The sequence below is a fragment of the Limanda limanda genome, chromosome 19 (genome assembly GCF_963576545.1).
Source record: "Limanda limanda chromosome 19, fLimLim1.1, whole genome shotgun sequence".
NCBI classification, from domain to species: domain Eukaryota; kingdom Metazoa; phylum Chordata; class Actinopteri; order Pleuronectiformes; family Pleuronectidae; genus Limanda; species Limanda limanda.
Window position 1 is genome coordinate 19,859,886 of NC_083654.1, and position 205,313 is coordinate 20,065,198.

General features: G+C 42.0%; 18 protein-coding genes and 1 long non-coding RNA gene across 21 annotated transcripts in view; 9 read left to right on the forward strand and 10 right to left on the reverse strand.

The window, feature by feature from the left end:
- Positions 1–631: 631 nt before the first annotated feature.
- On the forward strand, positions 632–4,193 carry rpl11 (ribosomal protein L11). The gene is made up of 6 exons (XM_061093150.1): positions 632–693; positions 2,503–2,653; positions 2,839–2,945; positions 3,063–3,194; positions 3,752–3,862; positions 4,111–4,193. Exons 1-6 carry the CDS (start codon positions 688–690, stop codon positions 4,138–4,140), a joined length of 537 nt encoding a protein of 178 aa, XP_060949133.1. The 5' UTR covers positions 632–687; the 3' UTR covers positions 4,141–4,193.
- A 2,669-nt stretch (positions 4,194–6,862) lies between these two features.
- Positions 6,863–11,560, reverse strand: klhl43 (kelch-like family member 43). The gene is made up of 6 exons (XM_061093208.1): positions 11,250–11,560; positions 11,021–11,169; positions 9,745–10,091; positions 8,385–8,684; positions 8,131–8,306; positions 6,863–7,676 (listed from the first exon to the last, which is right to left on the reverse strand). The coding sequence occupies exons 1-6, from the start codon at positions 11,558–11,560 to the stop codon at positions 6,863–6,865; spliced, it is 2,097 nt and encodes a 698-aa protein (XP_060949191.1).
- A 5,495-nt stretch (positions 11,561–17,055) lies between these two features.
- Positions 17,056–27,211, forward strand: eloa (elongin A). The gene is made up of 12 exons (XM_061092601.1): positions 17,056–17,316; positions 19,542–19,598; positions 19,945–20,057; positions 21,736–22,346; positions 22,482–22,813; positions 23,561–23,672; positions 24,073–24,225; positions 24,313–24,410; positions 25,071–25,251; positions 25,526–25,655; positions 25,869–26,071; positions 26,820–27,211. Exons 1-12 carry the CDS (start codon positions 17,245–17,247, stop codon positions 26,879–26,881), a joined length of 2,124 nt encoding a protein of 707 aa, XP_060948584.1. The 5' UTR covers positions 17,056–17,244; the 3' UTR covers positions 26,882–27,211.
- Positions 27,212–29,581: 2,370 nt separating this feature from the next.
- pithd1 (PITH (C-terminal proteasome-interacting domain of thioredoxin-like) domain containing 1) lies at positions 29,582–33,493 on the forward strand. The gene is made up of 6 exons (XM_061092759.1): positions 29,582–29,908; positions 31,109–31,152; positions 31,433–31,510; positions 31,639–31,743; positions 32,266–32,374; positions 33,014–33,493. Exons 1-6 carry the CDS (start codon positions 29,723–29,725, stop codon positions 33,113–33,115), a joined length of 624 nt encoding a protein of 207 aa, XP_060948742.1. The 5' UTR covers positions 29,582–29,722; the 3' UTR covers positions 33,116–33,493.
- A 714-nt stretch (positions 33,494–34,207) lies between these two features.
- Positions 34,208–43,628, forward strand: lypla2 (lysophospholipase 2). The gene is made up of 10 exons (XM_061092419.1): positions 34,208–34,259; positions 39,042–39,134; positions 40,252–40,283; positions 40,780–40,845; positions 41,119–41,166; positions 41,316–41,386; positions 41,868–41,941; positions 42,079–42,180; positions 42,293–42,463; positions 42,655–43,628. The coding sequence occupies exons 2-10, from the start codon at positions 39,057–39,059 to the stop codon at positions 42,703–42,705; spliced, it is 693 nt and encodes a 230-aa protein (XP_060948402.1). The 5' UTR covers positions 34,208–34,259; positions 39,042–39,056; the 3' UTR covers positions 42,706–43,628.
- A 2,639-nt stretch (positions 43,629–46,267) lies between these two features.
- sfpq (splicing factor proline/glutamine-rich) lies at positions 46,268–63,750 on the forward strand. Of its 2 annotated transcripts, XR_009683165.1 has the most exons (12): positions 46,268–47,043; positions 48,262–48,453; positions 48,545–48,846; positions 48,940–49,035; positions 50,141–50,337; positions 50,424–50,508; positions 50,631–50,742; positions 50,856–50,886; positions 51,112–51,197; positions 63,221–63,269; positions 63,386–63,472; positions 63,628–63,750. XR_009683165.1 is itself a non-coding variant. In XM_061092602.1 (10 exons), exons 1-10 carry the CDS (start codon positions 46,375–46,377, stop codon positions 53,559–53,561), a joined length of 1,881 nt encoding a protein of 626 aa, XP_060948585.1. In that variant the 5' UTR covers positions 46,268–46,374; the 3' UTR covers positions 53,562–54,945. The 2 variants fall into 2 exon arrangements, 1 of the variants encoding a protein (XP_060948585.1); XM_061092602.1 differs by lacking the exons at positions 63,221–63,269; positions 63,386–63,472; positions 63,628–63,750 and adding an exon at positions 53,451–54,945.
- Positions 63,751–69,194: 5,444 nt separating this feature from the next.
- Positions 69,195–81,800, forward strand: zmym4.1 (zinc finger MYM-type containing 4, tandem duplicate 1). Its single transcript, XM_061092246.1, has 27 exons — positions 69,195–69,404; positions 71,266–71,923; positions 72,075–72,215; positions 72,386–72,462; positions 72,582–72,716; positions 73,635–73,873; positions 74,043–74,238; positions 74,351–74,554; positions 74,674–74,824; positions 74,906–75,021; positions 75,118–75,300; positions 75,482–75,632; positions 75,781–75,953; positions 76,056–76,200; positions 76,302–76,409; positions 76,507–76,544; positions 76,673–76,826; positions 77,466–77,578; positions 77,809–78,025; positions 78,136–78,366; positions 78,476–78,573; positions 78,655–78,829; positions 79,017–79,168; positions 79,427–79,541; positions 79,640–79,888; positions 80,202–80,328; positions 80,439–81,800. The coding sequence occupies exons 1-27, from the start codon at positions 69,327–69,329 to the stop codon at positions 80,683–80,685; spliced, it is 4,671 nt and encodes a 1,556-aa protein (XP_060948229.1). The 5' UTR covers positions 69,195–69,326; the 3' UTR covers positions 80,686–81,800.
- A 1,063-nt stretch (positions 81,801–82,863) lies between these two features.
- LOC133025555 (uncharacterized) lies at positions 82,864–105,205 on the forward strand. The gene is made up of 47 exons (XM_061092245.1): positions 82,864–82,931; positions 84,391–84,498; positions 84,691–84,844; positions 84,961–85,153; positions 85,455–86,820; positions 86,936–87,028; positions 87,114–87,227; positions 87,539–87,695; positions 88,016–88,208; positions 88,673–88,744; positions 88,977–90,867; positions 90,998–91,078; positions 91,509–92,015; positions 92,106–92,179; positions 92,408–92,554; positions 92,710–92,870; positions 93,148–93,307; positions 93,418–93,615; positions 93,827–93,974; positions 94,387–94,454; positions 94,761–95,014; positions 95,165–95,438; positions 95,726–95,876; positions 96,026–96,102; positions 96,214–96,306; positions 96,477–96,709; positions 97,264–97,444; positions 97,548–97,742; positions 97,977–98,127; positions 98,604–98,719; positions 98,869–99,015; positions 99,291–99,441; positions 99,549–99,721; positions 99,827–99,962; positions 100,117–100,224; positions 100,381–100,500; positions 100,596–100,633; positions 100,770–100,887; positions 101,085–101,197; positions 101,286–101,487; positions 101,627–101,838; positions 101,930–102,101; positions 102,314–102,450; positions 104,035–104,149; positions 104,238–104,486; positions 104,581–104,701; positions 104,799–105,205. Exons 2-47 carry the CDS (start codon positions 84,396–84,398, stop codon positions 105,025–105,027), a joined length of 10,146 nt encoding a protein of 3,381 aa, XP_060948228.1. The 5' UTR covers positions 82,864–82,931; positions 84,391–84,395; the 3' UTR covers positions 105,028–105,205.
- Positions 105,206–105,649: 444 nt separating this feature from the next.
- On the reverse strand, positions 105,650–112,829 carry LOC133025738 (hepatic lectin-like). Its single transcript, XM_061092481.1, has 7 exons — positions 112,649–112,829; positions 107,617–107,730; positions 107,316–107,381; positions 107,115–107,177; positions 106,255–106,397; positions 106,054–106,178; positions 105,650–105,976 (listed from the first exon to the last, which is right to left on the reverse strand). The coding sequence occupies exons 1-7, from the start codon at positions 112,827–112,829 to the stop codon at positions 105,805–105,807; spliced, it is 864 nt and encodes a 287-aa protein (XP_060948464.1). The 3' UTR covers positions 105,650–105,804.
- Positions 112,830–119,257: 6,428 nt separating this feature from the next.
- On the reverse strand, positions 119,258–121,679 carry LOC133025739 (hepatic lectin-like). The gene is made up of 6 exons (XM_061092482.1): positions 121,619–121,679; positions 120,479–120,574; positions 120,191–120,250; positions 119,694–119,845; positions 119,493–119,617; positions 119,258–119,415 (listed from the first exon to the last, which is right to left on the reverse strand). The coding sequence occupies exons 1-6, from the start codon at positions 121,677–121,679 to the stop codon at positions 119,259–119,261; spliced, it is 651 nt and encodes a 216-aa protein (XP_060948465.1). The 3' UTR covers position 119,258.
- A 2,855-nt stretch (positions 121,680–124,534) lies between these two features.
- On the reverse strand, positions 124,535–135,334 carry LOC133026494 (uncharacterized). Its single transcript, XR_009683193.1, has 3 exons — positions 135,249–135,334; positions 135,036–135,129; positions 124,535–124,652 (listed from the first exon to the last, which is right to left on the reverse strand). It is a non-coding gene; the product is annotated as an uncharacterized LOC133026494 (long non-coding RNA).
- LOC133026405 (C-type lectin domain family 4 member E-like) lies at positions 129,250–132,557 on the reverse strand. The gene is made up of 5 exons (XM_061093304.1): positions 132,539–132,557; positions 131,375–131,470; positions 129,860–130,011; positions 129,659–129,783; positions 129,250–129,581 (listed from the first exon to the last, which is right to left on the reverse strand). Exons 1-5 carry the CDS (start codon positions 132,555–132,557, stop codon positions 129,398–129,400), a joined length of 576 nt encoding a protein of 191 aa, XP_060949287.1. The 3' UTR covers positions 129,250–129,397.
- Positions 135,335–144,971: 9,637 nt separating the features above from the next.
- Positions 144,972–147,322, reverse strand: LOC133025740 (CD209 antigen-like protein E). Its single transcript, XM_061092483.1, has 4 exons — positions 147,312–147,322; positions 145,498–145,795; positions 145,297–145,421; positions 144,972–145,219 (listed from the first exon to the last, which is right to left on the reverse strand). Exons 1-4 carry the CDS (start codon positions 147,320–147,322, stop codon positions 145,042–145,044), a joined length of 612 nt encoding a protein of 203 aa, XP_060948466.1. The 3' UTR covers positions 144,972–145,041.
- Positions 147,323–151,795: 4,473 nt separating this feature from the next.
- Positions 151,796–154,072, reverse strand: LOC133025741 (CD209 antigen-like protein E). Its single transcript, XM_061092484.1, has 5 exons — positions 154,058–154,072; positions 153,083–153,233; positions 152,305–152,456; positions 152,104–152,228; positions 151,796–152,026 (listed from the first exon to the last, which is right to left on the reverse strand). Exons 1-5 carry the CDS (start codon positions 154,070–154,072, stop codon positions 151,855–151,857), a joined length of 615 nt encoding a protein of 204 aa, XP_060948467.1. The 3' UTR covers positions 151,796–151,854.
- Positions 154,073–158,547: 4,475 nt separating this feature from the next.
- LOC133025742 (C-type lectin domain family 7 member A-like) lies at positions 158,548–164,803 on the reverse strand. The gene is given in 11 exon segments (XM_061092485.1): positions 158,548–158,719; positions 158,797–158,921; positions 158,998–159,149; positions 159,180–159,185; positions 159,730–159,801; positions 160,035–160,130; positions 163,074–163,208; positions 163,320–163,400; positions 163,496–163,581; positions 163,944–164,008; positions 164,699–164,803. Coding segments are annotated over 11 exon segments (1,095 nt in total).
- Positions 164,804–165,848: 1,045 nt separating this feature from the next.
- LOC133025743 (CD209 antigen-like protein E) lies at positions 165,849–167,789 on the reverse strand. The gene is made up of 5 exons (XM_061092486.1): positions 167,639–167,789; positions 167,342–167,407; positions 166,349–166,500; positions 166,148–166,272; positions 165,849–166,073 (listed from the first exon to the last, which is right to left on the reverse strand). The coding sequence occupies exons 1-5, from the start codon at positions 167,787–167,789 to the stop codon at positions 165,902–165,904; spliced, it is 666 nt and encodes a 221-aa protein (XP_060948469.1). The 3' UTR covers positions 165,849–165,901.
- A 9,673-nt stretch (positions 167,790–177,462) lies between these two features.
- On the reverse strand, positions 177,463–180,773 carry LOC133026188 (C-type lectin domain family 4 member E-like). The gene is made up of 8 exons (XM_061093054.1): positions 180,578–180,773; positions 180,217–180,294; positions 179,470–179,565; positions 179,163–179,240; positions 178,962–179,024; positions 178,098–178,249; positions 177,897–178,021; positions 177,463–177,819 (listed from the first exon to the last, which is right to left on the reverse strand). The coding sequence occupies exons 1-8, from the start codon at positions 180,639–180,641 to the stop codon at positions 177,657–177,659; spliced, it is 819 nt and encodes a 272-aa protein (XP_060949037.1). The 5' UTR covers positions 180,642–180,773; the 3' UTR covers positions 177,463–177,656.
- Positions 180,774–181,746: 973 nt separating this feature from the next.
- ak2 (adenylate kinase 2) lies at positions 181,747–187,723 on the forward strand. Of its 2 annotated transcripts, XM_061092622.1 has the most exons (7): positions 181,747–181,944; positions 183,727–183,852; positions 184,887–184,997; positions 185,331–185,425; positions 186,289–186,361; positions 186,571–186,790; positions 187,485–187,723. In XM_061092622.1, the coding sequence occupies exons 1-7, from the start codon at positions 181,846–181,848 to the stop codon at positions 187,490–187,492; spliced, it is 732 nt and encodes a 243-aa protein (XP_060948605.1). In that variant the 5' UTR covers positions 181,747–181,845; the 3' UTR covers positions 187,493–187,723. The 2 variants fall into 2 exon arrangements, with proteins under 2 accessions (XP_060948605.1, XP_060948604.1); XM_061092621.1 differs by lacking the exon at positions 187,485–187,723 and having other exon boundaries at positions 186,571–186,825.
- Positions 187,724–201,596: 13,873 nt separating this feature from the next.
- rnf19b (ring finger protein 19B) overlaps positions 201,597–205,313 on the forward strand; it is an 18,879-nt gene continuing 15,162 nt past the window's right edge. The window contains exon 1 of the mRNA XM_061092652.1: positions 201,597–202,787. Within this exon, the coding sequence (XP_060948635.1) occupies positions 202,117–202,787 (671 nt within the window). The 5' untranslated portion in view covers positions 201,597–202,116. The remainder of the gene's footprint in view (positions 202,788–205,313) is intronic.

Below are 205,313 nucleotides of genomic sequence, written 5' to 3' on the forward strand. Positions count from 1 at the left end.
TTTGGTACTTGTACTTTTTCTTTTGATACTTAAGTACATTTCAACACCAGATACTTTTGATACTTATGTACTTTTAATATGAGCTACTTTAAGACTTTTACTCAAGTCATTTTCTGACGGGTGACTTCTACTTTTACCGAAGTCACTTTCAGTTAAGATATCTGTACTTTTACTCAAGTATGGCTTGCAAGTACTTTATACACCACTGTCAGAGAGAGAGAGAAAGGGAGAGAGAGAGAGAGACGAGGAGGAGGAAGTGTAATGTGACGCTTTGTGTTCACCGCTGGCAGTCGAGTCATGTGACGTTCAATATATATATTTACAGTATTTAGAACTATCACCTGTAACTCTCTCTCCCTCTCTCTCTATGTCTCTGGTCTCTGGTCTCTCTCTCTCTGGTCTCTCTCTGGTCTCTCTCTCTCTCTCTGTCTCTCTCTCTCTCTCTCTGCTCTCTCCCTCTCTCTCTCTGGTCTCTCCCTCTCTACCTAAGATATCTGTACTTTTACTCAAGTATGTCTTTCAAGTACTTTATACACCACTGCCGATAACCAAATTACTTTTCTGTTTTCATTGCCCCCGGAACCATCGAGCCGTCCCGACCGTGTTTCCCCTGAGCCCCTTTGCGGTGAACGCAGCGCTATAAATACGTGTCGCCGGAAACGTCACGTCCTCTTCGAGTGATCTAACATGGCGGTGAGTAGCGAACCACGGCCATCGAACGTGAATCACTGTTGAAATCCGCCATCATCGGCGCCGCTGCGTGTTTCTAACTGATCCCTTGCGTTCAGATGATCAGACCCAGACACCGAGCACCGAACTTAACGCGTATCTGCGCTGTAAATGTGACAGGATGGTGTAGATAGCAGAGCACCGAGTGATGCTAACATGCTAGCCCCCGAGCAGCGCCGCTCCCCCGTGGCTGAGGCCGGTTCATGTGCATGTTCCTGCGGGTTCGGCTCCATGTCGCACTCCGGTTAAAGTTCCACCTTTCTCTCTAAATGAGCTTTTGAATGATCGGAGGTTTAGATTTCTGTTTCCGGTCACAATCGTGCTAGTTGCAATGCTAATGCTAACAGGAGGGCTATGTACAGACATGTCCGGCCGGCATGTGACACGCAGTGGACAAGATCCGTGTTAGGATCCGCTGATCTGGAGCGAATAGGATGTCTCCCATGTTCCCAGTGTCTCTGTGGGGTTCTCCTGGTTCCTAGTTTCTCTGTGATGTCCAACATGTCCCCAGTTTGTGTGGTGTTCTTCAGGTTCCCAGTGTCTGTGTGTTATATCCTCCATGTTCATAGTGTATGTGTAGTGTCCATGTTTCCAGTGTCGGTTATGTCCCCCATGTTCCCAGTGTCTCTGTGTGGTGTCCTCCTGATTCCCAGTGTCTGTGTGGTGTCCTCCATGTTCCCAGTGTCTGTGTGGTGTCCTCCATGTTCCCAGTGTCTGTGTGGTGTCCTCCATGTTCCCAGTGTCTGTGTATGGTGTCCTCCTGATTCCCAGTGTGGTGTCCATGTTCTTAGTATCTCTGTGTGGTGTCCTCCTGGTTCCCAGTTTCTCTGTGTGGTGTCCACCTGGTTCCCAGTGTCTCTGTGGTGTCCTCTTGATTCCCAGTGTCTCTGTGGTGTCCTCCTGATTCCCAGTGTCTCTGTGTGGTGTCCTCCTGATTCCCAGTGTCTCTGGTGTCCTCCAGGTCCCCAGTGTCTGTTATGTCCCGCATGTTCATAGTGTGTGTGTGGTGTCAATGTTCCCAGTGTCTGTGTGGTGTCCTCCTGGTTCCCAGTGTCTGTGTGTGGTGTCCTCCATGTTCCTAGTGTCTCTGTGTGGTGTCCTCCATGTTCCTAGTGTCTCTGTGTGGTGTCCTCCTGATTCCCAGTGTCTGTGTGTGGTGTCCTCCTGGTTACCAGTGTCTGTCTGTGATGTCCTGATTCCCAGTGTCTGTGTGTGGTGTCCTCCTGGTTCCCAGTGTCTCTGTGTGGTGTCCTCCTGGTTCCCAGTGTCTCTGGTGTCGTGTCCTCCTGATTCCCAGTGTCTCTGGTGTCCTCCAGGTCCACAGTGTCTGTTATGTCCCGCATGTTCATAGTGTGTGTGTGTGGTGTCAATGTTCCCAGCGTCTGTGTGTGGTGTCCTCCTGATTCCCAGTGTCTCTGTGTGGTGTCCTCCTGGTTCCCAGTGTCTCTGTGTGGTGTCCTCCTGGTTCCCAGTGTCTGTGTGTGGTGTCCTCCTGGTTCCCAGTGTCTGTGTGTGGTGTCCTCCTGGTTCCCAGTGTCTCTGTGTGATGTCCTCCTGGTTCCCAGTGTCTCTGTGTGATGTCCTCCTGGTTCCCAGTGTCTCTGTGTGGTGTCCTCCTGATTCTCAGTGTCTGTGTGTGGTGTCCTCCTGGTTCCCAGTGTCTCTGTGGTGTCCTCCTGGTTACCAGTGTCTGTCTGTGATGTCCTGGTTCCCAGTGTCTGTGTGTGGTGTCCTCCAGGTTCTAAATGCCTCTTGTTTCTCATTGTTCTCCAGGACCAGGGTGAGAAGAAGGAGAACCCCATGCGGGAGCTTCGCATCCGTAAACTCTGCCTGAACATCTGCGTGGGTGAGAGCGGAGACAGACTCACCCGAGCTGCCAAAGTGCTGGAGCAGCTCACAGGACAGACGCCAGTGTTCTCTAAGGGTGGGTGCTCGCCCTCAAGTTTTATATCATGTGTCTTAAGTCGTGTTCCTCGATGCGCCGGGTGAACGTCTCGTAGTTTGAGGGGGACACGGTGGGACTAGATGGACGGCGTGAGGAGGAGGAAGGAAGACAATGTGCAGCTTGTGGTTTTGTGACCTGACGTTTTCTGTCCTCCGTCCCCGCAGCTCGCTACACTGTGAGATCCTTCGGTATCCGCAGGAATGAAAAGATCGCCGTCCACTGCACCGTCCGCGGAGCCAAAGCAGAGGAGATCCTGGAGAAGGGACTCAAGGTGAGAGTCATGTCCCCGTCCCCCCCCTCTCTATAGTCGTTAAAGAGATTTCCTGTGTTGTGCGTGTGTGAATGACCGTATTGTTAATGTAAATTCCCCCCCCCCCCCCGCCTCCAGGTGCGTGAGTACGAGTTGAGAAAGAACAACTTCTCCGACACCGGGAACTTCGGCTTCGGCATCCAGGAGCACATCGATCTGGGCATCAAGTACGACCCCAGCATCGGTATCTACGGACTGGACTTCTACGTGGTGAGTGGCCCACGAGGATCCTGAAAGACTTCACTCTAAGATAGAATACTTCAAACATATTCCTGACTTGACACTTCTGGCTTAAAATAAATGATGAATGAGTTTTTATGGTTGTTAGATAAAGGAGATCGTGGCTTTAGGAGAATTTGAGATGCAGGCAAACAAGTCGAGGAGAATCATATCTGTAAAATTCATTTATTTATCAGCATTCACATTCATGGTAATTTCCCAATTTACACTTTTCTCAATTACCCTTAAAGACCAAATTGACAAGTAAACAAATGTACTAAATCCATTAGGCTTCAAACCAACTCATATTTTACATGTTTTTTCCCCTCCATTTAACTTGAGAAAATAAGCTTAATTGAATAATACACTTTTCTTTTAAAAGGAATTAGAGTAAGACACAAACTGTAAATTATTTCAATGCATTTTCCATTTTAAACAAGGTCATGCCATAGACAGTGGCTGAAATAAAACAGTTTAAAAGACATTTAAAAAGGTCAAATGTTCAGTGGATGTTTTCCTGAGCGTCTCCGTCCTCTCGCTGCTCTCAGGTTCTGGGCCGACCCGGCTTCAGCATCGCCGACAAGAAGCGGAAAACAGGCCGCATCGGTTTCAGGCACCGCATCCGCAAAGAGGAGGCCATGCGCTGGTTCCAGCAGAAAGTGAGTTCACGCATTTCAAATGTGGTGTTTCGGAGAGGAAAAGGTTGAACTGGTTCCGGAAGTTCAGTAGAAACGCCAGAATCTGTAAAGTCTCTGTGATGCTCTCACTCTTCCACGAGTCTAAGAAACTAACACTAATGTGGATCAAAGGTTTCCTGGATTTATGATAACAATCGGTGATGTTGGATATTGTCAAACTGAACTTTAAACTTCAGCCCCTAACCTGCTCCTCTTTCGTCTTCTTTCAGTATGACGGCATCATCCTCCCCGGGAAGTAAAGGACCACCTTTTCGTCTTGTTTATAACAAAGTAATAAAAAGGTAAAAAAAGACACGTTGGTCTTGTGTTGTTACTCCAAGGTTTTTCCCTAGTTTATAGTTAAATATATGAAATTAAGACTTTGAAGAAATATAACCCGATTTTTAAATAGGAGCTAAAATGCTGACGTTCGATCAAGTTTGGGGCAAAAAGCTGAATCTTCCACTGCCTATAATTTCACAATAAAAGCATTTACATGACATTTCTGAACAGTTGGTCTCATATCTGCTTTTCTCATCGTTAAGAGCCAGAAATTGGGGAAACGCTTGAATTTTAAAATCTAAAATACCTCAAATGTGTCTCACAGCTGAAGACTCAGGTTTCCTCCCACAGTCCAGACATGCAGCTCAGTTAAATCTGTCCAGTCTGTGGCTGCAGGGGCCGCTGTTCCTCACAAAACTGGCAGTGTTTCTTTTAATAAAACATTTATATCGTAGTAGTACTTGTCGTGCTTTGTGGACCACGATGTGAGGATGTTCACTAGCGTCTCTTACCTCGAGGGGGAAATCCTCCTGAGCAAAGTCTGCAGAACTCCACCTGTACCTTTTTACTAAGAGCTGGAAAAACACTTGAACTTTCTCATGAGCCGGCTACAAACCAAACCCTGAAATTGAATGAATCAGTTTTCTGTTCCCTGGTTGACGTTTAATAATAATAATAGAATCCTTTAATAGTCCCACAGTGGGGAAATTTGAGGGTTTTACAGCAGCAGCAGGCACAGAGCAAAAGAAAGCAAAACAACAGTAAAAAACAAACAATGAGCAAAAAGAAAACAGTCAAATAAGCAAATAAATAGTGAGTAGTAGAACAACTGAACAATACAATTAAATAAGTTAAATTGCACATATTGTTTTGTGTGTTCAATGGGGTCACAGCTGGTTGTACAGTCTGACAGCAGCAGGAAGGAAGGACCTTCGATACCTCTCCCTCACACACCAGGTTCAAGCCTCATTCTGTGCTGAGACTACATTTCCCAGCAGCACCGTCTGTCTCGATGAATCAAAAGGCAGAGAAGGGTTGAGTGTTTTGATTGGATTGAATTTATTCAGTGAACCAACAGCACCGACATGGAAACCGACACAGAGGGACTGAGCCAATCAGATGAGCCTCACTGATGATCGATGGATGTCAGTCACTGTATTTGCTCCTCAGCTCCACCTGCTGGAGTCTCACTGGTTCTTCAGGTGGAAGCGTTGTCTTAGTTTCAATAAAAATTCTTCAGGAGGCAAATGTTTTTACACAAACAGATGAATTCACACATTTTCCCTCTATCTGTACATTTTTCTTTCACATTTTCAGGTTTTTAATGTCGTTTTTTCAAAATTATATTTCAAATTTTGTTGGTTTTATTGAGAAGCTAAAATTTGGGATGAAGTGAAACATTTTTTAATCTTCACTTGTGTACTAATTAATCTGTTATAAAAGGTTTTTTTTGAAGTACTACAGCTAATTTTTTTGTATTTGTCACAATCAAGCTTCTCTACTTCTGACAGACATGCTTTAAATAAATAAAAGGTTTTTCCACTGCTGCTTTTCTCGTGAGAAATATTTAAAGTTTGCTAAAGAGTGAATCTTTATTGTTGTTGTTGGCTCATTTCCTGTTGCACCATCACACTCCTGTCATTCACCCGGTTCACCGTCACACACACACACATTCGCACAATTGTTCACAGCCGCTCCTCACACACACACTTAGTTACATCTTTGTACACAAACAGCCGGTGGAATCACAGTTGTCTCGTTTGTTCAAACCCAAACCCGCTCAAACACAAACAGCCACAGTTCCCATCTTCCAATCCTCCTCCTCCTCCTCCTCCTCTCCTCTTCCTCCTCCTCCATCCATCCATCACCTCCCCACCTGCACCTGCTCCACCCTGCATCTCATCCCTCATCCATCTCTCCCTCGTCTGGTTCCCTTCACCGTGAAAACCTCCTGAGATCATGAAGCTCTCTTTTCTGTCTGGCAGCTCGGATGTGATTTTAACTTTGCTGCTGAAACAGAAATCGTGAAGATCACTATTGTCGGAAAGATTCAGGATCAATTCTAATGACATTTTTCTAAGCCATAAACTATGTGACTGTACAACTTCTAAACACATTTTTACTTCTACAGATGAAAAGTTGATTTTAAAGGAAATAAAACAAACTCTTCGTTCAGTTTAGACTCAAAACTTTTGCTTTTACTTCTTCACTTGGTCCAATGGGACCAGTGGTTTATTCTGGCTCATGTAAGCAAACGTTATTTAGATATTTTCTGTATTGCAAAACTCAATGAAGTGTTTTCGAAATAGTCAAATTGTTTTCGTGTTTTCTAAATAAGAGATTTTTTTCCTTCTAGGCCTGAACAGAAAAAAGAGCAGACATGATCCAGATTAGAGCTGAAACAGAATAATCAGTTCTCATTTATCAATTCTTTCATTGTTTTTGGGGGAAAACACTGTGAAAAGTTTAATTATTCTCTGGTTAAAGCTGGAATCTTACTTTCCTCTGTTCAACATTTTAAACTGATTGTCTTTGAACTTTTATTATTCTATTATTCTTGGTTTCTTGGCTTATGAAAAATAGAATCTTTTAACCCAGACTGTGAATAATCATTGGTTGCAGCTCTAATCCAGATGTTCTCTTGACGTTGACCCCCCCCCCCCCCCCTCTCCTGGAGTCTCTCTCTCTGGTTCCTTGTCTCTATGCAGTGATGCTCTGTGCTGGGACCACGCTGCTCTCTCGGCTGCGGTTCTTGGCGGCCTGCTGCTGCTGCTGCTGCTGCTGCTCCTCGCCGGCCGGGGTGTTGCGGTGCTGCTGGCGGCGTGGGGCGTGGCGCGGCGGCAGGGTCAGCGTGCAGCAGGACACTCCCACCGTGGGCTCGGGCAGATCCTCGGCCATGGACCAGCTGTCCGTGGCCGGGTCGTACTTCTGGACGGCGGCCTTGTAGCGCTTCTCCGCCTCGTTCCAGCCTCCCAGCAGGTAGAGCTTGTCGGCCAGCGGCGACAGGCCGGCGGTGCTCACCCCGAGCAGCAGGGGGGCGGCCCGGGCCCACGCTCCACTCTCCGGAGAGAAGACCTCCACGGAGACCACATCCACCCTCTCTCCACCGGGCCCCAGCTGGCTGCCTCCCACCACGTACACCTTCCCTCCCAGGGTGGTGGAGCAGTGCCAGCCTCGCGGGGTCTCCAGCGCGGCCTTCTCCGTCCAGGTGTCCGTCTCCATGTTGTAGCAGGCCACCGAGCGGGAGTAGGCGCAGTTGACGTAGCCACCGGTCACCAGGATGTCCCCGGACAGCAGGGTGGCACTGGAGTGGCAGCAGCGGGGCACCTCCATGGGCGCACGCATCTGCCAGGTGTTGGAGGAGGGCAGGTAGCTCTCGGTGGTGGCCAGCAGACCCTCCACGTTGCGGCCTCCGATGGCGAAGAGGCGGCCGCCGCTGGCAGCCAGGGAGAAGTGGGTACGGCGCTGACGCATGCTGGCCAGGTGGAGCCAGGTGTTGAAGCGGGGGTCGTATCTGATGGAGGCAAAGAGAAGAGTGGAGTTTAGAGCCGTGCGAGGACAGCACAAGCACCGGAGCTCCAGACCCCCGGGGGTTTAGGAGCTCAGATCTCAAGCTCCTCTCCTGGGGAATCATCTCCCAGGACCTTGATTTTGGATAAAGCTCATAACTAAGAGCTGGTTCCTACTTGGACCAGCTCGTAGTTATGATGGTCTGGGTTCTTTCTTCTAGACCAGTAAAGTGTTGGAGTCGAACAGGTTTTTGTGGTTGGGAGCCAGATCTTTGGCTGGTTCGTGATTAGGAACCAGCTCCGAACCGACCCTTTCCTCAGTGGAAGAGGTTTTATGGGCCCCAGCAGCTCACTTTGCCCCTGAGGCCCCAGAACAAGGGGTAGATTTAGGGGTCAACCTGTGAGTGACACGGTTGTTGTTATCGTTAATGATTCATGCTCCGAGTCCGTCACTCGAACCTGCTGAGCGTGCTGACGGCGTGCTTGGCCTGGTTCCTGGCGTCGTTCTGGTCCTCCCCTCCGGCCACGTACAGGAAACCGTCCATCACAGCCACGCACTGGTTGAAGCTCTTCGCCGGCAGCTGAGTCAGGTGACGCCAGGAGGCTCCTCCCTCACGAGGGTCCCTCCACAGCACCTGGACACCGGGGTCAAAGGTCACTGGGGGATTTTCTTATAAGAATACCTAGACCTGTGACACCAAATCCACACCCACCTCCCGGCTGAGGGCCCTCTCGGTGAGCGACGGCCGGCCTCCGATGGTGAGCAGAGTCTGCTGACCCACGCGGACCTGCGTGCGTCGGGACTGCAGCGTGTTCTGCTGGTAGGGCAGCAGGTGGTAGTTCATGGCGTCCACCAGCAGGCGGTGACACTGAGGGTCCAGCATCATGCGTGGCACCGGCTGGATCTGACTCACCAGCTCGCTGGCCGGGATCGTCTCCAGACGCACGTGAGACAGGAGCTCGGCGGCGTGAGTCTGACGAGAGGCGTCGAAGTCGAGCCACTTCATGGCGAGCTGGAGAGAAACGTGTTCAGAGAGAGAGAGAGAGAGAGAGAGAGAGAGAGACTGGTGTTAGAGTATACACATCATATATAAACATCATTATGTTATATATCAGATGTTTAAAAATGAAGTGAATAATGTTGTTCGATAGCGAATTTGTTTGGTTAAATTTGGAAACAGATAAATTCTTGAATGTGCACAAAAAGCAAAATGCTAGAAAAACAAATCAAATGAAAAGAAGTTGGTGATGAATATTTATAGCTTTTAGAAATGTTTTACGTTTCTCATCCTTTTCAACAACTCTTATTCCTGTTTTTGATTCTGATTTAAATAAAAAAATCTAAATATATTTTTTAAGTGAAGCCAAAGCATTTCAATCGCCCCCTGGTGGCTGGCAGCAGTATAGGTCATAAACCCTGCCTCCTCCATGTTGGTGAAGGGGACTTGGATCATAAAACACATTAAATACATATTTCTCAAAGATGGTTTCACGTATTTTAGGTATCTTACAGAGCTAATGTTGCCTTTCATTTGGTTTTTAATTGGGTTAAATTGAGTATACATTTAAATAAAACCTGACCAAATGAAGCGTTCCATTGGCTCAGTTTATAAAAAGAGCCTCCACTTCTCCTCCGTCCCTCAGCTGTCTGTCTATTTGGGTCCAGCCTGCAGTTCTATATTAACATGCACAGCTCTCCTCTTGCAGACAGTGAGAGTTAAACTTGGTCTCTGCTCACAGTCGTCCTGCAGGGGCCGGCCCTCGAGTCGTGGATCTGTGTTTGGCTCTGAACAGCTGGTCTGGGGTCTGTTTTAAGGGCCTGATGAAAATAGCCAAAGGGTCGACGATGAAGATCTGATATTTCTCAGTTTGGACACAAGAAGTGAAGTGTTCAAAAACCTTTGAGCTGAGGAGTTTGAGTTTAGTTTTCAGCTTCAACGGCAGCTATGATTTTATTCTGATGGATGCACGAGCTCTAACTCATTAGGAAATGTTTGTGGTTCCTATTTTAGCCCGAATGTTCTGTTGCAGATTTCAACCGTTGACCTTTACAGACAAAGTGTGACCTCTGACCTGGAAGGCCATGACCTCCGAGGGCAGCACCAGCAAGTCGTCCTGCAGGAAGGCGGTGATCTGCTCCACGGTCAGCTGGGTGAACAGCGGCGTCTCGGAAAACTGCACAAAGTTATCCAGGACGAAGCGGCGGGCGGCGTCGCACACGGGCTTCAGGCTGTAGGCCGCGGCGATGTTCCAGATGTAGACGCAGGTCTGGACGTTGAGCTCGGCCAGCAGGAAGTCCATGCACATCTTGAGGAGCTGCGGGATCTGGAGGGTGGCGGCGGCGGAGACGGTGCAGCCGATGGTGTAGAGGGACATGTGGACGCGACCCAGATAGGCGAAGGTGATGACGTTGGCCAGGCCTGCAGAACGGAGAGAGCGAGCACAGACTGAACAACTGAAGCCAAACCCTCATCTCTCACCCGGTGTCAGGGAGAAACAAAACTTCTGTGGCCTAAAGAGTTGAATTCTTATAACAGATTGTTGAGTGGAGGAAATATTTCAAATTAAAGCACTTTTCCAAACTTTAAAAGTGAATTCTCAATCGCTTTGTCGTGGAAGAATGTTCGTTGCCCCTCTCTAGGCCACTGGTTAAAGCTCTTGAGAAGGAGAAGGAAGAAAGCTTCTAAATTTGACAGTATCTGGGAGATGTTTTTGGACTTCGTTAAGAATGGTGACATCGAAGAGGCATTGGAAATGTGAAGTGACTAATCTGTTGTGAGGAATGAGTGCTTTACTCTGTTCCATGTTTGTGACTGAATTTAATTTTACTTATGTATAAATAGATTTATTCAATTTTTTTGTTTTTAATTTAGTTTTAACTAAATTAGTATTTTTCTTGTAAGTTTTTGTCCTTCTTGAATTAATGTTTTAATCATAACGTAGCAATTTTTGTGATATTTGTATTATGTACTGTCATTTTAAACTGCCATATGTTCAGGTTGGGGAAGGTTCTTGTATGTTTGTAAATTAATGTAAATGTATAAAACCAATAAATATATGTTTAAAAAAAGTGAATTCTTTCTTCTCGATTGCCCCCTGGTGGCTGGCTGCAGTAAAGGTCATAAACCCTGTCAATTAAACCTATTTCTAAAAAATAAAATATAATATATTTGGGATCTTTAAACAGTCTTGGATCCCGATTAGATCTTAAAATAAAGTTTGTGTATTTATTGTGATGTAGACACCAGCTCTGGCAAAGATTAACACCTTAAAGTTTCGGGTGAACCAACTATTAGTCTCTTCACTCAAACCCTCTCACGGGTGGACACAGTGTGAATCGATGTCGTACCCAGAGGTGAGAGCGACGGCAGCTCCAGGCGCTTCATGCCGGGATCCTTGGCCAGAATCTCTCTGAAGTACTGACTCACAGACGAGATGACGAGCTTGTGGACGTCGAAGGCCTTCGTCTTAGAGGCCAACTCCAGGTCGGTCAGGAACCTGAGGCAGGAAAAGTACGTTGTGAAGTAAAAAAACCTTGAGCCTGTCCCCCTGCAGCTGGACTTCATATCAGAACTTACTTCTCCTGCCGCATCTTGCTGAGCTCCTCCAGCACCGCGTTGCCGTGCAGGGGCCGGGTCAGCTCGCTGCCCAGGCCCAGGCCTCTCTCCCCGGGCTTGATGACGGGCAGCGGCAGCGGCAGGTTGAGGCTGTTGAGCTGAGCGATGTCCAGCGCCGCCATCTGCTCGATCTTCTTCATGCCGCTGTCCATCACCACCACTCCATCGCCCAGGCTCTCCACCTTCAGCTGGTCTGTGGGGGTCTCCATCACCGGAGAGACGGTCTCCACGGCGGGCTTCTTCTGACGAGGGGCCTTCTTCTTGGGGGCCATCGCTCGAGTTTGAGTCTAAATTCACTTAGGTCTGGATGTTGTAGCTACCTGTTTTCCTCGTCTTCCTCGGATCAGAAGAAACACTCTGATGGAGAAACTGGTAGAATTGGTTTTGTTGGAGATTTCGTTGATGGTTTCACTTCAACACAGCACACAGCACCTGGAGGAGAGAGAAAGACAAACACTTTATTTTCTGTTTAAAAACAGAGACACAACGTATTCTGTGGAAGACAATTGTGTGTTCTAAAACAACACAATTGCTTATAATGAGAATCACACTAAGACATTTTACTTTATTTACATGTTTTAGTGGATTTTGAGAAGTTTTATTATCTCTTTCTTATGTGTCTTTATATATTTAAGATTTGGAAAGAGAAATCTGTTCAGAGCAAATGTTTCTCTCTTGATAAACACTGACAGATGCACATTACTGAGTTAATCCCACACAACACAACACAACACAACACAACACATCGATGGATCACGGACTGTGAGCTGTGTGTCTGTCTGTGTGAGTGACAGGTGTGTGTGTCCTTCGAGAAGCTGTCCTGAAACGAAGCTGAGCTCAGGGTCGGGGTTTGTGGTTTAAAGTTCCTCCCAGCATTCATCGCTGTGGATTCAACCCACAGAGCAACTGGGGAATCTGGTTCACGCTCGCAATGAGCCGAGCTCTGCCAACCGGAGCAGAGGAGGGCTGGCAGCACAGCGGGGGGGCACATGAGCAGAGGGTGACCCAGGTCCCGAGTAAACAAAGAGGGGAAGCGCTGTGCACGGAGTTTCCTGGATTTAATGAAATGGATATAAATGATGTTTATCTCATTTTTATTTTAGTAAGCTTTTAAAGCCACTTAGGAAACAAACACAACCTCATTTTCCTCTACTGTGTTTTGTGTGAATGACAATAACATGAATCTTAAATCTTGCTTCCTGGGTTTCGGTCGTGTATCTGTTGGATTCACATCAGGTCCAAACCAAAACTTGAAAATACGAAAGGTTCTTGTGCATATGAACCTTTACAAGACTGTGAGCTTGTCTTGCTTTTCAATTACAACTTGTCTGAGGAAAATTTAGAACTGTTTGAGATTACAACCGAAGTTGTTTCATCAGTCAAACTCATTTACAACAAGTTTTTCCCGTCAAAATAAAAGAAACCCTGTGATTTAAACACCTGCTGGTTCTGTTCAAATCATCTCGCTCCTGTTGAAGCCTTTGATTTATGAACCAGGTTGTGTTGTAGTTTTAGTGGGAAACCTTTTCTCTGAGCTCAGTGACAGTGACCTCACACATCCCCCCCCCCTTCCTCATCCGCAGAACATGGCCCTACATAGCTCCTATTGGCTGGCTGGCCACCAGGCTCCACACATGGACAGGACATACGATCGTTCAGGACCAAGCAGCAGCTGCTGTGGGTGTCGTATGAAGAGGGGGGGGTGGCAATCCCCTTTAAAACAGCCCTGACGCTGTGATACCTCCATACGTCACATTATCCAGAGACATGGAGCATGAAAACACTACACACAGGTGGACACACACACACACACACACACACACACACACACACGCACACGCACACACACACACACACAAACACACACACACACACAGAACCAGTGGGGGTCAGTTCAGCGATCGGGCAGGATTGTGATAAAAATGTGTTTGACTAAATCTTGATTTGACATGTGAGCAGTTAATAATAAACAAGGGATCCATTAATTTATAATAGAAAATGTATATGTTGTCAACATCATCTCAACAGAATAACAGACTCTCTGCACTTTTCTACATGTTTTAGTTTTCATTTTGTCGATTTACACATATTTAGACGTCATTTCTATTGTTAATCTCAAATAATAAATTGTGATCCTCTGTTTTAATGTTGAACAGTGTGTTGTATTCGCTAGTTGTGATTTTTGTGAATGAAATCTTAATCTGTAAAGTAAATGGTAAAGTTAGCTCTCAGATTAATGCAGTAACACCAAGAGACAATATTCCCTCTGAAATAACCAGTGAGAAATAGAAGTTTAAAAGAAGAATAAAACTCTACATGAGAAAAGTAAGTAAATACACAGAGAAACTTTACACTCGTGATAATATCGTGTGTGAAAAGTGAGATCCGAGCTTCGGTGATGTTTCAGAAGTTACATGCCGGTGATTCGCTGACACTGAAATAATGTTCACTGTGCCGGGGTCAGTCGGAAAAATATCTGGGACCAGAGAGCAGCTGCTCCGTCATCCACCAAACTGGGAACCAGACCTCGCCCCCACCCAACCCCACCACCACCATCAGCATCATCAGTGAGAAATAAACTGTAACCAACAACACCACCTTCTCTAAAAACAACTCAGTCTTACTGGTGTCCTGAAAAAAGCTCATTAAATCGTCTTAAAGCGTTTGTGGATCGTTTAACTGTCTTCTTGTTCTTCTTGTTCTTGTTCTTGTTCTTGTTCTTGTTCTTGTTCTTCTTCTTCTTCTTCTTCTTCTTCTTCTTCTTCTTCTTCTTCTTCTTCTTCTTCTTCTTCTTCTTCTTCTTCTTCTTCTTCTTCTTCTATGACCCTAACACTGCTGACTGGTGAATATTAGATCAAACCTTCATGTTACAGGAATTTTAAAGAACCAGATCATTTGTTTTTAATTACACGTAAAATAGAGACGTGTAATGTTTCTAGATTTCTCAAAGATATTTTAGATTAACTATTTCACTTCACATATAGTGAATATGCATTAATAGTATGTGTAAATATATATGAATTTGTTTTCTTACACGTGTAGTTTTTGCCTCCAGTCGAAGTTATTAACTGATTAACTGATCTAACTAAGAAGCAGACTACATTATAAAGAACTTGTTAAAGGTTTATTTCTACACTATCCTCTTTTATCCTCTCCTGTTTCAAACACTCCACTATCATGCTGCTCTCCAAGAAGCTCAGTGGTACTGATGCACCTGAAGAACATCTCAGCTCCACTGCAGCTTCTGGAGGAACCATCACCACTCAGGATGTTCCACCTGCCTCAGGAGCTGCTGAGTATCTCCTCCACAAATCCATCACTGCCTGCTCTGACTTGAACACAACAAATAATGAGAAACCATGATTGTTGCTGAAACAGATCTGCAGACCCCGAATCACACTCTGAACTGGTTCCAACTCCTGTTCTGTGTGGAGGCTTCAGAGCAGCAGACGCCAAAACAACCAGATAGAAGTTTCCTTCCACTCCGATCACTGATGAATCCGTCACATCAGAAACAACCACGAGCAACGATCCTGTAGAATCATCCAAATATAACTCACTGTGCAATAACAGTAGGGTCTTTGTTCACTGGACATATTATAAGATATATATATTAACCACCTCCTGTTGAAGATAAAGTAACTTATTACACCTACAATCTTAACAATTCCTTCAGTACTTCCTTCACCCTTGAAGGAAATCCACGTGAAATCAAAAATCTAATTCCAGATCAAGTTCCTTGTATGCACACACATTGAATGTAATAAATAGATTACTCTGAAATCTGCGAATATAACGATCCACCTGGACAGGAATAGTGTTTTGACCCAGATGGTGAATCAGCTTCACTTCACTCCCTCTGGATTTCTCTGGACTGAGCGAGACCTTGTGGCTGCAGAGAAGAAGAAACATTCTCGAACTTTAAATTGAAAAACTGATGCCATGTCGACTGTCCCATGTGTCCAGGCTTCATGCTAAAATAAACGAATCCAATCCTGGCTCAAGGGTTCAACCACAGACATGAGAATGTTGTCTCTCCTCTTGTCGGACTCTGTGGAACCATTCCCCTCAGACCTGCCTTAGATTGTCCCCTTTGTAAGTTGTAATCGTGCAAATTTCACGAACTGTCCAGAGAACCGATATTTGTAATTGTACGTCTTATATTCCTGCTCTTTTAGCTCCATTTTTGGTCTCCTCCAGTCTCAGAGTAAACCAGGAGACAGGATTTCGGTTTCTTTGCACCGATGTGTGTATATATTTTGTACATGTACACACACACACCACCACTCTGATACCCTGCACAGCACCTCTTATCTCAAGAGTGTATTTATAGGCGCTGACCCACACAACATGTATGTGTGTATGTGTGTGTGTGTATTTCACTTTAAAGACTTACACCCTCAGCCATAAAGTGATATCCTGACAGCAGCTGCCAACTGCTTCACATTCTTTCCATTCAACCATAAATACATTTTACAGTAAATTACTGCTTTACATGATGATGCCACGAGACGTGTGCTTCTTTATTTGCAGTTTCTCAATAAAAAACTGGGAGATTTAAGGGATTTAAAAAGGAAATAAAAGAGCAAACAAACAGAGTTTTAAGTTGCACTTATACCAGAACATGTTAATGCTTTGAAGTGAAATGTGTTTTACCTCTTTCTCCTCTCCTGGTTCTTGCTCTTCTTCTTGTCTGATGCTTTCTCGACTTCTCTCTATGGATTCTGTTCGACCTTCTTTCTTTTTCTTTGCAGTTGTTCTTTCACAGGTTCCTCTTTGCCTCGTCCCTCCGTCCTCTGTCGGAGTGCTGTGTGTGTGTGTGTGTGTGTAGGTGGGAGTCAGAATCACAGGGGTAGAAATCAGGGTCCCAACCAAAGCTGTGACGTATGATTACGACCCCCCCCCCCCTCCTCTCCCATAAAGCTCCAGCACTGCCTCCCTCACCTCACATCACACCCTCTTCTGCCATTTTCCACCTCCCACCTCCGGCATCCACCTCCATCTCCAAATACAGGCAGGCCTCGTGGCCCTCCCCTCCAAAAATATCCCAAAAGAGGGCAGCTCACTTCGCCTCCAATCCCGTCAGCCCCCCCGACCCCGGAGGCCTCAGGGTTTCAGGTGTTAGATTTGACTGTTGATCTTGTTTATTCCCTTTTTTTCCACAACAACAAACGTGTAGTTGTTGTTGAAGTTATGTTCAAGTTAAGGTCACCATGTCGTCCATGTTGTTTATGTTTAGGACCAAATGATCATCCATAGATCCATTACCACTTATTCAAATGTATCTCATTTACTTTCTATTTTTCATAATATTTATTTTTGTCTTAGTGTTGTTTTATTTTTTTATGAATCAATTTGTAATGTTAAGAAAAGTGCTTCGTACATAAAGCTCATAATTATATGTATTATTATTATTATTATTATTATTAAAAGTACTAGTAGTAGTTGTAGTTGTAGTAGTAGTAGTACTAGTAGTAGTAGTAGTAGTAGGGATTAATAGCAGTATCTCATTATTAAAAAATGTCATGTTTGTTATATGAAATGAAAAGTGATGAGCTGTTTGTCTGTTGGATTTAACATATTTTACAAATAACATGTTACAAACAACATAATAGGAAAGTTGACTTTAATGTGGGGCCTTCAGAGACCCTGAGTACGGGTCGGGCTCAGGGACTAAATCAGCGTTTTCCAGTGACGTCGGATGAACAGGTGTTCCTGCGTGATGACGTCCTTCCTCCTTTCACTCTTCTTCACTCTAATGGACAAACTTCAGCTTGTACCGTTTAAATTAGAAACCGACTTCTTGGATTCTCACATTGAAGCTGAGTTATTTTATTTATTTTACTCGGATTTGAGAAGCTCGGTGGCGGACACTAAATCAGGCGGAACCTCCTCTTTGTTCGCCTGTGTTCAGTCCGGATGAAGTAGTTTCCGGGAGACGGTACCAGCAGTAAACATGGCGGAGGAGCTGCTGGAAGCGGTGGACAGACTTCAGTCGCGGCTCCAGGAGAACCAGGAGCCGAGAAAGGTAACGACAGAGCCGGGGGAGGCGGCCCGGTCCCGGCTTTAGCACCGAGCTTCTCCCCGGAACATGGCGGTTCTTCCCCGGAGGAAGAAACGAAGCCGGCCGAGACGGTTTTTTAAATGATGCGTTCAGGGTCCGCAGCTACAATCCTGAAATCACAAAGCCTTTGACGCCAAGCTGCTCTTTTTTAAAGTCATAAATACTAAGCACAGAAATCCTTAAACAACTGGAGTGGTTTCTCAGATGGTTGTTGAGAATTATCTTAAATTTCCGGATCTGCAGACAATTATAAAATGTCAAAGGAAAGAGTGGAAACGTCCCAAAGCGAAATAGTCCCATAGATGTGTTCAAAAGGCAAGTGTTATATATAAAGCACACCTCATACATCGTTTAATATTAATAACAAGCAAAACAAAAGATATTAAAAGAGGAGAATGGAAGGGGTTAAGAGATTTAAAGAAAGGAAAAGGATATATAAGTATGAACATTTAAAAATAAGTTGAAGGATAAAAATAACACTAATATATAGAGTGTTAAATTATTAAATAATCCAATGATGTCATGAGCTTGTAAAATAGTTTAGTTAAAGGCTCTTGTTTTCAATCTGGTTTTAGGTTAAACAAAAATATAAATTCAAAACCAAGATTTAAGTGCATATCATCGTCACATGTAACAAATAATACATTGAATCTTAATAATATTCATATATTAGATATAGTTTCATCTGTCATATACAGAATCCAAGATACTAAGTTCGAGGCTAAGAGAATATAAAAACCTTAAAATATTGCAAATACTAAACATAACCTCAAAGAAATAATGGGTCACACACTGGGATATTTGCAATTTAAGATTCCTCATCAAAAGAATCATATATCTATTAACTAATATTTGTTGGGGCCACCTGACACTTTTAGGGTTGTGAAATTTAAAAACAATGAAAAGTTAAAAACGAGAATTTAACCTTTTGAATCAAATTTGAATTCGAGTCGCCACACGAAAGTAACACGTTGTGATTCCGTCCTGTCCCACGGCCCGTGAAGGCATCGTGTGGACGTCATGCTAATGAAGGGGTTTTAACTCGTAATAACGTTGTTGTTCAGCTGTTAGCAAACATTAGCGCCTGCTAGCTGCCGCACATGTGCACGTATCTACTGTCAGACGCGGAAAATAACAACACGAAGCTCAGCGTGGCCTGGTGTGAAGGGGAAGTAGCCTCAGTAGCTGTTAGCATCGAGCTAGCAGCGTTACAGTGGAGAGGGTCCAGGCCTCTAATGTCCCACTGGTGCTGTGAAGTGATGCTGCAGCACAACGTGCTCACACAGCTGCTGCTCAAACACTCTGATTTGTTCTGTGCACAAACACATTGATGCCAGTGGCCGATCCGAGACGTTTCCTTTGTTTACTTTCTGAGCTGAAATCAAACAAAGCAGCTATGATCAGTGAAGTAGGTCAACATGAGCCATAATCCGGTTTCTAGGAGTAACGCTGTCATAATAACAGACATAAAATAGTGGAGTCACAGCTCAGTGATTCTTTTTTTATTTGTATTATTACACCTCTGCCCTTTTAGGCCACGGCATCCTTCAGTGTGTGTGAGGCACTAAGTGTCTCATGCACAGCTCGGATACAAACTGTCAAGTGTACAACTTGTACAACAACATTCTCATAGGTAGAAATGCTCGATCAATTTTACAAATACTTAAGATAATATAAGATATATAGGTTGATACTTTGTTGATCCAGAGGGACGTTTAGGAATAGAACAGTCCCCTCCAGGGTCAATGAAGCTGCATCTAATTGCACACACGCATTCTTATCAGTTCGTTAAAGGTTCAGTGTGTAGAATTTAGTGACATCTAGTGGTGAAGTGTCATGTTGCAGCTGAACACCCTTCACCCACCCCCTTCCAAACACGAGAGAGAACCTGTGGAAGCCGTCAGTCGCCTCCCACCGAGTTTTGTGGGAATACGTCCAGTAGTTTTTATGGAACTCTGTCATGCTCTTGACAAATGTCTCTGAACCCGTAGTAATCACCAGAATAACAAGGATTCTTATCTTAAGTCTTTCTGAAACCGATAGCTGCCGTAACCTTTTTCACATTTCGACAAATATTGAATTTAAATGACAAGCAATCCGCTGTGGAATTAAATGTGTACGTCAGGATTATACATCCACTTTAATGCCCCTTTAAAATCATTAATTTAGTCGTTCTCTCTCTCTCGCAGCTACTGAAGACGCTCAAACGCCTCGGGGAACTTCCCATGACTGTGGACATACTGGTGGTAAATATCTGTTGATTGATTCATGTTTCATCCTTTTGATTTCCAAACACAAAAAGGGAAACTAAAGCTGCAGTGGTGAAATAGTTGAAAGTGCTCTTGAGCAATGCATTCAACCTAGACCGCCATGTTATACGAGAGGGAACAAAGATGCTTTGCTCACTCAGCTCGGCTGAAGCTGGCCAAGATTTGAAAGTAAAATGAAATGTGATATGTACCAGTGGCAGTGTTGGTGTAAAACTCGTGAATTGTTTATATATGAAACCAGTAAATCTAGGCTTGAAAGCAAATGCTATGCAAATAAGAACAATCTCTGTCCATGGACTCACTCTGCTCTGTTATCTTGTAGGAAACTGGAGTGGGAAAGGCTGTGAACTCTTTCAGGAAACATGAAATCGCTGGAGAAGTTGCAAAAGGCCTCATAGCCAAATGGAAGAAACTGGTTCCTCAGTCTGCAGACAGGTACCGCTCTGTTTTCCTGTGTCTCAACATGCAAACTGTCCCTGTCTGTGGGGGTGTGACTCCGTTCCTGCAGTGATCATTATATACGTGATCTTTGGCTCTTTAAAACTAAGCGCTGTTCAACAGTATTTATTTTTTTAGCAACAAATCACAACATGCATTATTTTGGATAAACTCAACATTTCCCACAACAATCAAACATTTGAGCTGTTTCCAGACATGAACTCTGGGAAATGTCCTGAAATCGGGTCCTGACATTTTCCCAAGTTTGTCTCTCACATATGAAGAACGCAGCAGGAGATTCACAATAACAGGAAAAATGTCTGGAACATTCAGACGTCGAGCAGCAGGAGGCCGGACATGAAGCTCAAGCTTCACTGGGAGCTCAGTGGTTTTGTTTGCAGCACATTGACACCATGTTGGCTCTTATAGTCAAAAGCTCTCGGATCCCATCGTCTCTCCAAGTTGACGTCTTCCTCTTCTGCACGTATGGCTCCTCCTGGTCACTCTGACATACTTGTGTTCCTCCAGTTTTGAGTGCAGTGAGTGCACCGATCCGCTTTTTTCACCTCCGATACCGATATCTGAGGTTTAGTATCGGCCGATACCGATCCGATACAGCATTTCTTTTAGGGTAGCTGCAATCGCGTCACTGGTGTGTGTACCACGGAAGTTTTTTACATTTAACATTGCACTGTGTGGCACGAAACTCTCATCCAGCCAGTGTGCTGTTAAACTCAAAAGTGACACGGGGAAACGTCAGAGCTCCAGATATCTGTCGTGAAACTCAGAGCTTTGACGTCTTTTATCCTCTCCAATATGTGTTTGGACACTTTACCATGCAGTTCAGGTAGAGCCGTCTCGGACAAATATTTTCGGCTTACCATGTCATACCGTGGCTAATTAGCAGCCGAAATCCCCTTCAACGAACTCCGCGTGCTCTCTCACGTGAAATTTGTGTAAGTGCTTTGTGTGGTTTGTAGTATTATAACTAGACGTTTAGTACCACCCCTCGGAACATTCACTTTACAGATGTTGCACGTAGCCGTGGAGCTTGTTGGCTGAGGTAATGTGTAATAGCTCCAGATAGCCGATCCTTTCGCTCGCTCCATTTTGTAAACACTGTAGGCTCCGCATGGCGTGTTGCTTGCGTATGACGTCACTCACAGCGCACAGCATAGAATTACACTGAATAGATCAGCCGATATGGATCGGCCCATTGTCACCGATACCCGATCTAGAAATTTCTTCAATATCGGTACCGATTCAAATATCGGATCGGTGCATCCCTAGTTTTGAGCACACTCTCTCAGGGTTTTCCAGACATTTTCCTGCCGTGTTTTCTGGACTCACTCAGACATATTACCAGGCGACAGGGGGAAAGTTACAATACTGTCCAGAACAACTGATTCTGACATTTGTGAGATAATCTCCTGTTCTCTTCTCTCCAGTGGTTTAATTTCTCATCTTGCTGTTATGATGTACAGTTGTTCTCCAGGACACGCACCCGTAATAGTAACATGTCCCATACACAAACCTGGAGGAGGCAGGGTTTATGACCACCAGGGGGGCGTGGTCTCGAGGCTTTGGCTACACTGTAATGTCGTCCACCTTTATGTGCAGTTTATGATTTGCACAGTTGTTATTGTTTCAACCACTCTCCACCTTTCTCCCTCAGACCCAACAGTCACGCCATAGAAGCCTCTCGGCCACACCCCCACTCTCGAGGCCCAGAGGCAGGTGATGGAGGAGTTCACAGACGCACCCGGGAGCCCTCCCCCGAGGAAGAGCCCTCCTACACGGAAGAGGAGGAGGAGGCAGACGAGGAAGAGGAGAGAGGCTACCACACCAACTACTCACCTTCTCCTCCCCAACACGAGCAGTACAGCCCCCCCAGGCGAGGAGGCTACCAATCAGACGAGTATGAGAGCCCTGAACGTGAAGCTGAGCCTGAACCTGAGCTTGAACCTGAACCTGAGCCTGAGCCCAGTCCTCCTCACAAAGAAGTCCGCCACGCCAAACCATACAGAGATCCCAGCAAGAACCACCACCACGGGGATCGAAGCAGGGAGCGCGACGAAGAACGACGGCAACGCCACACAGAGACAAGTAGCAGTCGAGGAGGAGGAGAAGGAGGAGGAGAAGGAGGAGGCGACGACGACGAAGGGAAGAAACGTGGTGCAGACAGAGAGAGACGACAGAGTCCGGTACAGAAGCCTGCAAAACCCAACAGGAAGTCCACCACGCACGAGAGCAAGAGGGAAGAGAAGAAGAAAGGCGGTGATGAAGGTGAGTGCTTCTACGACTGTGCCTCCAAGTTTCTTATTTGGATCACACTCCATCCTCAAACTGTAAATGTAGATTCTCTTCTGAGAGATAATCATGACTTCCCATAATTCCCTTCATCTGCCACAATTTGTCCAGGGCGACCACGAGCACCGAAGGAATCTCTACCCAAGGAGCTGGAAGAGGACTTTGAGACCCCCACCATGTCCTTCGAGTCCTTCCTCACATACGATGCCCCAATGGCTGTCAAGAAGAAGAAGAAGCCGTCGTCACACAGTCGGCCGTCTCACTCATCGTCCTCCTCATCGTCTTCCCATCGAACTCGCGCCCCCCCACCGCCTGCGACCTCCTCCTCCTCCTCTACCTCCTCCTCTAAAGTGAGCAAGGCCAACGGCGCTCAGAGTAAAAAGAGGCCGCATTCAAGCTCCAGTTCCTCCGCTGCTGCCCCGACGCCAGAGAAACGAAAGAGGGTAAGAGTTCTTATTTATGATTTTTCCACAGTAAATATGAGTCTGTGTTTTAAGCTGTTTTAAATGAGAAAAGGGATCAAGTAGTGGAATGATGAATTTATTAAATTGCTTACTATTTATTCTCTGCAGATTGATTTATTTACTAATTTTTGCCGCTCCAAAAGATAGCTTGGTCTGGTTTTAAAAAGTGAAAATCTGAGGAGATCTGTGAATTGTAAAAGACGTTGCTTGTCGGTCTCACTCCAGGAAGCAAAACTGGGCTTTTATTTTGTAGAATCAGTTTCCTAGCAACAGCAGCTTACTTCACGTCCAGGGTAGTGCAGAGACGAGCTGTGACCTTGTAGATTTCAAAGGCTCAAGTAAAACAAAACCTCTCTTTTGGGATTTATCGTCATTATCTTTTAGTTTGACATCTTGGAAAGAATGATTTGCTTCCTTTCTTGTCCCTTTAAGCATAAACCTGTTGCAATGAGATTGTTAGAGTAGCTTAGCATTGAGGCTGAAAACAGGATGAACAGGTTGTTGTATTTCCAACTAACAACACCTCTTAAGTCATGTAACAATAATAGAGAGAAATTACAGAAGGTGCAATCTACAGGTATAACTTCTGTACCTATTCATGTTACTACTTTAAGAAAGTCGGTCCCTAACTGTCCTTATTTGTGCATTTTCCTGTGTTTTCCTTTCTATACAAGCCTTTGAATTTGCAGTTCCTGTTTGTTGACCTGAGTGTTTTGTTGTGTGCAGGTGGTCGAAGCCGTTCCGACTCTGCCTGAAATCCCTCTGCCAGCAATTCAACCCAACTACAGACCCCTCCCCTCCCTCGACATCACGCCGCTGTCCCCGCAGAGACGTAAAGGTAACAGCCCCCCCTTCAGATGAAAATGTAAGCAGTGTTGAATCTCCCACTCTCTTGTCATTTTGAAGACTCATAGTGTCAGGGTGATCCATGTATTACACCAGTTCCCCTATTTGTTTCCCCTTTTTACTGCCTAAGAAAAACAACAGACTCAATAATCTGCAATCCAGAGTAGCTCCCTGCCCCAGTCTTTTGTTATTTGTTCCATTAAATGTTATTGTGAGTGTGAGCGGTCAACTGTTATAACACTTTACTGTATCTGTATAACTGTGCGGCCTTAAGATTTCTCTCTTGCTCAGATTAGATACCAAAATCCTACTCAAGGTTCCTCTCAGTGTCAGTATATCTTCAGCTTCTCCTCCTTCTGTCAGATTTCACTCATGTCCGTCTCTCCTTTCAGTTCCTGTCCTCAACGAGGAAGAGGACTCTGGCTTCACAGGGAAACGGTTCAACTCCAAGATGGTGGTCTACTCAGGGTCGAAGACGGCTTACTTGCCCAAGATGATGACTCTGTACGAGCAGTGTATCCGCGTGCTGCAGAACAACATCGACTGTGAGTGGAGCCGCTGCATTTTGCTGTCTTTAGATTAAGAGCAGCAAAAAACGCAGATATGAACGTTTGGTGTCTCTGTTCAATCAGCCATCGCTGAGGTGGGAGGAGTTCCATTCGACATCCTTGAACCGGTTCTGGAGCGATGTACGCCAGAGCAGCTGTACCGCATCGAGCAGAGCAACCAGGTAACACACACACATACTCATTAATGAAATATATCTAAAAAAAAATGCCGGAACCGAACCCTAAAACCAAGTCTTAAACATCTTAAACTATTACTTTTCATAATGTCGTTTATTTCATCCAAACTAAAACGTGAAATCAATAAAGAGCATTTAAACTAAATTCCCTATATTTCCTGGAGTTTGTAGAGGCGTTTTGTTTAACTTAAGTTCTAGTTCTTCTTTTACTTTGACACCAGATCTGCAGTATTGTCTTTTTGAGCCGGATTTTGTCTCAGTTCATCAATCACTGTTAAGCCCTCAGAATCAGAATCAGAAGTATTTTATTGCCAAGTACGTTCACACATACAAGGAATTTGCCCTGGTTATTGGTGCAAACAATGAACATAAAAACGCAATAAATACAACATGCATAGGAGAGCAATAAAAAATGGGAAAACAGTATATATATACTCACTGTTTACTTCTTATTTACTCACTTTTTACCAATATTTATACAAATTTAACATTTATTTTGAGATAACAATTTCTGAATAAAAATATATAAAGATAAAAGTTATAAAAAGTGAAGTAAAAAAGTGAAAAGCTAAATGGGTAAATTACTTATTATTTACTTTACAAAGTAAAAATAACTGACATTCCTCTGCTCTCATCTTCTTCCAGTGTTTTACGGAGGACTCTGATGAGTTGTGGATGCGTCACTGTGCACGGGACTTCAAGCGAGCGTCTCCACAGGAGTACGAGTCGTGGAGGGAGATGTACCTGAGGCTGCACGACGAGCGCGAGGAGCGACTGAGGAGGCTCACGCAGAACATCACGTCTGCACACGCCAACAAGCCCAAAGGTGGGAGGAGTTCTAACTGATGCTTAGATCCAGAGTTCTCCTTCCCTGTAGAAGATGTGAATACTGTAGCGTTTGTGTTGGCATATACAATGGTGACATAGTCTGAATCAGCTTTTCAGGTGAGAGTCAAGAGGCTTCACGCTTCAAACAAACATAAACACAAAGTCTGGAATGGGGGAGCAAACATGAGGCATATTTGAAAAGATTAAATCTGTATTTACTCTGGTGTTTGTTATGTTCTAATTGTGTGTGTGTTGTGTTTTTGTTCTGGCAGGACGGCAGGTAAAGATGGCGTTTGTAAATTCCGTCGCCAAGCCACCTCGCGATGTTCGCCGCCGACAGGAGAGGTTCGGCACGACCAGCGGTTCCTCAGCTGCCTCCACCGCAGCTTCAGCTCCCATCAAGTCAGTATTCTATGATGACTTAATAAATAACTGATCTGTCCTTGGTCACCAGTTACAGCTTCTTAAATATGTAGATTTTACTCCAGATTCTGCTTTGATTCAGTTAATCGAAATTTAGAATAAAGTCTGTCAGTTATTTTCGGTAGAGCCGAACTTTGATGCGTTTGGTTTATTTTAATTCACCACACATCTTCTCCTCTTCCTGTGTCTCAGAATAAGGCCGGCTACCATAAACTACGCTGGTGAAACCAGTCGCGCGTCTATATCCGAAAACAACCCTTCGCCCAGCTCGTCCCGCTCCTCCGCACTGAGTGGAGGAGGTGGAGGAGGAGGAGGAGGAGGAGGAGGAGGAGGTGGCAGCGGGGCCGGGGGAGGAGCAGCAGGACCTGTTGCTCGGGACAAGCCACAGGTCAAAAGTAAGTTTGTGTTAATAGTCCAGGCAAAGTAGCCCATTTTGGAGCCAAAAATAGAAGTAATTGTAAAATAATTTTTTTCAGCATTGATTATTTCTATGAGGTGTCCAGAACCACATACTAAAAGTCCTAAGAAATCCTAGTTGAGGAAATATGTTTAATTCTCATCAATGTGTGCCAATAAGGCAACAATACACCCCAAAAAGACTATTTTTTTCCTTTACTCCTATCAAAATGAAACTTTACACAATGAAAGTAACCATGAAACGTAACATTTTTGTATTACAAGTTTCTTTGAAAATGAATTTATGTATGTATTTGTAATACATATGAATGGTGTTTGCCTATGCAAATTAGGACGTATTCAATAAGTGTGGATCTCATGTGCTTGTCAAATTCATTTCAAAAGAAACTTGTAATACAAAAAATTGATTGTAAAGCTTTATTTTGATTGGAGTAAAGGAAAAAAATAGTCTTTTTGGGATGTATTGTTGCCGGGCCTTATTGGCACACATTGATGAGAATTAAACATATTTCCTCAACTAGGATTTTTTTAGGACTTTTAGTATGTTGTTCTGGACACCTCATAGAAATGATCTATGCTGAAAAAAATTATTTTACAATTAGTCGGTCGTAAAACGCTACTTTGCCTGGACTATAAAGGTTCTGTTCAAGATAATAAAAACGATTTTGATGATATCGGCTCTTTTTAGATCTAATAAATCGTCTATTCTTGTTTCCTCACTCTCAGAAATCGCCCCGATGATGGCCAAAACTATCAAAGCGTTCAAGAACAGATTCTCCCGCCGATAGATGGAAAGAGACTGTGAATGTATTTTATGAATTCCATCTCTGTTTTTAATTTAAGTTTAGAAAGATTTTACTGGAGACCCCTTCATCCCTACACACACAAACACACACACAGAGAGACACACACACACACACACACACCCTTACCCACCAAACACAACATATGTGAACTTTACAGTATTGGTGGAAAAATGATTATTTAATCCAAGCAGTGGCTTCTGTTTGGGGTTTTTTAAACAAGTATTTGAATTGTGAACTGTGTGACGACTGTGCTGAGGATATTAAGGAAATCAAGAGAAACAAGTTGCCAACTTTTTACAGGATGCAAAAGGACACAAAGTCTGTTACTTTTTCTTATTTTTTTAAAGGAACAGTTTGGCATTTTGGGAAATACACTTATTCACTTTCTTGCTGGGATTTAGACGAGGAGTAGATCGATGTCAGTCTCTTGTTTGCAAGATAAATATGTAGCAGAAGCATAAAGACTGAAACCAGGGTGAAACAGCTCATCCTGATCTGACTACCACCACCTGAAGCTCAACAATTAATTATCAGGTGATATATTAAGTGGTTGTTGATATAAAAGTAAATCAGTCCTGACAATATTTAATTGCTTCATAACTCTGTTAAATTTCCGATCCAACCTCTGTCACAAATTATCATGATTCTTCTGCACTTCTGTTGAACCCGGGTAGATTGTTTTGGTGTTATTCAGTTTTTAAAAGATTTATTTAAGCAGTTATATTTATATATCTTTTAAATGTGTAGCGTGTAGCTTCATGTTTACTGGACGGACATGAGAGGCATCAAACTTCTCGTCTTACTCTCGACAAGAAAGTGAATAAGCACATGTCAAACTTTTATTGGGTTCGGAAGGTTGGAACCTGACGGCCGGGGTCTTTCTGTGTGAAGTTTGCATGTTCTCCTCGTGTCTGTGTGGGTTTTCTCAGATCTCCTCCCACAGTCCAAAGACACGTAGGTTCAATTGAAGACACTAAATTTCCCGTAGGAGTGAATGTTAGCGTGAATGTTTTTTTTGTCTTGACATGTCGGCCCTGGCGATCTGTCCAGGGTGAACCCCGCCTCTCACTCAGTGTCAGCTGGGATTGGCTCCAGCCCCCTCATGACCCTCAAAGGGTAAATGGTACAAATAATGAACGAATGAACCGTGGGAGAGAAAAGTTTTGCTTTAATTTTATGACGAGTCATTTGTTTCATTTCTTCTCGACCAAATCGAACACTGCGATAGGAAAACTTTTAGACATTTGTTTTGTCTTTTTAATTGCATGCATTGTGCAAGTCAGCTGCACCTGAAATATCAACTGGCTGGTGAGAGACTGCACATTCAATCATGATTTGCCTGGTGCATTTTTTTTAATTTGTGGGGCTAAAAATGATATCAGTGAACTACACACACACACAAACACATTATGGACTTGTTTTAACCCTCCTGTGGCTTCAGCTCATGTTTTCCTGCTGTCCAATGTGTGCGTCCTCTTTAAATCTGCTTCACTGTGACAAATGGTTTGAATGAAAGCTGAAGTGGTGACGAGGGAAAAACGACAATTAGGAAAGAAGCTGGTCAGACGACTGCGGCTTCAGTCTACAGCGATGATGACATGTATTTATTTTCAACCCTGGGACCCGGCACCCCACCACTCGGGCCCTTAAAGGAAGTAGATTAAAAATTGTAATTTTATTAGATTTTAAAAAATGTTATATGGTCATTTTTATTAAAATTGACTTTTTGCCCTTGAACTGTCTCTGTTGTCTTCTATTGAACACAAGTATCACAGAGGAGAGAATCAAAAGCTGAGCTATAAGAACATTTATTTAGTGATAAACAACACAATATGAAAGTACATCAAAGTAAAAATGTGGAATATGGCTACTAAATGCAAAATAGCAGGCTTCCTGTTGTGTTTTTCCAATTGCACCTAAAGACCTTTTTGTTTGTCTGGTCATGATACACCTGTATATCGATTTTTGTGAAGACCGGTCAATGTGAACACGTTCCAGGGGTCTCGGGGGGGGGCACCGTTGAGCCATTTTGCGACGCCCATTGAAAATTCCTTCAGAATACGTAAATTTTCACCACTTTCTAACTTTCTGCTAATTTTGGTAAGAAGTTGAGCATGGTATAGCCCTCAAAAAGCCAATTCATTTGCCTGAATAATAATAATAATCCTTACAATTTCAATAGGGTCTCACCTGACACCTTTGATGTCAGTGCTCGGGCCCTAATTAATCATCACCTTCATAAATGCAACAATACTCAAGAGTCACAAATATATTTTTAAAAGCTCATTATTTTATCATGTTTTTTCAAAGTTATAGTTCATAGCATGAACATGTTACTGTATTATAGCCCATTGTTATGAATTCATACAAATACTGCAAGTTTACACGCATTTATTCTCTTGTTCATAGTTTGTCATCTCTTGTATTTAGTCTCTTGCTAATAGGCGTATTCATTGTTCTATTATATTTAGTACTTTACTGTGTATTCTAGTACTTAGTGTATCGTGAACTTAGGGAGTATGTACAGTTTAAGTACATTTTATTTTGAATGCATTATATTCTCAGCTGTTTAAATAACTAATATCAGCTTTATTGCTAATACACAATATTCTAGTCATTTTTTTTTTTATTCTGAAAACCTCCACCGGAAACGTTGTTTAACTTCCGCTCCCCTAAGTGACGTCACTCCACTTGACTCCTTTAAAGTCTATGATCTCGTAGTTTCACTTTATAAAAACATCCGGAGCAGCAGCAGCAGTAGCCTCTTCTTCCTACTCTTCATCCCGGCCCTGAGTGACGAAGAAGCGGGTCTTCAGCTCCACGATGTCCGGCCACGGTCACGGTCACGGCTGCGTGTGCGAGGCGGAGCACGAACCCGCGGAGAGGGGCCTGGAGTACGGGCTGTTCAACCGCATCGACACGGAGAAGCTCCAGTGTCTCAACGAGAGCCGGGAGGGCGACGGCAAGCTGGTGTTCAAGCCGTGGGACCAGCGGCTCGACCGGGAGAAGGTAACCGGGGTGCAGAGCCTCTTCCTCCGGGCAGGGGGTCCCGCCTGGGTGACCCTGCGCCGGGCGGGTGCTGCAGGGATCTGTGCCCGGGGAGGGTGCAGGACCTGGGGCATGTGTCTGCGAGGGGCCGCCTGGTGCTTCTCAAATCAATAAATTGCTAAAAACTGAATTAACGAAGATTCAGAGAAGTACGTAGGGCTGATTTGTGAGTCAGATTAAAGTTATAAACTCATCAGCCTGGTCCACCTCCACCGGGCATTGTGTATCACTCCTGCTCCTGATGAAAGCTCCATGTTTAGTAATATTTACATAATGTTTTAGTGGTTATTCTGTGGTTTATTAATGTTCTTGGGCAGAAACAAGAGACACTTGTTTATAGTTGATTCTTTGTTGTCTCTAGAAGTTCAGATGCACTCATGACGTGTCCATCACTATTTGAACCTCAGTATCTAGGGTTCCAAATTTGTAAAATTATACATTATATGCATATTGTTGTTAACATTTTTCAGTCAGTTGAAAGATGAGGAGAAACATTTTGGGTTGTTTTGTGTCTTTATAGGCCTACTATAAAAATCACTTTGCATTTTTAATTTTGGTACTTGTACTTGTACTTTTGATACTTAAGTACATTTCAACACCAGATACTTTTGAGACTTAAGTACATATAATATGAGCTACTTTAAGACTTTTACTTTTACCGAAGTCACTTTCAGGTAAGATATCTGTACTTTTACTCAAGTATGGCTTCCAAGTACTTTATGCACAACTTGTAATAACTCAGTCAGATGTAAACACACAGATATGATTCACACTTTATAACTTCAGCGTCACTGACACTTTATAAGAGAACAAGGATCTCGTGTCTACGCGTCTGTTCCTCTGCTCATGAATCATATTAAAACACGATCCTTATTACTGCAGAACCTGGTGGAGAATCTTTGCTTTTTACAGTTTTCTGAGGCATTTAAGTGACAGTGATAATTGTCTGTACATCAGTGGGTCCACTGTGGACAGGAGCTGCTGATAGGTCATGTGGCTGCCTGTAGTTCCCAAACTGTCACAAATACAAGCTAAAAAAGTTCAATATACTTACTATACTTGCTGTGAGAAAAGATATTTAACTTTTAATGTATCATAAGCCAGAATGCTGCACTCTGTCACGCTATAATCATTAAAAATGTTCTTTGTTTCTTCTCTTAGTTTGTAGAAAGCGATACAGACGAGGAGTTGCTGTTCAACATCCCGTAAGTCTTGAAATTATACGTCATCCTCAAGGTTGTTGTTGTCATCAGCCTGAATTTTAACCCCATGAACAGTGATGCTTTTATTCTTTGGTACCTTTATACATAGAGATGTGAATTAAAGACGGACACACGCAGTACATTTGCAGCAGAAGTATTTTATCAATAAAGCTCCGATCCAATAATAAAGAGCTGAGCCCAGTGTTTTGTCATCTGAGAGCAAAGTGACTGGTATCACATTTCCATGTGGATCTGTCATGACAGCGTGTGGCGTCTCTTTCAGTTTTACAGGCAGCGTGAGGCTGAAGGGCATCATCATCTCCGGAGCCGACGACGAGTCTCATCCCGCGGAGATACGACTGTGAGTGTGTCTCTCTGATCAGGGGTCACTGAGGACAAACTGATGAGACACAGGACAGCACATCTTGATTTTCTTAATCAATAATGTACATTTAAGTAGAAAAATAAAAAATATAACTTTCATTCTAGGTACAAAAACATTCCTCAGATGTCATTCGACGCCACGGGCAGAGAACCGGAACAGGCCTTCAGACTCAACAGAGACCCCACTGCTGAGCTGGAGTACCCAACAAAGTGAGGCCACCAACATTTATACATTTTGATTTCATTTTAATGTGGTTAAGTCTCTCCAGGCTGCTATAAAGCTCCTGTTATGGCTGAAATACTCTCTGGGCTAATCTTGTTTAACACGCTGTCTTACTTAGTCATTGAATTTAATCGCACAATTTAGCTTCTGCTCAATATATTTATTCTTACTGTACTGGATTCCTCCTGAGTCGTATCTGGAGGCTTTTAGATTGGTCAACAAAAGAGGTGTAGAACTGAAAATGAAAAATGTCATCGTGATCCTTTTACTCTGGACGCTCTGTGACAAAGACAAGTGAAGCCAATCCGCTCTCTTTCTCTTTCTTTCGATCATAACACATCATACGTGTTTGTTAAACGCTCTCATTTTTACCACGCCTCATTATGATATCTTCATATCCAGCTTGACTTACTACACTTTACTAATATATCACTGCTTCGTGCTGGTTTCCATTCACATTCTTGACATTTCTCAAACTCAAGTGTCTCCTGTTGTGTCGTTATTTTTAGGATCGCTCGCTTTTCCAACGTTAATCACCTCTCGATCCACATCTCGAAGAACTTTGGAGCGGAGAGCACCAGGATCTACTACATCGGACTGAGAGGCGAATACTCGCAGGTCAGTCTGAGACTCGGCCTGGGGAATGGTTTAAGCTCCTGAAAGCCCCTGGGGAAAACATCGCCCATGGATAGGACTCTGGTTGTTTTGTTGTTTGTTTGTAACTAAGATTACACAAAAATAACTGGACCGATTATCGTGAGACTTGGTGAAAGGATTAGAAAAGAACCCGCTAAATTTTGATGTGGATCCAGATCAGGGGCTGCATACGGATTTTTTTCCCCCACATTTATTATTGTGAGAGTGTCTTGCAACATTTTCATTGATTTATGAGAGAATAATAAATGGATTTTGATGGGAAAAAAATCAGGCATATTTAGGTAACTGAACAAATTTATAGTGTGTGGATTTGGGGCAGCTTGACTAAATTTAGGGGGGCTGTTGGTAGATATGGAATATAGTGAGTACCATTTATCTTATTAATGTTCTTCATATTGGAGTAATGGTTGTTTTGGCTGCACACCAAATCTTTTAATCACACAAACAGCTAATTCTTACGCAAATATGTTGGTGCCTCTCTGGTTTTGCTCAGTTTTCATTCTAGTAAGAGTGTGTGTTGAACAGGAGGTTTTACAGATGACAAATAAATCTGTCGATGATTTCTTGATATCAGTCTCTCCGTCTCTTTGCACTTTCAAGGCTCACAGACATGAAGTGACCATCTGTAACTACGAGGCAGCGGCAAACCCTGCGGATCACAAAGTGGAGAGCATCATCCCGCAAACCAACTTCATTTCCTGAGACTCTGGAGATCGTGAGGAGGAGGAGATGTTTCAGTGGCGTCTGCTGGGCGTCATTTACACGAGACAAAATGGTCTGAGATGAGTTCAACGCTGCGGACTGGCAGGTTGGTCGGGCTTGACCGGAGACTGCGGACTCAAAATCTGGAGACCAGGCAGCTTCAGATGTGTGGAAGTCCTGAGTTGTTGCTCTGTGTTCTATGGTAATAAAGAATAAAGGCTTAATGTGGGCAAATAAACGATCTAATAAATGCATGAAATATCGACACTGAGGTAAAGTCTGTTGTCGTCAGTTTATCCTGTAAACCTTTGATTAATCAAGATTTTCACCACTTCAATAAAGCTACTCTCAAATAAAACAATGAAGGATGAAACCAAATCGTGTGAGTTTTAGATTTTCTTTCATCTTATGTTTACATTTTGGATCCATAATCAGCATCATGTGATTAGCTAAAGGATCATATGAGGGATCCCTCTTCCAGGACGGACAGAAGTGCAATTGATTAGAAGAGACAGTTTGTAACATAATGTTTAAAGTATTTGTGCAAAACAAATTTGTTTGAGATAAAGGAAGCAACCACGACAAATGAATGGATGAGTTAGAGTCAGTTATGTATGTAAGTAGACGTATTGTATATCAAGGACTCTTTTTGTAAGTCCATGATTACAAATATGTGATTTCTTATAAACAAGAAACCAATTTATTTTAAATCCTCTCTACAGCATACAGCAGAGTTTGAGACACTTGGTCACTATTTTAATATTATTAATCTATGCATGATCTATACTGCTTGTCCTTTAAGGCTTGCCGGGGGGGTCTGGAGCCATGATTATTATTATTACAGGTAATATTACTAGTATTATCACTGGTGTTTTTATTATAACTATTATTCATACGGTTGTTATAATTTATTTATTGTATTATAACGATTATGATTAACATTACGTGCATTAAGTCTATTATTATAGTATTTTTTATTCATATTACCTTTATAAACATCGTTGATCGTGTTGTATCGCTCAAAGTGGGGGCGTGTCTCTCCTGGCTGCGACGCGCTGACGTGGTCACGCCGAGCCCCCGCCCCCTGGTGGTGCTCGGCCAGCAGCGGAACTTCCGGTGCGAGTGGACCTGGGACAGCGGAGCGGTGAGTGTCTGAATCCCGCCTGAGAAACACTTAGCTGCGGCCCGGCGAGAACCGTGTTGGGGGCCGCGGGTCGCGTAGCCCGTCGCCTCGAACCCTAGCCCCGGGTCCGGGTGCGGATTCGAACCTGCAGCGGCAGATTTAGGCGGAGGAAGCGAGACACCGGCAGACAATACGATCTGTGTGTGAGGCTAGCTAGCTCCTCCAGCCCGGTGCTAGCTAACCGGGTTATTGTGTGTGTGTGTGTGTGTGTGTGTGAGTGTGAGTGTGTGTGTGTGTGTGTGTGTGTGTGTGCAGCTAAACCGGGATTAAGCCGGACTGCGGAGGGTGGGAGTGATTCCGCGGGTGGTGTTATCCGGGGGCAGCAGACACTTTGCGCCGCTGAATGCCATCACTACCGAGGAGGAGGAGGATGAGGAAGATGATGATGAGGAAGAGTCGCTATATACAGAGCTAACCATTCATTATCTTCCCTCCTCCTCGACACCCGCTTCCCGCAGATTCTAACCCGCTTCACTCGGTCGCAGCATCCGGGTTTGGCCCCGGTGCGGAGCCGAGCACCAGCAGCCGCAGACCGGGTACTGGTGGTGGTGCTGCTGGTGCTGGTGGGGGTGGGGGACGCCTGTCACTTACTGCCGCATATTATCCTGTTGTTTGCCAGCCATCGAGCAGAGTGTGTGTGCCTGTGTGTGTGTGTGTGTGTGTGTGTGTGTGTGTGTGTGTGTGTGTGTGTGTGTGTGTGTGTGTGTGTGTGTGTGTGTGTGTGTGTGTGTGTGTGTGTGTGTGTGTGTGTGTGTGTGTGTGTGTCTGCAGCAGCACGCCTCTGGTTTGCTGTAAATGTAATTGGAGTCATGCAGGATGCGGACTCGTGATCTGCTTTAAGTTGATCTGCAGCACCGCCATCGCTTTTTAAAACACACTCTACAATCTGACCGTGTTGTGTCACATCCTGCACAACGAGTCTCTGTAAATGAAGCTGTTACTCAAATGCAAGAAGATGGATTCTATTCAGAGTCAGCCTGGTTCGGGGCTGCAGCTCACACATGGATTCATCCAGTCGTTGACCTGTTAAATGTCACAAAATAGCTCAAAGCTGTAGTTTCCTGCACCTCAAGGTGACTTATTCAAATTCCTCGGTCCCAATCCCAAACCTAAAGATTTACATTTTAATGCCAGATATTACAGGACAACAATTCACCACATCATCTCTTTAAAAAATGATGAATCCGCCATCGGACTAGTTTCTCTCTAGGGGATTTATCTAACTAATAATTGTAGATATTATAATATTCATTTAAACTAGATAAAGGTCCGAGATTTAATGGGTGTTTTTCAGAGATGTAATGCCTGCAGGCGAGAAGGGAGAGATTATCTCCAGCGGCCGGGCAGAGGCTCGGGGAGTGGCACACAACAAAGCTCCCCAGTGGGATTCAAACTAGCGACATTGTTGTTCATTTTCTACAGATTTAAACAATAGGCCGACAAAGCAACGCTCTTAAAATGTATTTAGGGTTCGGAAAGTATCTTATGAGTCTTTTCATCGCTTGTTCCTCTCAGTGTGTAATTTGTTTTCGGTTTTTCTAGTTCTATTTTTACGAAGGTGAGGATTAGATTTTCCACTGTTATCCCTTTTCAAACCAAAACAATGATCTGGACGGTTCAGAGAAGAGGATTGGTTTGGTAAAGATGACCCACATTTATAAATAAGAGTTTATAGACGAGGCTGGAAAAGGTTGTTCAAAGCAAAAATAACAGATTTCAAAGTCATTGCTAAGTAAAAAAGAATCAGAAGAAGATTGAAATCTGAAACTATAAATCCAGTTGTTTCAGAGCCATTAAAACCCAGAGGAAATGTGAACTGCATCAAGTATTAAATTGAATTCAGGCAGCACAGAGCCTGTTTTTCAGTCGTTTTTCTTTATTCCCAATCTGAATTGGACTCGGTACTTGTTCGCAGCCCGGCACTATTTTTAACCAGCAGCCTTCAGAAGGGTGGAGAGTGAGTAATTGTTTCTTCACTGCACTAAAAACCAACACTGCCTCTCATGCTGTTATTCCCAGTCTGGGCTCTTTGTGAAGCGGCTGCACGGTAACAGGTGGGGAACAAGAACGTGGTATAGAAGTGATAAATCTCATGTGCTGCCACTTTTCAGAGAGCTTGTCCCACTTGTAGGAACAGATTGTTCACTGTCGCTGCTCTTTATCTTCTCCGGTTATCAGTTTCTGTGTTTCACTTCTCATGCTGCTCGCTTCCAGGCGCAGCGTCTGCTCGCCTGCGTTGCCGGTCGAGATGCCAGAGTTCAGCAGCTAAATTACACGCTGTTCAAAGTCGGCGACACGGGCGTACGTCACGTGATGCACATGTTAATCAGATCTCATTCTGCTCCTTCAGGTCTCTTGTACTCTCAGAAAATGTGAGGAAGAAGTGTCTCAAGTTTAAGATGTCAAGTATTCCACAATACTCTGATCAAAGTGAAAGTTCTGCCTTTTAAATCTCACTATTATTACATATGACATAATTAGATTAATCTTTACGGGTTTAACTACCTAATATACTATTTAAAGTTTACAGCAGTGATTTCCAAGATTAATCTAATCTTTGATTGATTATCAATTAACCTGCAAGTTATTTTTTGATTTTGAGTAACTTAGTTAATTCAAAGTCAACAATACTGATAATGATTTGATTTAAAATGCAAAGTTTATTCAGTTTACGGTGATGTAGAGCAAATCTTCCCAGCGCCTGGAGCTGAAGACTATTTGTAATCTTTTATTATTTAAATTATTCAGAGAAGGAAACGCCTCTGATGGAACCGATAACAGCTCGTTGACATCTGAAACCTGATAAGAGGATCAGGGCGACACTGATTAGTTTCTTTGTCTGAGGCTGACTGGTTCAATCATTGACAAAGCAAAGTGTTTTACTGGTTTTACATCAATGTCAAACCTAATCTGATAAAATGTCAGATTAATATGAAACATTTCTCTTTGAAGTGAAAGGGAGTTTAAAGTAAGGGTAACATTAAAGAAACAGGAAGTGTATTCAGAACAGTACTTTGATCTGTTGGTGAGAAGACTTTACACAAGAGGAAGTTTCATTCTGATAAATGCTACTAGTTCAAAACATTGAAAACAGAAACTCGTGCGTTGGAGGGATCGGTGTGACTCGTGGTCCAGTTACTTCAGACCCTTCACGCTCATCTTGCTTCTGAATGGCTCATCTGAGGGAGGACCGTGACGTTACGTTGTAGTAAAACTTATTTTCGTATATCCACGATAAGCTCGCTGGGTAAAGCCATGGCTCCGTCAGTCAAAGGCAAATCCAACAAAATGCACTACTGTGTAAAGAAAATCCAGGTTTGTGCATTTCGCTCTTCTTCTCTTCTTTCTTGATCCTCCTCATCTCAACTTCATATCTTCTTGTGCCTTAAGATTTATTCCAAAACTTTTCAGAACTGCCCTGAAAGTCACTATTTCCCAGTTCTCGACTCTGCCTTGTCACATTTTAAGCTATTACTCATTCACGGAGCCTCAGGATGCAGGACACAAACTCCCTCTTTTGTCCACCCTTTGGACTCTTTAAATCTCGCGTCTATCGTCCACTTCCATGCACCCCCGGGTGTGAGTGTGACCGCAAGGTGGGAATTTGTCATGTGCCAAAATGCAACAATAGTGTCAGCGGTGGAATTTCAAAGCCAGTGGAGTGTGATAATCCTGCTCAGGGCTTACACATTAACCTCCGGGCTTCAGACATTTCCCCCATTTCCTCATCGACCATTTACCGATTAGGCAGCAGCTCTCTTCATGACGCGCCCATCCTGTCTTGTCTCATCCTGTCCCACATCTTCAGGCCTTTACTGAGCGGAGGCTTTTACTGGTCGACTTTACTGTAAAACAATCTGATCTCATGCTTGTTATCGACGTCTGACTCACTGCACAGCCGGGTGGACGTCTACAGCTGATTTACAGTAGAGAGAGGGCGGGCCTGTGTTTTTTTTTATTTAGTTAATGAGTGCCGTCCCTTGCTGACTACAGAAACCTGCCTGACACACAAACAAGCAGCTCGTGACACCGGCTTTGTGTGAAGTGCTTATTAACGCCTCCCCTAATAATTAGGTCGAGCTGATGGTGTTCTGCCTGAGAGGCAAAACCCAGGACATGAAAATCCCTCTGAGCGTTTTACTGCAGCTCATGAAGCTCACGGCTCTGACAGATAATCAACCTCAGCTCAGATGACGATATTGAACATTGATCAACGTAACACATCTATTCACTCCTCTTCATCAGGAGCTGGACAAACAGATGAAGACATTTTTGTGAGCGTGTGAAACTGAAAAACTGTTAAAGTGGGAGATGAAAACATGACATAAAAAAAAAGATGAGAGTGACATGTTCCACATCGTCCCCTGAGGAAATTATAGTCTGCTTTATTGAGCCGGCACAGTTCACTTACCCTGCGCAGCGAAAGGCCAGAGAAAACAAGTCTAATTCAATATGATGTAATTCAATGACTCGAGAGCTCTGGGCTGATTCATTATGACCAAATTATGCCGATTATATGTGTAAACCGATGTATTAGTTGCATTTATCATCAACAAAATGCTCCAGAGCGAGAAGGTTTCAACTGATCTCACAAAATACACAAACTTAACATAGGTTTTTGATATTTTTGGTTTACCCTGTTCATATTCTAGCCTGTTAGTTTTAAAAATCTGTGTTTGTAAAATGTATAAAAAAGCCTTCAGCTGACCTCTGTGTTTTTCTTTCTTCTCCCCCCGACTCCAGTATCTCTTCCAGTGTATGTGTGGCAACAACATGTCTGTGCCGCTGCTCACCGAGGCCGTCACGGTGTCTGGAATGGAAAAGGAAACTGCTGCGGTGAGTGGAGCCTCAAAACCTCGCGTGTTAATCTTTAATGTTGTTGATGCTCATATCCAGAGCATCTTACGGTCACAGAGGACAAGTGGGTAAGAGTGGTACCAACGAGGACGTTTTCAATGCTAGCAGCTATCGGTGTCCAACACAGCGCTACGACAATCGAACATGATCTTCATGTGATATCCTGTTCTCTGTTTAAATCAATAGCAATCACTCATTGTTCAATTCCCAAAGCTCCAATGTGCTGTAAAATCTAACTGTCTTGTTTTCTTAGATTTGTTTCTAAGTAAGATATAAATGTTTCCTACTTTAATTTATTTTATTTCATGTAAAAATATATTTTGTGAAATGAAAAATGTCCAATTAAAGTGACACATTTCAAAGTAATCAAATGAGCCTTTACCACCAACAAGCAGTTAGCAGTACAATCCATTGTTTAAATGAGAATTCAAATTTGTGTTATACAGAAGATGATTGTTATCGTGATTTCTACCAAAATAAAAGTCCCATTAAACACCATCTCTCCCCAATGAGAAGCCTCACCTGTAGCAGTGGGTGTAACAAGGGCTGAACAATCAAAGGTGTAGAAGCTCAGCTGGATGCCAGTGTACAAACTAGACGTGTCTTTCATCGTGCTGTGATCAGCTACAGTGTGTGGACCTGTTCTCCGCCAGCATCAAAGCCGACTGTCACTGGTTCCAGCTCTGAACCTCGTCTCAAACCCAACATGACAGAAACCTGTTTTGATCTCTGCAGCAGAGACGACGGAATCTCTCATTTCCAGCCAACAAGCGTTGAAATGATTGTTGTTCTTCCCTTTCATTGCGTTTCTGCGGGGAGTCGTGTGTTTGTGGTGGGAGAGGCAGTGGGAGTTTATCTTGGCAGAAATGGGAGATTGGCACCTGTTTTTCTCTGTTTTGGAACAAGTATACACACTTACCAGAAGCACATTGTGTAGACAAAAGGCGACGAATTGTGATTAATATTATTTGTTACTGTCTGAACTGGTCTCAGGTCAGATATTCACACTCTTATCTGAATCTGAAATAATTTAGAGTATGATTTAAATTCTGGAGAGAGAGAACAGTGTCCTAAACAGTGTTCTTATCTGTTGCAGGTGATCTTCCTTCATGGACTGGGAGACAGCGGGTGAGTCATTATTTGCTGTTTTTAAATTCTTTCTTAATTCATGTTGAATGTACAAATGTAATCCTCTTGTTCTGTTTTCTTTATCAATTTTCTACATTAATTAAATATTTTACTCTCTAAAGGGTTTTGAGGAAATTGTGTTGATATTTCTTAAAAATTTGTTTCTGTACTAAAGCCTAGGCCCAGTATTATAAAATGAACAGATGAGCCCTCAGCCTTGACCCCCATCGGGACGTTAAAGGCAAAAATAAAAAGCGCTGGGGACACAGATGGACGAACACGTCTTTTAATGAAGAAAACTGGAATAAAAAGATGGTGATAAAGGGTTTCAAGTTAATATAGAGTAGGGATTTAAAAAACATAAATTAATCAATTCCATTTACAAGCAACATATTGAACCACACTGTGTATTATCCTCTGTATTTGTGGATCAGATGCTCTGAGTTTGCTGCAACTGGATTAGAAACAAAGCTGTGTTGTCTTTGTTTTCTGTCAGGCATGGGTGGGCTGACAGTTTGACGGGGATCCGGCTGCCTCACGTCAAGTTTATCTGCCCAAACGCGTAAGTCTTTACTCAAGGCCCTCTGTGCTAGTTCAGGCCTTTATGCTATCACTTGTCAGCAGGAGAGAAACTAATATCTTATTCTATGTGTGGACTGAATAACAACAGATACCTGCAAAGAAAAATATAGTTCATAGATTTTTCTGTCAGAATGGAAAAGCACCTTTAAACAAATAGTTTATCTACTGTTCTTTTTGCTCAGGTGAATAAATCAAGCTTCACATTGCTCTCACACTGATTTTAATGTTGTTTCCCTCCAATTTTCCCCCACAGGCCCAAAATCCCAGTCACTCTGAACATGAAAATGACGATGCCCGCATGGTGAGTTGGCGTGATGAAAGAAGCTTCTTTTTGGCTCAACACTACAAGCCATTGTTTTATCCTGGAAACCACAATAGGCTCCCGTATTGCCATCGACAATACTGTGATTGTATCTATTGATTTCCCTAATCGCTCGCCTCCGTGTGCAGGTTTGACCTCATGGGTCTCAGCCCCGACTCCCCAGAAGACGAATCTGGAATCAAGAAGGCAGCAGAGAACAGTGAGTTAAATGTTTCTAAATATCACAGACGTGGCATTCATATGAGATCAGTGATGCTTCATAATGACAGATGAATAGATCAGTTTGATGATGAAGATATCAACTTCTATGTCTGCATCAGTGGTGTCGAAGCATAATCGCATTTCATTTCATGTTGGAGCCCTGGTGACACTGTGGAGCAGTTTGTTTCTATGACTGGCTCCCTGTTCTATTTGTTTGGTGCCACTTATCGATGGATAACAGGGACAAGACCTGAGGCTCCACCTAGGGGCCAGTGAGTCAAATTGAAAATCAGGAGGTTGCTGCAGAGAAGATAAAACAGTTTAATGTTTGATGCACTTGCTCACAAAACAACAACTATCCCAAAAAACTATCAACCAGTCTTTCTTTCTACTGCCCTTTTGCTACTTTCCCTTTGATACCTGTGAATTGAGTTTTCTCTCCATCTATTAAACACACAATCTTTCTTGTTTTCCTCTAGTCAAGGCCATAATCGATCATGAGGCCAAAAACGGGATCCCCCCACACCGTATAATTCTCGGCGGCTTCTCTCAGGTAGGGTTTCACATCTTAGCCTTGTTGTATATTTTGTAAGAGTCATGTTCACAGACGTGAGGTTTTGAAATTCTGGTTTGTGTTATAAATATTGTTCCTCTTCTCTTCTCCTGTGTTTTTCCTCCGTCCCTCCTCAGGGTGGAGCCCTGTCCTTGTATACCGCCTTGACCTGCCAGCATCAGCTGGCTGGCGTTGTAGCCCTCAGTTGCTGGCTTCCACTTCACAGCAGTTTCCCATCGGTACAGAAACAGTTTTGTCTAGGCCACATTTTATGGTTCTTTTGGGAAACAATAAGCAGAACATGCATTTTCTGCCTGGTCATGGTCCATCTCTGTTGTCTCTGTCCCGCAGGCGTCGAGCGGTAAGAGGAACCTCCCGATCCTGCAGTGCCACGGTGAGGCGGACATCATGATCCCTAGGCAGTTTGGTTCCATGACGGCAGATAAACTCCAAACCATAGTTAACCCTCAGCTGATCACCTTTAAAACCTACCCAGGGCTCGCTCACTGCTCCTGTCCTCAGGTACTTCACCAGCACGGGTTCTGCATGTGTGTGTATGTGGCTTCATTCTGTTTGTGAGAGGATAAATCAGTTTGTAAGGAGCTCTGTTTTCTTCAGAGATGTTCTGATACCAGCTGGAAAATGTTCGGTCTGGCATAGGCACGTAAAAAAAACTTCTTTGCTGTACCAACGTCTATTTTTCTTTCTTGCAGGAGATGGAGGCAGTAAAGGAATTTATCGAGAAGTATTTGCCTCGAATCTGACCTCACCTCATCCCCACTGTGACCCCGGAGACACTCACCTCTCACCCCTGATCTGCCATTCTCTCACAGGAAACAGCCATGAGCACCCCCCCCCCTTCCACATACACACACACACACTTAGACATATGCACATGTGATAATAATGATTTGATCCACAGCGCTAAACGAACCATGTGCTTGCCGTGCAGTGCAATCCAACAACACTCATACTGTAAACAAATTTGTCAAACACACTGATTGGATAACATCATAAACAAGTGCTTGCACTCAGGAGTCTTAGCCTTTTGCAGGGAGAAACACTGATTCCCACTCAATACATTCCCTTTGGTTTTATTTAACAACCTCTTGTCTGTCGCTTCCATCTTAACTTTAGTCATTCTCCCATTTTACTTAATTCCACTTCATTAATTCCCTCTTTCTTCAGCTGTCACAGCCTCCATTGCTACCACTGCCTCGCCTTTCCCAATAAGATTTGAGTCCGATAAGTGAGTTAGCAGCTGATACTGTCTGTGAGCACATTAAGGTGCAGACAGACCTGCAGGTGGAAACCAGAAGCAAACCCTGGAAGGGTTTTATAGGTGCGACATAGATACAAAATCTTGAAGCAACTTGTTAGAGAAGGGCGGATCAAAGAAAATGCTCATTAACCGAGCTATTTCTTATTAAATCAAGCGGTTGAATCTGGTTTGAGAGCAGCTCACTCCTCAGAGTCTGACTCAGGTGCAGTGAGGTTTAAACCAACCATTCCACCATCACCTTCTGTCCAGGTTTTCAATCTTAATCACTTAACTACAAACAGAACTTTTTATTGAAGCACCAACATCCATGGGGGCCTCACGTTCCTTTTCTTTAGTGAGTGTGAGTAAATATGAATTATATGAAGAAACAAAAATTGAAATAAAAAGAAAACGAATCAATTGATACTTTTGCCACCTTGTGCTGTTTTTTTCCATATAACTTCCACAGCTGGTGGTTATCTCTTCCTGCTTCCATCCTGAGATGCTTGTTGAGGTTGTGAATGACCGACTTGAATGAGTTGTATGAAATAATGCTTTGCTTTTGGATGCCGGCGTCACACCATGAGTGGTTTCACTGTTCCTCCCACCTACACCTCATCTTTACACATCTCTATCAATTCAAGCTTTATCATTTCAGCATCACCCCCCCCCCCCCCCCCCCCTAGTTCCAGTTGGTTCTTTTGGACTCTGGAAATTAAAAACCTGCTTCCTCCACATTTTCTTCCACGCCACTACAGCAACGATGGAAACTAACACAAGAAAATTCCCTTACCAGCTCCCTCTTTGGCAACTTATTGTAAACCACTAACTGAACATTGAAGGTCAGATTTAAAGTTAACCCCCACAATTACTTCTTTAAAAAAATGGCTATACTATACACTGGGAGGGCTTTGGCAAGAAGCTGTTCCAACGTAACTGAAGGGGTGATTTTATAAATAAAGTTAATCTCAAACAACTCAGACATAGGTGTGTAACTCTGAGGAGTCATGTGTGCTTCAAAGTTAATATATCAGGTGTTCTGCATTTTCCTTTGTGAATGTTAATTTTGCTCTCCTTGTGATTACCTGTTCTATATTGCTGTTATTAAACCTGATTTTCAAAACAAAAACAAAAACAGTGGGAAAGGACGGAATGCATTTGTTTTGATTGTTGTTAACAAATCAATGAATGTCCTTCATCAACTCGTGTCCTCTTTTATTTCCCCATCACTAAATCTCTGATGCAGCCTTGTGTTCTGTTTGCTTCTCATCATTTAATTTGTTCTCCTCTTAGACTCCATCATTTTTATATTATTACAAAATCTGGTGTGTGACGGTGTAGGACTGTCTCATGTGTTTTCTCCTGGGTTGTATGTTGTCATTGATTTAACTTTACATGTTTTTTCTTTTTGTGTATTGGATTTAATGTTGTGTTTTGTCACTGTTGTCATCTCATCCTTTTTTTTGTGTCCATTTATGATGACCATTAAGACAAGATGTTAAGGCGAGACTGATGGTCTCTCCACTTATTTTGTTTCCTAAACACCTGTATGCAAAATAAATTACAGACAAAAAAGCTAAGCATCTTTTTATTTTCTGTACCTTACTAACAATTTCATAGGAAATACATCAACAAGGTATTTCCAAATGAGTGAATTAAGAAGTTTGAAATCTAAAAGAAAGTTATTTAAACCTATTTTGTCTTGACTGATATAATCTAAAGTATATAGGTTAGTCGAACCCTAACCTATATTATTTTAACTGGTATAAACTAATGTAACCTATATAATCTTAACTAGTATAAACTAATTTAAACCTATTTCATCTTGACTGGTATAAACTAATGTAAACCTATATAATCTTGAGTGGTATAAATGAATGTAACCTATATAATCTTAACTGGTATAAACTAAAGTAAACCTATATTATTTTAACTGGTATAAACTAATGTAACCTATTAATCCTAACTGGTATAAACTAATGTAACCTATATAATCTTAACTGGTATAAACTAATGTAAACCTATATAATCTTGAGTGGTATAAATTAATATAACATGTAATCGTAACTGGTATTAACTAATTTAAACCTATTTCATCTTGACTGGTAAAATCCAATTTAAACCTATTTAATCTTGACTGGTATAAACTGATGTAACCTATATAATCTTAACTAGTATAAACTAATTTAAACCTATTTTATCTTGACGGTATAAATGAATGTAACCTATATAATCTTAACTGGTATAAACTAATGTAACCTATATAATCTTAACTGGTATAAACTAATGTAACCTATATAATCTTAACTAGTACCAACTAAAGTAAACATATATTACTTTAACTGGTATAAACTAATGTAAACCTTTATAATTTTAATCTAATCTATCTAATTTTGAGTGGTATAAATTAATATAACATATAATCGTTACTTGTAATAACTAATTTAAACCTATTTCATCTTGACTGGTATAAAGCAATTTAAACCTCTTTCATCTACACTGGTATAAACTAATGTAACCTATATAATCTTAACTGGTATAAACTAATGTAACCTATATAATCTTAACTAGTACCAACTAAAGTAAACATATATTACTTTAACTGGTATAAACTAATGTAAACCTTTATAATTTTAATCTAATCTATCTAATTTTGAGTGGTATAAATTAATATAACATATAATCGTTACTTGTAATAACTAATTTAAACCTATTTCATCTTGACTGGTATAAAGCAATTTAAACCTCTTTCATCTACACTGGTATAAACTAATGTAACCTATTAATCTTAACTGGTATAAACTAAAGTAAACCTATATTACTTTAACTGGTATAAACTAATGTAAACCTTTGTAATTTTAATAAATATAAACATATATAATCTTTAATGGTAGGCCCAAATAATCCTAAATGATATAATACTCAATAGAAACTGAATTTCAAAGGGTCAAAAACATCAAAGCATCAGTGACAAACATCAAAGACCTCCTTCTTCCGGGAAGCGGACCAATGAACGCAGAGAGGCGGGTCTGACTGAGCTGGAGAAAGAAACGCCACCGCTCCTACGTCAGTCGCCATTTTGAGACGGTCGAGCCACCGACTAGTTGCAAACGTCTGTTACGCAGCAGGTCTGTAGCGTTTTTTAATCATATTTACGCCGATCTACGAACCAATGTCTCGATTTCACAACAACCGCGGCGGCCTCGGGATGAACCACTTCCAGGCCCGCAGAGGCGGTGCACCCGGGGGCCCGATGCGCGGCGGACTGATGGGGAACCCGAACTTCAGGAACCATCCTTTCCAAAACCAGAACCAGAACCGAAGGGGACAAAACAACAACTTCAACAAACCGAACAACCAGGGGCCACAGATCACCCCCCAGAAGAACCTGCCCATCATCCCTCCACCGACCCCCGGCCCGGCCCTCACCATGAAGGGCCCCATGCAGCAGCAGCAGACGCCTGTGGCGGCCGTGCAGACACCGAAGCCGGCGACCCCCACTCCCGTAGTCAGCATCAAGACCTCCCCGCAGAAACCTATCCTGTCCTCCCCTCCACCGATCCAGGTGATCAAGAACCAGAACCAGACCCCGGAGCTCAAGTCCCCGGTCGGAAACACTAACGGACAGCAGCAGCAGCAGAAGCCTCCACCTCAGCAGCAGCAGCATCAGCCGCCGACCCCACGTCCGAGCCCCAGGTCCGGGCCTCACCAGAGCCAGAGGAACACCCCGTACCAGGGGGGCCACCGGGGGGCCCCGCCGCCAAGCAAGTTCAAGCAGGAGCGGGAGGAGCAGGAGAAGCGGGCCTCGAACGCGAACTCCGCGGAGAGCAGCGCACCACAGGTCGGTGATAAACCCTGAAAAACATTTTTTCCCCCAGTAATGGCGTCGGTAGCCATTGTTAGCCAAAGCTAGCTCAGTTTGAACGGCTGTGGGTGCGTTCGATTTGAAACGTTGTCCAAGCTGAGCGGGCGGGGTTTCCCTCAGCGGTGTGAAAGTTAAGCATACCCGCCTGCTTAAAACGCGCAGCGGCACTGACCGTGATGCAAATCGAACGCACCGCTGTTTAGTCGTTTTACCCGTCCGCCATCTTGTCTAACACGTCTGTGGTTTTATCTTCAAAGTCTTATCATCCTGAACAAGATGATTGGTTTAGATTATTATCTGTAACACGATATTTAATTTAATTATTTCTTTTTGTATTAAATTCATCCTAGATTTTGTTAGGGTTATAAAATGTAGGACGGGCTCGTTGTTGCCGTCAGTGAGTGGGGGATGGGCGGCCTAGAAGTGAGGACACCGAGGAATCAGCTAGAATATTTACGTTTAAAAATAGCGCTGGACCGTGAAGCCAAAATATATCAATATAAAGTATAAATATAATTTGACGTCGATCATTTTCACTTAATTTCCTGATATTTGTCCCTCAGTGAAGGATGTGGTTTCAAATTCAAAAATGTTCAAATCACGCTAAACCATTTTATAAATGGTATTTACTCTATATTGTTATAATAATTGACTATTTCATCTTGACTGGTATAAACCAATTTAAACCTATTTCATCTTGACTGGTATAAACTAATGTAACCTATTAATCTTAACTGGTATTAACTAAAGTAAACCTATTTACTTTAACTGGTATAAACTAATGTAAACCTTTATAATTTTAATTAATATAAACATATATTATCTTTAATGGTAGGCCCAAATAATCCTAAAGTGAGGACACCGAAGAATCAGCTAGAATATTTACGTTTAGGACTGGACCGTGAAGCCAAAATATATCAATATAAAGTATAAATATAATTTGACGCCGATAATTTTCACTTAATTTCCTGATATTTGTCCCTCAGCGAAGGATGTGGTTTCAAATTCAAAAATGTTCAAAACACGTTAAACCATTTTAGAAATGTTATTTAATCTTTATTGTGATAATAATTGATATTGCTTTGTTGCCCCTTCCAAAATGTAACGCAATCCACCTTCGTCGTAAGTGAATTCCTGTTGATCTCCATGAGTCTCTTGTGTAACTGAAACCTGATCCCTGTTGTGTGTCACCAGGAGGGATTCAAGGCGACTCTGTCCATGCTGCTGAAACCCGGTGAGAAGACGTACACTCAGCGGTGTCGTCTGTTCATCGGGAACCTGCCCAGCGACATCACAGAGGAGCAGTTCAAGAAGCTGTTCGCCAAGTACGGAGAGCCCAGCGAGGTCTTCATCAACAAAGGCAAAGGCTTTGGTTTCATCCGGCTGGTAAGACTCCCCCCTCTCAGTTGTTCTGTGTAGTTGTGATACATTGTCTGTTTCGAGTGTATCCCTAACTAGCTGTGTTTTGTTATTACAGGAGTCCCGTGCACTCGCAGAGATCGCGAAGGCAGAGTTAGACGACACACCGATGAGAGGCCGGCCCTTGCGTGTCCGCTTCGCCACACACTCCGCAGCCCTGTCCGTGAAGAACCTGTCCTCGTTCGTCTCCAACGAGCTCCTGGAGGAGGCGTTCTCACAGTTTGGAATGGTCGAGAGGGCCATTGTCATTGTGGACGACCGTGGGCGCTCCTCGGGCAAGGGCATTGTCGAGTTTGCCTCCAAACCTGCAGCCAGGAAGGCTCTGGACAGGTGCAACGAAGGCGTCTTCCTTCTCACAACGTAAGTGATGTTAAATCCTCGAATCATTATTTTTTTTATAGGCCATGAATGAAGCTCGAAATTGTGCTTATTTGTCTGTTTGGCTTGTTTCAGGTCACCTCGGCCTGTTATCGTCGAGCCTCTGGAGCAGTTTGATGACGAAGACGGTCTCCCAGAAAAACTGGCACAGAAGAATCCCAGATATCAAGCGTAAGCACGTCACCATAATAGAACAGTTTCATTTTCCATTGAATGGTGTTTCCTTACGGTTACAGTGACCCTTTCTTCTCCAAGTCATTGTTGTGGTAGCGGCAGATGGTGTGATGTGGCTGATGGGGGCGGGGGAGGGAAGATTCACTGATTGCAGCAGTTGTAAATCAATATTCTGTGTTAGGTGGCAGATGTTGGTGAATCAAGGGTGGGTGATGGGGGATCATGTCACCTCTAGGGATGGGAATCGGCACGGGCCTCCCGATACGATACTATCACGATACTTAGGTGGCGATACGATATGTATTGCGATTTCTGTGGGTATTGCGATTCGATATTACGATTTCCTGGGATTTCTTCTGGTTATTTTTTTTTTTTTAAATACTGGACCATGGAAAAATGTTGAATCATTCCTTCAAATACAACACAGTCAAATTCACTTAGAGCTTTACAAGTTTTATTTCAAATATTAACATTAACTTAATGACTGCCGGGCAGCCAATAAAGAAAATGAATAAGATGTGCCCTATTATTGTATAGCCCCTGTCAACTGCACACAAACTGACAGATTAAGACATGTATGCCACTTCGGCTACTTTCAAACAATAAATAAAAGGTAAATTAAATAGAATGAATGAAAGTTTACTTAAAATATAAACTTTGAAATAAACAAAAAGTAGGCTATTGTTGTTTGCATGTAGGCGATGTAATGCTAGTGCTTGGGTATGTTTAGATTCTTCTGCAAAAACAAGAGCTGGTCAACTTGCTCTGGGGTGATGTTGCTCCCCCCATATATCCCCCCGGTATAAACCAATAAATATGTTTTTTTTTAAAAATCGATTTGGGAGGCAGCATATCGATTTTAAATCGTCATTCACAAGAATCGCGATTTGTAACAGAATCGATTTTTTCCCCCATCCCTAGTCACCTCTCTAGAAGTTAATGAAACCTGAAATAAAAATATTTACCAGTGTCCGGAAATTTACGTTTTGTAAAATTTACAATCGGTGGAAAGAACTCTACTACTAAGTCCAACTCCTCATGGTCTCTGAAGCAAATTTTGGAAGAACACTGTATTCAACGAATCTTGGTCTTGTGTCTACAGAGAGCGTGAGGAGCCTCCTCGCTTCGCCCGTCCCGGCACTTTTGAGTTTGAGTACTCCAAGCGCTGGAAGTCCCTGGATGAGATGGAGAAGCAGCAGAGGCAGCAGGTGGAGAAGAACATGCGCGAGGCCCGCGAGAAGCTCGAGAGCGAGATGGAGGATGCCTTCCATGAGCACCAGGCCAGTCTACTCCGACAGGGTGAGTGTAGATGTAATGTTGTGTGTTGTCTGCTTGATTGTTGTGTTCTTGAACTACATTAAACGCTTGGTTTCATGTCCTTTCAGATCTGCTGAGGCGACAGGAGGAACTTCGACGCATGGAGGAGGTCCACAGTAAGGAGATGCAGAAGAGGAAGGAGATGCAGCTCAGGTATTTGTTAATTAGAATTCGGAGTCTTGTTGTTGGTTGACAACGATGTTTGTCATCCAGACATCCTCTCTTAAACAGATCTGATTACTAATGTTAAACCTCAATCATTTGTTTTTAAACAGACAAGAGGAAGAACGACGCCGGAGGGAGGAGGAGATGCTTCGTACGAGAGAGATGGAAGAACAGATGCGCCGGCAGCGTGAGGAGAACTACAGGATGGGCAACTTCATTGATGTGAGTGGATTTTATATGTAGTATACAAATTATATATGTTTAATGAAGTGAGATACTTCAAAGGTATTCCCAGGTTTAATGTGTATTTCCTTGTCTTTGTCCTTTTATCACAGAGGGAGAGGGAAATGAGGAGTGGAGCGATGGGTAAGGAATCTATTTTTCTCTTATTTCCTTGAGATTATTAAGAAATAATAGCACCTAAGAAAAAATCAAGACTAACACGATTTAGTTTTAATATTAAACATATTTTTTTATTTCTCTTAAGTCCCCTATTTTGTCTATATTATCGAAAGCCCTGCCATCAACAGGTCACGTAAGGATTTTGCCTCAGGTGCAGTATGTTTTCCTAACTTGTTCTGTCTCTGATAGAAATGGCCTTCGGTGCAGCCGGCCAGAAGTTTGGAATGGGCTTTGAGGGACAACAGGGAACAGGAGGCCTGATGGGCAACGAAATGGTAACGTATCCCATTTTTGGGAGAATCCATATTTAATGTCGTCTGTGTTCGGCTCTCCTTTTTGATGAAGACGCCCAATTGAGTTTTTTTAGATGTAAAAATCTGCTGGTTGAGCAGATTCTGGAAATGGAACGACTTGTGTCATAGTCGCTCTCAAGTGGCTTGCTGGATAGTGAATGTGACGGATATGCCGCCTGTCTGACAAAGTTTCATCCAATGGCAAGCCAAGCCCCCTCAGCTGAGTCCTACCGTGTTCCAGTTGCAAAACCATCATCCTGCACTAAATCTAAGAAAGATGCTCTTCACTGTGTTCTCTAGTATCTGTAGACAGACGCCCGTGGCTCCTCTCACTTATCACACTGTCTGTGTTATGGACTGACATTGCAAGCCCTGTCAATCTGAGCTGGACAGGCACCTTTTCTGACCGGAAGCAGAATGGCATCTACCGGTGTTTTTCCAGTTCGAAACCACTTTTTTGGGTTACCAGTTTCATGTTTAATTTGTCATGATGAAGAAATTACGCTGCATATCAACAGGTTCTGGTATTTTTGTGTGGCAATGTTTACCCTGTGTGACGCTCTTTAATTTGACACCTGCAGTGTGGTTGTAGTTCATCCTCTGGACCAGCAAACTTCCACCTTCCTATCATCTCTTAATTTTTTTAAATGAGCATCAATTAGGATTTAGTGCAGGTTGATGGTATGAGACATTTTTGAACAAAATTATAAAAGCAACACAACAACTGGAGTAATTGAAGGGGGCAGGCACCGCCTTGTGACTTTGTGTTACATGTTGTTAGTCGTGGACCAGGCTCTGTGCCTCCGGCAGAGTTGTAGTACCAGTGTTAGCTCTGTTTCTGCCTTACAGTCGCCAGTAAGAGCGGCTTAATGTTTGCTGTGAATGAAAAGTATTCTGAGAATACTTGGCTTTCTAACAAGCTTTGTTCTTTTGTATAAAAGCTTGTATATGCTGCAAGTTATAACAGGTAGTTTTTTTTTATTTATTTCAAAAGTAATGGGCTACACGTCTAGCTTCTGTCGCCAGGGTTTGTTCACCCATGGATATATTAATTTGACAAATATTTTATCTTTGCATTACAATTTGCATTTGAAGGGATTTAAGAAGACTTACTAAGTAATTTAGTTTTCAGATTCAATTCATTGTAGCAATGTAGATTTTTACAATGCTACATATTCACAAACACTCAGGTTACATCAGTTGTGCGTCCTGACGCAATCGTTTTTGATAAACACCTTAAATATAATTTAGAACATCTAATAATGGCTGAGCAGATGAATGTTGAGTAGATCAAACTCAAAACGCTCATGTTCTACCTTCTGACTACATAAGTGTTTTCTGTTCTAACTAATTTATCCACTGAATCTTCATGTTGTGAATCTGAGCTGGCCTCCTCTGCCGGACATTTGGTCTTTTTCAGTCTCTCACTTTATTTCCACAGAACATGTCAGATGGCACATGTTTTGCAAATTGATGAACAGATTGTTATTTGTTTGGGGGGATGGCTGAGCTAAATATCTTGTGCAATGTTTATTTACTGTGCCCAAGTGCATGGACGTACAGTCCCTGTACCTCAGATCCAGGACACATTGAGACCACTGGTGGACAATTTGTCTTTTATCATTGCGATGCCAGAAAATATTCTGAGCCACAATTTTTGTATTGAAATCATTTACAACAGATTTTGTCACTATGGCACCAATTTTTTTGGCCCTTTTCCAAATTTCTATGGAAACATGAATTCCATCTGCAAAAGAGGAATAAAAAATCTCTTTAGAAATTGAGTCCTAATCATAATATTATACTATATTTTATCCTAAATACCCCTGTCAAGAGTTTTGGGCATGTATCTCATGCCCCATTTGATGATCATACATAGATAAACAAGGTCAGCATTTATAGAGTGCTTCACCTGATAGCCAGTGAAGACTATAGTCTAGTCTTGGCATGAACTGGACAGACCATGCGAGGTAGGCACTGACTAACGAAAGCATCACCCTCTCTTCCTTTTCCGTATGTTACCTGTGGCACCTGTGGACCTTCATATTGGAACGAACCGTTTCTTCGGATGTTCTCCTGCTGGTTGTGTTTTAAATCTGCTCACAATATAAAACGAACCACCCCTATTACCAAACCTCCATATGGACATGAACTTTGCTCTTGCGCTGTGGCCTTATCCCAAAACCGTATTCCTCCGCCTTCCTTTCTGCCTCCCTGGCACATTGCACCCCGCAGCGCAATGAGCGCTTTGCCCAAGGCGGTCCTAGGGGAATGGGTCCTGGCAACCCTGGGTACGGCAGGGTTCGGGAGGAGTTTGATGGTCCTGCTAAGAAACCCCGTTTTTAAACGCTGCTCTTTGATGCACCCTACAGCAATTTGTACAGATACTTCATAACAAATATGTTGAGTCGCATTTCTTGTATTTAAGTTTAAGATTGTTGCTACATTTAGCTTGACAATTTGCTCCTTTTATGACCGAGTCAATATTTTCATTTTTTTATTTTGTATTGTCAGTAGTTTGGAAAGATAGCTCGCCCTCATGTGATCCTTTAGTTCTTCCTGACCCATGTACATTTTTCTTTTCTAGATGTACTTTCCTCTGTGAGTCGCCGTGAAGTGATAATTGTAACATTTTTCTCAACTTTCTATGGCTGTGTTTTGTGCCATTAATTTGGATTCAAAGCATGTATTATAATAAAGACAAATTGTTCTATGAGGACAAACCTTTAGCGTTTATTCCTAAACGATGAAACGTTCAAAAACAAATCAAATCTTTGTTTAAACAAATGAAATAATGTGGTTAAATCTGCCACATTAGGTCTTAAAGGGTCTATGTGTTATCTCCGCCACAATCCTGACCTTTAAATTCAGTAAAGCGAACATTTATAAAAAAAAAAAAAAAAAAGTAAAGCCCCTACCGCGGATGTGTAAAACTTTCAGCATCTGATAAGATTTCGTCGACCAGGCTGCACCCAGGCGCAATTGATTGTGCATTTTTAATCCACAGCTTTTTAATTGCATTTCATGAACACTGCACTCGGGGTAAACCGAGACATTAAAAGCAAAAAGCTGTTCATCTTTAGTTTGGTGCACTAATATGGTCAAAGCGTTTCAGGTGAGCAGAAATACTACACATAGAACCTTTAAGAATGCAAGTATGCATAGTGGACAGACATGAGTCTCCTTATGAACACACTCTGCTCATATAACATACATAGTCCACAATAGTGTGCGTGTTCTGAGCGAGGGTTATTGGCTGCGTGGAACATGAATATTGAAGGGTCACAGCAGTTTACATTCAACAAACTTCACTTGCAGTTTGTGTTGCTGCCTTCGTTGGAGCTGAACCAGTGAAAGAGTGCTCAAAAGGTTTCTGAAGTTTGCAGTAAATTAGAAAGTGGTGAAAATGTACGTATTCTGGAGTACTCTGAAATGGGCGTGGCAACTGAAACCCAACTGAACGATGGACATTACCTATGATCCCCGACTTCCTGAACCAGAGGAGCTGCAGCTGTAACAAATGCACCAAACTGTTCTTAGAGTTACTTGATCTACAGTTCAGCAATACGCTCGAACTTGATGGACCTGATTCCGATGATCTCACAGTCGTCACCCGCAATCGTATCCACTCACCAAAGCTTTGGTGAGGAGTGGGAATGAAAGAAGAAACATTCTCCTCATTCCAAGTGACTGAACCATCAAACTCATTTTAATAAAGGTGATATCTTAAGCCTAAAAGTTGCTTTAATTGGGCTGTTGGTGACCCAGTTCTTTTAATCACACATTATTGTACATAAAGAACCCTTTAAAATAACTTTTCTACTTTTACATAGGTGTTAAGCAGCTGCTGATAATGTAAAGGCATTTGGTTAAGTAAATGATGGTCGACCCATCTATTAACAGCTTTATGATCATAGTTGGAAACACTTGTTTTCAATTGAGTGGGTGGATTATTCTTTACAATCCTGAATGCAAACAGTCATTTTTAGTTAGTTGAATTCTGTTATAACACATCTACATAGTTGGTGTGTAAAAGGAACAGAGAGGAGCATCTTTGCTGAAGGATCTGGTAAAAGGTCTTATCTGAATCCATCATCCATACCATAGCCACAGTACCTGACTACATGAAGTGCAGTAATGGTCAGATTTGAAAGAAATTGGAAGAACCAAAAGAAACTAAATTTGCATGTGTTCCAGTTGTGTCTTGAAGAAAACTTTAACTTGAAAGAAAATGGTAATGGGGAAAACATTTTAGCTCCAGTTTTAAAGACACTTGTGCTAAATGCAAGTCTGAAATTATATAAACTCAACAGTCTACATTTTGTTTAAAGAAGACAAAACAACCAGAGTCTAAATCATGTACTTATGAGCAAGCAATTTGGCTCCTACTGGAATTTACAGACTCTCTTTGCTGAACCTTTTTCACTTTATCTTACTGACACTGATGATGTTTGACATTCCCAAGTGAATCCCCTTTAACATCAGGATACACATGACAACATGAAAAAAGAAACTCTCTAGTGAGCTTTTACACAGAATTCATGTAAGACATTTGTCGTTGTTTGTTGCATTAACCATCCATATGGCCGGAAACAGATTTTTGATCCTTGATTGGGAATTATAAAGTATTGGGTTATTTGTTTATTTTCTTTCCTCCAGTGATTCTTTTGACTTGATGTTGGACCAATCATGACCATTCTGGTCCCTTCCCAAGTAATAATGTTGGCACCTGGAGGTTTTATGACATCATTTGGCATCAAGTTTGAGCTATGCCTTTATTCAATGATTTACCTTAGAAAGCATTCTTCATAAGAAGTCCAATAGTATAGTATGTCAACTTTTAAAACCCAAGTTTATTCCTTTACGTTTCATAATGATAAGAATCACTTGGTTTAATTATTTTCAAAACTTGCTGACAGAAAAATCAGTTTCAACCATTGTCCACAGAATGTAACCATTTTTGTGAAAGGTTGTGTTACTTAAGTTCAAACAAGCTCACGTCAGCATCTGTCTCCAGTTAATGTCGATGCTAAAAACCTTTAACCTTGGTTGCATCTTTATTTTTATGAATTAGGGGACCTGCATCTCAACTTTGTAGTTACTTGTTTAGTCATTACAGTGTGACTCCAGCTGCACTGACAGCAGTGTGCAAGTTAAATAGATTCAACAAGTATAGGCTACAGCTGAATATTTTCTATACTGCATTGCTAATGATTATTATTATCAGAGCTAGAGGAACCGGGACCCTGCCTGGAAACATTGACCATCAAACTGTTTCACTGTCCTCGGAGGCTGACAACCTGTGGACCTATAACAGGAAGACCTCAGTGCATTATGGGGGATCGTCAAATAGCTAAAGACTCTTTTTTTCCACTGGGTTGTTAAGTCTTCCAAGGGCTCCTTTGTCTTTCATCTGACAACCTGCAGAACACATTGTAATGGAGGCAAAGCGGAGGACGACACTTGGATGAATTTGGTAAATTGTGGAGTGTGCACCTGAAATGTTGCGTGTGTTTGTGTTATGTCCATTTTTTCTTTAACAGGTTTGCCCAGCTTTAAGAATTGTGGACTGTGGAGGAATTTGAGGCTGTGTAGTGTGAACCCAAAATGACCTGTTACCCAAAGCAAATATTCTGGGATTGCAAGATTCAGCTGGCACTGTGCACCAGATTGTAAAGATTTGGAATAAGGAAGCCAATAAACCTCTGGGCCAAGCGCCAATATTTTATCGTAGACAGCAGCTATCTACGGTCTTCTGTTCACTGTTAGAAGTTAACAGTACTTTTTTTTTTATCTCAAACGGCAATACTTTTTGTAGGTGTTATAGTTATAGCTCTATATCAGAGCAGATTTATAAAATTCACTTTTGAATAATGTAAATCAGCATAAAAGAAACCAGAAGGCATCCGGCCCCTAAATGTCTCACATTTTCACTCTTGTGCCGGTGAGTTACAAGTCAGAAAACATTACCGATTTTATTCATGACTTTTTAAGTGATTAATTAATTGGAAGAAAAAGCTAAAACAGTTTCAACATAATGGATTTTGGTAACATATGATTCCCAAATATTAAGAGATTACTTCTGTTGTTAGACCCAGGTTTCGAGTCATATTTTGCTCTTAACTTTTTTTTATCAAGTGATTTGGATCGTCAACTCTAGATAAAACATTTTACTGATTGCCAACTACATTCATCGAAATAACCCAATTTTCAGCAGTTTCAGGTTTTATATTTCTTCTGGCACCTCGGCTGTGTTTGTGAAGTAGTATTAGTGTCACTGTGTTTATTTTTCAGATCTTCACCTTAACAATCGATTTTTTTATTTACCTTGGCCTGTATTTGCTACTAGAGTTCTTCTAGACTTGATATTCTGTTGACCGCTTCTAGTAAAACGGATAGTCCAATTTTGTTCATTAGGTAATGTAATAGAAATCACGAAATTAATTATGAATACATTTAGTTTGACGCCTCATCCATTTTAATAGTTTTTAATTGGTTGAGTACATTTGATTGATATTTTAGAAAATAAAGTATTTTCTCAAATTGTCCCGATGGACCAGTAGATTTTCAACCTGACATGAGCTTTAGTTCTTACAGAAACTGTAAGTTGGAAGATTTTAAATCATGGTACTTGGATGTGGACTAGTAACTAATATATCCACATCAAAATTTATTTCAATCACAGGGCAAATTAAACTTAAAGCAAGAGTTAATTAATATCCAGAACTTTGAAATTGACAACTTGGACTTACAAATAATAATTTAGAAATATATGATTATGCAGTTTACAGATGTTATTTTATTTTTCTTATTCGATGCAGAATAATTTATAAATAGCATTTTTTTAAAAGTAGGTAATATATTTGGTTAATTCAGAGTTTAAAAAGTGTAAAGAAGAGTTCTCCTTCCCACTGTTGGTGAACATCCTATAGAACGGAAGTAGAAACAGGTGGATCAATTGGACTGAAATGTAAATTTGAACCCTTGTAATGTTATGTATGTCTGTTGGTGTTGTGTACCATTTGTTTTTCTCTAACAGGTTTGATCATCTTTAAAGGTGTTGGACTTTGAGATGGAACTTTCCAAACCACGAATTTCAAAGTCAGTGGTAATGACAGATTTAGCAAAGGATACATTCAGCTGGACGCTTCGGTCAGAGCGAGTTTATTAATGAAAAACTATAACTCTGAAGGAGAAAATAGCTAATGTTGTTAGAAACAAATCATTATTGATTGATAGGTTGGTGGCTCACTAGTTTGGACTGAAGCTGGGAAAGTTGGAAGAATTGATCTCCTTTTTATTGCAGTAACAGTCAAGGTTGAACTGAAGTTCAGAACATGGATCCTACATTTAGTTTTTGTATTGTTGGAGTAAAATAATCTTTCAGACGTAAACCACTCTCCATAGGCCGATGCCAAATCAACCTCAGTCCCATTCTGAATAAGCAGCCTGGTTAAGTGTCACGTTGAGGGATACACATTGTGCCGACAAGTCACGACATCGTAGGAAGTGATGATCAAAAACCTGCAACTTGAACTCAGACATATCTCAGACACGGTGGCTGAAATATGTTCCACTGCCAACAGGAGAGAGCTGTTCTCTCTGCGCCCTGACGATGAGAGAACAAGGCAGATTGAACTGTACTGGAAACCTCCTCTACCTCAGTCTCATGTATTCGATGCCAGATATTAGGCACAAACTGTGGCTCTTTTTATAACTGTCAAACTGTAGCTGTGAGGAACATTAATATAAGTCATCCCATGTCTGAATGAAATTAAACCAAGAAGCTGTATATGTTTGATATTCCATCTCTGATAAGAGCCGCAGCAACTGAAGCTTTTACACTTTCAATGAGAAACTCGCTGTTGGTGGAGATTTTAAAGGTTGCATCAAGCAGCATTTAACACAATGTGTTGGAGGTATTAAACGCACTTGATTATTGAATTAATCACAATAACCTTTGACTTGATGTCTGTAGAGGGAGAGTAAGTGATTCTAATAGGTTCATTTTGTCTTAATCTTTTAACTTTTTCCTCACGTTTTACCTGGAAATCTCACGTTTATACGCAGCCTCAAGACTAGGTTTGAAACAACGTTATGCTATTCTAGTCAATCAGCAACAGCGGTCGCTGATACCTGTTGTCTCCTTGTTTTTTCTCGACAACATGCAGTTTTACAGCCAATATGGCGAAACATTTGAATTTCGCCATAGTATTGTTGCCTTGGCAATGCATTTCCATGACGTTGCGGACCGAGCTACGGACTGATGGGGGGGTATATTTCTTTTGCTGTTAGGTTTAATTCTCAGCAGTCGTTTACAGAATCACTTACTCCTCCTAAAAAAATATGATTCAAGATTTATTTAGAAGCAGCATCAAGCCCAGTGACTATATGACTGATGTCTGGAACTGGGTTGTCCCCTGTTTCCAATACCTGTTCTCGTTTTGGCTTCGGCCAAAGACATTTTAAAGAATTAATTTTGTCAGTACTTAGTTAAGATTTAAAGGCAACATCAAGCACACGTGACAGACTCGTCAGTAACTTTATTACAGAAGTCTGACATGTGGATCTCTAGTTGCCAATGCATTTTTCTTTTGCATCTTAGAAGTAAATATTAAAGCCAAAGCTTTGACACTGACATCCTTAGACTGGTTGAAAGGCTTCATGTCATTTATCACCCACACTTTTTCATATTCATTCTCTTTTGTGAAACATTCCTGACTTTAAACCTGTTGGTAAAATCTACATTTATCACCTGACCAACCACCTTACTCACCAATCTACCTGATGTAGGAGGCCTCGCCCACCTTACGGTTGAAGAGAGTATGGTGCGTGTGTTGTGTGCTTATGTCTTGTGTGTGTGTGTGTGCGCGGGTGTGTGTTGTGTGTTTGTGTGTCACGTCTTTGGGTACATGTGAGGTGTGCTAGCTGCTGTCAGCCAGCTTGTCAGAGACAGGCTGCCCCAGTCCACAGTAGAAGCTCTTCTCTGCAGTTGGGTTACAATGACGAGTAGTTCTGCAGAGGTCAGTGGACAGTAAAGCCTGGACTTGTTTGCACTGCAGCCTGAGGTATGATTACACAGATCAGCTGAACGAGTAAGGTAAGTGTCCTATCCATGTTTATAATACAAGATGCATAAGCTCTCGCATAACTTAACTCTTCTTTCCTGTGTCGCTGCTCAGTGACGCTCACAGGGCTTCTGGCATCACACTTACAAATAATGGGTTCACAGTGCAGATCTCGGTTTCTCAACCTTTTTGTGTGTGGGTGTGGCGAAGCATAATAGCCTGTGCAGTGTGTGTGTGGTTGTAGTACTTGAACTTCTCTATGTATGTGTGAAAACAACAGACTGGACGGCTGAGTCACTGGTTCAACATTTAAAAAAAAAAAAAAAAATGCAGATGTGTGAACTGGAAACGAGTCGTTGTGCAAAACTTCTGTGTCTCAAGAAAAAATATCCTGTTTATATTTTTGGGGCGTGAACCGTGAACTGGAAAATGTCTCGAATCGAACCGTGTTTCCATCTGAAATTCTCTCAAAGCTCTGGTGGTGTTTCTGTCTTTGCACCACACCTCCTTTACCTTTTGCCACATGAGACAAGACACTACACAGAAATGTATTTTCTGGTTAGATTCTTCAGTAGCTACATTGACCAGCTGATTACCCCCTAAGAAACAACAACACATTTGCCCAAAGCCTTAATTTTCCTCCCGGCGTGGATCACTTAAGTATTATAAGTCATTACAATTATAAAACATGTATTATAAGTCACTTGTCGACACAGTATTGATATCAGGAACAGCACCTGCTATCACAACCCCTGACTTTGTGTGTCCTGTAAACTTAGATCTATTTTTGTGGTAGTGTGACAGGTTCTCAGCAGTTTGAGAGTGAAACTCTTCACACAATGAGTTACTCTGGGGGGGGGAATCAAAGAAAGTGATCTTCCCTGTCAGACATATTATTTGATCTCGTACTCTATGCAGTTTGTTGAACTTTGATAATGACAAAACAATCTCTGCCACTTGGTGTGAGTTTTATCTGTCGGATGAAGAAAGGAAATATATTCGATTCTTCTTCACATTACGTATTTTTCACTCAACATCCGTCTGTTGAATAATAGACTATAAACTTGGGATTTACTCTCACCTGAAGCAATATTGCTTCAAGATCTTTAATCTAGTTTGTTTTCTTCTTCACTTGGTACTATATGTTGGTAACACAACTCCAAACCTAGATGATTCTCTGAGGAACATAAACAAGATTTGGGGATTAAACATTTTTCAAAATAGTTTCCATGACATGGAAAATTAAGTTGTACTTGAAAAGAATCATAGATACTGTTTTCTAACTTGCTAACTTGGGGCCAGCTACCAGATTGGTTATCAGTCCCATTTGAGTTGCAGTGACTCTGAACTCCACTTCCTCTTAATGGTCATCAGTAAACAGCTTTTTTAAAACGGGGCAAACACCTGAATCAGAGGTGAAGGTTTCTTACTGTAGCTTGTCCCACTGTTTTTGATTTATCAAGTCAATGATGCTTTTAATGTCACAGCAGTTCAACACACTACTTCATGGTGTCATATCTCAGTCACATCTCAACACACTCATATGAGATGCACATATATTTAGATTCAGTGCTTCACTTAAATGTCCTGTCTGATTTAATGTACGTTCCTGAGTGATTCTGCAGGACCTTTGTTAGAATCCTCACGTGTTTAGATTGTCTCTACCAGTGACGTTTGTGTGTCCATTCAACGGTGTCTTAGGCAGGAAATACTAATAGTTAATACAGCATATCCTGCTGATTTGCCAAAATGTAAAGAAGGGCTCAAGTGGAACCCTTGACTTCATAGTTTCTGTTTACATCAACAGAATGTATCCCATTTATGGGAATGGTTCTAAAACGGCATAAAAAGTTTAAATCCAGTTATCTAAGTTTATTGTGTATCACAGACCCGACACAGCAGCCCCTTCTAAAGTTTCTGATCATTTCTCATCCTGCTGATCAGTTTTGTCGGAGGAAAACCAGGAGACTAGTTAATTATCTTTCACTTTAAAACGTGCAGTAGCACCAGACTCTGTTGCTCTTCCTTCCTCTCTCCTCTCAGTACAGTCTTACTCATATTGTCACTCTCTGTTTCACCTGAACGCCCTGTCATGCCAGTGACCAGCCCGCCATGTTGAAAAGGTGCAGTACCTGACTGTGGCCATTTCCTTTTGTTGCTTCTACGTTAGGAGTTGTATTGTAGCTGCGAAGAACTCTTGTGCTGTTTATTCTCACGAGCTCGGGTGAGCTTTTTTTCAAGAGGAAACTTCACTGATGTGAATCCAGCCCTGGAGGCTCTCGATGCATCTGTCTGCACTGTGATCCATTTTCTATTTCAAACCCTGATCAGTCCACGTCCCGCCTCAAGAGTGTGATGCCAGAATGACCCGTTAGGCCTCTTCACGGCCTCGTCTAAAAGTGCACCCCCCAGAACTCTGCACTGAAAACGACCACCTTCTGTAGATGGTTTCTCCCGTGTGTCAATGTGCAGCTCCCAGCTGTTTGGGGATTCGCGGTAACACTCCTGATGTGTCAGTTGGAAGTCCAGCTTCTCACGGCTCGGTAACAGAACTCACAGGTCTGCAACAGATTTGCAAGTTGTCGCCCTGAATTAGTTTTGTCACCTCTGCACTTTCAGAACAAACGAAGTGTGCTGAGCTGCCTTTTTAATAACTGTCTGACTGAACTTTGTCCAACATCTCTACACGCTCACAAACACCTGAATGTTGTTCACATGTAATGCATGTTCACATTACATTCACATTACATGTTATCGAGAAATAAGTTTGGTTTTCTTTAAAATCTCCAGTGGTACAATCACAAACACGTGCAAACACTTCACACACACGTAGATGCTCAAGTCTTCACGTTGTTCTTTCTTAAGGTGGCAACTTCAAAACACAAGAAGTAGAAATGAGTTCACTGTCAGACTCTCACTGTCTGTTTCTCGCCACAGGATTCTGGACCAGCTGATGGAGGCTGATGATCCACGTTGATTCACCATGGTGAGCTGGACACGTGTTAGTAGATAAATAGGGTTGGAGTAGAGAAGAGGTCATTTTGGCTCTGTGATCTTCGGGTGTAACAAATCTATAACTTCATTTGTGTTCTTGTTTTGTAGGTAAAGTGAAGACGATGTCTGATTAATACAAACAGAGCTGCAGAAGACTCGGCGTCAGAACTCAGGCGACATCGGGACGACCTCGGTGTGAGTTTCTCTTCAAACAGCTTTTTACACTGAAGACAATCTCGTAGCATACAGTCCTTCCCCTGATGGTGTAGGTCTCATGTCCGACTGCACTGGAGGACTGAACCAGAGAAATAACATTTCAGCTGAATGAACTTTCTCTTTGTCTGTTGCAGAGCTGCAGATGGAGATGCAGAACCAGGAAGTTTCCAACAGCGGGTTGACCTGCTGACCAGAGGAGGGGGCGGGGTTTACTCCTGATTTCAAGTTTTAATAATAAACTAATATTGAAAAAAAAATATACTTGTTTGTCTTTTCTTAAGTGACCACTATCACCTGTGTATGTATTTCTACTTGAAAGGGTTATTTAAATATTTTATAAAGAGTAGTAAGAATTAACAGTGTATTTTACTATAACAGCATTTACTGAAATTAAAAGATCAGCCGGTTGAAGAATGAAGAGACGAGAACTAGAGAACCAGTTAATTACCAAACATTAGAGGCTTGTCTCTGAGCAGGTGGTGAATGGAACCATCCCCCCCCTCAGCCAGTCTGCCTCCGACCCGCCTCACTGCCTCCGCTCTGAGTCCAGTTACAGTCACTGGTGCTGCCGCAGTGTTTCCGCTGCTGCCTCACACACTCGTCTCCTGAGGGTTTGGCTGTGAACCCTGGAGGACGTCCAGCCAAACGGAGGCAAGACGATCCGGAGAGAAGCCTGAAGGCTCGGGCTGAATGGCTCAGGTGTGAGACCTGGCACAACAACACAGGGATTCTGGGAACAGGCCAAATACACAAGAGAGGTGACGGAGCAAGAAACTGGATGAACAACCAACGCAGATACTGGTTTATTTGGTCAATATGAAAATGTTATGAACTCCTACTTATGCCCACTGCCTGTAAAAAGACCTGGGGAGGTGGAGAGGGGGTACTGTAGTTGATGACCACCTGACCACCACCAGCTGACATGCATCATTCATGGTCATGCATGATTAATGGTGTCCGCTGCCAACAGGTGGAGCGGAACAGTCCCCTCTTCATTCGCCCCCTGCAGAGAGGCAGCTGACAGATCCAGGTCTTATGCAGGAAAGTCCGGCTTAGAAGAAACACTAGATAACAACTCAGATAACCAGGCTTCATGCTGTGGTGGACAAACCCAGTTTAACCATCAGAGCCCCTCTCAGGCGAGTTCTTCCCCAGGTGTGACTCCGACTCGCATCATCCATGAGTGGTCCTGCTGGAGCTGCACCCCCGACGGCTGTCATGGGTGGACCCCGGCCGCAGAAGGCCGTGCAGGAGAGCAGGGTCCTGGTCCAGACCCCCCTGCTCACCAGCTCCCTGCAGCTTCCACCCCGGGAGGGGGCCGGGAACAAGGGCAGCAAAGCCCCCCTGAGGCTGCCCTCGCTGGTGGCTGCAGGCCGAGGGTCTCGCAGGAGGAGCAGCACGGCTCGACTCAGGTACGACATAGGGAGTTTTTGTTGTGATACATAAAACCTTAAACTTGTGGTAAAGCATGTGCAGCACAAAACTGCACAACAACAACAGACTGTGGTTTTAAATATTTGAAAAACCAGGTGAGTTTAATTTGCCTGAATGTTGCTGTGACTTGCAGGTGAGTCACAAATAAGGATTTGGTTCCTTCTTTTCTATTGACTCACAGCAGGTATTCAAATATTTCCCAGAATCTTCAACAATACAATATATGAATACAAATATTTCCCAGAATCCTCAAAGACCCTTCAAACTACCCGGGTGATAAAATATATGAAAACAGAAAAGTAGAAAATGTTTTTTGCACAGATCACGACATAAGAAAACTCGATACTAGATATGTTTTGTTGTGGGCTTAAAAAATGTAAATGATCCATAAAACAAACATTCTGAATTAGTCACAACTTGAGAAACTGGTTAGGAACTATGTTTTGCAGAGGAATGTTCTTTTCTTCTGTACCAGATCATTTCAGACTTTAAAGAATCTAGAAATATCAACACTACTGTACGTCTTTATTATCAGGAAAAACTGAGGCTTATTTTTGTGAATCTGATATCATGGGTTCAAAAGAAACAAAAAACTGGATCTATTGTGTTTGATGATGATTAAAGTTAAAGGAAAGTTGATCTCTTTTTTTTGCAAGTTAAAACTTCAAGTTAACTCCAGAGGAGACGTGACTAAATTATTTAAATTGTCATATTAGTCCTTCAGTTTGTTTGTTTCTTCTATATGTATAATACATTGTTTCAAGTAACAGTTTGAAGAGCTTTATTGATTGATTTAGTCTGTTTTTCTTTATTTGATGACAGCTAACAGCCTTGATGGTCTTGAGGTCCATTCCCTTTAATATAATCAATATAATAAAGTATGGTAATTAGAATTAGGCCAAAGTGGAAGTTTTTTAAAATGAGCTTGGTACCAGACTTTAAAACACAACAGTCCAGTTTTACATTATTTTCATCTCCAATGTGCGTGAACAAGATGGTTCCTGGCAAATTCAGACCGTTAAAAACTTTTTGCGTTTAGATATTGGACGCCAGCGTGTCCCGGTGGCCTTCAGTTCCCATCATGCAGCGGTGTCACCTCTAAATGTGATTAATCAGCCGTCTGTCATCTCAGCCGTCCCCGTCTCTGCTTTCATTTCAGCAAAAGTTCCTGTCAAAGTGCAGGTTGAACGCTTGACTGGAATTACACTGTAATTGTTTCCTGTCCGCTGTGTCACTTTGATCACATAATGTAGGCCACTTCTGCCCCCCCACCCCGTACTGAGTGGACCAGTGTGTCATAAATCTCAGGTGTGGAAGCTGATCCGTCGCCTGATGCAGCACCGGAGGCTGAATTCACTCAGAGGAGGGAGAAACCTGAGTGAAGAACACGCCTCCCACAAACACACACACACACACACACACCTCCCACAAACACACACACACACACACACACCTCCCACAAACACACACACAAGTACCTCCACTCACCCAAGCAGATTAAGTTTTGAATAACCATCAAATTAACGAGGAGCCATTCGATTTTTTGTCTTTTACAGACATGAACAGAATCTATAGAACTTCTCTGATGTTTCCAGCGTGTTGACATTATTTTGTGGTTTAAATTACGCCCCTCGACAAATTCTGGGTGTCGGATTCCCCTCAGTTCTTCTCAGCTGCAGAAACTCACTGACCCGTAGGTGAACTTGTACCGGCTGTAGAGATGCTGGAGCTAAATTTCATCTCCCTGCTGGAGGTTTCAGGTGCTACAGTGAAGAGGAGCAATCAAATGTGTCGTAACAGCTCAGTTCAGCAGCATAACCATTATATCACTGCTGCGGATACAAGGACTTATAAAAAGAAGCCTTAAAAGAGCGTCGTTTTTTAAGTGACAATTCATCTGTTTCTTCCCTGTTGGTAGAATATATATATTTACATATTTAATGAGTTGAGAGATTCATGGCCTTCAGATGCTGGATCCTCTAGTCACATCTTTCATCATCCTTTTTCTCCACAGCCTCAGTGAACCATCTCTTCTCAACCTGAACGAGAACGTCCAGTTTGAGGGATTCTCCAACGTCCGTCGTCCCAGTGTTCTACAAAGGCGACCTCCACCTCCTCCACCTTCCAAGTCGCCCGCCCTGCTCCCCTGCAGGACCTGGCTCCGACCCGGCAGCAGCCAGAACCTGCAGGACAGGCAGAAGGGCCCAGGCTGCAGCAGGCCGGTGTATTTCCACTTCTCCCAGGCCATCCAGCCCAGGTCCAGACCAGCCACACGTCATTCCCACAACCTGAGTGCAGACAACCTCCGACCTTTAGGGATGCACGACTCCTCGCCGAAGAGGGAGCCTCTGTCAGTCGTTGGGAAGCCGTATCTCCAGAGCTGCAGTCAACGCCTCACTCCACCTGCTGCTGCGGCTTCAGCTCCAGCCCGAGCTCAGCTCCACGTGTTCCTGCCCACAGAGGCGGAGGCAGAGGAGGTGGACAGAGAGTCTGTGGATGAGGGCTTCATGGATGAGCTGGACTGTAAGATGACCTCTCTGAAGCTCCAGCAGGGGGCGCTAAAGACACTCACATACCACTGATAGATCCTCTGTTGTTTAAGTGTATGGACAAAAGTAAATGGACAGCCCTGTCCTTATACTGTGATACTGTTGTTCCTCCTCAATGCTGTCAATTAAAGTATTACTGCAGAACGGTGAAGTAGGAGATCTTGCATCACATGTAGACAGACATCTTTAGAAAAGATTAAATAAACATTTACACTAATGGTTCAAGGGATCCAGAAAGCAGAAGGTTCGGTTCATACATCCTCCACCTGCAAATCTGTCGGAGTACATAACGGCATTTCAATATCTCCTGCAGGGTGAGTTGCTTTATTGTAGGAACTGTGGGAGCAAAACATGTTCTGTAAAAACACAGGTCTGTGATTGATAACTACAAATGTATATGCAAGATATAAAACTGCAGTGATGTTTCCAAACCGGTGGGAGGCAGCACTGCAGTTAATATGGGCGACTCTGCCTGAAAGAAAAAGCTGGACAACATGTTTACATTCTACCGGAAGTTACGTGACAAGTGGTATTTGTTTCAAAACGAAAATCAATAAAGAAAACGTCAACAACAATTTTTTTTTGTTTCCAAAAAAGTGGAACCAGTTATTTTTTTAAATTTCTCATTTGGGACAAAAAGTGAAGTTATGCTTAGACCGGAAGCGGATGCTAGATAGATAGATAGATAGATAGATAGATAGATAGATAGATAGATAGATAGATAGATAGATAGATAGATAGATAGATAGATAGATAGATAGATAGATAGATAGATAGATAGATAGATAGATAGATAGATAGATTACTTTATTCATCCCCGAAGGGAAATTAAGTCGTCATATCAGCCGGTATATTTGAATACAATAAAATACAATAGAATAAAATAAAAAATATTGAGGTAGAAAGAATAAAAACAGAAACACAAGATAAATAGGTAGATAAGGTGCAGTGGCAAGATGATGGTAATAGTACTGATGATATGATGGTAATGTTATTGTTACACAGTATATAAAAAAGTACAGTATATATAGTATATAATATAACATAATATATATTTATATATGATAGTAATTATACCAATATAATAGCAGTTTATAGTAATAATGGCAGCAGCAACAGTATATATAATAATAATAGTAAATATAATAATAATAATAATATGTACACATGTATAAATATGTGTATATAGACTTATATATACAAAGAATATACAGAGAGATAGTATGATATAATATGACATGATATATAGTAGAGGTATAAATATAAGTATTTGACTATTCAATAGATAATATAATATACTATGAGTGTAAGAACATGTAGACAGAGTATGAAAAAGACAATATTATTGTATAAAATGATATATAATATCAATATGGTTTATATTAACACATATCACATATGATGTGATGTAAGTGTATATGGAGCGGAGTGTTGTACAGGTACACAGTACGTGTGCTTGAACAAGTATTTGTTAAGCAAAAGGTGCAATAAATAAAATTAAATAAACTAACGTCCCCAGACTAAAGCGACCTGAACTTCGTGTCCATATATTTTTTGTCCACAATCAATTTCAAATCAATGGAGGCTGAAGCTCTTGTCCGTGCACTTCTGGCCAGTTCTCATTCCCCACCAGAGGGGGCGCTAGAGAGCGGTCGAAGTTTGCTTTCTGCCAGACTAGTAAGGAGGAGAAGAAGCCGCTCACACGCTCTGCAACAGGAGCAATGGCCGCTGGTGGACGATGAGCACAAACAATAACAACCAGAGCTCCTAGTTGTGGACTTTGTCTTTAAACGAGCTGAGCGGGATCTGCTCTTCTCCAGGAAGCCGCCGGTCAGGACTCCGGAGACAACATGGCGGCTACGGGAAGCGGCGAGGGACACCAGCGTCTGGCCACCGATCCAGTCCCCTCGGTCCAGGTGTCCTCCGCGGTAAGTCCCTCCACGTTGTTGTCTCCATTATAACGGTTTGATGAGAATAAAGTCTCCGGTGCTGGGATCGAATCCCGCTGGGTCCCGCTGCTCGGGCGGGTTCAACCCGGTGAGGGCTCGCTAGCTAGCGGGCTAACGAGCAGCTAGCATTAGCCTAGCGAGCCGAGAGCTAGCTGTCTTCCTGTCCAACCTGCAGACACAAGATGGACATGGAGGACAACAACGAGACACTGAAATCCCGGTTTCTGTCTCACCCAACCCGGGCTGTTGGCTGTCAGGCCGGTGTGTTGTTAGCCAGCATAGCAGCAACAAGCTAGCTCCATGTTGTTGGCTCATGTTAATGTCTTATTCACTTGGTTGCAGCTTATTTCTTACACATGCATGTCCACTGTGGTGTTTAAAGACAGCTTCTCTGTCAATCAATCAATTGTTATTTGTATAGCCCATATTCACAAATCAAAGTTTGTCTCATAGGGCTTTAACATGGTGAGACATCCTCTGTCCTTAACCCTCAGCAAGAGGAAGGAAAAATTACTAAAAAAACCTTTTTAACAGGGTGAACATATGTATAAACCTCAGAGAGACACATGTCCCTCTCCCAGGACGGACACAAGTGCAACAGATGTCAAGTGTAGGAAAACATCATCAGGATAAAGGTTTAAGCAGCACAGATGAGTGTAAACATTTTGAAACATTGCTATGAGAACTTTTCAGCTGTTCACATCACTAATAATAACAAATCCATGAGGTGATATTACCTGGATTATGTTATTATGGTCCATTGTTCTGTCTACATTTCTAAATCCTCTGAATTAGGAGAAATAAGAGATAATAACTTGGAATAATTGATGTTGGCAGTGATTGAATGAGCCTGTTTACTTGTTTGGTTCAGCGTTGGTCTCTCCAGCATTTCAAAGCTGATGATCTATGCCTGAGAAAACTCTCACAGTTGACCCAGGAGTTTTCATAGCAGGTAATATAGGTCATATTTGTGGTTTTCTTCCCAGTGATTTTTAGCCTCAGAGCTTCTCTCCTGACAAAAGTACACACTCACTTTTTTCTCTGCTGCATTCAATTTGAAGTTGATCGAAATGTTTTAAGAAGATCTATGTCGTTAACTGGAAGGTTCTGGTTGAATTGGTATGGATGGACCTTGCTGGTTTCTCTAAAGAAAACCTTCAAACAAGTCTCCTCATGATATCACTGTTTAACAAATGTATATCTCCAAAGAGCAAAGGTTATAAACGGATTTAGATTAGTCTGTGGTTGGTCACCTGCGGCTCTATCAGGCGATAGACTTTTTGAAGGCGCTGAAATCTGTGCTCTGGAACCTTAATGTCTTTAAGTGCATTCACCTGAGTGTGTGGTTTTCATCACTGCCGATCGGGGCCGGAGCAGATTAAAGCCTGTGTCTCCTGCAGAGTCACTTGACCCCAGAGGGAAGGTTGATCGTCTCCATTCCCATCGCACACAAAAGACAGATGTCAGTGGGGTTTAAGACCAGTGGAAAAGGGGCTTAAGACACAGGATAAAGTTGGCAGTTAGTTACACGAGACTTTAAACTCTGGTTAACCTTATGAAAGCACAGTGTTGTGTGTAAAAATATATTAAAGGTTTTTATCTTATTGTAAAGTAAATAATCCGCTTGAGTTCCTGGTTCACAGGTAAACTTGTTGCTGCGTTTGTCAAACCACAGCATTTAAATTCCCATTTCATATTTATATGTGGACTTATCACAACCATCCTGTAAATAAGTGGCAGGCTTTGTGTAGTTGACAAACCAGAAATGTGAAGTACAAGATACACATCACAAGTCTATAAGTTGACATTTATTATTTTCCTTGTTGTTTCTCCACCACAGGTGAAGGAGGAGACAGATGTTGAGTCCATGGAGGCGGTTCCCGACCCTGAGCTTGTTCATGGATCTTCTCCAAGACTCTCTGAACCTGGAGAAGTGCACTACATTCTCTCTTCTGATAAAGAATGGGAAAAAGAAAGTGGGGCAGCTGGGATCCCTTATCCTGTATCTGTATCGTCTCTCAATCCATCTGCTTCACAGTCGTCTTTCTCTACAAACCAGACTATCAGAACAGCTGTGGATCGTTGTGGAGAGTCAGGCAGCTCCTCAGAGTCTGGACCGGAAGGAACCGAGGTGAAAACCGAGGAAGAGTTTGAGACAAATGAACAAAATGTTGTTGTAAATGACAACAGCTTAAAGGAAGAAGCTGTAGATGTGAAAGAAGACACGGATATGGAAACGGCTTCAGATTTCAAGGAGGAGATAACAAATGATGGAGACGAGGACCCAGGTGTTGCCTTTAAGCAGGAGATTGACGCGCAGCAGGAAGATGAGACGCATGACTGCAAACCGATGGCTTCAACAACCCATGACCTCGACGAGATGATGGACATTGGTACAGTGGATCAGGTGGAACAAGAAGCTCAGATGAAAGAGGAGGAGCAAGAGAATAGTCCGGCAGATGTGGGAAACCGTGGCGCACCTGGAACTTCATCTGAAGGTAAAGTGAGCAGGGTTTCAGTAAAAAGTCTCAAAAGTTGAAGTGCTCGAGCAGCAGAGGGCAGAACAGGATGCGACTCAAAGCCGTCAGCTGACGTTTGTGTTGCTTGTTACTTAAAGTCACCGTATTGTGTTATTGACTTTCCCATCAGTGGCCATGAAGGAGGAAGCTGATGTGAAACCCACCATATTGACGCCTCCTCCAGCCGACGACCAAGCGGAGGACGTGAAACTGTCTTTAGATCGGATCCAGTCCAGCTCGTCTCCCTCGTCGACAACCACGACCAGTACAGGTGAAGCACTAAAGAAGGGAGGGGCTTCAGATTGTGATTGTGTTCAAACACTGAGCACAATGTCCGAAAGGTTCCTCAGGAAGATGTTCTTGTTGACATGACAAATTGTAGAGCAACACTTTTTGGGGATGTAAATACTTTGCACTCAACCAGTTTGTATGTTCCTATAGGAAGAGAGAGCTCATCGCCAAAGGCTGTGATGAATGGGATGAAAGTATTTAACCCATCACTACCAAGAATAGACGCTGTAAGTATAAGTTAGAAACTCTGGAGCATCACTTGTGTTTCTCTCAAATGTCTGATTTCAGTTTGTACATTTATTAGACAGATCTAAGAGCAGGGCTTTGTCTTCTTCTCTTGTTGTAGGAGACATCTCAGGCAGATCCGTCCTCTCCCTCTCCGGTCAAAGTGAAGGACGAGCCTGAAGACGAGGAGTACGACCAGGCTCTGATGTCTTCTGCCTTCACAGCGAGCGTGAAGGATGAGCAGGACACTGTCAAGGTGGGCGATGCACCGCGGATCACAGGGATAAACCAACATTTACTGTTATACAAACATTATATCGAGGATTGTTATTAGGGATGGGGGAAAAAATCGATTCAGTTACAAATCGCGATTCTTGTGAATGACGATTTTAAATCGCCATGCTGCCTCCCAAATCGATTTTTTTTTAAATTAAATTTTTTTTTTAAAAAACATATTTAATGGTTTATACGAGGGGGGGTATATGGGGGGAGCAACATCAGCCCAGAGCATGTTGACCAGCTCTTGTTTTTGCACAAGAATCTAAACATACCCAAGCTCTAGCTTTGCATCGCCTACTTGCAAACAACAATAGCCTACTTTTTGTTTCTTTTTTGTTTATTTCATTTTATTTAATTTACCTTTTATTTATTGTTTAAAAGTAGCCTAGGTGGCTTACGTTTCTTAATCTGTCAGTTTGTGTGCAGTTGACAGGGGCTATACAATAATAGGGAACATTTTTATTTATTTTCTCTATTGGCTGCCCGGCAGTCATTAAGTTAATGTTAATATTTGAAATAAAACTTGTAAAGCTCTAAGTGGATTTGACTGTGTTGTATTTGAAGGTATGATTCAACATTTTTCCATGGTCCAGTATTTAAAAAAAAAAAAATAACCAAAAGAAATCCCAGGAAATCGTAATATCGAATCGCAATACTCACAGAATCGCAATACCCACAGAATCGCAATACATATCGTATCGCCACCTAAGTATCGTGATAGTATCGTATCGGGAGGTCCCTGCCGATTCCCGTCCCTAATTGTTATGAAGGCGGCGGGTTAGAATTCAGACTGATTTGAGCCACGTGGTAAAAACATGTCCCCTCATTCATTTGTTTCTGCACAGACTTGAAAATGAATAATCACTGACATGGTTCTCTCGTCTCCCGTTGTCAGGAGGACTTGAAGATCGGTGTAGTCTTCTCAGTGAGTCCAGCTGCTGAGACTCAGACGCTTCCCACCGCCCAACCGTCGACTTCGCTCATGTCGTGTTTCAAGTGCAAGAAGAGCCTGATTAAAGGACAGACGGCGTTCCAGAGGAAGGGCTCCACGTCTCTGTTCTGCTCCACCGACTGCCTCACCACATCCCTCCCAAACGCCCAGGGAGGCACTAAGATCTGCTACAACTGCCAAAAGTAAACTTCTGTCACTCCCTTCATATGTATCGCACTTGACTTGGTCTTAAATTTCATTCAATCTGGTCCTAAAGATTCTGAATTGGCCGCAATCCCAGAATGAGCCGAGAACAACTAGCTGCACACCTGTAGAATTTGAGGTCTGACTGATCTCTTCTCACTCTCTCAGGGTGATAATTCGACCTCAGGATGTCATCCTGGCGCCGGATACTAAAGGAGTCATGAGGGAATTCTGCGGCCAAAACTGTTTGACCTCCTTTAACTACAAGAAAAACTGCTCCAGCTTCATGAAACAGGAATTCACCAAATCAACACCGAACCTCGGACCACCGTCGATCTGCAGCATGTGCACCAGATACTGCATTGTAGGTTGAGCAGAGCAGAGCTGCAATAGTGATAATTATGATGAGATTAATCTGTTGTTTTCCTGATTAATCGGTTGTTCTGTCAATACATTTTCCTAAATCTGCCTTTCAGAGCAAACACGAGGTGATCCTGAGCGGTTCTGTCCACAAGATCTGCAGCGACACCTGCTTTAACCGATTCCGTTCGGTGAACAACCTGTCCATGTCCAGCTGTGGCCACTGTGGCTCCTTCTGCCACAGCAAACCGCTCATGCTGAGGTTGGAGGACGGCAACAAAACCCTGTGCAACTCTGAATGTCTGGCCAAGTACAAAGAGGTATGAGAAAAACGAACAACATATTTGTTTAGGGTTTTAAAACATAAAAATACAAAATGAAACTGATTTGTTGTGACGATGAACCCGACATTCTCACTTTCTCTTTCATTTCTCCACAGAGAAGCAAGGTAACTCAGCCTTGTATGATGTGTCAAACAAGCTGCTTGCTGGCAGAGACGATTGACAACAAAAACACTGACGACTCTGTGAGCCTCTTCTGTAGCAGCAGCTGTTTGATGGCATTCAAGGTCAAAACTGTCAGCAGCTCAGGTGCTTATCACGTCATTTTGTACTTCAGCTTGTAGTACTTCACTTTAGACCAGCTGATGAGTTTGTTTCCTTTTTTCACAGGTGCTCGGTTCATATGTGATAGTTGTGGGAAGAACTCCGTACCGGCCTACCACCTCGCCATGTCCGATACGTCCATCAGGAACTTCTGCAGGCTACAGTGTGTCATGGTTTTTCAGGTAATTCAGATTACTGTTTTTAAAATGCAAAAGAAAAGAGATCCAGAAACGTGTCTTTCCGACGCATGACTCCTCTGGTGTTTCTCTGTGTTGTAGGAGAATTTCAAGAAGACCGACAAATGTATGAATGTTTTCACCAAGTTGCCCATTGAATCCACGCAAGTCCAGCCGGTCACTCCTCCCGAGCCTCAGCAATTCTTCTCCAACGTGCGACCGAACCTGGACTGTTCCCAGTGCGCCCGCAACATCATGTTCAAACCCGAAGTCATCCAGATCAAGGTGTTCTATCTGTTTCTGCTATTTTACCTACTTCTCGGAACCGGAAATACGTTTTTACTGATGTTTGATACAAGTGTCTCATTGATATAAATTAGTCGGAGAAAGACAGTTGAACAATTGCATTTTCAGCCGTGTGACACACTCTGACCTCTCTGATCGTTGATCTCAACTCTGTTTGCAGGACAAGCTGTTTTTTCTGTGCGGCGTGGATTGTTCTAAGGTATTCAAGAGGGTCAACTACGTGACAAGTCTGTGTGAATACTGTAAAATCGAGAAGATCACCAGTGACGCCAAAACAATAGACAACAAAGACTGCTACTTCTGCAGCGACGGTGAGGAGACGGACAGAACTGTGCTTCGTCACAGCACAAAACATGATTGGAAGATTCCCAGAGGACAGCACTATAACCTACTCATTGCTATTAGTTATATTTGCAAGGATTAAAGTCTTATTTGGTCGTCCTCTCTCCCTCGACCCAGGTTGTAAGCGCCTCTTCAGACACGACCTGAGTAAAAACTGGGGGAAACACTGCAACTCGTGTGTGTACTGCCACTGTGTCTCCAAGAAGCTGGTGACGGCTCAGTACGGAGGCTCGACGGAGGACTTCTGCTCTGAGGAGTGCCGCTTCAAATACACCATGCTCTTCTGTCACGTAAGCCTGGTTTCTGTTGTTAGACTCACACTTGCACTGAACCAACGGTGAGGATGACGATCTTGTTTGTCCCGGTTTCACATTACCTGTCTGCTCTGCCAGGTGGCGAAGTGCGACACCTGTGGGTGCAAAGGGAAACTGAAGGAGAGTCTTCCTCTGCTGGGGGAGGTCAAACACTTCTGTGATCTGACTTGCCTGCTGAAGTTCTGCAGTCACAAGGTGGCCACACAGGTCGAGGTGTTGAAAGGTGTGTGTCACTGTCACCTTTTCATTCATTAATTTCCTATATTGTGGTTTCCACTGTGTCAAATTGAATTCAGCTGACCCTTTTGTGTCTTGTTCTTTTAGGATGTGCAGGACCAGGTGAGGCCACACCCATCATCGCCAACGTCATCTCACTTGCGGAACCTCCAACGGAAAAGCATGACGATTCGGACAGAACTGCAGCTCAGCAAAGTACAAAGCTCACACACAAACAAGTATTTTTGTTCTAAATGTCTAACACTTGACTTTCAATCAGTTGCCAGGGTTAATTTTCACGTTGTCTTCACAGGCACCGTCTCACAGACTCAATCAAAGAAATCTGGACATGTAAGTTGGCTGTTATTATGTGGAATTTGATTTAAATCACCAATTACCCAGAGAATAATCTTTGGTTCCATTTATTGTCCTGAAAACTATGAAATCTGGAATTGTTTTTTTGTCACCTTCTCGTACAGATTGGTGTTCAGACTGAAGCGGTGAAACTTCCTGCTCCTCCTGCTGCTCCTGCCCCGAAAATCCTGAAGAACAAGGCTCTTCTCTGTCGTCCCCTGGTGGAGAATAAAGGGGTTTCCTGCAAAGCGCAGACGGCTGATGTTGAATCACAAACAGGTAAAAGCTTCACCCTGAAACCTGATGACGATGTTGGTCTTTGTGTTTAAAATATGTTATACTAATCAGACTTTTACTGACGCCTCCCATGCTCATATCAAACTATGTCTTCACTCAGACATTTTTAGGGCCCGAGCACTGACATCAAAGGTGTCTGGTGAGACCCTATTGAAATTGTAATGATTATTATTATTATTCAGGCAAATGAATTGGCTTTTTGAGGGCTTTAACATGCTCAACTTCTTACCAAAATTTGCAGAAAGTTAGAAAGTGGTGAAAATTTACGTATTCTGAAGGAATTTTCAATGGGCGTCGCAAAATGGCTCAACGGTGCCCCCCGAGACAGCCCGAGACCCCCGGAAGGTGTTCCCATTGACCGATCTTCACAAAAATCAATACACAGGTGTATCATGACCAGACAAACAAAAAAGTATCAGGTGCAATTGGAAAAACAAAACAGGAAGCCTGCTATTTTGTATTTAGTGGCCATTTTGGCCATATTCCACATTTTTTCTTTGATACACTTGTACCAGGGTTTTCATCGGATCAACTTCAAATTGAGATGAGTGTCATCACAACAAGATGGAGATAAAAATTGACTGACGGATTTTTTTAAAATTTTTATTTCCCTCTCTATAGATGTTGCTTACCCAGAAGTGTTGATCCTGCCTGTCCCAGTTCCTGTGTTTGTTCCTGTACCCATGAACATGTACAGCCAGTTTACACCCAGACCCATGTGCCTGCCACTACCGGTACGTACTGCTCCTCAACTCCCCCGAGCCGGTTAACTGTCCAGGCCAACTTCTATAATAAGCTGATAGTAACTAATAATATGAATATTTGTATTAGGGTTGGCTAACAAAATCTCACATGGCTGGTACCTACTGGACCCCATCACAACGCAGATTTCTGTACCTGAGCTGTGTACTGGAATAGTTGTTCCGCTCTCCGGACTCTTACTTTCCCAACCTGCCTCCCACAGCTGCCCGTGCCCATGTTCCTTCCTGTGACGATGAACAGCGCAGAACGCATCATAGAGACCATCCAGGCGATCAAGGAAAAGATCCCGTCGGATCCCTTCGAGGCCGAGCTCATCCTCATGGCTGAGATGGTGGCGGAACAAGATGAGAACAGCAAACCTGAGCGACCGAAGGCGAAAGTGCTGGAGAAAAGGACGGAGAGACAAGACGCCCCTGATGGTGAGAGACATTAAAACTCTTTAGGGAAACAACGACAAAACCAGAACATGTGAGGTCTTTTCACTGGATGTTAGGACCATGACTTTTTTCCCACACGATGTATTTAACAGACCACACCAGTAACTTCAGTGACGATTTGGATACAGAAGAATTGACCAGTTTCCTCAACAACTGGGAGGACGCCTCCTCCGACGCGGGCCTCAGGTCGCCGGGTCGGGGGTACACGCAGGAGAAGTTCAACTCGGCCGTAAAGGTTCCTGGGGGGAGGCCCAGCGAGCCTTACCCAGAGCCCCCGCCTCCGGCTCCGCCTCCCATGGACATCGAAGCGGACTTCACTGTCGGTGAGGAGATGAGATATATTCTAAATTCCCAGTTTTAGCTCCACCCAGCTTGACATTTATCTAAAGAGTTGAATCTGAGGCTCATTTGCAATTTGTTGAAATTGCACAGAAACACTGGAGAGGATGTCCCGGCTCAGAGAGAAGGGCCCTCCCCCCGCGACCACACAACGACGACGACCAGGTCAAAGGAAAGCCCGGGATAAAAGGGTAATCTGACTAAATTTGGTTTTCTTTAAAGTTTCTGGTGGAGATACTGGTTTTGCAACCCCCTCTCTCTCCCCCTCATAGGGTCGTAAGGCGCAGCGGTCCAAGGCGGCTGCAGCGGCAAATCAGAAAGGCTCCCCCAACAAGGATCTGCCTTCGGAATTGCCAAAACTGAACAGTGAGTACGGACTTGACGCCTGGAAGCGATGGATCCAGTGGAGGCAAACTCAGCCCAACGTAGAGAGACCGCGCATCGGCTGTAAGTCTGAACGTCACGTGAATACAACCACTGAAGCTGACAGGAAACAATAGATATAGATACAATATGTAACAGTTCTTTATTAAAATGACTAGACCTTTGTTTTCCTGTAATTTAAATTCCAATTGGTGTGAAGTCAGTGCACTTTTACCTGCTTTACTCAACATTGCTCACGTCCTGGTCTCAGCTCGTCCCATCGAGCTGAAGGAGGATCTCCTCCGATGCACCACGGCCGAGCTGAGCTACGGACTCTGCTGCTTCATCACTGAGGCGAAGCGACCAAACGGAGAACAGTACTCCCCCGACAGCATCTTCTACCTCTGCCTCGGCATCCAACAGGCAAGAGAAGCACCACTCTGCTCTCACAGGCACTTATCACAAACAAGTATGAGAAAAACCATGAACAAAAAAATCTTGTAACTCTGAAATGTCTCCCTAGTTCTCTACGTTTGATAAACTTATAAATTCATATTGATTTTAGTAATAACAAACGAGCTGTACCATCAACAAGGGAGTTTATAAATACAACAACATACTAGAGTGAAATACATTACAGCCCTTCTCCTCCCTCTCAGTATTAATCCTTTTTCTCCACAGTACCTGTTTGACAACAGTCGAGTGGAGAATATATTCATGGATCGCTTCTACAACAAGTTCTCCACTGAGTTCACGACCATGCTGAGAGCTTTCAAACCCCCGGTCACAGCCACTGGTGAGTTATCACATGTATCCTGCTTCTGAATTTCTACTCTGACAAATCTTTGTCTCTTGAAAACGTGAACAGATTTATATCCTGTCTCTGTTCTGCAGGTTACATTCATTCCCGTGTGGAGGAGGACTATCTTTGGGACTGTAAACAGTTGGGGGCGTACTCCCCCATCGTCCTCCTCAACACCCTGCTCTTCTTCTGCTGCAAGTACTTTGGCTTCACGGCGGTGGAGCAGCACCGTCAGCTGTCCTTCGCCCACGTCATGCGCTGCACCAAAACCAACCTGGACAACACCAAAACCATTTTCCTGCGCTTCTACCCGCCCATATCCATAAATGAAGCAGAGCCAGGTACCAACATGGCTGATGTCTAAATTACAAACTGATATCTATAATAATAACATTGATTTTAACATATTTAAACACAACACGCTTCTTAAATTATAATCTTCATGATTGTATGTATGTAAAAACTTACTTACTTTACTCAAAATGATGCAACAAACAGGGAAGAGAAGTCACTGAAGTATGAGCTTGTTATGTTGTTTAGGACAGAAAATCCCACATACACTGTTTATTTATCATTTTTCTGTGTTAATATGTTCTTTCATATTTATATATATTAGATTATGAATGTGCGTCTCTGTTACTGCGTCCTCCTCAGATGCAGAGGTTCCGTCTAAGAAGCGTAAGGAGGACGAGGCTAAAGAGGAAATCCTGGAGATGGTGGAGAACACGGAGAACCCTCTCCGCTGTCCGGTTCGACTCTACGAGTTCTACCTCTCCAAGTGGTGAGTTGTGCCACTCAGTGTTTGAATATGTTGACTGTCTTCCTCTGTCAAGTTCCTTTTTATTACGCCTCCTTTTACCTTGTTGACACTGACAACTGTCCTCCATCTAGCTCGGAGTCGGTCAAGCAGCGCACCAACCTGTTCTACCTTCTTCCGGAGCGCTGCTGCGTCCCCAACAGCCCCCTGTGGTTCTCCTCCTCCGCTCTGGACGACACCACCATGGAGGCGATGCTCACCCGCATCCTCACCGTCCGAGAGCTGCATCTCCAAAAGAGCAAAGAGGGAGAGGCTGGAAAGAGCACACCCAAGGATCCACCGTTTATACCTGAAGAGGAGGAAGACGGGGATTCAGAGTGATGGAGTCGGATGACAACAGAAGTGACCTTTTGTTGGTGTAAATGGTTGTAGATTTAACTGAAATGTTCATTTAAACACGGTCCCATAAACCATAAATGGACAATACACACAACTACAAAGTGCTGAACAGCTAAGAAAGTCATACTTCATGAACAGGATTTGAAGATATTCAAACACATTGTGTTTGCGTAGCTGGGACTTGGAAGCTGAACGGAACTCAGACTGATTCAACAGGACACAACTGAACTTTGCGTCTCATGATCAATGCTACTGTCTTCTCCTTCCAGCACGTATCATAATTCTTTGAATAACTTTTCAAATCGGACTGAAGTTTTTTTCAGTAAAACAGCTATTTCCTCTGAGAGAGATTGAGGTCTCCATGGAAGAGCAGTGAAAAAACATTCAGATTTCTTTTGGTATTAAACATCTGCACCAGGCGTCAAACCCTCTGATGTTGATCAACAACGTTCCTCTTGTGCAGGAAGCCCACGGGACAGTTTGATTTCTAGTAAACCATATTACACTACTCTGTGCATAGCTGTTATACCAGGATTATTGCTGGTAACTCAGAAAATTGTGAGTGTATTTTTTTGTTTCGTAACGTCTGATGGTTTGGATTTTCCAAGATGACGCGGCAAACCTCCCATAACCATTTATCCATATCTGTGTTCTTCGGGTAATTTTTTTTTGAAAGGTTTGCTCATCTGATGGTAACTTACAGGAAGAATCAAACCGTTTTCCCTTTTCCACATTTGTAGAAATGAACAAAGTTATGGAAAATTCCGATCATTATTAAAACGCAACAGATCAATGTATCACTCCTCTTGTAAAAAGGCTGAAGACTTGTATGATGTGGAAAAAATGCACAATTTTAACCTATTAATTGACTAAACACAAAATCGTCTTTGTTTTGAGCTCATGTTAGTTGTGTTATTTCATCCAAAGTCGTCTCTTGAGTTATTCACTCTTTGCATAACCATCAGCCCGAAAAATGTAAAAAGTCATGTATATCTTGGTTATATTAACCCCCCACTCTGAAGAGTATGACTACCAAGGTTCTCCTTAGTATTTTCTATTGTTCTATGTTCTTTTTAAATAAAAAAATTCAAAGTGAAGTTTCAAAGTGAGATTCATCAGTTGCTGAAATGTCTCTGTGTGTTTCTCTGTATTTACTGAATAAAAGAAAGTTCTCCATTACAGAAAAAAAAAAAACGTCCATAATTGGAATGGCTAAAGACGTGACAACGGGTTCAAAAAAACATAAATATATAATTATTTAAAACAAGCACGTTTACAGTCGGAGGATATGAACATTGAATTAGATTAGATTAGATTTCTTTATTTTATCCACACAACGGGGAAATTCACTTGTTACAGCAAATAAGAGAAAACAGAATTTAAGTAACAGTGCCGAAGCACAATAAAAAAGATCACAATATGTACACTACTAAACTGCACATAATGAGAGTACAGAAACAAACAACGTGCAAAACAGACACTGTGCAAAAGCAGGTACTGGGGAGAAAGTGGAATGATGTAAGTGTTATTGTAATGAAAACAAAAATATTATAAGTAATATTGCAACAGTAGTGACCATGATACAGAAAATAATTAAAAAGTAAGTGACCATAATATAAATAATACTACAAGATAGCATAATGGAAACATAAATATTGCAATGTAACCATTATAAGTGACCATGATATAAATATAGATGTAAAGTGTTGAATATTATTGTGCATGGTAGTGATCTGAGTAAAAAATAAAAAATAAATAAGCAACAACAAAAATACACTAAAAACACTATTTACACACTAAAAAGAGGTACGAAAAGTGAGAGCTACTGTAACAGGCTGCCACTCACACATTGAATACTGCACAGTTAAGAGTAAAGTTACTGTATTGACTCATAATGCAGAATCTACAGAGTAATTGTATACGGTCAAAGTAGTATAAGGAGAACTTCTGCTGGTTTATGAGGACACTTTAAAGTAAGTTTATGAGGACACTTTGAAGTAAGTTTATGAGGACCTTCTGCTCTCCGCAGTCTAGGGACTATCTCGGACGCTGATTCGCTGCTTCGAGTGTCAATCAGGGACGTCACGATCACCGATTGGCCACATTTACCGACGTCATCGTCACGGGGTCTGCGGCGAGGCGGGGACAAAGAAAGAAGATGGCCGCCAGTGTTTGAGCTCCAGCTATGGCTCTTTCTTCTTCTCCTCCTCCAGGTTATTAAAGTGAAGGTAAACGCTGCGCTGCGTCTAAACGTTATAAATGCATTTGTCTACGTAGCAGCGATGCGCAGAGTATCGCTAAAAGGCTGCTAGCCTGCCCAGCAGTGGCTAGTGTGTGTTAGCATGCTAGCAAGGCTAAGTAAACAAGGCAGGAGTTTCTGGTACAAGAAGAGTTTCAGGTGATGTTTCTCATGTGCAAGTTAACACAGGATCCTCAACAGAATGAAATGTGTTGGAGGAGAAGAAACTGCTCAGCTCTGCAGTGCAACAGTTCAATTACAATAAATACAAGGTAGAAAGAGCTTTATATAAACAAGTCCAATTCATAAATCATATATATATATCAGGTCATAAACCATATTGATATTATATATATCATTTCATACAATAATATTGTCTTTTGCACACTGTCTACATATTCTTAGACTCATAGTATATTATATTATCTATGGTATAGTCAAATACTTATATTTATACCTCTACTATATATCCTATATTATATCATACTCTCTGTATATTCTTTGTTTATATAAGTCTATACACATTTTTTATACATGTGCTGTTATAATTATAATTATTATTATATTACTATTATTGTTGTTATTATATATACTGTTGCTGCCATTATTACTATATACTGCTATTATATTGGTATAATTACTATCATATATAAATATGTATTATATTATATAATATACTATATATACTGTACTATTTTTATATACTGTCTAACAATAACATTACCATCATATCATCAGTACTATTACCATCATCTTGACACTGCACCTTATCTACCTATTTATCTTGTGTTTCTGTTTTTTTATTCTTCTACCTCACTATTTTTTATTTTATTTTATTTTATTTTATTTTATTTTATTTTATTTTATTTTATTTTATTTTATTTTATTTTATTTTATTCAAGTATACCGGCTGCTATGACAACTTAATTTCCCTTCGGGGATGAATAAAGTAATCTATCCCTCTATCTAAGAGCAGATATATCTCCACAGCTACAGGGTTTTAATAAAGAAATCAAACGTGCACACAGACGTAACTAAAGTATGTTTGAGGGCAATAGGAAATACAACAAAATAAAAATCATTAGGCTATAACACCTCCTTAAAATCTGTCCGTAAATGTTTTTAATAAATTTGACCTATAAGTTTAATAAAAAGGTGCAGGAAATGATCAAATCTATGTTCAACTGAAATTGGAATGGGATTTTTCTAATCGTTACATTCATTATGCTACCCAGTCACTGCTGTCTATCCAGGTCCAGGTTTTATGATCTATCAGTTATATTATTTACAATGATTTACTAATATAAATCAGCATGTGGTTAAAATAATTCACTAATATCTTAGTAGAACCCATTGTGGACCATATGCTTTTCTCTGAAGAACTATGTTCTCAGCAGATTCCCTGTCATTGCCCAAACCTAATCTATTATTTTCGCAAACCTTTGCAGCTGTCATGGAGGAGCAGGAAACCCCCCCAGAGAAAGATGCTGTGGAACACATACTTGCTCGTAAAGATAAATCCTCGCTGAGCCATCGATTCATAGACCACTTTAAAGGTTTGTGGTCCAATTCTGATATTATCCTCTGCATTGATATGATGCCTACGACCAAGTTAATAAATAATATCAAATAAATAGAATTATCAAAGTTTTTTTAGATGTACCAGCGTTTAAACAGTATTTGTGTCGACTAATATGTTCTCGTTTAAGATCTTTTGTGTTTTCGTTTTATTGTTGCTTTTTTTTTAGGGAAAGGACTCGTCAGCCGCAAAACCATCGAACCTTCCGAGTTTGTTGTTGAATATTGTGGGAAAATTTCCTATCATAAAGGGAGAGGGCGCAGGAAGAAATATGGTGAAAACAATTACTTGTATGAGTTTTCATGGAAAGGACTCAACTGGTGGTAAGTTATCTGCTTGTTTTTCATTATAGACATCAAAAGATTATTTTTTTTAGGTTATGTACAATGTTTTACACGTTTTAATGGTTGCAGTTTCATGAAGAGTGTTTTTCTTGCAGCATTGATGCTTCCAGAGAGTATAGGAGCCTCGGAAGATTCGTGAATGATGATCACGTAAATCCCAACTGTGAGATGAAGAACATTGTTTGTGGAGGGAAGCCACACATGTGCCTTTTTGCAGTGAGACAAATATCCCCGGGCGAGGAGATAACCTACAACTATGGGGACTTCCCTTACCCGTGGCGCTCAATGGTAGGTTTATCCTGATGCAGGAGCCTTTTTGTATGATTTTAGAATTACACTCAGGTGGCGATTTATTAGGTACACCTAACGATTTTGCACAGTTCTTAATGTGGATAGATTTTCTTACTTTTGGACAGAGCAAGGCAAACGTTCTAAGGTAAACTTCATATTCATCAGGGTCATCGAAGCAAGAACTAATTCTTTATATAAATATTTTAATGGCACAGTAGATTAACACATGATTTATGTCTGTATACACACATATAAAGTTACGTATAGTATGTATAATATATTTTGCTTGCATCTACAGCTTCAGGACTCAGGAACTTCTGATCCTGAGGAATCGTACTGTGATGATGACGACAAACTTCCTGACACAGGACGAAGCCAAGACAATGACAGGTCTGCCAACAGTCAGTTGGACGTCGGGGACGGTTCACCTCTGACAGAGCTGGATTCTTCTCAAGAGATGATGGAGTCGGTTCCGCTGCGACCAGACGATGCTTCATGCAGCAAGCAGGACGAGTCTGCTGTGATCACTGATGAACACAGCTCGGATGAAGAATACTTACCTGATGACGATATACAGGAGTCCGAAGAGCCAACATTCGCCTGGAAAAATTATTGTTACGTTTGTGGGAAAGGAATGACTAAACTCACTCGTCACTTTTTAAGACATGCTGATGACGAGACTGAGATTGCTGGAGCCTTTGCATTGCCTCTATATTCTAAGGAACGGAAAAGGTTATTTGAGGATTTAAGAAACAGAGGAAATTACAAACATAATCAAGAGGTGTTGAGGAACAACAGTGGAGAGTTAAAACTTAAAAGACGACCGTCGAAAAGGAATGTTAGTGCTAAAGCATTTGGGCTCTGTCAGCATTGTAAAGGCTTGTACAAACGTATTGATCTGTCTAGGCATGTAGAGAGATGCCATTCTAGGACAAGGTCATGCCCTGTAAACAGCACGTCTACGATACCGTTCACACGTGATGTGCAGGATTTCTACAGGTACCTAGAAACGACGTCAGCCTCTGCCATCAAAACCCTGAAGATGTATGAAAACCCACAGGTCTACAATGTACTCTCCAAACTGACGCTTGCACAGGTGACCGTCTTAAACAAAGGTGCACCTGAGGTTTCCAAAATGTCACTGAAGTCATTCCAGGAGCGGCACCACTCCACTCGAGTGTTGTCACAGCACTGCATCAGGATTAATATTGTGAGCAAGAATCGACTAAAAGTTTCTGTTTTGTTGACACCGGAGCTCGTCAGTGCAATCACACTGCTTGTGGACAAGAGACAGAACTGTGGCGTACACAAAGACAACCCTTTCCTGTTTGCAAAGCCCGACCGCACCGATTCAAGCTTCTACAGTGGAGCGTACTGCATCCGGGGTCTCTCAAATCTGTGTGAAGCAAAAAACCCAGAGCACCTCAGGACGGCGCATCTCCACAAGCACATTGCAATAGTGTTCCAGATTCTCAACCTGGAGAACAACGAGCTGGATCACCTGGCGAAGCTGCTGGGTCGTGACATTCGGGCCGACAGGGATTATTTCCGTTTGCCAGAGGCGGCGGTGGAACTGGCAAAAATTGTTGAACTACTTGTGGCAATGGAAAAGGGTTCTCTTGAAAAATTCAAAGGAATCTCTCTGGATGAAATGGAGATTGAGGGTATGGGTCCACTGTAACATACACACGTCTGATCTTCCAGTGTTTCCTTAGTAAAATCAAATGATTTATAAAACCAACAAATGAATATATTATCTTTTTGTTTTTTTTAATTAAGATGAGTTGGAGCCAGATGTGGAGATGTGCAAACCAAAAGACAGCGATACTGAAGAGGACAGCGACGAATCAGATGTTCCACCGCTGCAGAACGGTAAGTCTCTCCAAGACAAGCAGAGAGTCTCACGTTGACCTCGTTGATGCTTTCATTTTTAAAATGTTTGGCAAATTTTTTCCAGAAAATGGGAAACGGCCATGCAGAAAGCGGACTCCTGAGAAAGATGCCCTGGAGCACATAAAGACCCGCAGAGACCAACCCTTCCTACAGGAAATGTTGATTGACACGATCAAAGGTCGGTGAAGCATCTCCTACAGCATCATCTCTGAATATGTTCCAGGGTTCTGGTCTCTCGCCCTTTTTCTTTTACGTGAAGCTGTAATTTGCACTGATGTGTGAATGCGGGAGTGTGTCTGTCTCTGTCTGTCACCCCTGTGATAGGCTGCTGACCAACATTTTGTATAATATATAATAAATAATTTGTTCCACACACTCAAAACACTCACAGGTCCCTCATATGTTACAGTGTGTGTGGGGGGGATTCATGTTTCTGTTTCTGTATAATTGGATTAAACCTGGTTTCTCCTTTTACTCTTGTTTTTCCAGGAAAAGGTGTTTTCACCTGTCAGTCCATCGAACCATCCAGCTTTGTTGTTGAGTATCGGGGGAACATCTCCACTCGCACTGAAACCCGGGGAGAAGAACAGGGCGATACTTTGAACAATTACCTGTTTGACTTTTCGTGGAATGGAACAAACTGGCGGTGAGTTTAGTTCATATGATTTCAGTTCAGAACGATGATTTAAGGATGATTAACTGTGGCTCATTTTAAATAGAAATCGTTTGACAATCGAAATTAAGGACGAATATGAAAACAGTTTAGCCAAATTACTTCAAATTAAGTTTCTAAATTATTTTATTTTTTTTTATGTGCTAACCTGTATGAGTGTAAAATTCTGTATATTCAACAAAAGGATCGTGAGTAGCCTAAATAAAGCAGGTACATTTTGTCGAGTCACAAAATCATCTTCTTTCATTGTGATAGAATGCGTCCATTTTTCATGAAGAGTATTTTTCCTGCAGTGTCGATGCGTCGAAAACCCCCGGAGGGCTCGGGAGACTCGTGAATGACGACCACATCAGTCCCAACTGTGAGATGAAGAAGATTGATTTCGAGGAGAAGCCGCACTTGTGCCTGTTTGCAGTGAAGAAAATACATCGAGGCGAGGAGATAACTTACGACTACGGGGACTCGTCGTACCCCTGGCGCTCGACGGTAGGAGTACTTTCTTCATGAATATATGTAGTACATGTGTTGACATTTATTGCTGAAATGTACACAAATATTTCATTGTTCTCTCCCTTTTCTCTTAAATATTGTTAATATGTTTAATAGAAATATTAGAAAATACTCTGTTTAATGAAGCCCAGCACTCAATCATGACTTTAGACTTGAACAAATTATTATTTGGGATCGGATTAATATGCGGATTATTTTAGCGATGAGATCAATATTTGTTTTGTTTATAGAATGCAAAAATTTGTGTCTCTAAAAGTTCAAAACCCCCAAATATTCAAGTTATTATGCAAAACAAAGAAAGGATCAAATCCTCCATTTTTAGACTGTAAATTGTCGTGTACCCTTCAAACCTATTTGTATGTATATATAACATTGTGGGGAATTTACTTTTTACTTGTTTAACATAAGTACTAGTGTGACTGTTCTTTCCTTATCTACAGAGAACCAGTGAGGATTTGAATTCAACACAAACACACTTGAAAGATGCTGCATCTTCACCGGAGGAGGAAATGGTGGGTTTTGATTGGATTAAAAACAGAATAGCACTCAGCAGAGACTCCTGTGCAAACTGTGAGTAAACTCTGTAGCCAATTCTCCGGATTTTACCCACAGGTCAGGTCTGAAAACATAAAGTAGCTAAACAAGGTTAAAATTGGAGAGAAAATGAGTCTGAAGTCAGAAAACAATGAGCTGATGTTAAAGTATATCTGTTTTTTAGATAAAACCGCAATTATCTGTTTTCAGGTGAAGGACTTTGAAGCCTGTAGCTCCAAAGAATCCTGTGGTGATGACGAGTATGTCCCTGGCCCTGATGAAGAGCCAAGCAGCGATGAATACGACAATGATGTCAAAGAAGATGACGAGAAGAAAAATAATCCATATGTCGTGGAGTTAGATTCTTCTGAACACCAACCCACTGATGATTCCCCCGTCCAGCAGGAGGACGACTCCAATGACCATCCCCCTGAGAGAGAGTCCTTAAGCCTTTCCCCCGCCAACAAAAACTATTGTTACGTTTGCGGGAGACCTCAGTCCAAAATTTCTCGCCATCTTTTGACCCACAGACACGAGGAGGCCGACATCGCTCAAGTGTTTGCACTACGTCGAAATTCCAAAGAACGAAAAAGGCAAATGGACAATCTAAGAAAAAGAGGAAATTACAAACATAATCAGGAGGTGTTGAAGACTTGCCGTGGAGAACTGAAAGTGGCGAAAAGACCTAAAGCGTCCCTTACAAAAAGTAACTTGTTTGCCTCCTGTCTATACTGTAAAGGCATGTATTGTCGTAAGGAAATGTGGCGTCATGTGCGAATGTGCTCAAACAAGTTATTTAAGAGTGCAATAGGTCCCAAGACCAAAATTTTATCTTTGGTTGCTACCACAGTTAAAACTGAGCCGAGAGAAATGACCTCATATGTGAGGGACGTTTTAAATGACCTGAATAACGATGAGATTTCATCTGCGGTGCGGGAGGATTGTCACTTGCTGCGCCTGGCACAGTGTATGTGCTTCACAAATAAAACGAAAAAACAATCAGCGTACATTAGACAGAGGCTGAGGGAAATGGGAAGGCTCCTGTTAAGGTTACGGAAAAAGGAGATTAGTTGCTTTGAAGATGCTGTCAAGCCTGAAAACTTCAGCAAAGTGGTGGAAGCCGTCAAGGAGCTCAGTGGTTTCAGGGAAGAGACGCAGTCTTGTGACAGACCATCTTTGCCACACAAATTGGGGGAGACGCTCAAGAAGATTGGGGACATAAGTTACGCTGTAGCTTTGAAAGAGGATGCTGACAAAGAGACAATACACAGAGCAGAGACATTTATGAGGCTGTGTGCCGAAGTATGGGGCCCCCGATCAAAATCCTTTATAAATAAACCATCGGCCATACTGTTCACCCAGGACATGCAGCTTTTATACCAGTGCATTGAGAAGACGGCAGCGTCTGCAGTCCAGAGCCTGACGATGTACGAGAGCCCCCCTGTCTACAACGCACTTCTCAGAGTGACACTTGCACAAGTGGTGATCTTGAATGCAAACGTGTTCAGAAAAGTGCCACGAATAACGCTGAAGTCATTCCAGGAGAGGGACGACGCTGAGCTTCACACAGACGCCTCTGTTGGCCGGTCACAGCTCGAAGAGATTCTCTGCAAGCGCTTTGTGACGATCAATGTGATGAGCAAGGCTGAAAGAAAGGGTCACGATAAAGAAATTGCTGTTATGTTGACGCCAGAACTGCTGAGCGCAATAACACTGCTGGTGAGCAAGAGAGAAGCGTGTGGTGTACATGCACTAAATCCCTTCTTATTCGCTAGACCTGTCGCCATACGCACAAGCTCCTACCAGGGGCAAACATGCATCAGGCTCTTTGTGGCCAGGTGTGGTGCGAAGAACCTCGAGACACAAAGGCCCGCGTTTCGGAAGCACATGGTAAGAACCTACCAGATCCTGAGCCTCACAAACGATGAGCTTGATCAACTAGCCAAGCTGCTGGGCCGCGACATTCACACCGACCGGGACTATTATCAGAAGCCAGAGGCGGCGGGAGACATCGCGAAAATATCAGTGCTCCTCTCAGAAAGGGAGAACGGATCTGCTGAGAGATTTGAAGGAAAATCCTTTGAGGACATTGAGATTCCAGGTATGTGCCCAGTTCAAAACCTAAATGAGTCCTGTTGAGCTATTTAATACGCAGAAGTTCAGTTTACAGTCACTAGATAACTGTGTTATTGTTTTTATATTGACTGAATGTGTCTGTCTCCCCTTTGAAGATGAACTGCAGCCGGATTTGAAGGAGTGCGATTCTGACAACAGTGACGCCAACGATGACTGTGAAGACGCAGAAAGTTCAGGTCTGTCAAGAGGTCTGTCGAGAAAACCTCAAACGCTCCTGCTCATCTCTCGTCAGTGTTCTACCAGATCTCAGTGGACACATTGCACATTACGCATATCATCTTTCCAACAATGAGTCACATGCGCAGCCTCCAACAAGAGTATTAGAGTTCATAAACTGAGTTCAAACCAATTAACACTTGGCTAAGATGTTAAAACTATAGAGATATGTATGTGTGTGTGAAAGTGTAAATCACAAGTGAGAAATATCTCAAAATCTTTATCATATAATGTATAAAAGAAAATTCGTAGAGACAAAGACTGACATGTTCATGTCTCCAGCAGCATGGAAATGATTTAGTAAATAAAAAGCAAATGGTGAAGAGGTTAAGTGTTTATACTCCCCTCACATAGTGTCCCGGTCCCATCTTTGTCTTTTCATCTCTACAGACTCGTCACCTCCAAAAAGAGTTTCCTCCTCGAAGAAACGCGGACGACCCAAGAGGAAGAAGAGTGAAAGTGAAGAGTCTGTGCAAGATGAAGAGGAAGATGATGAGGGGAACGCAGAGGGTGATGACCAGTCGGAGGAGGAGGGGCCCGGGAAGTGTGCCGAGGATGCAACAAACCTTTCTTTTAGTGATGATGAGGACATGAACGTGGACTTCGATATGGACGAAGACACCGATGAGGACGTCAGAAATGACAACCGGGACCGAGACGTTGGATCAGATGGATCAGCAGCAATGCCTGTGAGGACACAAGTCACAGGACGCAGGGAGCAGGACAAGGAAGTCAGTGATAATAAGGTAGAGCGCTCACCACAGAAGAACTCCACTGACACGGACCCTGAAGAGACCATGGACGTCGATGCAGAGGAAACAGACAAAAGGACGGGGGGAGAAGGAGCTGACGACAGGGAAGTGGATACAAGTGGTTCCTCAGCCGCCTTAAACACAGGTAAACAAATCTAGTGTTGACAATGAGAATACATTACAGTGACAAAGCATTTTAACTGTGTAACAACACATGTTTTTACTTTATTTATAGAAAAGAAGAAAAGGTTATTAGCTCAAATGAATGGGATGAAGAAAGTGAAGGTGTTAATCAGAAAACTGGACATTGTAAGTATCCGATTTGAAGATATTTTGTATTTGTAATATCAGATATATCCTGATAGAAAGGGTACAAATCCTGCTACCTGCTGCAACTCTTTACAGTTACTGTTAAGTTCGTACGTATTTCTGGATATATTGGGTTTTGTTTAGGCTCCAATAACAGACAAAGAGGTCAATAAGATCACATTAAAGCACTTCCGTCTCCTCAACTGGTCTTTTTCTTTGTCCGAGAAGAATTTGCAGAATCCAGTCCACATTTCAAAGTTACCATCTGTGTTTAAGAAGTGGCTGAAGAAAGATCAGCCGCTCCAGGACGACGACAAAGAGCCGGAAACATCTACCAGTTCCACAGAGGCCAAAAATCAGCCCACAACTGAAGAGGTGGGAGTAGACACAGCTCCAGAGTTTAAAGGCCTAATTTAAAAAACCAACCATGAAATGACTTATCGCTTTGAGATAGAATGGAATGTAGAATCCGATCATTTGCATTTAATTATACAAAACATGCTCATCAAATCTGTGGTCTTCCCTGTCAGGCCACGCACATGACGTGCTCCCACTGTGAGAAGATCATGATGAAGGGACAAACCGCTTACCAGAAGAAGGGATTCACACACGTCTTCTGTTCTAAAAGCTGCCTATTCGAGAAGTTCCCCGTCAACAAGCCCGACACCAAGACCTGTCACTCCTGTCACAAGTGAGTTGGGGGAAAAACATCATGTTGTTGGATCAGTGTTCCTGTTGAAGGATTGTAATATTAAAACATACACACTACAAGAGTAGAAACTAATGTTGCATCACACACGACAGGATATTAGTTAGAAGATTATTCCTCCAGTGGCAGCGATTTCCTTCAAAGTAAAGTCAAGTTGAGATACAGGAGAACCTCTCAACGTGTGACCCTGATTATCTCATCATATCCTTCTATGAAAACTCAAATGTTGATCAAAATCTCCCCCCCCCGGTTCTGTCAGGATGATAACGCAGCCTCTGGACCTCGTCATGGCCGTAGTCGACGCTCAAGGGACTATGAAGGACTTCTGCACTCTGACCTGCCTGTGCCTTTTCAAGTCCAAACACGTGCGTGCCCAAACACCAAAGTCCCTCTGCAGCATGTGCAACAAGTCCTGCACTGTAAGGATACGCAGATCTCTGACTTGCTCCACTTTAAAATCTAAAAACATCTGCTCCTTTTGGGTGTAAAGTCCTTGTTGTGCTCACCGCTCCTTCGTTATCTCCCACAGGCCACGTGTGAGTTGTCTTTATCGCAGGCTGTCCACAAGTTTTGCCACAAATCCTGTTTGGACGGTTTCTGCCGGGACAACATGCCGACCTGTGACCACTGCAGCTCCCACTGCCAGAAGCAGCCGCTGATGGTGGAGCTGGAGGAAGACGGCACGAAGACCATCTGCAGTGCGGAATGTCTCACAGAATTTAAAGAGGTGCAACAACATCACAATCCGAACATCACTTGTTCCAGCCTGGTTTCCTACGACAATAAAATCACCATCTTCATATTTTTACTATTGATCAGACAAAACCTTCTTTTTTAAAAAGGTGTTCTTCTGACGTTTAATCCACCAAGCGATCAATCAGAAATGTTCGTCCAAACGCTCGCTAATCCGAAGCTGTTTCCCTTTTGTGTTTCCACAGAAAACCGAAACCCCCCAACCCTGCTCCATGTGCCTCACGTCTCAGCAGATGTCCGACATGGTCAACTACAAAAGCATCGAGGGCACGGTGAAGCTCTTCTGCAATCGCGGCTGTATGGTTTCATACCAACTGAAGCCTGCAGCTCAAGGTAGTGAACACACGCTTTCTCTCACGTCTCCTCCTCATCTGTCCTTTGCTGTGTTGGAAGGAAGATTAAACCTGAGGTCTCACCCCAGCAGTGTTTCCTTTACTGGAGACACTTCATTTCAATTCCCTCTATTTGGCATTTTGTATACAATATATAAACATTTTGTTGATGATTTTAAACACGGTCATGTTGTCGTTAGTACTTGTGCTGGTTCTCATTAATGTATTTGCCAACAACCATAACTTGTGATTAATGTTGATAAGGTAAAACTGCTTTTTAATGATATAAAACACATCCTTATAGAAGTGATAGTTGTTGACAAATACTGAATAAAGGATGTTTAAATATAAACACACAGTACTTGTATATAATTCCATTATAACAATCACATGTTTCTGTTTTTTCCCTTCAGAAAATAAACGCAAAGCTTGGTTGAAAAAAAAGAAAAAAAGCCAACAGACCCACTGTAAACCAAATACTGTGAGTATCAGAATCAGAATCCTTTTATTTGCCAAGTTTATTTGCACATACAGGAAATTGCCTTGGTGTGGTTGGTGCAGTGTTCATAAAACAACAATCAGACATAAAACAACAAAATAAATGGTTCATACTGAATAATGGATGTTTAAATATATACACAAAATACTTGTATACTTTGTATATAAGTATTGTGTGTAAATATACACACAATACTTATTTTCTGCAAGATTGAAATCAACAACACACAAGCAGTTATCATATTTGTGTATATGTAGCATTTAACCATAACTGTGCGTCATCCCACAGGACGATGTGAGCGTTGTCTCCTCTGTGGACGGAGCCGCCGCCTCTCAAGCTGCTGAGGAACCGACGCTCATCACGAGGCTGCTCATCAACGCCGCCTCGTGTGTCTCCTGTCGCAGCTGTGAGCAGATGATGATGAAGGGCCAAACAGTTTATCATCTGAAGAGCGCGTCGGACGTGTTCTGTTCTGCCTCCTGCTTCACTCAACTGAATCCACACATCAAAGTCGCCAGCAAACACTGCCACAACTGCTTTCAGTAAGTCCAGGATCCTCCACTATTTTTATTTTCTCATTAAGCCCAATGTTTCATGGGTATTTAACAATAAAGGTCATTGGATCGTATCAAACCTCCTGCTCCCACTGACTGTGAATCTTGTCTCCACCTTGTTGAACCTTGTTTCCTCAGGGTGATACTTCAGCCTCTAAAAGTCATCCTGGCTCCAGTGGGCGATGTAGGGACGATGAAGGAGCTGTGCAGCGAGACCTGCCTCGCGTCCGTCACTTCCAGGATGAGCACGGCCGTCCTGAAGACACAACCGCGAGTCGATTACCACCAAATCCACAACCCGACTGCGCCTCCATGTGACGTCTGCGCCTCCGCCTGCACCGACGACCAGTTCCTGCTGAAGATGGAGGAAAGCAGAGTCTGCAGTAAAGAATGTCTGGTCAACTTCAAAGAGGTGCATAATCGTCGTCTCATCATTTCTGCAAGAAGAGTTTTACACTTTCTGACACATTTCAAGGTGTCAAGGTTAAAAAAATCATCGGAAGTCATCGCTAATTTCGAGAACTGTTAATCTTACTGGTTTGTGATGAAATTGTGTGTTCAGGCGTTTAGGTTAAATGTATATTTGTATATTAAATCACACAGTAAAACTCCAGTAATAAAGATCCGTTTGAATATTTGATAACAGACACAACATTTATACCGTACACCAACCGTGTTCTGTTTTTATAACAATATCAGAAAGTCAAGACGCCTCAGGTCTGCCCCATGTGTCAGACCTCTCATCACCTGTCAGACATGGTTGAGGACAAAGACCAGGACGGCAGGTTGGACTTCTTCTGCAGCAACAGATGTTTGGTGGTGTACAAGGCGCAGTTTCTTACCAAGTCAGGTAATTCAATTAATTTAAACGACAAACTTTTCTTTCCCTCGTGTTTCTGTGTTACACAGAAACAGCTGCCTCTTGTTGTCAAAGGAAACTCTCCTTCTGCTCTATAGATCCTCATTTATTTGAACCCCATTTGAACCTTGTCTTTATAGCAAAGACCAGCTCGTCATCTGAGGAGCACCATATTAAGGATGTGACGCCAAAAGACGTGAAACCAAAGACGGACTTTGTGAGTTTCTGATCTAGATTCAGAGTTAGAATAATCACTTCACGCAAACCTGTCTATTCTAGATGTTACACAACTAATCCAACTCTTTTTTTTTCCCTGCTTCTCGTCAAGATAAAAGAGGAGCTGGTCGACGAGGGGTACAACCAGAATCTGCCTCCCGGCGTCGCCACAGAACACATCAAGGATGAGCCAAGCGGGACCAAGGTAGGAAAACACATCACAGTTCATCAGAGGCTGAAAGAAAAGGAAGCAGAACAAATGTATTTGCCGGTTTACAGCACTATAAGTCTGTGAGGTATGAGAAAGTATTCATTACATTTGTCAGCAGGTTCCATCAGAGTCCCCGTGAATCATCTTCCTTCTGTTTGTGACAGGACTTGCAGATCGATCCTGTTTTCTTCCTGACGACAGACTCTCCTCCGTCAGTAGACACCGCTCTCTGCCACGTGGATTTGAAACTGTCTTGCCTCAGCTGCAAGAAGACGCTGATGGACGGAGAGACCGTTTACCAAAGGAAGGACCATGCGGACGTCTTCTGCTCCACTGCCTGCATCTTAACGTTTTACCAAATGAGACCAGTGAGGAAGACCTGCCAGTTCTGCCTCGAGTGAGTCACACGCTTTCTGCTCATTGCTTGTGTTTTCACATTGTTCTTTCAGCTTTGGCTTGGAGAATTTCAAGGAATTCTCAAAAATGTATCTGCAATAATTTTGAGAGTTAGCTAATTGGTTAAATCATTTATTAAGACGAAATTCAAAATTCTCAAACTCTAGGATATGGCTTTCCTGCTCTGTTTTATTTCGTAGTCAACTGAAAGCCTTGTGGACTTCTTGGACAAAACAGGATTTGAATTTCTTATTTTTCAGCTCTTGGAAAATGTTATTGTGATTATTGTTTACTAGCGTCTGACTTGTTATAGGTTTAGTTAGTTGTTGCACTTGTCTGATTCTGATTTATTACAAACGTTGTGATCATTGGCTTTAAAAACAGTTACTTCAGGCTGTCCTGTTGGCCTGTAGATGTCACCTCAGAGTAATGTTTTAAAAATGCGACTACCTCCACTGACAGTTAAGTCGTCCCCAGCGTCCTTCAGCCCGATTTAGCAGCATCTAATCACTGTGTGTACATTCTAACTGACTTCATCCTGCTTCCTTCTCCCAGGGAGGTAAGAGAGTCGCAGGACGTCCTCCAGTTCCCGGTGGAGCCTGAAGGGACATTAAAGGACTTCTGCAGCCAGGCCTGTCTGTCCTCCTTCAACTACGAGAAAATCGTGTCCACAAAAATACCCATCGTGCCTCTCGCATCACATTCCCAATGCAGCATGTGCGGCAGATACTGCATTGTAAGAGATTTCAGAGGATAAAATGATGTTTATTGTAATAGTGCTGATTGTAAAGGACAATAAATGATGGCTGACTGACTGTCTGTTGTTTTTCCTCCTGCAGAGCAAGCATGAGATCATAAAGCAGGGCCTGGTTCACAAGATCTGCAGCGAGCCGTGTTTTTTCCGTTTCTGCAACTTGAACAATCTGTCGCTCTGTCAGAACTGTCACTGCCGCTGCAACACACTACTCATCCTCAAGATGAAGGAGGGCAACAAAAAACTTTGCACTGCAGCGTGTGTGGCCCAAGTAAAAAAGGTAGGAAAAGGTTGTGCACGTGTCGGTCAAAGAATACGTTTGTAAAGGTGTATTAATACTTGTTATTCGCTTGTAGCAGCATCTGGTTTGGTTTTTGTTCTGGTTAAATTCTACGTGAGGTTTAAAAAACCCACCTGCAGTATTGGAAATGCAGAACATTGATGTGTTATTTAAAAATTGCTCACGATGAGGTGATGATGGATGGGATTTTATATTCTCTCTCTTCTTTTGCAGACAATCCGAACATGGCAGCCGTGTGTCATGTGCCAGTCTTCCTGTCCGGCATCAGACATGGTGGAGACCATAACCGGAGAAAACGTGGTGGAGCTCTTCTGCACCAACAGCTGTGTGATGGCAGCAAAGATCCAGGCTGCCAGTGCGTCAGGTACTGGACGTTCTCAGTTAATATATCTGCTCTTTGCCTTTTCCCTCCTTTTCTCGTTATTCTCTCTCTCCACTGGGAAGTTCCAGCTCTCAGTGAACAAAACGACTCATTTTTTGTTTATGTGAGATTTAAGATAATGAAGGTTCAACTTTAATTGTCAAGAGACCTTAAAGCTCGATGCTGTGGATTTCCTTAAATTCTCCAAATGAAGGTGGATGATATTGAACTGCTTTTAGATGCTGTCGTCATTATCTGAGAAAAAAAACATTTGAGACAAAACATGTCTCAAACTAAAGAAACATGTTAGGGTTAGTGTTTGATCAAAACTTATTATAAAGCAGAAGGTGACTGCGTATATACTCTGCGGTTGTATATTTGTGATATGGAACCAACTGGATCCCTGAATCCTTCTGTGTGTATTCATTCCCCTTATCTCACGCTTACACATATTATTCTCTTTCCCTGCTTCTTCCCAGACGCTCCACTGAACTGTGATAGCTGTGGGAGGAACACGCTACCCGCCTGCCACCTCGCCATGCCAGCCGCCACCATCAGAAACTTCTGCACTCTCGCCTGTGCCATGACCTTCAAGGTAAAACAGTCTGTAGATTTCACAAAGCTCATATTTGCAGAGAGGATTATGTAAAGATTTTTTTTAACTCTTAATGATCTCATACATTTTATGTTACACTGGCAGTGGAGGGACGTGTTCATCTTTTCATTTTACTTTCTGTACCACAGGAGACGCAGAAAGACACAAGTGCTTCCTCTCACCTCTCAGGAGCCTCGGATCTAACCAACAGTGACTTCCTCAAACCACCAGAGAACCTGCTGTGTGCCCAGTGTCGACGCATCATAAAGATTTCACCCAAAGTTGTCCAGCAAAAGGTGCGTTGTAATCTGAGCACATCACTATATTTTCTTCTCTCTAACTTTATTTGAGAGGTCAGGGATTTCAGTTTTAGAAACCAAAGGTATTAATTTCACATTCTGTGCTTGTGCTTAAATGTCATGTGCACCAGTTTGAGCTGATATCTATGGAACAAACTCACGTTTTCCTTCTCACTGTATTGTTCTGACAACTCTTGAAAGCTTCGAGACGGTAACATACATTGTGACACATGTGTGAACATTAAATACTGTGTATCTGTGTGTGCTTATAGGGAAAAATGACTTTCGTGTGCAGCCTGGCCTGTTCTCAAGAGTTCAAGAGGGTCACGAACATCATGACAACGTGTGAATACTGTAGAACTGAAGGCATCGCCAAGGACGCGAAGAGAATCGACAGCAAAGACTGCTTCTTCTGCAGTGATGGTGAGGAGACAGATTCACTATTTACTTCCCAGGTCTGAAGTTAACTTTATGTCAATGAGCCAAATGAAGACTCTTCTCTCTCTCTCTCTCTCTCTCTCTCCTCTCAGGCTGCAAGATTCTCTTAGGTCATGAGCTGGAGAGGAAGTGGGGGAAGCACTGTTACTCGTGTGCTTACTGCCGCTCCTGCTCCAGGACAGTGTTGACGGCAAATTACGCAGGAAAAACAGAGGAGTTCTGCTCTGAGGTCTGCATGTCAAAATACAACATGCTCTACTGCTGCGTAAGTTGAGCTGGACACGTATTTTATATACACATTTTGTTCTCCTCGTCTGAATTTGACAAATGCATTCTACTGACGACTCTTTAACGCTCTGCTTTCTGTCAGTATGCCAAGTGCGACACCTGCAGTCATAAAGGGAAACTGCGAGAGAGCCTTTCCATGCTGGGGGAGGTCAAACACTTCTGTGACCTCAGATGTGTCCTTCACTTCTGCAACAAAATGCTCCAGGTGTTCAACACAGGTTTGTTACTGTTATAATATGATATTGGTCGACATGTTTGATCTTGTTTGTGTCTGAATATGTGGTTCTCTTGGATACAGAATAAAAGCTGGAGCAGTTCAATATGATCATGATAATCAGATTCATCAGTAACATCCCCTCTTCTCTTTTCTAGATTCCTCCTCTCCTGAGTCGTCAGGTGCAGCAGCGTCCTCGCCCATCATCACCAGCGTTATCTCACTTTCGAGTCAAAACAAAACCTTATCCAGCACTACACAACCTGGTATTTATACAAACACATGTACACAACATCAAGACAAAAATACACAAATATGTAGTGATGAATATGATACAGACCTGACTTTAATTATGAGGCAGTCAATATAAATGTCATAAATTTAACACTAACATCACATCCTGACTCTTTTTATGCTTCTAGCTTCTTCCTCCCCTGAATCTTCACGTGCGGCAGAATCCTCCCCGGTCATCACCAACGTCGTCTCACTTGCGAGTCATCTGGCTCACAGGAACAATACCTCCTCCAGCACTACACAACATGGTACTCATACAAACACACACAACCGCACAGACACAAAAGACTCCAGGTTTCACCTACGTGGACAAACAGCGTCTGACTCTGTCATTTCTCTACAGAATCTGTCCCTGAAATTCAAACGAAGGTCGTCGGACATGTAAGTTCACTCCGAAAGTCAAGTCCTCCACATTGTTCATCATCAGAGTCGTGCACATTGAGTTACAAGCTTAATAATAATAACAACCTGATGTTGAAGATGGAAATGATGAGGATGTAATTTGGCTGTTGTTCAGGCCAGTGTTCAAACCGCTCCCAGGGAACTGAAGAACAAGTCTGTGCTCTGCTCCCCGTTGGTCCACAACAAAGGCGTCTCATGTACGACAGTGACTGTGGACGCAGAAGCACAAACAGGTGAAATACACTTTCAAGTTTGTTTCTTTCCTTTTCAGCCAAATACACTTCTTCAGCTTCACCCTGCACTGATGTGTTTGGTTTGGGACAAATACATACGACTTCGCGGATAATATGAAATGAAATATACACACATGCTTTATTCCAATTAAAGATCTTTGAATTTGTTTGTTTTTTCCTTTCTCTCTTGTGTGAAGACATCTTTCTACCTAAGGTCATAGTGCTGCCTCTCCCAGTGCCGGCCTACGTTCCACTACCAATGAACATGTACAGCCAGTTCACACCACAGCCTGTGGGTCTACCGGTACCGGTGCGTAAAACTCTTTTTCCGTCTGTTTCACAGACCTTTATTAGGTTTCTTATGAAGTTTGTCTTTCTCAAACCTTGCCCTTTGACAGCTGCCAGTGCCCATCTTCCTCCCTGTGGCGCTGGACCGTCCTGCTCCAGCGATGAAAGAGAGAGTCGAGCCTCCTGAGGCAGAACTCCACCTCAGGTCTGAGACGGGGACCCAGCAGGACGGCGATAGTGAGAGAGAGAACGGGCTGAGGGCTGAAGAGCTGACCCCTGTAGACGAAAAACAAGAAACTCAGGACCTAAACGGTAAGATTGGGATATTTATAAATACCAGTAGTACACATATTTATAGTAATAAATAAAAAACTACTCCAGATTTCTACTCTCTCAATGGAACCAGAACATTCAAACTCTGTGCAACATTTATCTGTAACATTATTTTCAGAAGACACCAGTAGCTTCGACGATGATTTGGATACAAACAATCTGGGTAGTTTCAACCTCCAGGAGCACTCGTTCACTGACGTCAGCCTTTGGTCGCTCGGTCAACAACACACTCCGGCTCCTCCTCCGATCAGAGAGGAACCTGCGAGCTCTGCACCTGCTCCTCCACCGTCACAGCCAACGCTCCAGAGCAAAGCCCACAACAAGAACGAGGTGAGAAACCCCCTGAGAGACGGACAGAGCAGTTTAGATGCAGTGGTCTCATCTCTCTGTTCTGTAAACCTGCCTCTCCTCTCTGTCCAAGGGTCCTAAGTTGCCCCGGTTGTGTAAGGTCACCAAAGAGGAGACGTTTCAAAGAGACTTGTCTAAACTCGTGTCGAGGAAACCGCACAAACAAAAGAGTCAGTGTGGGATCGATGCCTGGAAGAGATGGATTCAGGGGAGGAAGTCACAAACCAACCTGGATCCTGTTTCCTGTATGTTGTTCTGTCTCTTATTTTTGAAACCATGTGATTTTCAGTTCACATTTTGGTGTTTGATGCATTAATAATGTGTTTTTTTTAACTAAAATGTCCTTTAAATGTTGACTGGACAGAACAAGCTATTGATAGATGTCACTATTGAACTACTGAAACATTGAAGAAAGTAATTGATCATAAATCAATCACTGACTGTCTCATCCACTCAGACCAGGAGAACGTTCTTCTCTGTTCTGCGGCTGAACTGAGCGACGGCCTCTGTTGCTTCGTCAATGAGGTGAAACGAGATGATGGAGAGCCGCACCCCCCCGACAGTCTGTTCTACCTCTGCCTCAGCATTCAACAGGTCAGATGAGTGAGACAGTACACAAACATAAAGGGGCCTCATACTATCGTGAGAAATACTATAACATCACATGGAGAGAATAGAGAGGTTTGTCCTATTTTAAGAATAAGTAAGTGTTTTTCATATGTATAGTATTTGTGATATTGTGAAGAAAGGGCAGAAGCTAATGTTGTGCAATAATGCATTAAACGTGATACCATAAAATGGTGTTCCTTTCAGCATTCAATAAATTTGGTTACCAAAATAAAATATTGAATATGAATATTAAATAATACCTTTAATTGATTTAAGTTACCTCAGGGCACCACCCTTCAAAGGAAGGGGGAAAGAGTCAATTTATGGATTAAGTCTCATAAAAGTACTAACAAAATTGGAATTCTGATTAACAATTAAATTTATAACTATAACCAAAATTACCATATAGATAGTTAGATAAGTTGAAGGATATGGAATTCTTCACAGTGTAGTGGTTGGCAAAATTCATGAATTTTGAACAATGAAAAAACATTTGTGAAAGACAAACATTTATTATGAAGATAATAAAGTATAAAAACACAAATTACTAACAGTGTACTTAATATATAAAGATGTATATGTGAGTATGTGTGTGTGTGTCTGTGTGAGTGAGCGTGCTTCCAAAATGGCGGTTGGCCACTTCGAAGATAACTGCCCCCCTCTTTGGAATGTTTACGACAAGAGGCATGCAAGGAAAGACTGAAGAGCATAACTAACATTAACTTTCAAATAAATTGTAACCAATATCACCACAACACAAAACAAACTTATAAACATCACAAGGAATCTGATAAACAGTCTTTGCTAAGCCTAGTATAATTATTAAGCCCAGTGGCGTTACCCGTCCATGGAAAGGGAAAAAAAGTTTCTGTGCGGTTCGAGGTTCTGTGAAGTCGTCTTGCTGCCTTTGCAGTTTCACTGTTCAGGACCTTGTGTCACTGCTTGAAGGTTGGTAGAGCCTGGATTTGGAGGAGGTTTCCCTCGCTCGGTGAGTGGAAAGCTGCACCTCTTGCGCAGACAGAGAGGTGGCTCCTCTCGGAGCGTCGCATTGAAATAGGAATCGTAGAGAGGAAGAAGAGGGGGAGACCTGGCCTTATATGGGCTTGGTGACCTCATGGGTCCCAGAGTGACCAATAGTGGATGACTTGTGTCTCCGGTCGGATTTCACACCTCTGTGTGACATTGAGGCACCCTGGGAGACTGAGTTCTGGAGGCTCTGGTTTTCTCCAGAACAAAGGACACGCGGCCTTAGGCTTTGACTACGAATGTAGGCCGAACTGAAGTTCACAAATACTAGGTCCAAACACTAACTAGAGCCAAACAGTCAGAACCTTTCTTCAAGATCCATGAATTTTTCTCTGTGAAATCAGTGAAAATTTTAAATATGTCTCTTAATCAAAGAAAGTCCTGGATCCACTTCTTTGTCCAGATCTGAGTCATAAGAGATCTTCCTTGGTCAATGTCTCATCCTTCCAAGTTTTGTGAAAACATAAGACAAGAAAAACACAAAATCTACACAATCCATCTACCATTTGTTTTGCTCCATGGTTCTGTTTTGTCGTTTGTCAGTTTCTGTTTGAGAACGATCGCATGGAGAACATATTCAGTGACGTGATCTACAGCAAGTTCAACACTGAGTTCAACAAAATCCTCCAACATCTCAAACCCTCAGTCACAGACGCTGGTGAGTTAACGTCCAGGTCTTTAACTTTTATTTTCTGTCTCGGATAAACTCGGATCTGCTCAGAGATCCTGTTTGTTTTCCCCGGCAGGTTGCATCCAGTCCTGCGTGGAGGAGGAGTTTCTTTGGGACTGTAAACAGTTGGGGGCGTACTCCCCCATCGTCCTCCTCAACACTCTGCTCTTCTTCTGCTGCAAGTACTTTGGCTTCACCACGGTGGAGCAGCACCGCCAGCTGTCCTTCACCCAGCTCACCTGCTGCACCAGAACCAACCTGGACCACACCCGGACCACTTCCCTTCGCTTCTACCCGCCCACATCCACGACTGAAGCTCAGCCAGGTACCAACACGACTGTGAAGATACAACAGTGATGAAGAAGATCAGATCTCATTACCTCCTCTTGTGTTTGATTTTTCATGATTGTCTGACGCAGACCGGGTTCCCGCTAAAAAACGTAAGAAAGATAACGTGGAGAATGTCCTGGAGATGATGGAGAACACGGAGAACCCGCTCCACTGCCCGGTCAGACTCTATGAGTTCTACCTCTCCAAGTGGTGAGTGTCTGACTCGCACTTTAAGTTGAGGACGCCTGAGCAGTTCAAATGTAACTACCTGTCTGAAATGTAAACGTCTTCCTCTGCTTCCTTTCAGCCCTGAGACGGTGAAGCAGTGCAGCGACCGGTTATTTCTTCGGCCAGATCGCTGCTGTGTTCCCAGCAGCCCCCACTGGTTCGACTCTACCCCACTGGATGGCGAAACCATGGAGGCCATGCTCGCTCGAACCCTCACAGTCCGAGAGCTGCAGGACAGAAGGTTGCAAACTTCGGCCCAACGGACAACAGACGACACCACGTCCACATGTTCTTGTTCTAGTTGTTAAAGACATTCTTTCTGATAGAAACTGTGAAGAAGAGACATCTTCATCAAGACATCCGGTTCTGACGCAGTTAACTTCTCTTCAGTCGCTGCACATTCATGTTTTATTGTTTGTTTCCTTTCAGTCGGTTGAATGTCAACACTTTCAGTTGTGACCTGAGATCTGCGTCATTCTATTTGGAATAAAGAAGAAAGTTTAGAAAAGTTATGTTTGATTTTCCTTCCCATCTCTCCGGATAGAGAAAGACTTGGATCTCTGCCTCACCCGCAGCGAAACCATATTTCTTCATTCATGTTTCAAGTCAAAACTATTGAGTGTAAATAAGAACTGTCTCCAGGTCTGGAAAGAGAAGCCAATGCAGAAGTGCCTGAAACTTGTATTTTCTCAGCCGACCAGTAGAGGGAGACTCCAGTGGTTGATTCTATAGAAGTCTATGAGAAAATGACTCAAACTAACTTCTCACCACATTAATAAATGTCAGTAAACATTTTTCCTTCAGAGGTTGAGATGTTCTCAATCTCTAGTTTTTCACAAAAACACTCAGAATTGACTCATCAGGAAAGAAGGAGATATATATGATTTTTAATATTCATAGATTTGATATGAGGGAGGAATAGACGTCACTTCAAAAATACAAGGAAACTGAAGAACATATGAGACTCTAGATATTATCCAAAGTTGTTTATGGCTGGAGAAGATCTTCATTAATAAAGCATCATGTCTCAGTTTGTGAAAGTGGCTGAGGACTCGAGCTCAATCAGATCCAACTGGATTTCAGGCTCATGCTTTTTCTGGTTTCTCACAAATACTTTTATGAGGCGATTCGCAGGATATATCGTTCCAGGATTTCAGGTCCGTGGCTCCGTCTTTCTCCCCCATCGTCACACAGTCCTCTCCATCAGGATTCTTCCCTGTCCAGTTGTCTGGGTTGCTGCCAAGCCAAAACTCCAAACTGGGAAACAAAGAATCGGATCCATTAAAACCTTCATACTGACGTCGATGACAAAAAGTGTTTTCTCAATAACAAACCTTGTGTTCAGTCCTGTGTTGTCCACCCAAAGCCATTCATCCTCGTTCTTTGAGTCTGTCAGTCCGATCCAGAACCTGTCATAATAATCTTCCATTTTTCCTCTCACTCTAGACTCCAGGAATCTCTGAAGAGGAGAAGGTGATTTATCTGTGACGATGTGATCAAATATGAGAACATCGACCTGCAGCAGTGTTTTATACCTGCTCCTCTTTGCTGTTTATCACAACCAGGTCTCCTCTCATTGATGTGCAATGTGTTCTACTCTGAGTCCAGGTTAAAGAAAAAGAGGAGAAGAAGTAGCACTTTCCTCCTTGTGGCTCCCAGCCGTCCTCGCACCTCACACCTTTGGAGAGATAACAATCACTAATCACTGGTAACTTTAGATCTGGAAGCTGCAGCCTGCAGTGACTTTGAATGTGAAGAGTTTTGAAAGACTGACGGAAATTTGAGTTTGAGAGGGTGGTGGTACACTGCCCTTGAGCAAGGCAGCTGTTCTGCAACTGCAGTAACAGTCAATAGCTGTGTCTTAATCCAGGGGCAGTGACTACGCTGTCCCATATCAGAGGCTCCTTCAAATGGGGCCGACAAATGCATCCGTCTAACCCAGAGAAACAAAGGCTCTAACGGGTGGATCCTTCCTGTCCCAACCTATCCCAGAATTCATTGCACTCAGGTGACAAACCCGTTTTCAAAAGGTTGATGGAGCCGGCAGGCGTTGAGATGTCCGATGCTTCTCGTTATCATGTTTAATTTAACTGAACATCTAATGGGACAAATTTTAAAATAAACCAGGGAATCATAAACTCTTTCTCATCTTGTCCAAAGTTCAGTTCTGTTGCTAGACAACAGCAGTGAGGATAGACACGAGCATGACAATCCTTTTAGACGAGAATGTCTCATTTCTGTTCCCGACCCACAAGGACGCCTCCTTCGTGGGTCGGGTCGACCGCGTCCTCTGAAGGATGCAGCCGCTGAACTGAGACACAGCTGAAGTGACTGAATCCATCAGTCCTTCACTGTCTCTTTAATCATCATCAGGAAAAGCTAATGTGTGACTTACTTCTTACTGAAGGAGGTTTACTTGGCTGCTCCACTTTGCACGGTTCTGTCCCACTGAGTATTTCTGTTAAACAAAATGTATCTTTCATCAGAATCGTCTAAACAGAGAAGAAGCAGAAATGTGAAGAAAATACTTTAAGAGAAAGTGACCTTGCTGCGGATGAAACCTTAAAACCTTCAGAAACAAAATGAAGAAGTTTACCTGAGAGATGTTTAGCCACATCTTCAAGCTTTTGGAGACTCTTCTTGGTTTGAGTGTTTTCAGAAACTGATTAGAAAAAGACAATCTCATCAGTAAAGGTTAGTTAGACCTTCATTTGATAAACGAGTCAGTTCTTGATGACGAGAAAGAGAATCATTAACTTGACATGTTGTTAAATTCCATTTGTTGATTTTAATCCAACACAAACAAACATCTAAAAGTAGAAGTTTTAATTTCAAGAAGTGTGTGGACAGATTTTATGACTCGTTCTGAAAAATGGACTTCTAGGAATCAAACTCACGGGTTACACCAAGAGCTGTGACTGCAGCTGCCAGGAGAACACTGAGGACCAGCAGGGCCACTCGCTCCGATGTGACCCCCGATCGCCTGCTTGATGCTGCAGGTTGTTTGGAGCCTGTTCAACAGCAGAAGAGAAAGATGATGAAGATAAATGTCTAATATTCATAACAGTCTTTAAAGATGAAGTCCCACTTTCATGTCTTTTGTTTTTACAGTCGACCAACAATCAACAGAAATCAACCCTAACAGATTAAAGATGAATTTGTAAAAACCAGGAGCGAGTGTAGCCGACAGGAGGTAGAAGGCTTGACTTTTTCTTTGGAGTTGACTATAAGTATTTCTCTGTCACTTCCTCATTTTGTTTATTTTTTCACACCACTTACTAAGCCACACACTTTTGTACAGGAAACACACGCAGATAGTTTTTACACCTTCTCTCTTAATCTTTTAAGTAGAATTGAACCTCCATTTTAATCAAGAAGTGGCTTCGAACTGATGCAATTAACAAGAGCGTAAAAAATAATTTAACGGCAGAAAAAACATTTTTATATGCGATTGAACTCAAGGTTTAGGACAGGAATGTTATTTTAACTTTAGTATACACAACATTATGGCTGCAATTAAAAAATGTCTATTATCATTTGATCTGCAGATTATTTTTCCTATGATACAAAGTCAGAAATTAATGAAAAGGTCATTAGCTGTGTCTTCAGAATTAACAATCAAAAACCAGAAGAAATGCAAATCGATAATTTTTTTTTTTTTTTGTCATTTCCTTTGAAAAACTTGTGACACGATTGTTAAAATAGTTTATGCAGTTTATCACCCACCAGGTCGCTGAGTTTTCGAGTAATTCAAGTTGCAATAAGTGTCCTCATCTGTAGAGGGTGTGGCCACTGCAACACAAAAATATACATATATGTACATTTATGTTGTGTTGTCAAAAGTGTTCATGTTTCTGTCAAACTGAAAAACACAAGGAATGAATCCTGGAGACTTCTGGAATGTTTCAGTTTTACAAAATGGAAAAACAGTGAAGTCAAGTTGACATAGTCAAAGACTTATGAAAAGGAACAATTTCCAAGTGAACAACTCACTGTTTCAACATCTCAAATTCATGGTAATAATAATAATAATAATATAAAACAAGGTGTACACTCAGAATTCAGAATTATACTTTAAAACTCACCATCTGTGTTTCCCCTCGCTCTTTTGAACTTAATATTATGAAGAACTTCAGCTTCAGCCATTTTCCTGCTGTGGGATCATCAGTGAGGATAAATTTTGAAATAAATTTAGGTTTGTCTGACACCTGCTCGAAAACTGTTGTATCTTTCCTGTCAGACTCAAATGTGCTGAAGGCTCTAAGAAGACGTGTCGTTCATCCTGAGCAGATCATTAACATAATTCACTTCCTCAAGTTCTGGTCAAACGGATATTTGTTGTTTTCTAACACTGACGTCTCAGACGTGAGTGATGTTATTCAGTTTGAATGTTTCACAAAGGAAGTGATGAAGTTGTTCTATTTCGAGTAATTACAAATTTCCTACAATTTTTCAATACAATTATAAAAATGTCTCTAAAGTGTTTCCCTTTGGGGTATATAGAGTTTGTCGACAAAGGTAACTAATTCAAGCAGATAATGCCCAACAATTTAAACAATGAAAAATATGGACTCATTAAATTCACTGGAGAAAAAATGTATCTGCTCTCTTTTTCATATTTCATGAATAAATTCATAAATAATTCTACTGTTTTTCTTAATTTACACGATTATTTTATAGATTTCATCTCATTTGTTTGTCTAGAATTTTCCCCCTAAAATAAGAAATTAAGTAATCTTTATCATTTATCATTTATAATTGTTTGGGGAAGACTCCTGAGTGATGACCATCAGACAAAGGGGGGCAATAAAACTGCGGCCTGTTGGCCAAGCTAAAACCAGTTCTACCAGTTTCTACTCTGAATCCCCACATTCTTCAGCCGACCTGGAGCCTCGCCTCGGTGGGGAGCATCTCGGGTGTCCTTCAGGGACCCCCACTGTGACTCTGAAACGCCCACTGAGGTTGAATCCCCGCCCACTAAGGTCAAAACCCTGACATCTTGTTGGCTGAGAGCCAACTGGAGCCCATGATCCCTTCCTGAGGGGGCAGGAAGTCCTCAGGTTGTATAAAACTGTTGAGCTCACAGAGCTCGCTGCCATTTCCCTGCTTAAAGACTGTTTTTGAACCAGACCCCCGGGTCTTGCCAGATTTTCCAGCTGCTATTGGGGGCGATTAGACGTTTGTCTAATTCATTTTTTTTTATTTGATTTGATTTCTTCTTTTATCTCAGTCGAAGTTTTTTTTTGATAGGACTTTTTGCTGTTTTAACTTGAAAGACCGAAACAGGAAATTCACTTGCGAGACGAGTGAAACACACAGACTTTTATTTTTCCAACGATCTACAAACGGCTTTGACACAGCCAGTCCCTGCAGAAGCGCGACGTTCATCCCGCTGAGGAGTATGAGAAAATCCACTCCGTTCCTGTTAAGCAGCACGATCTCCGCTGTTACAGAAGAAAGACGAAGATTCATTCCGTCAAGGAGCACAAGGAATCCGCTCCTGTTCGCCCCGCTGCAGAGCTCACGGGAGCTCCGCTCGTATGACCACGTGATTTCACTGGTCCCGGCACATTCGCACCAACGCGCAGGCACACCGCGAGGGTTGTACAGTAAGAGACATATTGTCTGTGCAGATACTTAGTGTATTGTTTAATACTTGAGTGTATTTGCTTGTGGGACCTCCGTGTCTCATTGTCTTAGCCGCAACGAGTCGCCACTTCCGGTTTCCGGTTTGACTGCCGCGTTTGTGTTACAGTGAATAGGGCCGCGCGAAAAGCCTCCGGCCGCGCTGTTTACGTCCGTGTAAGTCTGCAGTGATTTTATCGATCAGAACATCAGCCCACAACGTCCGCTTGGGGGCTGAGTGGTTAAATCACTGTTAACTTATCTCAGGTGTGTTTTTAAGAGCTTTGCTCTCTCTCCCTGCATGTTTTCTCTCTCTCTCTCCTCCTGAACCTACCAATACACACGTTCCGTTCTGTATTATACAGTTCACGTCACATAGTTAAATCTATATTCAAAGAGGTTTAATGCATCTGGAAGCCTTTCGGCCCAAAGCCAAGCAGAGATAAGAAATTCTCTTTGTCTGAAAATCCCTTTGTGTGATTCATGTGGCGACCGCCATTGTGAGCTCCGGCCACATGGTCATTAACATAGACTCCATTTTGAATAACGCAAGTTAAACCACCATTTTGAGAGTCTATTATTGTCACGCCTCCTCTCTCTCTCTCCTCCCATTCTGGCTCTAACTTCCAAAGTGGCTCCGCCATTTTATTTTGTAGTCACCACCATTTTGAGAGTTTTTAGGCCTAGTGATTTCTTGAATCATTGTCGGCCATCACGTGACTGAGTCATCGCCACTCCCCTTTCTCTCTCTCTCTCTCTCTCTCTCTCTCTCTCTCTCTCTCTCTCTCTCTCTCTCTCTCTCTCTCTCTCTCTCTCTCACACACACACACACACACACACACACACACACACACACAGACACAGACACATTGATAGACACATACACAGACAGACACACATACACAGATACACACAGATGGACCAGAGGTCACATGTGTGTTCTAAATTGTGATAACTGCTGCTGCTGTTGTGATCTTTGAAATATTGGAGTTTGTTAAAATGATGAATCATTAAATAACATTAACTTTATTTCACACACACACACATAGACACACACACAAATAGAGACACTTTGACACAGACACACACACACACACACACAGAGACAGACAGACATACAAAAACCATAGGTTTTACATGTATGATCTGAATTGTGGTAAAGTGCTGCTGCTGTGGTTATCTTTGAAATATTGGAGTTTGTTAAAATGATGAATCATTAAATAACATTAACTTTATTTCCCCTTTTTAATAAATGCTTTTGTAATTAAAGTATCTGTAGTCTGTGATTATTTGTGCATATGTGTGTGAATACAGCTGGATTATGATAGCCTGTGCTCAAACTCGAAAACCCTTCATTGTTTAATAAATAATCATTAATATTAACTATTGAGATTATTAATTTAACATTTATCATATGAGACTGATATTTATAGCTTGATTCGTTGGTCCCTGTAACCAGGGTGGTGCCCTATCATTCTTAATTGATAATTTTATTGTTTTCATTAATTATTTAACTATTCTTAATGGATAACCGTATCATTTCTAATTGAATATTTTACTATTCTTAAGTGATAGCCTTATCATTTTTAATTATTTTTAATAAATAATTTTTATTATTTTAATAATCATATATCATGATTATTAATAATAAGCCAACGTCAAGTCTACTCCTATTGCACAACATAATTAATAAAAATAAAACAAATATTCTTAAAAACTAAACAATGTCAGAATTATGTTAACACTTACATAGAAAACCAAGAAATGTTTTTTAGTATTAAACTTTTCCGGAAAGACTCCTTGTTCGGATGTGACCCAATGACGCGTCTTGTGATGGTGTTTCGTCCAATCACCGCCTTATTTGACAGAACATCGTGACAGACAATCAGACGCCGCGCCGTCCATGCGGGGGGAGGGGTTTAACCGGTGGTAGCGGACAATGGGCTCTGAACTAGATCTAAATGAGACTGATCTTAATCAATAAATTGGCTATCTTTTCCCTTCTGTGAAGGGTGGTGCCCCGCGAGAACTTAAACAAACTAAGGTTATGATTTAATATTAATATTTTAAATATTAATGTTTTATATTTTATTTTGAGGGGAGTCACTACGTGTAAAAAGACAACTAATATATTCAGCCCAAACTACCCCTGCCCCCACCCCGACCAACAAACTGCATTTGTTTAGAGTTCAGTTCCATTGCCATCTCCACAGACACACACACACAGACAAACACAGATTAAAATGTCAACACCGGTCACACTCTATGAGTTCTACCTGTCCAAGTTGGGAGTGTCTGACTCACACTTTAAGTTGAGGACGCCTGAGCAGTTCAAATGAAAACGTCTTCCTTTGCTTCCTTTCAGCTCTGAGTCGGTGAAGCAGGGCAGCGACCGTTTTTTCCGTTGGCCAGATCGCTGCTGTGTTCCCAGCAGCCCCCACTGGTTCTCCTCTTCCCCACTGGATGGCAAAACCATGGAGGCCATGCTCGCTCGAACCCTCCCAGTCCGAGAGCTGCAGGACAGAAGGTCGCAGAGCTTCGGGCCAACGGACAACAGACGACACCACGTCCACATGTTCTTGTTCTAGTTTTAAAAGACATTCTTTCTGATAGAAACTGTGAAGAAGAGACATCTTCATCAAGACATCCGGTTCTGACTCAATTAACTTCTCTCCAGTCTCTGCACATTCATGTTTTATTGTTTGTTTCCTTTTAGTCGGTTGAATGTCAACACTTTCAGTTGTGACCTGAGATCTGATTAATTTCATTTGGAATAAAGAAGGAAGTTTTGAAAAGTGATGTTTGATTTTCCTTACCATCTCTCCGGATAGAGAAAGACTTGGATCTCTGCCTCACCCGCAGCGAAAACCATATTTCTTCATTCATGTTTTAAGGCAAAACTATTGAGTGTAAATAAGAACTGACTCCAGGGGCCTCATTTATAAAAGAGTGCGTAGGTTTTGTCACTAATAAAGAAAATACACTGATACTCTGCCGCTGCTGCTGTGGATAACACACTGTGTGAGATCAGAGATCGCTGAAGCCTCACTTCCTCCTCGTTCTTCCAGTCACATGCACACATCGAGCAGATCCCTGCACCGGTGTCACGGCAGTATTTATTTATTTAGAGCATCGGACCGATTCCCCTCACATCAGTGGATCCTCACCTCCTCAGGGATATTATTTGGAAAGTTTCCTCATTTCTTATAAGTAATCTCCAGTGCGCTCTGTGTGCTCTGTGCGCTCTGTGCGCTCTCTGGCTCAGTCCTGTTCACTGCAGTGATCTGATGATACACGCACAGTGTTAGAAGATATTATTAAAACCTATTAATGACTCGGCTCCGTCACTCTGCTGTTAAATCGAATCTGAACCTAATTTGCTTTAAGTTGTTTTACATTTTTCAAATTAAAAGGCTTGTGTGGAGCAGATACGTCGCGCGAGAAAAACTGTTGGTTTCAATGTAAATTATGAATTTGATCAATAATCTGCTGCAGTTCACCACCTCATGTCTGTGTCGCCGTTTTCCCGTCTCCCCAAAACGCTCGTAAGGGTGGGTCTAAGTTTTATAAATCCCAACGTTGGCGTGAGAAGTGGCGTACGCACGTTTCAGGCCCGTTTTGTGCGTACGCAACGGTTATAAATGAGGCCCCAGGTCTGGAAAGAGAAGCCAATCCAGAAGTGCCTGAAACTTGTATTCTCTCAACCGACCAGCAGAGGGCGACTCCACTTGTTGTTTCCTTAGAGGTCTGTGAGAAAATGACTCAAAATAACTTCTCACCACATTAATAAATGTCAGTAAAGATTTTTTTCGAGCAGGTTGAGATGTTCTCAATTTCTAGTTTCTCACACAAACACTCAGAATAGACTCAACAGGTCAGATGGAGATATTAGATATAATATTTAATATGCATAGATTTTATATGAGGGAGGAGTAGACGTAACTTTAAAATAATAAGGAAACAGAAGAACAAATGAGACTCTAGATATTATTCAAAGTTGTTTATGTCTGGAGAAGATTCTCATTAATAAAGCATCATGTCTCAGTTTGTGAAAGTGGCTGAGGACTCGAGCTCAATCTGATCCAACTGTATTTCAGCCACATGCTTTTTCTGGTTTCTCACAAATACTTTTTTGAGAATATTTGCAGAATTGATCGTCCCAGGACTTCAGGTCTTCCTCCCCCATCCACACACAGTCCTGTCCATCAGGATTCGACCCTTTAAGGTTGTTTGGCTCGCCCTCACGCCAAAACCTCCAATAGGGAAACAAAGAATCAGATGCATGAAAATCTTCAGTCTGACGTCGATGACAAAAAGTGTTTTCTCAATAGAAACCTTGGATCCAGTTTTGTGTCGTCCACCCAAAGCCATTCACCCTCGTTCTATGAGTCTGTCAGTCCAATCCAGAACTTGTACTCATAAGCTTCTTTTTTTTCCATCAGTCTGGACACCAGGAATCTCTGAAGAGGAGAAGGTGATTATCTGTGACGATGTGATCAAATATGAGAACATCGACCTGCAGCAGTGTTTTATACCTGCTCCTCTCTGTTGTTTATCACAACCAGGTCTCCACTCATGGATTTGCATTGTTTTCTACTCTGAGTCCAGGATGAAGTAACCGAGGAGAAGAAGTAGCACTTTCCTCCATGTGACTCCCAGTCGTCCTCGCACCTCGGACATGTTTCATCTTTGGAGAGATAACAGCAAAGGAAATCACTGGTTACTTTAGATCTGGAAGCTGCAGTGACTTTGAATGTGAAGAGTTTTGAAAGACTGATGACAATTTGCCATTGAGCAAGTCAGCTGTTCTGCAACTGCAGTTACAGTCAATAGCTGTGTCTTAATCCAGGGGCAGTGACTACGCTGTCCCATATCAGAGGCTCCTTCAAATGGGGCCGACAAATGCATCCGTCTAACCCAGAGAAACAAAGGCTCCAATGGGTGGATCCTTCCTGTCCCAACCTATCCCAGAATTCATTGCACTCAGGTGACAAACCCTTTTTCATAAGGTTGATGGAGCTGGCAGGCGTTGAGACGTCCGCTTCTCGTTATCATGTTTAATTTAACTGAACATCTAATGGGACAAATGCTTGTCCCATTAGATGGCATAAAAACTTCCCCATCTTGTCTAACTTCCCGACCCACCAGGACGCCTCCTTCGTGGGTCGGGTCGACCGCGTCCTCTGAAGGATGCAGCTGCTGAACTGAGACACAGCTGAAGTGACTGAATCCATCAGTCCTTCACTGTTTCTTTAATCATCATCAGGAGAAGCTAATGTGTGACTTACTTCTTACTGAAGGAGGTTTACTCGGCTGCTCCACTTTGCACGGTTCTGTCCCACTCAGTATTCCTGTTAAACAAAATGTAACTTTCATCAGTCGTTCATCAGAATCCTCTGAATAGAGAAGAAGCAGAAATGTGAAAAAATTACTTTAAGAAAAAGTGACCTTGCTGTGGATGAAACCATAAAACCTTCAGAAACAAAATGAAGAAGTTTACCTGAGTGATGTTTTGCCTCACATTCATCTTGAAGCTTTTGGAGGCTCTTCTTGGTTTGAGTATTTTCATGAACTGGTTGGAAAAAGGCAATCTCCTCAGTAAAGGTTTAACCTTCATTTGATAAACGAGTCAGTTCTTGATGATGAGAAAGAGAATCATGAATTTGAAATGTTGTTAAATTCCATTTGTTGATTTTACTTCTACACAAACGATCATGTAAAAGTTTAAGTATTAATTTCAAGAAGTGTTTGGACAGATTTTATGACTTATTCTGAAAAATGTTGTTGGGACACGATTTTTGTGAAACCACAGGCCTCCTTTTTCGGCCTACATGTTAGTCAAAGCATGGAAACAAGCATGGCTTTTTGTTCTGAGAAGAAGAAGAAGAAGAGAAGAAGAAGCTTCCTGAACTCAGTCTCCCAGAATGCTTCATGTTCCATTGTTCCAGGCAGTTTCACCCAGAGGTGTGAAAAAGCCACCAGGGTCAACTCCAATTGGTCGGTCTGGCCCTATGACCTGTGAGGTCACCAGGCCTATATAAGACCAAGATCCCCCCCCTCTTCTATCTCTTTCTATCTACCCACAGAGGAAGCAGTCGGCCAGCCGTTTCTCCTGCATCTCCGAGGGGGGGGGCCTGGCTGCTCCAGCAAATCTTCTCTTCCTAACAAACTGAGGTCAGAGCCGCAGCTTCCAACTCATCTCTTCGAGGAAATCTTCACGCATCTCAAGCTTTTCCCAACTCCTAGCAGCGACTCGATGTCCTGCAGGTAAGAACTTCAAACCAGTGACTGAGCCACCGCTCGTCAGAGCCACGAATGCAGAAACCTTACGACCAACCGGCAGGACGAATTGCGAACGGAACTGCAACTCCCTTTTCCCCTTTCTAAGGACTGGTAACATAATCTGGGTTTAATAATTATACTAGACTAAGCAAGACTGTTTATTTGATTCTGTGTGGTGTTTATAAGTTTGATACATGTGGTGATATTGTGTTTATAAGTTAAATGAAAGTTAATGTTAGTTACTCTTTTATTCTCTGATTACCATTCACACAGACACATCACTTTTTAATCATTATTGCACAACAATGTACTTTTAGGAATCAAACTCACGGGTTACACCAAGAGCTGTGACGGCAGCTGCCAGGAGAACACTGAGGACCAGCAGGACCACTCGCTCCGATGTGACCCCTGATCGCCTGTTTGATGCTGCAGGTTGTTTGGAGCCTGTTCAACAGCAGAAGAGAAAGATGATGAAGATAAATGTCTAATATTCATAACAGTCATAAAAGATGAAGTCCCACTTTCATGTCTTTTGTTTTTGCAGTCGACCAATGTCCAACAGAAATCAACCTTAACAGCTTAAAGACGAATTGAATTTGTAAAATCCAGGAGCGAGTGTAGCTGACAGGAAGTACAAGGCTCGACTTTTTCTTTGGAGTTGACAATAAATATTTCTCTGACGATCACTTCCTCATTTATTTATTTTTTTCACATCACTGACTTAACCACACGCTTTGAAAATGAACAACTCACTGTTTTAACTTCTAAAATTAGTAATAATCAAAATAATATAAAACAATGTGTCCACTCAGAATTCAGTATTATACTTTAAAACTCACCATCTTTGTTTCCCCTCGCTCTTTTGAACTTAATATCAGAGTTAAGAACTTCAGCTTCAGCCATTTTCCTGCTGTGGGATCATCAGTGAGGATAAATTTGGAAAATAAATTTAGTTTTGTCAGACACCTGCTCGAAAACTGTTCTAATCTTTCCTGTCAGACTCAAATGTGCTGAAGGCTCTAAGAAGACGTGTCGTTCCGCCAGACCAGATCATTAACATAATTTACTTCCTCAAGTTCTGGTCAAACGGATATTTGTTGTTTTCTAACAGTGACGTCTCAGACCTGAGTGTTGTTATTTAGTTTGAATGTTTCATGAAGAAAGTGATGAAGTGGTTTATTTCGAGTAATTAGAAATTTCCAAGTATTTAAAAAAAAATTATATACATTACTCTGAAGTGTTCTTTTTGGGTTAAATAGAGTTTGTCCACAAAGAGAATTAATTTAAGCAGATTATGCTCAACAATATAAACAATGAAAACTGTGGAGACATATTAAATTCACTGGAGCTCAATTAAATCTGCTCTCTTTTTCTGAATTCATAAATGAATTCATAAATAATTCTGTTGTTTGTCTTAATTCACAAGATTATCTTCAGATTTCATTTCATTAGTTTTTCTGCTTTTTACCCTCAAATAAGAAATGAAGTTGTCTTTTTCATTTATTATTAATAAAAACGAAAAAAATATTCTTATCGAATAAACAATTTCAAAAATCAGCTTACGCTGACGTAGAAAAACAATTAACCTTTCTACCTATTTAAGTTTCCAAAATAATTTCTTGTTCGGATTTTACACAATGACGCTTCCAGTGAGTTTCGTCCAACCAACACGCGCCTCAGTTGACAGAACATCGTGACAGCCAATCAGACGCTGCATCGTCCATGCGGGGGGAGGGGTTTAACCGGCCATGCTCGTTCGACTCCTCTCAGTCCGAGAGCTGCAGGGCAGAAGGTCGCAGAGCTTCGGCCCAACGTACAACAGACGACACCACGTCCACATGTTTTGTTCTAGTTTTTAAAGACATTCTTTCTGATAGAAACTGTGAAGAAGAGACATCTTCATCAAGACATCCGGTTCTGACGCAGTTAACTTCTCTCCAGTCGCTGCACATTCATGTTTTATTGTTTGTTTCCTTTCAGTCGGTTGAATGTCAACACTTTCAGTTGTGACCTAAAATCTCATCATTTCATTTGGAATACAGAAGAAGGTTTTGAAAAGTTATATTGGATTTTCCTTCCCATGTCTCCGGATAGAGAAAGACTTGGATCTCTGCCTCACCCGCAGCGAAACCATATTTCTTCATTCATGGTTTAAGGCAAAAGTATTGAGTGTAAATAAGAAATGACTCCAGGTCTTTAGAAAGAAGCCAATGCAGAAAGTGCCTGAAACTTGTATTCTCTCAACCGACCAGCAGGGGGCGACTCCACTGGTTGTTTCTATAGAAGTCTATGAGAAAATGACTCAAAATAACTTCTCACCACATTAATAAATGTCAGTAAACATTTTTCCCAAGGAGGTTGAGATGTTCTCAATCTCTAGTTTCTGACACAAACACTCAGAATAGACTCAACAGGACAGAAGGAGATATTATATATAATATTTAATATTCAGAGATTTTATTTGAGGGAGGAGTAGATGTCACTTTAAAATAACAAGGAAACTGAAGAACATATGAGACTCTAGATATGATTCAAAGTTGTTTATGTCTGTAAAGGTCTTCATTAATAAAGCATCATGTCTCAGTTTGTGAAATTGGCTGAGGACTCGAGCTCAATCTGATCCAACTGGATTTCAGGCACATGCTTTCTCACAAATACATTTATGAGGTGATTTACAGGATTTATCGATCCAGGACATCAGGTATTCCTCCCCCATTATCACACAGTTCTCTCCATCAGGATTCTCCCCTTTCCGGTTGTTTGGCTCGTAGTGACGCCAAAACCTCAAACTGGGAAACACAGAACCGGATCCATGAAAACCTTCATATTGAAGTCGGTGACAAAAAGCGTTTTCTCAATAACAAACCTTATATCCAGTTGTGTATCGTCCACCCAAAGCCATTCATCCTCTTTCTTTGAGTCTGTCAGTCCGATCCAGAACTTGTCCTCAGGATTGCGCATTTTTTCCATCACTCTAGACTGCAAGAATTCCTGAAGAGGAGAAGGTGATTTTTCTGTGACGATGTGATAAAATATGAGAACATCGACCTGCAGCAGTATTTTATACCTGCTCCTCTCTGTTGTTTATCACAACCAGGTCTCCTCTCATTGATGTGCATTGTGTTCTACTCTGAGTCCAGGATAACCTAACTGAGGGGAAGAAGTAGCACTTTCCTCCATGTGGCTCCCAGCCGTCCTCGCACCTCGGACATGTTTCATCTTTGGAGAGATAACAGCAAAGGAAATCATTGTTTACTTTAGATCTGGAAGCTGCAGTGACTTTGAATGTGAAGAGTTTTGAAAGACTGATGGAAATTTAATCATCATCAGGAGATGCTAATGTGTGACTTACTTCTTACTGAAGGAAGTTCAGTTGGCTGCTCCGCATTGCACAGTTCTGTCCCACAGAGTAGTCCTGTTTAACAAAATGTAACTTTCATCAGTCGTTCATCAGACTCGTCTGAACAGAGAAGAAGCAGAAATGTGAAGAAACTACTTTAAGAGGAAGTGACCTTGCTGCGGATGAAACCTTAAAACCTTCAGAAACAAAATGAAGAAGTTTACCTGAGAGATGTTTTGCCTCACATTCCTCTTGAAGCTTCTTGGTTTGAGTATTTTCATGAACTGATTAGAAACAGACAATCTCATCAGTAAAGGTTAAACCTTCATTTGATAAACGAGTCAGTTGATGAAGAGCAGAAGAATCATTATCTAGAAATGTTGTTAAATTCCATTTGTTGATTTTACATCAACACAAACAAACATCTAAAAGTAAAGGTTTTAATTTCAAGAAGTGTTTGGACAGATTGTATGACTCTTTCTGAAAAATGTACTTGTAGGAATCAAACTCACGGGTTACACCAAGAGCTGTGACGGCAGCTGCCAGGAGAACACTGAGGACCAGCAGGACCACTCGCTGCGATGTGACCCCCGATCGCCTGTTTGATGCTGCAGGTTGTTTAACAGCAGAAGAGAAAGATGATGAAGATAAAAGTCTAATATTCTTAATAGTCTGTAAAGATGAAGTCCCACTTTCATGTCTTGTTTTTGCAGTCGACCAACGAACAACAGAAATTAAACCTAACAGATTAAAGAGCGAGTGTAGCCGACAGGAAGTAGAAGGCTCGACTGTTTCTTTGGTGTTGACTATAAATATTTCTCTGTCAGTTCCTCATTTTTTTTTTTCACACCACACACCTTTGTACAGGAAACAAAAGCTGACAGTTTTTACAGCTTCTCTCTTAATCTTTTAAATAGAATTGAACTTCCTGTTTACTCGAACTAACGATGAATATTTATTCACAGAAGTGGCTTCAACATGATGCAATGTACATGAGGGTGAAAATCATTTAAAGATAGAAAACACATTTTATTATGTGATTTAACTCAAGGTTTAGACAGGAATGTTATTTTTTACTTTAGTTTACACAACAATATGGTTGCAATTAACTTATGTTCATTATCATTTGATCTGCAGATTATTTTTCCTATAATACAAAGTCAGAAAATATTGAAAAGGTCTTAAGGTCATTAGCTGTGTCTTCAGAATCAACAATCAACAATTTTGGGGTCTTTTCCTTTGAAAAACTTGTGACACGATTGTTAAAATAGTTCCGTGCAGTTTATCACCCACCAAGTCGCTGAGTTTCTGAGTAATTGACGTTGGAATAAATGGGTTCATCCGTAGAGGGTGTGGCCACTGCAACACAAAAATATACATATATGTACATTTATGTTGTGCTGTTAAAAGTGTTCATGTTTCTTTCAAACAGAAAAACACAAGGGACGAATCCTGGAGACTTCTGGAATGTTTCAGTTTTACAAAATGGAAAAACAGGGAAGTCAAGTCCATCGAGTCAAAGACCGATGAAAATGAACAATTTCCAAATGAACGACTCACTGTTCTAACATCTCAAATTAATAATAATAATAATAATAATAATATGAAACAATATGTACACTCAAAATTCAGTATTATACTTTAAAACTCACCATCTGTGTTTCCTCTTGCTCTTGTGGACTTAATATTATAAAGAACTTCAGTTACATCCATTTTCCTGCTGTGGGATCATCAGTGAGGATAAATTAGGAATTAAATTTAGTTTTGTCAGACACCTGCTCGAAAACTTTTCTAATCTTTCCAGTCAGACTCAAATGTGCTGAAGGCTCTAAGAAGACGTGTCGTTCCTCCAGACCAGATCATTAAGATATTTCACTTCCTCAAGTTTTGGTCAAACGGATATTTGTTGTTTTCTAACAGTGACGTCTCAGACCTGAGTGTTGTTATTCAGTTTGAATGTTTCACAAAGGAAGTGAGGAAGTTGTAAGTACAAATTTCTCAGTATTTTTTAATACAATTGTGCATGATAAGTACTTTCACCTTTTATTATTTGAAGTATATTTTGATGTAAAGACTTTTCATTTTGAACAATAATTTTGTATATGATATATTTTATATAGAGTCTGTCCCTAAATAAAATTAATTTAAGCAGATAATGCTCAACAATATAAACAATATAAACTATTGAAACATATTCAATTTACTGAAGCTTAAATAAATCTGCTCTTTTTCACAATTCATAAATTAATTTATAAATAATTCTACCGTTTTTCTTAAGATTATTTTCAGATTACATATCAATAGTGTTTCCGCTGTTTTTCCTCAAATTAGAAATTAAGTAATATTTTTCATTTATAATTAATAAAGACAAAAAAATTGTTCTTATAAAATAATCAATTTCAGAATTAAGTTTACGCTTATGATATTTATATTGCATCTGTTTTGTTACTAAAACTCTTTGAGTATTCAACTGTTTTGTAAATGTCTGGCAAGAGAAATAGCAGTTACCAAATTAGAGCGAGTACTTGCAGAGGTTCTATTCAGGTATTCTGCATAGTACACTCAAAGATTAAAGTTCAATAGTCAAATCAGCAATGCAAGTAAAAGAAAATGTCACTCGATGCAGCAGCAACAAGTAAATAAGTTCCTACACATCAAGACAGACCAAGCTTGCGGCAAAGAATAATACTAAAAAAAAAAAAAAAAAAAAAAAAAAAATTACTAGAATAATAATAATGTTTGACCACGGCCTGTCAGACTTCACCATTTGGCTGTGTGATTTCTCCGAGTTCTAGAGCTCGTCCTGACCTGTGAAACTTCTGTGTAATAAACATTATTATACTTGTAAGTACTGGGTCCGCGTTCCTTTCCTTCATCATCAACTTCTACAACCACATCAACCTCTCGGCTGACCAGAAATACACTTCACTATCACAAAACATGATGCGGTGCACCATCATTATGAGGCACTTGTACGCAATCAAACCTCCATTCCAGATATTGTTGGTAAAATGGACACCTGCTCCGCTCTGACTGAAGAGATCCTTGCTCTTGTGAGTAATCGTAGAGACATCATCGATGGCAACTATAATGAACGAGTCGAGAGGGGTAGAGTGAGAATAGTTCTGAGTAAGGAAGAGCATGGCTCAATCTTTGGACTTACAAAACCTGAAACCGCACTTTCAGAAGCATCACGGCACTCAGATCAATCTATTGCAACTTCCACTAGCTCTAGTAAAAGACAAGATGCAGAAGCAGAACCTGCAGCCAAGCAAGAGGAGGTAAAGGCGACAAAAGACATTCTAACTCAGCAATCCAAGCTCAGAATACTGGAAAGTGAATGAAAACGTGAAGAGGCAGCCATGTTGATTCAAGTGCTTCATCATATCAACCTCAACAAACACCTCTGAGAGCAACAACATCTGAAGATACCGTCTCTCTGTCCCAAGCAATAGCAAGCGCACTCAGCATAACTCGCTTTCCCGTACCTGAGCCAGCAATGTTTAACGAAGATCCCATGAAATTCCTTGATTGGAAGATGTCTTTCACAACCCTTATTGATCAGAAACCTCTCACCAAGTGAGAAGATGTTTTAGAGAAAACTTACCTCGTTGGGAAGGTCGCAAAGCGGTTGAAGGGTTCTTCTATAGGAATTCAGAGGACGCATATACAGGCGCCTGGAAAGTCCTATATGAGAGATATCGGAACTTGTTCGACTGATCCTTTAGCACGTAGAGAATTATAGGCTCATCCAATCCTCATCTGGACAGGCAACAAAGTCAGAGCTTCGTTCACAGGGTTGCTGTAAAATAAATTCCTGCCCCATCACACTAGACGTAAAGCAGTATATTTGTCACAGGAAATCTCTTGGGACAGACCTAATCACCTGCATTTACCTACGGTTTCCATGATATGACCTCAGCGTTCGCCAGTGACAATAAGCTGAGGGAAGCCGTGTTTGTGAACCATATGGGGGATATGGAGAACAAACGAGAGAGCCGTGGGGGGCTCGCTGAGCCGCGCGGAGCGATCGCGACGTGTGATCCAATTAGCATATGAATCGGAGTCAAGCCGCTGGCAAGAGCCTCTCTCTACTCACCATTGGAGGAAACCACAGACCCTTGAAACGAAATAGTAGAAGTGTTGCTATTGGTCACCCTATGGGCTGTTGCAGTGCACACGTGGGCTCATTGCATTCCACACGTGGGGTAAGCCCCTCCCACACAATATTAATAATAAAAATGTATATATAGTGGTTAATAATAATGTATATATTAATATTTATTATTATTTATTAGTAAGCCTTTACCAAAAGCACTGCAGTTAATTAAAACTATACATTCATGTGATGCTTGATGTTATAGGTGAACATATTGTACAGGGAACAAATGTGAACAAGGTATATGTGAAGTCAAAGCTTTATTTACATACAGCAAAAATATTGTACAAACACAACTGGCCTAGCCAGTGAAAAACTCAGGTGAAGCTTGAAATGTCTGTCTGCATTCTCTGGGTCATGAGTTCTTTGTGGGACTCTGTCTGAATCTTCTCCAGTGTGTAGACGTCTGTGGTGTGTAGCTGTCAGATCCAGTGTAGCTTCCAGTCTTATATGAAATGTGGGACACAGGTCGGTGCGCTCCTGGCTGTGGAAGGATGGATCCATGTCATATGTCCCGCTTCAATCAGCTGTAAACACATTCAGTAAAATTAGCACAGTTCAATGACAACATACACCTTCACATGTAACTGGAAAATTATTTAATGAATATAACCTTACCCTCTTTCTTCTCCGACAACTCCTGAACTCCTCAATGCTGATGTAAGGTCTGGCTGAGGCTGAGAAAACATAGAGAAAAAAGTCACGTTGATGAAAAAACTTAACGAGAACAAACTGTTACATCTAAGTAATTCATACATATTTACACATGCACTAGATCTGCTCAAGCACTCGATGCTGTATTCGTATTTAAGCAACTTTCTCGCTATCCCAAAGTTGCTGGCATGCTTTTCAGATGTACAAGTTAGCTTGGTAGTAGCTAGCAATGGCGGCTCCGTCTAGCTTAGCTCTTACCTTAACTCAGGGACTGTGCGTCCGTCTTCTCCGCCTCGCCTCGTCCACACCGTGCCCGCGGCTCTGCTTACACACGCACTCATCTTCTCCTCCAGGGAAACAGCGTCGTGTCGACTTCAGCAAGTTATTTAACCCGAAAACAGAGTCACTCGTTCCGACCATGCTAACAAGAGCCGCTTCATGTCTGCGGGATACAGACTCTGCCTTCACGAGGCTGTGATTGGACGAGCCCATCAGCTGATGACGCGAGTGACGTGAAGTTTTCACAGTAAATCTCCACAACTGTCCTTGTCATCTTAAAGCAGCGGTTAAAACAGCTTTTAAATTGCAACTTCATATGGAATGAGTATGTGACTGAGGCCCAGTTTATTCTTTCTGGTGTTAAGTAAATTTAAATACATGACTCTCGCTGTTCTGTGTTGGTAACCTCATAGTTGAATGCACTTATTGTAAGTCGCTTTGGATAAAAGTGTTGACTGTTTTAATGGAATACTGAGAAAGTTTAATAACAACAATTAGACAATTGAAGTTCAAATTATGAAGGAATTTCAGCTCTATATTGTGTCTTCTTTATATTTAAAATAATAATCGAACTGAGTGGAGATGTATGTTGTAGCCAAACAGCCGGCTGCTGTGTTTTGTCACTGTGCAGTCCATGGGGGATTAAATATTACACTGAAAAAATAAATCATTAAATCAATGAATGTTTTGTAGCAATTTTGAATGTAGTGGTGAAAAGGTAGCATTTATAATTCATGGAAACAGCTTAGAGTGCCATTGACATGTGAATATGATGCCAGTATTTTGGGAGGACAGATATTTTTATGGAAAGCCGGTAGAAGTTTGGAGCTTACAGGACACAGACACATCATACCCAGCATCATTTCTTCCTGTTGAGCGGATTGCTGGTAGAGGTGTGGTTAACAAATCCTCTGTGCATTTAACCAGCACAATTGAAAAAGTGACTGTAATCATGCCACTCTGTACAGTGGTTGAGATTCAGGATTGTTTTGGATGACAATAAAATTTTGAAATAAAGTGCATTGTTTCATTTGACAGCATTGACCTTTGTTCGTGGTATACAATGTAATTCATAATAGCACACTTACTTATTTAAGAACAATTTAAAATTTCAGGTTTTATATATATTTTCAGCCTGGTGTACTCAGCCAGATAATTTAGTAGCTGCCTCTTAGAAAAAGGTGTTATCTGCTCTGAGGGAAACTATCCTGATTTGCATATGTGAAGCTCAGAGCATTGTCATTTGCATGTGAAAGCCTCCTCTAGGCGTAGGAGCAGGGGGGTCACCTCACAACAGATATCAGGCTTGAAAAACTGCAGGAAACAGGAGAGTTTCCTTTGCTGCCTGCAGATTCGTGTGAAAAGCTGTTAACCGAAAAATGCGCCAACAATTTCCATGACATTTAATGACACAAATTCTTCTTTTCATGCAGTGTCAGTCAATGAGGATTTGAAAGCCCCGGAGATAGACTTCAATGAAAGGGTCTATGAGGACAAGTATGTATTTCAGAACACATCAAACAGAAGGAGGACAGACACTTTTAAATGCCCCCACCCCCCCCACCCCTTTCAAGAGTATCAGACTACCTTTGCTACCAAACAAGAAACTAGCCACTGGTTGCCTTCAGTGTTTGAAGAAAAGGTTAAAGGCTAATAAAATAAAAGATAAAAGCTTTCACGTCGACGACGGGCTAGCTGGTGTTGCATCAGTCCAGGAAGCTGAGAAACTTGTCGTTGAAGCGCAGGACTTGTGCAATAATGGAGGACTACGCCTTCACAAGTTCAACTCAAATCAAAAGGAGGTCCTTGACTGTGTGAGCCCCTCAAAAAGAGCACCGCCAATTCAATCAAGTATATTTGTATAGCCCACATTCACAAATAACAATTCGTCTCATGGGGCTTTAACATTGTGTGACATCCTCTGTCCTTAACCCTCAACAAGAGTAAGGAAAAACTACTAAAAACCCTTTTCACAGGTAAAAATATGTAGAAACCTCAGAGAGAGCCACATGTGAGGGATCCCTCTCTCAGGACGGACAGAAGTGCATTAGATGTCAGGTGTAAGAAAACATCATCAGGATTTTTAGCAGCATCGATGAGGGTAAACATTTGTCAATACTATGTGTCAGGCAGTCCCGCTGCAATCACAGTCTCTGGCCAGCAGCAAGACCACGATCCAGCATCAGGATGGGATCCACTATAATCCACAGTCATTGTCCACCGCCGCCAGTTAGAATCCATTATCAGCTGCCGCCTCGGTCGTGGTCCCTCATCATCCGATGCCAACGCGACAAAGGATCCTCCATTACAACGACGATCAGCTGGCACGATACAGAATCCACCGAACTGGATCCACCATTGCGACCTCTGACGCGCGATCCACAATCGTAATCCATGATGCGGCCACAGCTGTGGCCCTGCATCCGCGGGCGCTAAGGCACAGAAACTCCGGGAAAGGGGTCAAGTTAGTAACATGTACTGATCAGATAAGAATTATCTTGATGTGATAAATATGGAGAAAAGGAAGGAGAAGCAGGAAAGAGAAGCTCCGAGTGTCTTGTGTCATAAATTCCCTGTGCGTCTTAGCATCATCAGGGGTTTTTGCCATTTAATCAATTTTGGAACATCGCACTAATTAGCTCTAACTATAAGCTTTATCAAAAAGGAAGGTTTTGGGTCTACTCTTAAACTAACAGAGCGTGTCTACTTCCCGAACTGAAAGTGAGAGATTATTCCAAAGGAGTGGGGCTTGATGGCTAAAAGCTCTGGCTCCTACTCTACTTTTAGAGACTTTAGGGACAACAAGTAAACTTGAGTTCTGTGATCGGAGTGCTCTAGTAGGTTGATATGGAACTAACATCTCTTTAAGGTAAAGAGGTGCCATATCATTAAGGGCCTTGAAGGTGAGGAGGAGAATTTTAAATTCTATTCTAGATTTAACAGGAAGCCAGTGTAGCGATGCTAATACTGGAGAAATGTGCTCTCTTTTCTTGGTTCTTGTCAGGACACGTGCTGCAGCATTTTGGACCAGCTGCAGAGTCTTTAACGACTTGCTGCTGGAGCCTGATAATAGTGAATTACAGTAGTCCAGTCTCGATGTAACAAAGGCGTGGACTAGTTTTTCTGCATCTTTTTGCGAAAGGACATGTCTGATTTTTGAGATATTACGCAAGTGTGATGAGGCTAAAGGATGTTACCACTTCAAGATGTTATCACCGACTGGAATTTGGCAACCAAATCAGAACAGATTAGGTTGCCAAAGTGTCTAGCAGCAAGGTATAGGGGGCCTGCTCATACCTCAGGTACAAGGATGACCGAGGTAGAGTGGATTGTAGCCTCGCAATGGCAAGAGTCGCACCAACAAAAGTGACTAGCATCCCAAAGCTGGATGAGTCGTGTTCATTTGAATGCGGTTCAGCGTTACTTGACATTAACCCGTCAAACTTCTCTCAAGTGTTAATTTCTTTGTTTAACTGATGTTAAGGTATCAAAATTTAATGTATTTGTCTTTTATTTAATGATTATTTTGTTCTTGTGTTATCTTCCTAGTTTTACGGTGTTTCTGAGGTGCCATGGTGAAATGTGTGAATAAAGAGCCGTGAAGCATCAGTTTGGAAATATCTGCTCCTTGCTTTGCCAGCCAGGGGCTGTTACACAGATTTTATTTGTTGTTGTTTCCTTTCAGTCGGTTGAAAGTCAACACTTTCAGTTGTGACCTGAGATCTGCGTCATTTTATTTGGAATAAAGAAGAAAGTTCTGAAAAGTTATGTTGGATTTTCCTTCCCATCTCTCCGGATAGAGAAAGACTTGGATCTCTGCCTCACCCACAGTGAAACCATATTTCTTCATTCATGGTTTAAGGCAAAAGTATTGAGTGTAAATAAGAAATTACTCCAGGTCTGTAGAAAGAAGCCAATGCAGAAAGTGCCTGAAACTTGTATTCTCTCAACCGACCAGCAGGGGGCGACTCCACTGGTTGTTTCTATAGAAGTCTATGAGAAAATGACTCAAAATAACTTCTCACCAAATTTATTAATGTACGTAAACATTTTTCCCGAGGGGGTTGAGATGTTCTTAATCTCGAGTTTCTCACACAAACACTCAGAATAGACTCAACAGGAAAGAAAGAGATATTATATATAATATTTAATATACATACATTTTGTATGTGGGAGGAGTAGACACCACTTTAAAATAACAAGGAAACTGAAGAATATATGAGACTCTAGATATTATTCAAAGTTGTTTATGTATGGAGAAGATCTTCATTAACAAAGCATCATGTCTCAGTTTGTGAAAGTGGCTGAGGACTCAAGCTCAATCTGATCCAACTGGATTTCAGCCACATGCTTCTTCTGGTTTCTCACAAATACTTTTATGATATGATTCGCAGGAGTTATCGCTCCAGGACTGCAGATATTCCTCCCCCATCCTCACACAGTCCTCTCCATCAGGATAGACCTCTCCATCAGGATTCGGCACTTTCCCGTTGTCTGGCTCGTAGTGACGCCAAAACTTCAATCTGAGAAACACAGAACCGGATCCATGAAAACCTTCATACTGACGTCGTTGACAAAATGTGTTTTCTCAATAACAAACCTTGGATCCAGTCGTGAGTTGTCCACCCAAAGCCATTCATCCTCGTTCTTTGAGTCTGTGAGTCCAATCCAGAACTTGTCCTCAGGATTGTCCATTTTTATCATCAGTCTAGACTGCAGGAATTTCTGAAGAGGAGAAGGTGAATTATCTGTGATGATGTGATCAAATATGAGAACACCGACCTGCAGCAGTGTTTTATACCTGCTGCTCTCTGTTGTTTATCACAACCAGGTCTCCTCTCATTGATGTGCATTGTTTTCTACTCTGAGTCCAGGATGAAGTAACCGAGGAGAAGAAGTAGCACTTTCCTCCATGTGGCTCCCAGCCGTCCTCGCACCTCGGACATGTTTTATCTTTGGAGAGATAACAGCAAAGGAAATCACTGGTTACTTTAGATCTGGAAGCTGCAGTGACTTGAAATGTGAAGAGTTTTGAAAGACTGATGAAAATGTAAGTTTGAATGGGTTGTGGTACACTGCCCTTGAGCAAGGCAGCTGTTCTGCAACTGCAGTTACAGCCAATAGCTGGGTCTTAATCCAGGGGCAGTAACTACGCTGTCCCATATCAGAGGCTCCTTCAAATGGGGCCGACAAATGCATCCGTTTAACCCAGAGAAACAAAGGGTCCAACGGGTGGATCCTTCCTGTCCCAACCTATCCCAGAATTCATTGCACTCAGGTGACAAGCCGTGTAAACATCAGTTTACACGGCTCTTTATTGTTCCTTCATCCTTGCCGCAAATACACCGTAAAACTGGAATGACAGTTACAAGTACACGAAATATTAATCAATAAAACCAAACACAAGCGTTAAAATACAATAAACAAACAAATCACCACGTGAGACACATCTGATGCGTTAACGTGACATAGCGACTCCCTTCCACGCTACCTGCAGCAAAGTGAATGGGACCAGCTTCCTTACCTCGTTCCGCTGGCGAGGGGTGTTAAACTAAAGTTGTTTGGTCCGTTAGGTCGGAGAAATGCCGCAAAGCTGGCGGCCGGTCTGGTTTCTGCTCCTATCCTTGTGCCGGGCTGTACGGCAGGTATTTTATTGCACGGAGCGGAAACGAGGGATCTGGTGCGTCGAATAAAACCGTCCCCTCCTTTGCTGCAGGTATTTATGCGAGGGGAGTCGCTACGTGTAAAAGACAACAAAATAAAACTGAAAATAACCCAAAACCTAGCTGAACATAAAAACAAAATAAGCCCAACCCAAAACAACAGAATAAAACCGTCAGGATTAACTGGCCGGTTTAGCAGACAGTTACAAAGAGTAATCCTGTTAAACAAAATCTAATTTTCATAAGTCGTTCATCAGTATCGTCTGAACACAGAAGAAGCAGGAATGTGAAGAAACTACTTTAAGAGGAAGTGACCTTGCTGCGGATGAAACCTTCAGAAACAAAATGAAGAAGTTTACCTGAGAGATGTTTTGCCTCACATTCCTCTTGAAGCTTCTTGGTTTGAGTATTTTCTTGAACTGGTTAGAAACAGACAATCTCATCAGTAAAGGTTAAACCTTCAATTGATAAACGAGTCAGTTCTTGATGACGAGCAGGAGAATCATTATCTAGAAATGTTGTTAAATACCATTTGTTGATTTTACATCTACACAAACAATCAAATCTAAAAATAAAAGGTTTTAATTTCAAGAAGTGTTTGGACAGATTTTATGACTCGTTCTGAAAAATGTACTTTTAGGAATCAAACTCACGGGTTACACCAAGAGCTGTGACGGCAGCTGCCAGGAGAACACTGAGGACCAGCAGGGCCACTCGCTCCGATGTGACCCCTGATCGCCTGCTTGATGCTGCAGGTTGTAAAACAGCAGAAGAGAAAGACGATGAAGATAAAAGTCTAATATTCTTAATAGTCTGTAAAGATGAAGTCCCACTTTCATGTCTTTTGTTTTTGCAGTCGACCAATGACCAACAGAAATTAACCCTAAGAGATTAAAGAGCGAGTGTAGCCGACAGGAAGTAGAAGGCTCGACTGTTTCTTTGGTATTGACTATAAATATTTCTCTGTCAGTTCCTCGTTTTTTTTTTCACACCATTGTACAGGAAACAAAAGCTGACAGTTTTTACAGCTTCTCTCTTAATCTTTTAAATAGAATTTGAACTTCCTTTTTACTCAAACTAATGATGAACATTTATTCACAGAAGTGGCTTCAAACTAATGCAATTTACATGAAAATCTTTTAAAGATAGAAAACACATTTTTTTATGTGATTGAACTCAAGGTTTAGGACAGGAACGTTATTTTTTACTTTAGTATACACAACAATATGGCTGCAACTAACTAATGTACATTTTTATTTGATCTGCAGATTATTTTTCCTATAATACAAAGTCAGAAAATAATGAAAAGGTCTTATGGTCATTAGTGGTTTCTTCAGAATCAACAATCAAAAACCAGAAGAAGTGAAAAATGATAATGTTTTTAGTTTTTTGTCATTTCCTTTGAAAAACGTGTGACACGATTGTTAAAATAGTTTCGTGCAGTTTATCACTCACCAGGTCGCTGACTGTTTGAATAATTTACTTCGGAATAACTGGGTTCATCTGTAGAGGGTGTGGCCACTGCAACACAAAAATATACATATATGTACATTTATGTTCTGCTGGTAAAAGGTTTCATGTTTCTGTCAAACAGAAAAACACAAGGAATGAATCCTGGAGACTTCGGGAATGTTTCAGTTTTACAAAATGGAAAAACAGGGAAGTCAAGTCCACCGAGTCAAAGACTGATGAAAATTAACAATTTCCAAATGAACAACTCACTGTTTAAACATCTCAAATTAAAAATAATAATAATAATAATAATAATATAAAACAATACGTACACTCAGAATTCAGTATTATACTTTAAAACTCACCATCTGTGTTTCCCCTCATTCTTGTGGACTTAATATTATAAATAACTTCAGTTACGTCCATTTTCCTGCTGTGGGATCATCAGTGAGGATAAATTTGTAAATAAATTTAGTTTTGTCAGTCACCTGCTCGAAAACTGTTCTAATCCTTCCTGTCAGACTCAAATGTGCTGAAGGCTCTAAGAAGACGTCTAGTTCCTCCAGACCAGATCATTAAGATAATTCACTTCCTCAAGTTTTGTTCAAACGGATATTTGTTGTTTTCTAACAGTGACGTCTCAGACCTGAGTGATGTTATTCAGTTTGAATGTTTCACAAAGGAAGTGATGAAGTTGTTTATTTCAAGTAAGTTCAAATTTCCCAGTATTTTTTAATACAATTATATACATTACTCAGAAGTGTTCCATTTGGGTTAAATAGAGTTTGTCCAAAAACATGATTAATTTGAGCAGATTATGCTCAACAATATAAACAATGAAAACTGTGGAGACATATTAAATTCACTTGAGCTCAATTAAATCTGCTCTCTTTTTCTGAATTCATAAATAAATTCATAAATAATTCTACTGTTTTTCTTAATTCACTTGATTATTTTTAGATTTCACGTCATTAGTTTGTCTGCTTTATTTTCCTCATGTAAGAAATTAAGTTATCTATTTCATTGAAAATTAATTTTTTTTTAAAAGTATTTTTATAAAATAAAATATTTCAAAAGTAAGTTTACACTCAAGAACAAAACCAATAAACCCTTTTACATATTAAACTTTCCAGAATGACTCCTTGTTCGAAAGTTACACAATGACGCGTCCAGTGAGTTTCGTCCAATCAACACGCGCCTCAGTTGACAGATCATTGTGACAGCCAATCAGACGCTGCATCGCCCATGCGGGGGGAGGGGTTTAACCGGCCATGCTCGCTCGACTCCTCCCAGTCCGGGAGCTGCAGAACAGAAGGTCGCAGAGCTTCGGCCCAACGGACAACAGACGACACCACGTCCACATGTTTTGTTCTAGTTGTTAAAGACATTCTTTCTGATAGAAACTGTGAAGAAGAGACATCTTCATCAAGACATCCGGTTCTGACGCAGTTAACTTCTCTCCAGTCGCTGCACATTCATGTTTTATTGTTTGTTTCCTTTCAGTCAGTTGAATGTCAACACTTTCAGTTGTGCCCTGGGATCTGCGTCATTTTATTTAGAATAAAGAAGAAAGTTTTGAAAAGTTATGTTTGATTTTCCTTCCCATCACTCCGGATAGAGAGAAACCATATTTCTTTATTCATGTTTTAAGTCAAAACTATTGAGTGTAAATAAGAACTGACTCCAGGTCTGGAAAGAGAAGCCAATGCAGAAGTGCCTGAAACTTGTATTCTCTCAACCGACCAGCAGAGGGAGACTCCACTCATTGTTTCCTTAGAAGTCTGTGAGAAAATGACTCAAAATAACTTCTCACCAGTGTTGCCACGTTACTTTGAAAAAGTAACTTAGTTACTTTACAAGTTACTTGATTTTAAAGGTAACTTAGTTAGATTACAAGTTACTTGATTTTAAAAGTAACTAAGTTAGATTACAAGTTACTTTATTAGTTACATTCAGAAGCTGCCGACAACACCCCCCTCGCCTCAACATAAAAATGACAACCGGTTTTGCCAACCCTCACTTTATTAGAGGTGCATTTTTAATAGTAATGTATACAACAAAAAGTTACAATGTATCTCCTGACATTTTAAGTTGAACTTAAAAACTATTTCCTGAAAAAATACTTGTTTTTCTAAAATCAACACTAGACGAAAGGCAGTGTTATTGTCCCAGGAAACCTCTTCGGACAGGTCTAATCCCCTGCTGTAACCTACTGTTTCCATGATGTTACCTCGGCGTTCGCCAGTGACAATAAGCTGAGTCTATCGGCGTTTGCGAACCTTAAGGGGGATATGGAGAACAAAGGAGAGAGCCGCGGGGGGGCTCGCTCCGACCGATCGCGACGTGTGATCTAATTAGCATATGAATCGGAGTCCAGCCGCTGGCAGGAGCCTCTCTCTACTCACCATTGGAGGAAACCACAGACCCTTGAAACTAAATGTCACTGGATTGGCTGGTAGAAGTGTTGCTATTGGTCACCTTATGGGTCCTTGCAGTGCACACGTGGGGTCACAGCATTCCGCACGTGGGGTAAGCCCCTCCCACACAATATTAATAATAAAAATGTATATATTAATATTTATTATCATTTAATAGTAAGCCTTTACCAAAAGCACTGCAGTTAATTAAAACTAAACATTCATGTGATGCTTGATGTGTATAGGTGAACATATTGTACAGGGAACAAATGTGAACAAGGTATATGTGGAGTCAAAGCTTTATTTACATACAGCAAAAATATTGTACAAAAACTCAGGTGAGGCTTGAAATGACATGACTTCTTTGTGGGAAAATTAGCACAATTCAATGACAACATACACCTTTACATGTAACTGGAAAATTATTTAATGAATATAACCTTACCCTCTTTCTTCTCCGACAACTCCTCAATGCTGATGTAAGGTCTGGTCGGATCATACTGGCTCATAGTGTGTCTTTGTACGTCATGGACAGGCAGCTGGAAAACAACACCAGTAACATGATTTTATTATTAATAAACGGAAATAGCCGCGCTGCATCACCGTTGGAAGATCCACAGCAAAAAAACACCAAAACAATTCATAAACAGTTACTTACATTCAATGGCTTAATTTTCTGCACTTTAAATCCGGACTTTCAGCGTCTCAGCCTAACGCCTCTTTGTTTGTGTGTGTGTGTGTGGGGGGGGGGGGGGAACAAGCTAAACACGAGCCGGAGTTACATGTCTGCGGGACACTCGACGCTGCACGGCGTTTACGAGGCTGTGATTGGACGAGTCCATCAGCTGATGACGCGAGCGGGTGACGTGAGCAGCGGTTACTTCATATGGGATGAGTATGTGACTGAGGCCCAGTTTATTTTTTCTGGTGTTTAGTAAATTTACACACATGATTCACGCTGTTCTGTGTTCGTAACCTTATAGTTGAATGCACTTATTGTAAGTCGCTTTGGATAAAAGTGTTGACTGTTTTAATGGAATACTGAGAAAGTTTAATAACAACAATTAGACAATTGAAGTTCAAATTATGAAGGAATTTCAGCTCTATATTGTGTCTTCTTTATATTTAAAATAATAATCAAACTGAGTGGAGATGTATGTTGTAGCCAAACAGCCGGCTGCTGTGTTTTGTCACTGTGCAGTCTATGGGGGATTAAATATTACACTGAAAAAATAAATCATTAAATCAATGAATGTTTCATAGCAATTTTGAAAGTAGTGGTGAAAAGGTACCATTTATAATTCATGGAAAACAGCTTAGTTTGCCATTGACATGTGAATTTGATGCCAGTATTTTGGGAGGACAGATATTTTTATGGAAAGCCAGTAGAAGTTTGGAGCTTACAGGACACAGATGATCATACCCAGCATCATTGAAAACTGATTTGCATTTGTGAAGCTCAGAGCATTGTCATTTGCATGTGAAAGCGTCCTCTAGGCGTTGGAGCAGGGGGGTCACCTCACAACAGCTCTCAGGCTTGACAACGTAAGTTATGACCATAACTATGGATCTATGAGACCGACCGATGACCGTCACCACGGTCTTAACACGAATGATGTCCTCATCTCCCTATCCTCGAGACCAAATATCAACAATGTCACGTGAGTGACCTTAAGGGGGCTGGGCTCACCGCCCATAAAGCTCCCCGGTGAGCGCGGCCGCCTCCTCCTTGTCTGAACGCCTCAGCCCGTTCTGAGTGACAAAAGAGGGTGACGGTCATCGGTCGGTCTCATAGATCCATAGTTATGGTCATAACTTACGATCTATTTCGACCTCCCTCAGACCGTCACCACGGTCTTAACACGGATGACTAGTATCATCAGGGTCGCGAAGAACGGAGGACTCTACCGCCTCACATCCTCGCCCAGCAGCTGAGAGCAGCACTGCGGAAGCCATTGGTGTGGGGGAAGCCACATTGACCCTGTAGAATCTAGAGAATGTGCAGGGAGCACTCCATGTTGCTGCTGCACATATTTCTGAAAGAGGGACCCCCTTTAAAGCAGCCCAGGAAGTGGCCATACCCCTGGTGGAATGAGCTACCAAGGAATCTGGGACTGGTATGTTCTGTCCAGAATAGGCCTCAGCGATAGTATTAACGATCCAATGGGACAAACACTGTTTAGACACAGGGTGGCCGACTTTCTTACCCCCAAAACAGACAAATAACTGAGAGTATGAGCCCCTCAGAGACTTTGTGCGTGCAATATAAGCCTTCAGTGCCCTTACTGGGCACAACATAGGCAGGCCGGCTTCCTCCTGTAGTAGAGCCGGATCAGGGTGAAAAGTGCTGATCTCGATCACCTGATTTACCGTCTGATGGTTTTTGACCTTAGGCAAAAACGAGGGGTTTGGCCACAGAGACACACCTGAGTCACCTGCCCTCCATCTTAGACAATCGTCACTTATTGACAGAGCATGCAATTCACTCACCCTTTTGGCAGAGCATATAGCCAGGAGGAAAGCTGTTTTGTAAGATAGAGACTTAAGGCTGGATTGCCCTATGGGTTCAAAGGGAGACTGCATCAGGGACCGTAATACCAAGGGGAGTTGCCACGATGGAGCCCTGGGAGCCCTGCTTGGTCGCAGGCGGTGTGCTCCCTTAATGAACTGAGACACTAGAGGGTGTCTACCAACTGTAACATCTCCCACTGTCTCATGGAAGAAAGAGATTGCGGCAGTGTATACCTTAATGGTGCTAGGTGCCCTGTTAGAGTCCAAAAGTGACTGAAGGAAACGGAGAATCAGCTCAATAGGACAAGCGGCTGGATTTTCCTGTCTGTTGCGACACCATGTAGAAAACACACTCCATTTATGGCCATAGTTAGCCCGAGTGGAGGGAGCCCGGGCATTGTCTATGGTCCTCAGGACAGCCTCATCTAACCTTTGAGAGAGGTACTGAGAAGGGGCCAAGCCCAAAGCTGCAGGATGTCTGATCTGGGGTGCCATATCTGAGCTTCTGCCTGTGAGAGGAGGTCTGCCCTGACTGGCAGGGCCCATGGTTGACCGTGAACCAGGCGAAGGAGCGTTGGGAACCAATGCCTCCCTGGCCACCTGGGGGCTATTAACAGCACCTCGTAGTGGCCCGAGGCAACCCGGTTGAGTACCTGGGGAATCAGAGGGAATGGAGGAAAAGCGTACAACAACCCTTCCGGCCATTCTTGAGATAGTGCATCTAGGCCTAGGGGACCTCCCTGGTTTTCCAGAGAGAACCACATCCTGCAGTGGGTTGTCTCTGCTGATGCGAATAGATCGGCCTGAGCCGTGCCAAACCGACTCCATAGGAGGGATACAACCTCTGGATGAAGTCTCCATTCTCCTGGGAGAGGACCAGTCCTGGACAAGAGGTCTGCTGCTCGATTTACAATCCCTGGGATAAAGATTGCTTTGAGTGAAGCCAGATGCTGAAAAGCCCAAAACAGAAGTTTCTGTGCCACCTGGAGGCAACGCAGGGACCTTGTGCCTCCCTGGTGATTTATATGATACACAGTTGAAGTGCTGTCTGTCCTTATCAAGACATGCCTGCCCTGGATGGAGGAAAGGAGAGCCTTCAGAGCAAGGTGAACCGCTCTCAACTCCAGAACATTGATGTGTTCGCCACCCCAAGGGGGTATCCACGGGCCACGCACCATTCTGCCTTCCCAGACTGCTCCCCAACCTGTGAGGGAAGCATCTGTCGTCACCACTGTCCTCCTCGAGGGAATGTTCCCAAGGGGGACTCCTTGGAGCAAGAGCACCCGGTCTGCCCATGGGCGTAAGGCTTGGAGACATGTGCGTGTCACACGAAGTTTCACGTGTCTGTCCAGCTTCGGGTTGAGCTTGAAGGCATTCAGCCACCTCTGAATTGGCCTGGCCCTGAGGAGGCCCAGAGGAACAACAGCTGCTGCGGCTGAAATCATCCCCAGCATCCTCTGAAAGCTGATAAATTGTAGCTGCCTGCCGAGACGGAATCGTTTCCGGAAGACTAGAATCTTCCCCACCCTCTGAGATGTGAGGGATGCAGACATTGTAAGGGAATTCAAGCAAAGTCCCAGAAAAATCACCTGCTGCCTTGGCTCGAGGTTGCTTTTCGTCACATTTACCTTGAAACCCAAGGACCGTACATGCGACAACACCCTCTGGGTATCCTCTACAACAGTGATGCCAGGGTTACGGCCCGCGGGCCGGACCCGGCCCGACTGTACATCACATCCGGCCCGAGGGTGATAAGGGGAGAATATAAATTTTAATTTAATTTTGATGGAATTTAAAAAAAAAAAAAAAATTAAAATTTTCGGTGGACTCCGTTAGTCGGTCTGTTGCTGCTGCCCGCCTCAGCAGCGCCGGTAGTGCTGATCGAGATGTTGTCAAAGAAGAGGAAGGTCGACACTGAAGCTCGCATCTTTCAGGATAGATGGAGAGAAAATTATTTCTTTTGGGAAGTAAGAGGCAAACCCGTGTGTCTTATCTGTCGTCAACAAGTGGCTGTACTAAAGGAGTACAACATCAAACGACACTACGAGACCTACGCCGAGAAATACGGCGAGTACACAGGGCAACTCCGGACTCAAAAGCTAAACGAGCTAGCATCATCGCTACAGAAACAGCAAGCCGTATTCTCCAAATGTCGAGATACACACGAAGGTTCGTTTTATTTTAATACATATTGTAACGAACTGATAGTTGAGTTCTGTTCTGTTTGACTGCTTGATATGTGGTTGTTATGAATGTTCCGCTAAGTACACCGTGTTGAATAAGTACTGAGATGTCCTGAGTGTCTGTGAATAGGTCGGGGTCGGACATGTGACAGTTCTTGACCAATGGCTGTGTGGGATGACAGGCTCTCATTGGCTGGTTCGTTGGCGTGTCAGGGGTGAATGAGGAAGTGGAGGGAGAAGACGAGTGTTGATAGATAGATAGATAGATAGATGGATAGATAGATAGATAGATAGATAGATAGATAGATAGATAGATAGATAGATAGATAGATAGATAGATAGATAGATAGATAGATAGATAGATAGATAGATAGATAGATAGATTACTTTCCGAAGGGAAATTAAGTTGTCATAGCAGCCGGTACATTTGAATACAATAAAATACAAAAATACAATACAATAGAATAAAATAAAAAATATTGAGGTAGAAAGAATAAAAAACAGATGGTAATGTTATTGTTAGACAGTATATAAGAATAGTACAGTATATATAGTATATAATATAACATAATATATATTTATATATGATAGTAATTATACCAATATAAAAGCAGTATATAGTAATAATGGCAGCAACAGTATATATACTAATAATAGTAATAGTGATATAATAATAGTAATTATAACATGTACACATGTATAAATATGTGTATATAGACTTATGTATACAAAGAATATACAGAGAGTATGATATATTTTATAATTTCCAGTGTGATATGGGGGGGAGGGAATAAAAGGGGCTGGGGTTGACTGATAGCCAGGCTAGTGCCATAAAGGCACATGGGTGTGTGGAAATATGGGTTGGTGACTGGTGATGACTGGCAAAGTTAATGTGCCTCATCTGTTATTGAGCCAATTTAGTTTTTAGATAGCTCATATTTGCCTATTTTTTCAAGAACCGTTTTGTTTTACTAATTCCTACTGGATATTCAATCACATGGTCTAATGTTGGACTACTTTATTCTGGCGCTTTCTTTCTGTGACTCGTTTAGGCCTACTTGGCCTGGCCTTCTTTTAATTGGCGTTATTTTGCATTGACTTGTTTTCATGTGCAAGCCTTCAATAAATATAATAAAAGTAATTAACAGTTTACACTTGTGTTATTTATAGGAAATGTGTTTTGTTGGCACCTAGTCTATTTTGTTGCATTTCTAATTTATAAATGTAGGCTACTTGCATGGATAGGAAAATGTAACATTTTTAGAGGGTAACTGTCTCCTGCTTTAGGCTATGTAATTTTAGGCCTCATTGTGAGGCTATTTTGGTGCCGATGCAATTTCTTATTGATGTGTAGGCCTTCATGAATAATTTCAAATAACCTACCTATCCATGTGTTGAGTCAGTGTTTGGCCTTTTCAGTCCGAAAGTGTAATCCGGCCCCCTGAGGTCTTGCTTGAAAAAATCTGGCCCCCTGTCCAATTTCACCCTGGCATCCCTGCTCTACAACTTGGCCAAGAGATGGAGCACAAATCAGCCAGTCGTCCAGGTAGGGAAGGATTTTTACTCCTGACAACTGGAGAGGAGACAAGGCCGCCCCAACCACTCTGGTGAACACTCTTGGTGAGAGGGAAAGGCCAAATGGCAGGACCTTGAACTGATAGGCTTGCCCCTGGAATGCAAACCGAAGAAAAGGTCTGTGGTTTGGACAGATGGGCACATGGAAGTACGCATCTTCCAGGTCTATCGAGGTGAACCACTCTCCTCTTTCGATAGATTCTAAGATCTGACCCGTGGTCAGCATCTTGAAAGGAAGTACCTTTATGAAGGCGTTTAATCGCCTTAGGTCCAAGATGGGACGTATTCCGCCATCTTTTTTCGGCACGAGGAAATACGTGGAGTAGAAGCCAGTGAGCTGTTCGTCTGGATCTACTTTCATAATTGCATCCTTCTTCAGAAGGGTTAAAATTTCCTGTGCCAGGATTTGAGCCTGGACTGGGTCCGTGACAATCGTCATGCGGATCCTGGAGTAAGGGGGGGGCCGCCGCCGAAACTGAATTCTGTACCCCTTTGATACTGTAGCAAGCACCCATGGGTCTGACACAGTTTCTTCCCAGCTGTCCAGGCATAGCCGAGAATGAAGTTCGGCGGGTGTCCCCCCACCCCTAGGCTGTACCGCCCCGAGGTCCTTGACCTCTGGGGGGGCGCCTCCTCTGGGGAGCACCTCTAGTCGAAAAACGGGGATAGAACCCACGTCGACTTTGTGAAGGCTGTTTGGAGTCACCAGAGGCTGTGAATCCTGTAGCCTGTCGCCTGTCATTCACCCATGGCTCCTTACGGGCCCAGGATGATGATCGGTGGGGAGGCTGGGAGCCCCTAAGTTTATACCTGGTAGACGCAGCCCCTCTGAAAGTGCGCTGTACTGACTCTCTGGTACGCCGAGACTGTTCAGCCTTATCTAACACACCCTGGGAGTCAGGATGAAAAACATGTGCCGGCACGACTGGCATATTGGTCAGTTCTTTCCTGATATTCTCGGGAAGAGTTGTCTGTGCCAACCAGATCTGCCTCCGAGCTACCATGGCAGATGACATAGCTGCACCAATGTCCCTTGTTAACTGGGAATGAGTGACCAGGGCAGAGTCTATCAGGCTCATGGTGTCCTGGTCCTCTGGGTTGGCTGTTCTCCTAAGAGCTGCCAATAAAATGGCGAGTGCATTGCCCGAGCGGGCTGCTCGTGTGGCTGCATTATAAGTCCGAGACACCAGTCGGTCTGACTTATCACACTCTTTCAGGGGACAGCGTGGATTGGTGGTTACCCGCTCTGGACCCAGAGATGTTAAGGCTGCCATCTCCCGCTCAACTGGAGGCATATCCCCCATACCTGTTTCAGGAGCATACTGATTCTTAGTCAGTCTCCGGCAACCTGCATTGAACTGAGGTGCCCCACTTGGGATGTTCCATGCTTTCCTGAGCATGTGCAAATAGTCACCAGCCACAGGTACAGTAACTGATTGCTGGGTCTGAGTGATGCCGGCCCAAATCCCATCCATTGGAGCAGGAGCCTCAGTTGGAACATTGAGCCCCACAATTTTTGCCGCACTTGAAACCCTTGAGATGACGTCCATGGGTGAAGGCTCACTTTCACCCATGTTGCTGAGGTTGGACGCCCCCTCACATTGTGTGGATTTAGGCTGTTTTAGCCCAGCAGCACCCTCAGACTGCCCATCACTTTCAAAAAGGGAATTTTGAGCATAGAGAGAGAGAATGTCAGGGTGAACCACATTCTCCTCCTGATAGGAGGGTAACCTGTCCGGGGAGGAGTGCCCATGCCTCGATGCCCTAGCTGTTGTGGCCGGGTACTGGGCCTCAACTCTACCCAACCTGTCTGACAGACTACGTATGGCTGCTAGGATTTGCAGCTGAGTGTCATCATGCTGACCAGCTGGGTTCTGTGAAGGTTTTGGAGCCTGTGTCTCGCTTGAGTCCCGCCTGCGAACAGGGGTGTGCTCATGCCCAAGTTTTCGGGGGGCTTTCCTTGAGGTGTGTCCCCTTTCATTTAGTTTGGCTGGTAGAGGCTGCACGGCCCCAGCACGAACAGACTGCTCCACCCATCTGGCTCTTTTAACACGCTCCTCCACAGGCAGTTCCACTGCTGCCACACAGGGGTTCTCAATATCATCCATTAAATGTGCCATGCCCAAACAAGTCGGGCATTCACGGTGGCCATCTCGGGGATTCATGATACCCCGGCAATAATGGCACAAATGTGAGGACATTTCTGTGTTACTTTTGTGATTTAAGAATAAATATATAAACAATAGCGCCCAGCAGCTACGGATAGCTGGTAAAGGGGATCTTATACACAGGCTAATCACAGCTGGCCAATATCACATAAAACGAAGGAAGGGGTGAAATAACTAATTCACCTGAAAATGCCCACTGTATGCCTGCAATGGCAGAAAACAAGGGGGGTGGGGGGGTGGAGAGAGAACAACATCCCAGCCACTGCGAACAGGGCTTTAAGGGAAACAAAATAGCACCTACAAAGGGTGATAACCAATAACCAACTGTATTTTATACAGGGAACACAGGCAAACAATCCCACCTGCTGCCCACAGAGGTGAAAAGGGGACACTACCTGGCCTCAAACACGGTTTATTTATTCATTTTTGAAAGGCAAATAAACGTGAAAAGGTTGGCTTTAACTCACCTCCACTCACTGTGCCGAACGCACGAGGGGGAGTTGGAGAAACCCCACTCCCTGCGGACAGCGAGTTACCGGGTGAGGAGGGGGGGGGGCACCCCCGATCCAAATCAGTTTTAAGGGATAGATTATTTATTGATTAAGCTTCCCAACTTTTCTACTCACTCCTGTAAGAGAACAAACTCTGTATGGACACAAACAGCACGAGATAAACAATACTTACCCAAAGCTGTGAACATGAGTAGTTAGTGCCAGGTGCAGCTAATTAAGCTGCCTGAAACAAAGAGCAGAGCTTAACACATGCAGTGTAGCCCTCTGCCTCACTTTTAGAGAAGGGGAAAACCACAAACAATCCTCAGGGACACAAGGCGCCTGCACAAAGGTGTCGGATTGATAAAAGTGGAGTCCCAAAATATCTTACTTACCTGTCGGTCTCGGATGAGGCGAGTGAAGAAAAGAGGAGGCGGCCGCGCTCACCGGGGAGCTTTATGGGCGGTGAGCCCAGCCCCCTTAAGGTCACTCACGTGACATTGTTGATATTTGGTCTCGAGGATAGGGAGATGAGGACATCATTCGTGTTAAGACCGTGGTGACGGTCTGAGGGAGGTCGAAATAGATCTGCAGGAAACTTGAGCGTTTCCTTTGCTGCCTGCAGATACGTGTGAAAGTCGTTAACCGAAGGATGTGTCAACACTTTCCTGCGACACAGATGGTGCGCACCAGTTCTCAGTCAGCTGCTAGGCGCCAGCCGAGGCGCACCGCCGGAGTAGTCCCCCCTGGCTAAGGGGGGGTTCTCCCAGCGGGCGCCGTAGCTCAGGTTATCCGCGAGAAGGGCCCGACACGCGTCCAGAGTTGCCGCCGCCGACCGCCGTACCCGGTCCCCTCCAACCAGTCCCCGCCTTCTGCTCCGGCGATGGACACAACCCCTCAGTCCAAGAGAAGGGACGCCGTGAGGCGCCGCGAATGAGGACCTCCCCCCCAAAGTATGTCGAGGCGGGCCGCACACCGAGCCTCCGGCTGCGTGGAGCGGAGGGCGACTGCTCCCCCAGCCGCGGCACGAAATCAAATATATATTTTACTATTAATGACAAAATAGTAACGCACAGTGACTTGGACAAGTAACTTTAATCTGATTACTGGTTTGGAAATAGTAACGCGTTAGATTACTCGTTACTGAAAAAAGTGGTCAGATTAGAGTAACGCGAACTAAGTAACGCGTTTCCGGCATCACTGCTTCTCACCACATTAATAAATGTCAGTAAACATTTTTCCCGAGGAGGTTGAGATGTTCTCAATCTCTAGTTTCTCACACAAACACTCAGAATAGACTCAACAGGACAGATGGAGGTATTATATATAATATTTAATATGCATAGATTTTATATGAGGGAGGAGTAGACGTCACTTTAAAATAACAAGGAAACTGAAGAACATATGAGACTAGATATTATTCAAAGTTGTTTATGTCTGGAGAAAATCTTCATTAATTAAGCATCATGTCTCAGTTAGTGAAAGTGGCTGAGGACTCAAGCTCAATCTGATCCAACTGGATTTCAGGCACATGCTTTTTCTGGTTTCTCACAAATACTTTTTTGAGGCGATTCGCAGGATTTATCGAACCAGGACACCAGGTCCTTGTCTCCTTTTTTCTCCCCCATCCTCACACAGTCCTCTCCATCAGGATTCTCCCCTGTCCAGTTGTCTGGCTGGCCGCCACCCCAAAACCTCAATCTGGGAAACACAGAACCGGATCCATGAAAACCTTCATACTAACGTTGATGACAAAAACTGTTTTCTCAATAACAAACCTTGGATTCAGTTGTGTGTTGTCCACCCAAAGCCATTCACCCTCGTTCTTTGTGTCTGTCAGTCCGATCCAGAACATGTCCTCAGCTTTGTCCATGTTTTCACTCACTCTAGACTGCAGGAATCTCTGAAGAGGAGAAGGTGATTTATCTGTGACGATGTGATAAAATATGAGAACATCGACCTGCAGCAGTGTTTTATACCTGCTCCTCTCTGTTGTTTATCACAACCAGGTCTCCACTCATTGATTTGCATTGTGTTCTACTCTGATCCCAGGTTAAAATAACCCAGGAGAAGAAGTAGCACTTTCCTCCATGTGGCTCCCAGCCGTCCTCGCACCTCGGACATGTTTCATCTTTGGAGAGATAACAGCAAAGGAAATCACTGGTTACTTTAGATCTGGAAGCTGCAGTGACTTTGAATGTGAAGAGTTTTGAAAGACTGATGAAAGTTTGAGTTTCAGAGGGTGGTGGTACACTGCCCTTGGGCAAGGCAGCTATTCTGCAGCATCAGTTACAGTCAATAGCTGTGTATTAATTCAGGGGCAGTGACTACGCTGTCTCATATCAGAGGCTCCTTCAAATGGGGCCGACAAATGCATCCGTCTAACCCAGAGAAACAAAGGCTCCAACGGGTGGATCCTTCCTGTCCCAACCTATCCCAGAATTCATTGCACTCAGGTGACAAACCCTTTTTCAAAAGGTTGAAGGAGCCGGCAGGCGTTGAGACGTCCGATGCTTCTCGTTATCACGCTTTAATTTAACTGAGCATCTAATGGGACAAATATTAAAATAAACTAAGGGGCATAAACACTTGTCTAAGTTCAGTTCTGTTTCTGGGCAACAGCAGTAAGGGCAGACAAGAGCATTGAAATCCTTTGTAGATGTTGGGCAAGAGTCCAGAGTGCTGACCAGACAAAAACCAATAAAACAGGCCTGTAGGCCAAGCTGAAACCAGTTCTACCAGTTTCCACTCTTAAGCAACACTTTCCACAGCCAGCCTGGAGCCCTCTCCTGGGGGGGAAGCATCTCCAGTGTCCTTCAGGGGGACCCCCAACTGTGTTCCTAAAACTCCCACTGAGGTTGAATCCCTGCCCCCTAAGGTCGAAACCCTGACATTCCATTGGCTGATGGCCGGCAAAACTCATGACCCACTTCCTGAGGAGGCAGGTATCTCTCAGGTAGGATAAATCTGCAAAATTGCTGCTTTTTCTCCTGCACTGAAGTTTCAACCAGACCTCTCCAGGTCTGACCAGATGATCCAGTCGCTAAAGGAGGCAACAACACAGACGTTTGTTTTAATTTTCTTTTCTTTTGTTTTTATCTTGTGTCAACGTTTTATTTTGGTAAAGACCTTTTTTGTAACTTTAACTTGAAAAGGTCGGCACAGGAAGTTCACTCGCAGGCCAAGCTCAGAGACTTTTTTTTCCACACAATCTACAAACGGCTTCAAAACAGCCGTTCATCCCTGCAGAAGCACGACGTTCATTCCGTTGAGGAGCAAGAAGAATCTGTTCCTGTTCGGCCCAGCATGATCTCCACTGCCACAGATGAACCAGCGTAACAGAGCTTGAGAGGCCACACACTATTCACTGGACTTCCGGGACATTCGCGCCAAACGCGCACGCACACTGCGAGGGTTACAGTAAGAGGCTTTATTGTCTGGGCAGAGACTAGTTTTATACTTAGCGTGTCATTTCATATTTTAGTGTATTGTTTTGTTTGAGGCCGCGACGAAGCGTATCCGGCCGCACTGTTACCGCCCGACTAAGTTTGCAGAGATTTTACCGATCAAAACATCGGTGCACAACGCTAATTTGGGCACCGAGTGGTGAAATCACTGTAAACTTATCTCCGGTGTGTTTTTGAGAGCTTTTCTGATCTTTCCTTGCATGTTCTTTCTCTCTCTCTCTCGCTCTCCTTTCTCCTAAACCTGCTTACACACACGTTCCGATCTGCACTCACACATTTCACGTTACATAGATAAATCATTCTAGACCTAGAGAGCCTGAACGCACCTCGACGCCATTCGGCACCCAAAACCGAGCAGAGATAAGAATCTCTTTGTCTGAAGATTCTTTTGTGTAACTCACGTGGCCCACCGCCATATTGGCTTCGGCTTCACGTTGTCATTGACATAGGCCTCCATTTTGAATAACGTGAAGGTACCACCTTCTTGAATTTTACCAGACTGCGTCATACGTCATTGACTCTCCCCCTTTCTCTCTCTCACACACACACAGACACATAGATACACACACACCCACACACACAGATACACAGACAGGCTGACACACACACACACACACACACACACACACATAGAAAGACCATAGGTTTTACATGTGTGTTCTAAATTGTGATAAGTGCTGCTGCTGTTATCTTTGAAATATTGGAGTTTGTTAAATGAAGAAACATTGAATAACATTAACTTTATTTCCCCTTTTTAATAAATCCTTTTGTAATTAAAGTAACTGTATCTTGGGATTATTTGTGCATATGTATGTGAATACACCCGGATTATGATATCCTGTGCTGGAATTTAAAACCCTTCATTGTTTATTATATAATCCTTAACATTAAATATTGAGATTATCAATTTAATTTTTTAAAAACTGAGACTGATCTTTACAGATTGACTGTTGGTCCCTGTAACCAGGGTGGTGCCCCGTCGATGATAAATAACAATTACAGATTTTATTATTCTTAATTATCTATTAACTATTCTTAATTGATAACCGTATAATTTCTAATTGATTATTTTATTATTCTTAATTTATAGATTCATCATTTTTAATTATTGTTAACAAATAACTTTTATTTTAATAATCATATTTCATGATTATTAATAATTAGCCAACGTCAAGTCTACTATTATTGCACAACATAGACGAGAACGTCTCGTTTCTGTTCCCGACCCACCAGGACGCCTCCTTCGTGGCTCGGGTCGACCGCGTCCTCTGAAGGATGCAGCCGCTGAACTGAGACACAGCTGAAGTGACTGAATCCATCAGTCCTTCGCTGTTTCTTTAATCATCATCAGGAGAAGCTCATGTGTGACTTACCTCTTACTGAAGCAGGTTTAGTTGGCTGCTCCACTTTGCACTGTTCTGTCTTACTGAGGTTTCCTGTTAAACAAAATGTAACTTTCATCAGTCGTTCATCAGAATCATCTGAGCAGAGAAGAAGCAGAAATGTGAAGAAACTACTTTAAGAGAAAGTGACCTTGCTGCGGATGAAACCTTAAAACCTTCAGAAACAAAATGAAGAAGTTTACCTGAGAGATGTTTTGCTTCACATTCCTCTTGAAGCTTCTTGGTTTGAGTATTTTCATGAACTGGTTAGAAAAAGACAATCTCATCAGTAAAGGTTAAACCTTCGTTTGATAAACGATTCAGTTCTTGATGACGAGCAGGAGAGTCATTAACTTGAAATGTTGTTAAATTCCATTTGTTGATTTAAATCCAACACAAACAAACATCTAAAAGTAGAAGTTTTAATTTCAAGAGGTGTCTGGACAGATTTAGGGACTCGTTCTGAAAAATGTACTCTTGGAATCAAACTCACGGGTTACACCAAGAGCTATGACGGCAGCTGCCAGGAGAACACTGAGGACCAGCAGGACCACTCGCTCCGATGTGACCCCCGATTGCCTGTTTGATGCTGCAGGTTGTTCAACAGCAGAAGAGAAAGATGATGGAGATAAATGTCTAATATTCATACTAGTTTTTAAAGATGAAGTCCCACTTTCATGTCTTTTGTTTTTACAGTCGACCAACGACCAACAGAAATCAACCCTAACAGATTAAAGATGAATTTGTAAAAACCAGGAGCGAGTGTAGCCGACAGGAAGTAGAAGGCTCGACTTTTTCTTTGGAGTTGACTATAAGTATTTCTCTGTCACTTCCTCATTTTGTTTATTTTTTTACCACTAACTTAGCCACACACTTTTGTACAGGAAACACACGCAGATAGTTTTTACATCTTCTCTCTTAATCTTTTAAGTAGAATTGAACTTCCATTTCAATCAAGAAGTGGCATCAAGCTGATGCAATTTACAAGAGCGTAAAAAATAATTTAACGGCAGAAAAAACATTTTAATATGCGATTGAACTCAAGGTTTAGGACAGGAATGTTATTTTAACTTTAGTATACACAACATTATGGCTGCAACTAACTAATGTCTATTATCATTTGATCTGCAGATTATTGTTCCTATGATACAAAGTCAGAAATTAATGAAAAGGTCATTAGCTGTGTCTTCAGAATAAACAATCAAAAACCAGAAGAAATGAAAATCGCTAATAGTTTTTTCTTGAAAAACTTGTGATACGATTGTTAAAATAGTTTTGTGCAGTTTATCACTCACCAGGTCGCTGAGTTTTCGAGTAATTGATGTTGCAATAAGTGTGTTCATCTGTAGAGGGTGTGGCCACTGCAACACAAAAATATACATATATGTACACTTATGTTGTGTTGTCAAAAGTGTTTATGTTTCTGTCAAACAGAAAAACACAAGGAATGAATCCTGGAAACTTCTGGAATGTTTCAGTTTTACAAAATGGAAAAACAGTGAAGTCAAGTCCACCGAGTCAAAGACTGATGAAAAGGAACAATTTCCAAATGAACAACTCACTGTTTTAACATCTCAAATTCATGACAATAATAATAATAATAATAATAATAATAATAATAATAATAATAATAATAATAATAATAATAATAATAATAATAATAATAATAATAATAATAATAATATAAAACAAGGTGTACACTCAGAATTCAGAATTATATTTTAAAACTCACCATCTGTGTTTCCCCTCGCTCTTTTGAACTTAATATTTTGAAGAACTTCAGCTTCAGCCATGTTCCTGCTGTGGGATCATCAGTGAGGATAAATTTTGAAATATATTTAGTTTTGTCTGACACCTGCTCGAAAACTGTTGTAGCCTGTCAAACTGAAATGTGCTGAAGGCTCTAAGAAGACGTGTCGTTCCTCCAGACCAGATCATTAACATAATTCACTTCCTCAAGTTCTGGTCAAACGGATATGTGTTGTTTTCTAAAATTGACGTCTCAGACCTGAGTGATGTTATTCAGTTTGAATGTTTCACAAAGAAAGTGATGAAGTTGTTAATTTTGAGTAATTAGAAATTTCCAAGCATTTAAAATAAAATTATATAAATTACTCTGAAGTGTTCCCTTTGGGTTAAATAGAGTTTGACAACAAAGAGAAACAGTTTGAGCAGATTATGCTCAACAATATAAACAATGAAAACTATGGAAACATGTTAAATTCACTGGAGCTAAAATGTTTCTGCTCTCTTTTTCATAATTCACAAGATTATTTTCAGATTTCATGTCGTTAGTTTTTTCAGCTTTTTTTTACTCAAATAAGAAATGAAGTTATATTTTTCTTTATAATTAATAAAAACGAAAAACAATTATTCCTATATAATAAACAATTTCAGAATTAAGTTTACGTTCACTTAGAAAAAAAAAAACCCTTTTACGTATTAAACTTTCCGGAATGATTCCTTGTTCGGATGTTACACAATGACGCGTCCAGTGAGTTTCGTCCAATCAACTCACGCCTCAGTTGACAGATCATCGTGACAGCCAATCAATCAGACGCCGCATCGTCCACGCGGGGGGAGGGGTTTAACCAGACATGCTCTCTCGACTCCTCCCAGTCCGAGAGCTGCAGGATAGAAGGTCGCAGAGCTTCGGCCCAACGGACAACAGACGACACCACGTCCACATGCTCTTGTTCTAGTTGTTAAAGACATTCTTTCTGATAGAAACTGTGAAGAAGAGACATCTTCATCAAGACATCCGGTTCTGACGCAGTTAACTTCTCTCCAGTCGCTGCACATTCATGTTTTATTGTTTGTTTCCTTTCAGTCGGTTGAATGTCAACACTTTCAGTTGTGACCTGGGATCTGAGTCATTTTATTTGGAATAAAGAAGAAAGTTTTGAAAAGTGATGTTTGATTTTCATTCCCATCTCTCCGGATAGAGAAAGACTTGGATCTCTGCCTCACCTGCAGCGAAACCATATTTCTTCATTCATGTTTTAAGTCAAAACTATAGAGTGTAAATAAAAACTGACTCCAGGTCTGGAAAGAGAAGCCAATGCAGAAGGGCCAGAAACTTGTATTCTCTCAATCGACCAGCAGAGGGCGACTCCACTGGTTGTTTCTATTGAAGTCTGTGAGAAAATGACTCAAAATAACTTCTCACCACATTAATAAATGTCAGTAAACATTTTTCCAGAGGAGGTTGAGATGTTCTCAATCTCTAGTTTCTCACACAAACACTCAGAATAGACTCAACAGGACAGATGGAGGTATTATATATAATATTTAATATGCATAGATTTTTTATGAGGGAGGAGTAGACGTCACTTTAAAATAACAAGGAAACTGAAGAACATATGAGACTAGATATTATTCAAAGTTGTTTATGTCTGGAGAAAATCTTCATTAATTAAGCATCATGTCTCAGTTAGTGAAAGTGGCTGAGGACTCAAGCTCAATCTGATCCAACTGGATTTCAGGCTCATGCTTTTTCTGGTTTCTCACAAATACTTTTTTGAGGCGATTCGCAGGATTTATCGAACCAGGACACCAGGTCCTTGTCTCCTTTTTTCTCCCCCATCCTCACACAGTCCTCTCCATCAGGATTCTCCCCTGTCCAGTTGTCTGGCTGGCCGCCACCCCAAAACCTCAATCTGGGAAACACAGAACCGGATCCATGAAAACCTTCATACTAACGTTGATGACAAAAACTGTTTTCTCAATAACAAACCTTGGATTCAGTTGTGTGTTGTCCACCCAAAGCCATTCACCCTCGTTCTTTGTGTCTGTCAGTCCGATCCAGAACATGTCCTCAGCTTTGTCCATGTTTTCACTCACTCTAGACTGCAGGAATCTCTGAAGAGGAGAAGGTGATTTATCTGTGACGATGTGATAAAATATGAGAACATCGACCTGCAGCAGTGTTTTATACCTGCTCCTCTCTGTTGTTTATCACAACCAGGTCTCCACTCATTGATTTGCATTGTGTTCTACTCTGATCCCAGGTTAAAATAACCCAGGAGAAGAAGTAGCACTTTCCTCCATGTGGCTCCCAGCCGTCCTCGCACCTCGGACATGTTTCATCTTTGGAGAGATAACAGCAAAGGAAATCACTGGTTACTTTAGATCTGGAAGCTGCAGTGACTTTGAATGTGAAGAGTTTTGAAAGACTGATGAAAGTTTGAGTTTCAGAGGGTGGTGGTACACTGCCCTTGGGCAAGGCAGCTATTCTGCAGCATCAGTTACAGTCAATAGCTGTATTCATTGCACTCAGGTGACAAACCCTTTTTCAAAAGGTTGAAGGAGCCGGCAGGCGTTGAGACGTCCGATGCTTCTCGTTATCACGCTTTAATTTAACTGAGCATCTAATGGGACAAATATTAAAATAAACTAAGGGGCATAAACATTTGTCTAAGTTCAGTTCTGTTTCTGGGCAACAGCAGTAAGGGCAGACAAGAGCATTGAAATCCTTTGTAGATGTTGGGCAAGAGTCCAGAGTGCTGACCAGACAAAAACCAATAAAACAGGCCTGTAGGCCAAGCTGAAACCAGTTCTACCAGTTTCCACTCTTAAGCAACACTTTCCACAGCCAGCCTGGAGCCCTCTCCTGGGGGGGAAGCATCTCCAGTGTCCTTCAGGGGGACCCCCAACTGTGTTCCTAAAACTCCCACTGAGGTTGAATCCCTGCCCCCTAAGGTCGAAACCCTGACATTCCATTGGCTGATGGCCGGCAAAACTCATGACCCACTTCCTGAGGAGGCAGGTATCTCTCAGGTAGGATAAATCTGCAAAATTGCTGCTTTTTCTCCTGCACTGAAGTTTCAACCAGACCTCTCCAGGTCTGACCAGATGATCCAGTCGCTAAAGGAGGCAACAACACAGACGTTTGTTTTAATTTTCTTTTCTTTTGTTTTTATCTTGTGTCAACGTTTTATTTTGGTAAAGACCTTTTTTGTAACTTTAACTTGAAAAGGTCGGCACAGGAAGTTCACTCGCAGGCCAAGCTCAGAGACTTTTCTTTCCACACAATCTACAAACGGCTTCAAAACAGCCGTTCATCCCTGCAGAAGCACGACGTTCATTCCGTTGAGGAGCAAGAAGAATCTGTTCCTGTTCGGCCCAGCATGATCTCCGCTGCCACAGATGAACCAGCGTAACAGAGCTTGAGAGGCCACACACTATTCACTGGACTTCCGGGACATTCGCGCCAAACGCGCACGCACACTGCGAGGGTTACAGTAAGAGGCTTTATTGTCTGGGCAGAGACTAGTTTTATACTTAGCGTGTCATTTCATATTTTAGTGTATTGTTTTGTTTGAGGCCGCGACGAAGCGTATCCGGCCGCACTGTTACCGCCCGACTAAGTTTGCAGAGATTTTACCGATCAAAACATCGGTGCACAACGCTAATTTGGGCACCGAGTGGTGAAATCACTGTAAACTTATCTCCGGTGTGTTTTTGAGAGCTTTTCTGATCTTTCCTTGCATGTTCTTTCTCTCTCTCTCTCGCTCTCCTTTCTCCTAAACCTGCTTACACACACGTTCCGATCTGCACTCACACATTTCACGTTACATAGATAAATCATTCTAGACCTAGAGAGCCTGAACGCACCTCGACGCCATTCGGCGCCAAAACCGAGCAGAGATAAGAATCTCTTTGTCTGAAGATTCTTTTGTGTAACTCACGTGGCCCACCGCCATATTGGCTTCGGCTTCACGTTGTCATTGACATAGGCCTCCATTTTGAATAACGTGAAGGTACCACCTTCTTGAATTTTACCAGACTGCGTCATACGTCATTGACTCTCCCCCTTTCTCTCTCTCACACACACACAGACACATAGATACACACACACCCACACACACAGATACACAGACAGGCTGACACACACACACACACACACACACACACACACACATAGAAAGACCATAGGTTTTACATGTGTGTTCTAAATTGTGATAAGTGCTGCTGCTGTTATCTTTGAAATATTGGAGTTTGTTAAATGAAGAAACATTGAATAACATTAACTTTATTTCCCCTTTTTAATAAATCCTTTTGCAATTAAAGTAACTGTATCTTGGGATTATTTGTGCATATGTATGTGAATACACCCGGATTATGATATCCTGTGCTGGAATTTAAAACCCTTCATTGTTTATTATATAATCCTTAATATTAAATATTGAGATTATCAATTGAATTTTTTAAAAACTGAGACTGATCTTTACAGATTGACTGTTGGTCCCTGTAACCAGGGTGGTGCCCCGTCGATGATAAATAACAATTACAGATTTTATTATTCTTAATTATCTATTAACTATTCTTAATTGATAACCGTATAATTTCTAATTGATTATTTTATTATTCTTAATTTATAGATTCATCATTTTTAATTATTGTTAACAAATAACTTTTATTTTAATAATCATATTTCATGATTATTAATAATTAGCCAACGTCAAGTCTACTATTATTGCACAACATAGACGAGAACGTCTCGTTTCTGTTCCCGACCCACCAGGACGCCTCCTTCGTGGCTCGGGTCGACCGCGTCCTCTGAAGGATGCAGCCGCTGAACTGAGACACAGCTGAAGTGACTGAATCCATCAGTCCTTCGCTGTTTCTTTGATCATCATCAGGAGAAGCTCATGTGTGACTTACCTCTTACTGAAGCAGGTTTAGTTGGCTGCTCCACTTTGCACTGTTCTGTCTTACTGAGGTTTCCTGTTAAACAAAATGTAACTTTCATCAGTCGTTCATCAGAATCATCTGAGCAGAGAAGAAGCAGAAATGTGAAGAAACTACTTTAAGAGAAAGTGACCTTGCTGCGGATGAAACCTTAAAACCTTCAGAAACAAAATGAAGAAGTTTACCTGAGAGATGTTTTGCTTCACATTCCTCTTGAAGCTTCTTGGTTTGAGTATTTTCATGAACTGGTTAGAAAAAGACAATCTCATCAGTAAAGGTTAAACCTTCGTTTGATAAACGATTCAGTTCTTGATGACGAGAAGGAGAATCATTAACTTGAAATGTTGTTAAATTCCATTTGTTGATTTAAATCCAACACAAACAAACATCTAAAAGTAGAAGTTTTAATTTCAATTTCTGGACAGATTTAGGGACTCGTTCTGAAAAATGTACTCTTGGAATCAAACTCACGGGTTACACCAAGAGCTATGACGGCAGCTGCCAGGAGAACACTGAGGACCAGCAGGACCACTCGCTCCGATGTGACCCCCGATTGCCTGTTTGATGCTGCAGGTTGTTCAACAGCAGAAGAGAAAGATGATGGAGATAAATGTTTAATATTCATACTAGTTTTTAAAGATGAAGTCCCACTTTCATGTCTTTTGTTTTTACAGTCGACCAACGACCAACAGAAATCAACCCGAACAGATTAAAGATGAATTTGTAAAAACCAGGAGCGAGTGTAGCCGACAGGAAGTAGAAGGCTCGACTTTTTCTTTGGAGTTGACTATAAGTATTTCTCTGTCACTTCCTCATTTTGTTTATTTTTTCACACCACTTACTAAGCCACACACTTTTGTACAGGAAACACACGCAGATAGTTTTTACATCTTCTCTCTTAATCTTTTAAGTAGAATTGAACTTCCATTTTAATCAAGAAGTGGCATCAAACTGATGCAATTTACATGAGCGTAAAAAATAATTTAACGGCAGAAAAAACATTTTAATATGCGATTGAACTCAAGGTTTAGGACAGGAATGTTATTTTAAATTTAGTATACACAACATTATGGCTGCAACTAACTAATGTCTATTATCATTTGATCTGCAGATTATTGTTCCTATGATACAAAGTCAGAAATTAATGAAAAGGTCATTAGCTGTGTCTTCAGAATAAACAATCAAAAACCAGAAGAAATTAAAATCAATAATGTTTTTTTTTCATCATTTCCTTTGGAAAACGTGTGACACGATTGTTAAAATAGTTTTGTGCAGTTTATCACTCACCAGGTCGCTGAGTTTTCGAGTAATTGATGTTGCAATAAGTGTCCTCATCTGTAGAGGGTGTGGCCACTGCAACCCAAAAATATACATAAATGTACATTTATGTTGTGTTGTCAAAAGTGTTCATGTTTTGTCAAACAGAAAAACACAAGGAATGAATCCTGGAAACTTCTGGAATGTTTCAGTTTTAAAAAATGGAAAAACAGTGAAGTCAAGTCCACCGAGTCAAAGACTGTTGAAAATGAACAATTTCCAAATGAAAAACTCACTGTTTTATCATCTCAAATTCATGACAATAATAATATTAATAATAATAATAATAATAATAATAATAATAATAATAATGATAATAATAATATAAAACAAAGTGTACACTCAGAATTCATAATTATAATTTAAATCTCACCATCTGTGTTTCCCCTCGCTCTTGTGGACCTAATATTGTAAAGAACTTTAGTTTCAGCCATTTTCCTGCTGTGGGATCATCAGTGAGGTTAAATTTTAAAATAAATTTAGTTTTGTCAGACACCTGCTCGAAAACTGTTGTAATCTTTCCTGTCAGACTCAATTGTGCTGAAGGCTCTAAGAAGACGTGTCGTTCCGCCAGACCAGATCATTAACATAATTCACTTCCTCAAGTTTTGGTCAAACGGATATTTGTTGTTTTCTAACAGTGACGTCTCAGACCTGAGTGTTGTTATTTAGTTTGAATGTGAAGTATATTCTGGTCGGCCGAGAGGTTGATGTGGTTGTCGAAGCTTGATGATGAAGGAAAGGAACGCGGACCCAGTACTTACAAGTATAATGATGTTTATTACACAAAAGTAGCACAGGTCAGGACAAGCTCTAGAGACTTGGAGAAATCACACAGCCAAACGGTGAAAATCTGTCTTCTCCCTGCAGGGCAAGAAGTTTTATAGGTGGGAAGTGGGACCCCAAACCTAGAGATAACATGACATCACACAACAGGGCTTCAGCCTAAATAAGGAGTTGTTTTGCACATGAAGATGTAAATGCATTGGTCAAGGACCTTCCCCTAACCCCCTTCCATTTGCTGGTCAGAGGTCATTCCCTAGGTAAAAGGTCTTTCCAAAGAGGGACAGACCTCCTTGAATAAACATCTGGAGGATTCTCTGGGAATGTCTGAGAGTCACAAAGATAAGCATCATATATATCAGCCTGTCATTGTATTTAAGCACATGCTAAAATCATTAACTCTAGTGAATACACGACAAATGTTTCACAAAGAAAGTGAAGAAGTGGTTTATTTCGAGTAATTAGAAATTTCCAAGAATTCATAAATAAATTCATAAATAATTCTGTTGTTTTGTCTTAATTCACAAGATTATCTTCAGATTCCATTTCATTCGTTTTTCTGCTTCTTACCCTTAAATAATAAATTAAGTTGTGTTTTTCATTTATTATTAATAAAAACTAAATAAATATTCTTATCGAATAAACAATTTCAAAGTTCAGTTTATGCTGACGTAGAAAACCAATTAACCTTTCTACGTATTTAAGTTTCCAAAATAATTCCTTGTTCGGATTTTACACAATGACGCGTATAGTGACTTTCGTCCAATCAACACGCGCCTCAGTTGACAGAACATCATGACAGCCAATCAGACGCCGCATCGTCCATGCGGGGGGAGGGGTTTAACCGGCCATGCTCGCTCGACTCCTCCCAACCATAAACCATATTTCTTCATTCATGTTTTAAGGCAAAACTATTGAGTGTAAATAAGAACTGTCTCCAGGTCTGGAAAGAGAAGCCAATGCAGAAGTGCCTGAAACTTGTATTCTCTCAACCGACCAGCAGAGGGCGACTCCACTGGATGTTTCTATCGAAGACTGTGAGAAAATGACTAAAAATAACTTTCACCACATTAATAAATGTCAGTAAACATTTTTCCCGACGAGGTTGAGATGTTCTCAATCTGTAGTTTCTCACACAAACACTCATAATTTGATTCAACAGAAAAGAAGGAGATATTATATATAATCTTTAATATTCATAGATTTTATAAGATGGAGGAGTAGACGTCACTTTAAAAATACAAGGAAACTGAAGAGAATATGAGACTCTAGATACAATTCAAAATTGTTTATGTCTCGAGAAGATTATCATTAATTAAGCATCATGTCTCAGTTTGTGAAAGTGGCTGAGGACTCGAGCTCAATCTAATCCAACTGGATTTCAGGCTCATGCTTTTTCTGGTTTCTCACAAATACTTTTTTGAGTCGATTCGCAGGATTGATCGACCCAGGACTTCAGGTCCGTGGCTCCTTTTTTCTCCCCCATCCTCACACAGTCCTCTCCATCAGGATTCTCCACTTTCACGTTGTTTGGCTCGCCCTCACGCCAAAACGTCAAACTGGCAAACAATGAACCGGATCCATGAAAACCTTCATACTGACGTTGATGAATAAAAGTGTTTTCTCAATAACAAACCTTGAATCCAGTCGTGAGTTGTCCACCCAAAGCCATTCACCCTCGTTCTTTGAGTCTGTCAGTCCGATCCAGAACATGTCCTCATCTTTTTCCATTTTTTCACTCACTCTAGACTCCAGGAATTTCTGAAGAGGAGAAGGTGATTTATCTGTGACGATGTGATAAAATATGAGAACATTGACCTGCAGCAGTGTTTTATACCTGCTCCTCGTTGCTGTTTACCACAACCAGGTCTCCTCTCATTGATGTGCATTGTGTTCTACTCTGAGTCCAGGATGAAGTAACCGAGGAGAAGAAGTAGCACTTTCCTCCATGTGGCTCCCAGCCGTCCTCACACCTCGGACAAGTTTTATCTTTGGAGAGATAACAGCAAAGGAAATCACTGGTTACTTTAGATCTGGAAGCTGCAGTGACTTTGAATATCAAGAGTTTTGAAAAACTGATTAAAATTAGAGTTTGAGATGGTGGTGGTACACTGCCCTTGAGCAAGGCAGCTGTTCTGCAACTGCAGTAACAGTCAATGGCTGTGTCTTAATCCAGGGGCAGTGACTACGCTGTCCCATATCAGAGGCTCCTTCAAATGGGGCCGACAAATGCATCCGTCTAACCCAGAGAAACAAAGGCTCCAACGGGTGGATCCTTCCTGTCCGAATCTATCCCAGAATGCATTGCACTCAGGTGACAAACCCGTTTTCAAAAGGTTGATGGAGCCGGCAGGCGTTGAGACGTCCGATGCTTCTCGTTATCACGTTTAATTTAACTGAATATCTAATGGGACAAATGATAAGAAAATTCCAGTTCAACAAAATGTAACTCTCATCAGAATCGTCTGAAAAGAGAAGAAGCAGAAATGTGAAGAAACTACTTCAAGAGGAAGTTACCTTGCTGCGAATGAAACCTTAAAACCTTCAGAAACAAAATGAAGAAGTTTACCTGAGAGAGGTTTTGCCTCACATTCATCTTAAAGCTTTTGGAGACTCTTCTTGGTTTGAGTATTTTCATAAACTGATTAGAAAAAAAACAATCTCATCAGTAAAGGTTAAACCTTCTTTTGATAAACGAGTCAGTTCTTGATGACGAGCAGGAGAATCATTTGCTTCAAATTTTGTAAAATTCCATTCGTTGATTTTACATCTACACAAACAAACAAATCTAAAAGTAAAAGTTTTAATTTCAAGAAGTGTCTGGACAGATTTTATGACTCGTTCTGCAAAATGTACTCTTGGAATCAAACTCACGGGTTACACCAAGAGCTATGACGGCAGCTGCCAGGAGAACACTGAGGACCAGCAGGGCCACTCGCTCCGATGTGACCCCCGATCGCCTGCTTGATGCTGCAGGTTGTTTAACAGCAGAAGAGAAAGATGGAGATAAATGTCTAATATTCATAATAGTCTTATAAGATGAAGTCCCACTTTCATGTATTTTGTTTTTTGCAGTCTATCAGACCATCAGAAATCAGCCCTAACAGATTAAAGAGCGATTGTAGCCGACAGGAAGTAGAAGGCTCGACTGTGTCTTTTGGAGTTGACTATAAATATTTCTCTGACCCTTCATAACGGTCACTTACTCTTTTGTTTTTCTTTCCTCACCACTGACTTATCTTCACAGTTTTGTACATGAAACACACGCAGATAGTTTTTGACACCTCTCTCTTAATCTTTCAACTAGAATTGAACTTCCTTTTTACTCAAACTATCGACGAGCATTTATTTACAGAAGTGGCTTCAAACTGATGCAATGTACATGAGGGTCAAAATAATTTAAAGGCAGAAAACACATTTTATTTAGGAATGTTATTTTTTTACTTTATTATACAACAATATAGCTTCAACTAACTTATGTTCATTATCACTTGACCTGCAGATTATCTTTCTTATAATAAAAAGGTTTTTTTGGGTCATTTCCTTTGAAAAACTTGTACACGATTGTTAAATTAGTTCCGTGCAGTTTATCACCCACCAGGCAGCTCTGCAGGTCGCTGAGCTTTTGAGATCTTGACTTCAGAATAAGTGGGTTCATCCGTTGAGGGTGTGGCCTCTGTAACACAAAAATATACATATATGTACATTTATATTCTGCTGGTAAAAGTGTTCATGTTTCTGTCAAACAGAAAAACACAAGGGACGAATCCTGGAGACTTCTGGAATGTTTCAGTTTTACAAAATGGAAAATCAGTGAAGTCAAGTCCACCTAGTCAAAGACTGATTAAAATGAACAATTTTAAAATGAACAACTCACTGTTTTAACCTCTAAAATTTATAACAATAATAATAATATAAAGCAATGTATACATTCAGTTATCAGTATAATACTTTCAAACTCACCGTCTGTGTTTCCCCTCGCTCTTTTGAAGTTAATATCAGAGTAAAGAACTTCAGCTTCAGCCATTTTCCTGCTGTGGGATCATCAGTGAGTATAAATTCTGAAATAAATTTAGTTTAGTCAGACACCAGCTCGAAAACTGTTGTAATCTTTCCTGTCAGACTCAAATGTGCTGAAGGCTCTAAGAAGACGTCTAGTTCCTCCAGACCAGATCAATAAGATAATTCACTTCCTCAAGTTTTGGTCAAACGGATATTTGTTGTTTTCTAACAGTGACGTCTCAGACGTGAGTGTTGTTATTTAGTTTGAATGTTTCACGAAGGAAGTGAAGAAGTTGTTTATTTCGCGTAAGTACAAATTTCCCAGTACTATTTAATACTATTATATACAATTACTCTGAAGTGTTCCTGTTGGGTTAAATAGAGTTTGTACACAGGGATAATAAGTTTAAGCAGATTATGCTCAACAATATAAACAATGAAAACTATGGAAACATATTAAATTCACTGGCGCTAAAATGTTTCTGCTCTCTTTTTCATAATTCACAAGATATTTTCAGATTCCATTTCATTAGTTTTTCTGTTTTTTACCCTCAAATAAGAAATTAAGTTGTCTTTTTCATTTATTATTAATAAAAACTAAAAAAATATTCTTATCGAATAAACAATTTCAAAATTCAGTTTACGCTGACGTAGAAAACCAATTAACCTTTCTACGTATTTAAGTTTCCGAAATGATTCCTTGTTCGGATTTTACACAATGACGCATCCAGTGAGTTTCGTCCAATATAATAGTCTGTATGGGTGGGGGAAGAAAAAGAAAAGAAGGGGAAGAGGGGGAAAAAAGAGGGGAGAACAGGGAAAGAAAAGAGAAAGAAAAAGAGAGGAAATGGAAAGGACAGGGATTTGAAACTGATCCTGGTGCCTGTCAGATGTTGTAGGATGCATTTGTTATTGTATTAATTAGAGTAATATGACCAAAATGACACTTTGCTGGAGTATGGCATAAGCAACTGTGGTGATCAATTCCCGTCAATTACCTAGTATTACGAATCTCTTAAATGTCACTTAGTTACTTTATGTTGGTCAAATGTTCAAACAGTGGGTTTGTACTGCTTGTAATGCTTGCATAGAGCATTCGGAAAAATAAACAAGATAGTGCTGTAGAAAAAGTGTATACGTTTATTATAAAAAATATAATATATCTTGACAAAGAGAACCATAAACAACAGTAACAGCGAATGAATGCATTAAATAAATGGACCAACAAACAGACAAGAGTGAAAAATGACCGCTTTGTTGTTGGAGGTAATAAAAAACAATAAAAATACAAAGAATTAAAGAAATCCTCATGTATTGGCCAATAAACATTAAAAAAAACTAAAAGCATTAGAGGATAACAAATACTGAACTATTAGAACAACACTTTCTTTTAAAACTATATACATACATTATTTACAGAATGAAGTTATTTCTTTGCTGCCCTCTTCCTCCGCATGTCCTCCAGCCACTGGTCATGTGGCATGTCAGTGTTACAAGGACAGTATATATAGCCATAATATTGACGATGGCCACTTTCCTGATCCCGGGGCTGGTGACACTGACCGCATTTGTTTTTGTCTGTTGTCGTAATGTACCGTTTTCGGGCAGGAGTTGGGATGGGGAGGGGGCCAGCGGGAGCAATGAGCGTTGTTAATGGTGGATCATACCACAGCGTCAGGTCAGAGCACAAACGATGGTGCGAGGAGACACAGTCATAAGAGGCAGAGTCCACAGGGAAGCTGGGAGAAGCAGAGGAGGTGTCCAAGGAGTTGGCAGTTGACACACTCTAATTTATAAATCACAAAAAGGCAAATACATAGACATGATTATAAGCTACTCATGAAGGAGGCTTGTTTCAAGTTGAATAAAATATCGGTGTGAAGACAACAACTTAAATGAGGAATTTCTCACAGCTCCAGTAGCAGCCGATGTGACACAGGAAGTGGAGCTGGTTGCAGACACAGTAGAGGGGGGAAGAGACAGAGGAGAGACAGTCTGAATATAGTGCCTGGGACTGTGGCCAGGTGACGGCGTGCCAGTTGTGGTCTAATTGAAGAAGAGGACAGTTTACACGAAAATAAATAAAGCATTGTGTCATAATTACTTATAACAAAACAGATATAAGAAGACTAGACCATTTCATCATATCTGTAATACCTTGATTCCACGCTGCCCACCCGAAGCCAAGTTTGGCTGTGCATGGGCACCATGTGATCCCCCGAACCGTGGTTTTGTAAACTGACGAGAAGAAAGAGTAACCTTATGTGTAGCCGTTTAAAATGTAAACATATGCAAAATATAAACATTAGCTTCAGTAAACCCTCAATACTTACTGATGCCAAAGTCAAAGTGGGCTTGCGTGGTGGTTGCCCAGGTGTGATGGAGGGGGATGCAGATGAGGGTCCTGGTTGTGGTGTCACTGAAGAGGACACAGAGATTGATGGCTACAGGTTCCAGGAAATGAAAATGAAATTCAATAATATGTAATACAACACCAAGACATCGTTATATTATGTAAGACATCTGATACTATCTTTATATGGAACAGTTACAAGTCTGTGTCCCTCCAAACAGAGACCTTTGACCCCTGAGCTGCAGCGGGCATTTCTCAATCTGTAATATTGATAGTGAATTGTAATATTATTACTTTGCTTTAAGTGTAATGATTGTACACATATCACTTCCCCCAAGTCTACCTTCAGAAACAGATTGTGCCACTTTTTCTGGCATGGTACCGGCCGGTTTCCTGCATCAGCGGGCCAGGCTCCTTCAGCAGCAAACCTACGCAGACGGGACATCCACTCCTCATCACCCATAGCTCTGTGTTTTTTGTCTTTGGAAGCCATCTGACCATTAAAGACATATTCAGTTTATACAAGTATATACATGTGAGAGAAAAAAAAAGAATCAGCAAACTTATCAGCAAATTGTAACACATTTCAGCTCATTGTATAATATAATAAGTAGATTTCCATAACTGCTTGTATTACAGTTGGTTACATACACGTTTATACAACTTTATTATTATTTGATAGAGATGCAAAGTTAAACCTTGTGTTACATTATAATGATGTTATACACTACTGTCATAAAGATTATAATAACGTACAGCGGTATGAAAAGCGTCAAGTTTGACCGGTGATTTTACAAACGCGAGTCAACGGCCCGGTGTCATGGCCATCTCTCGGTGTAATACATTAGCTTACAAGCTAGCAGTCTGACTGAGGTAAATGACTGTGGTGACATCAACAGCGAGTGAGTGAATTAACGCCCGGTGTCATCGCCGTTCATTCACTCGTTACGGCCACTCGTAACGAATGAATGAACGGCGATAAGTCGCGAATGTTCAATCCGGTGTCATGGCCGTTAGCTAGCAGTAAGCTGTGGCTGTCTGACTCAGTGAAATGACTGTGGCCTCATCAGCAGCAAGTGAATTAACGGCCATTGCGTTCAGAAGCGAATGTTCAGGTTTCTCGGTGTAAAAAGTTAGCTTACAAGCAGTCTGACTAAGTGAAATGACTTTGGCGACATCTTACCTTTCCGTAGAAGTAAATCCTCATTGTGTCGAGTGAAGTAGAAAATACACCGGGATCCGGAGGGGGGGGCGGGGTTTGGCAGCGCCGAGAACTGAAGAAGGCCATGGTCATTGGCTGAACGGTTGGCTTTGAACTTGAGTGACGTCGCTTGAAATGGAGTACAGATCACACTGATTGGTTTTTCCCAACCGGAGACGGAGCGATGTGATAGGACAGGGCGACAGCTTTTGGACATAGAGCTTACTGATTGCATGTCAGCTTCAGCAGATACTGAGACGTGATTGGACGCGAGTAGACAGTCCTCCACTCTCCCGGCACCGCTTCCTCCCAGTCCGAGAGCTGCAGGACAGAAGGTCGCAGAGCTTCGGCCCAACGGACAACAGACGACACCACGTCCACATGTTCTTGTTCTAGTTGTTAAAGACATTCTTTCTGATAGAAACTGTGAAGAAGAGACATCTTCATCAAGACATCCGGTTCTGACGCAGTTAACTTCTCTCCAGTCGCTGCACATTCATTTTTTAATTGTTTGTTTCCTTTCAGTCGGTTGAATGTCAACACTTTCAGTTGTGACCTGAGATCTGAGTCATTTTATTTGGAATAAAGAAGAAAGTTTTGAAAAGTTATGTTTGATTTTCCTTCCCATCTCTCCGGATAGAGAAAGACGTGGATCTCTGCCTCACCAGCAGCGAAACCATATTTCTTCATTCATGTTTTAAGTCAAAACTATTTAGTGTAAATAAGAACTGACTCCAGGTCTGTAGAGAGAAGCCAATGCTGAAGTGCCTGAAACTTGTATTCTCTCAACCAACCATCAGAGGGCGACTCCACTCATTGTTTCTATAGAAGTCTGTGAGAAAATGACTCAAAATAACTTCTCACCACATTAATAAATGTCAGTAAACATTTTTCCCGAGCAGGTTGAGATGTTCTCAATCTGTAGTTTCTCACACAAACACTCAAAATAGACTCAACAGGACAGATGGAGATATTATATATAAAATTTTAATATTCAGAGATTTGATATGAGGCAGGAGTAGACGTCACATTAAAATAACAAGGAAACTGAAGAACATATGAGACTCTAGATATTATTCAACTTTGTTTATTTCTGGAGAAGATCTTCATTAATAAAGCATCATGTCTCAGTTTGTGAAAGTGGCTGAGGACTCGAGCTCAATCTGATCCACATGAATTTCAGGCTCATGCTTTTTCTGGTTTCTCACAAACACTTTTTTGAGGCGATTTGCAGGATCTATCGAACCAGGACTGCAGGTCCATGGCTCCGCCTTTATTCCCCATCCTCACACAATCCTGTCCATCAGAATCATTCCCTTTCCAGTTGTCTGGCTCACCCTTACGCCAAAACGTCAATCTGGGAAACACAGAACCGGATTCATGAAAACCTTACTGACGTCGATGACAAAAAGTGATTTCTCAATAACAAACCTTGGATCCAGTCGTGAGTTGTCCACCCAAAGCCATACACCCTCTTTCTGTGAATCTGTCAGTCCGATCCAGAACATGTCCTCAGACTTGTCCATTTGTTCTATCACTCTAGACTGCAGGAATCTCTGAAGAGGAGAAGGTGATTTATCTGTGACGATGTGATAAAATATGAGAACATCGACCTGCAGCAGTGTTTTATACCTGCTCCTCTCTGTTGTTTATCACAACCAGGTCTCCTCTCATTGATTTGCATTGTGTTGTACTCTGAGTCCAGGATAACCTAACCGAGGAGAAGAAGTAGCACTTTCCTCCGTGTGGCTCCCAGCCGTCCTCACACCTCGGACATGTTTCATCTTTGGAGAGATAACAGCAAAGGAAATCACTGGGGTTTTTTCTGGAGTTTTGAAAGACTGATGACAATTTGAGTTTGAGATGGTGGTGATAAACTGCCCTTGAGCAAGGCAGCTATTCTGCAACTGCAGTTCCAGTCAATTGCTGTGTCTTAATCAGGGGCAGTGACTACGCTGTCCCATATCAGAGGCTCCTTCAAATGGGGCCGACAGATGCATCCGTCTAACCCAGAGAAACAAAGGCTCCAACGGGTGGATCTTTCCTGTCCCAATCTATCCCAGAATGCATTGCACTCAGGTGACAAACCCTTTTTCAAAAGGTTGATGGAGCCGGCACGAGTTGAGACGTCCGATGCTTCTCGTTATCACGCTTTAATTTATTCCAAACATTTAATGGGACAAATATTAAAGTAAACCAAGGGGCATAAACTCTATCATCTTGTTCATTTCTGTTGCTAGGCAACAGCAGTAAGGGCAGACAAGAGCATTGAAATCCTTTGTAGACGAGAACGTCTCATTTCTGTTCCCGACCCACCAGGACGCCTCCTTCGTGGGTCGGGTCGACCGCGTCCTCTGAAGGATGCAGCCGCTGAACTGAGACACAGCTGAAGTGACTGAATCCATCAGTCCTTCACTGTTTCTTTAACCATCATCAGGAGAAGCTAATGTGTGACCAACTGTCTTACTGAGTATTCCTGTTAAACAAAATGTAACTTTCATCAGTCGTTCATCAGAATCGTCTGAACAGAGAAGAAGCAGAAATGTGAAGAAACTACTTCAAGAGAAAGTGACCTTGCTGCGGATGAAACCTTAAAACCTTCGGAAACAAAATGAAGAAGTTTACCTGTGAGATTTGTTGCCTCATCTTGAAGCTTTTGGAGACTCTTCTTGGTTTGAGTATTTTCATAAACTGATGAGAAAAAGACAATCTCATCAGTAAAGGTTAAACCTTCATTTGATAAACGAGTCAGTTCTTGATGAGGAGCAGGAGAATCATTAACTTGAAATGTTGTTAAATTCCATTTGTTGGTTTTACATCAACCCAAACAAACATCTAAAAGTAAAAGTTTTAATTTGAAGAAGTGTCTGGACAAATTTTATGACTCGTTCTGAAAAATGCACTTCTAGGAATCAAACTCACGGGTTACACCAAGAGCTATGACGGCAGCTGCCAGGAGAACACTGAGGACCAGCAGGACCACTCGCTCCGATGTGACCCCCGATCGCCTGTTTGATGCTGCAGGTTGTTCAACAGCAGAAGAGAAATATGGAGATAAATGACAAATATTCATACTAGTCTTTAAAGATGAAGTCCCACTTTCATGTCTTTTGTTTTTACAGTCGACCAACGACCAACAGAAATCAACCCTAACAGATTAAAGATGAATTTGTAAAAACCAGGAGCGAGTGTAGCCGACAGGAAGTAGAAGGCTCGACTTTTTCTTTGGAGTTGACTATAAGTATTTCTCTGTCACTTCCTCATTTTGTATATTTTTTCACACCACTATCTTAGCCACACACTTTTGTACAGGAAACACACGCAGATAGTTTTTACATCTTCTCTCTTAATCTTTTAAGTAGAATTGAACTTCCATTTTAATCAAGAAGTGGCATCAAGCTGATGCAATTTACATGAGCGTAAAAAATAATTTAACGGCAGAAAAAACATTTTAATATGCGATTGAACTCAAGGTTTAGGAAAGGAATGTTATTTTAAATTTAGTATACACAACATTATGGCTGCAACTAACTAATGTCTATTATCATTTGATCTGCAGATTATTGTTCCTATGATACAAAGTCAGAAATTAATGAAAAGGTCATTAGCTGTGTCTTCAGAATAAACAATCAAAAACCAGAAGAAATGAAAATCGATAATAGTTTTTGTTCGTAATTTCCTTTGAAAAACGTGTGACATGATTGTTAAAATAGTTTTGTGCAGTTTATCACTCACCAGGTCGCTGAGTTTTCGAGTAATTCAAGTTGCAATAAGTGTCCTCATCTGTAGAGGGTGTGGCCACTGCAACACAAAAATATACATATATGTACATTTATGTTGTGTTGTCAAAAGTGTTCATGTTTCTGTCAAACAGAAAAACACAAGGAATGAATCCTGGAGACTTCTGGAATGTTTCAGTTTTAAAAAATGGAAAAACAGTGAAGTCAAGTCCACCGAGTCAAAGACTGATGAAAAGGAACAATTTCCAAATGAACAACTCACTGTTTTAACATCTCAAATTCATGACAATAATAATAATAATAATAATAATAATAATAATAATAATAATAATAATAATAATAATAATAATAATAATAATAATAATAATAATAATAATATAAAACAAGGTGTACACTCAGAATTCAGAATTATATTTTAAAACTCACCATCTGTGTTTCCCCTCGCTCTTTTGAACTTAATATTTTGAAGAACTTCAGCTTCAGCCATGTTCCTGCTGTGGGATCATCAGTGAGGATAAATTTTGAAATATATTTAGTTTTGTCTGACACCTGCTCGAAAACTGTTGTAGCCTGTCAGACTGAAATGTGCTGAAGGCTCTAAGAAGACGTGTCGTTCCTCCAGACCAGATCATTAACATAATTCACTTCCTCAAGTTCTGGTCAAACGGATATTTGTTGTTTTCTAAAATTGATGTCTCAGACCTGAGTGATGTTATTTAGTTTGAATGTTTCACAAAGAAAGTGATGAAGTTGTTTATTTTGAGTAATTAGAAATTTCCAAGTATTTTAAAAAAAATTATATAAATTACTCTGAAGTGTTCCCTTTGGGTTAAATAGAGTTTGTCAACAAAGAGAAACAGTTTGAGCAGATTATGCTCAACAATATAAACAATGAAAACTATGGAAACATGTTAAATTCACTGGAGCTAAAATGTTTCTGCTCTCTTTTTCATAATTCACAAGATTATTTTCAGATTTCATGTCGTTAGTTTTTTCAGCTTTTTTTACTCAAATAAGAAATGAAGTTATCTTTTTCATTTATAATTAGTAAAAACGAAAAACAATTATTCCTATATAATAAACAATTTCAGAATTAAGTTTACGTTCACGTAGAAAAACAAAAAAACGTTTTACGTATTAAACTTTCCGGAATGATTCCTTGTTCGGATGTTACACAATGACGCGTCCAGTGAGTTTCGTCCAATCAACTCACGCCTCAGTTGACAGAATATCGTGACAGCCAATCAGACGCCGCATCGTCCACGCGGGGGGAGGGGTTTAACCAGCCATGCTCGCTCGACTCCTCCCAGTCCGAGAGCTGCAGGACAGAAGGTCGCAGAGCTTCGGCCCAACGGACAACAGACGACACCACGTCCACATGTTTTGTTCTAGTTGTTAAAGACATTCTTTCTGATAGAAACTGTGAAGAAGAGACATCTTCATCAAGACATCCGGTTCTGACGCAGTTAACTTCTCTCCAGTCGCTGCACATTCATGTTTTATTGTTTGTTTCCTTTCAGTCGGTTGAATGTCAACACTTTTAGTTGTGACCTGAGATCAGAAGACTTGGATCTCTGCCTCTCCCGCAGCGAAACCATATTTCTTCATTCATGTTTTAAGTCAAAACTATTGAGTGTAAATAAGAACTGACTCCATGTCTGGAAAGAGAAGCCAATGCAGAAGTGCCTGAAACTTGTATTCTCTCAACCAACCAGCAGAGGGAGACTCCACTGTTTGTTTCTATTGAAGTCTGTGAGAAAATGACTCAAAATAACTTCTCACCACATTAATAAATGTCAGTAAACATTTTTCCCGAGGAGGTTGAGATGTTCTCAATCTCTAGTTTCTCACACAACACTCAGAATATACTCAACAGGAAAGAAGGAGAGATTATATATAATATTTAATATTCATAGATTTTATATGAGGGAGGAGTAGACGTCACTTTAAAATAACAAGGAAACTGAAGAACATATGAGACTCTAGATATTATTCAAAGTTGTTTATATCTGGAGAAGATCTTCATTAATAAAGCATCATGCCTCAGTTTGTGAAAGTGGCCAAGGACTCAAGCTCAATCTGATCCAACTGGATTTCAGGCTCATGCTTTTTCTGGTTTCTCACAAATATATTTTTGAGTCGTTCTGCAGGATTTGTCGCTCCAGGACTTCAGGTCCTTGTCTCCTTTTTTCTCCCCCATCCTCACACAGTCCTCTCCATCAGGATTCTCCCCTGTCCAGTTGTCTGGCTCGCCCTCACGCCAAAACTTCACACTGGAAAATACAGAACCGGATCGATGAAAACCTTCATACTTACGTTGATGACAAAAATGTGTTTTCTCAATAACAAACCTTGGATCTAGTCGTGTGTTGTCCACCCAAAGCCATTCACCCTCGTTCAGTGAGTCTGTCAGTCCGATCCAGAACATGTCCTCATCTTTTTCCATTTTTTCACTCACTCTAGACTCCAGGAATTTCTGAAGAGGAGAAGGTGATTTATCTGTGACGATGTGATCAAATATGAGAACATTGACCTGCAGCAGTGTTTTATACCTGCTCCTCGTTGCTGTTTACCACAACCAGGTCTCCTCTCATTGATGTGCATTGTGTTCTACTCTGAGTCCAGAATGAAGTAACCGAGGAGAAGAAGTAGCACTTTCCTCCATGTGGCTCCCAGCCGTACTCGCACCTCGGACATGTTTTATCTTTGGAGAGATAACAGCAAAGGAAATCACTGGTTACTTTAGATCTGGAAGCTGCAGTGACTTTGAATGTGAAGAGTTTTGAAAGACTGATGACAATTTGAGTTTGAGAGGGTTGTGGTACACTGCCCTTGAGCAAGGCAGCTATTCTGCAACTCCAGTTCCAGTCAATAGCTGTGTCTTAATCCAGGGGCAGTGACTACGCTGTCCCATATCAGAGGCTCCTTCAAATGGAGCCGACAAATGCATCTGTCAGTTACCTTGCTGCGGATGAAACCTTAAAACCTTCAGAAACAAAATGAAGAAGTTTACCTTAGAGAGGTTTTGCCTCACATTCCTCTTAAAGCTTTTGGAGACTCTTCTTGGTTTGAGTATTTTCATAAACTGATTAGAAAAAGACAATCTCATCAGTAAAGGATAAACCTTCTTTTGATAAACGAGTCAGTTCTTGATGACGAGCAGGAGAATCATTTACTTCAAATTTTGTAAAATTCCATTCGTTGTTTTTACATCTACACAAACAAACAAATCTAAAAGTAAAAGTTTTAATTTCAAGAAGTGTCTGGACAGATTTTATGACTCGTTCTGCAAAATGTACTTTTAGGAATGAAACTCACGGGTTACACCAAGAGCTATGACGGCAGCTGCCAGGAGAACACTGAGGACCAGCAGGGCCACTCGCTCCGATGTGACCCCCGATCGCCTGCTTGATGCTGCAGGTTGTTTAACAGCAGAAGAGAAAGATGATGAAGATAAATGTCTAATATTCATAATAGTCTTATAAGATGAAGTCCCACTTTCATGTCTTTTGTTTTTACAGTCGACAAACGACCATCAGAAATCAGCCCTCACAGATTAAAGAGCGATTGTAGTCGACAGGAAGTAGAAGGCTCGACTGTGTCTTTTGGAGTTGACTATAAATATTTCTCTGACCCTTCATAACGGTCACTTACTCTTTTGTTTTTCTTTCCTCACCACTGACTTATCTTCACAGTTTTGTACATGAAACACACGCAGATAGTTTTTGACACCTCTCTCTTAATCTTTCAACTAGAATTGAACTTCCTTTTTACTCAAACTATCGACGAGCATTTATTTACAGAAGTGGCTTCAAACTGATGCAATGTACATGAGGGTCAAAATAATTTAAAGGCAGAAAACACATTTTATTTAGGAATGTTATTTTTTTACTTTATTATACAACAATATAGCTTCAACTAACTTATGTCCATTATCATTTGTTCTGCAGATTATCTTTCGTATAATAAAAAGTTTTTTTTGGGTCATTTCCTTTGAAAAACTTGTGACACAATTGTTAAATTAGTTCCGTGCAGTTTATCACCCACCAGGCAGCTCTGCAGGTCGCTGAGCTTTTGAGATCTTGACTTCAGAATAAGTGGGTTCATCTGTTGAGGGTGTGGCCTCTGTAACACAAAAATATACATATATGTACATTTATATTCTGCTGGTAAAAGTGTTCATGTTTCTGTCAAACAGAAAAACACAAGGGACGAATCCTGGAGACTTCTGGAATGTTTCAGTTTTACAAAATGGAAAATCAGTGAAGTCAAGTCCACCGAGTCAAAGACTGATTAAAAATGAACAATTTAAAAATGAACAACTCACTGTTTTAACCTCTAAAATTTATAACAATAATAATAATATAAAGCAATGTATACATTCAGTTATCAGTATAATACTTTCAAACTCACCGTCTGTGTTTCCCCTCGCTCTTTTGAAGTTAATATCAGAGTAAAGAACTTCAGCTTCAGCCATTTTCCTGCTGTGGGATCATCAGTGAGGATAAATTCTGAAATAAATTTAGTTTAGTCAGACACCAGCTCGAAAACTGTTGTAATCTTTCCTGTCAGACTCAAATGTGCTGAAGGCTCTAAGAAGACGTCTAGTTCCTCCAGACCAGATCAATAAGATAATTCACTTCCTCAAGTTTTGGTCAAACGGATATTTGTTGTTTTCTAACAGTGACGTCTCAGATGTGAGTGTTGTTTTTCAGTTTGAATGTTTCACAAAGAAAGTGAAGAAGTTGTTTATTTCGCGTAAGTACAAATTTCCCAGTACTTTTTAATACTATTATATACAATTACTCTGAAGTGTTCCTGTTGGGTTAAATAGAGTTTGTACACAAAGATAATAAGTTTAAGCAGATTATGCTCAACAATATAAACAATGAAAACTAGGGAAACATATTAAATTCACTGGCGCTAAAATGTTTCTGCTCTCTTTTTCATAATTCACAAGATATTTTCAGATTCCAATTCATTAGTTTTTCTGTTTTTTACCCTCAAATAAGAAATTAAGTTGTCTTTTTCATTTATTATTAATAAAAACTAAAAAAATATTCTTATTGAATAAACAATTTCAAAATTCAGTTTACGCTGACGTAGAAAACCAATTAACCTTTCTACGTATTTAAGTTTCCGAAATGATTCCTTGTTCGGATTTTACACAATGACGCGTCCAGTGAGTTTCGTCCAATATAATAGTCTGTATGGGTGTGGGAAGAAAAAGAAAAGAAGGGGAAGAGGGGGAAAAAAGAGGGGAGAACAGGGAAAGAAAAGAGAAAGAAAAAGAGAGGAAATGGAAAGGACAGGGATTTGAAACTGATCCTGGTGCCTGTCAGATGTTGTAGGATGCATTTGTTATTGTATTAATTAGAGTAATATGACCAAAATTACACTTTGCTGGAGTATGGCATAAGCAACTGTGGTGATCAATTCCCGTCAATTACCTAGTATTACGAATCTCTTAAATGTCACTTAGTTACTTTATGTTGGTCAAATGTTCAAACAGTGGGTTTGTACTGCTTGTAATGCTTGCATAGAGCATTCGGAAAAATAAACAAGATAGTGCTGTAGAAAAAGTGTATACGTTTATTATAAAAAATATAATATATCTTGACAAAGAGAACCATAAACAACAGTAACAGCGAATGAATGCATTAAATAAATGGACCAACAAACAGACAAGAGTGAAAAATGACCGCTTTGTTGTTGGAGGTAATAAAAAACAATAAAAATACAAAGAATTAAAGAAATCCTCATGTATTGGCCAATAAACATTAAAAAAAACTAAAAGCATTAGAGGATAACAAATACTGAACTATTAGAACAACACTTTCTTTTAAAACTATATACATACATTATTTACAGAATGAAGTTATTTCTTTGCTGCCCTCTTCCTCCGCATGTCCTCCAGCCACTGGTCATGTGGCATGTCAGTGTTACAAGGACAGTATATATAGCCATAATATTGACGATGGCCACTTTCCTGATCCCGGGGCTGGTGACACTGACCGCATTTGTTTTTGTCTGTTGTCGTAATGTACCGTTTTGGGGCAGGAGTTGGGATGGGCAGGGGGCCAGCGGGAGCAATGAGCGTTGTGAATGGTGGATCATACCACAGCGTCAGGTCAGAGCACAAACGATGGTGCGAGGAGACACAGTCATAAGAGGCAGAGTCCACAGGGAAGCTGGGAGAAGCAGAGGAGGTATCCAAGGAGTTGGCAGTTGACACACTCTAATTTATAAATCACAAAAAGGCAAATACATAGACATGATTATAAGCTACTCATGAAGGAGGCTTGTTTCAAGTTGAATAAAATATCGGTGTGAAGACAACAACTTAAATGAGGAGTTTCTCACAGCTCCAGTAGCAGCCGATGTGACACAGGAAGTGGAGGTGGTTGCAGACACAGTAGAGGGGGGAAGAGACAGAGGAGAGACAGTCTGAATATAGTGCCTGGGACTGTGGCCAGGTGACGGGGTGCAAGTTGTGGTCTAATTGAAGAAGAGGACAGTTTACACGAAAATAAATAAAGTATTGTGTCATAATTACTTATAACAACACAGATATTAGAAGACTAGACCATTTCATCATATCTGTAATACCTTGATTCCACGCTGCCAACCCGAAGCCAAGTTTGGCTGTGCATGGGCACCATGTGATCCACCGAACCGTGGTTTTGTGAACTGACGAGAAGAAAGAGTAACCTTATGTGTAGCCGTTTAAAATGTAAACATATGCAAAATATAAACATTAGCTTCAGTAAACCCTCAATACTTACTGATGCCAAAGTCAAAGTGGGCTTGCGTGGTGGTTGCCCAGGTGTGATGGAGGGGGATGCAGATGAGGGTCCTGGTTGTGGTGTCACTGAAGAGGACACAGAGATTGATGGCTACAGGTTCCAGGAAATGAAAATGAAATTCAATAATATGTAATACAACACCAAGACATCGTTATATTATGTAAGACATCTGATACTATCTTTATATGGAACAGTTACAAGTCTGTGTCCCTCCAAACAGAGACCTTTGACCCCTGAGCTGCAGCGGGCATTTCTCAATCTGTAATATTGATAATGAATTGTAATATTATTACTTTGCTTTAAGTGTAATGATTGTACACATATCACTTCCCCCAAGTCTACCTTCAGAAACAGATTGTGCCACTTTTTCTGGCATGGTACCGGCCGGTTTCCTGCATCAGCGGGCCAGGCTCCTTCAGCAGCAAACCTACGCAGACGGGACATCCACTCCTCATCACCCATAGCTCTGTGTTTTTTGTCTTTGGAAGCCATCTGACCATTAAAGACATATTCAGTTTATACAAGTATATACATGTGAGAGAAAAAAAAAGAATCAGCAAACTTATCAGCAAATTGTAACACATTTCAGCTCATTGTATAATATAATAAGTAGATTTCCATAACTGCTTGTATTACAGTTGGTTACATACACGTTTATACAACTTTATTATTATTTGATAGAGATGCAAAGTTAAACCTTGTGTTACATCATAAGGATGTTATACACTACTGTCATAAAGATTATAATAACGTACAGCGGTATGAAAAGCGTCAAGTTTGACCGGTGATTTTACAAACGCGAGTCAACGGCCCGGTGTCATGGCCATCTCTCGGTGTAATACATTAGCTTACAAGCTAGCAGTCTGACTGAGGTATATGACTGTGGTGACATCAACAGCGAGTGAGTGAATTAACGCCCAGTGTCATCGCCGTTCATTCACTCGTTACGGCCACTCGTAACGAATGAATGAACGGCGATAAGTCGCGAATGTTCAATCCGGTGTCATGGCCGTTAGCTAGCAGTAAGCTGTGGCTGTCTGACTCAGTGAAATGACTGTGGCCTCATCAGCAGCAAGTGAATTAACGGCCATTGCGTTCAGAAGCGAATGTTCAAGTTTCTCGGTGTAAAAAGTTAGCTTACAAGCAGTCTGACTAAGTGAAATGACTTTGGCGACATCTTACCTTTCCGTAGAAGTAAATCCTCATTGTGTCGAGTGAAGTAGAAAATACACCGGGATCCGGAGGGGGGGGCGGGGTTTGGCAGCGCCGAGAACTGAAGAAGGCCATGGTCATTGGCTGAACGGTTGGCTTTGAACTTGAGTGACGTCGCTTGAAATGGAGTACAGATCACACTGATTGGTTTTTCCCAACCGGAGACGGAGCGATGTGATAGGACAGGGCGACAGCTTTTGGACATAGAGCTTACTGATTGCATGTCAGCTTCAGCAGATACTGAGACGTGATTGGACGCGAGTAGACAGTCCTCCACTCTCCCGGCACCGCTTCCTCCCAGTCCGAGAGCTGCAGGACAGAAGGTCGCAGAGCTTCGGCCCAACGGACAACAGACGACACCACGTCCACATGTTCTTGTTCTAGTTGTTAAAGACATTCTTTCTGATAGAAACTGTGAAGAAGAGACATCTTCATCAAGACATCCGGTTCTGACGCAGTTAACTTCTCTCCAGTCGCTGCACATTCATTTTTTAATTGTTTGTTTCCTTTCAGTCGGTTGAATGTCAACACTTTCAGTTGTGACCTGAGATCTGAGTCATTTTATTTGGAATAAAGAAGAAAGTTTTGAAAAGTTATGTTTGATTTTCCTTCCCATCTCTCTGGATAGAGAGAGACGTGGATCTCTGCCTCACCTGCAGCGAAACCATATTTCTTCATTCATGTTTTAAGTCAAAACTATTTAGTGTAAATAAGAACTGACTCCAGGTCTGTAGAGAGAAGCCAATGCTGAAGTGCCTGAAACTTGTATTCTCTCAACCAACCAGCAGAGGGAGACTCCACTCATTGTTTCTATAGAAGTCTGTGAGAAAATGACTCAAAATAACTTCTCACCACATTGATAAATGTCAGTAAACATTTTTCCCGAGGAGGTTGAGATGTTCTCAATCTGTAGTTTCTCACACAAACACTCAGAATAGACTCAACAGGACAGAAGGAGATATTATATATAATATTTAATATGCATAGATTCTATATGAGGGAGGAGTAGACGTCACTTTAAAATAACAAGGAAACTGAAGAACATATGAGACTCTAGATATTATTCAAAGTTGTTTTATGTCTGGAGAAGATCTTCATTAATTAAGCATCATGCCTCAGTTTGTGAAAGTGGCTGAGGACTCAAGCTCAATCGGATCCAACTGGATTTCAGACTCATGCTTTTTATGGTTTCTCACAAATATATTTTTGAAGCGATTCGCAGGATTTGTCGACCCAGGTCTTCAGGTCCTTGTCTCCGTCTTTCTCCCCCATCCTTGCACAGTCCTCTCCATCGGGATTCTCATTTGTCCAGTTGTCTGGATCTTTGCCAAGCCAAAATGTCAACCTGTGAAACACAGAATCGGATCCATGAAAATCTTCATTCTGACGTCGATGACAAAAAGTGATTCCTCAATAACAAACCTTGGATCTAGTTGTGTGTCGTCCACCCAAATCCATTCATTCTCTTTCTTTGAGTCTGTCAGTCCGATCCAGAACTTGTCCTCATAAGCCACCATTTTTTCCATCAGTCTTGACACCAGGAATTCCTGAAGATCAGAAGGTGATTTATCTGTGACGATGTGATCAAATATGAGAACATCAACCTGCAGCAGTGTTTTATACCTGCTCCTCTCTGTTGTTTATCACAACCAGGTCTCCACTCATTGATTTGCATTGTGTTCTACTCTGAGTCCAGGATGAAGTAGCCAAGGAGAAGAAGTAGCACTTTTCTCCGTGTGGCTCCCAGCCGTCCTTGTACCCCGGACATGTTTTATCTTTGGAGAGATAACAGCAAAGGAAATCACTGGTTACTTTAGATCTGGAAGCTGCAGTGACTTTGAATGTGAAGAGTTTTGAAAGACTGATGAAAATTTGAGTTTGAGAGGGTGGTGGTACACTGCCCTTGAGCAAGGCAGCTGTTCTGCAACTCCAGTTCCAGTACTTAGCTGTGTCTTAATCCAGGGGCAGTGACTACGCTGTCTCATATCAGAGGCTCCTTCAAATGGGGCCAACAAATGCATCCATCTAACCCAGAGAAACAAAGGCTCCAACGGGTGGATCCTTCCTGTCTCAACCTATCCCAGAATTCATTGCACTCAGGTGACAAACCCTTTTTCATAAGGTTGATGGAGCCGGCAGGCGTTGAGACGTCCGATGCTTCTCGTTATCACGTTTAATTTAACTGAACATCTATTGGGACAAATATTAAAATAAACCAGGGAATCATAAACTCTTTCTCATCTTGTCTAACTTCTGTTCTGTTGCTAGGTAACAGCAGTAAGGGCAGACTCGAGCATGGAAATCCTTTGTAGAAGAGAACGTCTCATTTCTGTTCCCGACCCACCAGGACGCCTCCTTCGTGGGTCGGGTCGACCGCGTCCTCTGAAGGATGCAGCCGCTGAACTTAGACACAGCTGAAGTGACTGAATCCATCAGTCCTTCGCTGTTTCTTTAATCATCATCAGGAGAAGCTAATGTGTGACTTACCTCTTACCAAAGGAAGTTTACCTGGCTGCTCCACTTTGCACGATTCTTTATTACTGAGTCTCTCTGTTAAACAAAATGTATCTTTCATCAGAATCATCTGAACAGAGAAGAAACAGAAATGTGAAGAAAATACTTTAAGAGAAAGTGACCTTGCTGCGGATGAAACCTTAAAACCTTCAGAAACAAAATGAAGAAGTTTACCTGTGAGATTTTTTGCTTCATCTTGATATTTTTGGAGACTCTTTTGGAGACTCTTCTTGGTTTGAGTATTTTCATAAACTGATTAGAAAAAGACAATCTCATCGGTAAAGGTTAAACCTTCATTTGATAAACGAGACAGTTGTTGATGACGAGCAGAAGAATCATTAACTTGAAATGTTGTTAAATTCCATTTGTTGATTTTACATCTACACAAACAATTAAATTTACAAAAATTGTAATTTGAAGAAGTGTTTGGACAGATTTTATGACTCGTTCTGCAAAATGTACTTTTTGGAATCAAACTCACGGGTTACAACAAGAGCTGTGACGGCAGCTGCCAGGAGAACACTGAGGACCAGCAGAGCCACTCGCTCCGATGTGACCCCCGATCGCCTGTTTGATGCTGCAGGTTGTTCAACAGCAGAAGAGAAAGATGATGAAGATACATGTCTAATATTCACAACTGTCTTTAAAGATGAAGTCCCACTTTAATGTATTTTGTCTTTACAGTCGACCAACGACCAACAGAAATCAACCCTAACAGATTAAAGATGAATTTGTAAAAACCAGGAGCGAGTGTAGCCGACAGGAAGTAGAAGACTCAACTGTTTCTTTGGAGTTGACTATAAATATTTCTTGGACCCTTCCTAACGGTCACTTCCTCTTTTTTTTTCTTTCTCACCACTGACTTATCCTCACACTTTTGTACAGGAAACACAAGCTGACAGTTTTCAACACCTCTCTCTTAATCTTTTAAATAGAATTGAACTTCCTTTTTACTCGAACTATCGGCGAGCATTTATTCAGAGAAGTGGCTTCAAACTGATGCAATTTACATGAGGGTCAAAATCATTTAAAGGCAAAAAAACACATTTTATTTAGGAATGTTATTTTTTACGTTATTATACATCAATATAGCTTCAACTAACTTATGTCCATTATCATTTGATCTGCAGATTATCTTTCGTATAATACAAAGTTTTTTTTCCGGTCATTTCCTTTGAAAAACTTGTGACACGATTATTAAATTAGTTCCAAGCAGTTTATCACCCACCAGGCAGCTCTGCAGGTCGCTGAGCTTTTGAGGTCTTGACTTCGGAATAAGTGGGTTCATCCGTTGAGGGTGTGGCCACTGTAACACAAAAATATACATTATGTTCTGCTGGTAAAAGTGTTCATGTTTCTGTCAAAGATAAAAAACACAAGGGACGAATCCTGGAGACTTCTGGAATTTTTCAGTTTTACAAAATAGAAAAACAGGGAAGTCACGTCCACCGAGTCAAAGACTGATGAGAATTAACAATTTCCAAATGAACAACTCACTGTTTTAACCTCTAAAATTTGCAACAATAATAATAATAATAATATAAAACAATGTGTACGATCAGTATTCAGTATAATACTTTCAAACTCACCATCTGTGTTTCCCCTCGCTCTTTTGAACTTAATATCAGAGTAAAGGACTTCAGCTTCAGCCATTTTCCTGCTGTGGGATCATCAGTGAGTATAAATTCTGAAATAAATTTAGTTTTGTCAGACACCAGCTCGAAAACTGTTCTAATCTTTCCTGTCAGACTCAAATGTGCTGAAGGCTCTAAGAAGACGTCTAGTTCCTCCAGACCACATAAATAAGATATTTCACTTCCTCAAGTTTTGGTCAAACGGATATTTTTTGTTTTCCAACAGTGACGTCTCAGGCGTGAGTGTTGTTATTCAGTTTGAATGTTTCACAAAGGAAGTGATGAAGTTGTTTATTTCGAGTAAGAACAAATTTTTCCAGTATTTTGTAATACTATTATATGAGTTGTTCCTTTTGTGCATGATTAGTACGTTCACTTTTAGTATTTGAAGTATATTTTGATGTCAAGACTTTTAATTTTGAACATTTTTTTGTGTATGATGTATTTCTTATTGAGTTTGTCCACAAATAAAATTAATTTAATAAGATTGTGCTCAACAATATAAACGACGAAAACTATGGAAACACATTAAATTCACTGGAGAAATAATCAATCTTTTTCTGAATTAATAAATAAATTCATAAATAATTCTACTGTTTTTCTTAATTCAGTAGATTATTTTCAGATTTCATGTAATTCGTTAGAATTATAGTAATAATGTAGGAATATTTTCCATAAATTCTTAATAAAAACAGAAAATAATCTTTAGAAATGGTTTTCAGTCATAAAACCTAAAATATCCTCATAATTTCTTTGCTAATGGGAGAAATAATATCATTTATGAAAAACTCATAAAATAATCTATTAAAAAAAGGTAAATTACTTTTTTCAAATGAGAGAGAAAAATATTTCTGTAAAATATTTATTTTTTTAATGAATTATTTTATTAAGTATTTCAGACGAACCCATCAGAACAATATTAACGCTCACATAGAAAACCAATAAACCTTTTTACGTATTTCACTTTCCGGAACGACTCCTTGTTCGGGATGTTACACAATGACGCGTCTTGTGATGCTGTTTCGTCCAATCACCGCGCGCCTCTGTTGACAGAGCATCGTGACAGCCAATCAGACGCCGCGCCGTCCGTGCAGGGGGAGGGGTTTAACTGGTGGAAGCGCACAGGGGGCTGAGGCTCCCTCTCTTCTGACCGACTCTGCTGCGCTGTCTCCGGCTTCTCGACTCTTCCCTGACCCGGTGAAAGTTGCTTCTCCGCGGCAGACATGGCTCCCAGCGCGCAGCTGAAGGAGGCGATGGCCGACATGCACGAAGGGATCCGGGCCATCCTGCTCGGACCGCCCGGGGCCGGCAAGGGGACTCAGGTGAGCTAACAGGGCTAGCTGCTAGCCGCTAGCTGTTAGCATGGGGAGACTAGTGCACGGCGCATGGCCTCTGGTAGCATGAGTCCAAGCTAATGCTAATGCTAATACTAGCTGCCTCTACCTGTTGGTTCAGTTCAACGAGGAAGTGAATCATCAAACAGCCTGGTTAGAGTCTCAGTGAGAAACAAGCTCCTCACAGCTGGGTTATAGTTTCATTATAAAGTTATTTAACTTCAAATATCTGATCTGTGTTGAAGAAGCTGAAGTTTTAAGTCACTTTCTCTTGATCCTGTCCAGTTTGAGGAGTTTCAACCTGGTTCAATGTGAGAAAAACCAGTAACATTTAACTTGTAGTGTTTTCACCTGTTGGATAGAAGTCTTACAAACTATTTTAAAAATAGTTTTTAGCTTCTTTGGGTCAATTTGGTTCCAGATAATTCTTCACATTTAGACTCGATCTAATGTGATAATTTCTTAATCCAACCCAGGTTTGATTAGTCTAAAGTAAATAAGTCATTTTTATCTTAAAGCACTTTTTTAGAACCAGAGTCACAAGGTGCAAAACCAGCTTTAAGATAAAAACAGGAAATGACAGTAAAACACAAACAGCAGAAGAATTAGAAACACAGACGTAAAAAAAACCAATGGAACCAGACAAAGTTAAAACATTTACCAAATAGGTGAGTTTTTAACAACTTTTTCAAAATGTCCAGTTTGAAAAATCTAAAATATGGTGAAATTTGAATTGTCCAATTGGGTTCGAGACCAGAAAAAGATTGTGAAACTTTTCTGTGTTTTTCACAAGTAGGAGAAAGGTTTCACAAATCTGACACCGTGTTTGAAAGATTGTTTTTCCTCCTGTGCGTAGTAACTTTGGTCCAGATTTAACAAAAGCTGCTTAAAGTTCAACTAATGTGATAAGACTTTTCTCCCTGAATTCAGTACCAGTTTGACAAGTCTAAATACGATGGTTTATTAACTAGTCCAACGTGGACAGGACGAGAACAGAAACAGTGAAATCAAACTTTTGATGTGGATTCGTTGTTCCTTTGCCTCGGGGACAGTGTCCTGCAGAAAGAGGCTGATTAACGTGATAGGTCAAACACATTATCCTCAATTGATAAGTATTTAATTCCAACTCATTTTCAGTCCATCCACACTAATTCAGATCAGTTGTATTGAGCAGTCCTCGCAGCTGAAGGCTCTGAGCACTTCTTCTGTCTCAGTCCTCTCTTTGCACTGAAGCACATCCGGACTCTGGAGGTTTGCATACTGTTGTATTTTTAGAGCTGAAATAACAAATCGATTGACCGAGAAGAAAACTAACCGTTCTCAACAGTTTCGGAATTATTTTACTATGTAGAAACTTCATTTCCTCGCGCTTGGTCAAACAAACCACTTAAATTATCTCTTAATTAATGAAGATAGTTATCTGTTAATTAACTGATACTGAAACTAATCCTGACTTGTGTGTGTATCTTATGCTACTTGTCCTCACACGGAACATGTTGTGTTGCCGTCCATGCATGTAAAGTAAAATGTAAAGTATTAAGTTTCCGCCTCTCGGTGCACACAACCTGTACTTTACCATATTAATGAGAAAACACCTCCTTCACCTCCCCAGGACAGTTAAGATCTTATTTTTAAATGAGCCGGAAACACAAGTTTTCACTTCATTAGTTTACTCCGCACAAAGATGTTCAGAGTTTTATATAATACTTCAATAAAAGTGTCTGCTCCTGCACAGCACCGGTGAAACGAGTCTCCCCCTCCTCTCTGCAGGCCCCTCGGCTGGTGAAGCAGTACTGTGTTTGCCACTTGGCCACCGGGGACATGCTGAGGGCCATGGTGGCTTCAGGCTCCCAGCTGGGGAAGAGGCTGAAGGAGACCATGGATGCTGGAAAACTGGTAAAGCTTCCTCACATCTGCTTCTCATGGTTCTGTGTGTGTTTTTCTTTCTCTGTCCCTCTGGACTCTCTGAGCCTCTGTTGACTCTACAGCCCTTTGTGCTCACGTCTCATGTTATATTTGTCTTTTCGGGTTTACAGTCACCAAAATGTCTTGCAAAGCTCAAATGTGCAGCGTGGAAAGTTTTCTGTTAAAAACTGTTAATACCTTAATCTTCTGTTGTTGATTGATAACACTTTAATCTCTTAACACACACGTTACAGCAGCAAGAGGAAACAGGGAAATGGGTTGAAAACAAATAAAGAACAGTTTTAATAACTATAAATACAACAGAAAAGTAAATTTAGCTAATTACCTAAAATAGTTACACACATTTTTTAAAATAACTGCAAACGTCAAGGCCAATAAGATAATAATAATACCGTCTTGAACCGTCTTCTCAGTGAATGAAGATCTGCTGTAACCAGATTGTTTTATCAGTATCAAGTTTCTGCTCCTCAGTGGATCGAGTCTCAACATGTGACCTGAGACCGACTCTTTGAAGTGGAGATCATGTCTCTGTGGGGACTCGACCATCTGCTGCAGGACGCCTTGTTCTCCTCGTGTGTTCGGTGTCGTGCTGCCTCGCGGAGCTCTGAGTCTAAACATCCACAGTGTCTGAAGCTTTTTAACACAACGGACATTCACTTTGTGTTTGTTGGATTCGCTCCGGAGTTTGAGACACGTTTTAAAACAAGTGGAATCGAACCCTTTGTCTTGTTTCTCCACCTGATTTCTCATGATTTTCCTTCAAGCTGTCGTTTCCAACCCTCTGTGTTAATCTGTCTTGGTTTGCTCTCATGTGTTTATACCCTGTGTGGTTACACGTCTGTTTGCACTGAATCACTGCTTGTTGTCGTGAGGGAAATGTACAACAAACAAGTTGCGTGCATCAGAAGCACTGAGCTGCAGGGTCAGGGTGTTGTGTTCTCGTTGTGTTGCTGCAGATCGTAAAGTGAACGAATGGACGAGAGTTTCTTTTTGTTCTCCTGCAGGTCAGTGATGAGATGGTGGTGGAGCTCATCGAGAAGAATCTGGACACGCCCGCCTGCAAGAAGGGATTCCTATTGGACGGATTCCCCCGGACAGTGAAACAAGCAGAGATGGTCAGTGTTGGTGCAGAATGTTTTATATTAAGTAGAAAATAAGATTTACAGTTTTATTCAGTGAAATAAATTCTACTTATTCGAACGAGTAGCTGATGTTTTTATTAGTTTGGTACAAATCAACATAAACACCAGATCACAGTCCTGTCCCAGACTGTTTGCCCTTGATTATCTCTAAGTCAAGTCTGGATCCGTTAACAAATGAACCACAAACCGTCAACTGTGATTAAACCAATGTTAAGTTTTACCCGTTACACAACTTTTTGGGAGTTTACCAGTCAGATCCAGTTCCAGACTCTAAACTTAATATCCCTGTCGATTTGTCTCTTCCAGCTCGACGACTTGTTGGACAAGAGACACGAGAGCCTGGACTCAGTGATCGAGTTTTCTGTGGACGACTCCCTGCTGGTCCGGAGGATCTGTGGCAGGTAGAAGCTGCTGTGAGGGAGAATCAATTATTCAACACCTGAGAGAGGACTCGGTCTGTTTTGTTTCCCAAGCACGTTGCTGGTAGACAGCGGCAGTTTATGATTTTTCTTTTTTAAAGGGTGGTAGAGGGGGGGGGGGGGGGGCTGAGAAGCTCCTCGATTGATTCATGTGAGAAGAGGAAAATGGGAAAGGGAGAGAAGTGGAGCATGACATCTTGTGATGAACGGAGACAGTCGCCTGAAGGGGAGCGAGGGCGCCGAGCGGTGGGAAGGTCACAGGTTGAAACCATGAAGAAGTGGATGTGTTGCTTGATGAGCGGTGAAGCTGCTCCTTGTTCGATTGGACTTTATTCCTTTGTGCCAATTTGCTGTGCTCTGATTGGAGGCCGACATACACACACGTGTTTTCAGACGCCGTCACGTGACCAGTCAGCCAGAACAAGTGATGTAAAGGAAAAACAAATGCATAGCGTAGCACATTAACTTGAACTAAGTCAAAGCTGAGCAGAGAACATGCAGTGTTGTGTACCAGTAAGTCGACTCTTTCTTTTTTTGTAAGTGAACTCATCATCTCCCTTTTCTCTTTGAAACTGTTATTGCAGCTGCGTGCTTGTCCTCTTTCTTCCAGAATAACCTGTTCACATTTCACTGAACTGAAAACTACAGATATTGTGTCTGTCCGCGGGCTCCTTTGTGATGAGGTTCCTTTTCAGGTCCAAGTAGGACAAGGGCAGCATGTGACAGGGGCAGTTAAATAGTTAGTGAGTCACTGTGTGTCTCCTCCTCCTCCTCCTCACTCTGATTCCTCTCTGTCCCCGTCCTGTCCTTCACCTCCTCACCGTCTCCCCTCCTTTCCCCTCCAGACTCATTCATCAGCCGAGTGGCCGCTCCTACCACGAGGAGTTCAACCCTCCCAAGGAGCCCATGAAGGACGACGTAAGTAGTTTGAGATCAGACCAACCTCCGGGTGAATATTGATCGTATATTGATGTTGTCTTATTGATCCCAGTGCAGATGCCAGTAGATTTAAACTGTGCGACACTGAATTCAGTGAAGCAACAAGTAAAGAGAAGGAAGCTCTGGCGTTTTGTAACCTTCTCCCACCCTGACTCTGTTCCCATGTCTCCCTTCTCGTCTCCTCTCAGTTGACCGGCGAGCCGCTCATGCGCCGCAGCGACGACAACGAGTCGGCGTTGCACTCCCGTCTGGACTCCTACCACCGGCAGACGGTCCCTCTGGTGGACTACTACAGAGCCAGGGGCCTTCACACCGCCATCGACGCAGCTCAGAACCCAAACATCGTCTTCGCCTCCATCATGGCTGCGTTCAGCGCCGCCACGGAACTCCCCGCCCGGGCCTCTGCCAGTAAGGACCAAGTCTTTTAAAACCTTTTTTCCTCCTCACTTGATTCTCGTGCACAAGCAGCAGATCCCTGTTTTTTTGATTTCCGTTATATTTGCTGTGACGTGGCCTCTGGATCTTCCTGTGACATCTTCTCCACTCCTCCGTTTCGTCCTTGACCCTTTGATTCTCCTCGCTGCTCTGCAGTCACCGTGTGTTTACGTGTTCAGTGGAACCATCTTGGATGCAGACTGTGTAACCTGCTCTTTCCCCTGAATACTGATGTGTCTCTGTCCTCTCAGGACTGTCGTGATGAAAAACAATAGCAGATGTTCAGCGTTCCCAGATGAGACAGTTTGATGCTGATATTCTGCTCTGGGCTCAACAATGTTTACTCTTTTTTTTTTTGTCATCGTTCTCAAGCTTAAGTTTACAAAACTGACTGACGGACTTCATGGTTTTTGTCTGTCCCTAAATGAATGAGTGACCTAAAAAGAGAAGTCATAGTCATATGCAGTTTCACAATTTAAATGTATTATTAGCTAAAGTTTCCGTACACTGTCCGTTGCTGCAGCTCCTGTTTTCAGCCTCTGTATCTTCTGTGAAGTGAACATTAGAGACCTGATTGTACTTTGAACATTTAAATGACCAAAATAAAATATTATCAGTCATTGCTTGTTCTCAGTAATCTCAATCTTTCCTCTTCCCTGTCTTCCAGCTGGTTGAATCCTGAGCTGCTGCGTTTCCACCGAGACGAGGAGTTGATCTGGGAGCAGAAGTTGCTCCTGTGGGTGAACAGATGCACGGAGAGGGGGGGGTGGGGTCAAACTTTCCCGTTGGGCCCTTAGTTTTCAGCACTTATCTATTCCTTCATTCTGAGAAGATGCGAGTGAAGCATCTTCCTCTCAAAGTCAAGGATTCCCCCTCTACTTAATAAATCTGCTTTTCTACATCACATCTTCTCCGTGTTGTGTCTTTGTTTTTTCATCAAACTGTGAAAACCTGATAAAGTTTGAATGTGACACTTTGTTTCTGTGATTTTAGTTCTTGTTCTGTGAAAATAAACGTCTGTTTAGAGACTTGAGACATATTTAAATCTAGAAAGAAACAAAACCAACTCTGGTAATTGATCAGAGCCATGAATCCTGGATCTAATCAGAAAGACACAAACACACATAGATTCTACTGTACTTGTGTTCATTTACGAGCTTTATAATATATCATATTTACATGTACAAAGAGGGTGAGGGGTTTGTTTTTAGGATGAGGAAAAGGGAGGAGAGGAGGATTGGGTGAGGTAAGAAGGGGTGAAGCTTCAGGACAAACGTCCCATCATCCCTCTCTGTGTAATGGTTTGCTGGTTCAGGAGTTTGTCTTCGTCCTCCACCTCCACTGTCTCCAGCTGCTCCTCCTTTTCCTCCTCTTCCTCCCAGCACTCTCCAGCTTGTCCTTGTCTCACCTTGCTTGTCCAGGCAGGTCAGGTATGATGCGGTGGAACCTCGGCTCCTCTGAGTTTCTGTCTATCAGCTCGTCCCATTACCTGAGGATATATGTACAGTATACTGAAAACAAGTATAACTTATGGAGTGTATAATACTTCTACTGCATAGTGTGTGGAGTATGATACTTGTACTACACAATGTATGTAGTATAATACATAATTGATAGTGTATGTAGTATTATACTTGTAATAAATAGCATACCTAGTATAATACTACTATTAAATAGCATATCTAGTATAATACTTCTACTAAATAATGTATCTAGTATAATATTCCTACTTAATAGTGTATCTAATACTTGTTCTACATGTAGTAATATTTTCCACAACAATAAACCAGCCCTAGTTCCTGAGCGGGACGTGACGTAACTGGTCGGGGCTTTCCTCCATGACGTCAGCCAGCGGCGGGGCGGGGCGGAGATTAGTCCGAGTTTCAGCGCCGATCTCCGGGGAAGCAGAACAAGCAGAGGCCGCTGTCACCTGCCAGGACCGGAGCTACCCACCACCACCTTCTCCTCCACCTCCTCCACCTCCTGCTGCTGCCCGAGAGCAAGAGGCCGGAGCGGACACAGGACGGAGGTTCACACCCGGTTCAGAGCCGAAGCTCCGGAGAGAAGGAGCGAGGCGGAGCGGGGAGGACGCCCGAGAGAGGAGGCGGAGAAGCGGCCGTGGCGTCGCTGCTCAGCCGCAGGAACCCGGTCCCCAGCGAGGTGAGTGCCCGGGGCTAGAGCCTCCGTTTCCCGCTGCTTGTCTCACATGTCAGGGCTTCGATCACCTGGGTGTAAGAACTGCATCATCTCAAACATGACCATGACACAGGAGACACATCTGGATCATGACAATGACACAGGAAACACATCTGGATCATGACAATGACACAGAAGACACATCTGGATCATGATCATCACAGAGGAAACACATCTGTATCATGGTCATCACACAGGAGACATATCTGTATCATGGTCATCACACAGGAGACACATCTGTATCATGAGCATCAACACAGGAGACACATCTGTATCATGAGCATCAACACAGGAGACACATCTGTATCATGAGCATCAACACAGGAGACACATCTGTATCATGACCATGACACAGGAGACAGATCTGTATCATGGTCATCACACAGGAAACACATCTGTATCATGGTCATCACACAGGAAACACATCTGTATCATGACTATCAAACAGGAAACACATCTGTATAATGACCATGACACAGGAAACACATCTGGATAATGACCATCACACAGGAGACACATCTGTATCATGATTATCACACAGAAGACACATCTGGATCATGATCATCACAGAGGAAACACATCTGTATCATGACCATCAACACATGAAACACATCTGTATAATGATCATCACACAGGAGACACATCTGTATCATGGTGATCACACAGGAAACACATCTGTATCATGGTCATCACACAGGAAACACATCTGTATCATGACTATCAAACAGGAAACACATCTGTATAATGACAATGACACAGGAAACACATCTGGATCATGACCATGACACGAAACACATCTGTATCATGACCATCAACACAGGAAACACATCTGGATCATGACAATGACACAGGAGACACATCTGTATCATGACCATCAACACATGAAACACATCTGTATCAGGACCATGACACAGGAGACACATCTGTATCATGGTGATCACACAGGAAAACATCTGTATAATGACCATCACACAGGAAACGTTCAGTCACATTTTCAGCATCACAGGAGAAAGGAAAACTTAAAGGTTCAGTGTGTAGAATTCAGTGCCCTCTAGTGGTGAGGTCGTAGCTGAACACCACCCCCCCACCCACCCCCCACCCCCCCCTTCCAAACATGAGAGAGAACCTGTGGAAAACTTCAGTTGTCATAGAAACTCAAAAGGTCTAGTTTGTCCAGTCTGGGCTACAAAAGAGAGGACCTGCTCCCGATGTAAATATAAAGCCTTTAAATATCTGTAGATAATAATATTTAAAGTATTGCAGAAAGTACCATGTGGGATTCAGTGGAGGACTCAGTGGAGTCCACAGATGTTTCACGTTTCCGTCTCCTGGTGTTTTCCTTTCATCGTGAGGCAGAACTGTGACGAATCTGTGCTCATGTTTGTTTTAAGACGCTCGAGTGGAAGGGAGGAGACGAGCAGAGTAGACACGGGACGAAGGTTCTGAGGATCTGGAAACAAAATGTAGATACTCGCTCTTATCTGATGTAGTAAATCATTCTTCTGATTATCTGCAGCAGCGTTCTGAAGTCAACCAGTATCGATCAGACTGGGAACTGAACTCAAAGTACTGGCTGATACTGAGCACATACTCTATACCAGGGATGTTTTCTTTGTGTAAAATCAGTTTCGATTGTTTGAGTTTTAAATTTAAATACAATTTGCTGCCCAGCTAAGATTATTTTTTACAGATTCATTAATTAATCATTTTTGTCAGCAAATTGTGGAAAAGAAACCTGCCAGATACATTTGTCGTTACGTTTAGAAAGTGGAAACAACATGTTGTCATAGTTTCCTCCTCGGTAGTGACTTTGTTCTCTCGGGCTTCCTGGTCAGATTTGAACCATGACCTCATCGAGGGGCGGGACTCGGGTTCCTCGGGACAAAAGCCAGGAATCACACGCTCGCTTGTCCGTGCATTGTGCTGCTGTTTCCTCCCTGAAACCCGAATCCACTCGTCCACTTCACTACTGTTACACCTCCTCTCCGTCTCGTGCAGGCCCCAGTGTGTGTCTGTGTGTGTCTGTGTGTGTCTGTGTGTGTGTGTGTGTGTTAAGAGGACGTGGTGAAAAGGGGCTTTGCTCTTTGCGACTGCAGAACTGACAATAAACATTCAACAACTCAGCAGTGTGGCTCCTGAATGTTCCTCTTATTATAGATACTCCCAGCCTGGTTCTCTGTACCTCCCTCCACCTTCCAGCGCTCTGGACTACTGGATGTACATTTTGTGAGTGTGTGTCCATGTCAATGTTTCCTTGTGTGTGTGTGTGTGGATGGGTGTGTGTGTTTGAGAAAGAGAAAATGCTCAAACTCTCCATTTGTGTTCCCACGTTATTCCTCCCGTAAGAATATGGTGTTTAAAGTTTTACCACAGGGACACACACGTCTTGTTAGACACCCTGCGTTAGATTTATCTGAATGAGAGTAGACTTCAGTAAAATTCCACACAAACAGTAAATGGTTTGACAGATGGAGAGATTTGAGTTCTGTGGAAACTGGAATCCACTGGAAACTGTGAATCCAGCCTCATGTAAGTGGAGCGATGGAAACCTGCCAACTCCATGTCTCCGATTTCCAAAGCAAAGGTTGTGTAAACATCATTAGTAGATAACACATCAGCACACACAACCACACGCACACAACCACACGCACACAACCACACGCACACACTGCACCTGCACATTCACAGTGTTATTAAAATATTTCTTTATAATTTGGCATTTGGGGCGTGAAAGAAGTGAAAATCTTGGAGGGAGCCAGATGTTTGGATGTTTGTCTTGAAGAGAGGCTTAAGTTAGCTACTCACACACACACACACACACACACACACACACACGCACACACACACACACCCACACAGAAACAGTGTGTGTTAGTAGTTGGATTCCAGAGAAGAGCAGGCGTCACCACACTAGTTGTTCCACAGAACACTTCTTCTATTATCTGTGATATCGCTCTGATCAGGCCGCCGGCACATTCGAGTGCTAATGTAAAACGATTGTATGAAATATTTAAAGAAAGTTCTTACTTCATGCTTTGTTCCACATAAAATGTCTTTTTTATATATATATTATCTTATATTTCTGTGTATAAAAACCACCAGATTTATCTTTTTCCAGCAGAGGTGGGACTTTTCTCCTCTTTGATAGCAAGATAAAGACTTGATTGACAGACGGATAAAAGCCTGTCGACACATTTTTATTTGAACAAAGGAGGCTTTGAATTTGCCGTGGAGTCGTCCTGTGCTCAGATCTGTCACCGTCTTGTTCCTTCAATGCGAAGCACCTCAGTTTAACTTCAGTGCAAAGACTGAACTGCTTCTTCTCTCTGTGGATCAAACAGATCAGAGGCAACATGTTGATCAGGGTCAGACGAGCTTCACAGTTAGAGTGTAAATGTGAGAGCATCAAACTTCTTATTTAATTCTCACTAAGACGTAAAATAAGCACATTTTTTTTAGACATTTTAAGCTGGAAGTAATTAAGAGGAACATTTGATCTAAAAGAGAAAAATGTTCACGATTATTATTACTTTGTTATTAAAACACGTGGGAACAGTTCTGTTTGGTTCCAGCTGGTTTTGGTTTAAAAGTGGGTTTGGTTGCTATAGAAAAGTGCTTCAGGGAAAGTCGAGGGACTGTGTGTGTGTCTGTGTGTGTGTGTGTGTGTGTGTGTCTCTGGCAGCTTGACACAGGGCGTAGTGTTCCTGAATAACCAATCTAAAAACATTCCTAATTTGTGTGAATGTGTTGTTTAGAAACCAGTTAATCAGTCGTGTGACTCAGTCGGTCCTTCTGCTCACTGGACAAACCTTGACTGAGTGTGTGTCTGTCTGTCTGTGTGTGTGTGTGTTTGTGTTTGTTTGTGTGTGTATGTGTGTGTATTGTACGAGAACCAAGTGTTCTTACAAAGATGCAGAGATCCTCCAAAGTGAGGACATTCTGCTTGACCTCAGTTATTTCAAAGGAACATTTAGTCCCTAATAATGTGTGTCTGTGTGTGTGTGTGTGTGTGTGTGTGTGTGTGTGTGTGTTTGTGTGTGAGAGTGTGAGAGTGTGTGTGTGTATGTGTGTGATCTATGTGGTCCATTAAAACGATAACTACCTCGGGGCTGCACGATGCCTAACAACAGAGCTACGGTTGCTTTAGAGCCATTTGCAAAGTGCAGCTGAAACAATAAAATCCTCCTAATAACGGGTCAGTAGCTTTCATCACTGACGCCACAAACACCAGGACGTGGAACCCTCTGTAGTTACAGGTTCCTGCAAAGCTCTTATCCAAACCAACCCTAACACAAATGTAATTTTTCAGGTTATGGCCTCTGAGGCTTCGCTGCTTCAGGAGCATCTTGTATTTTATAATTGTATCAGTACAGTGCAGTTTAAACACAGTTTTGTCGCCCCTGTAAAAACTTTGAGGTACTTGCATTTTCCTTTAATTTTATTTCACGAACAAAATGACGCTTCCCTTTTCTAAAATTAGATTTTACGAGAAAAACACCCGACGAGCTCAAATAAGGCGACGCACTGTTTTTCATGATTAAAAACAGAAGTACAAAATTAGCTCCATGGCAACAGGCAATAAAAGTAAAAATACCTTTTGCAGATAACTTCTGTATTTACAGGTAAAGAGTAGTTTCAATGCTCGTGACCTTTAAATAACAGCAAACGAGAAAGAATCGGCCATTATTTAGCATCACATGTTTTTTTTAATTTGGCTGCGAATAACACACGTCGTCAGCAAAGGTTTAACTTTATTTCCCCACTGCCTTTTGGCTGATTGTTTCTAATTAGCTCTCTCTCTCACACACACACACACACATGCATTATTAGCTCCGGGTTGAGTGGATGACCACCTGTCTCCGTCCAGGGACCCTCAGATTAGCAGGGTTTTAGTGGGTATCACGTCTGAGCCCTCCGTGGATCTGCTCATGTTCACACAGAGTCATCAGTCAGGTCAGATCTGGGGCTTTTAGCTGAGGCTCTTATCCAAAGTGATGAGGTGCTGCTGAGTGCAACAACAGGATAATGGGTTAAGTCTGATTTGTCATGTGCAAGAGAAATGCCTCAGAGGTTTGTCCGAGAAATATCAGAGTTAGTTAAATATTTTTCACCAGCTACCGGCTAATTACTGGTTGTGTTCAGACTTGTTTGTTCCTGTGGTCGGTTGGATTTTACTGCTCCTGCTTCGGTGTGTGTGCAGGTTACATCAGAGGTTTGTAGATGATGTGTTTTATCCAGACTGAGTGAAACAGCCTCAGATCTCAGCCAGACAAGTTCTCCTGAGAATCTGTACAGACAATACACATGAGCGAGGTTCAGAGGGAACTCAGGGCTCGGACACTTGGTTAAAAAATGTGTTTTGGAAATTCTGCACTTGAGCTTAATAATAACGTGAATAAGAGGAATTTTGTGTTTTCAGACATGACCTGCAGATAAGGTTCAGAGAAGTGAGTCTGGAGTTCACCCAGAGTTTGTCTGTCACACACGCACAGCACAGCGTGAGGTTTTCTGTTCGCGACCACATCAAATCCTCCGTATAGACAGTTGGAGCGGCCAGGTGCAGCAGACAGAGACAGGAAGTGACACGTTAACTCACACGGAACACAGCGGCGTCGGCTCGTCACCGCAAACTCTCTGGAAACCTTCTTCACCGGGAGATATCTGTTTCATTTTCAGTGTCTGTTGGAAGCACGTCAACCAAATCTTCACCGTACAGTTTTTTGTTGATTATATTATTAAACTTGTTAAGTGTGAAGGGTTCAGAGGGTTTGTACTTGTGTTTTTATGGTTGTGTGTCTGTGTGTCTGTGTGTCTGTGTGTGTAGACATGTCGAGACTCGCTGTGAATCATCTTGTTCGATTACAGCAATGAGAGCTCTCGTTACAGAACATCTGGAGCACACAGCTGATTACTGAGGCCCGAGTGTGTGTGTCTGTGTGTCTGTGTGTGTGTGTGTGTGAGTGTGTGTGTGAGTGTGGTTGTGTGTGGCCTATCATTCTTCCTTATGGCCTCTCTAATGTGGAACAACCTGCCAGTGGCGCCCACGCTCTCTGAATCACTTCACTGTCATAAAATCTTATTAAAAATGTATCGTTTGTCCTTATTTAATCAGAACTTACAGCTTCCGTGAGTCTGAACTTTAATGTTTAAGTTGTTTTACTGGACGAGTTATTTTACATTTTGGTTATAATTGTTTATCAGGTTTTAGACGGGACGTGTGTCATCGTCACGTGATGTGATTCTCAAAGTGTTGCAGGGAGACAGCAAATCACAAAGGAACCAAGAACGTGTCTGAAGTCATTGATGCTGTTTCTTCACTTTACAGCTGCATATTTTTACAAATTAAATGCATCTTGTCAAATCTTCTCTCTTTTGTCAGCGTTGCCAAACTTTAGATGTGTCGCAGCTCAGAGGAACGTGTGGCTCCTCCTCTTCCTGGTTAATCTGTAACTCGCCTCGACACGTCTGCAACTCGCAGGAGACTAGAACCCGAGACTTGATGAGAATTAGCCTCTGAGGAAATTAAAGTGTTGATAAATCTCAAATCAATGCTGAGCTTTCTGAATCATAATGGCTCAGGGCCTCTGCTTATAACTATATATATAGATAAAGTGGATTTCCTAGATGCAAAGATAGAAACAATTCATTTCTAGGTGTATGTGGTGCAGATGTTTCAAATTTGGGAAGATTGCGTTATGAATTTTTACGCCGGCTCACTAAGTTGAGTGCCAATCAGTGAATCTTAGTTTTATTGATTAATTTAGACCATCACAAGTTCCCAGGTCCCTCGTCTGTTAACAATCACATAAAACAGAGAAAAACAGCAAATCTCTTTGTATCTGAGAGGCTGGAACCAACATGTATTGAGTAATTCAGTGTATTATTTTTTGCACAATCCGCTCCACTGATTGTTTGAGTGTGTGTACCTGTGACGTGTGTGTGTGCGTGTGTGTGTGGGTGTGTGTGTGGGCGCTGCCGGTTGCAGCTTGTAGGCCGGCCGTGCCCTGCAGGGAGAGATGTGAAGATCCCAAAGTGCTGAGGTGGTGATTCTACAGACTGAAGCAGAGGAGTCTGAGAACAGATAACCTGCAGAGCAAACCTCCACTCTCTCTCTCTCTTTCTCTCTCTCTCTCTCTCTCTCTCTCTCTCTCTCTCTCTCTCTCTCTCTCTCTCTCTCTCTCTCTCTTAATCCTTCACTAGCAGCCTGTGTGTGTTACCATGTTAAAGAACTGGTGCTAGAAAGCAACATAATCCGTTCTCTGAACCATCCCCTCAATATCGGACAGTACGACCCTGGGAGGCATCGAGTCAGCTGTTACACTTCACGATCTGCAGACCAACACATGCACAAAGACACACACACACAACAAACACACACACACACACACAAACGGCTTCTACATATAACTTTATGTTCGGAAGTACCTTGATGTTTCTTTTGGACGAAGCAGGACGACATGACCATGAGTGTTTCTAAAACCTTGATATGGAAAACATAGTGTGTGAGTGTCTGTGTGTCTGTGTGTGTGTGTGTCTGTGTGTCTGTGTGTCTGTGTGTCTGTGTGTCGCAGATGGGTCTGAACAGCCTGAGAACTTCACAATCTGGACTTGATTTGTTATCAACACGCTCACACACACACACTTTGTTCCTCCTCCTACTCCACTGCTGCTCAATTTAACACACACTCACACACACACACACATGTTGGGCTTTCTACAGTTGTGGGGACAGTCTTAGTGGACAAAATGAAGTCATCATGTCGGAGGCTTCGCCCGCCTCTCAACTGGAAAGTGTAGTCGCGCCGCTGTGAGGTCTTTGAAAGAGGAACCCAGATCGATGTCGTTGTGAAGACCAGACACAATGTCTTGGTCCTCACAACCACAGACACACACACAGACACACACACACAGACACACACACTAATGTGACGCTGCTCGTACAAAGCTTTTCTCTTCCTCTCTCTTCCACCTGTGTGGTTTCAGTGGCTCTCGATCTCTCTCTACTCAGACACACACAGGTTCCTTCTCTCTCTCTCTCTCTGGAGATTCATGGATCTGTCTTCTGTCTTGAGAAATCTCACTGGTTCGCAATAAGGTCTATGACAGGATTTAAAAATGAAAGTAAGGTTTAAAGGCCAATTTATGCCTCTCCGTTTTTTCTATTACGGACAGATAAGACCGCCCTATCCGTCGTGGAACGCCCTCTCCGAGTGCTTCGGACAGCTTTTCGTACACGTCTGATTTTTCTAACTATCCGTCTTCATGTTGGAGACCCCACGGACCGCTCTTGGCTGTGATTGGTCCGCGAACGACATCATTTCCGTATGACGTCATTTCCGTATTTCCGGACCTCAAACTTCCCGTTTACTTGTAGCAACAAACACGAACACAACTATGATTCTACGATTAATGTGACGTGTGTGTTAAGCCAGCGGAGTTGTCCGGCTGACGGTGGCTCGTTAGAGCACTGAGGGCATGTGTGCACGGTCACAGACGGTTATAACGAGCTTTCAAAACGGCGCTAGCAGGCTAGGCTAGCGGGCTAGGCTAGCCACCATGCTAACTGCGGTGGTAACAGTGCAAGAACCCGCCGTCACGACTTTAATTCCACTTCTATCATGACACTGTTTCTATAATACCGTCAGGTTAGAAGCAAACACTGGATAGTAGTAGTTAGTGTCGGGAGTCCCAGCTGACTGTGTGTGGAAGCTGGGGGGGAGCTAGCTCCGGGTAGCTTCTAGCTACATGTAGCCTCAAGCAGATTCAAGCTGTGGAATCAGCAACACAGTTCGGAAACAAGACCGGGGAACCGCTGCGCTAAGAAACAATACATCAGCATCTTGACCCGCTGGGTGTCACTTTATTTAGTTCTGTTAGTTGCCATGGTTCAGTGTGTGGGACGCAAGCTAACATGTCAACAGAGACACGTGGACTTCTTCTTCCCAAATGGGGTAGGCTTCTCTGAGCTCGTCTTCCGTTGCGCCACCTATGGGTTTGGCGGTGAATTTTTTCCGACGTAGACTGACGGAGAAGTAAAAATCAAAAAGACTCTTTGCCCCCCGCTGAGACCTCTCCGAGAAACGGACACGTAGTAGTATATAAGAGCCTTAAGTTGTAAACGATTTGTTTCTGCTTTCACATCTGGCTCAAGAGACACAGGCGGATGTTCGCTTACTGACAATCATTACAAACTCGGTTGGTGCGAGTGTATATTTAGAAACTGCAGCTTGTCCTACTCGCTGAACGCCCTGTTTGACCTTGAGAAGACGATGAGTGATGTGCCTGTGTGTGTGTGTGCAGTGGATAAGCGCGTGTGCACATGTAAATAAAGGTGCCACCGTTTAACGGAACACTGGAAATCCTATTTTTCTCATGCGTGACTCCGATCAGGTGTGTTGTCCTCACGCGTGTCCAAACAGTCAAATATGAACAAGCTGGAAAGTGGACAAAGGACAGATTTGACTCCCTGCGTTAAGTAGGGATGGGGGGGAAATATCGATTCAGTTAAAAATCGCGATTCTTGTGAACGACGATTTTAAATCGCCATGCTGCCTCCAAAATCGATTTTTAAAGAAAAACATTTTTTTTTTAAAACATATTTATTGGTCTATACGGTGGGGATATATGGGGGGGGGGGCAAGTTGACCAGCTCTTGTTTTTGCACAAGAATCTAAACATACCCAAGCACTAGCTTTGTATCGCCTACATGCAAACAACAATGAAGCATAGCCTACTTTTTGTTTATTTCAAAGTTTATATTTTAAGTAGGGCTGGGCAAGTTAACTCGTTTTAATCGAGTTAACTCAAGTGATGAGTTAACTCGATTGTTTATCCGCCAATTATTTTCTTTTTTCCTGTTCTGCAGAGGTCAGCAACAGACTTTCACAAAATAAAAGCCTGACTTTCACAATAAAACAATAAATAATCAAACCTGAGTGAATGCGAGATAAAATAATTAATCGAGTTAACTCATCACTTGAGTTAACTCGAGTTAACTCAAGTGATGAGTTAACTTGCCCAGCCCTAATTTTAAGTAAACTTTTATTCATTCTATTTAATTTACCTTTTATTTATTGTTTAAAAGAAGCCTAAGTGGCATACATGTCTTAATCTGTCAGTTTGTGTGCAGTTGACTGGGGCTATACAATAATAGGGCACATTTTTTATTTATTTTCTCTATTGGCTGCCCGGCAGTCATTAAGTTAATGCTAATATTTGAAATAAAACTTGTAAATCTCTAAGTGAATTTGACTGTGTTGTATTTGTACTATGATTCAACTTTTTTCCATGGTCCAATATTTAAAAAAAATAATAACCAAAAGAAATCGCAGGAAATCGTAATATCGAATCACAATACTTACAGAATCGCAATACATATCGTATCGCCACCTAAGTATCGTGATAGTATCGTATCAGGAGGTCCCTGCTGATTCCCGTCCCTAGCGTTAAGTGTCCGACGTGAGGATGAACTTTGTGTATTTCCTTTTATAAAACTCCTTGATTTCACTGGACGCTCACGGTTCCCAGAGGATGATTCCTCCGATTTTCGGAAAAGCTTTTAAAATAAATGTCCTAATAGAGTAAAACGTTCCTCATGTTTCCTGGGGTCTGTTTTATTTTTCGCTTGGACATTTTTAACTGACTCATACTTTTTTCCATTTGGCCTCGAGGGAACAGTGGCTGTGTCGGCTGCTCGGCTACTGGTCAGCTAATCTGTCAGTGACGTGGATACACACACACACACACACAAACACACACACACACACACACACAGTCAACCTCCTGACTGGTCTGACGTTTACTGGGTCAGCATTACCCTGTGTGTGTGTGTCTGTGTGTGTGTGTGTGTGTTAGGGAGGGAGAGAGTCCCTTATCACATTTTCTGGTCAGAGAGAGTGAACCAGAAAACGATCGGCTCGTCCGTGGGAGTGTGTTTGTGCGTCTTTAATCCAGTTTTGTGTTGATTATAACCTCCAACACGGAGGTTGTGTTTTTTGTTTGTGACTGGATTAAGCCACGGAACCTGGTGAGAGGACGCAGTGTGGGGTCGGGGTAGAACTCCGAGTCAGAGGGTATTTATGAGTGTGTGTTGTTTGGTGCAGATCTAAAATCCAGGTCAAACACACACACACACACACACACACACACACACACACACACACACGCACACACACACATCTGTAATCTCACATTTCCACCGCTGCTTAGGTTTCTTCTTTGTTACGACTTTCCAAGAACCTACACAACCTTGTTGTAGCTTCATGGTGACGATGCATTTTGTGACATTTTCCACTGAGTTGTGCGATTTTTGTGTTGAAGCCATTAAGAGTCTGAGGCTTTCAACTGCAGTTACAGTGAAACAACGCGATTCTCACACAAACGCACACACACACTACTTAACATAGCTCACACAGCCTGTAATAGTAAAGGGGATACAGGATGTAATTATCATGCCTACGTGTGTGTGTGTGTGTGTGTGTGTCTGTGGCTTTGTGAGGCTGATGGTTTTCTGTGTGTGTTCATTTGCAGGTGTGAAACTGCCTTCCCTTCCCGTGTGTTGTGTCGTGTGTTCTTGTGTTGTTTTTTTGTGTATATGTGACAGGGTTTGTTTTTGTGTGTTGTGTGCATGCTTTTCATGTTCATGTAGTGTGTGTGTGTTTGTTTGTGTATATTCACATGGTTATCCATAGCGATATGTGTTGTGATTAAAGTTAGTGTGTCTGACTATGTGTGTGTGTGGTTGTAAGTGTTTGAATGTGTGTGTGTTAGTGTTTGGATGTGTGTGTGTTAGTGTTTGGATGTGTGTGTCATAGTGTTTGGATGTGTGTGTGTGTGTGTGTTAGTGTGTGCGTGAGCATTGTGGACCTATGTATTTCTAATAGAATGTACAATATTCACTTGCCAGTTTATGCTCCACTGCTTGCGTCTGTGTTTTGTTTCTATGTGTGTGTGTGCCTGTGTGTGTGTGTGTGTGTGTGTGTGTGTGTGTGTGTGTGTGCTTGTTCGTAAGTGCCAGAGCCACAGAGTGGGTCGCTGTTTTCCTCGCTCACAGCGAGCGTCGCCATGGTAACGGCACTAGCAGCACAGTGTGAAGTGGAAGACGAGCTCAGTGCGATGGAGAGAGAGAGAGAGACGCAGACGTGATGATTACATGATTGGTCCGAGCGCTCGATGATGTCACATGTTTTAACTGATGATTAATGCGTTGTTTTTTTGTCTAAACACACTTTGGTTCCATTGATCCTGTTTGTCTTGTTTTTGTCTAACATGTGACATTTGTTGCATCGCCGGCCGCACGTGTGGAGTTGAGCGTGATTCAGCGTGAATAGATTCGTCGGTTTCGGGGTCACGAGAGTTAACGATCAAATCGAAACCCAGGAAGAGCCCGAGCAGCAGCAGCGGGGGGGGGGCGGGGGGGGCGGGTTGGGGGGAGAGAGGTGTGTGTCATACTGAGCATGCTCTTTGTGCTAACTTCCTGCTCTCTTCCTCCCGACAGAACACACGGCTCCGAGAGGCCGACGAGCGGAGGAGCGGCTCTGCATCCAGCTGGAGAGAATTACCCCCCCCCCCCCCCCCCCCGACCGAGGGAGTGTTGCTCAACAGGCTCGACTCTTGCGGATCCTCCTGCTTCACGCACTTCTGATCTCGAGAGGAGTCACTGAATCGCACGGGGGATGTGTTTGTACGACAGTGAGGATCTGGAACATGATGAACCTCCTCGGACTCGTTCTCCTTCGTGAACCTTTCTGCTGCCGGATTTGAAATCAACACTTGGAGCCTTTTTTCTTTAGTTGTTTCTTCACTTCACAACTTGTGTAATCTCTCTCTCTCGTGTTCTGTTTCTCTCTCTTATCTCAATCTGTGATTCTCTGATAACGTTTTCTGGTTTTGGTGAGAGGAGGAGGGGAAGGACGTGACACGCTGAGGTTTCTCTGCCAGGAGCCTGAACATCTTTGAATTCCAGTTTGGCTTCTACAAGACACTCCTTTGTGTGTGTTTTGCCTGAGTGTGTGTGTGTGTTTGTGTCTCTCACTGTCCCTCTGAGATACATTAACAACGTGTATCCGGGGACAATACCAGCCCTGTGTGTCTCTTCTGGGAAAATGGGATCAGAGAAAGACTCCGAGTCGCCTCACTCCTCCGTGAGCGGCGTGCCGAACCCTAAGTGCCGTGCGGCGGGCAAGCGCCAGGGCCGCATCTCCTTCCACAGCCTCTTCCACAGCAAGCGGGGCTCTCGGGGCACCAGGGGCCCCAAAGGAGCCGCGGCCCCCCCGTTGTCTCTTCACCACCAACTCCTCCACACTCAACAACAGCTCCTGCCTTCTGCCTTGAGCTCCCCGCCCGTCCCAGCCGCTGCTACGCCCACAACGACCACCACCACAGCCACGGCGAGCCCCGAGGACGCCGCCTCCGGCCCCCCGTCCAGGCCGCTGTCCTCCAGCCTGGCGTCCCTGGAGGGAGCCCCTTCCTCCGGGGGGGCCGACCTGCTGGAGTGCCCCCTGTGCCTGGTGAGCCAGCCCGCCGACCAGCTGCCCGAGCTGCTGGGCTGCAGCCACCGCTCCTGCCTCTGCTGCCTGCGCCAGTACCTCCGCATCGAGATCACCGAGAGCCGCGTCCAGCTCAGCTGCCCCGAGTGCGCCGAGAGGCTGTCCCCGCGGCAGGTGGCGGACATCTTGGATGACGCCGCCCTGCTGGAGAAGTACGAGGAGTTCCTCCTGCGCAGGTGCCTGGCCTCCGACCCGGACTGCCGCTGGTGCCCGGCGCCCGACTGTGGGTAAGAACCTTCCTGAAGTCTTGGTGCTGGTGGGTTTCAGGCGTGTTCTCTGTTTGCATCTGATCAGGTGGTCTTCACCCGGCAGCACAGCCGGTGGGTTTCTCTCTGTAAACACAAGACCACCTGAGACGCTCACATTCTCTTTCTTTTTAAAATATTTTATTTTCAGTTTTATATGTAATGCTTACAAACAAACATATCAGTAAACCAACAGTGTAGAGACATAACAAAGGACAACAAAGGAAAACAAAGGACAAAGTTCCCCCCTCCCCAAAAAAAAAATAAAATAAAATAAAAAGGTCAGTGTTCAATGTCAATACAAACAACTACATTAAGTCATTGAGTATTTGGTGTAAGAGATGTGCCAATAGGGTCTAAATATGGCTGCCAAATTTTCAAAAAGGTGTTATATCGTTTTCTGAGACAATAAGTGATTTTTTTCCAGGGGGATGCAACTATTCATCTCTACAGACCACCTTCCATGACACTGCAATGCACTTGTTAGCCACACATAGAGCAACTTCAGTGAATTTGAGTTGTGCATTGGTTAGAGAACGGCAAAATACTTGTTAAGTTCCCCAATAAACAATGTTCAGGGTCCACTGACGCTCACATTCTCTTGATTGTTTTAGTGATTCATCTTTTAATCATTTTGTCGTCAAAACAGATTTAACAAGCTTCAAACCCATTGTTTTAACTAGTGGACGAATAATGAACTAAAACAGAGAAGCAACAAAACTCCAAGATAGAACCAACTTATAAGTGTATAAATTAGGGCTGGGCAAGTTAACTCGTTTTAATCGAGTTAACTCAAGTGATGAGTTAACTCGATTGTTTATCCGCCAATTATTTTCTTTTTTCCTGTTCTGCAGCAGTCAGCAACAGACTTTCACAAAATAAAAGCCTGACTTTCACAATAAAACAATAAATTATCAAACCTGAGTGAATGCGAGATAAAATAATTAATCGAGTTAACTCATCACTTCAGTTAACTCGAGTTAACTCGTTTCAATGGAGTTAACTCGAGTTAACTCCATTGAAACGAGTAAACTTGCCCAGCCCTAGTATAAATGTATAAGCAGCTCGATGACCTAAATTCCCCACGGGATTAATAAAGTATCCATCCATCTATCTATCTATCTTTAAACTTCTGCTCTGCTGAATACACTTTGCTGTGTCGGTTATTAACAGGTTCAAGTTTTCAAGTTGCTGCTTTGACTTCATCTGTTCCACTTTCAGCTTTGTTGGTTTTCTTCTTCCTGTTTCTTGAAAATGTGTCTGAAGGTAAAGTTTAAAGAACTGCCGTGCGTCACCGGTTTGTCCCAAAGTGAACTCTGTGTTCCCCCCCGAGGGAATTCACATTGTCAAAGTGTTGATAAAGAGCAACTGAGTTATTGTGAAATACAGAAACTAAACCAGTGACTGAGACCAAAAGGGAAAATGTAACAAAGCCAAACCGATGACAGACGGTTTAATTAATTTATTTTCTTTAACATTGTGAAATTGGGGTTTTCCTTTTTTGAACATTTGCACTGATTCCCTAGGGAATGATTCATGGATCTTTAATGAAAACATATGAGGTGACTGATTTCTTAAAGTGTGTGAGATTTGGTGAAGCTTGAATTCAAGGGGACTCTTTGTGGAGGTTTGTGCTGCATTGTGTTGTTGTTTGTTTACAGTGATTCACAGCATGTTGTCGGACATTACGTCAAATTGGTTCATGGAAACTCTCACCGAGCTCACTGTTTATATCCTTATTATCAGGCCGTTAGCTGCAAAATCACTTTTCTCTCCCTCTCTCTCTCTCTCTCTCTCCCTCTCTGACGCACACAATCCTTTGCTCAATTGCCGATCGGGTTATTTCTGCTGTAATTGCCTGGATTTCAGACGAACAGCTCTTCCTCAGAACTGTGTTTCTCTGTCCGTGCCCCGACAGAACAGGAACCAGTGTGAGCTCGTTAGAGAAAGACGTACTGAAGGCGGCTGGATTTGAAAGTTGAGGAGAGAAACTGAAACTAGGTTAGATCCTGTGGTCGGAGGAGGGGAGAGTCCGATTTGGTTTCGGAGGCCGAGCAGCTCTCGTCTGGGTTCTGGAACAAATGAGAGGCGTTTGTTTCATCATAGAAAGCAAGAGTGATTCATTTTGTGTGTTTGTGTGTTTTGTGTGTGTGTGTGTGTGTGTAGGAAGAGGCGATGCAGATTTTCAGTGATACACTCGGTTGTGGTTTTGTACAGTAATACTGGGGCTTTCACAGGGGAAGGCCACAGGGTCTGTGTGGTATCTTTGCATAGATCTGGTTCTGCTCGACACTGTGTGACAGAAGATCAAGGAAATATAAATCAATTGGTCAAATAACTAAGTATTAAAATAAATGTGTGAATTAAGATGCACAAGAATCAATAATGGTCAAATACCCCCAAAAAGGAATATTTTATTGTAGGGACTTATCTTCTGATTTGGAACTGAGGCCTCGTTGCTTATGAGTAAATTAACAACACATAGTTAAATACATTAGTGATCAGCAC

What these genes read in the sequence shown, in the direction of transcription:
- rpl11 (XM_061093150.1), top strand. An exon ending in GACGCCAGTGTTCTCTAAGG is followed by an intron (nt 2,654 to 2,838) that starts GTGGGTGCTCGC and finishes CCGTCCCCGCAG; the next exon opens with CTCGCTACACTGTGAGATCC. An exon ending in TGCGCTGGTTCCAGCAGAAA is followed by an intron (nt 3,863 to 4,110) that starts GTGAGTTCACGC and finishes GTCTTCTTTCAG; the next exon opens with TATGACGGCATCATCCTCCC.
- klhl43 (XM_061093208.1), bottom strand. Translation starts at nt 11,560, where the DNA reads ATGGCCCCCAAGAAGAAGGCCCCTCGTCAGAAGAAGCCCGCCGTGGAG. An exon ending in AGCAAGATGCGGCAGGAGAA is followed by an intron (nt 11,170 to 11,249) that starts GTAAGTTCTGAT and finishes TTCCTGCCTCAG; the next exon opens with GTTCCTGACCGACCTGGAGT. An exon ending in GCCGTCAGCACGCTCAGCAG is followed by an intron (nt 7,677 to 8,130) that starts GTTCGAGTGACG and finishes TGCCTCCATCAG; the next exon opens with ATACGACCCCCGCTTCAACA.
- eloa (XM_061092601.1), top strand. Translation starts at nt 17,245, where the DNA reads ATGGCGGAGGAGCTGCTGGAAGCGGTGGACAGACTTCAGTCGCGGCTC. An exon ending in GTTCCTCAGTCTGCAGACAG is followed by an intron (nt 20,058 to 21,735) that starts GTACCGCTCTGT and finishes TTTCTCCCTCAG; the next exon opens with ACCCAACAGTCACGCCATAG. An exon ending in ACACGCCAACAAGCCCAAAG is followed by an intron (nt 25,252 to 25,525) that starts GTGGGAGGAGTT and finishes TTGTTCTGGCAG; the next exon opens with GACGGCAGGTAAAGATGGCG.
- pithd1 (XM_061092759.1), top strand. Translation starts at nt 29,723, where the DNA reads ATGTCCGGCCACGGTCACGGTCACGGCTGCGTGTGCGAGGCGGAGCAC. An exon ending in AGCGGCTCGACCGGGAGAAG is followed by an intron (nt 29,909 to 31,108) that starts GTAACCGGGGTG and finishes TTCTTCTCTTAG; the next exon opens with TTTGTAGAAAGCGATACAGA. An exon ending in CATCCCGCGGAGATACGACT is followed by an intron (nt 31,511 to 31,638) that starts GTGAGTGTGTCT and finishes CTTTCATTCTAG; the next exon opens with GTACAAAAACATTCCTCAGA.
- lypla2 (XM_061092419.1), top strand. Translation starts at nt 39,057, where the DNA reads ATGTGTGGCAACAACATGTCTGTGCCGCTGCTCACCGAGGCCGTCACG. An exon ending in AAAATGACGATGCCCGCATG is followed by an intron (nt 41,167 to 41,315) that starts GTGAGTTGGCGT and finishes CTCCGTGTGCAG; the next exon opens with GTTTGACCTCATGGGTCTCA. An exon ending in TTCTCGGCGGCTTCTCTCAG is followed by an intron (nt 41,942 to 42,078) that starts GTAGGGTTTCAC and finishes GTCCCTCCTCAG; the next exon opens with GGTGGAGCCCTGTCCTTGTA.
- sfpq (XM_061092602.1), top strand. Translation starts at nt 46,375, where the DNA reads ATGTCTCGATTTCACAACAACCGCGGCGGCCTCGGGATGAACCACTTC. An exon ending in GCTTTGGTTTCATCCGGCTG is followed by an intron (nt 48,454 to 48,544) that starts GTAAGACTCCCC and finishes TTGTTATTACAG; the next exon opens with GAGTCCCGTGCACTCGCAGA. An exon ending in AATGAGGAGTGGAGCGATGG is followed by an intron (nt 50,887 to 51,111) that starts GTAAGGAATCTA and finishes TGTCTCTGATAG; the next exon opens with AAATGGCCTTCGGTGCAGCC.
- zmym4.1 (XM_061092246.1), top strand. Translation starts at nt 69,327, where the DNA reads ATGGCGGCTACGGGAAGCGGCGAGGGACACCAGCGTCTGGCCACCGAT. An exon ending in GACAACCACGACCAGTACAG is followed by an intron (nt 72,216 to 72,385) that starts GTGAAGCACTAA and finishes ATGTTCCTATAG; the next exon opens with GAAGAGAGAGCTCATCGCCA. An exon ending in AGTGTGTCATGGTTTTTCAG is followed by an intron (nt 75,022 to 75,117) that starts GTAATTCAGATT and finishes TCTGTGTTGTAG; the next exon opens with GAGAATTTCAAGAAGACCGA.
- LOC133025555 (XM_061092245.1), top strand. Translation starts at nt 84,396, where the DNA reads ATGGAGGAGCAGGAAACCCCCCCAGAGAAAGATGCTGTGGAACACATA. An exon ending in TGTTCCACCGCTGCAGAACG is followed by an intron (nt 87,029 to 87,113) that starts GTAAGTCTCTCC and finishes AATTTTTTCCAG; the next exon opens with AAAATGGGAAACGGCCATGC. An exon ending in CTGCTTCTTCTGCAGTGATG is followed by an intron (nt 99,442 to 99,548) that starts GTGAGGAGACAG and finishes CTCTCCTCTCAG; the next exon opens with GCTGCAAGATTCTCTTAGGT.
- LOC133025738 (XM_061092481.1), bottom strand. Translation starts at nt 112,829, where the DNA reads ATGGCCTCCATGGTTTTGCCATCCAGTGGGGAAGAGGAGAACCAGTGG. An exon ending in CACAGCTCTTGGTGTAACCC is followed by an intron (nt 107,382 to 107,616) that starts GTGAGTTTGATT and finishes TTTTCTAATCAG; the next exon opens with TTTCTGAAAACACTCAAACC. An exon ending in TAAACCTCCTTCAGTAAGAA is followed by an intron (nt 106,398 to 107,114) that starts GTAAGTCACACA and finishes ATCTCTCCAAAG; the next exon opens with GTGTGAGGTGCGAGGACGGC.
- LOC133025739 (XM_061092482.1), bottom strand. Translation starts at nt 121,679, where the DNA reads ATGGATGTAACTGAAGTTCTTTATAATATTAAGTCCACAAGAGCAAGA. An exon ending in TGAGGCAAAACATCTCTCAG is followed by an intron (nt 119,846 to 120,190) that starts GTAAACTTCTTC and finishes ATCTCTCCAAAG; the next exon opens with ATGAAACATGTCCGAGGTGC. An exon ending in TAAACAACAGAGAGGAGCAG is followed by an intron (nt 119,618 to 119,693) that starts GTATAAAATACT and finishes TCTCCTCTTCAG; the next exon opens with GAATTCTTGCAGTCTAGAGT.
- LOC133026405 (XM_061093304.1), bottom strand. An exon ending in TAAACAACAGAGAGCAGCAG is followed by an intron (nt 129,784 to 129,859) that starts GTATAAAACACT and finishes TCTCCTCTTCAG; the next exon opens with AAATTCCTGCAGTCTAGACT. An exon ending in AACTCACGACTGGATCCAAG is followed by an intron (nt 129,582 to 129,658) that starts GTTTGTTATTGA and finishes TGTGTTTCTCAG; the next exon opens with ATTGAAGTTTTGGCGTCACT.
- LOC133025740 (XM_061092483.1), bottom strand. An exon ending in TAAACAACAGAGAGGAGCAG is followed by an intron (nt 145,422 to 145,497) that starts GTATAAAACACT and finishes TCTCCTCTTCAG; the next exon opens with AGATTCCTGCAGTCTAGAGT. An exon ending in AACACACAACTGAATCCAAG is followed by an intron (nt 145,220 to 145,296) that starts GTTTGTTATTGA and finishes TGTGTTTCCCAG; the next exon opens with ATTGAGGTTTTGGGGTGGCG.
- LOC133025741 (XM_061092484.1), bottom strand. An exon ending in TAAACAACAGAGAGGAGCAG is followed by an intron (nt 152,229 to 152,304) that starts GTATAAAACACT and finishes TCTCCTCTTCAG; the next exon opens with AGATTCCTGCAGTCTAGAGT. An exon ending in AACACACAACTGAATCCAAG is followed by an intron (nt 152,027 to 152,103) that starts GTTTGTTATTGA and finishes TGTGTTTCCCAG; the next exon opens with ATTGAGGTTTTGGGGTGGCG.
- LOC133025743 (XM_061092486.1), bottom strand. Translation starts at nt 167,789, where the DNA reads ATGAATATTTGTCATTTATCTCCATATTTCTCTTCTGCTGTTGAACAA. An exon ending in TAAACAACAGAGAGGAGCAG is followed by an intron (nt 166,273 to 166,348) that starts GTATAAAACACT and finishes TCTCCTCTTCAG; the next exon opens with AGATTCCTGCAGTCTAGAGT. An exon ending in AACTCACGACTGGATCCAAG is followed by an intron (nt 166,074 to 166,147) that starts GTTTGTTATTGA and finishes TGTGTTTCCCAG; the next exon opens with ATTGACGTTTTGGCGTAAGG.
- LOC133026188 (XM_061093054.1), bottom strand. Translation starts at nt 180,641, where the DNA reads ATGGCTGAAGCTGAAGTCCTTTACTCTGATATTAAGTTCAAAAGAGCG. An exon ending in GCGACCTGCAGAGCTGCCTG is followed by an intron (nt 179,566 to 180,216) that starts GTGGGTGATAAA and finishes AACAACCTGCAG; the next exon opens with CATCAAACAGGCGATCGGGG. An exon ending in CACAGCTCTTGTTGTAACCC is followed by an intron (nt 179,241 to 179,469) that starts GTGAGTTTGATT and finishes TTTTCTAATCAG; the next exon opens with TTTATGAAAATACTCAAACC.
- ak2 (XM_061092621.1), top strand. Translation starts at nt 181,846, where the DNA reads ATGGCTCCCAGCGCGCAGCTGAAGGAGGCGATGGCCGACATGCACGAA. An exon ending in GGGCCGGCAAGGGGACTCAG is followed by an intron (nt 181,945 to 183,726) that starts GTGAGCTAACAG and finishes TCCTCTCTGCAG; the next exon opens with GCCCCTCGGCTGGTGAAGCA. An exon ending in GTCCGGAGGATCTGTGGCAG is followed by an intron (nt 185,426 to 186,288) that starts GTAGAAGCTGCT and finishes TTTCCCCTCCAG; the next exon opens with ACTCATTCATCAGCCGAGTG.